The following is a 220835-nucleotide window of genomic DNA, read 5'->3' on the forward strand; positions in this document are numbered from 1 at the left end:
TTTTTATTTAAGGATGTTGAAGTTCAAGACCCAGCCTTCAGAATATATTTAAAATATAATGGAGGTAATTCTGAACTTTATGCTTCAGGGGATTCTCAAAGTTATCATATGCAGTACTCATCAAAGTTGCTGGTGAACGCAGCATCTCTAGGAAGAGGTACAGTCGACATTTCAGGCCGAGACCCTTCGTCAGGACTAACGACTAAGGACTAAGGGTCTCGGCCCAAAGCGTCGACTGTACCTCTTCCTAGAGATACTGCCTGGCCTGCTGCGTTCACCAGCAACTTTGATGTGTGTTGCTTGAATTTCCAGCATCCGCAGTATTCCTGTTATAAGCAGTACTTGCACCTTGTACATGAGAAAATTCATGGAAATCAGTAATAGTTGTCTCTGTCCTTCTAGTGGGCAGAAATTTACCCTACTCTTTGAAATATATACAAAAAAAATCTCAAGAATTCTAGGACATTTATTCATCTCAAGGAGATTGTTTTCCCATTTGTAGCTCCTGATTCTATGCTCTGAAGGAAATCTAGAAAATTATTGAGCAGAACATTTTTACATTTTGAGAAACTAATATATTCCACCATCCATCTGCACATTCAAATCCTCATACCAAAACTATTAGATGAAAACAAGAGACTGCAGATAGTGGAATCTGGAGGGGAAAAAAAACTGCCGGAGGAGTACAAAGGGCCAGGCAGCATTTGTGGAGGAAAACAGTCAATATTTCAGGTCAAGACTTCATCTGTACCAATCAGACAAAGAATCTCAAATAATACCATTTCAGTTGTCTATTCACTGAGCCATCCACAAACTTCATCTTACTCTTGGTTCCATGGCAGAAAATTGTGCAAGCAGAAAATCAGATGAGAAGAAAAATAATGATCACATTCAAGTTTTCCTTCTGCACTGAAACTTTTATTATTAATGCATATCTTATTGTACATTTTCTAATTTAAGATCAGTCATTAGGTTCAGTTTCCTCTTCTCTGAATTGGCATTTTATTCAATCATACACAGATCCTATCCATAGATTTGCAAAAGGAATTGCTTTAACAACAAAACCAAAATCATTTTCCCACACCAGGGAGATGAATAGGGAAATCATGGCATATCATACTGTGGGTGCAAAGTATAGGATTTTTCCAACTAAAAAGAGCTGGTGTAATAACAAGGTACCCATAAGTAAAAAAATACGCATGAAAAAGATAAACAGCTATACTCCACAGTTATTAGAACCCGTAAATAGGCAATACTCGTGCATTTGCTTTTATGCAAGTAGTGAATCATAATAAACAGGTTGGAGACACCACACAGTCAAAACCAGACAGAGTTAAAAATTAATGGAGTATGAACTATAAAACAGTAGTTTGCTCATTCTACCAGGACACTTGAAAACACAGTAGTGCATGATTTAAACACTGCATAAGTACTTTGAAAATGCTGGCAATTAAGTCAAATGTTCCAACCTTGAAAACTAGTCTACAAACAGCTCTAACTGTTGCAATGTATGACATTAATCTGTTACAGCACTGCAAGATAATAAACTTTTCTTAACCTTGAAGACACAAAAGTAAATTATCAAAAATGAAACATGGTTCTCACCTAAAGTTAATTGAATTAATTTTGGAAAATCCTTTCCACTCTAAATTTGTTAAAATTAAATTTGCGAAATATTATATTTAATTAGTGTTTCTCATTATTAGTCCTCCTATGCATTAAATGATTTGCAAATTAAGTTTGAAATAGAAAGCTTGGGGATCTTGATTACAACAGCAGCAATAAATAGCATAGAACTGCGTAACAACCATTTTACAACACACTAATCTTAAAAGAAAAAGAATACTTCCAGTATTACAATGCAACAATACAATTAGATAATATATCCATAACAGATTTTCTACGGGTCACAAAGATACAAGATTAAAGATTGTTTAATGTCATTTCCAGTACACAACTGTAAAGGAGAACAAAATAATTGTTACTCTGGATCTGATACAGAAAACTGACGGACAAAGGAAGAGAGAGAAAAAAACTCAAAATACATGAGGCACAATTATATAGTCAAGTGTTATTCACAATTCTAAGTCAATCTGAGTGTTTACATTTATGATACTCTGAAAGCCAAATACCTCACTTTAATTACCATCTGCAAATTTGCACAATGCATTTTGCAAATGGAAAATCGTGAATAATTTTTGTTCATCTTGCTTTACTATACATTTAAACATTTGTGCAATTTAACATTTTTGCATAACTCACAAAATTGATAGGTGTTAAATTATAACAACCAACAGAATAATTTGTGGGGCCTTAGTTAAATGTGCGATCAACTCAGAATTCCCAGGAAGTACCACACCAAATGTTAGTTGCAAAATAAAATTATGATATCAAGTCACACTTAGTTTTTGTTATAATTACAGATTTATTGTCTGTCATTTAAAAATTCACATTAGTACATCAAAGCCAGAGAATTCAATAATGATTGACCTTGAGTGAAAATCCCAAGTAACTTTAAACTTATTTCCCCACATCTACAATCACAAAATTGGGAAATTGAGAGTTAAAATGTTTAGTTAAAAATTTACATTTGGTATTTATAACTCAAATATCATTCTATGCTGACATCCATAAGGCAAAATTTAACACGTGAAGTATTTTACTGTATCAATATACTGCAGGTATGGATCTGAGACTGTATGTGTTTGAATTGTCACAATTTGATATACTGGGAATATATTACCCTTTTAATTTGGTTTAGCCGGGCAAGCTTATATTACAGACATAAATGTTATGGCACTTACACATTTAAACATGCACATGTGCTATCCACGATGCAAAGTGGAAAATGCAAGCGCCCTATAGTTGAAGCAAAATTCACTTGTACAAACCAACCGTTATTTAGCACTGCACTAAGTTAGAAAAATATACACTTCCAAAGTTGGCATTAAGTTCAGAACTATCTATTGGACAATAAGGGAACCCTGTGATCTGGGTTGCATCTGGACTCAATCCACCCAAATCTGTAATTAATGTGAAGAAAAATGAAGATGACACAATGAGTGTGTTTCATCCTTCTGGTTTTAATGCTCTGGAAGAACAGTTATCACTACTCCTTAACTACGTCTGATAAAAATAATGGTACATCAGTGCAAAAGTAGCAACCATAAGCATAGTCCTTTTTAAAATTTCATTCTGCTTCTTCTCTTTATTCTAACCCTATTAAATAAAAATACTTACCTCTGCTAAACAGTAAACCCCAACATCATCAGCTGGGGATTGTTCTTGAAGTGCCTAGTATTGAGGGAACTGAACTAATAATCACAACACTCGAAAGTATCCCTTGGATTTACAATTGCCTCTGCTAATGTAAATGCAATCTATCACATGTTGTCAGGGTCACTGACTAATCCAAACCTATGCCCTAATCAGGCCATCGATTCATCATTACAATAGAATTTCTCTTTATGTTCCTTTTAATGTTGAGAACACACACTAAAAGGATACTACAAGATATCCACAACTGAGTAATTTGCAAGAAGTTATTTTCATTGAAGACTGAACTACTTATATAACCTACATAAAGGCAAATTTAGTACAAGTCTGATGCATTGTACATAATGTGATTCCGCATGATCGTCTGTACACATTGATGAGTAAAATGTAAATTACAAGGTTGCCATCAACGAGTACACCAGTTTGAAGCCTGATTATCATATAGTAAGGTCAACCCTTATACAACATGCACATTTTATGAAAATGTCTGAAAATCTATTGGTCCAACCAAAATTTGCTTTCAGGTCTGCAGTCTCAAATGGAAAAAAAATGCATTAGATATCAATCCATTATCCAACCTTACAAAATTATCACTTTATAGACAGATTTACAAGAGCAAATGTAAATATATTTTAAAGTTGTAACAGTTTACACAAATAACCCATAATAAATTAAACAAAGAAGTTGGCTTCTGAAAGAAACATGAATTTATCTATTACTTCTTCCAATTTTCAAAGAAAACATTGGTGTTCATTTTGCAGTCTCCATTATTGCACTTGTAACCTCTCGAGGCAACATTGAAAGTATTACCTACATTTGTAACAACTCAAAACTTTCCACCTGCAATTTAATACTGTACCAAATATCTGAACCCAGCATTGTGCAGACAAATATAGGATAAACTCTAGTAACTTGCTGCAAGTGACTAGGGTGGCTGCAAAAGGGAATGTCGTTTTCCAGAAAACAAGTCTGTCTGATTTGATAAGGATGCAGTTCTCCAGGTCAGAAGTGAAGGTTATTTTAATTATCTCCTTCATAGGATTTACGTTGTTTTATTTGGCTTATCCTTTGGATTTCCTCAAAGTACTTATGTATGGAATGATCTGTCTGGATGGCATGCAAACAAAAGCCTTTCACTATACCTCAATACATGTGGTAATAACAGAACAAATTACCATTGTATCAGAGACTGCAGTCACTAAGTTAAATAACTTTGTATGATAAGGCAGGAATCAGCAATCTTAACTGAAGAGACACTGATTCTATGATCTGAGTGTCAAATAGATTAAAATAGGATCACCCAAGATAACCCCTCTACACAGCTTTCTCGAAGCAACTCGCTCATGGTGTTTGTCAGCTGAATAAGTACATTTAAGAAGGATTCTGGATTCTTTAAGAAGCTGCCTTCTACCAAATGAAAATAATAGAAATACAAAACTCAATTTAGGTGCCTGGCAGATTTTCTAGAGAATTCCATCAGCCCTTCTAACTAAACATATTATCTAGAGTCTATTATGTACAATTAAACTGGGGCATATCCAAGCTTGTTTTTTTTTTGTTTTGTTTTATAATCCTGATATCCGTGGTAGGCATTGTTGCAATATCCAAATTATTAATTCTAAGAAATGAAGCATCTCTGTGATATTGATCATAGATAAAAATCTGGGACACCATCACAGCACATACACAAGATCCAAGGAAGGAATTATAAAAAGACACAAAGGATACCAGAAATATTTGAGTTCTGACTACACACATCAAAGTTGCTGGTGAACGCAGCAGGCCAGGCAGCATCTCTAGGAAGAGGTACAGTCGACGTTTCAGGCCGAGACCCTTCGTCAGGACTAACAGAAGGAAGAGTTAGTAAGAGATGCTGCCTGGCCTGCTGCATTCACCAGCAACTTTGATGTGTGCTGCTTGAATTTCCAGCATCTGTAGAATTCCTGTTGTTTGAGTTCTGACTATAGTTTTAAGATAGGACACTGTGCTACAGTACCAGCATTTTAGCAGAATACACGTGGAAGCATCTATCATTACTCAGGAGATGGAAGTGTGAAGTTCTGCATTCATCAGTGACTACTTGCCTACGAAGTTCTCATTAATTACTGATAATGTTCAAAGGTAGCTACACGGGAAGAAGTTATCTCATCAGGACATGATACAAAAGGAAGTCACGGTGCACCACACACTAGCTCTTTGATGTAATTTTGTATTAATCCCACCACAGTGCACTTGCCTCCCTGCAAGTATTTCCCCTTCAGCTGTAACATATGTATAAAGAAAGTTTCTTCATCACCTCTTGAATTTGCCAGTTATCTTTAATTTGTGACATTTACTCATCAATTCTTGATTTTGTACACCTCTGTCAATTCCTTTTAATTCTGCCCCAAGAACAATTCCAGTTCTTTTAGCCTCTCATTCCCTCATCTCTGATCAATTATTTCTGCACTATCTCCAAGACCTTAACCCTTCCGAGACCGTCATCCTGAAGTACCACAACCTAATGTTAGAAGACACAGGAGAAGGTAGATGCTGTAATGTAGAGCAAAAACAATCTGTTAGAAGAACTCAGTGGGTCAAAAGTTCTGTTAGATCCACAGAGTTCAGTTAGCCTTCCTAATTGGTGACATTAGGTGCTGCATGGCCATGATTAGTCTTTGGCAGGTCCACTGCGAATGGAACTATTATCGGCTCCTTAATGTATGTAGGAGTTTAAGAGCAAATCAATGTCAGTTAATTTACAACTCTTTCAGTAATTAAAATCTTATCATATTTCTTTACCTGTTTAAATAACCTGGAAATTCTGTATTACTAGAATGCAAATTCAATAGAAATCTGGGTTATCAGCACAGATTCCTCTAAGCTACGCCGGTGCAGTAAATGAAATGCTCCTACACACATAGCCTTTGTTGCAGCACAGCTGGAATTTTCTTTTATATAATGTATTATTAAAGTACCACGGCATTTCAGGCCGTGTAAAAACTTTCTGCTCAGAGCAATGGACAGTCTGTGCAGTTGTAAAAAAAATATAGTGGGAATGTTGATTATTAGCTGTTGATTTCAACATTGTCAAGATAGAAGATAGAAGGATACCACATATATCAAGCTGCACCAGGTTTTATTCCACAACAGTTTTAAAGGCACTGGTTCATGAGTCTTGTTCATAGAGACAATGGCTGCAATTGATCAAGGAGTTGTAACAGTATTAAGCTCCTAGCAAATCTAAACCACATTCTGCCACAAGGGTGACTTTAAAAGTCATAACTGATGCAGATTTTAAATACAATATCTTTAAGATGGCATTGGCAACATCACAAACGTGTTGGGCGTGCAAAGCTGTGTGCTTAGAGCTGTCCTTAACTCGCTTTATACTCGTGACTGTGAGGCTAGGCACAGCTCCAATGCCATATTTCAGTTTGCCGATGATGTCACTGTCACTGACCGAATCAAAGGTGGTGACAGAACAGCATAAAGGGAGATTGAAAATCTGGTCGAGTGGTGCTACATCAACAACCTCTCACTCAAGGTCAGCAAGACCAAGGGGCTGTTCATTGACTACAGGAGGAGGAAACCAGAGGTCCATGAGATGTCCTCATCGAAGGATCAGTAGAGAGAGTCAGCAACTCTAAATTCCTTGGTGTTGTCATTGCAGGGGATTTGTCTTGGGTCCAGCATGCTAGTGTCATTACAAAGAAAGCACAGCAGCACCTCCACTTTTTTTTTAAGAAGTTGGCACAGATTCAGCAAATCATCTAAAACTTTGATAAACTATAGATATGCAATGGAGAGTATATTGACTGGTTGCATCATGGCCTGGTACAGAAACACCAATGTTCTAGAATGCAAAAGCTAACAAAAAGTAGTGGATACAGTCTAGTCCATCATAGATAAAACCTTCCCCACTATTGAGTACATCTACATGGAGCATTGTCACACAAAAGCAGGTTCCATCACATGGGCCCCCAGCATCCAGGGTATGCTCTCTTCTCACTGCTGCCATCAGGAACGAGCTACAGGAACCTGAGATCCCACACCACCAGGTTCAGGAACAGTTACTTCCCCTCAGTCATCAGGCTCTTGAACTCAGAGGGAATGACTTCATTCAACTTCATTCACCCAAACACTGAACTGAATACAACCTATGGGCTCACTTTCAAGGACTCTTCATCTTGTGTTCTTGATATTTATTGCTTATTATTATTATTATTTATTTTTTTATTTGCACAGTTCGTTGTCTTTTGCACGTTATTTGTTTGCCCATCCCATCATATGCGGTCTTTCATCGATTCTTTCGTGTTTCTTTGTACTTACTCTGAATGCCTGCAAGAAAATGAATCTCAGGGTTGTATATGGTGACATATGTACTTTGAACTTGAACTTTGAACATAAGTCCATTGAATTATCACAGATGTGTTGTTTATTTGAAATATTTAGTTAATAACCATCACCTAGAAGGGGACGTGCAATTGTACAAAGTGGCAAACACCATGAAAGATGTGGCATTACAGACTGCACCATATGAATCCACAAGATCATCTGCAAAATGGTATATCTTGTAAGAATTCAACAACAAGTGATCAGATTATTTGCAAACATGAACACCATTATGCAAGTCAATACAGTTGCTATTATCAATATTGAATGCAGAGTGTCTATACTGTCAATCCTGGGTAATCAAACTATCTCTTGTGCCAAGGCTCAATGTCTCTAGTATCCAAGACAGATCCTAAGCAAAGGTAAAATAAGATGTATACGACAAAAGAGTAATCATCAAGCACACTTGTCTGTTGATACTTTTTAAAATAGACAGTTGGCTATTATACTAAATTGCTGGCAAGTTCGAGACGAGGGAGACAACGATTGAGCTAGAAGTGACATGTGCATAATCTACTCTAAGATAATAATGAATATTAAGCTATGTAGATATTTTTAATCAAATATTCTACAATGCTGCTTTAGTGAGTCAAAAATATACTGCTTTAGGTGTGATGAATGGAAGTGTGTGCTATACACAAGACATTTGCTATACTGATGACAACAGAGAATATGTACATAGTAAAACTGCTAGTTATGTACAGTGTTCCTAAAACTGAGTAACAGTAGTTGATGCACTTTTGAAAGTTATTAAATATACATTATTTTACCAGTTTTCAATCTCAAAATTGTAAACACAAATGAAGGCTGTGCATATTTATGTAAGAAAATATAATTTTGAAGTGGTGATAAATTGTTTTCAATTGCACATAGGCATGTGACATTGGGTCCTAATAAGGCTTAATCTTCATTTTATAATTAAGGGATGGTGGTGGGTTCAAAGTAAGGCTTGAGTTGCAATTTTAAATAGGTATCATCCAAAGTACTTTTCTCCCACATTGTGTTCCCTGCAAATAATTCTTTTCCATTATAAGTTGCAGATCAACATCAAGAATTTCTTCAGTGGTTTCTCTTCATCAACCACCAACTTTGGTGAAAATCCCCTTTATGTGTCTTCTCTGTACTTTTTGACAAACTTGTGGAAGTCAGGGAGAAACCCAGAAGAAATTTCTCATTTATACGTCATAGATTCTTAAGTTACATACACACCTTCAAGCCAAATCACTGATCTGTCAGAACAATAAAATACAAACATAAATTGCAATTTGGCACACTTTCCATAGGAAAAATACTTATTTCCCATCCGTCATGTATATATTTAAACCTCTTTCAAAGTTACCTGACAAAATATGACATCTGATTTATCTTGAGTACGACAGATACAGTGGGATATGGTTGAAAAGGTGCGTGTGCATTTCTTAGAAGTTACTTTTGTTATCATATTTTATCAGCACGGTTGCTTAAGTACTTTCTAGTTGGAACAAAACCTGTGCAAAGATAATGAAAATAAAACATCTATAAAAACAAGCTACAAAACTAATGGAGTACAATACCACTCAATATTTTAAACAGACTTGAGGTAGTTCTGTTGTATTGAAGGAAGGTGAAAGTATTATAAATGCTACACTAAACATACAGTTTCACTTTATAATATTAAATAAGAGAAAGTCCTCTCAGAAAATAAAACTAGATCATTCCATCACAGAGGAGTATCTATGTAAAATACTAGGTACAGGAACCTGCTAACTGATCTCAGGTTCATTAATGACCCAGTGCTGTGCAAGGATCCTTTGTGGATGTGGTAATAGGCACTCTCAGAGTGTGTAATTGCAGGATTCACCCCAGTATTTGGAAAAGTTGGTGGTGTGTTAACAATTATGGACACAGGTCTTTCTCAGATGCTGAGGTAGTATTCATACTAGAGGCAATGAAATGACGAGCAGAGACATCCTCGCCTGTAGCCAAAGGCTGCCACCTATTAGGAGGATTATCTGCATTTTTTAGGCATGATGATTCAGAGTTTCTGTTTATTATTGTGAAACCATTAACTGAGCTTTGCCAGCCCTCACTGCTCTGAAAACCATTGCTGAGCCCAAGGCATTCAACAGCCTTCATTTTACTTTCAGTTTTACAACATAGCAAAGAATTGTCTTGTGGCTCTGTGACATCCTTGTGATTTTCTGTATCAATACAGTTCATTACTTCATTTGCAATAGGAGGCAAAGAATTCTTGCAAACCTCAACGAGCTGACTCTCTGTAGTAGGCAAAGCAAGGGAAAACTTGGTGTGATAATTTTCTTTCTGGGCATCAGCTGGTACTTCAGCAGGGCTTCCAAGGTTTTCCTCACTGTTCCAGTCTGCACTAGGTAATGTAACATCCTCACTGGGAAGGTCTTCTATGGATTCAGCAGTGATGGACTGATTCTGAAGACCCTCCTTCCTCTGCCAGTCCTCAAGAGCAGAATTTCTTTTTGATGCAGATAATTCAGAATGAACAATAACTTCAGCTTCAACTTGATTCAAACCTGAATGAGGATTTTCTTTCTTTGTTGAACCCTAAATGAGAATTTAAAAAAATACATTACCATTTGTTTCTCGTAATATCAGAAATATTTAGATATAATGACTTAATAATTAGAAATGTGATTGGACAACACAACCTGCAAAAAAGTCCATGAATTCTCCAGTAGTGCAATGACAAGGAAGGCAAATGCAAAGGCAAAAGCATTCATTCTGAGAGGACTAGATTATAAAAGCAAAACTGAGGCTTTATAAGGCATTGGTCAGCCCACATTTGGAGTATTGTGAGCAGTGTTGGGCCCTCATCTAAGAAAAGATGTACTGGCATTGGAGAGGGTCCAGAAGAGGTTCACGAGAACAATCCCAGGAATGGAAGTGTTAACATATGAGGAGTGTTTGATGGCTCTGGGCCTGTACTCATTGGAGTTAGAAGAATGGAGCAGGATGGGGCACTGGTGAGACCTCATTTGGAATACTGTGTGCAGTTTTGGGCCCCCTATCTTAGAAGGGATGTTCTGATGTTGGAGACAGTTCAGAGGAGATTTACGAGGATGATTCCTGGAATGCAGGGGCCAACACATGAGGAGTGTTTGTCGGCTCTTGGACTGTATTCATTAGAGTATAGAGTGGCCTACTTCTGCTCCTTTGTCTTGTGATCTCATTGAAACCTATCAAATATTGAAAGGCCTATCTAGAGTGGACATGGAGAGGACGTTTCCTATAGTGGAGGACCAGAGGGCAGTCTCAGAATAAGATGTCCCTTTAGAACAGTGATGAGGATGAATTTCTTTAGCCAGAGGGTGGTGAATCTGTGGAACTCATTGCCACAGACTGCTGTGGAGGCCATCATTGGATATATTTAAAGTGGAGGCTAATGGGTTCTTGATCAGTAAGTTGTCAAAGGTTATGGGGAGAAGGCCGGAGAATGGGGTTGAGAGGGATAATAGTAGAGCAGAGACAATGGGCCAAATGACCTAATTCTGCTCCATGTCTTGTGCTCTGATGATCTTATACAGTACCCTTGCTATTAAAGTCCCATAGATAAGGAAAATAGCAGCTGTGTATAATAAATCTTTTGCCCTAGATGACCAATAAGCTAAATAGAGCTAAACTTCAAAGGAACATATGAAAATACTGGACATTTTGTTCACTCACTACCATCTTTGTAATCAAAAGATGCTGTGATAATAGTGTTGTTGACTAATCACAGTAATCAATCTCAAATAACAAGCTGTAACAGTTCCAGACACTATGAAAAACTCCAGTGCTAGAGCCCTTTGAGATCATCATATCCAAAGTCACCTATTGTTAATCAAGCATATTATCTTTCACCAAAATATCAAAGCTTCTATAATAAATACAGTACATGACCAATACTGTATGTGATTGGAAGTTTGTTACTGAAATGATACTACACATCCCATTGAAATACAGGATAAATGTTACAATTCTGGCGCAAACCTTAAGGATTACAAAAAAAATGCACAAACAAGATTAATCTGAAAGGTTGTAATTTCCAGATTTCTAATGCAACTTCAAATTAGATACATTTTAGAAGATCAATAATAGAAACATAGATAACCTACAGCACAATTCAGGCCCTTTGGCCCACAAAGCTGTGCCGAACATGTCCTTACCTGAGAAATTACCTAGAGTTACCCATAGCCCTTTATTTTTCTGAGCTCCATGTACCTGTCCAAGAGTCTCTTAAAAGACCCTATCGTATCTGCCTCTACTACTGTCGCCAGCAGCCCAATCCACACACTCACCACTCTCTGCATAAAAAACTTACCCCTGACATCTCCTCCAAACCTACTTCCAAGCACCTTTTAAAACTGTGCCCTCTCATGCTAGCCATTTCAACCCTGGGAAAAAGCCTATGACTATCCACATGATCAATGCCTCTCATCATCTGATACACCTATATAAGATCACCTCTCATTCTCCGTCATTCCAAGGAAAAAAGATCGCATTCACTCAACCTATTCTCATAAGGCATGCTCCCCAATCCAGGCAACATCCTTGTAAATCTCCTTTGCACCTTTCCGGTTTGGTCGCCGGCAGCTCCACCATGGTTTTCGGTCGGGCGCCAGACGCTCGAAGAGATTCGGCAGGGGGCGGGTGCCTGGTGCATGGTTGGGGGCCATGGCTGAGTGGTCGGCAACTTGGGCCGGCTCCCCCACCGGACTTAGTCTGGTGAGGAGGGTGTGAGGACACCCATCAGGACTGAAAAAAAAACAAGACTTGACAAAGGGCAGATAAGCTCCTTGTGAGCCAACGGCCATCTTCCGTGGAAGAGATTAAAGCCTCACCACGTGTCTACGAATCGTATGCTATGCACTTAGTTAGAAGAGACATGATGAACTTGGGCGCTGCACCGTGTGCCTGGACCTGCCCAAGGCCTCCGCCTAAGGAAGGGCTGAGCTCGAAGAAACGGCTGCGGCTGGAGGCCGACACGGCCTCAGGCTTGAGTTCAGCTGGGGTGGCAGTGGGCGGTGCCAAGGCGGCTAGTGAGAACAAACTGGAGGAGAGGCTGTACTCGGTGCTGTCGCAAGATTGAAGAAGATGGAGGTGCATAGCCACCAACTCTGGATTCAGGACGGCACCCAGTGACTGACCCTTTCTGTGGCTTCCACATCCTTCCTACAGTGAGGCGACCAGAACTGAGCACAGTACTCCAAGTGGAGTCTGACCAGGGTCCTACATAGCTGCAATATTACCTCTCGGCTCCTAAACTCAATCTCACAATTGATGAAGGCTAATGCACCATATGCTTTCTCAAACACGGAGTCAACCTGCGAAGCAGCCTTGAGTATCCTATGGACTCGGACCCCAAGATCCCTTTGATCTTCCACACTACCAAGAGTCTTACCATTAATACTATATTCTGTCATCATATTTGACCTATCAAAATGAACCACATCACACTTATCTGGGTTGAACTCCATCTGCCACTTCTCAGCCCATTTTTGCATTCTATCAATGTCCCGCTGTAACCTCTGACAACCCTCCACACTATCCACAACACCTCCAACCTTTGTGTCATCAGCAAATTTACTAACCCATCCCTCCACTTCCTCGTCCAGGTCATTTATAAAAATCACAAAGAGTAGGGGTCCCAGAACAGATCCCTGAGGCACACCACTGGTAACCGACCTCCATGCAGAATATGGCCCATCTACAACCACCCTACCTTCTGTGGGCAAGACGGTTCTGGATTTACAAAGCAATTTCTCCTTGGATCCCATGTCTTCTTACTTTCTCAATAAGCCTTGCATAGGGTACCTTATCAAATGCCTTGCTGAAATCCATATACACTACATCTACTGCTGTACCATCATCAATGTGCTTAATCACATCCTCAAAAAATTCAATCAGGCTCGTAAGGCATGACCTGCCTTTCACAAAGCCATACTGACTATTCCTAATCAACAATGAACCATAAGAAAAATGAGAATGGGTAATATCTGGGATGTCTTTTGAAGAATATAAAATATACAGTATACTACTTCTGTGAACTATAGTCTATTCCTTTTAACATTAGGATAAAATTCAAACTATTTAGATTTCTTTAGTCACTACTATAAATCCCCATGTTATTTTAACTGCTTTACAGTCATAGAGTCACAGAGTCACACAGCACTGAAACCTGAAACTTCAGCCCACCAAATCTGCACCAGCGATCAAGTCCCCATTTACACTACTCCTACAATAATCCTGTTGTTCTCCCTGTATTCAAATAACTACATAATTGAAATTAAGTCTAATGCAAAAGTAATTCGGATTGGTAGTTATGATACTAGTCAACTAGTTCTGCAGTAATCATCTGCTGATCACATGTGGTAGTATGATCTTGACATATGGCAATCCTGTAACTTCTTACTTCCCTCTGTATAAAGCCTTACAGGTCCCACAGCACTGCAGATAGTGTGTGTTCCAAGTATATAAATTCAGGAGGAAACCTCTCTAACAAACTCCTGGAACCTGGCTCAATTGTCTAACAACAATGTTTTTTAAATCCCTGTATAAAAGTTGGCTCACATAAGTGATCTTGTCTGCAACCTAATGTGACATATGGAATGAAATTTTTGAAAAGTTTTATTTTATTTTATTTTTATTGAGATACAGAGTGGAGTAGGCACTTCTGGCCCTTTGAGTCACGCTGCTCAGCAATCTCCTGATTTAATCCTAGCCTATTCACAGGACAATTTACAATGCCGAATTAACCTACCAACTGGTACGTCTTTGGAGTGTGGGAGGAAACCAAGGCACCCAGAGGAAACCTACATAGTCTCAGGGAAACCTTCAAACTCTTTACAGGCAGCAGCAGAAACCGAACCTGGGTCACTGATACTGTAAGGTATCCTGCTAACTGCTCTGCTACCAAATGTGTCAATTGTCTCTGCCACTACCTGAGATTCAGGTAAGGTAAACATAGAATGTCATCAGCTGGCTATTTTTAAGAGGCATAGAAAGCAATTAGCTGTTCAAACTGGATTGAACAGCTAATACAATAAATTTAGACCTCACAAATTTAAGTACTGAGGAAGATGCTCTAATTTCTCTGTGCAATAGAGTAAATATCCAAATGAATTTGAAAGCATGATTGGTTAGAATGTACGTAAAATCATGTACCTGATTTCGAGGAAGGATTTGTAGTTCAAATTGACTCATATCAATGAATTAATAGTGTACTTTTTACATGCAGGAAATTCAAGCTATGGATTATAATGTTTCTCACTGAATTTGAAGTCTTCTGCAATTACAGATACAATCATCCTGATGAATTAAATGAATTCTGATACAAATTTATTGCTGACAAAGTCCGAAGAAAATAGTATCATGTTTGGAGCCTGGTTAAGTATATAAGATCAACGATATGCCATTGCAAATAGTGTCTTTGATATTATATTGGCTTCCTATATGATGATATAATTAATACTCACTGATGTAATCTTACAATCCAAACAAAGGGCTTTATTTCATTTGTACCAGAAACAAAAATTAAGCATGCTGTTTAACAAAAGATTCTCTAATCTATATTGATCACATTGATATGTTCCAGTAACCTCAAATGCAAGCATTTTGGATAGGGCACTCTAAATAACAAGTTTCCCAAACAAACTTCAGCAAACCGGAGGAGGCAACATGGAACATCTCAGTAGCATTTCTGTTGATTTGCCAAAAATACAGCAGTACGTTTGTAGAAGTTCAGTTGTTGAAGATTTAACTTTTGTACATTCAATGTTTATTTTATGGGTTTCTGCTTTAATTGGAGCACTATATAACCCACTATATTTTTATATGAATGTTGTACAATCAGCTAAATCTGCCACTACTTAACTTTATTACAGGAGTTCTGTCAATGATAGCATAGCTTATATAAAATGAAGGCAAATAATTACTGTAATATTATATTCATTAAAAGTAGTAAGGCAGTCAAAAGTTGATTTGCATGCAGAGTTTGAATAGTAATATAGAGCGAAGAACACAAATTAGACATGGATTTCTACAGTGGTGTCTCTATTGAAAGGATGATCCCTCTTGTGAGAGAATCTAGAACCAGGGAATCACTACATAAAAATATAGGGTTGTCCACTTAAAAGTAGAGTCATTGCAGAATTTCTTTTTTCAGTGGATACAAGTTACTTTAACTCTAGTTCAAAGCACACTGGAAGCAGTCTTTGAATATTTTAAGACAGAGGGTTACTCATCACCGCACTGAACTGAGGCTGTGGTTTGCATCTGTCACAGTGTGGACTCACTTTCATGAACTTCAGTTCTGAATGCTAGTTGCTTACTTTAATTGTTTGCATGATTTGTTTTGTCTCTCTACACATTGGGTGCTCGATGGTCTTCTTTTGCTTAAATGGGTTCTACTGGGTTTCTTTGCTTTATGGCTGCTTGCAAGGAGGTGAATCTCAAGGTTGTATAAAGTATACATACACCCTATCCTTGTTATATGTGTCTTCAGACTATGCGGATTCACAGTTATGCGAGGAACCTATTTCTACCAACATCTCGTTATATGCATCCAAAATTCACAGTTGTGCGAGGAGCACTGCCTTCCCGCCAATACAAGTCACGTAGGCACGCTTCACAGTCTCACTGTTGGGACGAGAAGCACTGCTTTCCCGCCAATACAAGTCAGGTGCACGCACCTCACAATCTCTCTCCTGCCACTCTCGCATTGGTTTTAGCAAGGTGTGGATGCGCGATCTTAAACTTTTGTTGGTTTTACTTACGGTGCAGTGATTTTGCGCTTGAAATATTTAACTATGCCTCCTAAGCGTCCGATGTCATGTCTTGGGCCGTCAGCCGAGCGGCAGAGAAGCGCTTTAACACTTGAAAAAAAGTTGGAAATTATAAACAGCGCGGCATCAGCTCAAGATAACACAGCTCTGGGACGCTACTGTCGGGAACAGAATCTTGCCTTTAAAGTTCTTGCGCTAGCCCATCCTAAACATTTGGACAGCATTCATCCTAACATAACAGTGCGTTTCCTGCTGCTTAACACAACACCGCTGATTCAACCACTCGACCAAGGTGTGATCCACATTCAAGGCGTACGTATTTTTTTTCACGGTGAACTATCTCTCAGATGCTGCAAGCAACAGACAATTTTAAAAATCCCGGGAGTTTACCAACGGTGAGGGAATGGTGGAAGTCAGAACACTTGGCACAAATGGCGATGGACATGGATCCACGTTTAGAACGGAGTCGGCATTTCAGTCATTCCCTGCCGTCAACCCTTCTTCCCTACAAGCAAATTTATGCTGAAAAACAAAATGCTGCCAAGCAAACAACCCTCACCACTTTATGCAAATTGCTGTAATCTTTCTGCTGCCGGCAGTTCTAAGAGTTCTGTGAGTCTTCCTTCACCCTTTGCTGTGCTTGATATTATCCTGACGACCACAACCATCCACCTTATCCGTGTAAAGCTGCCCGACACCACAACAACCACTCATCTCCCGGAGCGAACACACCTGCCACTGTTGGTGAGTACTGTACACCCTCGGATGTTAACTTTCTATGATTTATTACATTAAATATTACCTTAAATTGATTAAATATAATACAAATGTTGTCTTGTCATACTGCTTTTGTGTCGTATTGGTATAAAAATGTGAATAAGTTACAGATAAAACGTATTTAGGAAGCCCTCTGGAACGCATCCCTATTTTCTCCATTTAAATAATTGTTCACATTATGCGTCAACTTCGAGGAACGTATCCCTCGCACATAACGAGGATAGGGTGTACTTTGAACTAGATTCTTGAGATGCAGGGGATGAAAGGTTACATACAGGGAGGACATGAAAATGAGATGAGATTACAATAAATCAACAATGATCTTATTAAATTGCAGACCAGGTTCAAAGAGCTGATTTGCTTACTTCTGCTCTTAATTGTTTTGTTTGTATCCTTGACTCCAATGTACTGCGGAGGAGATAACTGGTGTTCAGGAAGGAGCTGAATTTGAACATCATCGGACTGCACTCAGCCAGGCAAGTAGAATGTTTACCTTCACATTCTTAAACTGAACTTTATAGATGCTGGAGAAGCATTAAGGATTCATGAAGTGAATCACTTACAATTGGATTCGCATCTTCTGACCTGCTCCTGTTACCACAGTATTGATGTGGTTAGTACAGTTACATTTCCAAGATGGTAATACAAAGGAGACTGCATTAATAACATCATTGGATGTCCAACTGAGTGGCTAGCCTCTCTCTTGTTGAAGATGGCTGCAGACAGGCAAGCTATATAGTCCTGCCATCCCGGGAATTAACCTTGTGAACCTCCGCTGCACTCCTTCAATAGCAAGAATGTCCTTCCTCAAATTTGGAGACCAAAACTGTACACAATACTCCAGGTGTGGTCTCACCAGGGCCTTGTACAACTGCAGAAGGACTTCTTTGCTCCTATACTCAATTCCCCTTGTTATGAAGGCCAGCATGCCATTAGCTTTCTTCATAGCCTGCTGTACCTGCATGCTTACTTTCAGTGACTGATGAACAAGGATACCAAGATCTCGTTGTACTTCCCCATATCCTAACTTGACACCATTCAAATAGTAATCTGCCTTCCTGTTCTTGCCACCAAAGTGGATAACCTCACATTTATCCACATTAAGCTGCATCTGCCCACTCACCCAACCTGTCCAAGTCATCCTGCATTATCTCAACATCCTCCGCACATTTCACACTGCCACCCAGCTTTGTGTCATTTGCTAATGTTACTTTTAATCCCTTCATCTAAATCATTAATGTATATTGTAAATAGCTGCGGTCCCAGCACCGAGCCTTGCGGTACCCCACTAGTCACTGCCTGCTATTCTGAAAGGGGCCTGTTAATCCCTACTCTTTGTTTCCTGTCTGCCAACCAATTTACGATCCATGTCAGTACACTACCCCCAATATCATATGCTTTAATTTTGCCCACTAATCTCCTATGTGGGACCTTATCAGAGGCTTTCTGAAAGTCCAGGTACACTACATCCACTGGCTCTCCCTTGTCCATTTTCATAGTTACATCCTCAAAAAATTCCAGAAGATTGTCAAGCATGATTTCCCCTTCGTAAATCATGCTGACTTGGACCGATCCTGTTACTGCTATCCAAATGTGCCACTATTTCATCCTTTATAATTGACTCCAGCATCTTCCCCACCACTGATGTCAGGCTAACTGGTCTGTAATTCCCTGTTTTCTTTCTCCCTCCTTTCTTAAAAAGTGGGATAACATTAGCTACCCTCCAGTCCTCAGAAACTGATCCTGAATCTATAGAACATTGGAATAATTACCAATGTGTCCATGATTTCTAGAGCCACCTCCTTAAGTACCCTGGGGTGCAGACCATCAGGCCCTGCGGACTTATCAGCCTTCAGTCTATCAATCTATCCAACACCATTTTCTGTCTAATGTGAATCTCCTTCAGTTCCTCCATTACCCTAGATCCTCCGGCCACTATTACATCTGGGAGATTGTTTGTGTCTTCCCTAGTGAAGACAGATCCACCCATTTCTGTCTTCAAGGGCCCAACTTTGGTCTTCACTAATTTTTTCCTCTTCACATACCTAAAGAAGCTTTTACTATCCTCCTTTATATTCTTGACTAGCTTGCCTTCATATCTCATCTTTTCTCCCCGTATTGCCTTTTTAGTTATCCTCTGTTGCTCTTTAAAAGTTTCCCAATCCTCTGGCTTCCCGCTCATCTTTGCTATGTTATACTTCTCTTTTATTTTTATACTATCCTTGACTTCCCTTGTCAGCCACGGTCACCCCTTACTCCCCTTAGAATCTTTCTTCCTCTTTGGAATGAACTGATCCTGCACCTTCTGTATTATTCCCAGAAATATCTGCTATTGTTGTTCCACTGTCATCCCTGCTAGGGTATCTTCCCAGTCAACTTTGGCCAGCTTCTCCCTCATGGCTCCACAGTCCCCTTTGTTCAACTGCAATACTGACACTTACAAGTTTCCATTCTCCCTCTCAGCTTGTAGTTTAAAACTTATCATATTATGGTCACTACCTCCTAATGGCTCCTTTACCTCGAGTTCCCTTATCAAATCCTGTTCATTACACAACACTAAATCTAGAATTGCCTTCGCCCTGGTAGGTTCCAGTACAAGCTGCTCTAAGAATCCATCTCAGAGGCACTCCACAAACTCCCTTTCTTGGGGTCCAGTACCAACCTGATTCCTCCAGTCTACCTGCATGTTGAAATCCCCCATAACAACCGTAGCATTACCTTTGCAACATGCCAATTTTAACTCTTGATTCAACTTGCACCCTACATCCAGGCCACTGTTTGGGGGCCTGTAGGTAACTCCCATTACGGTCTTTTTGCCGTTACGATTTCTCAGTTCTATCCATACCGACTCTACATCTCCTGATTCTATGTCCCCCCTTGCAAGGGACTGAATATCATTCCTCACCAACAGAGCCACCCCACTCCCTCTGCCCACCTGTCTGTCCTTTCGATAGGATGTATGTCCTTGAATATTCATTTCCCAACCCTGATCCTCTTGCAGCCATGTCTCTGTTATTCCTACAACATCATACTTGCCCTGTTTTGATGCACATGTGACAAATATAGCTAATATTATCTTTAATTTTCCTGTGAAATTATTGGCAAATATTTCCATTTACTACCTTAAAATAGACATAAGGTCATAATAATTCCTTTTTTTTTGTCCTTTCGATTTAGGAGCCTTCTGTGCAAGATTCAGTTTTTGACTAGTCAAATGAAATGGAAGGATTGGTACATGTTCTCAACTATTTTGGCAAGTAGTGTTTATTTTTGGTCACAGCAGCCCAAGCACAATGGAGGAGAAAAATAAATACCACAAGAGAATTTCAATTAATTTATTTAAGCCTACTCTATATCGCATCCCAATTTTGCCTTTATTTATGCACAATGACAAACTGGATTTCAAATGACCAATTTAACTTGTTTGAAGAAATAATAAAGAGTTGACCAAGGAATTATTAATGGCTTACCATAATACTGCCAAAACCAAAGTTTCCATGTAAATTATCTTCATTGGAACCACGGTCAAAGCACAGTGCTTCATTTGTCTTGCAAGAAGAATCTGGAAGGATTGCGTTGCTGAAGCAAATTGGATCATTTGCCCACTTGTGATGAACAGAACCATTCCAGGCAGGCTTTTTGAAAAAAAACAGAAAAACAATTAATCAAAAATTAACTAGAGAGAAAAATATATGAAAATATTCCCAAAATAGAAGTGTGAAACAGAACCCATTTAAGCACCTATTATCATCAACGATATTATGCCAAAAGCATCTAAAAAGCTTTTATTTAATTGATTTCACATATTAGCTTCTCAAATCAACTGTTCATATGAAATGGGAGATAAGTAAAGCAAGAAGAATGAAAATAATTAGATTTCCACACAAGACCCTTCCTCCTTTATTATAAAATTAAGTGTCATCTCTTACAATGCCAAAATGGAAGTTGAACTTTGATCTCTGAATCCACAATATTCATAAGATCATTTAAGGTGACAGAAAATACCTTTAATTTAATCTGAATGTCATCATCTGGAACACTGGAATCCATGAAGATTTGTGCTTCAGTGAGTTCAGTTATCTCAGTATGTGGCAGAGATAGATCTTCACCAAGAGTAGACATTAGTGTTTCAAGCTCATGTGCATGGGGAAGGGCAACATTATGAGCTAAAGAAGCTTTCCTTGTCCTGCGATAGTGAGAATGTTCACTTGTTGGGTGGGAATTAGGGCCCAACTCTCTGCCAATGACAGAATATCCAATATTACTCATTTATAGCTTACCAGCATCAATCAAAGAAGAAAACTAACTGCAGGAAGATAACTTAATCATATTATCCTCAGACCCATCCTTTCTTCCCCCAATCGGACACCAGTTATAATAAAACAAACTCATAAAAGTGTTTAACTTCTAAATTTTAAACATACTAAAAAGTGGCATACTACAGCCAAATCTTTGTATTAACCCAAAGTAGTACACCCAGATTAGTAAAAATGGAAAGGATGCAAAAACCTAAACAAGGGAGAAACAGAAACTCATCCTAGGCTGCCCTTATAATCTCCCCATGCTTATTCCATATTAGTGAAAAACCAGCTTAAGAACATGTTGCCTTCCATATTTCTCAGTCATTTCTAACACACTAATCGATAGACTTTGATTTGAGAGTACTGATAAAAGCAATTACATTCATAATCATCTTCATGGAGAAAGTTTATGAGAGAAAAAAAGTAAGGAATTTCTACCAGTATTTAAGATTTTCTCACACATTTAGCAATGTAATGTTTTACAGAAATGGTTTCATTAGTGGAATAAGGGTGGGGTAGCACCTCAGGTGAAGTGGTCTGTTGTGTCTATTCTGGGGTAACTCACTCACCTTTGGTCCCCACCGGAAATTCAGCTCTCATCTGTGGCACCAAGTAGCTATTTGCATGATATAGTGACCACACCCTAGTACACCCCTTTCACAGGTGGGCTTAACCAGACAAGAGTAGCCAGCAGGCCTCATACCCTGGTGACATACCATGCCAAGTCAGCTCGGGTGGACTGGGTGGATGAGATCTACACTGAGATCCAATGGCCAGATTGGCGGTTCTGCAATGCTCCATGGAGAGTGAAGGGTATGATGAGCCACAGAAGTAGTCATGGTTATCCACTGCAACCAAGGAAGACCCTCGTTGTGATGACTATTTATACCACTGGACCTAGACTTCCGATGTTGAGAGAATGGAAATGCCCTAGTGCAATGGTTTTCCACTTTAAAATCTCTTCCACACAGGTTTCCTGTCATTGTTGGATTTGATGGACAACCAACCACAACAACAACAAAAGTGGAATAAAAATTTTCTGGCATTTCAGTTCCCAAGTGAAATGTGTCTCAACAGTGCATCTAATCTCAGATGCATGTTGCAATACGATTCAGAATTAAAATGATGCTTTCACTCAGAATCCACCGGAGTGACACAGGAAAGAGGCTTGCTTTTCTGTGACTGGAATTTTACTGGAGTCAGGTACAGGAGTTCGGTTGGATGAGTGAGGGGTGAGAAACAGAGTTTGGGAATGGAGAGATTTTTTTTCTCCGCTATTTGTAGCAAAATCATAAACTTGGTTTTATACTCACGTTTACAATGTGCTATAAATAGAGAAGAAAAGGAAACCTTCTCCAATAATGCAACAGTCGGTCTACTGCATTATATCTGACCTACGTGCTTGATATTGATCTGCAAGCAAAATGCAGGAAACTGTTCATTTACATTCCCCAGGACCAAGATCATGCATCTTAATGAGTATTTACATAGATTGCTTAAAAAAATAGGAAAATATAATCTCAAATTTTACACATTTTTTGTTTCAATATTTTAAATATAGTCATACAGCAACATCAGAAAGGTGAAAGCTGTCAGATGTACAGTTCTTCCCCTTTTTGTTTTGAACAAGGCCCACACAAAAAATGTTTCTAATTAATCACCTCATTCACACTGTCAGAGGAATTATTAACCAATGCGTATTTAACACAACCAGAACATGTTACTATAAACTGGTTATCCAAACTGAAAAAAGTACAAATAAATTAGGCTTGATTAAGCTCTCTACCTTCTCTTATTATTCCAGAAACTGGCACAAATGCAGAAGAGAATACAAAGCAATCCAAGACAGACACCCACAATGATGCCCGTTACAGAATGTACATCAAGGAGGTCATGCAGTCCTGAAAACAAAAGAGAATAGTCAGTAGCCTGTCACATCTGTAACACTGATTCGCAATTATACAAATCAAGGTGTATATTATTACACCAAGAATGTAATTAACACATAATTGACTCAAGTACTTACTAGGGGTTTAAAGCATGCTTTTTTCCATTAAATTCCATGAAAGGGGCTTTGTTAGGTTTCAAATTTTCACTCATTTTATTGCAGTGTAATGTTTGGTGGAAACACAATCACTTCATCACTTAGGTAGCAGATTAATGACCTCCACTTTTAATTTGCTGAATGCTCCATCATTCATTCTGCATCGTCAGGCCAGTTTAACACATAAATAATAAAAGGAGCCCGAGCAATCATTCAGCAGTGTTTCACCAGGTGAAGGGCCACATGACATGATTAATATTCATCAGCCTAGTTCTCATTTCATTATAATACTGCCTGGCATTTCTTGAAAGGATTTTTCATTTATAACAACATTTTAAGGTGATATAATGGCGTGGGATTTCCTCTCCGTGCCTCAAGAGAATTGGGCTAAGCTGAAGCTTTCTTCATCCAACATTTTCATGAGTAAACAGTCTTTATGCAGCGATTAGCATCCATACTGCTCTAACATTATCATAAAGTGGAAAATTCACTGAATCAAAGCCAAGTAGCTGCATAAAATGGATAGAAAAATAGTGTTTAAAAATCCAGTATTTTTTCCAATCAAGCACCTCAGCTGAGCAGGAACTTAATGAATGGTAAGACAGGTACAAAATGGACTTCAGAATGTTTCAATTGGCACCAAAAGGATTAATGCTGGAAACTGCCTGGAATAATGGTGAAGAGGTTTTGAATGACCCTTGGTTAAGATATTAAAATGTGATGAATGTGCAAAGAATGCATCTTAATAAGGAGTCAATGCCTTTGGGAGATTAGCTGAAGAGGAACATTATAAAAAAATAGAAATATCAAAGCCTTAATTTAAATTTGGGGATTAATCATGGTAAATCACAGATATCTCTGGTTGATGTATCGAAAGGGTAATTTATGAGCTATGTTTTCTTCCTTTTACAGTCACAGGAATTTAACACCTAATTAATGAATTTATTACACATTATGATACTTCATAGCAAAACTGTGGTACATCTTAAATAGATCCATTTGATTTAATTTTTCCTTAATTTGCATTCACAGAATGCTTGATAGTATACAGGCAACCCTGGCTATATGGATGGCAGTGGTTGCATCCTGAGGAAACTGGGTGTATCATGATCACCCATAATGCAAAGCCATGTCAGCTGTGCATTTGTCAAGAAGTACGATTTGGAAAAACAGTGTGTTTATTTAATTAATTTAATTTTTAACATCAATTCCATGACAGCAAATTAATTCTGAATCTTAAATTTTTTTGAGTAGTTAATTGTGAATTCAGCAAGGGTGAATGTCCATTACCTGAACAGCATAATGCAGAGGTCACCTACTTATCAAATGTAAAATGCCAACATTTGTGATTTAATGTTCAATGTTTGGCTTATTAATAACATGTTAGCTGTGTTTTAACCAAAAACCAAATAAATTAGTTATCAAAATTTACCTAATATTCGTTTAGCTAGAGTTTGCACATCTTTTGCTGTGGAGAATGGTCCTGCTCCTACAATCGTCTTTGCACCCATCTTGAAGAAGTACCGAGTGTTGCTTTCTAGTCCCTTAACATCAGTGCTGAAAATGTTCCCTAAATACGACAAAAATGATCATTTAGCCAACATGCTAAACCCAATCAACATATTATTTCTCATTTACTGTAAGTATATAATCCAGAGGCAAAACATGGTTTGGTAACATATGAAATGATCCTGATTGGAACTTGAACAAAACCCCATCCAATACAGCATTTTTTGTATACCAATTCAGCCTAAATATTTCTGAGTCTTCAAGTACAATGATGCAAATAAAGTTTCATTCTGTGTTCATGTAGCTTTTATGCATCTCTGTGGTCTAACATGACACTGGATGTGGAATTAACTCCATGGAAAGGTTATCTTGATATGGTGCTGAATTATTTCAGGGCTGTGCATCCAATTAGCAATTAAAGTTTATTATTGCAGAAATGCACTTTTGCCTACACCAAATCTAACATTGTGTAAAGTGAAGGCAAAATCGATTGTTTCATCCCACAGGAAATGAAGTCAAACAGTAGTTGCTTTTTTATTTTAGTAATGTTACAAGAGCAAAACATTATGTTTTTTAACAAATTATGAATCAGAATCTTGAGTCGTAAACTTTTTATGATTCAAAGAGATGATCGCAGTTCACCTATGGATTCAAAACAAGACTTTTTATTCTTTTACTTATCTTCATAAACAATCCTTGACACTGGTATCACATTTGTTTCTCTGTTCATTCACATTTGGCTGCAAACCACTAACCATTCTCTTTATCAACAATTGATTCACCCTCATACTTCCCTTCTGATCCATTAAAATCCTTTTGAATGTTCTACTTTGCTGATATAATTAATTTTGAATTATGTACTGTATTGAAATTTCCTTTTATTTAACTTCCTTTCATTGAACACTGGAAATTGCAATGCAAAGGGGAAGACATTAAAAACACAAAAAGGGGGCCTGGGAATGCAACATTAATTTTGTTACCCATATTTAAAGAGATTTACAGCACAAGAACAAATAGTTCTAAAATCACTATAACTGAACAAACTGAAATGGAGATTTTTCAAGATTTTTGCTCCATTAAATTCCAGGAACGAGGGATTTCAGCCACAAGACTAGAGTAATAGATTTGTGCTTGTTCTCTTTCACAAAAAGATTGAGAAGAGATTTGATCGAGTTGTAAAAGATCGTGACGGAATGAAGGAAAGATCCTGACAGAATTAAGGTAAATGTGTAGAAACTATTCCAATGACAGTTTGTTCAAGATCAACTCAAACAATTGATGGACAAAAAATAAAATGGAAAGGTGGGTAAATAACTGCCTGTCCTGCAGTGGCTAGTTATTTTCTTGAATTCATTGCTTGTAATGATGATCAAAACAAAGTCATTCAGGAATTTCGATAGGAAACGGCACTTAAGGGAAAATCATTTCCATGGTCTCCAGGAAAATGCAGAGCAAGTGTGGGACTATGGATAATTACCCCAGAGAATGTTCGCATGGACCACAAGTTGAATGGATTTCTTCTGTGCTAAAGCATCCCAAGACAATTTACAAATGTTACATAAAATGCTTTTTACATTAGGAGCACTTTAATAAAATCAGTTGCAGAGATATTACTCAATGACAAGAAATGTTTGACAGCAAAATATTAACTGAATAAATCACCAAACTTTGGAGGTAGGAATAAGGCTTGAAGAAGTTTCACTGAATACCAATATAATTTCTGCTGTAGGGTTCCATGATAGCATGGTTCACTCCTGAGAGATGTGGGTACAAGTTCAAATACCAGATATTAACATGTTACAGTTTCTAAGACAAAGAATCAATGAAGTTGAAGTGCCAAGCAAACGCTTTATTTTTCTGGCTAAGATCATACAGCACCATTTGAAGTATCCGGAGTTCCTCTGGTCTGACCAACAATTATCTTCAGCGACATCTACACAGAGCTGCTTGCCTGGGTTTGAAAGTTTTGGTTTAAACTAACAAAAACAGAAAAACTGTCCTTGAAGACCCACTTGGAAAAATCATTCACTTTTTAAAAATAAAATAATTCTGTCATCAATAAATAATAAATATGCAGGCAAATGTCAGGTGATGCATTTTAGAAATTTACATTATAGCATAACATACTCATTGCTTGAGAGGCCCTGAGGAGTGTTGCAGACAGAGAAACTTGGGAATATATTTACATAGTTTGCTTGAAGTGACAACAAGGTAGACAAGGTGGTGAAGAAGACATATGGCATGCTTGCCTTAATCGGACAAGTCATGGAGTACAGGAGTTGAGACTGTACAAAATGTTAGTAAGACTGCAGTTGGAATATTCTGTGGAATTCTGGTCACCATACTATAAGAAGGATGTGATTAAATTAGAGAGGGTGCAGAAAAAGTTCATAAGGATTTTGCTGGACTAGAGGTCTTGAGTTACAAAGAAATGCTGGATGGGGTAGGACTATTTTCCTGAATGAAGGAGGTCAAAGGCTAACCTTAGAGCAGGGGTTCCCAGCCTTTTTTATGCCACGGACCAATACCAGTAAACAAGGGGTCCCTGGACTTCAGATTGTAAACCCCTGCCTTAGAGAGATTTATAAAAATCTTTAGGGTATAGATAAGGTAGATTGATAAGAGTATTTTTCCCAGGATAGGGGGAACCTGAAATTTGAGGGCCTAGGCTTAAATTTAAAACAAAATATTTAAAAGGAACATGAGGAAAAAGTTTTTCGACAAAAAGGATGGTGGGCATAAGGAACAAACTGCCAAAGTAGCAGAGGTGGGTACAGTTACAATGTTTAAATGATACTCGGACTGGTACATTGACAGGAAAGATTTAGGGTGATATGGGCCAAATGGAACTAACTGAGAAATGGAGGAGTTGGGTAGAAGGGGTTATTTCCTACTTTAATATTCAACGACTCTAATTCATGTTTTGTTTTCAAACTTGAACATGGCTTATCTAATTTTCTGAAGTCATTGATTTAAGAGTGAACAAAAATCTGAAGAATAAGGTCGGTTGAAAAGGAGCAAAGTAAACTCAGCGTGTGTAATTATGAGAAAGAAAATTAAAATTTTGATGAATTTGTTCAGTTTTATGGATTTCATTGCAAGGGCCACCTAGCAGATATTGTGTGAAATCTCCATTATTCAAGCAAACAGCCAACAAGAACATCAGGACAACATTGTGATGATTTTCAGTGCTAAATCCATTTCCTGGGAAAATGCGAAGGTGGCTAGCGTTAACTACTATGCACATTCGAATAAAGCATCAGCATGAATGATGACATCTATTACCGCTTAAAAACAGAATAAGCCAGCCTTTTATACTGTGACCAACAAGATCAGACAGATATGTTCACTTAAAATCAAGGCAAGTAAACTTCACGTCAGAAGCAGCTTCACGTCAGAAGCAGCTTCACAATGCTGCTTGCAGAAGCAGATATAAATGTATGAACACTGACATATCACGTCGCCTGACCACTTTGTTACTTTTATTTAGTTTTTTCCTTTATAGCATTTAAAAGAAACTTAATATGGATGCATTTTGTTGATTCAAATTATATAATAACTAAAATTAGCTGATTTTACTGATAACTTTCAAAACAAAAACCAAGTCCTAATCTGAATCAAAAGTAAAAAAAACTGAAAGCTTTAAAACTTAGTTAATTTTATTTGGTACCTGCAGTATGAATGTCATATTAGCACATCTATACCAAAGCATATTTACTTTTGATGAAATTCTTTTAGAATTTTGAAGCCCTTAGTATAAGGAAATAATTTTGATCTTACACTGCAACAGCAGTGATTCCTGAAGAAATAACTTCTGCAGAAGCATCAAAAAAAATTTTGCACTTCAATAATAAATGTGAACATTCTTATTTGATTAACCCATACAAAATATTTTCCCCTATAGAGAATAAAAATGTGAATGAAGCAAAAATAATTACCACAAATGCTCACAACAGGAATTCCACTGGAAATTCAAGCAACACACATCAAAGTTGCTGGTGAACACAGCAGGCCAGGCCGCATATCTAGGAAGAGGTACAGTCGACGTTTCAGGCCGAGACCCTTCGTCAAGAATAACTGAAGGAAGAGTTAGTAAGAGATTTGAAAGTGGGAGGGGGAGGGGGAGATCCAAAATGATAGGAGAAGACAGGAGGGGGAGGGATGGAGCCAAGAGCTGGACAGGTGATTGGCAGAGGGGATATGAGAGGATTATGGGACAGGAGGTCCGGGGAGAAAGACAAGGGGGGGGGGACCCAGAGGATGGGCAAGGGGTATAGTCAGAGGGACAGAGGGAGAAAAAGGAGAGTGAGAGAAAGAATGTGTGTATAAAAATAAATAACGGATGGGGTATGAGGGGGAGGTGGGGCATTAGCGGAAGTTAGAGAAGTCAATGTTCATGCCATCAGGTTGGAGGCTACCCAGACGGACTGTCTGGGGCCCTGAATGGTGGTAAGGGAGAGTATATCACCCCAGCCGACTCACAGGTGAAGAGTATATCACCCCAGCCGACTCACAGGTGAAGAGTATATCACCCCAGCCGACTCACAGGTGAAGTACATCACCCCAGCCGACTCACAGGTGAAGAGTATATCACCCCAGTCCTGGCACTATATCTCCCTCCTGGCACTTATCCTTGTAAGCAGAACAAGTTGCTACACATACCCTTACACTTCCTCCCTTACCACCATTCAGGGCCACAAACAGTCCTTCCAGGTGAGGCGACACTTCACCTGTGAGTCGGCTGGGGTGATATACTGCGTCCAGTGCTCCCGATGTGGCCTTCTATATATTGGCGAGACCCGATGCAGACTGGGAAACCGCTTTGCTGAACACCTACGCTCTGTCCGCCAGAGAAAGCAGGATCTCCCAGTGGCCACACATTTTAATTGCACATCTCATTCGCATTCTGACATGTCTATCCACGGCCTCCCCTACTGTAAAGATTAAGCCACACTCAGGTTGGAGGAACAACACCTTACATTCTGTCTGGGTAGCCTCCAACCTGATGGCATGAACACTGACTTCTCTAACTTCCACTAATGCTTCACTTCCCCCTCATACCCCATCCGTTATTTATTTTAATACACACATTCTTTCTCTCACTCTCCTTTTTCTCCCTCTGTCCCTCTGACTATACCCCTTGCCCATCCTCTGGGTTCCCCCCCCACCTTGTCTTTCTCCCCGGGCCTCCTGTCCCATGATCCTCTCATATCCCTTTTGCCAATCACCTGTCCAGCTCTTGGCTCCATCTCTCCCCCTCCTGTCTTCTCCTATCATTTTGGATCTCCCCTTCCCCCTCCCACTTTCAAATCTCTTACTAACTCTTCCTTCAGTTAGTCCTGACGAAAGGTCTCGGCCTGAAACGTCGACTGTACCTCTTCCTAGAGATGCTGCCTGGCCTGCTGCATTCACCAGCAACTTTGATGTGTGTTGCGAGCACAAATACTCTTTGTATGTCGAATTAAATAAATTCTTAACACCATCCATAAGTTCTCCATTGCTTAAGCATCATCATTCTTTACCACTGCTAAATAAAAATACTGGATTTATCATCATCTTGTGTGATGGACAATTGGCAAGTAACAAAGATGCAAATCTACAATCATTTTGACTATTTGCTTCAGTACCCACCTTCCTTGGATAGTGAATTCCAGAGGTCATCTGGTTGTGTGTAGTTGACATTATACAAAATGATGTATTCGATTATAATGCCATTTGGTTCAGTTGGAGGTTGCCATCGAACTCTGACCGAGTAGGAATTAATTGGATTTAATTTCAAGTCAGATGGAGGGGTGGAAGGTTCTGGAAAACAATGATTAAGAAATTAATGTACACACTAATGTTTCCGTGTTACTTAAAACAATTCAAAATTTTTTATTCATCATCCTTGTGCATACCATTGTGATCTGACAATAAACAACGACTAAAAAACTAAAAAAAAAAAGGACACTTATTGTACTAACAAGGCACTTCAATATGTCTCACTGATTGGAGACACATTTCAACTGAGTTGACAGAACCTGAGGGTCAACACCAAGGAGACAAGGAGGAAACTAACCTTGTGAGGTAGAATTCAATGGTCTCAAGCCAGTGACAATGACAAAAATAGATACAGTACCAAGTCAGAATATGTCCCTATGCATCTGCCAATATTATACTTCTAGGTAATATAGGTAGCAAATTTGAAAGGTACCATTAAAGCTGTGTGGCATTTTGCCTCAGTGTAGGTGTAATACTTCAGCCACAGAGTGGCAGAGAAGAAATACGTTTTTAAGGTGGCAGATGCAGGGCCAACCTCCAAGAGGACCACAATCATTCATGGTTTGGAGGCTTACATGCCTAAATATTCCAGAGAACTATGCTAGCTGGAGTCAGGGCTTTACGCTTTGGCTCCTGGTAGGGTCACCCATGGCAAACAGGTCAGGACAGACTAAGAGTGGTCCACCGATCCTCTACGTTCAGGCTGACAACCCTAACGGGTAAAACAAAATTATTATGGAAACAGCAATGAAGAATCCTGAGTCTCCACGCAGGACTTGCATGACTGACAGTAGTGAAAACTTGGGAAGCTACTGACATGATGAAGGAAACCCAGAACATTGCCACAGATGGAGGACCTTTATACCCAGTCTAAATGCCAGCGGCATAACGTGCAGTATATAAGTGGATGTAGGGCCAATCAAGAAAGCTACCTTGCCCTGAACAGTTTGGAGCTCCTTGAGTGTTTTTGAACTAGCATTGAATAGCTTCTCACCATTTAAAATACAATTTTTCTGTTATTTACAACTTTCTTTCTCATCAACTTTTGACTGACAATTATCTCCAAAATTCTTAATCAAGATTCTTACATTTAATCACTGATAAGCCCTTCTTGGCTGTGCTGAATCATTTTTCTGCCTAGTCCCACTGACCTGCACCTGGACCATATCCCTCCATACACCTCTCATTCGTGTACCTGTCCAAGTTTTTCTTAAATGTTAAAAGTGAGCCTGCACTTACCACTTCATCTGGCAGCTCACTCCACACTCCCACCACCCTCTGTGTGAAGAATTCCCCCCCTCCCAATAACCATATAACAATTACAGCACGGAAACAGGCCATCTCGGCCCTTCCAGTCCGTGCTGAACTCTTTCTCTCACCTAGTCCCACCGACCTGCACTCAGCCCATAACCTCCATTCCTTTCCTGTCCATATATCTATCCAATTTAACTTTAAATGACAACATAGAACCTGCCTCAACCACTTCTGCTGGAAGCTCATTCCACACAGCTACCACTCTCTGAGTAAAGAAGTTCCCCCTCATGTTACCCCTAAACTTTTGTCCTCTCTCAACTCATGTCCCCTTGTTTGAATCTTCCCCACTCTCAATGGAAAAAGCCTAACCACGTCAACTCTATCAATCCCCCCGTCAACCTTCTACGCTCCAAAGAATAAAGACCCAACTTGTTCAACCTTTCTCTGTAACTTAGGAGATGAAACCCTGGCAACATTTTAGTAAACCTCCTCTGTGCTCTCTCAATTTTATTGACATCTTTCCTATAATTCGGTGACCAGAACCGTACACAATACTCCAGTTTTGGCCTTACCAATGCCCTATACAATTTCAACATTACATCCCAACTCCTATACTCAATGCTCTGATTAATAAAGGCCAGCAAACCAAAAGCTTTCTTCACCACCCTATCCACATGAGATTCCACCTTCAGGGAACTATGCACCATTATTCCTAGATCCCTCTGTTCTGCAGCATTCTATAATGCCCTACCATTTACCATGTATGTCCTATTTTGATTAGTTCTGCCAAAACGTAGCACCTCACATTTTTCAGCATTAAACTCCATCTGCCATCTTTCAGCCCACTCTTCTAACTGTCCTAAATCTCTCTGCAAGTTTTGAAAACCTACCTCATCATCCACAACACCACCTATCTTAGTATCATCTGCATACTTACTAATCCAATTTACCACCCCATCATCCAGATCATTAATATATATGACAAACAACATTGGACCCAGTACAGATCCCTGAGGCACACCGCTACACACCATCCTCCAATCTGACACACAGTTATCCACCACTACTCTCTGGCGTCTCCCATCTAGCCACTGCTGAATCCATTTTACTACTTCCATATTAATGCCTAATAATTGAACCTTCCTAACTAGCCTTCTGTGTGGAACCTTGTCAAAGGCCTTACTGAAGTCCATATAGACAACATCCACTGCTTTACCCTCATCAACTTTCTTAGTAACCTCATCAAAAAATTCAATAAGATTTGCCAAACATGACCTTCCACGCTCAAATCCATGTTGACTGTTCCTAATCAGACCCTGTCTATCCAGATAATCATATATACTATCTCTACGAATACTTTCCATCAATTTACCCACCACTGACGTCAAACTCACAGGTCGATAACTGCCAGGTTTACTCTTAGAACCCTTTTTAAACAATGGAACCACATGAGCAATACGCCAATCCTCCAGCACCATCCCCGTTTCTAATGACATTTGAAACATTTCTGTCAGAGCCCCTGCTATTTCTACACTAACTTCTCTCAAGGTCCTAGGGAATATCTTGTCCGGACCCGGAGACTTATCTACTTTTGTATTCCTTAGAAGTGCCAGTACTTCCTCTTCTTTAATCGTCATACTTTCCATAACTACCCTTCTTGTCTCCTTTACCTTACACAATTCAATATCCTTCTCCTTAGTGAATACCGAAGAAAATTGTTCAAAATCTCCCCCATCTCTTTTGGTTCCGCACATAGCTGTCCACTCTGATTCTCTAAGGGACCAATTTTAATGTTTTAACGTTCCCTTTAAACTTTTCCCCCTTCACCCTTAACCCATGTCCTCTGGTTTTTTACTCCCCTAGTCTCAGTGGAAAAAGCCGGCTTGCATTCACTCTATCTACACCCATCATCATTTTATATATTTCTATCAAATCTCCCCTCATTCTCCTACGCTCCAGGGAATAAAGTCCTACCCTATTCAGCTTTTCTCTGTAACTCAGTTTCTCAAGTCCCAGCAATATCCTTGTAAACCTTCTCTTCACTCTTTCAACCTTATTAATATCATCCTGTAATTTGGTGACCAAAACTGTACACAATACTCCAAATTCGGCCTCACCAATGCCTTATACAACCTCACCATAACATTCCAACTCTTATATTTAATACTTTGATTTATAAGCGCCAATATACCAAAATATAGATGATCATTCACCAGTATCTTAACAGAGCCAGCTAGACAATTGCTGTGGGTGCCAGAGCAGTTCAAGGGCCAAGTATTGTTTGAAAGCACCCTACCTTCAATTGCTCCTTTTGTCTTTCTTTCACTTACAGAGCAAAAGTCTCATGTGTGACAGTGTGATCTTGGAATTCTATACCTCACAAATGAATATACAGGTGTCCCCCGCTTTTCGAACGTTCGCTTTACGAAACCTCACTGTTACGAAAGACCTACATTAGTACCCTGTTTTCACTTTCAGAAGGTGTTTTCACTGTTATGAAGAAAGGCAGCGCGCGAAAAAATCAGCACGTGATAAAAGGCAGCGCACCCCAAGCAGCCACTCTCCCCGGATTCAGAACGGCATTGCTTAAACACGTTGCATTGAGCAGCTGTTAGCAAGATGAGTTCTAAGGTGTCGGAAAAGCCTGAAAGAGTAAAGGTGTTACACTTAGCGTAAAACTAGACATAATTAAGCATTTCGATCGTGGTGAACGAAGCAAGGACAAAGTCAGTTTGGCTTGTGGAAGTTGACGAAGATGATGGTGAAGAGGTTTTGGCATCCCATGACAAAGAACTGATAGATGAAGAGCTGATGCAATTGGAAGAGGAAAGGATAACAATCGAAACCGAATGCAGAAAGTGAAGCAACTGTGTGAGATTTTCGCTGCAATGATAAAGTACAACTTTAATTTTGAAAGGGTACGTAGGTTTAGGGGATATTTGCAGGATGCTTTGAGTGCTTACAAACAACTGTATGATAGAAAAATGCGCGAGGCTCAGCAGTCAAGCAACCCTTCCACATCAGCCACAGCAGACGACGAACCTCAACCTTCGACATCGAGGTGGGCAGTCATAGGAGAAGATGAGCTGCCTGCCCTGATCGATGATGAGATGACACCCCCGTGTCCCACCACCCCAACGCCCGGGCCCCGGACAGATACTGTACCGATTCGCGAAGAACGCAGCGGTAGCCGGGAGGCACACAGCACATCTTTAAGAAAAAAGCCGAAATAAACATGCTAATTAATTAGGTGCCGCCTAGCACGTAATTGTCGGCCCAGATCAGAAGCGATGGAATCGGCAATTACCTCTGATCTGCGCCGACATTTACGTGCCGGGCAGCACCTAATTAATTAGCATGTTTATTTTGGCTTTTTTCTTAACGATGTGCTGTGTGCCTCCCGGCTACCGCTGTGTTCTTCGCGGCAATGTATTGGGTCAGCGGCCACTGCACCAACCAGCCTGCGACGACTCAGTCTAACACACTGTCATCAGTGTGCTCGGCGCTGTTTTCCCAATTCCGGTAAGTGATACTACACTGTACATACGTTATTTCTACTTTATATAGGCTGTGTATTTTTACGTGTTATTTGGTAGATTTGGCAGCTTCATAGTTTAAAGGTTACTGGAGAGCGCGTTTATGCCAACAGCGCTTACGTGAGATTTTCTGCCCAGAGCGCTTGCGTGAGATTTTCGCTACAGAGATCTGTGTAGGCAATCGTTGTAGGGAAGTATTTCTACTTTATATAGGCTGTGTATTTATCATATCATTCCTGCTTTTACTATATGTTACTGTTATTTTAGCTTTATGTGTTATTTGGCATGATTTGGTAGGTTATTTTTGGGTCTGCGAACCCTCACAAAATTTTCCCATATAAATAAATGGTAATTGCTTCTTCGCTACACGACATTTTGGCTTACAAACCGTTTCATAGGAACGCTCTACCTTCGGATGGCGGGGGAAACCTGTATTCAAGATTGAGATTGAAACATTTCAAATACTAAGAAAAAGTGGTAGGACAAATTTTGGGAGTTTATTCAGTGGCAATGGGTGATAGGGTGGGGGGGGGAATAGGGTAAAGAGTCAGTTTATTACTGACTTTTTGTACATTGCAGAAGAGGGATTAAAACAAACTGAAGACTATATGTCCACAGTTCCCTCAAGAAAGCAGGGCAAGTGTATAAAGTAATAATATGGAATACATTTTATTGACTAAAACACAAAATACAAATCAGGTTTATATAAAGCATTTGCCATCTGCCAAAGCACTATGTACAGTTTTGGTCACTTCATTATGGCAGGATGTAACAGAAGTAAGAGAGGTACAGGAAGGATGTTAACGAGGATCTTTGTCAGAGTTGGAGACTTCTAGTCATGAAGAATGATTGGTTAGATGAAAGTTGTTTTCTTTGAAGCAGAAGTGACTGAAAGCAGCTTTAATTAGAGATTTTTTAAAAAATGAGATCTAACAGGTGGGACAGGTATGACACATTTTCCAAAGCTGAGAGATTAGAAACTAGAAAGATTAGAGAGAAACTGAGGAAAGTTTTCACTCAGAAGATGGAGAGAATAAAACTCACTGCCGGAAGGGGTGATACAGTAGCTTTTAGATACTAAGAATAGTACTTAATACATGGTACCTACAAAGTTTTGAAAGATGGGATTTCAGGTTATGCTGGATAGTACTTTTTGGGTTGGCATAAATATCCATGATTCTATGCAAGGCCTCTGAAACTGCAAACAGAATTGAGCACTCTAAATTCAATGAACATCTCATTTCTGACTTTAAGAAATTTCTGCAGAGATGACCTAGGATAGGTTAATTGGCCTCTAACTACTAAAGCTATCTTATTTTCTAAGGGACATGGTTCCAGCCAATACTACATTTTCATCAATTCTTACAGGCTTCAATTTTATCATTGCTTTCAGTCAAATAATAAAAAGTGCACTCACTGTCATCTCGCTTCCATAACTCTGCACTTTTGGCTATGCTTACAATAAGCTACACTGAGATCTGGAGATGAGGGGTCCAGTTTTTTAACAGTTTCCTAATGTCTGAGAGTAGACATGGAAGGCTAGGTGAGATTTTTCTTGTGGTATAGCGACAAAATATACCATGACAATTTGCTGCTTTATTGTGTATAGTATATGCCTGCCTTGGAATTGTACGGGAACAACTGAGCTACGTGCACAGCTGGGTTTGTAACACATCATATTCTGTAATACAGATGGGATTTAGGGATTGATACCCACAGTTAATATTAATTCCTAATATCCCATGATGGTGGGGCCCTCTGGAGTTAAGCAGAGATGGACCACTTACTCATTATTTCTCTAAATTCAGAAGTCTCAACTTTTGAACTCACATAAATCTTTGATTAGGCTGCACCTGGAGTACTGTGTGCAATTCTGATCATCATGGTGTGATCACTCGAGTTGCGTATGATGTTCTTCTAAGGCATTGATTAGGGTGGGATTCTCTAAATGGAAGATGCCTGTGCACGACCTTGTTTAACATAGAGAGGTTGATGCATTGGCAGTCAGCACATGGTCCTTGACAGATTGGGGTCATGGTCCAATGGCATGGAATGCAAGTTGACTGGGGACCATTCACTGCTGCAGCCTTCTTCCGCCTTCACTACTGTTGTGATGTGTTGTCATCTTCCACCAGCTCCACTCTTTGTCTGGAACCTCCTTGACCTTACTGCATGGGTGATCCTATCAGGAGGTACGTGCCAGATGACTAAACTTCAGACTGCATTGCATTCGGGATCCCAGGAACATACAAGAACGACAAGGTGATGATCCTTGGGTAACTGCACCATAGAAAGAACATGGAGTCTTTGTAAAGGGTGCAGAAGAAGTTTACCAGGATGATACCTGGATTAGAGGGTATGAACTGTAAGGAGAGGTTGCACACATCCCACCCTGCAAAAACTCATTTCAGGGAGGTAGCACCCTCAATTTGCGGGAGACTCCCGGAACTTCCGGGAGAGGTGGGATGTTTGCAACAGAGTAGCTCCTTAGCAGCTAGTCAGCTAGTTTATATAACGTTAGCTATGCTAATGAACGAATGACACCTGTTAAACTCACCTCAACATGTCTTTTACAGTCTTAACCCACCATGGGCAATAGAAAAGTCACTGTTGAAAACAGCGCAGCGAGCAACACTGTCATTATTTTTGACCCCTATTAGGCAGGGGTACAATTTAGGGTAGTCTGGGGTGACGTACGTTTTACATTTTCTTTTTTTGGAACACTCTGTCATGGTGTGCTCTCTCTCTCTCTCGTGGTCTCTCTCGCGCTCTCACTTGCTTTCACTCTCGCGCGCTCTCGCTCTCTCGCGCACTCACTCTCTTGTGGTCGCTCTCGCGCTTTCTCTTGCTTTCTCTGTCTCTCTCTCTCTCTCTCTCACTCAAAAAAATTGATTTCCGTGATATTGTATGTAACTTGCGGGCATCAGGGAGCCACTATTAATATGCGGGAGACTCCTGGAACTTCCAGGAGAGGTGGAATGTCTGAGGTTGGACAAAATTGGAGCAGTTTGCTCTGAACCTCTGGAGTCTGACAGGAGGCCTGATAAATGTTTATAAGATTATGAGAGGCACAGAGAACACAGTCAGCATCCTTTTCAAAAAGTTGAAATTCCAACTACTAGAGGGCATGCATTTAAGGTGAGAGTGTGAAAGTTTAAAGAAGATGCTTGGGATTTATTTATTTTTTACACAGAGAACAGTGTGTGCATGGAAAGGGCTGCCAGGGATAAAGGTAGGAGCAGATACAATAGTGCTGTTTAAGAGGCTGTTTGGCCCAGTCTGTTTCTGTGCTGTATAGTTCTATGTGTATGCTGGTTTCCATCATAGTCAAGAAGCAAATACGTAATGGAGTCTCCTTCTCCAATCAGCAGTTTTCTAGCACTATTCAGAACTAAACTTGAGAGGCGCTCAAAACTCTTATCCCATTTGATGGTGTTAGTTAGTCATGTCACTCTACAACTTTCAGCCTCCTCTTTTTAGCAAATGTATGGTCCTAATCTATACCTTCTTCATGTTGGCATCACATTATTTGATATACTTAATTGTAGCCTCTACCAAAGGGTGTGCAAGGTGCTCTTTCCCTCTGCTAGCCTGCAGATCACCCTTGGGCAAGGTGTAGCTCAACAACCACCCCCCCCCCACCGATCAGGATCACGTGAAGTCACTGGATCAGGTGATGGATGGTTGTATGTGCAGCTGGTGCATATCACAAGTCCTGGTTATGCGACCACTGATGATAGGCAGAGAATCTCTTTGAAGAGCACATCTTGTAAAGACACTGCCCAGAAGGCAAAGGCAAACCACTTCTGTAGAAAAATTTGCCAACAATCATGGTCATAGGCCATGATCGCCCATGTCATACAACACGGCACATAACGAATGAATTAATGAATGAACTGTCGCCCTGACAGTTCTCTATGGCCCTCATCAAATCTCCTGGTTTGAAGGCGATCTTAGAGCAAGGAAATACTAGCCCATAGGTTTCAGATGTGCTGAAACACAATTCTGCGGCTGTTTTTCCCCACAGCGTGAATGGTGCCTAGCTTTGACCTATTGTCAATCCATCCCATTCAACATGATGGTATAGCAAAGGGATTCCAAAGTGTGAAGTTTGAACATCATTTTCTTAGCCTGCAGAAAAATTGCTCCTATAAATATTGTCACAGCCATTATGGATAAGGATAAGGCCAAGAAGATCATTCTCTCACTTTCATTAAACAATGCAGGTCTAGTCTAGCAGATAACACCACTAGACACAGGAGCAGAATAAGGCCAATCAGCCCATTAAGTCTGCTCTTCCATTCGATCACGGCTGATTTATATTCCCTCTCAAACCCATTCTCCTGCCTTCTCTCCATAACCTTTGACGCCCTTATTAATGAAGAACCTATCAACCTGTGCTTTAAATATACCCAATGATCTGGCTTCCACAGCTGTTTGCAGTAATTACGTCAACAGACTCACCACCTTCTGACTAAACAAATTCCTCCTCACCTGTGTTCTAAAGGCATGTCCTTCTACTTCACAACACGCTGGAGGAACTCAGCAGGTCGGGCAACATCCGTGGAAAAGATCGGTCGATGTTTCGGGCCGGAACGTCAACCGATCTTTTCCACGCTTGCTGCCCGACCTGCTGAGTTCCTCCAGTGTGTTGTCAGTGCTGCTTTGACCCCAGCACCTGCAGATTATTTTATGTTTATGTCCTTCTACTTACTCGGAGGCTGTGCCTTCTGGCCCTAGACTCCCCCACCATTGACAATATCCCTTCCATATCCACTCTATGCAGATATGTCCTAATAGCCAGCAATGGTAGTAAAGTCATCATCAATCCACTCTCATCATTATCCTCAGTCCTTTGCCCAAAATAAGTATAACATGGAGGAATACACAGTCACATCAGGGAGAGCATTAGGTAATAATTAGCAGGCTGCATTGTGAGCATATTTAACCTGATATCTTGAGACTTCATGCAATCCAAAGGAAATCTCCTCTTTTAAGACTCTCCGAATATTTTCTGAAGTTTTGTCTACAGCTGTAAGTACCCCACTTTAATTATTCAATTACTTTAAATTTGACTTGTAAATGACTCTGCATGCTTATTAGAGAACTACAAGCTATCGCCATTTTATCCTATGACTGTGTTCAACTGTTCTTAACTATTTAGAAATGAAGAGCATCTGTAGATTAAAGTTTGTCCAAAACTCTCTGCTGATGTTGGAACAGTGAACCCTAGAGAATCATCACAGGTAATGTGAACGTTCCAAATGTTTGACCACTAAACCTGATCATGAAATAATTTTTAATGAACATTATAAGAATAAAATGTACTCACTGTCAGACAGAGTTGATCCCTCTACAACGCCACTGAAAGGTCCATCAACACCATACCCATTAGACTGGACCGCAAATTCATACCTAGTGTATGGCTTCAGGCTAGTAATAATAATCTCTTCTACAGTGCTGGAACAGTCCAAAAAATGAATAAGTATTCATGTTGATTATAACATGTTAAGTATGACTTGGATGTAAGCATAACGTTAGATTGAGTGTCAATGCATTGCTTTTACATTCACTTGAGCTTTTTACATATTTAAGTGCTTACTTTCACAGATGCAGTAATACATAGATGCATAAGCAACCAGTAATTTATATACTTGACAATAAATCTGCTTAATTTAAAAAAGGTCCATGACATTATACATCTAATGGCATGCCTAAGGTGTAGAAACTAGTATTAATTAACTGATTTGCTCCTGGTTTACCACAGAGGAGTACAAGGCATCTCCAACACTAGCAGCATAAATTACCCGTCTCATCCAATCTTGTAAAACTTTTGTTGAAATCATCAATTTACCTACAGGTAACAGTATCTTGAATATCACTAATGTATACATAGTGGTTCACCATCTTTGTGAATGAAAACCCCATTTCTTCATTCTCAGTAAAATACACACACTCTCCATAAATACTTAATACATAGGGCAGTATCTTTATAGAATTGTAGCAATCCTGGATATTCCAGTGGTCTGCTGGCAGTCTTACTACAAGAGTAGCTGGCATATCAGCTGTGCTTTTAATGTCTTATTTTGTGACATTTCAAAACATTTCTCTCATTATTAAGGCCTCATAGACACTTCAGAATATTTGCCAGGCTCCTCCAGTCTTTGACCCACACTTCCACAGGGCTCAAAGACTCTACGGCAGAGGCTCCCAGCCTTTTTTATGCCATGGACCCCTACAGTTAACCAAGGGGTCAGTGGACTCCAAGTTGGGAACCTCTGCTCTAAGATGTGAATCACTAATTTGGATGTATTGACTGCAACATTAGACATATTGCCAAGTTCTTAAACCACTGAATCCTTTTCTGATAAACTAAGCAACACTTGTTTTTTGGATCCGCTATATAAATGGTTTTACTGTGGTGGGAGGGGTGTTGGTGGTGTCAAAAATAACTTGTTGCTTAAACAAGACAAAATAGCCAAGTTAGATATCCAGGATCATGTATGTTTTTTTAAAATTTTCTAGATCTTGACTGATCTGAAATATCCTCCCAGTATCATGTGTTTGCTTCTAAATTTACAATATTTTTTACTTTTTATTATCACATAGACTTCTATCAATGACAAAACAATTTAACAATTTCAGACTGACTTGCATATTCTTCCCTGCAGGATAAACCCCATTTATCATGCTCAGGAAATCAAAATACCTAGGGCACTATGTTTATAGAATTGTAGCAATCCTGGATATTCCGGTGGTCTGCTGGCAGTCTTACTACAAGAGTTTTAATCTTCATTGTTAACAATTTGGAAATCTAACATTGAAAAGTGATAGTAACACATCCTAGTAAGTTTCAATGGTAACAACAAAAGTTTTAATTTACCAGTGCTAAAAATCAGGAGTTTGTTGAAATGTGAAACTATTTTAGATATAAGATGCAAGTAGGGACTTAATAATACCATAATTATCCAAACTGCTTTGATGCTTCACTTTCAAAAGCCTTATTTGTTATGACAATAAGTAAGAAATAAGTAACTAAAGATCTCATCATACAATTGCAATAGACATAGTGAGTTTTTAAAAATGTTGAGCACTGGTGACCATCCCGCTCCTGAGTAAAACAAGGGTAATATTTAAACATATGATCAATAATACAGTCTTTGAGAAAACTACCCATGCATAATAGCAAAAATCACATTCATTGCCCATCTGTAATATAATTTTGTGTCATATGAACAAACCAATTTTGCCAATATGCTGAAAAGCAAGCAATGCACACAAAATGCTGGAGGAACTCAGAAGGCCAGGCAGCATCTATGGAAAAGAGTAAACAGTCAATGTTTCAGGCCGAGATCCTTCATCGGGACTCATTCCAAAACATCAACCATTAACTCTTTTCCATAGACGCTGCATGACCTGACAAGTTCCTCCAGCATTTTGTGTGTGTTTGGATTTCCAGCATCTGCAGATTTTCTCAAGTTTATGCTGAAAAACAGCCCCAGCTTAAATTTTGTCAGTATTGATCAGAGTACCAAAACCAACAGAACAGACAGCCATGTTAGCCAAACGAGGATGAAACTGGAGCTACCAAAATGGCAGTGTTCAACAACAGGATTTTAAAAGTAGCAGGAAAGAGTCTGATCAGCTAAATTGCTATCCCAATTGATACTGGGAGTGATGGTTTTAAAGATTCCACTTCCAAATGATCTTCATGAACTGTGGTGCCAAACAATCATGATGCAAGGAGATCAATAAGGGCAAAAACTTCAGAAATGTGTATACCAATGAAGCAGGGTTTCAATATTGATTGTTGAAAATGTAAGTCGGCAGGAGAGCTGAGCAGAGAGAAGTAGCTGAACACCAGTAAACAAAACTCCCTATTCTATTCAGTAGCAGTGAAAATTGCAGACGACTGCACTGTTTACCAATCTACTTTCTTTTAAAGTGATAAAAATAAATTAATTAACAAAAATTATAGTGACTAACACACACACCAAACAGGATGTATTCAGCATTAGACTGCAATTTTCCACACTGTGCAATTTGTCCTATCCCAAATTTTTCCTGCTCCTCGAGAGCATGGGAAAGGATCATCCCAGGGGTAAACATCAACAACTATGAATTGCCACCAACTACATATTTGCCCCAGAACTGTAAGCAGTTCTTAGATGACAGAAACTAACAAAGAAAAGGTTATCAAAACAAGGACCTGCATGATAGTCTGGTCCAGAAGGTCAAAGGATATTGGAAGAAAGTGATTTACAATTCACTGGATGATGGGAGACAGAGGGTGGTAATGGCTGGACTTGTGTTCTTGACTGAAGATCTGAAACAAGGGTATTTCACAGGAAACAAACAAGAGAAAATTGGCTGATGCTGGAAATCCAAGCAACAAACACAAAATGCTGGAGGAACTCAGCAGGCCAGGCAGCATTTATGGAAAAAGTACAGTCGACGTTTCGGGCTGAAACCCTTCGGCAGGACTGGAGAAAAAAGCTGAAGAGTAGATTTGAAAGATTGGGGGAGGGGAGAGAAAAACATCAGGTGATGGTGAAACTGGGAGGGGGAGGGATGAAGCAAAGAGCTGGGAAATTGATTGGTGAAAGAGGCAAAAGGTCATGGAAGAATGAAAAAGGGCGGGGGGGGGGAGGATCACCAGAGGGAGGCCAATGGGCGGGCTGGGAGATAACATGAGAAAGGGAAAAGGGGATAGGAAATGGTGAAGGTGGGGGAGGCATCACTGGAAGTTTGAGAAATCGATGTTCATGCCATCATGTTGGAGGCTACCCAAACGAAATATACGGTGTTGTTCCTCCAACCTAAGTGTGGCCTTGTCACAACAGTGGAGGAGACCATGGATGGACATATCGAAATGGGAATCAGAATGTATCACAGGGATCAGTGCTGGGGTTGTTGTTGCTTGTAACATATATAAATGATTGGGGGTATAATTAGTAAGTTTGTAAGTAGAATGAAAACTTGGGGAGTCATAGATTGCAAGGATGCAGCGGCTCAAAGATCAGCTTGAAAGTTGGATGGAATTTAATCTAGACAAGAGTGAGATAATGTATTCAGGGAGGTCAAATTCTAGTAGGACATGGAGTAAATAGCACTGTTGATATACAGAAGGACCTTAGGTTGCAAGTGCTTAGACCCCTGAAAGCAGTTTCATAGGTGAAAAGTGTATTGAAAAAGGCATTTGGTATGCTTGCCTTCACAGGCTGAGGGAGTAGAAAAGTTGGGGTGTTGCACAAAACATTCATTAGACTGCATTAGCAGTGTTACGTAGAGTTCTGATTGTCACAGTACAGGAGGGATGTGGTAATAATAGGGAGAGTACAGAAGAGATTCAACAAAACATTGCCTGAAATGGAATGCTGTATTTATAAAGAGAGAATAAATAGATGGGGGTTATTCTCATTGGAATGTAGGAGGCTAAGTGGTTACCTTGTAGAAGTTTATAAAATTATGAAAGGCATAGATATGATAGATAACCTTTTTTGTAGAACAATTAAGTCTGCAACTTAAGGGCATACGATTAAGGTGAGAGGAAAAAATGAAAGGAGATTTGAGGGGTATATTTTTCAGACAGAGGTTGGTGACTCTTTAGAATGAACTGCAAGAGGTGGTGATAGGACCAGATACAATTACTACGTTTGGAAAAAAAACAAGTAGCCTTTTCTTAGGAAAGGCTTGACAGATATGAGCCTAACATGGACAAGTGGTCATTAACAAAAGCAGGCATCTTGATAGGTATGGATGAGATGGGCTGAAAGGGGCTGTTTCAGTCCTGTACATTTCTATAATTTTATCTGGCATATACATACAGAATTAACATATGACAAAATGAAGATATTATCCAGCTATATCACAGATAAACAAGTGTAAAGTTTTCCCAGATTAGCCACCTATCTCATTCTTCAGTATAATTGTCCAATGGAACATCAGCTTCTCCAATGCACAAGACTGCCAAGCCACACAGAACTGGCTATATTGTGCAGTCAACTTTGGTGAACACAAACACAGGCTCCAAATCACTAAAGGAATCTTCAACAACAATTAAGGGGACAATACCCTGTCCAATATTCTTGATAAAATTAGTTTCAAAATGGATTTTTCTTATTTTTAAAATGATCATTCTGAAATAATCAAGCTATGTAAAAAGTACTAGTATGTTTAATCCTAAAATTTTAATCCATAATTAGCTTTTCATGGGTTTTATCTGGGCATGTATACAGTTCAAATGAATATTACATGCTCATATGATATGCAAATTTTACTGAAATTGATTACATTCATTAAAAAGCATTCTACTCAAGCTTACCTGGTAAAGTAAGTCACAAGAGAAGCATTCTTCAGCCCCCAAGGATTGCAACGTACAGTATAGTTTGCAATCTGGACTGTAGTGAATGGTGGTCTGTTCCAACGTAACCAGATTGCTCTGGAGCCATTAGGTTCTGCCCAAAGTTGGGTTGGAGGTGGCAGAAGCACAGGAGAATCTAAAGAAATAGCTTGAGATGTATTTTATTCTTTCACATCTGGCCTTCAGCTTCAACATTGTATAAATTGTTGAAAAGAAGCTAATAATTACACAATTTGACCAAAATATAAAAAGCACACACTGTCCAAGAAAAAATGCTTCACTAAATATATCTTTCATGCAATGAGAAAATCAAATGCTTTTGTGCTCTAGTTAGGTGTGTGCTTTCTATGCTGTACACACTTCAGCATTTCTCTTTATCATACATTTTAAATGATTACCATTGCACCCTTTTTGTGGTTCTTACCCAATGTTAGAACAGGTGGCTTCTCTGTTTTTCCTTTCCATACAGCTGCATATCCATCATCTTGTTTGTTAAATGCAACCAGCTTGATTTCATAAAGTCTGTCTGACACTAAATGAAAAAAATACCCAAATAAATATTTTTGGAAATCTGTTTTGCCACAATACCAATTGATGTTACTGCCCAGTGCTTTTCAATGAGGACATCAATTAATATTAACAAAGGAGCAAGTATGTAGGGGTACATGAGCATAGTTTAGGCCAGTCTTTAATACTGAAGACAAGTACTTGATCTTTCATGCTAAAGAATGGCATTCTGAATGAGTGAAGAAAACATCATCATATCTTACCGGGCTGATCATACTTCTGTTATATTGACCTCCCTCCCATTCTCATCCAAGATCCCATACTTCTCTTACTTTTATTTGCAATGGGTGTAAAAGAGTGTTGAATACATATTAATGTTGCCACTCTATAGCCACATCGAGGATAGATAATAGGACAATGGGTCTTATAATCATAAGAAAAAAGTGAAGCATGTCACACAGCTCATTCTATTCCTACACTATATTGGCAACTGCATTGGTGCTGCTTCCAGCACCCCTGCCCTCAAATTCACCTGGTCCATTTCAGACACCTCCGTTCCCTTTCCGGATCTCACTGTCTCTATCTCCGGAGACAGCTTATCCACTGATATACTATTACAAGCTCACGGACTCTCACAGCTACCTGGACTACACCACACAGCTATTTGTAAAAACGCCATCCCCTTCTCTCAATTCCTCCAGATCCACTGCATCTGTTCTCAGGTTGAGGCTTTTCATTCTAGAACAAAGGAGATGTCCTCCTTTTTCAAAGAAAGTGGTTTCCCTTCCTCCATCATCAACACTGCCCTCAACTGCATCTCTTCCATTTCACGCATGTCTGCTCTTACCCCGTTCTCTCACCACCCTACCAGGGATAGGGTTCCTCTTGCCCTTACCTACCACCCCACCAGTCTCCGCATCAAGCACTTAATTCTCTGAAACACCTGCCACCTCTAATGAGATCCCACAACCAAGCACATCTTTCCCTCCCCGTCAATTCTGCTTTCCCAGGGATCGCTCTCTATGCAACTCCCTTGTCCATTTGTCCCTCTCCACTGATCTCCCTCCAGGCAGTTATCCCTGCAAGCAGAACAAGTGCTACACCTGCCCCTACACCTCCTCCCTCACTACCATTCAGGGCCCTAAACAGTCCTTCCAGGTGAGGCGACACTTCACCTGTGAGTCTGTTGCGGTCATTTACTGTGTTCGGTGCTCTCGGTGTGGCCTCTTGTAAATCAGCGAGATCCAACACAGATTGGGAGACCGCTTCACCGAGCATCTATGCTCCATCCACCAAAACAAGCAGGATCTCCCAGTGTCCACCCATTTTTAATCCACTTCCCATCCCGATATGTCCAAACATGGCTTCCTCCACTGTCATGATGAGGCCACACTTAGGTTGGAGGAACAATATCTTATATTCCATTTGGGTAGCTTCCAACCTGATAGCATGAACATCAATCTCTCAAACGTCCGGTAATGCCCTCCAACACCCCCCTCCTTCATCATTTCCCATCCCCTTTCCCCTCCCTCGCTTTATCTCCTTGCCTGTCCATCGCCTCTAGCTGATCCTCCTCCCCCCCCACCCTTTCTTTCTTCCATAGCCTTATGTCTCTTTCACAAATCAACTTCTCAGCTCTTTACTTCATTCCTCACCCTCCAGGTTTTATGTATTACCTGGTGTTTCTCTCTCCCCTCCCTCACCTTTTAAATCTACTCCTCAGCTTTTTTTTCTCCAGTCCTGCCCCTAAGGGTTTTGGCCCAAAACGTCGACTGTACTTTTTTCCATAGATGCTGCCTGGCCTGCTGAGTTCCTCCAGCATCTTGTGTGTGTTGCAACATACATCAATCTTATTTTTTCACTCTGTAACCATTATCTCTCAATTCCTTTAACTGTCTCAGAATTTACTGACCACAGCCTAGAATACAGTCATCTATAACCCATCCGGGGGAGAAATCTTAGGATTTACAAGTACTGTATATGTGAACAAATTCTTATTTTGGTTAATAATGGGGTCATTTCCCTAATCATAAATTCTGCATTCTCACACAAGTCTTAGCCAGGGAAATGAATAGAGAATACCTACCTTGTCATTGATTCTACAATTTTATACATCTCTCCCAAAATAACACACTGCCTGTTCAAGATCCCTTCATAAAAAGCCCCCTTTCCAATAAGCAATCACATATCTTTTCATTCTGTTGCTAAACATATATTTTAAGTAAGGCGATCAAAACTGAATTCAGTACTCCAGTGTGGCATGACCAAAGCAGTATACAAGTATAATCTGTGGTCCTATTACCATACTTCTAGCCGCTACAGAACCCAATAAACCCACAATTGTAGCAAGATTTTCTTCCTCTTATACTACAAAACACTTGCACAGAGGCTTTTTTACTGCTTCCCAAAGCAGCAGACTGACTTTATGATTAATACCAAAGATCAGTAAAATCCTCTAAATACCAAAATTGGTCTCATTGGTAAATATTTTGGTGTCCATTTTTAAATAACATGGATAAATTTATAGAACAGATATGAAGGCAATGTTGTATGTGTTAGCATTTTCAAGTTGATCTGGAAAGAAGTCTTCCTGTAGCCTCCAACAAATGACAATTGTTTGAAATTAAATATTCTTCCAAAAAAGTCTCATGGATAGAGCTTTATAAGAATGGAAAGAAACAATGAAACAATTTCTTTTTTTTTTTTTAGGTGTCTGCTCTCTCAGGTAATTCCATGGAAGAGCAAGTCTGTATCAGCACTCTCCATTGCTCCAAATCTCCCTGGTCCCAGGCTTCATGCAAGGATATCTGCAGATGAAGCACATGGCCAAGCCTGATTTTGTCCACGAGGTCAACTGCCTGTGGACACATTTTGGCAAATGTACAGGAGGACTGAAGTTTAGTTTCCATCAATTATTAGATCCTTTTCATTTGCCAGAAGTAGGAAGAAGGAATACTGGCATAACACATCAAAGTTGCTGGCGAACGCAGCAGGCCAGGCAGCATCTCTAGGAAGAGGTACAGTCGACATTTCAGGCTGAGACCCTTCGTCAGGACTAACTGAAGGAAGAGCTAGTAAGAGATTTGAAAGTGGGAGGGGGAGGGGGAGATCCAAAATGATAGGAGAAGACAGGAGGGGGAGGGATGGAGCCGAGAGCTGGACAGGTGATAGGCAAAGGAGATGAGAGGATCATGGGACAGGAGGCCCAGGGAGAAAGACAAGGGTGGGGGGGGGGAACCCAGAGGATGGGCAAGGGGTATAGTCAGAGGGACAGAGGGAGAAAAAGGATAGTGAGAGAAAGAATGTGTGTATAAAAATAAATAACGGATGGGGTACGAGGGGGAGGTGGGGCATTAGCAGAAGTTAGAGAAGTCAATGTTCATGCCATCAGGTTGGAGGCTACCCAGACGGAATATAAGGTGTTGTTCCTCCAACCTGAGTCTGGCTTCATCTTTACTGTAGAGGAGGCCGTGGATAGACATGTCAGAATGGGAATGGGATGTGGAATTAAAATGTGTGGCCACTGGGAGATCCTGCTTTCTCTGGCGGACAGAGCGTAGGTGTTCAGCAAAGCCATCTCCCAGTCTGCGTCGGGTCTCGCCAATATATAGAAGGCCACATCGGGAGCACCAGATGCAGTATATCACCCCAGCCGACTCACAGGTGAAGTGTCGCCTCACCTGGAAGGACTGTCTGGGGCCCTGAATGGTGGTAAGGAAGTGTAAGGGCATGTGTAGCACTTGTTCTGCTTACAAGGATAAGTGCCAGGAGGGACATCAGTGGGGAGGGATGGGGGGGGACAAATGGACAAGGGAGTCGCGTAGGGAGTGATCCCTGCAGAAAGCAGAGAGAGGGGGGTAGGGAAAGATGTGCTTAGTGGTGGGATCCCGTTGGAGGTGGCGGAAGTTACGGAGAATAATATGTTGGACCCAGAGGCTGGTGAGGTGGTAGGTGAGGACCAGGGGAACCCTATTCCTAGTGGGGTGGAGGGAGGATGAAGTGAGAGCAGATGTGCGTGAAATGGGGGAGATGCGTTTGAGAGCAGAGTTGATGGTGGAGGAAGGGAAGCCCGTTTCTTTAAAAAAGGAGGGCATCTCCCTCATCCTGGAATGAAAAGCCTCATCCTGAGAGCAGATGCGGTGGAGACAGAGAAATTGCGAGAAGGGGATGGCATTTTTGCAAGAGACAGGGTGAGAAGAGGAATAGTTCAGATAGCTGTGAGAGTCAGTAGGCTTATAGTAGACATCAGTGTTGACTCCAAAATTTCTTCATTTATTTGGCAAAATAAAAACCCGAGACTGGGTAAAATACATTTACGGAAAGCTAGGAGAGATGTAGGCTTAGCATTACCTAACTTTAGATTTTATTATTGGGCAATTAATATTCGACATATGAAATTTTGGTTACTTGACCAGGATATACTATCCATTCCTAAATGGGTAGCATTGGAATTACAATCTGTTCAGGGCTATACACTTGGCTCTATTTTAGGTTCCTCTCTTCCTTTTGATTTGAAACGCCTTAAACAGGTGTCTAACCCGATAGTTAAATATACCTTACGTATTTGGTTTCAATTCAGAAAATTTTTTGATCTTAACCAATTTGGGCTAGCGATTCCTATTTTAGGTAACATATTTTTTCCTCCCTCTTTTACGGATCGTGCTTTTCAAATTTGGAAGACTAAGGGCATTTCACGGTTTTTGGATTTATTTTTAGATGGTTCCCTTAGGTCTTTTGAACAATTATCTAATAAATATAATTTATCAAAAATACATTTTTTTAGATATCTACAAGTTAGAAATTTCCTAAGTACTATACTTCCTTCCTTTCCAATGCTTCCTCCTACATACATTTTAGATACTATAACTAACCTTAATCCACGTCAGAAAGGTGCATCGGCTATTATTTATAATATTATTATGAAACTTAGGAAAGCTCCATTTGATAAGATTAGGTCAGATTGGGAACAAGAATTGGGATCTACTATTTCCGTGGATGACTGGGGGCAGATTTTACAATTAGTCAATACTTCCTCTATCTGTGCTAAACATTCCCTAATTCAATTTAAAGTTGTTCATAGAGCACATATGTCCAAAGATAAATTAGCTCGCTTTTATTCTCATATTAATCCTTTTTGTGATAGATGTCCGGGGCAGATAGCCTCTTTAACTCACATGTTTTGGTCTTGTCCTACTCTGGAAACTTTTTGGAGAGACATTTTTAATATTATTTCCAAGGTATTGAATATAGATATCTCTCCTCACCCTATTACTGCTATCTTTGGACTACCTAAAATTTCCAGTAATCTTTCTCCTTCAGCCCGTAGAATGATTGCATTTCTTACTTTAATGGCGAAAAGATGTATCTTACAACATTGGAAAGAGCTTAATGCTCCAACTACCTTTTTCTGGTTTTCTCAGACGATATTATGCTTGAATTTGGAGAAAATTAGAAGCAATCTTTATGACTCTTCATTTAAATTTGAACAGACCTGGAGATCTTTTATTCAATATTTTCATTTAATGTAATATATACCCTTCTTGTTTTTTTTACTGTTTTTAATGGAGGTCGGGATTGAGGACGTGATTTTAAGTTTTTTAACTCTGTTTGGTTTCAAGTTAGCCCATTGCTTTGCTTTGCTTTTAGTTAGTTGTACGGTGGGTTTTTTTTGGGTTTTTTTTTTCCTTTTCTCTATTGATATATTTATAAAAATTAGTATACTATTATGTTACCTTGGTACGTTATGTTTAAATTACATTGTTTGTATCTTTTTTTTGTATTAATATCTCCTGTAATTTTATTATATTCTAACAGTGTATTAGTGCCTATATGGCTTACCTTTTTGTATACTTATTCAATAAAAAGATTTAAAAAGAAAGAAAGTAGACATCAGTGGATAAGCTGTCTCCAGAGATAGAGACAGAAAGATCTAGAAAGGGGAGGGAGGTGTCGGAAGTGGACCAGGTAAACTTGAGGGCAGGGTGAAAGTTGGAGGCAAAGTTAATAAAGTCAACGAGCTCAGCATGCGTGCAGGAGGCAGCGCCAATGCAGTTGTCGATGTAGCGAAGGAAAAGTGGGGGACAGATACCAGAATAGGTACTGAACATAGGTTGTTCCACAAACCAACAAAAAGGCAGGCATAGCTAGGACCCATACGGGTGCCCATAGCTACACCTTTAGTTTGGAGGAAGTGGGAGGAGCCAAAGGAGAAATTATTAAGAGTAAGAGGAATACTGGCATGCTGCCCTTACACTACCAAGACTAATTTCTGTTCATTTACCTCAGCTTCATTAATACTACTTCAGTTATACTTTCACCACTCAAAGTTCAAAGTTAATTTATTATCAAAGTACATGTATGTCACCATATACGCCCCTGAGATTCATTTTCTTGTGGGCAATCACAGTAAAGACAAAAAACACAATAGAATCAATGAAAATCTGCACCCAATAGGACAGACAGCAACCAATGTGCGAAGAAAAAATCAAACCATGCAAGTACAAAAAGAAAATAATAAATAAATAAACAAACGGACAAACAATAAATATCAAGAACATGCGGTAAAGCGTCCTTGAAAATGAGTCCAATTCAGTGATGGGCAAGTGAAGTCGAGTGGTTATCCCCTCTGGTTCAAAAGCCCTGATGGTTGAGGTGTAATATCTGTTAATTATTCACGCTTGCCAACTGAAAACTTGCTCTCCACCAATTTTAACAAGTGGACCGCAATTTGTACCTCACTGTTAAGTATAATTAATGAAGCATGAAGTACAACTCCTTTTCTAATTCATGTTTTTCAGATCGTCAAGCCGTTGAGAGTTTTCAATACTGTTCATTTGGGCTCTCAAGGCAAATAAAAATCCATTCATGTGCACTGTAGCAGGGGAACTTGTTTCATTCACTTAGCAACAGGTGATGCCATTATTACTCGAGATTAAAATTCAAACACATTACATTCTTTTGCATAGTTGACTCTGCAAAAAGCAAGATAAGTTTCAAATTCAGAAACGTAACCAAGCACTTTGGTTGCATTAGCATGATATTACTTAGGCATGCTAAATTGGACATCAAATATATTCCTGACAACATTAACAAAGTCAGGTGTTAGACAAGTTTGAACATTTTGCATATTTAAGTACGGAAACTCAAACATTTCCAAGAGCTCTTTCTAATGTGGCACACAACTCTGACTTAACTAGTATTTTTAGGGAAAAACAAAGTATGTGTGAAAAGAAAATCTGCAAGGAGGAACCTTGAAGTGCAGGGGAAAAAGATGAGCTTCAAGATTCAAGTTTAATTTATCACATATACAAACATACAATGAGATGGTCGAGAGTGTGCTGGGGGCAGCAAGTGTCACCAACACAAAATATACTACAGCCCATCCCCGTGCTATGAATGTGTGACTTAGAGACACACCTACATACGAATGAGCTCCCATAATATTATTAAATTCAAATATCCTACTACTTTCCTCTCTCTCTTCACATAGTATTTGTGTTCTTCCTTTATCAGTCTTGTATGTTTTTGATGCAATTCACTATAATACAGTGGAGGTATGGTTACCCTATCAAGGGATTGTTGTGTATTTTACGACTTATGGACAAAATCAATATATGGCCATCGGTAAAAATGAAACCTATTCATTACCTGGGCAGCCTGTACTGACATTTGATGCCAGCGACCCAGATTAATACAAAATAGAACAACTACCTCAGAATTTGTCCACTTGGCATTAACATAAATTTACGGATTGCAATTTTGGGATGGTGGTCCTAATCTCACAGAGGACCACAGTCTGAACATATTTCCAGAATCAGAATCAGAATCAGGTTTATTATCATCGGCATGTGTCGTGAAATTTGTTCACTTAGCAGCAGCAGTTCAATGCAATACATAATGTAGAAGAAAAAAATTAAATAATAAGTAAATCAATTACAGTATACGTATATTGAAAAAACTAAAAATCGTGCCAAAAAACAGAAATAATATATATTTAAAAAATGAGTTAATGTTCAAGGGTTCAATGTCCATTTAGGAATCGGATGGCAGAGGGGAAGAAGCCGTTCCTGAATCACTGAGTGTGTGCCTTCAGGGTTCTGTACCTCCTACCTGATGGTATTAGTGACAAAAAGGACATGCCCTGGGTGCTGGAGGTCCTTAATAATGGACGCTGCCTTTCTGAGACACCACTCCTTGAAGCTGTCCTGGGTACTTTGTAGGCTGGTACCCAAAATGGAGCTGAGTAAATTTAAAGCCCTCTGCAGCTCCTTTCGGTCCTGTTCAGTAGCACCCCGCCATACCAGACAGTGATGCAGCCTGTCATGGTACATATATATAAGTTTTTGAGTATATTTGTTGACATACCAAATCTCTTCAAACTCTCAATGAAGTATAGTTGCTGTCTTCCCTTCTTTATAACTGCATCGATACGTTGGGACCAGGTTACATCCTCAGAGACCTTAACACCCAGAAACTTGAAACTGCTCACTCTCTCCACTTCTGATCCCTCTATGAGGATTGGTACGTGTTCCTTCGTCTTACCCTTCCTGAAGTCCACAGTCAGCTCTTTCGTCTTACTGACGTTGAGTGCCAAGTTGTTGCTGTGGCAGCACTCCATTAGTTGGTATATCTTGCTCCTGTATGCCCTCTCATCACCATCTGAGATTCTACCAACAATGGTTATATCATCAGCAAATTTAAAGATGGCATTTGAGCTATGCCTAGCCACACAGTCATGGGTATAGAGAGAGTAGAGCATTGGGCTAAGCACACACCCCTGAGGTGCACCAGCATTGATCGTCAGCAAGGAGGAGATGTTATCACCAATCCACACAGATTGTGATCTTCTGGTTAGGAAGTCGAGGACTCAATTGCAGAGAGAGGCACAGAGGCCCAGGTTCTGTAACTTCTCAATCAGGATTGTGGGAATGATGGTATTAAATGCTGAGCTATAGTCGACAACAGCATCCTGACATAGGTGTTTGTGTTGTCCAGGCGGTCCAAAGCCATGTGAAGAGCCATTGAGATTGCATCTGCCGTTGACCTACTGTGGCGATAGGCAAATTGTAATGGGTCCAGGTCCTTGCTGAGGCAGGAGTTCATTCTAGTCAACCTCTCAAAGCATTTCATCACTGTCGATGTGAGTGCTACCGAGCGATAGTCATCAAGGCAGCTCACATTATTCTTCTTAGGCACTGGTATAATTGTTGCCTTTCTGAAGCAAGTGGGAACTTCTGCCTGTAGCAGTGAGAAGTTGAAAATGTCCTTGAATACTCCCGCCAGTTGGTTGGCACCGGTCTTCAGGGTCTTATCAGGTACTCCATCAGGACCTTCTGCCTTGCGAGGGTCCATCCTCTTTAAAGACAGTCTAACATCGGCCTCTGAGACAGAGGTGACAGGGTCATCAGGTACAGCAGGGATCTTCACAGCTGTAGTTGTGTTCTCCCTTTCAAAGCGGGCATAGGAGGTGTTGAGTTCATCTGGTAGTGAAGCATCACTACCATTCATGCTACTGGGTTTCGCTTTGTAGGAAGTAATGTTTTGCAAACCCTGCTAGAGTTGTCGTACATCCGATGTTGCCTCCAACCTCGTTTGAAATTGTCTATTCACTCTTGAAATAGCCCTCCACAAATCATACCTGGTTTTCTGGTACAGGCCTGGGTCGCCAGACATGAATGCCACAGTTCTAGCCTTCAGCAGATGATGTGCCTCCTGTTTAATCTATGGCTTTTGGCTTGGGAATGTACAGTAAGTCCTCCTAGACACACACTCATCCACATAGGTTTTAATGAGGTCGGTAAGAACTGCAACACACTCATCCAAGTTTGAAGATGAATTCTTCAAAATAGTCCAGCCAACCGATTCAAAGCAGTCCTGTAAGTGCTTCTGTGCTTCCCTTGCCCATACCTTCTCGGTCCTTGCCACTGGTGCTACAGTTTTTAGTCTCTGCCTATACACTTCTTCTTAATGTCCAATATGTTGTTACTGACCACATACTGAACTAATCTTAAATTTTTAAAAACTTTACTGATTCCATGAGGGAAAGAAATCAAAATACTTTAATTCAGGTGGCACAATAGTGTAGTTAGGCGACATAATAGCGTAGTGGTTAGCACAACTCTTTACACTACCAGTGACCAAGGTTCAATTCCCGTTGCTGACTGTAAGGAGTTTGTACATTCTCCCCATGACCGCGTGGGTTTCCTCCAGATGCTCCAGTTTCCTCCCACAGTCCAAAGATGTACTGGTCGGTAAGTTCATTGGTCATTATAAATTGTCCCATGGTTAGGCTAGGGTTAAATTGGGGGGTTGCTGGGCATTGCGGCTCAAAGGGCTCTATCTCAATAAATAAGTAAAACTAAGTAAGTTCGTAACAGCCTGAATAGAGCTACAAATTCTATATGAATTATTTACTCTAAATTTGCCACAATTTTGAATGGGTTTGAAAGCAGTAAATCAAACACAGGAATATTTCACCTCTACAGATTAAAGACATAATGACCAATGGACCGAAACAGATCAAGAAGCTGATTATGGACAAAATAACTTATCAATTATAAGATGAGGAGACAGGCATACTAAAGCCTGTTATTCCATGGAAAAGAACATTTTTAAAAAGAGTAAGTTAGTAACAATAGCATGCTTTTCATGAAGTGTGCAATCTTGGACAAGATTTCTTCTTGAGAAGTCAGATTCTCAATATATCAGCACGAAAGGCAAGGTAAATGTGTAGAATTCTACAATCTAGACAAAGAATGCCAGATTCAGTAAGCATTGTTGATTAACTATAACAGAACTGGTGAAGATATCAGCCTATTTGTTAATAAAACATGTGAAACACAGTAAATTTCTTAAGTGATTTGGTACAACTTCTAGTTTCACTGAACACTAGAATTCTCTGATGCCAGAGATGAAGGATCTACAAGGAAATTCTAACATCGCTAGGGAAAAAAAATGTCCTTCATTCCTTCACCCACGATACCCCAACTTTTCTGTGTAATTTCCTTCAGTGGAAGTATATTCAATTGCAAGTTTAATTGACCAAAATAAAGCCAATAAAGATTTTTATATTCCCTTCCATAACTTAATTGTAATCCAAAAATCAGTAAAGTTCCAGAGTTGATCTGCCAAATATTTCATCTTCAAAATTAAGCAGCAATACATTGAACAGCAGAGGAATGCTTTTATTTAAAGCATTTCCTGCAGGTCCATCAACGTGTAAGGAACCTTGTTTATTTCATTTCATCATTGACAAAATGGAAAATACTGAAAAGGAAAATGGTATCATTAATTCAAAGCTGATTAGGCTTGGATGCAACAGATTACATGTACATGGGGATATGGTTGCATTTCTAATTATTATACAAGATCTCTAGAGTGTGTACTTTGGATACATTTAGAGAAATGCTCAGGCACCATCTGGTGGTACAACAGTTTATGTGCAGTATCACCCCCTGACCTTGGAGGGTGCTTTCTCCCAAGAATGTCATTTAGTGTTCTTTATGAACAGTGTAGGGTTTCTGCAAATGCTTTGCACAAATTTTCCATGGAAGCTATTTTGCTTGTACCTTTAAGTATTCAATATTTTCATATTTTCTGACATTTTATCAATGTACGTGCAGCATTTCAAAACTTTTTTATTTACTAAAATTAGGTACTAAATTAAGTTTATGTTTTTGGGCAAACTGACAAATCTTCAATGCAGAGCAACTGAAAATGCTAAAATCGTTTTCTTTCCCCCACCTTCCCCAATCACCATTAAAATAGTAAAATGCTGCACATTACATCCCTATCATAAAATTTAACTCTCAATGAAAGATTTGAATAAAAGCTGAATTCAAATTCAATTCCAACTCCCTGGTCTATCGGCTTATTGCTTTAAGAAAAGCTACCATGTATAGCAGATGGGGATTAATAATTAGTATGTTGTACTTCCACTCAAAATTTTTGACACACTAATTTTAATATCAAGAGATGATTGATAAGTTATATTGTAAAACATGAACACTAAATGCAAATTTATTAATGTATAGTGATAAATAAAGTGATTTATGAGGGATGATAGTATAATGTATTGCATTCCATATGCCATATTATATTTTTGGATTGCTTCATTTAGCTTAAAGTCCAAAGTAGGATGTAGAGCCGACAGCTCTGTGGATCTTGAAGTAGATTAGACCTAGCCCCTCATAAATTATCTAGATTGGGATATGTAAAAAAATAACTTAGTTGCAACAGAAGTACAACTTACATATTTGACAGTTGTTTGACTTGCAAGTAGGTATTTAATTTGGAAGCTAAGTAAAAATCAAAGATACAAAATGAATTTTTCAAGTTACAAAATTATGAGCTGTTGGAAGCATTCAACAGAATTTATCTTAATGTGCATTTCCTCTCAAAATTTTGGCTGAGTGAATCTAGGCTGATAAATTAAAGAATTGGGGCCAGACAAAAACAATTTTATAAAGTTATGGCATTATAGAACGGATATTGAATGGGAAAGACATTTTAAGTACTTATGTTGGAGTAAATTAGGGATTGAAGCACTAAAGTCAAGCAAATGCAAAGTTTACATAATTAACTTCATTGATGAAGAATTGTAACTAGTACTTCAATCTCTAACTTTATTTATTTCCTTTTGGAATCAGCACAGCTTTCCAAAAGCTATACAGTTCAATTAAAAAAAAGAAACTCCCATAATTTACTATAACATACTGGTTCATTCAGATTACTAACCTAATCCAGTAATCTCATACTGCTTAATTTTTCTTCGAAGCCGGATTGGTCCCTTTGTCCAATGCTCATCTCCATTAGCTTCACTTAATTCTCTGCTCGAATCATCTGCATCTGCCTCTCTGTAATAAAGCTTGTAACCCTGGATCTGGACTTGATTAGAGGGTGGTTGCCATGAAACCAGCAGAGAGTCTACTTTTGTCTTGACCTTCATTTCTGTAGGAGCAAATGGAACTGGAGCAAAGCAAAGCAGGTTATTATTAGATGAACCATTTCAACCTGATAACAGTAATTAGCTGTAACTGGATACATATGATTTATGCTCAAGTCAAATAAAGTAGTGGAGACTTTTGTCATTGTTATTTTTAATCCCATTTATCAGATATTTATGTTTTCAATGCACTAGCCTCACTTTTGTAATCAAACACCTTGGGTTCCAGTGATTGTTCCAAACCAACTAGGACCGAGTAAACAGACTTCTCTTAGAAATATGAAGAATGTATCTGTGAGTTTACCTGCAATTACTGCTAGTTAATTAAAAATATAAAATTTGTTGACCCTTGTACCAATTGCCAGCCTGTGCACGTGGGATCAGAAAGCAAATTATATTTGACAACAGGGTGTGGTTCCCAAGAATTAGTGTAGAACAACTTTAATTACAACTAATCCTAATTTTAGTTTAAAACTGCTCTCCGAGCAAACAATCTAGCTACACAAGTATTCCAAATGTAATGCTTTCTATGATTTTTGACTACCGTAGTTGTCTAGAAATTAGCTGATAAAATTTACAGTCTTGGCACTGATGTAGATAACCATGGCTTGAACATAGTGAAATTTTAAGCACCAGTAACAAAATACATGCGGACCAATTTCTGTAATCCACTAACTGAATGAGTTTCAATCCACACTTCTATGAAAGCCTAGTTTAACATTTCCTAAGAGATGGGTAATGGATATGCCTAGGTAAATTATCATAGACAACAATTCTTCTGCAGTGAACTTGAAATAGGAATGGATATTACAAATTCCCTGCCATATGCCTAAATGCTCTAAGCATGTTTATTACCAAACAATGGAGAAGACAATATTTGTTCTATATTTTGCAAAAGGAAGCTTGCCCTTTATTAATCTGGAAAGACAATGTTCCTACCTGTTATTTGTTTACTTCTGTCAGGTATTAGGTGCTGGGTCCAATCTGATGGTGCACCATATCCCACACTCGTGCTTGCTGCAATCCGAACTTTGTAAACTTTCTTTGACTGTACTGTAGGAAGCGTGACTTGTGTTTCATTTCCATCAACTTCAATTGAATAAATTTGATCTGTTGTATAAACAGGGGTAGCACTTAATAGCAGTAGTTGAATTAAAAGTTGAATTAAAGTGAATATTCTCTGCAATTGTATACCTTCACCCCAAAAATCTCAGAACTCGTTTCCTGGGTAATGTCCATCATGATGTATTCTCACAACGTCAGTCTAAGTTTCAACTGACATTTGATTCATGCTGTGTAATTTAGCCTTATTCCTTCAGCTAATCAAGATGATAAAGATTTGCACTAATCTCCTATTCAATGCTGAGCAATTCTAAGCACATTGAATTAAGTATCCACTTTGGACAATAACCTTAGCTGCCAGTGATCAATTGAATTTAAATTCAATGAGTGAAGAGCCACATGCTATTACCCAAAAGGACAAGTCTGTTGAAGTTACTTCTCTGTGGACAGGCAACATGACAATCATACATAAGGTTCAATGGTACAAACAGAAACATAATTAATGCTAAGAATGTAGCAGAACAGAGCAAGCAAGACAGTGAATGATTCAAATTGCAGGCACCAACTGGAACTGCTATGCTGTATTCTCAGCATTTTATCTGGAGCATGAAAGAGAGTGGATGAGAATAAAATTCTTGTCTCTAACAGAGATTGAAGTAACACAGGGAAATTACCAACACAACAGTCATCAAGTTAAGATACCAGGATATTGCGCTTTGTATCAACTAAGAATGATGAGCAATAATATTACTTAAGGTGACTGCTATTTCACACAACTGAGAGAAAAGGCTGTTAAGATTACCATTCCAAAAATAGGTTTAATATTAAAGTTCTAAGTCACTGTATGCCTAAGTACAAGGAAATGAAAATCAATACAGTATATTCAAAATAAATACATATCCCATAGCTCAAGTGGCAAAATACATACCTTCTTTCAACATGCAGTAATCAATTCGGTATTTTGTTATTTTACCATTGCTAAGTTCTGGAGAGAGCGGAAGCCATGTTACCCGAACATCAGTGTGAGTGGTAATCGACAAGGATGGTTGAGGGCCAGTACTTGGTACTGTTCAGAAATAGGATACAAACATTAGAACTTTAATGATTGGATAAAGATCAATACACAAAATAAATTTCAATCAAGTTAAGGATCCAAGCTCTTTTATTGCAAAATAATTTGTAGAGTATTTCATTAGTGATCAAAATTGTGGTTGGTGACATAGAAGGGAAGTAATTGTGATTACCTGCTTCCAGAAAACTCAGAATTATGCACACCATCTAAGTCTGGGCCTTGCCAAGTAAAATTGAATGGGGTTTTTATTTTGTTAGTGTGCTTCTCCATAATGTTAAGTATACTTAAGAGGAAAAGTTATGCTGGGAGAAAAGCTCTGCATAATATTTTCATGAACAGCTGAGGAAATAACCAGACAGAAAGGAATAATAGGGAAGAGAAATTAAACTGATATCTCACTGTTATAGTTACGTGTTAGATGATATGCAAAGAATTTTACAAATATACATTTAAGTAGATACAGTTCTTTCCCACCTGTAATATGGTGCAGAACACCACTGAATTACATTCAGAAACAGATGCATGTGACAGACTGAATGTCTAGCACTCTGAATTCAAAATTTGGCAGCAGCAAATCAAAACCTGGCCCAATGAACAATAACTGTTTAATGTGCTTTTCCCAGCACAGAGGAATTTCTAGGCTTTCACCTCAAACCTGGATAACAAAAAAAAATTAAAACTAGCAAAAGTAAATCTTAGCTGGGGATGGTGTGATCAGTATCTACACTCAGTAGCCACTTTATTAGGTATACCTGTTGGTTAATGCAAATATCTAATTAGCCAATCATGTGGCAGCAACTCAATGCATAAAAGCAAGCAGACATGGTCAACAGGTACAGTTGCCATTCACACCAAACATCAGAATGGGGAAGTAATGTGATTTAAGTGACTTTGACCATGGAATGATTATTGGTGCCACAAGTGGTGGTTTGAGTACCTCAGAAACTGCTGATCTCCTGGGATTTTCACACACGACAGTCTCTAGAGTTTACAGAGAATGGTATGAAAAACAGAAAAAATATCCAGCGAGTGGCATCTCTGTGAGCAAAAATGCCTTGTTAATGAGAAAGGCCAGACTAGTTCAAGCTGACAGGAAGGCAACAGTAACTCAAAACACACAACATGTCAAACTTTGAAGTGGATGGGCTACAGCCACAGAAGACCACGAACATACACTCAGTGGCCACTTTATTAGGTACAGGAGGTACCTAAAAAAGTGGCCACTCAGTGTAAATACAAATTAGAGTCAACCAGTTGAAGATGATGTGCTTGCAATATCATGATAATATTTTGAGGTATAAACACAGTGAAATCTTTCAAGTTGAATTAGACTGCATTCACAGAGCATAAGGAATGAAAAAGAATAAAGTTTCCAGTTCACTAGTACCATCTGCAGGACAATTTTGAATGCAAAATTTATGCAGCTTTTTTTTGGCCTTTCACTTCAAAAAGCTTAAATTGCATGAGTTTGTTAATTTACAGAGAGAACTTGTTCTGAACAATTTCAAAAATTGTAACAGTACTCAGTATTTCCTAGCTCTCATATTTAAAATAGAGGTATTATGATCTCTGGATTAAATTGTCAAATTGTAACTTGAGAAATAAATTATAGTGCGAATGAAGAAATTAGACTAATTGGCAGTACTCTAATTCATTAAACAGATTGATCTTGGTAGTGCTATGAACTACAGAGGAAGTGTCAAGAATGAAAAAAAAATCCTCACAGATTGCTAGTGATTGGAGGTGACATTGGATGCACAACAACTCTGGCAGGGTTTGTAAGACATTACTTCCTACAAAGCGAAAACCAATAGCATGAATGGCAGCGATGCTTCACTACCAGATGAACTCAATGCCTTCTATGCACACTTTGAAAGGGGGAATACAACTACAGCTGTGAAGATGCCTGATGACCCTGTGATCTCTGTCTCAGAGGCTGATATTAGCTGTCTTTAAAGAGAGTGAATCCTCGCAAGGCAGAAAGTCCCGATGGAGTACCTGGTAAGGCTCTGAAAACCTGTGCCAACCAACTGGTAGGAGTATTCAAGGACATTTTCAACCTCTGACTGCTACAGACAGAAGTTCCCACTTGCTTCAAAAAGGCAACAATTATACCACTGCCTTAGAAGAATAATGTGAGCTGCCTTGATGACTATCGCTCGGTAGCTCTCACATCTACATAGATGAAATGCTTTGAGAGGTTGACCAGAATGAACTCCCGCCTCAGCAAGGACCTGGACCCATTGTAATTTGCCTGTCGCCACAATAGGTCAACAGCAGATGCAATCTCAATGGCTCTTCATATGGCTTTAGACCACCTGGACAACACAAGCACTTATGTCAGGATGCTGTTCACCTTCTACAGCTCAGCATTTAATACCATCATTCCCACAATCCTGATTGAGAAGTTGCAGAACCTGGACCTCTGTACCTCTCACTGTAATTGGATCCTTGACTTCCTAACCAGAAGACCACAATCTGTGGGGATTGGTGATGATCAAAACTGGCACACCTTAGGGGTGTGTGCTTAGCCCACTGCTCTACTCTCTATATACCCATGACTGTGTGGCTAGGTGTAGCTCAAATACCATCTATAAATTTGCTGACAATACAAACATTGTTGGTAGAATCTCAGGTGGTGACAAGAGGGTGCACAGGAGTGAGATATGCCATCTAGTGGAGTGGTGACAGAGCAACAACCCGACACTCAACGTCAGTAAGACGAAAGAGCTGATTGTGAACTTCAGGAAGGGTAAGATGAAGACACATACCAATCTTCATAGAGGGATCAGAAGTGGAAAGAGTGAGCAGTTTCAAATTCCTGGGTGTCAAGATCTCTGAGGACCTAACCTGCTCCCAATGTATTGATGTAGTTTTAAAGAAGGCAAGACAGTGACTAGACTTCATTGGGAGTTTGAAGAGATTTGGTATGTCAACAAGTACACTCAAAAACTTCTATAGATGTACCGTGGAGAGTATTCTGACAGGCTGCATCACTATCTGATATGGGGGGGGGGGGGGTGGAGGGGGCTACTGTGCAGGACCGAAAGAAACTGCAGAGGGCTCTAAATTTAGTCAGCTCCAGCTTGGGTACTAGCTTACAAAGTACTCAGGAAATCTTCAGGGAGCGGTGTCTCAGAAAGGCAGCGTCCATTATTAAGGACCTTCAGCACCCAGGACATGCCCTTTTTTCACTGTTGCCATCAGGTGGGAGGCACAGAAGCCTGAAGGCACACACTCAGTGATTCAGGAACAGCTTCTTCCCCTCTGCCATCCAATTACTAAATGGACATTGAACTCTTGGACACTACCTCACTTTTTAAATATTTAGTATTTCTGTTTTTTGCACAATTTTTGATCTATTCAATATACGTATACTGTAATTGATTTAGTTATTTATTCATTATTATTATTTTGTGTTTTTTTCTTCTACATTATCTATTGCATTGTACTGCTGCTGTTAAGTTAACAAATTTCATGTTACATGCCACTGATAATAAACCCAATTCTGATTCTGATGGTGGAAAAAGCATAATAAATAGATTGGTTTCCTCAGTCTTTAATGATAAATCTCCTAAACTTTACAATAATGAACACTTGCTGAAATGATTCATACCAATTTGATAGCCTTTCTAACTTCAGCAAATATTAAGCAATAATTGAATGATGCCCTCCTCTTAATTACACAATATGCTTCAATGTGCTTAAGCAGTCTCACTTACATCAAAACATAATTGTGAAGAAAACAAACTTTAAAAATATACTGAGGGCTTAGCAGCGGACACATGAAGGTAAACAAGAGTGAAAGAAAGTCATCTCTGAGCATATTTTTGGCTGTTTCCTAAAAACAAATTATTGTTTCTGGATCCAAATGAGGACTTAGCTACCAATAAAATGAAAGCACTAAGGAATCAAAGTTTTTAAAGCCACTAATCATCCTGTTCTAATTTTTCCAGTTCATAATCCAACATTTTTTTGCGATGAATCACAGATTGTTATGACCTACAATTCAGATTTTCTTTTTGTGCCCAGCTCCCTAAAACATATGGTCAGCAACGTTTAGATTCATGCTCACCTTACGTAGCCAGATTTACATTCAACCACAATTTCAAACATTTATTCCAGTCTCATCCCAGGGTTACTTTTACTCACAAAGAAAACAAAATATCATGTTAATTTATGTTTTTCCTACACATATCTCTCATGCCACTCAGCACTGGAATCTTATATTACAATGTCTTAGTCCCAGTTCTCCAGTTCTATACCCATCTCATCAAATGCATCATTCGTAGCCCTGATATCTAGAAAAACTTTCAGTAATTTTCCAAGTAGTAACAAAATTAAAAATTGTTTCATTAAACATTTTAAATCCTAGAGATATCCTGTTCATTCCCATGACATTCTCCATCTTTAACAACTCGTGATTTATTTTGAATTCATCATTGAGGCAGAAAGACATAGCAAAGAAACAAGTCTATGATTTATCTCAAAAAAAGGAACAAAAATGATAATTTAATGAAGATATTAACACTGGAACTCATCTTTAGCTCCTCCAAAGACAGAATCTCTGATTCATATAGCTACTTTATTTTATTGTAGTGTGTATTTTCCAAACCCACCCAAAAATTCAAAAAGCTACAACTTTCCAAAGCATTCATTGGGACTCACCAGAATCGCTAGATTAGATTAGATTAGATTCAACTTTATTGTCATTGTGCCAGAGTACAGATACAAAGCCATGAAATGCAGTTAGCATCTAACCAGAGATGCAAAGAATAGTGTTATTTACAAAATAACTGCAAATAAAAAGTAAGTGCTACAGCACACAAATATAAAAGTACTGAGACAGTACAATATGGGTGCAATACTACTTAGCGCTGTGATGTGAGGTTCAGCAGGTTCACAGCCTCAGGGAAAAAGTTCTTCCTGTGACTGCTGGTGCGGGAGCAGAGGCTCCTGTAGCGCCTACTGCATGGGAGGAGAGTAAAAAGTCATTGGTTAGGGTGAGATGCATCCTTGATAATGCTTTTTGCCCTGCCCAGGCAGCGTTTATGGTAGATGTTCTCAATGGTGGGCAACTGGGTGCCGATAATCCGCTGGGCAGTTTTCACCAAACGCTGGAGTGTTTTGCGGTCCGATACAGGACAATTGCCATACCACACTGAGATGCAGTTGGTGAGTATGCTCTCAATGGTACAGTGGTAAAAGTCTGTCAGTATCCTGGGACAGAGGTGAGCTTTCTTGATGCTCCACAGGAAATAAAGGTGCTATTGCGCCTTTTTGTTCAGGATGGAGGAGTTCAGGGACCAGGTGAGATCTTCGGAAATGTGGACACCAAGGAATTTGAAGCTTGATACACGCTCCACTACAGCTCCGTTGATGTAGGTGGGGATGTGAGTGTAGCTCCTAGCTTGGCTGAAGTCCACAATGACCTCCTTGGTCATCTGGGTGTTAAGGGCCAGGTTGTCGTCGGCACACCATGCAGCCAGGTGCTGGACCTCGTCCGTGTAGGCTGTCTCATCATCCCCTCTGATCAGGCCAACCACCGTGCTGTCATCTGCAAACTTTATTATGGAGTTAGAACCATGTATAGGAACGTAGTCATAGGTGAAAAGGGAGTACAGAAGAGGGCTCAGCACACAGCCTTGAGGCACACCGGTGTTCAGGGTGAGAGTGGAGGAGGAGAGGTTGTCTAACTTAACTGATTGGGGTCTGTTAGTCAGAAAGTCCAAGGTCCAGTTGCAGAGGGATGAGCTGATACCAAGCTGGCGAAGTTTGGCGGTCAGCTTGGAGGGGATCACAGTATTGAATGCTGAACTAAAGTCAATGAACAGCATTCTGACGTAAGAGTTGGGGCTGTCCAGGTGGGTCAGGGCAGAGTGAAGTGCTGTGGAGATGGCGTCCTCTGTTGACCTGTTGGTGCGACAGGCAAATTGATGGTGGTCCAGGGTAGTGGGCAGACAGGATTTCAGATGTGATAGAACCAGTCTCTCAAAGCACTTTGCAATGATGGGGGTGAGTGCAACTGGGCAGAAGTCACTCAGGCCTGTGGCAGTGGAATGCGTCGACAGGACTCACCGGATTCACTATGTTAAGATGCAGAATTTTGTCATAACTAATTCAATCATAGCTTGCATTTGTCAGCATCAACAAACTTCCTCCTTCAGATGTGCATATAGCAAATAAAGTGTTAAGTCAAATTAAACTTAGTTTAGGATTTGGGCTGCAGATGATTGCCAAACTGTATAGAATAGAAAAAAAAACCCTTTTGCACACACCTGAACTTTCATGGTCTTAGATAGCTAACTTTGCATCCTTATCATGTTGTCTTTGACATTAAAATTTACATTAATATATTGATTCTATATATTGTATTTCTTCAGAAGATCACCCACTATAGTGATGCTCTCCCTTCCCATACTCGGTCTAAGAGAATACATGCATGTGTTCATCACCGGTGAGTGATTTTGAAAACTGTTAAAACTTATCTACAACAACAGCAATTCTCCATGTTCTTTCCACACTGCTTCGCAGTTTTGATCAGTAGACATTCTGATTAAGTATGTGAAATACCTCATCCATCATCTATTATTTAGTTACTGGTTCCTTACAGCAACACACAAGTTCCAAGCAGATTAATTTCACTACCATTGTATTAGTGTTAATCCTCATTTCAGTCATAGACTGAAGCCTGTGAAATACAAGAAACTGGATTGATGGCAATAAAGCTGGCAATCATTAGCTTTCCCCTTTTGATTTATATTACTACAGAAAATAAAATGCAAACATTTTATAAAACGTAAGCTACTTAATAAAGTCTAAAGATGCACTCAAAATACACTATACTGCAAATATATGTTAGCCTTGTTTGGGATGTAATATCTTGTCAAGTGAGTCAGAAAATTGGGATACAAATCCCATCCAATGACTTGAAAACAATGAGCCCGTATTTAGCAGACAGCATCAAGTACACTGTGCAGTCAATCACCACACTTACATTGTTTACATATTCCATACAGGCTTATTTCACTAGAAAAAAACAAAATTACAAAGGCTTTAAAAAAATAGCTCACTGTCTTCTATAAAGCAAGCAATAATGTACCACCTTAATTAATTTGTACGAGTCCATAATTGTATCTTTTAGAATTCTCAGGCAGTATTGCTGATTTGAACATGTGAGCTTACATATGGAGACAGAATTTCATTATAAATCCGTCATAGATATGTAACAACTAATCAACAGATTAAGACTATGGATTTCCATAGACATTATCGGTTTTTAAACAAAGTATAAAAATATTCCCCAGTCCTTACCATCTTCCATAGTTTCTACAACAATAGAATGCGAGGTCCTACTGGCACCAAGTTGAGAATAAGCAACAACATAAAAGGTATAGTTAGTGTCTGGTTGCAAGTCTTTCACTTGGAGCTCTGTGGTGTCATTATTCACTGCAAACTGGTATTCAACATTGTTTGTACCTGCAAAAGAGTATTAGTTAACTAAGAGAAAAATCAATGAGAAAGAACAAATATTGTAACACAAATAAGCTGTACTATTGATTTAGATTTGAGCCACATGACAAGGTCAGATTGTGACTAAATTTAGCATAAACGTGAATGATAAAAAGGATTATATGAAATATTAAGTGCACTCAGCAGCAATTAGAGGATTTATTGACAAGGATTCTGCGGAATTTTTCACAGTTGTTCAGACTATGAACCCTACAAATGTCCGGTCTCATCATAACACCTTCAGCTCTTCAGAATCCTTCTTAACTTTATAAAAGCATACATTTGCCTAAAAGCTATAACCAGTAGATAACTGTCTACATGCATATTAAGCAGTATCATATGCATCAACATTGATGGGATGCTAAAGGCTGTCCTAAATGAAAATGGCAAGGCTCTGTTTGAGTGTAGACAAAAACATAATCTAATTTCTGTCCATAAAACAAAGTCAAAAATTGATAGATAGTTAAATCATGCCCTCAGGAATTATGGACCATCAAGAACTTTGAATGCCCATGACATTCAAATTATCAATAACTATTGAATATCAAATAAACAATAACATTTTTAAAGCATTAAATGATTTAAAACACTTAACTAAATTAGCATTAAAGCCTTGCCTTGCCTTGCGTCCTAAACTCCTGGTGGAGTCGTCTGGGCGCCATCACGACAAGCTTTGCACCAGCCTATTCCATCTGTTGTGGTTGTGTGCCAGAGTCTGGGTCACTGAAAATGTTTTCCCTGTCCATTATTTAATGTTGTCCATCCATCTTTTCCTCTGTCTACCTCTCCTTCTTTTCCCCTCCACAGTTCCTTGTAGAATGGTCTTTGCAAGGCCACTGGATCTTGTTACGTGGCCGTACCATCTCAGCTTTCTTTTCTTCACCATTGTGAGAAGGTCTTCATGGGGTCCAATGTGGTGCTGGATGGTCTTGCGGACCTGCTCGTTTGTGATGTGGCCCAAGTATGAGATACCCAAGATGTAGTGATATCTCATTTCCAATGCCTGTATCTTCCTCTGTAGCTCTGCTGTGAGGGTCCATGTCTCACATGCATACAGGAAGATGGAGAATACCAATGCACGCAGGAGTCTGATGTTGTACTTCATGGTGATGTTGCTGTCCCTCCATATTGTCTTGAGTTTGGATAGTGCAGTCATTGTCTGCGCGGTTCTTGCCAGGACTTCTGGTCTTGATCCTTCATCACTGATGATTGCCCCCAGGTATTTGAACTGCTGCACTGTCTCAAGTTTCTGACCATGGACTGCGATATCTGTTGTGATGGCACCATTGGCATTTGCCATGAGCTTAGTTTTCTAGGTACTTATTTCCATTCCAAATTTTGTGGAGGCTCTGTCAAGATGGCTGACCAGGCTGGCCAGTTCGTCCTCTTTTCCTGCAAGCCCATCAATGTCGTCAGCAAATCTTAGGTTTGTGATGTTCCTCCCTCCGATGCTGACTGTGCCCACATGATCTTCAAGGGCAACACTCATGATTTGTTCCAGGAAGATGCTGAAGAAAGTGGGGGAGAGGAGGCAGCCCTGACAGACTCCTACAGAGGTATGGAACCACTCCCCGATGGTGCCCTGAGAGAGTACTACACTGGTTGCCTTGGCGTAAAGCTGATGGATTGTATGAATTAAAGCAAAATCAAGTAATTCCAAAGAAAATATAATCAGTTTCACACTTATTCTCCCACAAAGTTATTCTTCTTTATATACAGTGTTCCTGTGCCAGGCTAGGCTCATGGAACAGTTTCCCACTGTAACTGTTGGGAATTGCAACTGGGTTGTCTTCCACCACTGGACTTAGCTTGCAGTCCAAAATTGAAGCAAAACTAACAGATGTAGGTGGTGCTTAATCCTGATAAATGTGAAGTGATGCATTTTGGAGACTACTAATGAGATCTAGGAATTGCATTATGAATGGTCAGCTCCTAATGTGTATGAGGAACAGATGGACCTTGGCATTCAAATCCAAGGATCCTTGAAGGTGGCAGCCAAGGTAGATAATGTGTTAGAGGAAGCGTATGGGATACTGACCTTCATAGTAGCAGTACTGAATACAAGGAGAGGAATTTTATGCTCCATCTTAATTAAACATTGGTCAAACTTTATCTAGCATACTGTGTACTGTTTTGGTTAACACTTTGCGAGAAAGATGTGATAGAGATGTAGAAGATACAGATGAAACTCTAGGCACATTGGGGTTATTCAATTTGGAATCTGGGGATTAAATGGGTTCCATTCAGCAGCAACCTGTTGTCAATGGTATTGCTGCCCACAGCCACCAAGCCCCACTCCTGACTTCATTCCCAGGACTTAACCCACTTACAGATCCAGAGCAGATTCTCAGCCAGTTTCGATTCACAGTTCTGAAGGAAGCATAAAGCTGCTCTGTGAATATATTCCCAGTTAAAGTGTGGAGAAAGGAATTGGTGCTGCCCCTACAAAATGGATACCCACGTGTCAGCATATAGTGGGCCAAACAGCCTACTCCATGCTAAATGACTCTAAGGGCTTGACCACTAAGTTCTAGACTTCTGAGTTCACACACAATCTGAACTTCCTGACACTTATGGAAAGGAAATACTACCAGGGTGGCATGAAATTTCTAGCAATTTCCAAAAGGTCCTAGCCCATCAACTTTCGACACTATTTTGAATGTATCAACATGCTCTGGAAGATTTTTCTCACTTCATTACAATATTAAAGACATGAGGTTTTCTGGCTTCGAGCCAACATCAGTATAATATTACAAAGTTCATACCCAGGAATTAAGGGCCATGGGGAAAGGGCAAGTAAGTGGGGCTGAGCCCATGGTCAGATCAGCCATGATCATATTAAGTGGTGGAGAAGGCTTGACGGGCCAGATGGCTTATTACTACTCCTATTTCTTCTGTTCTTATGTTCCATGATTGCTGGAGCAAGTAGACACTGTAATAATATTCACATTTATGACCCTGAATGCTAGACTTCAAAAGGCCCCTTAATATTAACATGCTTACCTAAAAACTCCTTCACTCCGGATGTGGTAAGGGAAAGAATGTTCAGGGTCAGGATTCTTGAGAGTCAGGTTACACTCATAAATCACTGTAGAGGAGGAAGAGGCAGCATTTGGAGACATAGGGGCCTCAAGTGAGATCTGATTAAGTAGAAAACCTGGTCAAACAGGTCTTCTTTAAGTTATTCTGATGCACACCAACTGAAGACCTCTTTTTGTGTGAATGGACTCAAAAATTTCTGGAAATATTAGTAAAACAGGCCTTGAATGCTGTTTAATGATCATGTGCTTGTGCAAATGTGAATACACCTCCACGTAAATTCAACATATATACTGTGAAACAATTTAACTAAAAACATCCAACTATATTTTCAATTAGTTTTGGATAAAATTCCACCACGTAGTGTACAACAAAGTTCTGCATTTCTTCTTGCAGCATCCAAAAAATTGCTGTGTGCATGAGTTGGATGATAAGTGGACTACTGAAATTGATTTCTACCAGTCATCCTCAAAATCAGCCAGAAACATCCATTGAAGCATTGCCTGCTGTCTAAGAAGAGTTAGTTTTATAGCCTGCATTGTCTTATGCATGGAAGAACTCATGTACAAACATAGAGCAAATACAGAATACCTACCCACTGCCTTTTGATAGTGAAGGGAGAATCCAATAATCTGCTCACTGTTGTATTCTGGACGCTCCCAGGATACTAACACTGCTGTACTCGACAAAGGAGTGGCATATACACTTTTGGGAGCGCTGGGCAAACCTTCCCGTACTGTTACAGTTAGTTTGGCTGTAGTGCAAGCCATTCCAAGACTATTCTCGGCAATACACTGGTAGTAAGCAGCATCTTCTAGTCCAATCTGATTAATTACTAAGCTGCCACTGCTCTGGATCTTTACTCGGCCATTAGACATGATGTCCTCTCCATTTTTCAGCCAGTGAATTCTAGGGGTGGGTTCCCCTTTAGCTTTGCAGACAAATCTTGCAGTGCTTGCACGTATCCGGGAGATTGTCTCAGGAAAGTGGGTAATCATTGGTGGAGCTGTAAAAGACCGGAATTTTAGAAACTTGAAATAACAAACACTGTACCATCCAAATACAAAATGGTTCTTTCTTAACACAAGAGATTCTGCAGATGCTGGAAATCCAGAACATCAAAAAAATGCTGGAGGAACTCAGCCATTCAGGCTGTATCTATGGCAGCATCTAAAGAACATCCTGTCTAACTTCTGGTAATTTCTCCCCCTCCCCCTTTCTCTCTTTTCCATTCCCCATTCTGACTCACCTCTTATCCCCTTCCCTTCTCCTCACCTCCCCAACTCCTCCTTCTGGTGCCCCTCATTCTTCTCTTTCTCCCATGGACCACTCCCCTCTCCTATCAGATTCCTTCTTCAGCCCTTTACCTTTTCTACCTATCACCTTCCAGCTTCTCACTTCTCCCCTCCCTCACCTGGCTTGACCAATCACCTGCCAATTTGTACTCCTTCCCCTTCCCCCACCTTCTATTCTGGCTTCTTTCCCCTTCCTTTCCAGTCCTGATAAAGGGACTTGGACTGTAATGTCCGCTCTTAAAATTTCTCCTGTTAATATAAAGAATCATTGAAGAAATGGAAACAATGTTTATCATGCTGGAGAAGATGTAATGATAACTTTCAATAGTGTTCATTGATGATACAATAATGGTTGGCCTCATCAACAACAATGATGAGTCGGCATACAGAGAGGAGGAAGACAGGCTTCTCAAATGTGAAAACAATAACGGGATACTCGACGTGGACAAGGCAAAAGATATGAATCTGGACTTCTGGAAGACACAGGTTAACCACTCTTAATTACACACCTATGGTTCTGCCACAGAGAGAGTGAAGAGCACAAAGTTCCTTGGTATGCACATAACGGACAATCTAACTTAGACCCACAACAGCTCTTCATTGATCAAGGCGGCACAGCAGTGTCAACACTGTCTGAGGAGGTGAGGCGTGCAAGGATCTGCTCCCCCATATTAACAACTTTCTATAGGAGTACCACTGAGAGTGTCCTGTCTGACTGCATCATTGTGTGGTGTGGAAACTGAAAGGTACCAGACAGCAAGACACTACAAAGGTGGTAAAAACCACCAGTGGGATCACTGGGGTCTCCATCCCCCTATATGTGACATTTAAGAGGAGTATTGTAGATGAAGGGCTTGAAGCACTGTTGAAGATCTGTACCCCCAATCCCACAATCTCTTTGACCCACTATCATCAGGGAATAGGTATATAGAAGCACCAGGACAAGGACTGCCAGACTGGGTAACAGCTTCTTCTCTCAGGCTGTGAGATTAATGGATACCCTGTCACCACTGAGATTTCGTCACTAGGATGACGAGTTGTTTACTGTTCACCTGTGCTGCAACTTTACATGCATTCTGAAATATGTTCAATTAACTTATTTATGGTAATATTTTGTTTTATGTTCTGGATGTGATATATGTTTTGTGGATGCACTGTGGTTCAGAGGAACATTGTTTTCTTTGGTTGTATATATGTAGATTCTAAATAAATCATATAACATGGTATTCAATCTTGCACATAATTTTTAATTGCTTTTTCAGTTTATATAACTGAAATAGTACATGACAACCAATATTCTAGCGAATAAAGGCATAGCCATACAAACCTAGCACTTGTAGCTCAGCAGCAGCAGTGGCAAATTGTCGAGTTCGTGGTTTATTGGCACGACAGACATACACACCAGAATGGTGTGGTTGGGTGTCAGCAATCATTAGGTTTGTTCTTCCAACCACAATGACATCAGTAGCAATTGGTTTACCATCTACGGGTAAAGCAAGAGATGAAAAAAAATGAAAAAAGTAACCCATTGAACAGTTAACTTTGGAATACTCTTTAACACCTGACAGCAGTCAATACGCTCAATTGTGTTACTTCTTTATTTAATTGGGTACCACACCACAATGGTAAGGTTAGTATATATAACTCAACCCTGAATACACATGAATTTGGTGATGAACTGTCTTCTTGAACCTTTGCAGGTGACAGTACTCCTGGTTTGCTAGTGGATACCAGCAATCCAGGAGTTAAAATACAATTTAGCAATTTAGGAGTTAAAATACAACAATTAAGCAACAGTGATGTATTTCAAAATCTGAAATGGTGTGCAGCTTGGAGAAGAACGGGCATACGATGGTGTTTTACAGGCTTAAAGCTTTCATTCATCTAGCAGAATGGAACTTGATAAAATGACAATAAAGAAGCCTAAAGCAAGGAACTGCAGTGCACTTTACATATTGCTGCCACACTGCAGAGCAAGAAACGAATGGTGGTTGGTATACTAATCAGAGGGGCTGTCTTGACAAGACAGTTGAGCTTCTTGAGTGCTTTTTGTTTGAGATGCACTCCTGCAGATAAGAGTGGAACATTCCATCATACTCCTGCGCATTATCACTACCATATCCTACTTCCTTAATTCCCGTCTCCAATTATCTGGGATGTGCAGAACTGAGGTCTACTGTCAATTGGTGCACATTATAGTTTATCAATTTCAACTACAAAACACTTTTAAAAGTAGTAGTTTACCCAAGGAAGCCCTTGCTAATTGTTGGCGACTAAGGGAATTTTTTATCTCCTCACAATCTCTCCTCACCTTTATGCCCTCCCCCTCAAAAAAAAGGAAAAGGTAAGGATTTACCTTTTCTAACCCTATTTCAATAACATTTTATGGTAGACTGAGAAAGCGATACAACAGAGAATAAATTCTTTCTGGATGTCATACACTTCGCATGGATATTGGCTCTTTGTTCCGCTGAGTCAGCTTTATTTACACGAATCCCCTTTTATTCATGGCACATTCCTAACATGTCTGTTAATATTTTAACAATCTCCTACCCACTAGAGAAAATGTACAGTTGGCAGATTAACCTACCAAAACAGTTATCTTTGGGATGGAGCCATTGAAAGCTCCACATAGACAGCTCCCTCCAAATCTTTGTGGCCAAAAGAAACATATTGACAACTACAACAACAAATACAGAATTCCTCATAATTGCCAGCACTCTCAAAATACCTAATTGTTTAGTTATTCCTACAGTTTTACTTATAAAATATATCTCAACTCATGCCTATTCCCAGACTTCCCTCTGGGGTCAAGGGTGAGTTAGCTTGACTGTACCTTTTGAATTGTGAGGTGCGTTATGAGTCAGATGTAGGATCAGCATGTTCTAAAACAAATGAGAGAGAGAGAGCTTCATGGGTTTCTTGCCCATGCATCCTGTTGGGAAATGAATATTCAAGGCAATACGTCCTATCGAAAGGACAGACTGATGGGCAGAGGGGGTGGGGTGGCTCTGTTGGTGAGGAATGATATTCAGTCCCTTGCGAGGGGGGACATAGAATCAGGAGACATAGAGTCAGTATGGATAGAACTGAGAAATTCTAAGGGTAGAAAGACCCTAATGGGAGTTATCTACAGGCCCCCAAACAGTAGTCTGGATGTTGGGTGTAAGTTGAATCAAGAGTTAAAATTGGCATGTCGCAAAGGTAATACTACAGTTGTTATGGGGGATTTCAACATGCAGGTAGACTGGAGGAATCAGGTTGGTACTGGACCCCAAGAAAGGGAGTTTGTGGAGTCCCTCCGAGATGGATTCTTAGAACAGCTTGTACTGGAGCCTACCAGAGAGAATGCAACTCTAGATTTAGTGTTGTGCAATGAACCAGATTTGATCAGGGACCTCGAGGTAAAGGAGCCATTAGGAGGTAGTGACCATAATATGATAAGTTTTAATCTACAATTTGAGAGGGAGAAGGGAAACTCGGAAGTGTCAGTATTACAGTTGAACAAAGGGAACTATGGTGCTATGAGGGAGAAGCTGGCCAAAGTTCAATGGAACAATACCCTAGCACAAGGGTCCCCAACCTTTTTTGCACTGCGGGCCGGCCGACCCCAGGGGGCGGGGGCAGGGTAGGGTTGCCAACGGACAAGAGTAGCAGTCAAATACGTTGTTTACTCCGAGAAAGACTACAATGACCATGAGGCCTTGAGCGGGCACCTGCGCGCATGCGTGCCCTGTGCATGCGTATACGTGCCGATTTTCTTCTACAAATCCCTTTTGGCGATTCTGTTCGGGGGGGGGTGGTGTTAATCACGGCTGAAATATAGGTGATAAGTGGCTAATGCACTCAATTTTGTTTCTAAAAGCGTTTATCTAACGAATTTAATATTAAACACACAGCGCATATTTTCCTCGCATGAATATAGTGATAAGTCAATTATCAGGGGAGGACAAGGGAGCTTGAAGTAAGTGTTGAACGAACTTCCAGTAGAAGTGGTTGAGGCAGGTTTGATATTATCATTTAAAGAAAAATTGGATAGCTACATGGACAGGAAAGGAACAGAGGGTTATGTGCTGAGTGCAGGTCAGTGGGACTAGGCAGAGATGGCTTGTTTCCGTGCTGTAATTGTTATATGGTTATATAAGTCAATAGCATCATAACATTTTAAGTAACGTTTGTATATTAAACATACAGCACATATTTTCCCGTATGAAAATATAAAATCATTGCAACACACCAATATCGCTGAATCAGTGGGAGCCCTGGGCTTGTTTCCCTGCAACAAGACGGTGCCATCGAGGGCTGATGGGAGACAGCGATACTCGAAGGGGGTTCCTTGTGTCCAGTCTATTCTGCAATTTAGTTTTCATTGCATTCATTGCAGAGACATGTTGGAAATAGAAGCAACGTTTTCAGTGCTTTCGTGGCTACCTCAGGATTCTTAGCTTTGACTTTGATCCAGAATGCCGGCAGAGATGTTAGGTCAAACATACTTTTCAGCCCGTCGTCATTTGCAAGCTCAAGGAGTTGATCTTCTTCCCGCGTTGACATGGATGACGCGCGGGTAATGACCTCGCATGCGTAATAGCTCAACAGTGTGTGACAGGGAATGAGGAAAGGTGCAGCTGACTCCTATCGCCAAATCATAACGTTTCCTTGCAGCCGGGTGGTTGGGGACCACTGCCCTAGCAGGGATGACAGTGGAACAGCAATGGCAAGTGTTTCTGGGAATAATGCAGAAGGTGCAGGATCAGTTCGTTCCAAAGAGGAAGAAAGATCCTAAGGCGAGTAAGGGGAGGCCATGGCTGACAAGGGAAGTAATGGACAGTATAAAAATAAAAGAGAAGTATAACCTAGCAAAGACGAGTGGGAAGCCGGAGGATTGGGAAACTTTTAAAGAGCAACAGAAGGTAACTAAAAAGGCAATACGCAGAGAAGAAATGAGGTACGAGGGTAGTAAAAACCTTCTTTAGGTATGTGAAAAGGAAAAAAAATAGTTAAGACCAAAATTGGGCCCTTGAAGACAGAAACAGGTGAATTTATTATGGGGAACAAGGAAATGGCAGACGAGTTGAACAGATACTTTGGATCTGTCTTCACTAGGGAAGACACAAACAATCTCCCAGATATAATAGTGGCCAAAGGACCTAGGGTAATGGATAAACTGAAGGAAATTTATATTAGGCAGGAAATGGTGTTGGATAGACTGTTGGTTCTGAAGGCTGATAAGTCCCCGGGACCTGATGGTCTGCATCCCAGGGTACATAAGGAGGTGGTTTTGGAAATCGTGGATGCATTGGTAATCATTTTCCAATGTTCTATAGATTCAGGATCAGTTCCTGTAGATTGGAGGGTGGCTAATGTTGTCCCTCTCTTCAAGAAGGGAAGAAGAGAGAAAACGGAATTATAGACCAGTTAGCCTGATGTTGGTGGTAGGAAAGATGCTGGAGTCAATTATAAAAGATGAAATTATGACACATCTGGAGAGCAGTAACAGGATCGGTCCGAGTCAGCATGGATTTATGAAGGGGAAATTGTGCTTGACTAATCTTCTGGAATTTTTTTGAGGATGTAACTATGAAAATGGACAAGGGAGAGCCAGTGGATGTAGTGTACCTGAACTTTCAGAAAGCCTTTGATAAAGTCCCGCATAGGAGATTAATGGGCAAAATTAGGGCACATGGTATTGGGGGCAGAGTACTGACATGGATTGAAGATTGGCTGGCTGACAGAAAACAAAGAGTAGCGATTAATTGGTCCCTTTCGGAATGGCAGGCGGTGACCAATGGGGTACCGTAGGGTTCAGTGCTGGGACTGCAGCTGTTTACAATATATATTAATGATTTAGATGAGGGAATTAAAAGTAACATTAGCAAATTTGCTGATGACACAAAGCTGGGTGGCAGTGTGAAATGTGAGGAGGATGTTATGAGAATGCAGGGTGACTTGGACAGGCTGGGTGAGTGGGCAGATGCATGGCAGATGCAGTTTAATGTGGATAAATGTGATGTTATCCACTTTGGTGGTAAGAACAGGAAGGCAGATTATTATCTAAATGGAGTCAAGTTAGGAAAAGGGGAAGTACAATGAGATCTAGGTGTTCTTGTACATCAGTCACTGAAAGCAAGCATGCAAGTACAGCAGGCTGTGAAGAAAGCTAATGGCAGTCTGGCCTTCATAACAAGGGGAATTGAGTATAAGAGCAAAGAGGTCCTTCTGCAGCTGTACAGGGCCCTGGTGAGATCACACCTGGAGTACTGTGTGCAGTTTTGGTCTCCAAATTTGAGGAAGGACATTCTTGCTATTGAGGGAGTGCAGCGTAGCTTCACAAGGTTAATTCCCGGGATGGTGGGACTGTTATATGTCAAAAGATTGAAGCGACTGGGCTTGTATACTCTGGAATTTAGAAGGCTGAGCGGGGATCTTACTGAAACATATAAGATTATTCAGGGATTGGACACACTGGAGGCAGGAAGCACGTTCCCGCTGATGGGTGAGTCCAGAACCAGAGGCCACAGTTTAAGAATAAGGGATAGGCCATTTAGAACGGAGTTGAGGAAAAACTTTTTCACCCAGAGAGTGGTGGATGTATGGAATGCTCTGCCCCAGAAGGCTGTGGAGGCCAAGTCTCTGGATGCTTTCAAGAAAGAGATGGATAGAGCTCTTAAAGATAGTGGAATCCAAGGTTATGGGGATAAGGCAGGAACTGGATACTGATTGTGGATGATCAGCCATGATCACAGTGAATGGTGGTGCTGGCTCAAAGGGCCGAATGGCCTACTCCTGCACCTATTGTCTATTGTCCCATGCTCCACTTCGAGGTCATCAGTTGCCCAACACCTTTCTGGATATTTCTCCATAAATTTGTGAAGTGATGGTCCAAGGATTCTCATGATTCTATTAGTCTCTTGATGATTGAGATTTAGGCCTGATTCATGCCAGTGGGTTTCGAAGATTTTCTGGAGACAATACTAAAATTTTGAAGTTGCCCAGCAGGACATTAGCTTGGCGCACCGCAAGAGGTATGAGCCATCAATCATTCATTTTCACAACAGACAATATTTCGTTTTGTTATCAATATCTGCTCTCACTGAAGGTGTCTTCTGAGATATAGGAAGTGATCCAAATTTATGAGGATATCATGGAACTTACCTGCCTAGAGGTGGTGCTCTGCCACCAAGGTAGACTGACAAAGGATCATGATAATCAAGATGTTTAGTATGCGGCCCATCTTCTAGCGTGCTCCAGTGAATGACTTGATGAATATTTTGAGCTCAGCCTCTGAATGGTACATACAGTATCCATTACTGTGTATTGGAACTTGACTAAAAGTCATGATTTAGTTCTAAGTTAAGAAAGCAAAGATTGAGCAGTTTTTTTGGTCATCCTTTAGATTGTTTTTTATTCCTTTCTGCACCTTGTGGTGCATCAGCAGCAACCTTGCCATTCTTTTAGCATCTTGTCTGTTTTTTTTTTACAAGGCCGAGTTGCTAGCTCGACGCTTAACCCAGCACGGATGAAAAGCAAGCAGGGAGCCGGCTGGAAATGAACTCAGGACCACTCGCCTCTATGTCCAGTGCTGAAGCCACTACACCACCAGCTGGCTATCCTTTAGCTCTATTCTACTGGAAAGTTTGTTGAATATGAGGTGTTGTAGCAAGGAAGAGTAAGAAGTTGGTGTGATGACATAGCCTTGACTCCTGTCTGCACAGGGACTGCATCAGTGGTGAATTTACTGGTGACAATCAAATCTTGCACAGCATCAAAGAGCAGACAAAGATAGTGATAAGTTTTTTAGGACCAGCAAATATGATGAGGATTCGCCACAATTCTCTTTTAAGATTGAAGATTTTTGTAGCAAGTTTTTCAACAAGTACTCATGTGCACAATTAAGTAAGATGTTAAAATTGAAAGCAGAGGACTCTAATTGCATATCTTGAATTGGGAACAAATGAGTTCTTTAAAAGGTAAACTATCTGCGAATTATTACTAAATTTCCCCTTAGATTACTTTTTATGGTGGTTGATGAAAGATAATAATTTATTAGTACGTGTCATTATAATCATTCTCTGTCTTCTTTGTATGACATTCACGACATGCTCTCACCGACAGATCCACCAGACTCAATCCCATATAGGCTGAGGTCAAAAATGGACCTACTCAAGATGTTCAGAATCATTATTTTCACTGACAAGATGGCCTTGAGACTATGCAGTTAGCCAAATAAAGTTACATGAAAACACATTTCCCCTGCAAAACATATAAAGAAATTTTCCCGCACTGTGATAAAGCTCAAATCTGCCCAGTGCTAAGATCATTTAAATAATATATAGTTTCTGCCACTGGAGGTCCCAAGTGAGTACTGCACAACTGGTAGGGGAAACCTGCTATACAGGCTTTTCTTGGATTACAAACACCCAATTTCTGGACATCCTGTATACACAAATAAGCTCCCATAAATGTTATAAAATTCAATCAAGAATCAGTCTTGAGAAAAAATGTTTACATGCAACTCTACCACAGTAATCAGATACCATTTTTTCTTAAGAGCATGGATTGCCAGGTTACAGAGAGAAGCCACTTAAGAGCGTTTCTGGAAAATGGCAAGCAATCACTTCTATTGATACTTGTGCAATGATACTCTATTAAATAAGATAATACACACTGATATTTCAAAGGCCATTGAAACCACCTACTGAGCGTGGGACATCCTGATTCTGTGCCTCTGTAACTAGGCAGGGGAAGACAATAAATAAATGTTCCTGTTACTTGGCCCTCATCATCATAATTCTTTACTATATTGTGGCGATACAGTTACAATATCAAGATATTTTCCTAATTATGGACAAAATTGACTTATGGACTTATAAGAATTACTTGAGAAGAATAGCCATCTTTATTATTAAGCACACAGCAATCAACTTGAATATGAGAAGAACAATGCCAGCATAGAAATTAAAGATTAATTACTCAGTTTTGGTGGTGCCAGCTCGAGACTAAATATTGATCAGAGCAGGATGTAGACCTGATCAAAAATGGCTCTTTAGATTTCTTTGTCCAACTGCACATAAAAACTTTGATTGAAACCTAATACGGAACACAGCATTCCTGAATGCAGCAATGCAGCAATATTGAGAAATGGGATGTTCCTGCACTTCAGTTCTGCATTCTTTAAGGCAAATAAAATTCTTATAAATCAAGATGATGGTTTAAATTATGAATTGAAAACAAATAAAACTTCATTTTGCTGGAATGTGAAAAAAGCAAGCATGTCAGAAGAACTCGCTAGTCAAGCAGCATCTGTGGAAAAAGAAAATAGTTAACATTTCAGGTCAAAGACTCTTCATCAGGACCAAGAAAGAGAGAAAGCAAGTTGGTTGAAGTAGCAAAGACATTGGGGAAGGGCAATGGGTGGAAACAAATGGACTATCCTCCTACCTTCTTACTAGTTACACCAACTTGCTTTCTCTCTCAGTTCTGATGCAAAGGCAACAATCCAAAATATTAACTGGAGTCTCTTTCCACAAATTCTGTTTGACTGACTGAGTTCCCTGAGCATTTCTGTTGTTGCTAACTGTTAACAGCTTTTATTGTAAACTGGTCTGAATAAAATAGATATTAATCAGTCACTGAGCAATTTTTAAACATCCATTTTACTTGCTAGGAGTAAAACAGAAATCCTGAACTGGCAACAGAAGGGTAATGGATTGTGAAATCAAAAATGTGGGGCAATTAATGAAGCCTGCCATCCTTACTAAAATTAAGATTCACTGTATTTTTAAAAACAGTTGCCTCTGAAAAAGCTTCTCTCCACTCAGAGCAGATTTTATTTTTATTGATGCTTCACTTTAATTACCTTGCCGAATCCAAGAAACAAATGGTGTTGGATCAGCATATGCCATGCACTCCATAATGGCCGTTTGACCAGCCGTAACAGTAACATTCTTTGGTTGAGCAATGATGACTACATCTCCAGGTATTGATTTAAATCCTAAAAAAAAGATAAATGGACGTGAGAAAATGAAAGTAGAATTAATTTTCTCCATTAAGTTTATTGTCCTTCAGCCAAAACAAATTGCAACAATCTATCCCTTTCAAAGTGTGTGAAATAATAGAACAAAATATGTTATTAAAGATTCATATAATGCAGTACTTGCATCAAAACATTTAAATTGCATTTTCGCCAGCACTCAAAGTACCAATGTTTCTTCATGTATTGTTGTACCTTCAAAAGTTGAACCAACAAATACTTAAATTCTGTATAAAAGGTAATTTCCAGGTACAATAAATTTCCTCAAAAACCTTCTGTTTAAAACTCTACCAAACAGATATCTATGCAATTGAATTTCTAAGAAAAAGCTTAATTGAAAGGGTTGTAAAGAGAGCTTTTGGGACATCGACCTTCATAAATCGCAGTGCTAAGTAGAAGAGTTGGGATGTTATACAGTATTCAAGTTGTATGAGTTACATTTTATGTCAATAACTTGGACGATGGACGATGACTTTTGCAAAGTTTGGAGCTGATACAAAGATATGTGGAGGAGCAGGTAGTTTCGAGAGGCTGTAATTCAACTTAGACAGATTAGGAGAATGGGCAAAGAAGTGGGAGATGGAATACATTGTTGGAAAGTGCAAGGTCATACACTTTGGTAGAAGAAATAAAAGGGTAGACTATTTTCTAAATGGAGAGAAAATTCAAAAACCTGAGGCGCAAAGGTTAGCCCTTGTGCAGGAAATCCTAAAGGTTAATTTGCAGGTTGAGTCTTAGGTGAGGAAGGCAAGTCCAGTGTTAGTATACATTTCAAGAGGATAGAATATAAAAGCAAGGATGCAATGCTGAGACTTTTTAAAGCACTGGTGAGGCTTCCCTTGGAGTATTGTGAGCAGTTTTGGGCCCCTTATCTTAGAAAGGATGTGCTGACATTGGAGAGGGTTCAAAGTAGATGCATGAAAATGATTCCAGGATTGAATGACTTCTCATATGAAGAGCGTTTGATGGCTTTAGGCTTGTATTCTTCCGTCCTTGGACTCACATTACACCGCATGCTGTCGGAGCAGCGCTGCCAAGATAATCAAGGACACGACCCACCCAGCCAACACACTTTTCATCCCTCTTCCTTCCGGGAGAGGGCTCAGGAGCTTGAAGACTCGTACGGCCAGATTTGGGAACAGCTGCTTTCCAACTGTGATAAGACTGCTGAACGGATCCTGACCCGGATCTGGGCCGTACCCTCCAAATATCCGGACCTGTATCTTGGTTTTTTTGTACTACCTTACTTTCCATTTTTCTATTTTCTATTTATGATTTACAATTTACATTTTTAATATTTACTATCGATTTGAAATCCAAGGAGCAGGAAGCGCAGAATCAAATATCGCTATGATGATTGTACGTTCTAGTATCAATTGTTTGGCGACAACATAGTATAAAGTATTCACCAGAATACAGAAGAATGAGGGTTGACCTAACTAAAACCTTTTGAATAATGAAATGTCTTAATAGAGTGGATGTGGAGATATTTCCTGTTGTGGGAGAGTCTAGAACCAGGGGATTCAGCCTCAGAATAGAGAGGCGTCCTTTTTGAACAGAGATGAGGAGGAATTTCTTTATCCAGAGAGTGGTGAACCTGTGGAATTCATTGTGGCAGTTGTGGAAGCCAACCGTTTACAAATATTTAACGCAGAGGTTGTTAGATTCTTGATTGGTCAAGCCATGAAGGGATACAGGGAGAAGGCAGTTGACTGGGTCTGAGAGGAATAATGGATCAGCCATGATGAAATGCCGGAGAAGACTTGATGGGCCAAATGACCCTAATTCTGCTCTTATGTCTAATGGTCTTATGGTCGAAGACATTATTGAGGCCAAATTTAGAGTACAGTTCTGGTCCCTTACCTACAGGAAAGATATCAATAAGATTTAAAGAGTACAGAGAAAATTTACAATGGTGTTGTCAGGACTTGAGGACCTGAGTTATAGGGAATGGTTGAGTAAGTTAGGACTTTGTTTTCTGGTGTGCAGGAGAATGTGTGGAAACTTGACAACAGTTTAAAAAATTATGATGAGTATAGATAGGGTAAATGCAAGCAAGCTTTATCCACAGAGGTTGGGTGAGTCTACAGTTATAGGACAAAGGCTAAGGGTAAAAGCTGAAAATTTAAGGGGAACCTGAGGGGGAACTTTTTCACTCAAAGGGTGGTGCAAGTGTGAAACGAACTTCCATCAGAAGAGGCGAATGCGGGTTTGACTGCAACTTTTAAGAGAAGATTGGATAAGTACTTGGATGGGAGGGCATGGGGGCCCATGGTCCCGGTGTGTGTCAATGGGACTAAACAGTGCAACAATTCAGCATGGACTAGATAGGCTATAAGGCCTGTTTCTCTATGACTCTATGTACTGTATCAATCTGAAATCAACTGATCCTCCAGCTTACCAATAGGATGTCTTGTGCAACAACAGGATTAAGAATGAGGCAAGATTTGAAAGTCACAGGATATAGTACTTGAGAACAGAAAAGAATTTATACCATAAGGGCCAGGAATAGAAGTGGAGCTGTCAGTTCAATACAAGCAGGGTTGAAATAACCTGAAGAAGATATTACAGATGTTGAGATTGGAGAGGACATCAGAGAGTAGAAAGGACAAAATGCAAGTTGAGGTCAGGTAGAGGAAACATTAAATGTCTGGTGTGGCTGGCAAGTGGAAAGGAGGATTCCTACAGCAGAGGCAGTTAATCGTTTATTTCAATCCACATGACAAAGAAGCATATGAGCTCCTCACACTTGTTTAAAGTGTACTTAGAGGTAGAAGGGAAGATAGTCATATAATGCCATCTCCACGGCACTTCACTCTGCCCTGACCCACCTGGACAGCCCCAACTCTTACGTTAGAATGCTGTTCATTGACTTTAGTTCGGCATTCAATACTGTGATCCCCTCCAAGCTGATCGCCAAACTTCGCCAGCTTGGTATCAGCTCATCCCTCTGCAATTGGACCTTGGACTTTCTGACTAACAGACCCCAATCAGTTAAGTTAGACAACCTCTTCTCCTCCACTCTCACCCTGAACACTGGCATGCCTCAAGGCTGTGTGCTGAGCCCTCTTCTGTACTCCCTTTTCACCTATGACTGCGTTCCTGTACATGGTTCTAACTCCATAATCAAGTTCGCAGATGACACCACGGTGGTTGGCCTGATCAGAGGGGATGATGAGACGGCCTACAGGGACGAGGTCCAGCACCTGGCCACATGGTGTGTCAACAACAACCTGGGCCTTAACACCCAGACAACCAAGGAGATCATGGTGGATTTCAGGCAAGCTAGGAGCCACACTCACGTCCCCATCTACATCAACGGAGTTATAGTGGAACGTGTATCAAGCTTCAAATTCCTTGGTGTCCACATTTCCAAGGATCTCACCTGGTCCCTGAACTCCTCCATCCTGATCAAAAAGGTGCAACAGCGCCTTTACTTCCTGCAGAGCATCAAGAAAGCTCACCTCTGTCCCAGGGTACCAACGGACTTTTACCGCTGTACCATTCAGAGCATACTCACCAACTGCATCTCAGTGTGGTATGGCAATTGTCCCATATCGGACCGCAAAGTGTGTGGTGAAAACTGCCCAGTGGATTATCGGCACCCAATTGTCCACCATTGAGAACATCTACCATAAATGCTGCCTGGGCAGGACAAAAAGCATTATCAAGGATGCATCTCACTCTAACCATGGACTTCTTACTCTCCTCCTATCCGGTAGGCGCTACAGGAGCCTCCGCTCCCACACCAGCAGGCACAGGAAGAGCTTCTTCCCTGAGGCTGTGACCCTGCTGAACCTCACATCACAGCGCTAAGCAGTATTGCACCCATATTGTACTGTCTCAGTACTTTTATATTTGTGTGCTGTAGCACTTACTTTTTATTCACAGTTATTTTGTAAATAACACTATTCTTTGCATTTCTGGTTAGATGCTAACTGCATTTCATTGGCTTTGTATCTGTACTCGGCACAATGACAATACAGCTGAATCTAATCTAATCTAATCCTTCAGCACCGAATTGGACCCCTTGACCTATCTAGTCTGTGCAAAACTATTATTCTCCCTAGTCCCATCAATCTGCATCTTCACCATAGCCCTCCATACTCCACTCGTCAATGTACTTATCCAAACTTCTCTTTGTTATCGAAATCAAACCCACATCCATCACTTCTGTTGGCAGCTCATTCCACACTTTCACCACTCTCTGACTTGAAGTTCTCACTCACGTTCCTCTTAAACATTTCACTTGTCACCCTTAACCCCAGACCTTCAGTTCTAGTCTCACCTATGCTCAGTGAGAGAAGCCTGCTTGCATTTAACCTGGCTATAACACTCATAATTTTATATAGCTCTATCAAATCTCCAATCATTCTCCTATGCTCCAGGCCTAACCTATTCAAACCTTTCCCTATAACTCAGATCCTCAAATCCCATCTACATCCTCGTAAAGTTTCTTCGTACTCTTTCAATCTTATTGATATCTTTCCCGCAGGTAGGTGACTAGATCTGCACATAATACTCCAAATTAGGCCTCACCAGCATCTTATACAACTTCAACATAACCTCTCAATTCCTGTACTCAATATTTTTACTCATGAAGGCCAATGTGCCAAAAGTTTTCTTTATGACCCTAACTACCGGTGACACCACTCTCAAGGAGATTTATGGACCTGTATTCCCAGAACCCTCTGTTCTACCAAGATGGCAGTAAATAAAGGAGACCAGAGCTTGTATTTGTATTCCTGATGTATTTGCAGCAGCATTTTATTTTGGCAGAGAAGTGCAAAACTCACAAAACCAGTTAAGCCATAAATATACAAAGTGGTTTTCATTAGGCTGAAGCCACTAAAGAAATAGAGTAACTATGCCTTTCGAGTTTTTTTTTTATTAAAACAAGGAAAATTTCATAAGAGTACGCCTGGGGGAAAGCACTGCATGCCAAGAGTGCCAACCTAGTGGGGAGTTGCACATTTTGCCAAGTGTCAAATTTCAGTTTGAGCTTTAGCCATTTGTATGCAGAGAAAAATCCTTTGCTTTCAACCTCTAAATGGTAATCCAAGCTTTGCTGAATTGTTTATTGGTATAACCTAAAGGTCCAAAGCTCTGGTTTTGAGTGCTCACCATGAAGCCACTTCTTTGTTTTCACCAGTACAAGCAGTCCCGACTTTTCAGAGCTAGGCAGATTAATTATCAGAAAATCAGCACTCTATCCAACTTCTGTCCTAAATATTTGGCCTTGGTCAGGAATTAATAAAGTGGCATAAAAAGGCAAAGATGCTGAAGCATTAATACAATTATCACTTGTAACATTATGTTTTTACAGAAGCTAATAAGCCACTGTGAAAGATATGAAACAAGGAATTTACTCTGTCATAATGCTTCCCTCTTTCGATTCCACTGTGATTACTATACATGTACATGCTGTTTATTCTCAGCAGCCAACAATGCAGCCCAGTAAGAATGTACTATTTATGTCAGTCTACCAATAATTAAAATGCAAATTTAGCACAGTGTTATTAAACAATATCAACAGCTAATTATTCTAATAGTGGAAACCATCCAATATTAATGGCTTTTTTCCAACAAAAAGAGATCTGTTCATTGAAGTTAGTAACATTTATACTTGCACAGCCTTCCATGCCAATATAAAGTGTTTTTAGAATATAATTTGGGGGAAAAATCTTAAACTTTTGAAGGAGAACATGGCCTGAGATGATTAATAGAGAATGTTGATATGATCTATTTTCTCTTCCTCATTCATTCCATTTTGTATTTCTTTCTTGCACAGCATCATACTCTTTTATTTGATATCTGCTTATTTCTAATTTGATCCTTTCCCATACAATTAAACTCATATCTTGTATGTTGCAAGTCTGCAAATAAACAATGAATTCAATTGCCAAGCTAGATGTGGTCATTTGTCAAAATGAGGTAAATATCATGTAGCTATTTTCGAGTAAAGATTGAGGCATTCTAGGACGTCAGTAAAGTCTTGCCATCACCATTCTTACTTTAGCCACACCATCAGTGTCAATATTTAAAAACAACTACTTAAATTAGGCAAATACATATCTTCGTGAATTTTTGTCAACAGTCTCACATTTTGAATAGGAGCAGTCATGATCAGGCTTCAGCCAATCAGTGAGCTGTGATACATATGTTATGTATCAAACAGAGAATTATCCAGCTACCAGAACCCTTCTACATTCATGCAACTAAACTGGGGAAATGACAATTACTTCAGTTGACAATTTAATCATCCATTTTGAAAATTTTGTTCTCAGATTTTGAACAAAACTGCCAAACTATTTACTGTATACTGAGTGTGATTCAAATCAGGTAGCATAGGACCAGCTGTAGCCAGACAAAACACACACAGCATTCTCTCTTACATTCAACATTATTAAGTTGCTGTTTATTTCTACATAATAGTGAGTCTTCATGACTCACAAAGAACAGGATTTTTTTAAATCGGGGAGGGGGAGTTGTTGATTTGTCACTGATGAGTATTTGGGCTGATGTGGATGTTACAAGAGATATCTGAAGCTCATGTAAACGTGTTATATATGGCAACATGACAAATGCCATGAATAACAGGCAACAAATTTGAAGTTGCTTGGTTTAATGACGTAAAATAAAATCAATGACTATTAGAGATACAAGAATAGTAGACAAAATGTTGCCAGGTACTTAACTTATTATGGGAGATTGACTACCCTGCATGGAAAATAAAAGGAAACTATTTTAAAATTTGTAAAGCATTTAGGAATAATTTTTTAAACAAATCTGTCACTTAGCTTTATATGGAACTAGTATTAAAGAATACTGTCCTTACTTAAGTTAATTTCTCTTGCTGAGAACATATAATTAGATATACTACTTGCCAAGAGTGAATTTGGGTGAATTCCTAATGGAATTCATAAAATAAGCTAGATAATTGAAACTAGTGATCAATGATAGTCTCTAGACTACATTCAATTACACAATGGTTCTAAAATTTATTTAGAATTATTTGGTGTAATAGCGACAGTCTACTGTTTTACATTAAAAAAATACACACAAAATTTAAGTAATTTATATCCCAGTGTTGCTTTAAAAGCCAACATGAAATACATACAGGTGCATAACATTAATTATAAAATGACCAATGGTACAAAGAAACTGAAAAATGGCAAGCAGCTCTTTATAGAATAAATTGGCATAGTTTCTTTTGTAGTAGAAGTTTAAAGATGCTATTGTTTAAAATATTTTCAAGTTGCACATTGCTTTGGAAGCACTGGACATAGGTTGCCAAAAGGACATGCTTGAAATATACCTACTTGGCTTAGAACAGTTTTAGCTTTCCTACAATTTGAAACAATTATGAAAATAGATTCTGGTTACAAAGATGCAAGGCTTTTGTCTCTCATTTTCTTAAGAGCAGTCCAAAACAGTGGGAAAAAAAAGTTCTCAGTCTGGGTCAGAAAAGCCTAAAGGTTGAATAACGATGGCTAGTTCAAAAAGCATTCATTTGTAAAATCAGCCATAATAAGGAAACAATGTGTTAACCACTATAAAAGTCATTGAAAAATACTTTCATTTGATCCATGTACAAGAAATATTACTCCTTTGTAAATAGCTTCACCTCACCAGAATCTCTTTAACCTGCCCTTCCTAACTGGGAGAATAATGCACAAATGTTGAACAAGTGAAATTGGCACCAGGGATCTTCAGAAAATAGTCACAAAGCACACCATTGTTTAATTGAGTGTTAGGCGAGGGAGCTGCTCTCCCGGGCATGTTGATGCAAAATTCTTACAGATATGCTAAAACCAAGAAAAAATTACTGCTGGTCTATGAAGCTTAAAATTTCTTGGCACCATCACATCAAAGATATAATTCCACACACATTCTTACAATTACAGGTATACCTGCATGCGTACACTCCCTTCTTATCTGGATCCACCCAATTACATGTCAGCTCTTAACCATTATCCTGTCAGAGGCACAAAAACAGGACCTTTGGCCAATCAGGTCCACAATGACTGACCATCAACCACTAACCTTAAGTTAATTCCTTTTTTTATTCTCCTTTACCCTCTCATCAATCTATATACTACTAGAACTCTCATGCTCTGTTTGTCTGTTTGTGACCTCCAATTAGCGCAAACGGTGCATTACAGTGGCATTTTTTTTGGCTAGGTCGAATTAAAATGCGCTAACTTACAGAATGCAGGCAAAGTTCAGGGTTACATATTCGTATAAAATTGCTCATTCGCCAAAAATCAACAGGCTGGCTTTCACCCAAGAGCCGATCCGCCATCATGGAAATCGGGACGCGACAGCCCAACGCATGCGCACAGCCAGCCTCAGCAGCAACACCTACGGAGCAAAAGGGCAGGCCAGCTCTATTTCGAGGGATCACATTCTGCTAATCACCATCAGCATGTGCAGGATTGGGACAGATCTAACTGCCACCCATCAATAAGAGATAATTAAATCTTATTGTAATGACGTACTTCCAGACACCCATAAAACCCTTTGCTACAGTCAAAGGACAGTGGTGACTATATCATGTCCATTTAGGAGATCGCCAACTACATCATCAAGAATAATCAGCATCCTTTGGTGTTAGCGTTTCACATCTTCTATCCAGCGTTAGGGTAAAAAAAAATGGTCAGCCTAATTATGCCGCATGGAAAGGGAAGGGGGACATTATGGCCAAGAGATGACGCCAAACGTTGTTGGGAAGTGGCAAGGAGAGGGAGAGAACAAGAATTGGATGAGGCTAGGGCCACACAACTCCAGGATCAGTCAGGACAAAAAAAATGAGAAGAGACAGAGGAGGAAAGGCATGCACGTCTCCAGAATCAGAGACAAACAACAAACAGAAGAGATGAAGAGATGGGGGATGAAAGGGCTGCACATCTCCAGAATGACAACGAGAGGCACAAGGGTGGCAGAGCATCACTCACAACACGCTGGAGGAACTCAGCAGGTTGGGCAGCATCTGTGGAAACAATCAGTCAACGTTTTGGGCCGCAACCTCTCGTCAGGACTGAAGAGGGAGGAGGCAGAAGCCCCATAAAGGAGGTGGGGGGATGGTGGGAAGGAGAAGGCTGGTAGGTTTCATGTGAAAAACCAGTAAGGGCAAAGATAAAGGGGTGGGGGAGGGGAAGCAAGGAGGGGATAGGCAGGAAAGGTGAAGAAGGAATAGGGGAAAGCACAATGGGTAGTAGAAGGAGGCGGAACCACAAGGGAGGTGATAGGCAGCTGGAGGTGGGGGCAGAGTGAAACAGGGATCGTGGAAGGGAGGGGGAGAGAATTACCAGAAGTTGGAGAATTCAATGTTCATACCAAGGGGCTGGAGACTACCCAGATGGTATATGAGGTGTTGCTCCTCCAACCTGAGTTTAGCCTCATCCTGGCAGTAGAGGAGGCCATGGATGGACATACCTGAATGGGAATGTGAAGCGGAGTTGAAGTGGGTGGCAACCGGGAGATCTTGTCTGTTGTGGCAGACGGAGCGGAGGTGCTCGACGAAGCAGTCCCCCAATCTGCATCGGGTTTCACCAATTTACAGGAGGCCGCACCGGGAGCACCGGATGCAATAGATGACCCCAACAGACTCACAAGTGAAGTGTTGCCTCACTTGGAAGGACTGTTTGGGGCCCTGAATGGTGGCAAGAGAGGAGGTGTAGGGACAGGTGTAGCACTTACGCTTACAGGGATAAGTGCGGATGGGAGATCCGTGGGGAGGGACCTGTGGACCAGGAAGTCGTGGAGGGACCAATCCCTGGGGAAAGCGGAGAGGGGTGGAGAGGGAAAGATGTGTTTAGTGGTGGGGTCCTGTTGAAGGTGGCGGAAGTTGCGGAGGATAATGTGCTGGATCCGGAGGCTGGTGGAGTCATAGGTGAGGCCAAGGGGAACTCTGTCCCTGCTGTGGTGACAGGAGGATGGGGTGAGGGCCGAAGTGCGGGAAATGGAGGAGATGCGGGTGAGGGCATCATTGATGACGGCAGAAGGGAAACCACGATCCTTAAAGAAAGAGGACATTTGAGATGTCCTGGATGGCAGATAAGCCAGAAATGACACTATCAAAAGTGTCCTTCGTTAAATGAGGAGCAACTATATTTGCTTTGCTACGACTCGTTCTTCTTTAATAAACTGAGGTTTTCTACTTCAGTTTCCAAAGCAAAGCGATACCAACGGCATTCAGGAAAATTTAATGTTCATTCTGGTCACATCAGACTGCACTACCCTTCTCCCAGAGGGTGCCCCAACCGGTCACCCCGTTGTCTAGTTCCCTCTAAATTCTACCACACAGCTACACATTATGGATAAAATATTAAGTATGAGGGGATAAACAATTAAGTGTACATTGGAATAATTGGATTTAGCATCATCAATGAAATATATTTGTATTTCGGATTGTTGTAAAGACAGGCAGTCCTAAGACGTGGTGACATGATCTACTTTCTGACATTTATCTTTTAAGTACTGGGCAAATGTTTCACTCATTGTAACCCTTGACTGAAACTTCCTCCAAGGATTATAAAACTATTAAAGTTCTGTAAATCTTTGGATAACTTATAGTTTCTTGCATCTTTTAGAACAGATAACATATTCATAACACATTTAGAAACTTCAAAAGTTTGCCTTGCAGCAGTTATGTTCTTGTAAATATAGCCTTTTCCTTTCTTATCCATTAATATTTATCAGGGAGTCACTTAATTTTACACAAGTCAGAATAGAATAATAGTATTTCTGGTGTTTTGGAAGTTAAAGAATATTTCATACACTATTAATTAGGTGGAAATATAAAAGTAACAGTTTTAAATGTAACCTATCCCCTCATACTTAATATTTTGTCCATAATATGTAGCTGTGTGGTAGAATTTAGAGGGAACTAGACAACGGGGTGACCTGTTGGGGCACCCTTTGACAGAAGGGTAGTGCAGTCTGATGTGACCAGAACGAACATTAAATTGTCCTGAATGCCATTGGTATCGCTTTGCTTTGGAAACTGAAGTAGAAACCGCACTAATCCCATCACCATCAAACCCGCTGACAAAGGTGGTGCCATAGTAGTCTGGTGGATGGACCTCTACCTCACTGAGGCCAAACGGCAGCTCTCTGACACCTCCTCTTACTTACCCCTGGAACAGGACCCCACTAAAAAACATCAAACCTTTGTCTCCCGTACCATCACTGCCCTTATCAACTCCGGAGACCTTCCATCCTCAGCTGCTAAACTCATAATTCCCACACCCTGTACCGCTCAGTTTTACCTCCTCCCCAAGATCCACAAGCCTGACTGTCCCGGTAGACCCATAGTTTCTGCCTGCTCCTGTCCCACCGAACTTGTATCTGCCTACCTGGACTCCATTTTGTCACTCATAGTTCAGTCCCTCCCCACCTACATCCGGGATACATCCCATGCCCTCCACCTCTTCAATAACTTACAGTTCCCCGGTCCCAACCGCTTCATTTTCACTATGGATGTCCAATCCTTATACACCTCCATTCCTCATCAAGAAGGACTCAAAGTCCTCCGCTACTTTCTGGACAATAGACCTCACCAGTTCCCCACCACCACTACCCTCCTCTGGTTGGCGGAACTGGTACACTTAATAACTCCTCTTTTGGCTCTTCCCACTTTCATCAGACTAAGGGTGTAGCTATGGGAACTTGCATGGGCCCCAGCTATGCCTGCCTCTTCGTTGGTTATGTGGAATAGTCTGTGCTCCAAACCTATTCTGGTACTGCTCCACAAATTTTCCTTCGCTACATTGACGACTACATTGGTGCTGCTTCCTGCACCCATGCTGAGCTCGTCAATTTCATCAACTTTATTTCAAACTTCCTCCCAGCCCTCAAATTCACTTGGTCTATCTCGGACACATCTCACCTCTTTCTCGATTTCTCGGTCTCCATCTCTGAGACACACTGTCCACTGACATCTTCTACAAGCCCACTGACTCTCATAACTACGTCGACTATACCTCCTCCCACCCCGCCACATGCAAAAATGCCATTCCCTATTCCCAGTTCCTCTGTCTCCGCCACATCTGCTCCCAGGATGAGGCTTTCTGTTCCAGGACATCTCAAATGTCCTCTTTCTTTAAGGATCATGGTTTCCCTTCTGCCGTCATCAATGATGCCCTCACCCGCATGTCCTCCATTTCCCGCACTTCAGACCCCACCCTATCCTCCCGCCACCACAACAGGGACAGAGTTCCCCCTGTCCTCACCTACCACCCCAACAGTCTCCGGATCCAGCACATTATCCTCCGCAACTTCCGCCACCTTCAACAGGACCCCACCACTAAGCACATCTTTCCCTCTCCACTTTCCACAGGGATCGGTCCCTCCACGACTCCCTGATCCACACGTCCCTCCCCACAGATCTTCCACCCGGCACTTATCCCTGTAAGCGTAAGTGCTACACCTGTCCCTACACCTCCTCTCTTGCCACCACTCAGGGCCCCAAACAGTCCTTCCAGGTGAGGTAACACTTCACTTGTGAGTCTGTTGGGGTCATCTATTGCATCCGGTGCTCACGGTGCAGCCTCCTCTACATCGGTGAAACCCGATGCAAACTGGGGGACCGCTTCGTCGAGCACCTCCGCTCCATCCGCCACAACAGACAGGATCTCCCGGTAGCCACCCACTTCAACTCTGCTTCCCATTCCCATATGTCCATACATGGCCTCCTCTACTGCCATGATGAGGCTAAACTCAGGTTGGAGGAGTAACACCTCACATACCGTCTAGGTAGTCTCCAGCCCCTTGGTATGAACACAGAATTCTCCAACTTCCGGTAATTCCCTCCCCCCCACTTCCCCAGCTGCCTATCACCTCCCTCATGGTTCCGCCTCCTTCTACTACCCATTGTGTTTTCCCCTATTCTTTCTTCACCTTTCCTGCCTATCACCTCCCTGCTTCCCCTCCCCCACCCCTTTATCTTTCCCCTTACTGGTTTTTCACCTGGAACCTACCAGCCTTCTCCTTCCCACCCTCCCCCCACCTTCTTTATAGGGCCTCTGCCCCTTCCCTCTACAGTCCTGACGAAGAGTTCCGGCCCGAAACATTGACAGATCGTTTCCACGGATGCTGCCCGACCTGCTGAGTCCCTCCAGCGTGTTGTGAGTGTTGTTTTGACCCCAGCATCTGCAGAGTATTTTGTGTTTAAATGTAACCTAGCAGCCAATGAATTAAGAAAAAAATAATTTAGGAGGGTCAATCCCATTTGACGAAGTTTAATACAAATAAGGAAATAAAGATAAATTTTAATATACTACCGAATATTCAGACGATAGATTATTGATGGAAGAATGAAAAAAGTGACTGACAATAAATGGGATGGAATATGAATTTTTTAAATGAAGTTATTCAGAGAAGGGAAGAGTCTGAATGGTATAAAAAGTAAACATATCTTTCACTTAGTTTTCAATTGAAATAAATATTGTGATTTGAAAGCTCATCCACAGTGAATTCTGCCCATGAAACAATTTCAATAAAAATTAACTTTTTAGAATTTTTGAATATATATAATATTTAGTGATGACACTACTGTGGTGGGTTGGAATAAAGGAGGTGATGAATCATCATATAGGAGAAAGATTGAAAATTTGACTGAGTGGTATAATAACAACCACCTCTCAACCAAGGATCTGATTGTACACTTCAGGAGAGGGAAAACAGAGGTCCATCAACCAGTAATCATAAGAGGATCACAGGTGGAGAGGGTCAGTAACTTTAAATTCCTGGATGTCACGATCTCAGAGGACCTGTCCTGGACCCATGGTATAAATATAATTGTAAAGAAAGCACGGCAGTGCCTCTACTTCCTCAGGAGTCTGCGGACATTCGGTACATCATCAAAAACCTTGGCAAGCTTCTATAGACATGTTCTGGAAAGTGTGCTGACTGACTATATAATGGCCTGATATGGAAACACCAATGTCTTTAAGCAGAGCTTCAGCGGGTTAATGGCGCCTAATGGCGACTCCTTTGCTTGAGTCTTCTGAAACAGCTTTATTTCCAACTTTAATATCTCTATTTTTCCCTTTCAGGGTTCTTTTGAAGATGCTGACCTGGAGTTACACACGGACTACAGTTCTTTGCAGGAATGGGACCCGCACGCGGGGTTCCATAACTAGCTGTTGTTCGGCACGCCAAAGGCTTGGCCGAAGAGTCTGGCTCAAATTCGGAAGCCTAGGATCTCGGGTTTCTGGAGACAGGCAGATCGAGGGTCAGTGTCACGACAGGAGACCCATGTGTTGTCGGGAGATCGGGATATCTGCTGTGTGCCTGGAGACCCGGGATCTTTGCAATCTTCAGGCACAGAGCTCGCAAAAAGCGACTTAACAGACTTTTAACATCATACACCAGCGAGTTCTTTGTTATGTCTCCCCGCTCGCTCAGAAAATGGAGGAATCCCCTTCTCCCTTATTTGGGAGAGAGAGAAGCTGTGGTATGTTGAATACCAGGTGAAACACAAGTCTTTGGGGTAACTGCAAGTCTGTGTCTTTGCTATTGCTTTGCTCACGCTTGAGTGCTTGATGGCAGGGCCGATGCTTTTTTTTGCCGGTGGGGGGAGGGGGGATTGTTGCTCGCTGCCACTTATGCACGGGGGGGAGCTGGGGGGGACTTCGGGGTTCTAACGTTTAACTGTCGTTCATTCTTTGGGGCACTTCTCTGTTTTTGTGGATGGTTGTGAAGAAAAAGCATTTCAGGATGTACGTTGTATACATTTCCCTGACATTACATTGTACCTTTGAATCTTTGAAAATCCTCCAAAAGGTAGTGGATTCGGCCCAGTACATCATGAGTAAACATCCACCCTCCAACTATTGAACACATCTGCATGAAACATCTACCGTAAAAAAGCAGCATCCATCTTCAAAGATACTCATGACCCAGGCCATACTCTTTTCTCGCTGCTGCCATCAGGTAGAAGGTACAAGAGCCTTAGGACTCACATCACCAGGTTCAACAAACAGTTACTACCCTACAACCATCAGGCTCTTGAACAAAACGGGATAACTACACTCATTCCACTTCTGGGTGTTCTCACAACCAATGGTTTCACTTTAAGAACTCTTTATCTTATTTTATGCTTGTTACTTAGTGTTATTTATTTATATCTGCATTAGCGTAGTTTGTTATCCATTGACCCTATTTACAGTTACTGTTCTATAGATTTGCTAAGTATGTCCGCAGAAAATGAATCTCAGGGTTGTATGTGGTGCCATGTATGTACTCTGATAATAAATTTTTACTTCAAACTTTGAATACAAGAAAGATCTGATGAAACAAGTCAGTTATAAAAGGCATTCTTTAAAACAACCAGACAGCAATGAGATGTATTTTAAATCTAATTAACATATACATTACAAAAACTGGCAACAGGTATTGTGTTATGAGACAAATACCAATATATTACTTAAATTTATAGTCATAGTTGTTTAAATGCATTGACTAAAGACACATGTATCAATCTTCTTAATAATCATAAGCATTTATTACACAGTAAACAAGAAACACATTTATCTGATATTTTATTTGATTATTTTACAAAATTACTTCTTGGCTAAGTCACAAAAGAAACTGCACAGTAGAACAGTGCACCACCACTCCAGAGTCTGCTAAATCTTCCTGAAGGTCTTTTGCAGTCAAATGGGGGTTTGATTTGCCTTTCTAGCAATCCTACGAGCAGTTCTCTCGGAAAGTTTTCTTGGTCTTCCAGACCTCAACTTGACCTCCACCATTCCTGTTAACTGCCATTTCTTAATTACATTACGAACTGAGGAAATGGCTACCTGAAAACGCTTTGCTATCTTCTTATAGCCTTCTCCTGCTTTGTGGGCATCATTTATTTTAATTTTCAGAGTACTAGGCAGCTGCTTAGAGGAGCCCATGGCTGCTGATTGTTGGGCAAGGTTTGAGGAGTCAGGGTATTTATAAAGCTTTGAAATTTGCATAACCTGGCCTTTCCTAACAATGACTGTGAACAAGCCATAGCACTAACAAGCTAATTAAGGTTTGAGACCTTGGTAAAAGTTATCCAAGAGCTCAAATCTCTTAGGGTGCCCAAAATTTTGCATGGTGCTCCTTTCCTTTTTTCACCCCAATCTAAAATTGTACAAAACAAAAATAATACACTAATCTTGCTTAAAATGTTGAAAAGAATATTTCATCTTTAACTTTATGACTTTTGGAGATCAGTTCATCTTCTACTCACTTAACTATTCACAGTAACAGAAATTTTGAACAGGGATGCCCAAACTTTTGCATGCCACCGTGCACCGTGAAAGTGCAGAATGTAAGAGTGATCCAGTAAGCATTCTCATCACATGGGCCAAGTAACAGATGCACCCTTCACAAATATTCCGAGCTGACGTATACAAATAATTACATTTATTTTCATTTTAGTTTCTTCCGTGCAGCAGTCATCTTTGTGTGGTGTGCATTGATGATAATTATATTTGAAGTATGCATCAAAAATTATCTCCATCAATATAGCTTAAATTGACAAGGATAACATAAAATACAGTGCCTATAAAAAGTACTCAGCCTGCCCCCGCCCAGAAGTTTTCATGTTTTATTGTTTTACAACATTGAATCACATTGGATTTAGTTGGGCCTTGTGACACTAATAAACAGAAAAAGCCTCTTTCCTGTCAAAATGAAAACAGATCTCTACAAAATGATCTAATTACAAATATAAAACACAAAATAATTGATTTCACAAGTATTCACCCTCTTTAATATGAGACACCAAATCATCACTGGTGCGGCTAAATATAGTTAGAAGTCACATAATTAGTTAAATGGAGATCTGTTTTTGGAGACCTGTGTGCAGTCAAGGTGTTTCAATTGATTGTAGTAAAAATACATCTGTATCTGGAAGGTTCAAGTGCTGGAGAGTCAGTATCCTGGCAAAAACTATACCATGAAGACAAAAGAACACTCCAAACAACTCCGTGAAAGTTATTGAACAGCACAAATCAGGAGATGGATACAAGAAAATTTCCAAGTCAATGAATATCCCTTGGAGTACAGTTAAGTCAATCATCAAGAAATTGAAAGATTATGGCACAGCTGTAAATCTGCCTAGAGTAGGCTGTGCTCAAAGATGAGTGACCATGCAAGAAGGGGACTAGTAAGGGAGGCCACCGAGAGACCTATGACAACTCTGGAGGAGTTACAAGCTTCAGTGGCTGAGATAGGAGAGACTGCGCAAACAACAACTGTTGCCTAGGTGCTTCTCCAGTCACCAGTCGCAGTTTTATGGGAGAATGGCTAAAAGAAAGCCACCGTTGAAAAAAAAAACTCACATGAAATCTCAGCTAGAGTTTGCCAGAAGGCATGTTGGAGTCTCTGAAGTCAGCGAAGAAGGTTCTATGGTCTGATGAAAGCAAAATTGAGCTTTATGGCCATCAGACTAAATGCTATGTTTGGCGTAAGCCAAACGCTGCACATAATCAAAAACACACCATCCCTACCGTGGCTGCATCATGCTGTGGGGATGCTTTACTGTAGCAGGGCCTGAAAGGCTTGTGAAGGTAGAGGGTAAAATGAATACAGCAAAAGACAGGGAAATCCTGGAGGAAATCCTCATGCAGTCTGCAAGAGAACTGCGACTTGGGAGAAAATATGTTTTCCAGCAAGACAATGCCCCTAAGCATAAAGCCAAAGCTATACAGGAATGGCTTAAGAACAACGAAGTTAATGTCCTGGAGTGGCCAAGTCAATATCCAGACCTCAATCTAACTGAGAATTTGTGGCTGGACTTGAAAAGGGCTGTTCACTCATAATCCCCATGCAATCTGACAGAGTTTGAGCAGTTTTGAAAAGAAGAATGGGAAAAAATTACAATGTCCAGATGTGCAAGGCTGATAGAGACCTCAAGGCTGTAACTGCTGCCCAAAGATGCTTCTACCAGATGCTGATTTGAAGAGTGAGAATACTCATACAATCAAATATTTTGTGTTTTATATTTGTAATTAATTTAGATCACTTTGTAGAGATCTGTTTTCACTTTGACACAAAAGAGATTTTTTCAATTGATCAGTGTCAATAAAGCCAAATTAAATCCACTATGATTCAATGTTGTAAAACAATAAAACATGAAAACTTCCAAGGGAAGTGAAGACTTTTTATAGATACTGTAAATCTAATAGTACTTTGCATACAAAGCACAATCATTTAGAATTTACACATTACGAAATAGACTTAAAAACCTAAAGCTTCACTTGCCGATGATGTTACGGTGTTCAGTTCTATTCAGGACTTCCCACATAATAAAGGAGTACATTCATAAAAAGGCTCAACCATCACTGATTTTAAACAGCATAAGCCATAGTCAATTCCACAAATGACAATGTTTGAGAATCTACTATCTGAAGGGTCTTGGCCAAAAAATCAGCTGCTTATTCCTCTCCATAGATGTTGCCTGACCTGCTGTGTTCCCCCAGCATTTTGTATATGTTACTCACTATTTCCCAACAGTTTAACTGAACTAGCCAAATTAACAACATGGTTACAGAGCCACATGGAGGCTAGATAACCCAGAGGAATCACATTACATGGGTGGAAATGTTTAGTAACTTGACTCAAAGTTATAAAATTCAATTCTGATATTTACCTAGCAATGAAGCGAAAACTTTTCGTCTTCTCCAGGAGAAATTATGTCATAAACAGCTTCAAATTTTAAATTTTAAATAGATTTCCTTATAATAATCTATGTATCATATTACCTTGTAATACAGTGAGATTGGCATCCTGACTGTAGCGTGTCTGAACTACATTTGTGGCCACGCAACGGAATTCTCCAGCATCACTTGCCTGCACTTCTACAATTTGCAGAATTCCATTTGGGAGGACAATATATCTGAAAAACAAATCCAATGTTGCTTTGTCATCTATGTTCCAAATGAATGAAATATATAACGTTTCATTGCACTTTATGCACCACTTTTAAATGGCCAAAGTACCTTTGATGTGTCACACATTATTTTAAGTTACTATAATTTAAATATACCTTTATTTCTGCTCAATAGGTTACTTTAGAAATGAAGTGAAAATAAGGGAAAAGTGCAAAACCTGGCTTGCAGTTATTTGCCACTGGTGACAGAAGCTAGGATGATAGATAACCACGTATACTGGTGTTCTACATATCATTTGGATACAAGGAGAGTTCAAAAACAGTTATTTTTTTGCCCAGGTTGCTGACCACTGATAAAGCTGGAAACTAAGAAACAGTTTGAAATTTATTCCAAGCATCAAGATTAACCAAAATAACGGTCAAAAACAAAAGAAAAGTACTAGGAATATTTGCAAGGGCACCTGATCTGCTAAAACATCTACTAAACCTTTCCGGAAGAAATCCAATTTAAATAACTCTGAGTTTCTTGGTGCTTTGCTTTAAAAGGGCTATTATAGTAAAAGAATGCAACCACAACATATGAAAACAACTCAAATGTTCTCATTAATATCCAAATGTAAATAATACAATAATAATTATAAGCAAGTTATCTAATCTAAATTATGATCATAAGGCATGACCACAAAGGAAAGATATAGTTTCAAATGGGGTGGCATCAGGTTACAAATGTACAACGGAACAGGCAATTAAAGGTTTAAGAAAAAGCTCCGGGATTTACTTACTGAACACGTTAAGTTTCCCATATAGGAGAAAAATGGTTTCTGGTTTAAGGTAGCACTGGTGAAGCACAGCAATGAATTGATAGCAGCAAACAAAACTACTGACTACTTTACCGATCACACTTTTGCTCAAAAACGGTCACTACAATCAACAACCTGTAACTTCCCTTTCGGAGTTGAGTTTTTGAACTTCCTGTATGACCCGGTATTTTTGCAGTGTGAAGTCTCAAAGGTGCAGGGCGCTTGCGGTATGGAATGTATGGGCCGAATCGAAGTGGCAGGTCCTGGGCCTGAGAGCATACTGAAGCAGCACAGCCCAGGTCCGAGAGTGAGGAACAACTCACTATTTGGCTGATTTTAGCATTGGGCCAGATTGAAAAACAAAGGGTGTCAGGGCTAGTGGAGAGGGATGAGCCAGGGTTCCGCTCACTGCTCACAAGGTTTACTCTTCTCTGCAGTGAACTGAGGCTGTGGCCTGCAACTAACGGACACCTGGGTTGCTTGTGACTGGCTTCAGTGCTGTGTACTCATTCTCAAGAACTTCAGTTCTGAATGTTATTTGCTTACTTTTATTGTTTGCACAATTTGTTTTTTTTTCCTGCATATTGGGTGTTCGTTGGTCTTTTTTAAATAGGTTCTATTGGGTTCTTTATGTTATGGCTGCCTGTAAGGGGGTGAATCTCAAGGTTGTAGATAGCATACATACTTTGATAATAAATGTAGTTTGAACTTTGAATGCAAAACTTAAATGTAGCGTTACATCTGCCAATTGTGTATTTAAAAGGTGAAAATTTAAACTCCATGTAATATTGAGCATTTCTTTCAACCAGATCATTTTTATGTACATGGAAATTATAATTTCAAGAAGTATCTATGATCTCCATAAAAGTGCTGTAATTCTACTCCAAACTTTTCCAAAAAGAAAATTTCAATTTAATTTAAAACTCTGTTCAAACATGATTGTAACTATTCCATGAATAGCGTGTTTATAAAAAAAGGATCTTTGAAACTTTCAGCAAGGTTATAGATTTGACAATGTTTTCCTTTTAAACAAACACAACAGTCTATTTTAAAGTTATTGATACACTATTTATATAACTATACTGGCCAATTTCAGTTATAACTACAAACTTTATTTATTCACTGCACATTGTTATTTATGAAAAAAGGTCAATGACAAGGTGAACCCATACATAAAAACTAGAAGTTATCAAGTATCAATTTAAAATCAGCTCATTCCCAGCAAATTGGCAGTGAGACTGCTACAATTTCTGCTTGAACAAAGAGAAAGAAATGAAATTTCTACATCTGACTGATACCCGGCAACAATCACTGAATATCTGTTTCATTGCTGTATTGGTTCAATGAAAAGGCTCAAATTTGACATATAATGACCAAAATATCTATGTTGAGGCTTTCATATATAATGAACAGCAAGGCAAAACTTAGGAAGCCCATGAAAATGCCTCTCAGTAGACATGAACAGCAGCTTGCATTTAAAAACTAATTTGCATACACAGACTACCCACCAAGTTTAGCAATTGGCTTTTCTAGAAATTCATGAGGTTGCACATACTGTAGTACAGTGGATTCCATTTAATTGGGGCACATCAGGACAAGTACATTTTGGCCCAATTAAGCAGCTGTCCCAATTAGTTGAAGTTTTCTGGAAATAGTTAAAAAGATATAAAAAAAAGACCAGCTACTGTTTAACTGAGTAACTAATTCTGTATTTAAATGAAATACAGAACAAATTAGAACACTACCAATACCACTACAGCACTATAAAACTGTATTAGTTCCTAATTGTTATCGATTGAAAAAAATCATCAGTGTATGCTGCCATGTTCTTTTGATTGGCTGTAAATTAACAAAATCAGTGCAGACAACTAGTGCAGATAATGGATTGCTTCAAACATTGCTTTTGACAATTGCATCTTCCAAGTCTTCATTCTCATTGTAACATTCAAGATGATTTTTGATAACTTCAGAAGCTTCGCAGTTTCTAACTTATTGAAGTAGTGAAATACTTTCATTTTCACTCCCAGTCCAAGCCTGAATGCTTGAAACTTCAGGGAGCAAAACTGTTCTGAATTGTCTTCCTGCTTATTTGTCACCAACTATCAGTGGCAAAAATCACTGCTTTTTGACAAACACACGTAACTTACGCTAATTAAAAGTTGTTCACTCTAAGCATAGTGTAGTGTCTAATGGCCACACAAGTGCACGTGACTGAGACAAACTAAAAACTGTTTGGCAAGTCTCCTGTCCCAATTAAGCATCATGGTGTCCCAAATAAACAAAGGGAATCCCAGATATTTACTTGATTAGTTTTTATTCTTTAACAGTTATCCCAAATTGGTTAATCAGGCTGCCCCAATTAATTGATGGCCCAATTAACTGGAATCCACTGTATTTCTTAACAACAAGATGTTAATGGACAGACTATCCTGACTTTTGCTTAGTGATAAGAAAAGCTAGAGTACATCAAGAAGCCAGTAGCACATCATAAATTTACAGAATTTTATCAATGCAAGGTTTAATGTTTTGATCCTTTGCTCCCAATTTATGAAGCCATGGAGTAAAGATGGAATAATTTTCTGCTGATGATTAAATGCTTGTCAATAAGATAGAAACTCAGAGCGAGGATAAAGCATTATCTTATTTTAATATCAGACTACCAATGATTGATGTACAAAGCATTAATTTCTCAAAGTAAAATATAGATTTTTAAGAAGTTTAGTTCCAATTCATATAAATTCAACTCACAAAAATGGATTGGTTGAAAACTCAAAGTTACTGGTGTACCAAATTCAAATTCCATTCCTGCCTATGACCATCAAACTTTACAACTCCTCCCTTGGAGGGTCAGACACCCTGAGCCAATAGGCTGGTCCTGGACTTATTTCCTGGCATAATTTACATATTATCATTTAATTATTTATGGTTTTATATTGCTATATTTATACTCTATTCTTGGTTGGTGCAATTGTAACGAAAACCAATTTCCCTCGGGATCAGTAAAGTATGACTATGAACTATGAACGTATACATCACTAGCTGAAAGAGTAGCATTTTTGTTTAGAATAGCTTCTTCTGAATGCAGCATCCATGGAATGTGAACTTTGACTATGCAACTGAGATACACGCGATGGTAAAATAATCAAATAAATTGAATAAAAAATGTTTTAAAGATAGACGTAGCAGAGCATGCTATGTATTATAAGTGTTTTATGTAAGAGCTGATGAAATCATTTGGGATCCATGAGACATCTGCAGCCAGAAGGCCTTCAGGTCATTTTGTTGCCTGAAATTCAGCATTAGGAATGAAGTTCCCTGGATACATTTTTAATGGAGCCAGTCACATCCTTTAGAATAAATAAGGTAGAAATGACTAACAGGGACAGGAAGTACAATTGCGAGTAAATCAGTTATGGAAGTCCAGAAAGCAGGTCTGCAGGAACCTCTGCCTTTGCACTTATCCAACAGGTGCAAGGTTCCAGCATCCTGTATGGATGGCAACAGAGACTGCAGAGAACAAATTGACCACAGCAGTGTAACACAGAGGGCATTCAAAAGGGGGGGAGTTGAAAGAAATGGTATCTGTGATAGCAGGGAACAGAATATTTCAGTGAAATTATAATTTTCGCTGCACCTTGGAGACTGGCACCCAAAGACTATTAATTGTTCACTCTCAGGGTTAAGGGCATCTGAATAGTGCTGGACAGATATCCTAAGTGAGTGTGAATCTTAAGTAAGAGGGCTGGACAGGAATCTTAAGTGAAAATGAAGAGAGAGTTCCACAGTCCACAATTCCACAAACCATGCAGTTAGGATTCAAATTAAAAAGCAAATTACAAAGTTAATGTCTGCATTACAACTATAGTCTCTTACACTTTGGTTTATGGAAAATCACAAAGAACTGAATGCTTGCCTCAAAGATTAATGTGGGAAAAATGGGCTTGAACTTATAGAACCAGTACTAGTAATGACAAAAGAAGGAGCTGATCCATTGTCACAAGCTTCAACTGAACCTGGCTGGGACTAGCATCCAGAAAATTGAATAACTAGGCCTATTAATGTAAAAGCAGGGTGTGAAGGGGAATTTAGAAAGTTGAAGGAAATTAATGAAGTGATAATGTATGGTAGGAAAATTGGTAATAATAACCAGAGTCTGTCAGGAAGGGACAGTGTCTATAACATAATTGTATACCTCCAATTAGAGACAGAAATATCAAAGTTGGCAAAAAGTCAAATTAAACACTTTCTCTGTATGAATACAGCAACCGTAACACAATACACTGTACAAATTAATGGAACAAATACAATGAAGCTGCAACAAATAGATGGAAAACAGGGATTAAAATATTCCAGAAACATAGTCTTGGTATTAGAGGCTGCACAACAGCAGTGGTTAGGAGGATTTTCACTTAGAATCAGTTTGGGTAGGGATAGGGGCAGGTAACATCAGCAGGAGTTGCACATCACCAGGTTGCATGGTACTGAATCAATCAGGAAATTATTGTGTATACAATTCTGACAACACGGTCATCATAAACACAAAAGATTATGCAGATGCTGGAAATCCAGAGCAATACACACAAAATGCTGGATGAACTCAGCAGGTCAGGCAGCAATACAGAAAGGAATAAATGGTCGACGTTTTGGGCCAAGACCCTTCATCAGGACAGAAACATTGACAATATACTGTATGCATACATATTATATAGAAATCAATAGATTTTGGGATATTCCAGGGAATAGAAGATATGGGAACATGGGAAAGAAAATTACTATAAACTTAATGAATGACAGCATTGCATGAAGGCCCAAGTAGTACGTGCATGCTTCTGTTCTTAGATTCATTTATCACAAATCCTGCTGTAAAGACAATGAAACACTTGCGAAGGACCATCAGACACAAAAACAGTTACTTTCCCCAAACAGTAAGGCTGATTAATGCTTCCATCCACTGACCCACCCCTCCTCCCCCCAGCACCACTACTTTATCACTTCCTGTCACAGTCACCTCATGTATAGACAGACATTCCTGTTCCTAGTTTCACATCATGGATGTACAATCAAAGTATACAAGCTAATCAAATATGTTTATATTTATTGTTCATTTATTATTATTACTCTTTAGCTTATTGTCTTTTTGTGCTGCATCAGATCCGATTCTCTTTTACACTTGTGTACTGGAACTGTTATTAAACAATCTTGAATCTCTTGAGAAGTCAATAGATTTGGTACTATTTATTCTAACATAATCAATAACAGTTAACAATTTAAGCAAAGTTGGGCAATCCTCTGAAATCAGAATGACTTGAAAGGAAAGAGGAAACCAGAACTTTCATACAAAAGTGATATTATTATAAATTAGCAATCTAGAGCAGATTATGCCTCTTGTCAGCATCTTATGGTTAATCCATTTTTAGCTGCTTCATCAATAACCACCTTTCTATCATAACGAATGTAGAATTCATTTGCAGTTTCTCAGCAGCATTTTAAAATGGTGGCTCACCACCACCTTCTCAACAATCAAGGATGACCAATACATTTTTGTCTTGTAAGTGATTCCTAAAAACCAGAAAATTTAATTAAAACACAAAATAGATTTCAGGTTACATAATATTATCAGATGGAGGTATTCCTGTGTTCTAATTTATTCTCAACATTGGAGTTGCCCCATAATATCAATGTCTGTGTTCCTTCATGGTATATAATGATAGTAGAGAAAAATGATCAACAAATGTCACAACTTCCACCAAAGCCCAATGGTCAATAAGGATAAAGTCAAGTCCACTTGGTGAGATGTTCCCCACATGGTAATCTCATATTACTGAGTATAGTGGTCTTCCAATCCAGTGTAAATCAGGAAATCAGAAGCATATATAAAAAAAAATCTGATGTGCTGATATACAAACGTCATCGATCTTCTTACAGCTTTGCATCAGGTACTTATGCCATCAATGTGGGCATTACGGTATCTCTTCCAACACTTCTCTCCTCAAATAGCTTCATTTTGACTTGTAGTGGGTTCCTTTGTGCAGATCTCTCTCAAAATATTGACCACCTACACTAGGAACTCAAGGTTAGCAGCATCATAAACCACTGCTCTCCAAACTGATTTCCAACAGTAATTGGATTAAGTAGCTACTTTTCCTTTCAGATATCCAATACAGCCATGAATAAAATTTTGCACTGGTTAGTTTTAGCAGGTACATGAGACTCACAACATCTCTTGTCAGACAATTCCAACAAAACATTGTTAGCACCTATGTGCAGACAGCCATATGTGCATGTGTGAAGATTGTCCATTAATAGCAAGGAGACAGATGGCACAGATTCCTTGTTCAGGGTCACTCTGCACATTTTTCAGTAAACGTATTTCCAAAAGCAATATAATCCGACCAATTTAATAGCTTAGATACAAGCTGGTTGACATATTGCTCAATAAGTTTTGAGCTCTACCTGACCCTTCACAGTTCCCCACCTGCACTCTATTCCCTTCCCAACCAGATTTCCCCAGCACCCGTCCTGCCCAGCACCAACATAATCACCTGAGGATCAAGGTTAGCAGCCTATATCTACAGTTGCTTAGATTTATTGTTATCATTAAGAAGAAAGATCATTCGTAAAGTCCAAAACTCAGTAATTGATATTACAAATCTAGAAAATATAAAAACTTGAAAAATCTTCCAGTTCCATTCCTTGATAAGTTGCATAAATGACCCTCGTGCCAGGGTAAGGAAGGGCATACACTGTAGGAAGCACTTAAGATGATTAAGTTTCATTTCTTTAAATAATATTGGCTACATAATGCACTGAAAAGAACAAATAACTTGCATTTATACACCAGTGTACACTCAGTGAATCCTAAACTACATCAAAAATAAGTTATTTATTGAATTTTTAATTATTAATGGAAAATCAGGAGACAGCTTTGTAAACCATACTGCATTTTTACAGTAGCCTTAAAGGTTCAATGTTCAACAGGACAGGTGGAAGAAGAAATCTTGAAAAACATAAAAAAAGACAGATGGAAACAGTTTCTGGAAGAGAAATAAATAATTGCTAAACAACTGCAAAAACAGAAATCAGCAATTCATGAACTGCGTAATCGGATAATTAGAGAGCATTAAACTGACGGTGAGAAACAAAGATTTGATCTGTCATTTGATTTTACGCCTTAAAACATCCATCGATTAAGATAGCCAAAAAAGCCTCTTCAACATCAAAAATACATGTTCAAGTTTAATAAAAGATGTTTCACATTCAGGTATGACCTTAATCATGAAATTAAGGTTTTTAGTTGTTATCTTGTTATATAAGGTATTGCAGTTATTTTTATTATTGACAAAGGATATTAATCAAGGCTGCTCCTAATTTCAGAGCGAAGTTCAGAATCAAAATTCTGCTTGTTTGATCTGATAGGAATTATTTTTCCAGAGGTGCAATAAAATCACCCGGGCAGGGGGCAAATATTGAAACAGGAGAAGGCCATTTGACCCTTCATGCCTGTTCCACCATTCAATAAGGACATGAGTTGTCTTTTACCCAAGTGCCACTTTGCTGCAATCTTGATACCCAAAGTACCTAAAATTCTATTGGTTTATTTCGAACATGCTTAGCAACTGAAACTCCAAAGTCCTCTTCATTTGTAAATTCCAAATATTCACCACCTAAGTGCAACTCTAAAGCAACTTGACACCATCTGGGACAAGGCAGTCTGCTTAATAGACAGATCATCAACCCACTCTTCCCTAAACACTCTGAACATTCATTCCCTCCACAAGCTACACTGGCTGCCTGCAGCATAGATTCTCTATAAAATGCACTGCAATTACCCACCTAGACCATTCTTTCAGCACTATTCAAACCTACTACGTCCAGCACCAAAGTTAGGAGGTGCATGAGAACATAATTTCCACAAACGTCTGTGGGACTGAGAGTCCAGGGCTAAGGACTGGAGGCCCAGAGGCAGCCTATCTTGAGGTTGGAGGCCTGTGTCAGTGAGGGGTTGGGAGGGCGGGTAAGGGGTTTGTTTTGCTGTTGTTGTTCTGGTTGCTGCTTGTGTTGTTCTGTGCTGTGTGTTGTGTTGTGTTGTTGTTGTGTTAAACATTGTTGGTGCCAGATTGTGTAGCAAACTGCTCCCAGCACATTCGGGTGTGTGTTAGTTGTTAACATAAACGACACATTTCACTGTATGTTTCAATGTATATGTGATAAAGAAATCTAAAATTGAAAATCCCAGAAAGTCAGCATTAGAGGACTTCACTAGAAGGTCTGCAGTGAATCAAGAAAGTTGCTCCCTGTGATTTTGCCAAGGGTAATTAGGGAGACCTGCTCCCCTAAGCATCCCAAGAGCAATAAGGACAAGAAATGCTGACTTTGCCAGTAATGCCCGATCCTGAAAATAAATTAACTTGCAATGGAACCTGGAGACAAAAGCACTCACATAAACTCTGTCCTGTGTGGTGCAGGCTGGAGATTTGAAATGTGCTTTCCCACAGGTGGGATGCTACATGAAAATGTTCAGGGGAATGCTGACCTAACCCATTCCAGTGACAAGTAACACAGCCCCTAACCCATTCCAGTGACAAGTAACACAACCCCTAACCAGTTCCAGCGACAGTGACACAGCCCCTAACTCGTTCCAGTGATAGTGACACTGATTTAACCCATTCCAGCCACAGTGACACTGCCTCTAACCCATTCCAGCGACAGTGACACTGATTTAACCCATTCCAGCCACAGTGACACTGCCTCTAACCCATTCCAGCCACAGTGACACCGCCTCTAACCCATTCCAGCGACAGTGACACTGATTTAACCCATTCCAGCCACAGTGACACTGCCTCTAACCCATTCCAGCCACAGTGACACTGCCTCTAACCCATTCCAGCCACAGTGACACTGCCTCTAACCCATTCCAGCCACAGTGACACCGCCTCTAACCCATTCCAGCCACAGTGACACTGCCTCTAACCCATTCCAGCCACAGTGACACCGCCTCTAACCCATTCCAGCGACAGTGACACTGATTTAACCCATTCCAGCCACAGTGACACTGCCTCTAACCCATTCCAGCCACAGTGACACTGATTTAACCCGTTCCAGCGACCAGAGACACCGCCTCTAACCCATTCCAGCCACAGTGACACTGATTTAACCCGTTCCAGCGACAGTGACACTGCCTCTAACCCATTCCAGCCACAGTGACACCACCTCTAACCCATTCCAGCCACGGTGACACTGATCTAACCCGTTCCAGCGACCAGAGACACTGCCTCTAACCCATTCCAGCCACAGTGACACTGCCTCTAACCCATTCCAGCCACAGTGACACTGCCTCTAACCCATTCCAGCCACAGTGACACTGATTTAACCCATTCCAGCCACAGTGACACTGCCTCTAACCCATTCCAGCCACAGTGACACTGCCTCTAACCCATTCCAGCCACAGTGACACTGCCTCTAACCCATTCCAGCCACAGTGACACTGATTTAACCCATTCCAGCCACAGTGACACTGATTTAACCCGTTCCAGCGACCAGAGACACTGCCTCTAACCCATTCCAGCCACAGTGACACTGATCTAACCCATTCCAGCCACAGTGACACTGATCTAACCCATTCCAGCCACAGTGACACTGATCTAACCCATTCCAGCCACAGTGACACTGCCTGTAACCTGTTCCATAAGACCATAAGACAAAGGAGCAGAAGTCGGCCATTTGGCCCATCGAGTCTGCTCCGCCATTTTATCATGAGCTGATCCATTCTCCTATTTAGTCCCACTCCCCCGCCTTCTCACCATAACCTTTGATGCCCTGGCTACTCAGATACATATCAATCTCTGCCTTAAATACACCCAATGACTTGGCCTCCACTGCCACCCGTGGCAACAAATTCCATAGATTCACCACCCTCTGGCTAAAAAAATTTCTTCGCATTTCTGTTCTGAATGGGCGCCCTTCAATCCTTAAGTCATGCCCTCTCGTACTAGACTCCTCCATCATGGGAAACAACCTTGCCACATCCACTCTGTCCACGCCTTTTAACATTCGAAATGTTTCTATGAGGTCTCCCCTCATCCTTCTAAACTCCAAGGAATACAGTCCAAGAGCGGACAAACGTTCCTCATATGTTAATCCTCTCATTCCCGGAATCATTCTAGTGAATCTTCTCTGTACCCTCTCCAACGTCAGCACATCCTTTCTTAAATAAGGAGACCAAAACTGCCCACAGTACTCCAAGTGAGGTCTCACCAGCACCTTATAGAGCCTCAACATCACATCCCTGCTCCTATACTCTATTCCTCTAGAAATGAATGCCAAGATTGCATTCGCCTTCTTCACTACTGACTCAACCTGGAGGTTAACTTTAAGGGTATTCTGTACGAGGACTCCCAAGTCCCATTGCATCTCAGAACTTTGAATTCTTTCCCCATTTAAATAATAGTCTGCCCGTTTATTTTTTGTGCCAAAGTGCATAACCATACACTTTCCAACATTGTACTTCATTTGCCACTTCTCTGCCCATTCTTCCAATCTACCCAAGTCTCTCTGCAGACTCTCCATTTCCTCAGCACTACCGGCCCCTCCACCTATCTTCGTATCGTCAGCAAACTTAGCCACAAAGCCATCTATTCCATAATCCAAATCGTTGATGTACAACGTAAAAAGAAGCGGCCCCAACACTGATCCCTGTGGAACACCACTGGTAACCGGCAGCCAACCAGAATAGGATCCCTTTATTCCCACTCTCTGTTCCCTGCCAATCAGCCAACGCTCTATCCATGTATGTAACTTTCCCGTAATTCCATGGGCTCTTATCTTGTTAAGTAGCCTCATGTGTGGCACCTTGTCAAAGGCCTTCTGAAAATCCAAATATACAACATCCACTGCATCTCCCTTGTTTAGCCTACTGGTAATTTCCTCAAAAAATTGTAATAGGTTTGTCAGGCAGGATTTTCCTTTAAGGAATCCATGCTGAGTTCTGCCTCTCTTGTCATATGCCTCCAGGTACTCTGTAACCTCATCCTTGACAATCGACTCCAACAACTTCCCAACCACCGATGTCAAGCTAACAGGTCTATAATTTCCTTTTTGCTTCCTTGCCCCCTTCTTAAATGGCGGAGTGACATTTGCAATCTTCCAGTCTTCCGGAACCATGCCAGAATCTATCGACTTTTGAAAGATCATCGCTAATGCCTCGGCAATCTCCACAGCTACTTCCTTCAGAACACGAGGGTGCATTCCATCTGGTCCTGGAGATTTATCTACCTTTAGCCTATTCAGCTTCCTGAGTACTTTCTCTGTCGTAATTGTGACTGCGCACACTTCTCTTCCCTGCCACCCTTGAATGTCCGGTATACTGCTGATGTCTTCCTCAGTGAAGACTGATGCAAAATACTCATTCAGTTCCTCTGCCATCTCCTTATCTCCCATTACAATTTCTCCAGCATCATTTTCTATCGGTCCTATATCTACTCTCACCTGTCTTTTACTCTTTATATACTTGAAAAAGCTTTTAGTATCCTCTTTGATATTATTTGCTAGCTTCCAGTGACACTGATCTAACCCATTCCAGCGACCAGAGACACTGCCTCTAACCCATTCCAGCCACAGTGACACTGACCTAACCCATTCCAGTGACCAGGGACACCGCCTCTAACCCATTCCAGTGACAGTGACACTGATCTAACCTGTTCCAGCCACAGGGACACTGCCTCTAACCCATTCCAGCCACAGTCACACTGCCTCTAACCCGTTCCAGCAAAAGTGAACTTATGGTTTCAGGAGACCACCAGAATATTAATACAAGAGGAAGATGGAAATAACACCAATGAATTTCAGTGTTAAGGAATAAGTTCTTGCTGGAGAACACAGATGACACATTGAATCAATATCATTTGTCACTCACCTATCCAGTCTTATTATATACAGTACAAACATTGACCATTACTGAATGAGGAATGCCAATTAAATTCATGACACTGCAAGTATCAATGAACAATAAAGTTCCTGGCCATGCTGCATCTCACTAAAGATAGGCAAGCCATGCTAAAATGCTGCCATTGCTTCAAAGCTTGGAGAAATCCTAAGACTACTTAGGCTATAGCTACTTATAGATTAAGCAAACTAAATAACCAAATGACCATCTAGACACATTAGTAAAGGACTGAAGATTCATTAGTCTTTGGCACTGGCTCCAATATTGCTTATCCATTCCATTTTTTCCCCGTCTTTATGTAGATTCAAGTAGCTTGGTAAATGTTTAGGCCTGAGTCATGTAATTTCTTGCCAAAAGTCCAATTAACACTCTGACCAGAAGTAGTTTATCGAAAGATAATTCCTCTCACAAAATTGCTCTTTCACATTGGAATTAAATGAAAAGAGGAAAGTCATTTGTTCCAAGAAATATAATCAATTGACAGAAAAAAAATGAACTTGAAAATGTCCAACAGAGTGTACTTCACATTCAAAAAATACAGTAAACAATCAACCACAAGAAAGCAATTTCTTTTTCCTATGAATACAGTGTATTCTGGTTAATTGGGGCACATCAGAAGCAGTACATTTTTGCCCAATTAAGTTATCCGAAGTTTCATGGAAAAAAATTAAAAAGGTATAAAAACGACAAACTGAATAACAAATTCTTAATTTACAGTAAATAAAAAACAGAACAAATTAGAACAGTACCAATACCACTACAGTACTACAAAACTGTGTATTAGTTTCTAAATGTTATCAATGGAGGATTGTTCACTGTAAGCACAGTGTTGTACCTAGCTGCCACGCAAGTGCACGTGTCTGACTCTAGTTAGGAGCTGTTTGGCAACAGTTGTCCACCCCATTTAAACAACATTGTGTCCCAAACAAACGAAGGTAATCCAAGGTATTTCCTTGATTCGTTTTTGTTTTTTTTAAGAATTATTCCAAATAAGTGGCTGCCCCAATTAACAGATGGCCCAATTAACTGTAATTCACTATATTCAAACTAACCTTCAGCTCTTGGTAGTGGTACATAAACCATCATGAACAGATATGGAATTAAGGCGGATTGAATTATTTTAATTTGACATCATGGTCAGCGCAGGCACTGTGCACCAAAAGGCCCATTCATGTGCTATAGTTTTCTATGATTTATCATTAGATGCCAAAAATTCAATCAGTCTAATATTTATAGCCACATATGCTAAAAGTTTTCAGAACAGATTTTGGGAAATTGCTTCTCAGTAGGAGGAAATGAAAACTTTTTAGACCCTCAGTAGCAAATGAACTACCAATGAAGAAAGCCTATCACACGCATGAGTTCAAACAGATTGCAATCACCAATTTCCCTTTATACAACCATGCTGGGAGGTGGCCAGCAATTTTGTAATTAGTGAAGTTACTATTTCTCACCTCAATTGAGGAGAGCATTAAGATCTAGAATAAGCCTACCCTCTAAATTGGAAAAATTCAAAGATAAGGGAATTCTGGAAGAGAAGACTAAAGAATTGATAACAATAAATGTTGCAAGCTGCCATGAAAATTCCAGTGAACTATCGCTGAAAACAAAAGCAAATAGTCTAATTTATTTTAACTGCTTCCTTTACAATTCAATTTAGAACAGAAAGGTAATTCAATAGGCAATTAAGCTTATTTGCCCTATTTCCAGACCAGAAAACAAAATTTAAAAAATCTTTTTAAAAATGAAAACGGCTAAGTGGTACAACTAGGAGACCTGCTGTTTCACAAATCTAACTCCTCTGTGCTATCTGTATGGAGTTTCCTTCAGTTACTCCTATTTCCTCCCATATTCCAAAGCATTGCAGGTGGTAGCTTAACTGGCTACAGTAAATTGACCCGGTTTGTCAGTGAATGGTAAAATCTTGGTTGGGGGTGGGGTGGGGGGGGGAATATGAGTTGGTGGAAATGTGAGGCAAGTAAAATTAGATTGGCAGAGAATTAGTGCAAACAAATTAAAAGCTCAAGAGTCAGCATGGATTTTGAAGCTGAACGGCCTATTTCAATTTTGAAACAGAATCCCAAATATGCTTTGATTTGCCACAGTATAAATACATGGATGCAGCAAAGGTTTGGTGCATTTGAGTATTGCAACTATTTGAAACCGCTCAGAAATGAGAGAAGCAAATGTCGTTATATAGTGTAGCGTGTGGTTTTTTAATCACATAATGGTCAGTGCAGCTCACATTTTGTCATTATAGCTCAATTTGCAATCCTTTTTATTTTTATAACTGGTAGCATTTTTGATGGTTTTCCATTTTTCATCATGTTCTAATTAATCTCATGGCATTGTTCAAGGACAAATACTTTTCAGAAATTGTCATTCTGCAGTTTCCAACTTTTCTTCATTTTACTATTTTTGTCATGTTTACCTCTCCTCTACCTCTAGATTGGAAATTTTAGTAGCATTTGAGTTGTATACAGGATTCCAATCATCTTACAATGATTAAAATATCCAGAACCTCCAATGGGATAGAGGGCTGCTTTGTGTGAGAGGGGCAGAGCTAACTTTGTGTAAGTGTGCATGGTGGCAGCAGAGGTGGGTTTTTTATGTCGGTACCAGTACTTCATTTGGAGGAGGAGGAGAAGGAATGTTTATTCGATCCGCCCTGTGTCCTCAGAGACGTTATCTAATCTTGCTTAATCAGAAGGCAGTAGTGGGCTTATCCAAGGAATGGTCAGGGTTAGGAGAAAGCAATGAAATCTAGGTCTGTGGTAAAGGGAAGTTAAGGGACCATACAGACGGAGGCACAAAGTCAGAGGAATTAACCACTGGTAAACATACAACTTAAATAAATCAATTGGTGCAATTTAATATCTGTGCTGTGACATATTAAATGGATCTGCAAGGTGACCTACTAACAGATAAATTTGTATCAACAACACTGTGAACATCATTGTTCATTACAAAAGCTTACCTTGAGTGACTTGGAATAGCTGTCTGGTTCTTCTCCCATGTGACAACTGGAGTTGGAAGTCCACTAATTCCACACTCAAAACGGGCGATTCCATTCTCCTCCACTATCTGTGACTGTGGCTGCTGATGAAATTGTGACAAAGCTGGAAAAACAAATTTTCTTTGAGTGTAATGAGATAAAAATTAAAGTAAGTTACTGCAACAAACACATGCTAAATACCTGCTTCTGGTATTAAAATAATAAAACCTCAGCAAATGTTTATGACAGTTGCTTTATGTTACAATTTAAAATGTCTTATACTCTGATGTTTAATGAGACTTGCTGCTTTAATCAAAAATCAAAACTAGGAAGATCTGCATTACAAACATAATGACATGTTTCAGTAAGTATACTAAATATGCTAATAGTATAGGAATTTATCATCCCTTTCTTCCATGGTCCTCTGCCTTCTCCTATCAGATTCCCCATCCTCTAGCCGATTATCTCTTTCACCAATCAACTTCCCAGCTCTTTACTTCACCCTCTCCTGGTTTCACCTATCACCTTGTACTTCTTCCTACTCTCCCACTACTTTCTTACTCTGACTTCTCATCTTTTTTTCCAGCTCAAAACATCAAATGTTTAATCCTTTCCATAGATGCTGCCTGGTCTGCTGAGTTCCTCCAGCATTTTGTGTGTGTTGCCTTGGATTTCCAGCATCTACAGATTTTCTCATGTTTTTAAATTAATCCAGTTTTTGAACATCTGCAAGATTTACTTAATAATATGTCCTTATATGAAAATTGTGCACATAAGAAAAAAAGTTCATATTCTGTAAGCTAAGAAGCAAATTATTCAAAATAGATCATTTATAAAGTAGGTTCACTGCTATTTCCTTTATCTCCCTGGAACTGCTCTGTGGCTTCAAACTACATAGTTGAGAGAAGCATGTAATGGAGTCATACAGGTCATCTTTCTCATAAAATTACAGCAGAAAGAATCATACATCAAAACTAGAACATTAAGGGTCAACCATTTTCAGTTGATAGCATTGTCAACTCTGAGCTGAAAGATTGCAAGTTCTATTCAGAAAACTCAAGCTCAAAATTTAAGCAGACACTTTTGAACAGATCTGAGGGAATGCTGCACTAGGAATGTCATCTTTGGGTGACAGATGAAAATAAAACCTATCTGTCCTATCTAGTGACAACATTTCATAAGAAAGTAAACACTCTCCCGCATGGGAGGTTAGTTAGTTAGGAAAATTCAGTCGCTAGGTATATATGGAGAGGTGGTAAATTGGATTGGACATTGGCTCGATGGAAGAAGCCAGAGAGTGGTGGTAGAAAATTGCTTCTCTGAGTGGAGGCCTGTGTCTTGCGGTGTGCCACAGGGATCAGTGCTGGGTCCATTGTTATTTGTCATCTATATCAATGATCTGGATGATAATGTGGTAAATTGGATCAGCAAGTTTGCTGATGATACAAAGATTGGAGGTGTAGTAGGCAGTGAGGAAGGTTTTCAGAGCCTGCAGAGGGACTTGGACCAGCTGGAAAAATGGGCTGAAAAATGGCAGATGGAGTTTAATACTGACAAGTGTGAGGTATTGCACGTTGGAAGGACAAACCAACGTAGAACATACAGGGTTAATGGTAAGGCACTGAGGAGTGCAGTGGAACAGAGGGATCTGGGAATACAGATACAAAATTCCCTAAAAGTGTCGTCACAAGTAGATAGGGTCGTAAAGAGAGCTTTTGGTACATTGGCCTTTATTAATCGTAGTATTGAGTATAAGAGCTGGAATGTTATGATGAGGTTGTATAAGGCATTGGTGAGGCCGAATCTGGAGTATTGTGTTCAGTTTTGGTCACCAAATTACAGGAAGGATATAAATAAGGTTGAAAGAGTGCAGAGAAGGTTTACAAGGATGTTGCCGGGACTTGAGAAACTCAGTTACAGAGAAAGGCTGAATAGGTTAGGACTTTATTCCCTGGAGCGTAGAAGAATGAGGGGAGATTTGATAGAGGTATATAAAATTATGACGGGTATAGATAGAGTGAATGCAAGCAGGCTTTTTCCACTGAGGCAAGGGGAGAAAAAAACCAGAGGACATGGGTTAAGGGTGAGGGGGGAAAAGTTTAAAGGGAACATTAGGGGGGGCTTCTTCACAGTGGTGGGAGTATGGAATGAGCTGCCAGACGAGGTGATAAATGCGGGTTCTTTTGTAACATTTAAGAATAAATTGGACAGATACATGGAAGGGAGGTGTGTGGAGGGATATGGTCCGTGTGCAGGTCAGTGGGACTAAGCAGAAAATGGTTTGGCACAGCCAAGAAGGGCCGAAAGGCCTGTTTCTATGCTGTAGTTTCTATGGTTCTATGGTTCTACTATATATATTATATAGTACATTATATATACACTCCCATATACCAGGTGTCCCCCGCTTTTCGAACGTTCGCTTTACGAAACCTCACTGTTACAAAAGACCTACATTAGTACCCTGTTTTCACTTTCAGAAGGTGTTTTCACTGTTACGAAGAAAGGCAGCCCGCACCCCAAGCAGCCACTCTCCCACGGATTCTCGCCGGTATTGCTTAAACACGTTGCATTGAGCAGCCGTTAGCAAGATGAGTTCTAAGGTGTCGGAAAAGCCTAAAAGAGTTCGTAAGAGTGTTACACTTAGCGTAAAACTAGACATGATTAAGCGTTTCGATCGTGGTGAACGAAGCAAGGACAAAATGAGTTCGGCTTGTGGAAGCTGACAAAGATGATGTTGAAGAGGTTTTGGCATCCCAGGACCAAGAACTGACAGATGAAGAGCTGATGCAATTGGAAGAGGAAGGATAACAATCGAAACCGAATGCAGTAGCGAAAGTGAAGTCGTTCAGGAACTGAATGTGAAGCAACTGTGTGAGATTTTCGCTGCAATGAGAAAGTACGACTTTAATTTTGAAAGGGTATGTAGGTTTAGGGGATATTTGCAGGATGTTTTGAGTCCTTACAAAGAACTGTGTGATAGAAAAATGCTCGAGGCTCAGCAGTCAAGCAAGCCTTCCACATCAGCCACAGCAGACGATGAACGTCGACCTTCAACATTGAGGCAGGCAGTCATAGGAGAAGATGAGCTGCCTGCCCCAATCGACGATGAGATGACACCCCTGTGTCCCACCACCCCAACCATCGGGCCCCGGACAGATACTGTACCGATTCGCAGAGAATGCAAAGGTAGCCAGGAGGCACACAGCACATCTTTAAGAAAAATGCCGAAATAAACATGCTAATTAATTAGGTGCCGCCTAGCACGTAGTTGTCGGCCCAGATCAGAGACGATGTAATCGGCAATCGCCTCTGATCTGCGCCGACATTTACGTGCCTGGCAGCACCTAATTAATTAGCATGTTTATTTCGGCTTTTTTCTTAAAGATGTGCTGTGTGCCTCCCGACTACCCTGCGTGCTTCGCAGCAACGTATCAGTCGGCGGCCCAGAGGGTCGGGGCCACTGCACCACCCCAACCTGCGACGACTCAGTCTAACACACCATCATCAGTGTGCTCGGCGCTGAACCAATTCCGGTAAGTGATACTACACTGTACATACATTATTTCTACTTTATGCAGGCTGTGTATTTTTACGTGTTATTTGGTATGATTTAGCAGCTTCATAGTTTAAAGGTTACTGGAGACCGCATTTATGCCAACAGCGCTTGCGTGAGATTTTCTGCCCAGAGCGCTTGCGTGAGATTTTCGCTACGGAGATCTGTGCAGGCAATCGTTGTAGAGAAGTATTTCTGCTTTATATAGGCTGTGTATTTATCATATCATTCCTGCTTTTACTACATGTTACTGTTATTTTAGGTTTTATGTGTTATTTGGCATGATTTGGTAGGTTATTTTTGGGTCTGCGAACGCTCACAAAATTTTCCCATATAAATAAATGGTAATTGCTTCTTCGCTTTACGACATTTCAGCTTACGAACCGTTTCATAGGAACGCTCTACCTTCAGATGGCGGGGGAAACCTGTATTATCCCACTATCATAACAAAAGCAGATCATAACATTGCTGTTTGCAAAAACATCACGTGTACTAAATGACTGCCACACTTCCTGCATTAAAACAATCACCACACTTCAGAAAATAGAGGTATCTATAAAATATTTACAGATGACCCAGGACTCCGAAAAGAAATATATAAATGCAATTGTGTTTAAACAATCATGTTTAAGTGTTGCTTAAACATGACAGATAGCTCTGTGTATCACGCCGCCATGTCATAAGTGTGTACCTCACAAAAGTAAAGAACAAAGCAGACATGTTATTCCCAGCTCTGTGTTTTTCCTTCAATTAGTTTTATGTTTTGTAAATTACAAAACATAACACTGTAGATATTAACTAACCCAATAAAGCCTGGCTGCTTCCAACAAAAACGCTTCATTCAAATGTTATCATTATAAATTTTAAATCTAAAGTTCTATTTATAATTTGATATAAATTATGCAATCTCACAGCTAGTCTCACAAACATTTATGATTTAAGGAGATATTTATTGATTGTCAGAAATTTAAGTATTGACGGAACAAAATCTGGAGCAATAATACAGCTTTACTAGACTCCACATGTGGATTCAATGGTTAGAATAGCAGCTATAGAATGAAAATTAATTTCTACAGATAGTTTTGGGAATGATTCTCTACATTGAGAAAAATCCTTCACAGCACTATCCCCATTCTTTCTTGCTGTAATTTTACACCTCAGCTCTGACAAACTTCTAGGTTAGAAATGGAAGTACTCCAGTAAACACACAGAAAGTGCTGGAGGAACTCAGCAAGCCAGGCAGCAACTATGGAAAAAAGAACAGTTGACTTTGCGGGCTGAAACCCTTCATCAGGGCTGGAGAAAAACCAATGAGGTGTGGAGAAAGAAGTAAGAAACACACGATAGGTGAAACTGGGAGGTGGGGTGAGTGGTGAAGTAAAGAGCTGGGAAGTTAATTGGTGAAAGAGATAAAAGGCTGGAGAAGGGGGGAGTCTGATAGGAGAGAACAGAACACCATGGAAGAAAGAAAAGGGAGAGGAGCACCAAAGGGAGATGATGGGCAGGCAAGGAGATAAAGTTAGAGAGGGAAAAGGGAATGGGGAATAGTGAAGGAGAGGGCGGGGGGTATTACTGGAAGTTCGAGAAATCAATGCTCATGCCAACTACTGGAGGCTACCCAGTTGGAATATAAGGTATTGCTCCTCCAACCTGAGTGGCCTCATCACAACGGTTGAGGAGACCATAGACTAACTAACATGTCGGAATAGCAATAGGAAGTGGAATTAAAATGGGTGGCCACTGGCAGATCGTGCTTTTTCTGGCAGGTAGGTGCTTGGCGAAGTGGTCTCCCAAACTAAGTCAGGTCTCATACAGGAGGCCACACCAGGAGCACCAGATGCAATAGACTCCCAGGTGAAGTGTCGCCTCACCCGGAAGGACTGTTTGGGCCCTGAATGGTAGTGAGGGGGGAGGAGTAGGGGCAGATGTAGCATTTATAACCATATAACCATACAACAATTTCAGCATGGAAACAGGCCATCTCCGCCCTTCTAGTCCGTGCCAAACTCTTACTCTTACCTAGTCCCACCGACCTGCACTCAGCCCATAACCCTCCATTCCTTTCCTGTCCATATATCTATCCAATTTAACTTTAAATGACAACATCGAACCTGCCTCAACCACTTCTGCTGGAAGCTCGTTCCACACAGCTACCACTCTCTGAGTAAAGAAGTTCCCCCTCATGTTATCCCTAAACTTTTGCCCTCTAACTCTCAATTCATGTCCTCTTGTTTGAATCTCCCCCATTCTCAATGGAAAAAGCCTATCCACGTCAACTCTATCTATCCCCCTCATAATTTTAAACACCTCTATCAAATCCCCCCTCAACCTTCTACACTCCAAAGAATAAAGACCTAATTTGTTCAATCTTTCTCTGTAACTTGGGAGATGAAACCCAGACAACATTACAGTAAACCTCCTCCGTAGTCTCTCAATTTTATTGACATCTTTCCTATAATTATAATTATATAATTATATGGATTAAATGGTTTTGTGGCTAAGTTTGCGGATGACACCAAGGTAGGTGGAGGAGCAGGAAATGTCGAAGAAACGGAAAGGTTGCAGAGAGACTTAGTTAGTTTAGGAGAGTGGGCAAAGAAATGGCAGATGAGATACAACGTTGACAAATGTACGGTTGTATGTTTTGGAAGAAGAAATAATCGGGCAGATTATTATTTAGATGGGGAGAAAATTCAAAAATCGGAAGTGCAAAGGGACTTGGGGGTCCTCGTGCAGGATACCCTAAAGGTTAACCACCAAGTTGGATCGGCGGTAAGGAAAGCGAATGCTATGTTGGCATTCATTTCAAGAGGAATAGTGTATAAAAGTAAGGAGGTGTTGATGAGGCTCTATGGGGCATTAGTGAGACCTCATTTGGAATACTGTCTACAGTTTTGGGCCCCCTATCTTAGAAAGGATGTACTGATGTTGGAGAGAGTTCAGAGAAGGTTTACGAGGATGATTCCTGGAATGCAGGGGCTAACACATGAGGAGCGTTTGTCGGCTCTTGGACTGTATTCATTAGAGTATAGAAGATTGAGAGGGGATCTCATAGAAACATTTTGAATGTTGAAAGGGTTGGACAGAGTAGATGTGGAAAGGTTGTTTCCCTTGGTGGGTGAGTCCAGGACAAGAGGCCATAGTCTTAGAATTAGAGGGTACCCAGTTAAAACAGAGATGAGGAGAAATTTTTTTAGCCAGAGGGTCGTGGATTTGTGGAATTCGCTGCCATATACAGCTGCGGAGGCCCGATCATTGAGCGTGTTTAAGGAGGAGATTGACAGGTATCTAATTAGTCAGGGTATCAAGGGATATGGGGAAAAAGCCGGAATTTGGAACTAGATGGGTGAATAGTTTAGCTCATGGGGGAGCTGCGGAGCAGACTCGATGGGCCGAATGGCCTACTTCTGCTCCTTTGTCTTGTGATCTTGTGGTGATCATCGGGTTCAGCTGTGATAATGAAAAGGCAGTATCACAGATGGATAGCTTACAACAGTAATGACCAGTTCTAATACTGGCAGGAAAGCAAATTCACTGAAGTTGTAGAATTCATTACCGAATACAGAAGGCCACAGCCCGCCCACACAGAAGATGAAATATTGCTCCTCAAGCTTGTATTAGGGTTTGTTATAATAGTTCAGGACACCAAGGACAGATAGTTCAGTGTGGGGAGAAGTTGGCTCATCAGGCTTTGGCAAGAATAGGCTTGGGCGATGTAAGTATCTGGTATGTTTCTTCTTCTTCATTCTTCCTCTGTTAGTACCGAGTTAGTACAGTGAGGATGGCTCCAGGGGCTGGGTTGTGTTTCTTATGTGAGATACGGGAATTCTGGGGGACCCCCAGCCTCCCGGAAAACCACATCTGCACCAAGTGCACTGAGATGCAACTCCTCAGGGAACGTGTAAAGGAAATGGAGCTGCAGCTCAATGACCCTCTGCTCATACAGGAAACTAAGGAGGTGGGCACCCCTAAGCTGCAGGAGGCAGGTACCTTGGTGACTGTTAGAAGAGGGAAAGGAAATAGGCAGCCACAGCAGAGTATCCCTATGGCTGTTCCCTTTAATAATAAATATATCACTTTGGATACTCTCTGGCACTGTGGCTCAGAAAGAGGGCGGGGGCAGAAAAGAGGACTGCAGTAGTGATAAGGGATCCCATAGTTGGAGTAGATACAAGTAGATACAAGATTCTGTGGTTGCAATAGGGACACCCAGCTGGTATATTTTCTCCCAGGTGCCAGGATCAGGGACGTCTTGGATTGGGTGCACAGCATTCTAAAGGTGGAAGGTGAGCAGTCAGAAGCCTTGGTGCTGTCACATACCCTATGACAGGAATAAAGAACCAGCAGAGATGTAAAACACTTTGGACTCCAGAATTGCTATTAACTAATAATATTTATTAGTAACTATGCAATACAGTAATATAAATGTAGATAAATCAAACAGGTTAGCAAGGATTATATAAGTAAATCAATGTGTGGAAATATATGTATGAAAAACCACGCTTCTTTAAGTCTAGAGGTAAAAAGATACAGTCTTACGATGATGAGTAAAGTTCAGTCGTGGTATTGAGTTGAGTGGAGAGGGAGAGGGAGAGGGAGAGGGAGAGGTTTGAGTCTTCAGGTGAGCTGACACCGTCGATCTTCTCGTTGTCCTTCAAAATCCTTTAAAAGTCACTGACAGTGACTTTAACAAAGGGGACTGGTTTTCTGTGGTGGAGCTATCACCCAGGCAAGGGTGGACACATGGACAACTCCCCACCAGTCAATCCTTTTCCTTTTTCACTGCAAGAGCGACTGATTGATCCTCCAAAACCCACTTTTTCTGTGGGCACAACAAAGTTCATTCAGTGTCCAAAACATGTGTCTCAGGTCTATCATCTGACCTCCTATTTTATCTTCCTGTTCTGAGCATCAACTGTCATTCAAATAACTCCTCCTTCCTCTCTCTGTGTAAGAAAATCACAAGCAGGTGAACTGTCCTTGAGAAGTATCATCACGCTGCCAAAAATCATAACGTCGAGTGTCCATCAAATAACGCCCTCGGTTATCATAGCAACTTACGAGCTGCTCGGTGCTGTCTCCAACTCAGCAGAAATCCAGAAGTTACTTCTAGATCTTTCTCGTTCCTTAAAGTGACAGCACAACAGTTAGTCTTCATATCTCTCTCTCTTCAAAACACAGTTAATAGGGGTAAACAAGCACAGTTCATCGCGGTAATTCAGGATCCCGTCACAGTACCAATAACATAGGTAGGAAGAATGAGGAGGTCTTAAAGAGAGAATTTAGGGGCTAGGTAGAAAACTGAAAAGCAGGACCTCCAAGGTAGTAATCTCTAGATTGCTATCTGCGCCACACACCAATGAGGGTAAGAATAGATGATCTGGAAGATGAATGTCTGACTAAGGAACTGGTGCAGTGGGTAGGATTTCAGATTTCTGGATCATTTGGATCTCTTCTGGGGAAGGTATGAAATGTACAAAAGGAAAGGATTATACCTTAACCTGAGGGGTCCAATATTAGACCATAAGACCATAAGACATAGGAGCAGAAGCAGGCCATTTGGCCCATCAAGTCTGCTCTGCCATTCAATCATGGCTGATCCTTTTTTTCTCCACTTCAATCCCAGTTCCTGGCCTCCGCCCTGTAACCTTTGATGCCATGTCCAATCAAGGATCTATCAATCTCAGCCTTAAAAACACCCAAAGACCTGGCCTCCACAGCTGCATGTAGTAACAAATTCCACAGATTCACCACCCTTTGGCTAAAGAAATTTCTCCACATCTCTGTTTTGAATGGACTCCCCTCTATCCTGAGGCTGTGCTCTCTTGTCTGAGACTCTCCCACCATGGGAAACATCCTTTCCACATCTACTCTGTCTAGTCCTTTCAATACTTGAAAGGTATCAATGAGATCCCCCACATCCTTCTGAATTCCAGCAAGTACAGACCCAGAGCCATCAAATGGTCCTTGTATGATAACCCTTTCATTCCTGGAATCATCCTTGTGAACCTCCTCTGCACTCTCTCCAATGCCAACACATCTTTTCTAAGCTGGGGGTCCCAAAACTGTTCACAATACTCAAGGTGAGGACTCACAAGTGCCTTTAAAGCATCAGCATCACATCCTTGCTCTTGTATTCTAGACCTCTTGAAATGAATGCTAACATTGCATTTGCCTTCCTCACCACCGACTCAACCTGCAAGTTAACCTTTAGCGTGTTCTGCAGGACTCCCAAGTGCATGACCGTGCATTTTCCAACATTGTATTTCATTTGCCGTTTTCTTGCCTATTCTCCTAAACTGTCCAAGCCCTTCTGCATCCTACCTGTTTCCTCAACGCTACCTGCCCCTCCACCAATCTTCATATCATCTGCAAACTTGCCAACAAAGCCATCGATTCCATCATCTAAATCATTTACATACAGCATAAAAAGAAGTGGTCCAAACACCGACCCCTGCGGAACACCACGAGTCACTGGCAGCCAACCAGAAAAGGATCCTTTTATTCCCACTTACTGCCTCCTACCAATCAGCCAATGCTTTAACCATGTTAGTAACTTTTCTGTAATACCATGGGCTCTTAACTTAGTAAGCAACCTCATGTGTGGCACCTTGTGAAAAGGCTTCTGAAAGTCCAAATATACAACATCCACTGCATCCCCTTTATCTATCTTATTTATAATCTCTTCAAAGAATTCCAACAGGTTCGTCAGGCAGGATTTTCCTTCAAGGAAACTGTGCTGACTTTGTACTATCTTGTCCTGGGTCACCAAGTACAGTACTCCATCACCTCATCCTCAACAATTGACTCTAACATCTTCCCAACTACTGAGGTCAGGTTAACTGGTCTATAATTTCCTTTCTGCTGCCTTCCTCCTTTCTTAAAGGGTGGAGTGACATTTGCAGGCAGGTTAGCTAAAACTGCTGGGGTTTGAAAACCAGGGTTTTCAAACTTGGGGTCTACGGACCACTTAATGGCATAAAAAAGATTGGGAACCCTGGTTTAAACTAATTTGCTAGGTGGATGGAAAACTGAGTGATAGGACTGAGAATGGGGCAGTTGGTGTACACGCAGAGGCAGTGTGTAGTCTCAGGAAGGACAGGCAGGTGAAAGGGCAAAATTGCAGTCAGTAGAATAGTTGTAATGTAACATAGAAACATAGAAAACCTACAGCACAATACAAGCCCATCGGCTCACGGAGTTGCACCGAATATGTCCTTACCTTAGGACTACCTAGGCTTACCCACAGCCCTCTATTTTTCTAAGCTCCATGTATCCATCCAGGAGTCTCTTAAAAGACCCTATTGTTTCCGCCTCCACCACTGCCGCCAGCAGCCCATTCCACACACTCACCACTCTCTGCGTAAAAAACTTACCCCTGACATCTCCATTGTACCTATTTCTAAGCACCTTAAAACTATGCCCTCTCAAGCTAGCCATTTCAGCCCCGGGAAAAAGCCTTTGACCATCTACACGATCAATGCCTCTCATTATCTTGTACACCTCTATCAGCTCACCTCTCATCCTTTGTCACTCCAAGGAGAAAAGGCCAAGTTCACTCAACCTATTCTCATAACAGGAGAACAAAATCAAAAAGGGTGACGAATACAGGACTGAAGGCTTTATGTCTGAATGCACGCAGTATACAAAATAAGGTAAATGATCTTGTAGCGCAGTAAGAGATTGACAGGTATGACATTGTGGGCATCATTGAGTCGTGGCTGAAAGAAGGTTGTAGCTGGGAGCTTAACATCCAGGTACATACATTTTATTGAAAGGACAGGCAAGTAGGCAGAGAGAGTGGTGTGGCACTGTTGGTAAAAAATCAAATCAAATCCTTTGAAAGAGGTGACACAGGATTGGAAGATGTAGAATCGTTGTTAAGAAACTACAAGGCCAATAAGACCCTGATGGGAACAATATACAGGCCTCTGAACAGCGGCCAGGATGTGGGCTACAGATTACAATGGGAGACAGAAAATGCATGTCAAAAGAGCAATCACGAGGAAATCTGTAGACGCTGGAATTTCAAGCAACACACATCAAAATTGTTGGTGAACACAGCAGGCCAGGCAGCATCTCTAGGAAGAGGTACAGTCGACGTTTCGGGCCGAGACCCTTCATCAGGACTAACTGAAAGAAGAGGTAGTAAGAGATTTGAAAGTGGGAGGTGGAGGGGAGATCCAAAATGATAGGAGAAAACAGGAGCGGGAGGGATGGAGCCAAGAGTTGGACAGTTGATTGGCAAAAGGGATATGAGAGGATCATAGGACAGGAGGCCCAGGGAGAAAGAAAGTGGGGGGGGGGGATCCCAGAGGATGGGCAAGGAGTATAGTGAGAGGGACAGAGGGAGAAAAAAAGAGGAAAAAAAAATATAATAATAATAAACAAATAACGGATGGGGTACAAAGGGGAGGTGGGGCATTAACGGAAGTTAGAGAAGTCAATGTTCACGCCATCAGGTTGGAGGCCACCCAGACAGAATATAAGGTGTTGTTCCTCCAACCTGAGTGTGGCTTCATCTTTACAGTACTCCATGTCCCATTCCCATTCTGACATGTCTATCCACGGCCTCCTCTACTATAAAGATGAAGCCACACCCAGGCTGGAGGAACAACACCTTATATTCCGTCTGGGTAGCCTCCAACCTGATGGCATGAATATTGACTTCTCTAACTTCCGCTAATGCCCCACCTCCCCCTCGTACCTCATCCGTTTTATATATATGTATTCTTTCTCTCTCTCTCTCTCTCTCCTTTTTCTCCCTCTGTCCCTCTCACTATACTCCTTGCCCATCCTCTGGGCTTCCCCTCTCCCCCTTTCTTTCTCCCTAGGCTTCCCATCCTATAATCCTCTCATATCCCTTTTGCCAATCAACTGTCCAGCTCTTGGCTCTATCCCTCCCCCTCCTGTCTTCTCCTATCATTTTGGATCTCCCCCTCCCCCTCCCACTTGCAAATCTCTTACTAGCTCTTCTTTCAGTTAGTCCTGGTGAAAGGTCTTGGCCCGAAACGTCGACTGTACCTCTTCCTGGAGATGCTGCCTGGCCTGCTGTGTTCACCAGCAACTTTTATGTGTGTTGCTCAAAAGAGCAATGTTATGATAGTCACCAAGGATTTCATTATGCAGGTAGATTAGGAACATCAGGTCAGCGCTGATTTTGGATCTCAAGAGAAAGAATTTGTAGAGTATCACTGAGATGGCTTTTTAGAGCAGCTTCTTGTTGAGCCCTCCAGGGACCAGCTATTCTGGATTGGGTAGTTGTGTAATAAACCAGATTTGATTAGAGAGCTTTAAGGTAAAGGAACCCTTAAGGCTGATTTATACTTCTGCATTAACTCGACGCCGTAACCTACGCAAATGGCCTACGCACGTTGTGAGCATTTATACTTGTGCGTTGGTATGTCTGTGTCACGCTGCAATTCACGCATGTCATGCATGCACACACACCTGCCCGTGCAAGGCTTCATGGTCATGGTAGTCTTTCTTGGGGTAAACAAGAAGCGAGCGTCTTTTTTCGTCAAAGCAAAATGTGTCCTCCATAATTTTGGAGGTCTGTAAAGCTTTATGGAAAGCGTTGCAGCCAAAGTTCCTTCCCTGCCTTTCAGTCGCCTAATGGGAAGCTATTGCAGCGTAGGAGGAAATGCGATGCTACCAAGCGGACCAATCACAGCTGTTGCATTCTGTGTTGCCGCGACACGTAGTTACATTTTGGGAGCGGTGCGCATCAGGCTACGGCATAGGGGTCCGCGTAGGGTTCGTGTTGACGCAGAAGTATAAATCAGTCTTCAGGAGGCAATTATTTAATATGGTAGAATTCATCCTGCAATTTGAGAGGGAGAAGCTAAAGTCAGATGTATCAGTATTAAAGTGAAGGGAGTTACGGAGGCACGAGAGAGAAGCTGGGCAAAGTTGATCAGAAGGGGACACTAGCAGTGATGATGGCAGGACAACAGTGGCTGGAGCTACTGGGGGTAATATGGAAGATGCAGGATAGATACATACCAAAGATTAAGTAGTATTCTAAAGGCAGGATGACACAATTGTGGCTAACAAGGGAAGTCAAAGCCAACATAAAAGAAAAAGAGAGGTCTTATAATAGACTAAAATTAGTGGGAAGTTAGAGGATTGGGAAACTTAAAAACTAACAGAAGGCAACAAAAAAGCCATAAGAAGCGAAAAGATTAAATACGAAGGGAAGCTACCCAGTAATATCAAAGAGGATATCAAAAGTTTTCTCATATATATGAAGAGTAAAAGAGAGGTGAGAGTAGATATTGGATTGCTGGAAAATAATGCTGGAGAGGTAGTAATGGGGGACAAAGAAATGGCAGATAAACTGAGTAAGTATTTTGCATCTGTCTTTACTATGAAAAACACAAGCAGTATGCCAGAGGTTCCAGTGCCAGGGGGCAGAAGTGAGTGCAGTTATTACTAGGGAGAAAGTGCTTGGGAAGCTGAAAGGTCTTATCATAGATAAGTCACTTGGACCAGATGGACTGTACGAGAGGGCTCTGAAAGAGATAGCCGAAGAGATTGTAGAGGCATTAGTAATGATCTTTCAAGAATCACTAGATTCTGGCATGGTTCTGGAAGACTGGAAAATTGCAAATGTCGCTGTACTCTTCAAAGAAGCAAGGGAGGCAGAAGAAAGGAAATGATAGGCCAGTTAGCCTGACCTCAGTGGTTAGTAAGATGTTGGAGTCAATTGTTAAGGATGAGGTTTCGGGGTATTTGGTGGCACATAATAAATGGGCCAAAGTCAAGATGGTTTCCATAAGGGAAATTCTTGCCTGACAAACCTGTTGGAATTGTTTGAGGAATTAACAGGCAGGATAGACAAAGGGGAACTGGTGGATATTGAGTACAGGTTTCCCCCGCCATCCGAAGGTAGAGCATTCCTATGAAATGGTTCGTAAGCCGAAATGTCGTAAAGCAAAGAAGCAATTACCATTTATTTATATGGGAAAATTTTGTGAGCATTCACAGACCCAAAAATAACCTACCAAATCATGCCAAATAACACATAAAACCTAAAATAACAGTAACATATAGTAAAAGCAGGAATGATATGATAAATACATAGCCTATATATAAAGTAGAAATACTTCTCTACAACGATTGCCTGCACAGATCTCCGTAGCAAAAATCTCATGCAAGCGCTCTCGGCAGAAAATCTCACACAAGCGCTGTTGGCATAAATGCGCTCTCCAGTCACTTTTAAACTATGAAGCTGCCAAATCCACCAAATAACACGTAAAAATACACAGCCTATATAAAGTAGATATAATGTATGTACAGTGTAGTATCACTTACCGGAATTGGGACAGTGCCGAGCACACTGATGATGGTGTGTTAGACTGAGTCGTTGCAGGCTGGGTGGTGCGGTGGCCCCCACCCTCCGGGCCGCCGACCCGATACATTGCCACGAAGAACGCAGCAGTAGCCGGGAGGCACCCAGCACATCTTTAAGAAAAAAGCCGAAATAAACATGCTAATTTTAATTAGGTGCTGCCAGGCACATAAATGTCGGCACAGATCAGAGGCGATTGCCGATTGCATCGTCTCTGATCTGGGCCGACAACTACGTGCTAGGCGGCACCCAATTAATTAGCATGTTTATTTCGGCTTTTTTCTTAAAGATGCGGTGTGTGCCTCCCGGCTACCACTGTGTTCTTCGCGAATCAGTACAGTATCTGTCCGGGGCTCGGGTGTTGGGGTGGTGGGACACGGGGGTGTCATCTCATCGTCAATCAGGGCAGGTAGCTCATCTTCTCCTATGACTGCCCGCCTCGATGTCGAAGGTCAAGGTTCGAGGTTCGTCGTCTGCTGTGGCTGATGTGGCAGGCTTGCGTGACTGCTGAGCCTCGTGCATTTTTCTATCATACTGTTGTTTGTAAGCACTCAAACCATCCTGCAAATATCCCCTAAATCTACGTACCCTTTCAAAATTAAAGTTGTAGTTTATCATTGCAGCGAAAATCTCTTACAGTTGCTTCACTTTCTGCATTCGGTTTCGATTGCTATCCTTTCCTCTTCCAATTGCATCAGGTCTTCATCTATCAGTTCTTGGTCATGGGATGCCAAAACCTCTTCAACATCACCTTTGTCAACTTCCACAAGCCAAACTCACTTAGTCCTTGCTTCGTTCACCACGATCGATATGCTTAATTATGTCTAGTTTTACGCTAAGTGCAACACCCTTACTCTTTCAGGCTTTTCCGACACCTTAGAACTCATCTTGCTAACGGCTGCTTAATGCAACGTGTTAAAGCAATGCCGTTCCGAATCCAGGGGAGAGCGGCTGCTCGGGGCGCGCGCTGCCTTTCTTCGTAACAGTGAAAACACCTTCTGAAAGCGAAAGTAGGGTACTAATGTAGGTCTTTCGTAACAGTGAGGTTTCGTAAAGCGAACGTTCAAAAAGCGGGGGACACCTGTACTTGGATTTTCCGAAGACCTTTGACATGAAGCTGCTTAGCAAGATAAGAGGCCATGGCATTAAAAGAAAGGCACTAGCATGGATAAAGCATAGGTAGATTGGCAGAAGGCAAAGACTGGGAATAAAGGGAGCCTTTCCTGATTTACTCCTGGTGACTAGTGATGTTCCACAGGGGTCAGTGTTAGGACCGTTTCTTTTTATGTTATAAATCAATGATTTGTTTGACAGAATTGATGGCTTTGTTGCAAAGTTTGCAGATCTTATGAAGATAGGTGGAAGGACAGGCAGTGAATATTGAGTAGTGAATGTTGAGGAAGCAGGGAGGTTACAGAAGGACTTAGATTAGGAGAATGGGCAAAAAAGTCACAATTGAAATATACTGTTAGGAAGTGTACCGTCATGTACTTTGGCAGAAGAAATAAAAATGTGGACTATATTATAATAGGAAAATTTTAAAATCTGAGGTGCAAAGGGACTTGGGAATCCTTATGCAGGATTCATTAAAGGTTAATTTACAGGTTGAAGAAAGCAAATGTAATGTTAGCAATCATTTTAAGAGGACTAGAATATAAAAACAAGGATGTAATAGAGAGATTTTATAAGACATTGGTGAGGCCTCACAGAGTATGGTGAGCAGTTTTGGGCCCCATATCTGAGAAAGGATGTGCTGACATTGGAGAGGTTTCAAATGTGGTTCAAGAAAATGATTCCAGGATTGAAAGGTTTACCATATGAGGACTGTTTGATGATTCCGGGCCTGCACTTTCAGGAATTTAGACGAAGGAGGGGGATCTCATTGAAACCTGTCGAATGTTGAAAGACCTAGACAAAGTAGATATGGAGTGGATGTTTCCTATAATGGAGAAGTCTAGGACCAGAGGGCACAGCCTCAGAATAGAGAGATGCCCACTTAGAACAGAAATGAGGAGGAATTTATTTAGCCAGAGGGTGGTGAATCTGTGGAATTTGTTGCAAAAGGCAGCTGTGGAGACCAGGTCATTGAGTGTCTTTAATGCAGAGGTTGATAGATTCTTGATAAGTCAGAGCATGAAAGGTTACGGGGAGAAGGCAGAAGAATGGAGTTGAAGGGGAAATGAATTAGCCATGATCAAATTACGAAGCAGACTCAATGGGCGAAATGGCCTAATTCTGCTCCAATATCTTACGGTCTTAAGTTCACACCTGAATTATAAATAATTCTTTTAACCTGAAGATGAGACTTGGAAGTATTTGAATCTCCATTTAAATGACTCCTAATTTTAGAACATAGAAATCTACAGCACATTACAGATACACTGGACCACAATGTTGTGCCCACCACGTAGCCTAGTCTAGAAACTGCCTAGAATTACCCTACAGCATAGCTCTCCATTTTTCTAAGCTCCATGTACCTATCAAAGAATCTCTTAAAAGACCCTATTATATTCACCTCCACCACCATCGCCGGCAGTGCATTCCATGAACCCACCACTCTCTGTGTGAAAAACCTACCCCAGCCATCCCTTCAGTGCCATTTCCAAGCACCTTAAAACTATGCCCCTTCATGTTAGCCATTTCAGCCCTGGGAAAAAGCCGCTGGCTATCCACACAATCAATGGCTCTCATCATCTTAAGCACCTCTATCAGGTCACCTCTCATCCTCAGCCACTCCAAGGAGAAAAGGCCAAGTTCACTCAATCTGTTCTCATAAGGCACACTCTCCAATCCAGGCAACATCCTTGTAAATCTCCTCTGCACTCTTTCTACAGTATTCACATCCTTCCTGTCATGAGGTGATCAGAACAGAACACAGTACTCCAAGTGGGGACTGACCAAAATCTTATATAGCTGTGACATTACCTCATGGCTCTTGAACTCAATCCCACGACTGATGAATGTCAACACACCACACACTTTCTTAACAACACTGTCAACTTACTCAGTGGCTTTGATTGTCCTACAGACATGGACCCTAAGATCTCTCTGATCCTCCACACTATCAAGAGTCATTAATACTATATTCTGTCTTTAATTTTGACCTATCAAAATGCACCACTTCACACTTATCTAGGTTGAACTCCAACTGCCACCTCTTAGCCCAGTTCTGCATCGTATTGATGTCCCGCTGTAACCTCTGACAACCCTCCAGACTATCCACAACACCCCCAACCTTTGTGTCATCAGAAAACTAACCTACCCTTCTACTTCTTCATCCAGGTCATTTATTAATAAAAAAAAATTACAAAGAGGAGGTATCCCAGACCATATCCCTGTGGAACACCACTAGTCACTGACCTCCATTCAGAATACGAACCATCTACAACCATCCACAACCATCCTTTGCCTACAGTGAGCAAGCCAATTCTGGATCCACACAGATTTCCTTTGATCCTATGCCCCCTTACTTTCTGAAGGAGCCTTGCATGGAGAACCTTATCAAGTGCCTTACTGAAATCCATATACACTACATCCACTGCTCTACCTTCATCAATATGTTTTTTTACATCCTCAAAGAATTTAATGAGGCTCATAAGACCCAACCTGCCCTTGACAAAGCCATCCTGATTATCCCTAAGTCGGTTATGTCTCTCCAAGAGCTCATAAATCCCACTTCTCGAGATCTTCTCCAACAACTTGCCCATCACTGAAATAAGACTCCCTGGTTTATAATTTCTGGGGTTTTCTCTACTCCTTTTCTTGATCAGGGGAATAACATTTGCAACCCTCCAATCCTCCGGTACTTTTCCCGTTCTTATTGATGATGCAAAGATCATCACCAGAGGCTCAGTAATCTCCTCCCTTGCTTCCCACAGTAGCCTGGGGGTATACCTTGTCTGATCCTGGTGACTTATCTAAATTAATACTTTTAAAAAGCTCTAGCACATCCTCTTTCTTAATGTCTATATGCTCAAGCATTTTCAGTCCACTGCGAGTCATCCCCACAATTGCCAAGGTCCCTTTCCCTGGTGAATACTGAAGCAAAGAATTCATTAATTACCTCCGCTACCTCCTCCAACTCCATACACGTTTCTACTATTGCACCTGATCGGTCCTATTCTCACATGGATCATCCTCTTGCTCTTCCCATACTTGTAGAATGCCTTGGGGTTTTCCTTAATCCTGCTCACCAAGGCTTTCTAATGGCCCCTTCTATTTCTCTTAATTTCATTCTTCAGCTCCTTCCTGGCAACTATATAATTTTCAAGAACTCTGTCAGTATCTAGTTTCTTGAACCTTTCGTAAGCTTTTCTTTTTTTCTTAACTAGATTTTCCACATCCTTTGTACAGCATGGTTCTTTTACCCTACCATCCTTTCCCTCCCTCAATGGAACATACCTGTGCAGAACGCTATGCAAATGTTCCCTGAACATTTGCCACATTTCTGCCATGCATTTCCCTGAGAACATCCACTCCCAATGTATGCTCTCAAGTTCCTGCCTAATAGCATCATATTTTCCCCAATCCAATTGAATGTTTTCCCAAATGTTCTGCTCCTATCCATCTCCAGCGATATGGTAAAGGAGATAAGAGTTGTGATCACTACCTCCAAAATACACTCCCACCGAGAGATCTGACACCTGACCGGGTTCTTTTCCCAATACCAGATCAAGTACAGCCTCTCCTCTAGTTGAGTTACCTACATATTGTGTCAGGAAACCTTCCTGAACACACCTAATAAACTTCAACCTATCTAAACCTCTTACTCTAAGGAAAGTTAAAATCTCCCATCACAACAACCCTGTTATTGCATCGTACCAGAATCTGCACCCCTATCTGCTCTTCAATGTCCCTGTTACTATTGGGGGGGGGCCGATAAAAAACACCCAGCAGAGTTATTGCCCCCTTCCTGTTTCTGACTTCCACCCACATTGACTCAGTAGATAATCCCTCCATGACTTCCTCTTTTTCTGCAGCCATGACACTATCCCTGATTAGCAATGCCATGCCCCCAACTTTCTTGCCTCCCTCCCTGTCCTTTTTGAAAGATCTAAAGTCTGGTACGCTTGGCAGGCATTCCTGCCCGAGACATGCAAGTCTCTCTAATGGCCACAATGTCACAGTTCCATGTATTGATCCACACTCCAAGTTCTTCCTTGCATTAAAATAAACAAATCTCAAATTATCAGGCTGAGTACATCTAAGTTCTATCATCTGCCTATCCTTCCTCATATACTGCCCACAAGTTGTCTCTACTTGTGCGCCAACCAGCCCATCCTCTGTCTCTTCGCTTCAGTTCCCACCCCCCTGCAAATCTAGTTTAAACCCTCCCCAATAGCATTAACAAACCTCACCACCTGGATATTGTTCCCCTTCAGATTCAAGTGCAACCCGTCCTTTCTGTACAGGTCACACCTGCCCCAGAAGAAGACCCAATGATCCAGAACTCTGAATCCCTACCCCCTACTCCAATCCTTCAGCCTTGCATTTATTCATTCTGTTCCTATACTCACTGTCATGTGGCACAGGCAGCAATCCCGAGGTTACTACCCTTGAGGTCCTGCTTCTCGGCTTCCTCCCTAACTCCCTGTATTCTGCTTTCAGGACCTCCTCCCTTTTTCTATCCAGGTCTTTGGTACCAATATGTACCACAACCTCTGGCTGCTCATCCTCCCATTTGAGGATATTGTGGGCGTGTTCAGAAACATCACAAACCCTTTCACCTGGGAGGCAAACTATTACAAAGATAGCTGCCGTGGTTTTCTGTGGACATAGATATAAAGATTAATGTGCACCACTGTCAATCACACTGTTCCCTCTTCTACTTCCTGGAAAAGTTAATTTCTTAATTATACACCTGTTGTTACTTTCATCTTTTTATTCCTGCTCTTCTGAGACAGTAAACAACATGTCTTCTATTTTATAACATGATTGTGTGATTTAATGTCAAAATTCAAGAGATCATACTGCCTCTTTTTTCTCAGCTCATGCAGTATTTCCTCTATGACTTATAGTTGCAAGGCACAATCATCAGAAAACGATGACAATACCCTTTTTATGTGATTGCAGTAAAGTCTTAAACAAAACCGCTCCCACCCAACCCATTTAAGACAGCAAGTTAAATGTATGACATTCAATCAAGTTTGTTGCTCCAAAAAGCTCCATCTTGACTCAAGAGGTTAAGATCCAAAGTAGCTGCTTTGGTGAAGTGCCTCCTTTCCACCCACATGATCCAGGCCTTCCAGTTTACCGTCAAGTTTTCATTTACATAATCACTTAAAAATTACTTTATTGGTTACAAAGCACTTTTAGATGTTTGTATATCAGCAAAAACACAGAGACACAGAAACAAACTTTGAATACAACTAAGTAAGAACAAAAAGATTAGTAAATAAAGGTTTTTAAACTTCTGATACAAAAATGGTGCAATGGTATCAAAACATGACCTATCACTGTCAAAGACCAAAAACTTAATATTCTTGGAAAGACAGTACAAGAAAAGTCAGGAAAGCAAAATAAAAAATGGACAGTGTGACAGTAATTATTAAAGAAGATATTAAAATACTGGGGAGAAATGTTCTTGAGGGGTCAATAAGAGAAAACATTTCAGTTATTTAAGCAAGCTGCATTACAAGTTGTGTGAAAGGGAAGAAATAGCAAACCTGCAAGGATTTTCAGCGATGTACAGCTGCTAGGAGAAGCTTCAATTACCCCAATATTGATGGGGATATTGTCTGAATAATGCATGGCAGGTGAAAACAAATATGAACCAGGCTGAATATTATAAGCTGAGAAGAGAGGTGAAGGGGAAAATAGGATAGGGAAAGAAAAACAATGAAAATAGAATGCCTGTTAACATAGAAGGGAGCCCAAAGCCTTCTACCCAGACATATATAATAAGAATGTAAGAAAAAAAGGGTCAATTCCAGTGACAATATTTTAGAAAGAATGGAAATATCCCTATGCCATAGAAAAGATTATCTGAATAATCCCAGGCTTAAGGAATTTCAGTTGCAAAACAGGGTAGATGAAGCTGCAGTTGTTTGTTTCAGTGTAAAGGTACTTCAGAGCGGGTCTGATAGAGCTATACAAGAACTTGACAGGTTTAAATCGGGGAAGCTGTTATAATTAGTGGATTCTTCAAGGGACCAATGGAATAGATTTGAATACATGAATAAAAAAAATACAGGGGTGGGAAAGGGAAGGAATGTTGTAAAAAAGCTGCAATTTCATGCACAGCATGGTGATGAACCAGAACCACCTCCAATAAGAGCTGCAGAAATAGCCACTGAGTGATTTTAAAGGGAATTGGAAAAGAGCTGAGCAAATGTAATCTTCAGAGTTTGGGGTGAAAGTGGCAGAAATGGGATGAACTGTAACAAATGACATAATACTGAGTCAACTGGTTAGCTCCTATGCCATAAATGTTTTCATTCTTTGGACTTATTCAATTTGCAACCCACAGCCAGCAAGAAACCTAGCAGTCAAAGTAAAATACATCAGTAAACAAAGAACTTAATGAAATAGAAAGATGGAAACACTCAGCAGGTCAGGAAGGATGCAGTATGATATGCTGAATGTTTCCAGAACTTCATATTTCTATTTCAGGTTTAAATAACAGTTAAATTCCCCATGTTTAGACCATTAGATACAGAAGAGATTTAAGTCATTCGGCCCCTGAAGGTTGCTTAGCTATTTGATCATGGATTCGTCCCTCTCTACCCCATAATTTTGTACACCCTCACTAATCAAGAACATATCAACCTCTTGCACAAGGTTTGAGAGGGCTTTATGGCATATTCCTGTTCAATAATTCTTTCTGTTGCAATTCTTTCCCAAAGATGGCTGTGGAGACCATGTATATTTAAAGCAGAGGTTGATGGGCTCTTGATTAGTGAGGGCATCAGAAGTGATGGGGAGGAGGCAGGAGAATGGGGTTGAGAAGGGTAATATATCAGACATGAATGAAAGGCAGAGCAAACTTGACTGACTGAATGGCCTAATTCTGCTATATCTTACAATTTTAAATATACCCAGTGACTTGGTCTCCACAGTCATTTAAGATATACAAATAATGATATACTCTGAGTATAACAGATCATGTCATTCCTATCTGAAACAGGCTAAGGTAGGGGTCGGCAACCTTTCTGCCTCTGTGGGCCAAATCGCGTATTAGTGAGCAGTCAGTGGGCCAGATAAATGCTATAAAAAACTTGAAATATGGGAATTATCCATTTAAATACATCTAGTTATGTTTTGCCTCAAATTAATGAATAACTCATGCTAGAAAATCATTTGTGCTTAAGGTTGCCTACGCCTGTCTAAGGCCTGATGTAAAATAGAAAATCTAATCTTAATTTTTCAGGAGATAGTCTTGCAGCTAAGAAATTCTTTGCTATCCAATAATAAACTGGGGTGATTTTTTTGAAATCATATGGCTTTTCCATGACTTATGGGTCAGCATGAACAGAGGGCAAATGGTCTTACCTGGATAAGAAAAACTGGTTAGGGCATGCTCCAAAAACTTGGAAGTATGAGGGGGAGGCATAAAAACATATTCATATATTTGATACATGATGTTCACTTGAATGCAAGTCATCCTTCCCACACAATGCTTCCTCTCATTTGCCTTCAATAATATCATCCTATATTACAAACAAGAGAAAATCTGCAGATGTTGGAAATCCAAGCAACATACGCAAAATGCTGAAGGAACTAGCAGGCCAGGCAGCATCTATGGAAAAGAGTACAGTCGACGGTCGACATTTCGGGCCGAGACCCTTCAGCAGAGGAAAAAGCGGGATCTCCAAATGGCCACCCAGTTTGATTCCACCTACCATTCCCATTCCAATATGTCTATACATGGCCTCCTCTACAGTCACAATGAGGCCACACTCAGGTTGGAGGAATGACACCTTATATTCCGTCTGGTTAGCCTCCAATCTGATGGCATGGACATTGATTCCTTGAACTTCTGGTAATGTCTCCCCTCACCATTACCCATCACTTTTTCCCTCTCTCACCTTATCTCCTTGCCTGCCATCATCTCCCTCTGGTGCTCCTCCCCCCTTTTCTTTCTTCCCTGGCCTTCTGTCCTCTCCTATTAGATTCCCCCTTCTCCAGCCCTGTATCTCTTTCACCAATCAACTTCCCAGTTCTTTACTTCACCCCTCCCCCTCCCGGTTTCACTTATCACCTTGCGTTTCTCCCTCTCCTTCCCCCACTTTTTAACTCTACTCTTCATCTTTCTTTCTCCAGTCCTGCTGAAGGGTCTCGGCTTGAAATCTGAATGTACACTTTTCCATAGATGCTGCCTGGCCTTCTGATTTCCTCCAGCATTTTGAATGTGTTGCTATCATCCTATATTGTTGAATTTTCTCATTCTCTCCTGCAGAAAGCAGGACTTTGAATATTATTTATTTATTTTTATTTAGTGGAATATTATTTATTTTTATTTAGTGATACGGCTCAGAGTAGGTCCTTCCAGCCCTTCAAGGCACCCCAAAACCCCAATTAACCCTTCCTTAATCATGGGACAATTTACAAGGACCAATTAATCTACACAGTATGTTTTTGGATTCTGCAAGGAAACTGGAGCACCCAGGGAAAAACCACACATTCGACAGGGAGGACGTACAAAGACTCCTTATAGAATGGCCCCAGAATTGAACTCCAAACTCAGGAACATCCTGAGCTGTAATAGCACCCTGCTAACACTATGCTACTATGGCGTCTGTATCAATGTCAACACTGCCAGAAGTTTGCAAAAGTATTAAAATGACTGAAAATTTTAGATTCTCTTGAATTTGCTGGAAGTCTTACTGGAACTATCTAGCACAGATCTGGAAAGGTTAACAAAATTGTGTGCCAAACAATAGGGAGCCCAAGATGAACTTGAGAACATAATGAAGTTTTTGCCAAATCTGTCAAATAATCAGCATTTGATCCCTTCCAGACCATAGGCTGTACAGTGAATCTAGGTACAACACATTAGATTGCAGAAAATTCAGAAGCCTCTGGAATCCCAGAAGATAATATACATCTACTCTGAATCTTTCATAGGAACTTGTTTTTCCTTTCTTTGCCTCATGCCCCTCATCTCCACTGCGAGCAAACAACCACACTGTCATCACCACTCTCACTCCAGCCCCAAAATCGCCAAGTCTATTCATACTGAATATTGTCAACTTCTCTATAAAAGTTAACTTATCACATGATATTACTATCATTTCACAATTATATCAATATAACAACTTAATTTTCGTTTTCTCATTGAGCAGATCATTTTTACCCCTGTGCAGGAGTTGGTTGGCAAATTCAATTCTTAAATGTTGTTTATTCTTAACTTCTTCCACTCCTGATAATACATCTACACTGAAACCAGGTCTGTTTTTTAACCACCAATACTGATCTAGCAAAAGCTACTGGCCATCTACCTCCCTTATCTGTTTAATATTCTGTACAATTGACTTGAAGAGAGAGTGAGCTTCGCACAGGTAGGGGGAGAAAAGTTTAAAGAAGGAGCATTTTGCGGAGCTCGGCACATTAGCTGCGGACCAATCGATTTGAAGAGAGAACGCAAACACGAGGAAATCTGCAGAAGTTGGAATTTCAAGCAACACACATAAAAGTTGCTGGTGAACGCAGCAGGCCAGGCAGCATCTATAGGAAGAGGTACAGTCGACGTTTCGGGCCGAGACCCTTCATCAGGACTAACTGAAAGAAGAGATGGTAGGAGATTTGAAAGTGGGAGGGGGAGGAGGAGATCCAAAATGATAGGAGAAGACAGGAAGGGGAGGGATGAAGCCAAGAGCTGGAAAGTTGATTGGCAAAAGGGATATGAGAGGATCATGGGACAGGAGGCCCAGGGAGAGAGAAAGGAAGAGGGGAATCCCAGAGGATGGGCAAGGAGTATAGTGAGAGGGACAGAGGGAGAAAGAGAGAGAGAAAAAAATATATAATAATAAACAAATAAATAAATAAATAACAGATGGGGTACGAAGGGGAGGTGGGGCATTATTGGAAGTTAGAGAAACTGAGCTCAGCTGAGCTCGTTGACTTTACCTGTATTAACTTTGCCTCCAACTTTCACCCTGCCCTCAAGTTTACCTGGTCCATTTCCAACACCTCCCTCCCCTTTCTGGATCTTTCTGTCTCTATCTCTGGAGATAGCTTATCTACTGATGTCTGCTATAAGGCTACTGACTCTCACAGCTACCTGGACTATTCCTCTTCTCACCATGTCTCTTGCAAAAATGCCATCCCCTTCTCACAATTCCTCCATCTCTGCCGCATCTACTCTCAGGACAAGGCTTTTCCTTCCAGGACGAAGGAAATGTCCTCCTTTTTTAAAGAAAGGGGCTTCCCTTCCTCCTCCATCAACTCTGCTCTCAAACGCATCTCCCCCATTTCACGCACATCTGCTCTCACTCCATCCTCCCGCCACCCCACTAGGAATAGGGTTCCCTGGTCCTCACCTACCACCCCACCGGCCTCCGGGTCCAACATATTATTCTCCGTAACTTCTGCCACCTCCAACGGGATCCCACCACTAAGCACATCTTTCCCTACCCCCTGCCGCCTTCCACAGGGATCGCTCCCTATGTGACTCCCTTGTCCATTCGTCCCCCTCATCCCTCCCCACCGAGCTCCCTCCTGGCACTTATCCTTGTAAGCGGAACAAGTGCTACACATGCCCTTACACTTCCTCCTTTACCACCATTCAGGGCCCCAGATAGTCCTTCCAGGTGAGGCAACACTTCACCTGTGAGTCGGCTGGGGTGATATACTGCGTCCGGTGCTCCCGATGTGGCCTTCTATATATTGGCGAGACCCGACACAGACTGGGAGATCATTTCGCTGAACACCTGCGCTCTGTCTGCCAGAGAAAGCAGGATCTCCCAGTGGCCACACATTTTAATTCCACGTCCCATTCCCATTCTGATATGTCTATCCACGGCCTTCTCTACTGTAAAGATGAAGCCACACTCAGGTTGGAGGAACAACACGTTATATTCCGTCTGGGTAGCTTCCAACCTGATGGCATGAACATTGACTTCTCAAACTTCCACTAATGCCCACTTCCCCCTCGTACCCCATCCATTATTTATTTATATGCACACATTCTTTTTCTCCCTCTCCTTTTTCTCCCTCTGTCCCTCTCACTATTCCCCTTGCCCATCCTCTGGGTTCCCCCCCCTCCCCCTTTTCTTTCTCCCTAGGCCTCCCGTCCCATGACCCTCTCATATCCCTTTTGCCAATCAACTTTCCAACTCTTGGCTCCATCCCTCCCCCTCCTGTCTTCTCCTATCATTTTGGATCTCCCCCTCCCACTTTCAAATCTCTTACTAGCTCTTCTTTCAGTTAGTCCTGATGAAGGGTCTCGGCCCAAAACGTCGACTGTACCTCTTCCTAGAGATGCTGCCTGGCCTGCTGCGTTCACCAGCAATTTTTGTGTGTTGCCTGAATATCATTTGAAAGCTGTTTTCCAAATGTCAACAATATTTTCTTATGTGCCTGCTATAACCTAGTAAATGTTGCAGTGAGCATCTCCAGCAATATATACGCAACATACACATTAATAAAACAGAGTCATGACACAATTAGTAGTTAAAATTATGCAACCAATTTATGCAGAATAACACATACAAAATGCTAGAGGAACTCAGCAGTCCAGGTAGCAGCCATGGTAAGCAGTTGACTTTTCAGGACGTGCCCCATCATCAGGACTGGAAAGAGAGAGAAGAAAGTGTAAGATGATGAAGGTAGGGGAGGAAGATGTACAAGGTGGTAGTTGATAGGTGAAATCAGAAGTGGGGGTTGAAGTAAAGAGCTGGGGAGTTGATTGATGAAAAAGAGAAGGGCTGGAGAAGGAGGAATCTGATTGGAGAGGATAGAAGACCATGGAAGAAAGGGAAGGAGGAGGAGCACCAGAGGGAAATGATGGGCAGGTAAGGAGATATGGTGAGAGAGGGAAACAGGAATGGGGAATGTTGAAATGGGGGGGGAGGGAGGAGTGGCGCAATTACCGTAAGAGAGAAATCGATGTTCGTGCCATCAGGTGTTGAAATACAAGGTGTTGCTCCTCCAACCTGTATATGACCTCATTGGGCTTTACTTCATCCTCTCCCCCTCTTCCTGGTTTCACCCATCATCTACCACCTTGTACATCTTCTTCCCGTCGCCCATCTTCTTACTCTGACTTCTACTCTGACTCCCTCTTTCTAGTCCTGATAAAGGGTTTCAGCCCAAAACACTGACATTCTACTCTTCTTCCATAGATGCTGCCTCGCTTGTTGAGTTCCTCCAGCATTTTGTCTGTGTTACTTTGGATCTCCATCATCTACAGATTTTCTCACATTTGTGATAAAATATATGTAGAAAATCATAATGGAGTGTGTTCTCTTAAAAGTTATTAAAATTACTGTACAGCTACTTACCGGAGAATCTGATCAAAGCAGTCCTACTAGTTACGGCCCCAAATGAATTTTCCGACATGCAGGTGTAAGTCCTATCACTGATGCCTCCATCTTGATTCACAGAGGACCTTGATACCTCTGAGATGTATAGTGATCCATTGGGAATCACATGGTGGTGTTCTTGATCCACAACAGGAATTCCCCTTTCTTTCCATGTAATATTGGCAGGCTGGTCAACAGCAGGCAGGTTGCAATCTAACACCACAGACTGGTTAGGTTGCAGAATCACCTCCACAGGGCCAACACTGCAGCTTAGCTCCAGAGAATCCACTTTGTCTGGATTAAAAAAGTAAAAAGATAACCACATTAGAAAATGAAAACATTCCAAAAGCACACTTACTGTCATTCCAAATTAACATTATGCAGCGAACTTAGTTCAATTCAAATTCATGTTCTTTAATACAATTCAATATTCCACCTTATTTAAAATAAAATTCATCAGCAAGTTGAAGCCAGGCTTTTGCAGAATTAAAAATTAATTGCAACTTGCTGTTTGAAGAAGATTAGTAACGTATATTATTGGTAGTTATTTATCCTGCAATTTGGTTGGAAAAATTTGAACTAGACTTCATTTGCTGGTTTCTATAAAATCAGTATGCTGCAGCAAATATCAGTTAATCAGAAAGAGTCAATATACCACCATGGCTACATTTCCCACCAAAAGCTATGTTGAAAGTTAAACAATCGTTCACCGTTTTTTTCTCTCTCTCTCTGTTGAATATTTCCAAAAATTCTTCATTTATTTCAGATTTCTAGCTTCTGCAGTATTTTTGTTGTATGCATTATTTTAGAAACCTTAGTGTAAAAAAACACAACATTGAATTTTCTTCGCAAGCACGAGGAACTCTGCAGATGCTGGAAATTCAAGCAACACACATCAAAGTTTCTGGTAAACGCTAGGCAGCATCTCAAGGAAGAGTTGACGTTTCGGGCTGAGACCCAGACTAACTGTTCATGCAATAAGTACAGACAAAATCAATCCCCTATTGAAAATGCATCCATCAAGTGTTCAGTATAGGTTCCCCTCCCTACAAGTTTGAAATCTAGTTCAGCGTAATTAGCTGAGCTCAGATTAATTAGTCAATGGCTGATTGACTAATTGAAGTTTAAACATAAAGCAGGACTTGGCTGAATTCTGTTTTTTTTTAAATCAAATAATGCCTTGATACATTATATTGGATGCAATCAAATTAAGCAGGTAGTCAGTTAACTCTACCATTCATGAAAATGGCATCTCACATGACACAGTTCTACGATAGTTAAGCAATGAAATAATCATCTGCAACCCGGTTCAGCCAATTATGTGAGATTTTCATGGCACTGAATGAAACCATCAAATGTTTCGATTCTATAATAAAATTGGTGGTTTCAAAATTGGGCATTAGTTTTTGAATGTATATTGGGTTAATATGACAGTTCTCTGAACTATTAATATGTGGAATATATTTTGGCAGCAGTGTGCAGAAAGTTTGCTGTTGCTGTGATGAACAGTTACATGAGGAAATTATCTCTCGCAGACTATGGCTTTTGATATTTTTATATATTGTTACTACTCAGCAAACAGAATTACTGCACCAGTTTCATGACAACCAATTTATTTGCCCAAAAAACATTTTAGTTACAAGCCTGTGACAATAATTTCAAATTCAACAACTGGTTGGCAGAGTTATTTGAATATTTCATTAGAAAAATACAGATTGCATAAATTGCAATGTACACTAATCAAATCTAGGTCCTCTTATTCAATAAATTAATAGAAATAATATACAGAAAAGGTAATTATGGAGTCTATTAGCCTGTGCAAATACTGTAAATCAGCAATCCATTTATTCTTTCTTCTTACCTATTTCAATCTCTGGGTACTTAGAGTCCAATAACAGCATTACCAAAACTATCAAACATTATGAAGACTGCAAATTAAATATCTCAAACCGAAGCCCAATTACTTGCAGCGATACAAAGAATCCTGGTTTAAAAGACATCTGACCAACCCAAAAAAATAACTTGCCTGACAGGTTCTGAACTACAAAGATTAGGTTTCATGCAATTGAATTCAAAAGCAAAACAAAATTTAAGGTGTATTACAAAAAAGACAAAATCATGCCGATCAAATATGATCCCAAGTACAAACAAAAACAAGAAAGCTGAAATAACAAAATATATTTAAAACAATTTTCATCTCATAATGCAAGAATTAATTTCATGTACTATGAGTAAGGTAAATAAGATACACTAATATAAGAAAGAAGCACAGAGTTTATATGTGTTACACGTAGTATACTGTATACAAGAAAAGTTTAAAAAAAAACAAATAATTCATGCAGTTACTCTCAATATATTATCTTGTCCATCTTCCTTAAAATGGAAGTAAGAAAAATATTTTTCAAGATAGGTGATCTTGCTCATTCGGGGGACAAATAAAGAACAATACTAAGTAATTAAACATAGAAAATATACACTTCATCATCAGGCCTGAATTTGGCTCTCTCAGATGAGACAGCAAAGATGAAGGAAAAAAATTTAGAAGGCTGCCGCAGCTTCTCTCAACAGGTGAAATGTCCACTTGGAAAAAACAGAATTTAAAAAAATTACTGTGGTTACCCTTTGGAATAAATTAGTTTGCTGATATTGTACTCTTATATCCAAAATGTGAAATGATACATTTTGGTAAAAAAAAATGTGATAATTATACTAACTAGAAGCAGTCTCAGTGATACAGATCAGGGGTATGATAATAAAACATTATAAGGCTTCAGCTTTGAAACAGTTGCAAATTTTTTTAAAAATGGAACTCAAGTTCTCTCTTGAGATGTACAAAACATCAATGAAAAAGGAAACAATGAATCAAAATTTGACTAGCTAATGTGTACAGTCCACATTATTGGAAAAATAATACAGGAAACACAAAATATGAACACTGTATTTAAAATGAAAATGGCATTGGTTTATTAATGGTATTGGTGTACCAAGATAAGATAGAATATCTCATATGAGATAAAACTGAGAGATAGAATAATACAAAATTTTAAAATAATAAAAACGCAAAGAAATGGAGTGAAATACTATTTTACTAAGAATGGGTGATCACAGGTTAAAGGCAGAAGATTTGGATTTGAAGGCAAGGGCATCAACTGTAGAAGAGAGCATTGATCGACTGTTAAATTCATATGGCTGACAATATGTCCACATTCAAGATCAGTGAGTAGGGGGATACTAGAGAAGCAATTTAAAGAACATGGAAACTGGGTAGATAAACATAAGTAGACCCAATACATTGACCATAAGACCATAAGACAAAGGAGCAGTCGGCCATTCGGCCCATCGAGTCTGCTCCGCCATTTTATCATGAGCTGATCCATTTTATCCTATTTAGTCCCACTGCCCCGCCTTCTCACCATAACCTTTGATGCCCTGGCTACTCAGATACCTATCAATCTCTGCCTTAAATACACCCAATGACTTGGCCTCCACTGCTGCCCGTGGCAACAATGCAGTTGTGCAGTAGAGTCCAAAGATTCATCTATATGTCTATGTTTTAACCCCTATTATTATAAAGAATGTCCACTTCAGTAAGATACTTGCTAAAGAAAGCTTATCCAAGTAGTTTCATAACTGAGGGTTGAAAACAATTGGTGAGGAATCATGAAGCAACTGGAAAATATTACTTTCTATTTGGACATAAGTAATCAGTCTCACTGGATTAACCCAACTAATTTGACAAATATTATGAACCTCGTGGAAAGATGGCTACCTGTTAAACCACTACAATTTCAACATACACTTACAACACGTCAAAAACGAATGAGAAGTATATTTGTAAAGAACACTGAAGTGTTACAAATTTCATGCTGATCCGATTTCTGACAACTCTAAAGCAATGACCTACATGCCATTTTTAAAACAACTGATTGCTGAAGCACGATGAGTAAAGCAAGGGCGTGATTTAGTGAAAAGCTTAAGCTAACCAACTCGGAATGTGAAAGCAGTTAAACAAACACGGCACAATAGTTAAATGTAGTGCAATTCTGTTAGGCAAATATCTTAGAGAAGCAAAACCAATGCAAATATATGAGCAACAAACAGAAAAAATGCTGGTGAACGCAGCAGGCCAGGCAGCATCTATAGGAAGAGGTACAGTTGATGTTTCAGGCCGGGACCCTTTGTCAGGACTAACTGAAAGAAGAGATAGCAAGTTCTTCAAGCCTCCAGATTTGGTGGTAAATACAGAATATTAAACCACACACAGAAGTATGCCACCTTGAACATAAAGTTCCAGAACACAGCCAAGGACATACATCATGGGTAAATGAAATATATTCAAATTCAATTTATATGCAAATGATCTAAATCATATTTCGAAAAGATGTTTCAGTGTGAAGAACTTGTGGCAAATATTGGAAAACGTCCCAGCACATTATTTTACTAACATGTAAATGAGGCCGTGCTGATCACTAACTGAAAAGTTTTGGACTTCAACTTAAAATGTATTTACTTGAAGTTTTTATAAAGGACTAAACATCTAACACTGCATTGGCTAGTAATTAAATTACAGAAATATAAATGCATACATGTCATTTCAGTACTTCTTAATCAGTGAGTGGACTTATCAGCAAATCATCCATTGGGGCACCACATCAGCGTCGTGCTTAGCACGATGCTATTACACCTCAGAACGTAAGAGTTCGGAATTCAATCCCAATGACCTCTGTAAGGAGTCTCTGTACGTCGTCTCCATGGAATGCATGAGTTTTCTCTGGGTGCTTCAGTTTCTTCCTACAGTCTAAAGATGTACTGGGTAGGTTAACTGGTCATTGTATATTGTCCTGTGATTAAGTTAGGGTTAAATTGGGGTTGTCAGGGGTTGCTAGGCGACGTGGCTCAAAGGGCCAGAAGAACCTATTCCGCACAGTATCTCTAAATAAAATAATAAAAATAAATCATTGAAGGGGGTTGGCTGGGATGAGGGTAGGGTCACGGACTTCCCTTGCACTTTGGAGTGAACCCCTACTAAAGACAATGGTTATTGGTTCCATCTGCAAAGATAGTAAAGCATTCATCATATAGGCTGCCCCTAATTAACAAGAAAGTCCCACTGGTAAATTTTGTCCATAAGTCAGAAAATACATAAATCCTACCATAACTTCACAGTATTGTTGTGAAATGCACATGAAATTCATCAGAAAAATGACTTAAAGTAGAGAGACAAAGGGAACTAGTTCTGATCATAGGAATGGAAGTTCACGTAAAATGGTACTTCTGAATTTATTAATACTACGGAAGCTCATTCGTATGTAGGGGTGTCCAAAGTTGGGTGTTCGTAATCCGGAGAAGGCCTGCATATATGTTGAGCACTGAAGTCAACAAAGCTCAGCTGCACTGACTGGTCCACTCTCCAAATGATAAAAAAAAAAAATCTAAAACTGGCTTGGAAATTGGAGGCAGAGAGTAATGATTAAGAGCTGTTTTCACAATTGGAAGCATGTGACCAGTGGTGAAAAACAGGGATTATTGCTGGGACTGTTGCAGAATGTTTTATATACATATATATTAACAATCCTAATGGGAGTGTAAGAGAAACAACTTGCAAGTTTGCAGATGATGTAAAAATTGATGTTGCTGTGCACAGTAAGGAAGGTAGAGTGATATTGATCAGCTGATAAAATGGGCTGAAAAAAAACAGCAGGCAAGATTTAATCCTGAAAAATGTGAGGTATTGCATTGCACTTCCTTGTACTCTCTCCAATGCAAGTCACATCCTTTTTTTCAAGTGTCAGCCAGAATTGCACATGATATTCCATCTACTTAACTTGTGCTTTGTACATAAATATCATAGCCTTTATTCTTTGGAGCGTAGAAGGTTGAGGGGGGACTTGATAGAGGTATTTAAAATTATGTGGGGGATTGATAGAGTTGACATGGATAGGCTTTTTCCATTGAGAGTGGGGGAGATTCAAACAAGAGGACATGAGTTGAGAGTTAAAGGGCAAAAGTTCAGGGGTAACTTCTTTACTCAGAGAGTGGTAGCTGTGTGGAACGAGCTTCCAGCTGAAGTGGTTGAGACAGGTTCGATGTTGTCATTTAAAGTTAAATTGGATAGCTATATGGACATGAAAGGAATAGAGGGTTATGGGCTGAGTGCAGGTCGGTGGGACTAGGTGAGAGTAAGAGTTCAGCATGGACTAGAAGGGCCAAGATGGCCTGTTTCTGTGCTGTAATTGTTACAGTATATGGCTATATGGTTATTTTGGGAGCACTAATATGGCCAAGAAATGCACAAAGAATGGGAGGACCCTTGGAACTGCTGAGGAACAGAGGGATCTTGATGTATGTGTCCAAAGGTCCACAAGGAGATAAGACTATTGAGAAGGCACGAGGAATACCTGCCTTCATTTCCTGAAGCACAGAATATAACAGGAGAAAGGTTATGGTATTTATGTACAGAACACAAGTTAAGTAGATGGAATATCATGTGCAATTCTGGCTGACACTTGACAAAAAGGATGTGACTTGCATTGGAGAGAGTGCAAGGACGATTTAGCAAGATAGTGCAGTTCACCTTCATGAGGAGGGAATGGATAAACTGGGGGTTTTTCCTTGGAGTGGAGATGGTTGAAGTGTGAAAGGTAACCTAACTAAGGTCAACAAAATTATGAAGAACATAGAAAGGTTGCAGAGTAAGAAACCTTTTCCTTTAGCAAGTATTTTTGATCAGAGGAAATAGATTTAAGGTAAGGAGGAGGAGATTTGGAAGGATTTGAGAATGAATTTTTCTCCCAAGAGGGTGGTATCAACGATATGAAGAAACATGGTGGGGGAGGTAGTGTTGAGGAAATAAGGAAGCTGTAGAAGAATTTCGACAGATTAGGAGAATGGGCAAAGAAGTGGCAGATGGATTACAGTGCCAAGAAGTATATAGTCATGCACTTTGGTAGAAGAAACAAAAGAGTAGATTATTTTCTAAACAGACAGAAAATTCAAAAATCTGAGTTGCAAAGGGACTTGGGAATCCTCAGGCAGGATTCCCTAAAGGCTAACTTGCAGGTTGAGTCAGCAGTGAGGAAGGCAAATGCAAAGTTAGCATTCATTTCAAGAAGACTAGAATATAAAAGCAAGGATGTAATGCTGAGGCTTTATAAGGCATTGATGAGGCCTCACGGAGTATTGTGAGCAGTATTAGGCCTCTTATCTATGAAAGGATGTACTGTTATTCGAGAGGGTTCAGAGGAGGTTCATTAGATTAGATTCAACTTTATTGTCATTGTGCCGAGTACAGATACAAAGCCGATGAAATGCAGTTAGCATCTAACCAGAAATGCAAAGAATAGTGTTATTTACAAAATAACTGAATAAAAAGTAAGTGCTATAGCACACAAATATAAAAGTACTGAGACAGTACAATATCGGTGCAGTACTGCTTAGCGCTGTGATGCGAGGTTCAGCAGGGTCACAGCCTCAGGTAAGAAGCTCTTCCTGTGCCTGCTGGTGCGGGAGCGGAGGCTCCTGTAGCGCCTACTGGATGGGAGGAGAGTAAAAAGTCCATGGTTAGGGTGAGATGCATCCTTAATAATGCTTTTCACCCTGCCCAGGCAGCGTTTATGGTAGATGTTCTCAATGGTGGGCAATTGGATGCATATAATCTGCTGGGCAATTTTCACACATGCTGGAGTGCTTTGCAGTCCGATACAGAACAAATGCCATACCACACTGAGATGCAGTTGGTCAGTATGCTCTCAATGGTACAGCAGTAAAAGTCCATCAGTATCCTGGGACAGGCGTGAGCTTTCTTGATGCTCCGCAGGAAATAAAGGCACTGTTGCGCCTTTTTGATCAGGATGGAGGAGTTCAGGGACCAGGTGAGATCTTCGGAAATGTGGACACCAAGGAATTTGAAGCTTGATACATGCTCCACTACAGCTCTGTTGATGTAGATGGGGACGTGAGTGTGGCTCCTAGCATGCCTGAAGTCCACAATGATCTCCTTGGTCTTCTGGGTGTTAAGGCCCAGGTTGTTGTTGACACACCATGCGGCCAGGTGCTGGACCTCGTCCTTGTAGGCCGTCTCATCATCCCCTCTGATCAGGCCAACCACCGTGGTGTCGTCTGTGAACCTGATTATGGAGTTAGAACTATGTACAGGAACACAGTCATACGTGAAAAGGGAGTACAGAAGAGGGCTCAGCACACAGCCTTGAGGCACGCAGGTGTTCAGGGTGAGAGTGAGGGAGGAGAGGTTGTCTAACTTAACTGATTGGGGTCTGTTAGTCAGAAAGTCCAAGGTCCAATTGCAGAGGTATGAGCTGATACCAAGCCGGCGAAGTCTGGCAATCAGCTTGGAGGAGATCACAGTATTGAATGCCAAACTAAAGTCAATGAACAGCATTCTGACATAAGAGTTCCAGGAAGAAATACTTCCAGGAATGAAAGGGTCATCATATGAAGAGCAAGTGGAGAGGAGGTTTCCTACAATGGGGGAGTCCAGGACCAGAGAGTACAGCTTCAGAATGGAGATGAGGAGGAATTTCCTTTGGCTAAAGAAATTCTATGCTGAATCTATGGAATTCATTGCCACAGGTGGCAGTGGGGACCATGTTATTGGGTGTATTTAAAGCAGAGGTTGATAGCTTCTTGAATAGTCAGGGTGTGAGAGATTATGAGGAGAAGGCAGGAGATTGGGGCTGCAACAGAAAATGGATCAGCCATGATGAAATTGTGGAGCAGACTCAATGGACCAAATGGCCTAATTCTGCTCCAATCTCTTATGGTTGAAACTTAAAACTCATTGCCTTGATAAATATTTACATGAGTACATGGAAGACCACGGTAAAGGCAGCTGCAGGCCAATCACTGGGATACAGCATTAGTATGGATAGAAACCTGATGGCTGGCGCAGACACAATGGGTCTAAGGGCCTGTATCCATACTGGATGACTCAATTAATGTCACGTTATCCTTGCACTGTGCAAATATAATTTAATTTTGTCCAATATTTTGTCAACATTCGTTATTATTCTATCTTCTTAGTTAACTTACTTGGTTCTGGCAGAAAAATCCAAATTAGAAACTTATTTTTTGCCATCTATACTCAAAAATACTGCACCAAGTATTTCTGATCACCAGCTTGTATATTAAAAATATAATAAAGGGATACTCGAGCATAAATTTCACAATGGCACTGACTGAAAGCATCTAATTGTTCAGCTATTATACCTAAAGCCTTAATTATTAGCAAAACAGAATTGTGCTAAGGGTAAGTTCATACAGCATATTGCCAATTCTTTCTTTTTTTTTTTTGATTACTTGTTTTTTTACCCCAACATCATCATCTTAGGCAGTTTCTTGAGATTGATGATGACTTGCTTCTACTCTGATTAATTTTAAAATGACCGACCCAGATGAGAATTAAAGATATTTGCACAAATGGGATAGAAGATGTTCAATGGGATAAGTAGGTACTTGGTCTGTTAAATCATGCACTCCTTATGCCAATTAAGCTGGGTTTCTGTGTATTCCCACTGCACTGGCTCAATGTCTTCAATGCCATCACAAGTGCTCCCTCCCGTCCGTAAACAGTACATTCCTAGCAGTCAGCCAGGCCATTGTATTTTTTTTAAAAGAAGCTCAGAGGACCATTTCATTTTTTTCCGTCTGACTGGTAATCTGTTCTCAAAATTATGTGTTAGTTACAGGAGTAATGTTTGGCAAGTAAAATGGTCTGCTCAATGGAATTAACTATGCATAACAGGCTCTCGGTGCTGGGGATGTGATCTGAGAGAAGAGACTAATGTTGATTTGTTTATCTTTGGATTTGGAGGATTTCGTTGGTGATAGTAGCTCTCCAACTTTTCATTGTTAAAACATGAAACTTTTAACTTTCACCTGAGATTGCTTGCAGAACCTTGATTTAATACCCTAATCCAGAAAAATAATACAGCATGCCATCATTAATGCACCAAAGTGACAGTCTAGATTTTTCACCATGTCTTGAACCCTGGCCTGATTTAGATGTGTCACTAAATCAGCCTAAATGTCTGGGGAAGAAAGATTTTAAAAGGTAATGTTGATACTGTGAAAAGTGACACAAATTTTAAATTATGCTTAAATACACAGTGACAAGAAATTGGGAATATGTTGGTATTGAAGAGAAAAAAAGTCTTGGACATACTATTCTTCTTGCAATTATCATCACCTTGCATTTATATAAAGTTAACACGGCAACAGGAGCAGCTGAAATAAAATCACTATGTTTTATAGCTTCCATTTAGCTTTCTGCAGCTAATTTAGACTTCTGAAGTATTGTTGAGCTGCAGAATCCCAACTCCATTAATGAGATCTGCAATTCCAAAAACCACATTACAGTTAACATTATTTACTGCTGCAATTTAGTATGATAGTCTAATTATCATGGTTAGAAACAGTGATATCATCTTCAAACACATGACAAAATTAACAGACACCAGATGAATTCAAGACCTTATTCTGCCTAACTTTAAAGACAATAAAGTTATAAAACTTTTTAGAGTTATTTTGCACCTTCATCGAGTTTGTTTTTCAGAATTATTTTAATCAAAGGCTTGTAAACACAAAGTTAAGTCCAGCTATCTAAAAATAATCTTATTAAATTGTTCATTGCTGCCTATAGAAATACTGACTGCTTGGTTTTAGTATTTACTACTGTTTGCGAGCTTTGTGTAGCTGACTAGGAAATAAAACATTGATTAAAATTGGCATTTAAACCAAATGATTATATTATACTGCAATTATAAATAATAATGAGTTACTTGAATTAGATTTTGACTAAAGAATGACTGAAAATATCAGATTGTAAATGGTAAAGATCTGATGTTTATAGACTTACACTAAATACAAAATATTTTAATGATGTGAAACATGATCAAACCAAATTACAAAAATAGTAAGACTAACACTAAAAATTGTTCACAGATTAAGGAAGAGTCATATCAGTTTTAAAGTATTTTCCAATTACTCTTATTTTAAATATGTTAACTTACACAACAACCATATAACAATTAAAAGTATATAATTTAAAGAAACACCTTAAAAATGTGCTAAACTGAAGGACGATTCACCATCAATAGCTAATTTAATTCACTTCAGTACTCAGAAATCAAAGTGGTAATTTCAAACCAAAAAAAAGTCACTTGTAGTTTATTGCAACTGCTTTACTTTAAGACATCTTTTGGTGAAACTTCCTTTTATATGACCTCAGGCATCTATTTATTTGGTACTTTTAAGGGACCGTGAGAAATACAGCGGTCATCAATGATTATACATTGATGAATAAAAGGATTCAGAAAGTAGATGCAAAAATATTTCATTTCAACACTTAATCCAGCACCCCAATGGATTCCTGATGTGAGCATTGATGGCAAGGATGGCATTTAATACCATCCCTAAATGGCCTTGGTAGACCTACCTTCTGCAGCCACTATAGTTCTTCCGATGAAGTTACCTGCACAATCCTGTTGGGTATGGAATTTCAGGGTTTAGGGACAATAAAAATGCATGATAGTATATTTCAAAAGTCATAAAAGGTGTATGATTAGGTACTGTATGACTGGTGGATATGACATCCTGGTCTTTAGTGGTGTCAGAAGTCACAGATTAAAATGAACTGTCACAGATACCTTTGTAAAAGTAGGCCCATTCTCCTGATTGGTGTTGAGCTGTGCTCATTTTAACACGCTGCAACTTATCAGGTTGGCACCCAATTTTTAGGTATGCTTATGCAGTTCTAGGCATGCCCTTCTGTATTTTTCACTGAGCCACGGTTATACCAATAGCTTGATCATTCACTGTGGAATAAACCACATGTTGTGCCATGACATTACAGATTGTGGTGGTAAATTTCTGCTGTTGTTAATAGCCCCCATGCCTCATAATATCTATTTCAGAGTTGCTGAAGATGTTCTGAATCCATTCCATATAGCAGAACTGTAGTGCCACAAACATACAGTTTTTGACTTTTTTGCATGTACTGTCATTTAAGGATGAATCAAATTCATAACAAATCACTAGCTTTGCATATTTGGAATATTGTAATCAATTTTATTTTTCCTGCATTCACCGCAAAAAAGATTTAATAATGAATGAAAAGTATCATTTCTGTAGTCTGGATTAGTATAATGTTGCAAAAAAAACACAAAATCCAAATCTAAACAGATTAAGTTTATAGCAGAGGGCATATATTGTATACCGAATCATGCCTGAGGATTAGTGATAATTCAAACAATCTCGACCCTTCCAATGATGTTAGTAACAATGAAACTGGGTGTTCCAAAAATTGTTATGTGTGGACAGATAAATTCATCTGAGTCATTTATTCCAATTATAGGTTTTGGCTTTTGAAAGCTTTGTTTCGCTTACAAAGACATTTTGTAAGTTACAATACCAATGTAAATTACCTCCCAATGTTTCCCAAAATAGGGAATGATGTTTCTGGTCATACACTAAAAGTCAATAACATGTAAAAATCTATTACACTCTTCATCATCTAATGACGTGTGCAAGTACTTGTTCTGGAACAATAATTCCTCACAGGCAATAGCTGAGCTTATCAAACCAGAAAGAGGACATTTTCATAATGAATTCCATACCATAATCTACAGTGGCTTTAAAAAGTATTCAGCCCCCACAACTATTTTCACATTTTACTGTCTCGTTTTCTAAATTTAAAATCCCTTCCTAGCGTGTCGCACCAGACAATCAGCCATTCTTGCCTGGCGCGTAGTGTCAGGATTGGTCTCCTTTCGGATTAACCAGGTCACAATATGAACGTTCCTGACTCCAGCCCTGTTTCCCCCCCCCCCCCCCCGAGGCCGAGTGGCCAGCTTGACACTCAACCCAGAATGGATGGAAAGCATGCCCGGGGGGTAGCCCAACTTGGATTCGAACTCGGGAGCCTTCGCTCTGAAGTACAGCGCTGATGCCACTGCTCCATCAGCCGACCCAATTTAAAATATATTAAGTAGATTTTTGAGCTAATCTACAAAACATTATGCATCATATCAAATAAAAAGAAATATCAAAATTGTGAGGCTGAAAAAGTATTCATCCCCTTTGTAATTACTGCACTAACTTTCCCTAGGTGCAATCTTATCTTACCAACTCACCCAATTTGTTGATGTAGAAAATTGGAGGATCACCTATTTTCAAAGAAATCATAAGAATAAATATCTTCTCACTCTGTAAGGTCCAACAGTATGGTAGATTTTGAACAGTCCAAATCAAAATGAAGACAAAAGAGCATTTGTCTTTCCATGAGCAAATCAGGAAAACAATAATAAAGAAGCATAAATGGGAAGGCTACAAGACCATCTCAAAGGCACTGAACACACCTTGGAGCTCAGTGCAGTTCAGCATAAAAAAGAGGAAATAATATGAAACCACATCCATGTTGCCTAGGTCAGGCTGCCCCTCTAAACTTAGTTGCCGAAGAACAGCAACTGTAAGAGAGGATACTGTAATACCAGCAGTCACTCTGGGTAAACTGCAGGAGTCAGCGACTGCAACTGACGATGAAATTCATGGCTCCACAATCTCAAAGGGCATTTATGGAAGAGTGGCAAGGAAGAAGCGCTGGCTTAAAAAAAAAAGTATATCCTTGCCCAAAAAGACTTTGCAAAGCATAACTCAGAAGATACTGTACAGATATGGAAGAAGGTCTTGTGCTCCAATGAGACTAAAGTGGAACTTTTTGGACTCAACACTAAGCTGTGCATGTGGCATAAATCTAATACTGTGCAATAGCCAGGTAACACCAACCCTACTATGGTGGAGGTAACATCGTGCTGTAAGGATGATTTTCAGCAGCACGGACTGTAAATCTAGTCAGGATAGACAGGAAGATGAATGCTGCTAAATACAGAGATCCTGGATAAAAGCCTGCTTGCCTCTGCCAAAAAGCTTAAACTGGAGAGGAAGTTTATCTTCCAGCAGAACAACGACCCAAAGCACACTGCCAGAACATCCATGGAGTGGCTTCAAATTAAGAAAATTGATGTCTTTGAGAGGCCCAGTGAGTGTTTTGACCTCAATCCAATCGAGCATCTCTTGGCAAAACCTCAAGATTGCTGTCCACCACAGCTCCCCAACTAATCTGGCACAGCATGAGCAATTTTGCAAGGAGGAATGGGCAAATCTTGCTCCATCACATTGTGCAAAGCTAATAGTCTCATCCAAAGACTATAGGCTGTAATAGCTATAAGAGGTGGTTCAACTAAGTACTGAGCAAAGAGAGGTAAATACTTTCCCATTGCTGACATTTCAGTTTTCAAATTTTTAGTTTTTCATGCTTAACAATTTTCCCTGCTTTTTGGGCTCTATTGTGAAAAAGAAGGGAGCACAAATAAAAATTATCAGATTGTTCAAAATCTCTGGTTGCAATACTCATTTATGTGAACAAGGGGCTTAGGGCTGAATACTTTTACAAGGCACTGTATATCAAGCACTGGAATTCTTTGACCATACATGTTTATGTGCACTGCTTGAATGAATTTGCTGAAAAAAATTCTTTAGTAAGTTGAGAGCTTATTACAGACAATAAAAGTTTGAGAAGCTCTCATGTAAGCCATATATTTTAAGTTATACATCTCCAACAAACTCATTAACTTAGTGGTTTTTTTTTACACATGCAAAATGGAAATTCTAAATGCAAAAATCAGGTTCAGCAACTGGCAATGTAGAAGTCACAATAAGCTCTGGGTCATCCAAACTGAGGTGCCATTAGCCTGTTTTTTTAAACAAAATAAATAGAAAATGTTTTATCTTGTAATGAAATCAACTAATGTCCTATAGATAATAGCACATCAATAGGTGCTAGAATAACTGCAGTTGTAATTATGAAATTTTGAGTATCACTTGTTTTTATATAAAAAATAATCAAAGCACACAACCATTATATTTTTAAAAAGCAGTTTGTTCTTTAATCATTTTCATTCATGTCTTACTTCCTACTTTATGCATTTAAATCTACAACCCATGATGTTGTTAGCATCAAAATATAGATCAAAGCAAAGTTTTCTTTTGAAAAGCTGTAACCATCTTCATTACCAAGTACTTAGCAGATTAAGTTTTTGGAATTTGACTGATCAGGGCAACATGGCCCAAGACCAATCAAAGAAACTTTATATAAATATACCAAAATTTAAACATGGTTACAGCCTTAAGAAGAAAGCCCTTAACTCCGAGTGGAGTCATCGTCATGACAGTGTTTTTTTTTAGCAGGCTTTCTTATTTTTACAAGGCCGAGTTGCTAGCTCGACGCTCAATCCAACACGGATGGAAAGCCTGCCAGGGAGCCGGCTGGATTCGAACTCGGGAGCCTTCGTTCCGAAGTCCAGCGCTGATGCCACTATGCCACCAGCCGGCAATGGTTACAGCCTTGCCTGCATAATAATGTTTATCACCCAACAGCTATCAAAATGATAAACGTGAACTCAGTGGCCACTGTATTATGTACATCTGTACACATGTTCACTAATGCAAATATCTAATCATGTGGTAGCAGAAATGGTAAATAGGCTCAGCTGGTGTTCAGACCAAACAGCAGAATGAAGAAGAAATGTGATATAAGTGACCTTGACTATGGAACGATTGATGGTGCTAGAAGGGGTGATTAGACCATCTCAATAACTGCTGACCTCTTGGGAGTTTCACACAACATCCACTAAAGCTTAGAGAAAAAAAAACACAAAATAAAACTTCCAGTGAGCATCAGTTCTGTGCAAAAACTCCTTGTAAATGAGTGAGGTCAGAGGAGAATGGCTAGCCTGGTTCAAACTGACAGGACTGGAACAATAACTCAAATAACCACATGTTACAACAGTTGTGTGCAGAAGCCTATCCCTGAACATACAACACATGAAACTTTGAAGTGGATCGGCTACAGCAACAGAGGAACACAAACATACACTCTGTGGTTACCTTATTAGGTATAGGAGGTACAGGGTACCTAATAAAGTGGGCACTGTGAATAAATACAAATTGGATTTAACCAGATGATGTCTATGCATATCATGACGAAGTTTTGAAGTACAAACACAGTGAAACCTTTCAAGTTGGATTAGATTGCATTCGCGGAGCACAAGGAATGAAGTTTCCAGTTCACTGTTAAGTGAATCTTGAAGTAGATGGGCTATAGCAGAAGATCATAAACACACACTCAGTGGCAACTTTATTAGGTACAGGAGGTACCTAATAAAGTGGCTATTGAGTGCTTAAGAGTTTTACAAAAAGCTAATGTATGAAGTTGCTGACAATCAACATTGGCATATCTCAAGGCCACTGACTACTCACTCTACACCATGACCATGTGGTTAGGTACAGCTCAAACTCCATCTATACACTTGCTGATGACATTTCAGAATTTCAGATGGTGACAAGGCGGCATTCGGGAATGAGACAGATCGCTGGTTGAGTGGTGTCATAACAACAGCTTTGCACTTAGGTCAGGAAGACCAAGGAATTGATTGTAGGCTTCAGGAAGAGAAAGTTGAGGGAACACACACCAGTCCTCATTGAGGAATCAGCAGTGGAAAGGGTGAGCAGTTTCAAGTTCCTGGGGGGGTCAACATCTCTAATGAGCCATCCTGGGTCTAACATATTGATACAATTACAGAGAAAGCACAACAGCGGCTATATTTCAGAAGGAGTTTGAGGAGACTTGGTATGTCACCAAAGACCCTCGCAAATTTCTACAGGTGTACTGTGGAGAGCAATCCATTTGGTATGAAAGCACTACACACAGGATCAGAAAAAAACTGAAGAAACCTGTAACCTTAGCCATTTCCATCATGGGCACTAGCCTCCCCAGCATCGAGGACATCTTCAAAAGGTGATGCCTCAAAAAGGCAACACTCATCATTAAGGACCCCCATAATGCAGGACATGCCCTCCTCTTATTGCTACCATCAAGGAAGAGGTACAAGAGTCGTAAGACCCGTACCCAACGTTTCAGGAACAGTTTCTTGAACCCATAAAGGATTTTTCCCATCACCTTTTGCATGATTTCATTTAATTTTATATATATGGTATATTTCTTAATTGTAAGTTATAGTTTTTTTTATTATGTATTGCATTGTACTGCTGCTGCAAAACAACAAATTTCATGACATATGCCAGTAATATTAAACCTGATTCTGCTTATGCAGTCACAACACAAAGTGAAAATAAAGATCTGCATTAACTTCTGTAAACAAAGTCAAACTGTGCTGGAACATTAATACATTGTTATAACCATATGCAATCATAGAAAATGTGTTTGTCCAATGCTAATGAATCTTTTCACTCTGAAATTCACAGAAACTTAGCATTGATTCTTGTGGAATTGAAACATTAACACCAGGATGATCCTATTACGCAAAAATCAGTTCTAATGACTTAAAGAACTTAATAACTTCATTGATACACCAGTACCTTCTTTAGCACTCTGGATGTGCTTCCAGGAATGAAGGCATTAATGGGGTCAGTGCTAAAAGGGATCATCATATCCTTACATATTGAGAGGTACATTACCTGCAGCTCTGCTGCTGGGGACCAGGCATGACACCTGCCTTTTCCACTACTGCCTTCAACATTACGTGACAATACCTCCAGTCCACATTATGGAGTGCACATTCATTTTGTTAGTCAGCGTGCATCCGTGTGACACATCTCAGCACTAAGCATCCATAGCACCTGCCCAAGCTCATCCAAAACCAGCCTCTTCACCCTGCCTCAGTGGTTTGTTCCAGACCATGTGGCAGTGAGACCACTGCTTCAGTGCAACGGGTAGACTACGTTAAGAGAAAAGTGGGAGGGGGGTTGTTACATTACTGTGAGTGTTTAGACTTCAGGGCCAAGAGCACTAAAACAAATCAGCAGATGCATAACATAAAGCAGGACAGTATAAATTCATGAATCACATAAATGGAAATCTTTACAGTACATATCGGAAAATCTGACAGATTGTAATTCTTTAACTATTTAAATATTTCATCAACCTTTACGCAGAACAGACAATATTCTATCAAAAGATGCTCGAAATCTGAATTGAAAACAGAAAATAATGGAACCACTTAATGGATGAGGCAACGTAAGTGGAGAGCGAAAAACAGAGCTCATGCTTCAGGTCAGTGACTGTACCACAGCAAGTTAGAAATAAAACAAGTTCAAAGCCTGTGTTGTTTGTGATGTATATAAATGACCCGGATAAAAATGCAGATGGGTGGGTTAAGAAGTCTGCAAATGACTTAAGATTAATGGAGCTGTGGACTATGTAGAGAGCTGTCAAATGATACAGCTGTATATAGATCAGTTATAGATATAGGCAAAGAAATAGCAAATGGAGTTCAATCCAAGCAGCAGTGAGGTGTTACGTTTTAGGAGGTCTAATTAAAGGAGAAAGTATAAAAAAGTTAATGGCAGGACCCTTATCAGCATTGACGTACACAAGTAGATGCAGTGGTAAAGCACATCCGTGGCATGCTTGCCTTTATTGACCGGGGCACTGAATTACCGATGAATTTCACAGTTGCATACTGCATACGTACTTTGATAATAAAAGTACAGTACTTTCAACTTTCACTGATGAGTCAAAAAGTCATGTTGTAATTGTACAAAATTTTGGTTAGGCTAAATTTAGAGTACTGCATGCAGTTTTGGATACCGCTATATGAAGCGGCGCATGTGGAAGGGCATTCAGGACATCACCAACTACAAGACAACGCCACCTGCCTGTGCTGGTGATGCCTCCCTCCCAGATGCATTGAATAACTTCTACGCTCGTTTTGAGGCGGAAAATGATGTGGCGGCGGGGAAGACTACCCTTCCTCCAAACAACCAGGTGCTGTGTCTTACCGTGGCCAATGTGAGGAGAACCCTGTGCAGGGTCAACCCACAGAAGGCTGCTGGACCAGACAATATTCCTGGCAGAGTGCTTAGAGGATGTGCAGACCAGCTAGCTGAGATTCTCACTGACATCTTCAACATCTCCCTGAGCAGCGCCATCGTTCCTACGTGCTTCAAGGCTGCCACCCGTGCCAAAGAAGTCTTCAGTGTCCTGCCTCAACGACTACTGTCCCGTCACACTCACATCCATCATCATGAAGTGTTTCGAGAGGCTCGTCATGAGGCACATCAAGACCCTGCTGCCCCCCTCACTGGACCCCCTGCAGTTCACGTACCGTCCCAACCGTTCAATAGACAACGCCATTGCCATCACCCTCCATCTGGCCCTAACCCACCTGGACAAAAAAGACACGTACGTTCGAATGCAGTTCATAGACTTCAGTTCAGCACTCAACAGAACCATTCCTCAGAAACTGATTGGAAAGTTAAGCCTACTGGGCCTGAACACCTCCCTCTGCAACTGGATCCCAGACTTCCTGACTGGGAGACCTCAGTCAGTCCAGATTGGAAGCAGCATCTCCAACACCATCACACTGAGCACGGGGGCCTTCCAGGGCTGTGTGCTCAGTCCACTGCTGTTCACTCTGCTGACCCATGACTGTGCTGCAACACACAGCTCGAACCACATCATCAAGTTCGCCGATAACACGACCGTGGTGGGCCTCATCAGCAAGAATGATGAGTCAGCATAGAGAGGAGGTGCAGCGGCTAATGGACTGGTGCAGAGTCAACAACCTGTCTCTGAATGTGAACAAAAGAGATGGCTGTTGACTTCAGGAGGACACACCACGACCACTCTCTGCTGAACATCGACGACTCCTCCGTAGAGATCATTAAGAGCACCAAATTTCTTGGTGTTCACCTGGCAGAGAATATCACCTGGTCCCTCAACACCAGCTCCATAGCAAAAAAAGCCCAGCAGCATCTCTACTTTCAGCGAAGGCTGAGAAATGTCCATCTCCCACACCCCATCCTCACCACATCATACAGAGGTTGTATTGAGAGCATCCTGAGCGGCTGCATCACTGCCTGGTTCGGAAATTGCACCATCTCGGATCGCAAGACCCTGCAACAGATAGTGAGGTCAGCTGAGAAGATCATCACGGTCTCTCTTCCCGCCATTACAGACACTTACCACCACACGCTGTATCCGTAAAGCAAACAGCATTATGAAGGACCTCACGCATCCCTCATACAAACTCTTCTCCCTCCTACCATCTGACAAGAGGCACCGAAGTATCTGGGCTCTCACGCCCAGACTATGTAACAGTTTCTTCCCCCAAACCATCAGACTCAATACCCAGAGCCTGGACTGACACCAACCTACTGCCCTCTAATGTGCATATTGTCTTGTTTATTATTTATTGTAATGCCTGCACTGTTTTATGCACTTTATGCAGTCCTGGGTAGGTCTGTAGTCTAGTTTAGTTCAGTGTAGTTTTTGTATTGTTCATGTAGCACCATGGTCCTGAAAAACATTGTCTCATTTTTACTGTGTACTGTACCAGCAGTTATGGTCGAAATGACAATAAAAAGTGACTTGACTTGAAGAACGTGGAGGTTCTGGAAAAGGTGCAGATGAGGTTTACCAGGATTCTGCCTGGATTAAAGGGTATTAGTTACAAGGAGATGTTGGACAAACTTCCAAGGAGATGTTAGTGTTCCATTTTTATGCAGAGGAAGGGGGGGTTTGCGGGGGGGGGGAGGGTGATGATTGGAATGCCATTCTTTTTGTGCAGGAGGTGGGTTTGATGTTGCACTCTGAATGGCTTTCATAATCTTTTTTTGTTCCATGGCTATGTGTAGGAGTCAAATTTCAGAGTTATATATGGACACATGGTTTGATAATAAATGAACCTTTTGAAATTTGGGCTGTTTTCCATTGAGCTTCAGAGCATGAGGGAGTCCTGATAGAAGTTCATAAGATAATGAAAGGCTTTGGTAGGGAAGACAAAAATCAATCTTTTTTTTTTACCAGGGTAAAAGTGTCAAATACTAGAGGACATAAATTTAAGGTGAGAGGGGAGAGTTTAAAGGAAATGTGTGGGGAAGTTTTTTTTAAAAAATTGAGAATAATACATGACTGGAACAGGCTGCTGTGGGGAGTGATGGAAACAAATATAATGACGGTGTTTAAGAGACTGCTACATTGATACTTGAATATGCAGAGAATGGAGATATACACCAAAAACACTCTCAAATTTCTACAGATGTACTGTAGAGAACATTCTAACTGACTGCATCACCATCTGGTATCGGGGGGAGGTGCTACTGCACAGGATCAAAATCAGCTTCAAAGAGATGTAAACTTAATCGGCACCATCATGGGCACTAGCCTCTGTAGTATCCAGGACATGTTCAAGGAGCAATGCCTCAAAAAGACAGCTTCATCATTAAGGATCCCCATCACCCAGGTCATGCCTTGTTCGCATTGCTACCGTCTGGAAGGAGGTAAAGAAGCATGAAGGCACACATTCACCAATTCAGGAACAGTTTCTTCCTCTTTGCAATCCGATTTCTGGAAGGACATTGAACACATGAACACCACCTCACTACACTATTTTTATTTTTGCACTACTTATTTTATTTCTTTAGATATATAAAAATATGTGTGTGTGTATATATATTCATTCATTCTTCGGTTGTCCATCGAAATCCAATGACGACGTCCACTCGTTTAACAATGAGATCTTTGATGACCATACAGTCCTATCCTGGACCCACAAGCTCTATTGCAGGTGGGACATGTATATGTAGTAGTGGTGACAACTATGGCTGCATTTCTCCTGGCTATCTTCTGCTTGTTCTTTCCATCTTCAGAATATGAACCCCTTCCCTTCACAGCTGTCGTCAAGTGGTATGGTCAGCTGCAACCTCCTCCAGGTCCTCGGGTGTGATCTTGCATTTCATATACACACACACACACACACACACACACACATGCACACACATGCATGCACGCGCACACACACACACTCAATGTAATTCAGTATTTTTTTTCTCCATTATGTATTGCAATGTACTGCTGCCACAAAGATAACAAATTTCACGACATTTTGCCGGTGATATTAAATCTGATTCTGACATACATATTAAGTACAGGCAATCAAGAATTGGTTTAATTTAGCATCACTTTCAGCAGACATTGTGGGCTGAAGGGCCTGTTCCAATGTTGTACTGTTCTATGCTCTAAAGTTGCAACACTAGTTGCAACGCTAAATGACTGCATTTGTTACGGACACCAAAGCTGGCCAGATCCCATGCAAATTGCTGCCTTCACTTCAGTTCTATCTTTCTAAATTCTAAGGGGATATTTTAAAGAAGTGCTATTCCAAAGTCTCTGATTCAGCAAGATCACTGTCTACTTTGCAGCCCACACAAGACTGCTTGACACTGACTCTCACTTTGAAGCTTGCACTCATGTTTTTGTGCACTTACATGGGTCTATTCAGTTGATGCCATTGTCAATGTGCCCGTAGCCTCTGGTATTATACTCAAATGCTATCAGCAAATGCTCTTCAGTAACAAAGTACATATACCTTACCTATCATACCCAATCTGTGTACAATCACTGCAATACCTTTGTTTCAAAAGAAAATTGTCAATAATGTAAACAACAGGAATTCTGCAGATGCTGGAAATTCAAGCAACACACATCAAAGTTGCTGGTGAACGCAGCAGGCCAGGCAGCATCTGTAGGAAGAGGTGCAGTCGACGTTTCAGGCCGAGACCCTTCGTCAGGACTAACTGAAGGAAGAGTGAGTAAGGGATTTGAAAGTTGGAGGGGGAGGGGGAGATCCAAAATGATAGGAGAAGACAGGAGGGGGAGGGATAGAGCCAAGAGCTGGACAGGTGATAGGCAAAAGGGGATACGAGAGGATCATGGGACAGGAGGTCCGGGAAGAAAGACAGGGGGGGGGGGGCCCAGAGGATGGGCAAGAGGTATATTCAGAGGGACAGAGGGAGAAAAAGGAGAGTGAGAGAAAGAATGTGTGCATAAAAATGAGTAGCAGATGGGGTACGAGGGGGAGGTGGGGCCTTAGCGGAAGTTAGAGAAGTCGATGTTCATGCCATCAGGTTGGAGGCTACCCAGACAGAATATGGATGTCCAGTCCTTATATACTTCCATCCCCCATCAGGAAGGTCTCAAAGCTCTACGCTTCTTTTTGGATTCCAGACCTAATCAGTTCCCCTCTACCACCACTCTGCTCCGTCTAGTGGAATTAGTCCTTACCCTTAATAATTTCTCCTTTGGCTCCTCCCACTTCCTCCAAACTAAAGGTGTAGCTATGGGCACCCGTATGGGTCCTAGCTATGCCTGCCTTTTTGTTGGGTTTGTGGAACAATCTATGTTCCGTGCCTATTCTGGTATCTGTCCCCCACTTTTCCTTCGCTACATCGACGACTGCATTGGCGCTGCTTCTTGCACGCATGCAGAACTCATTGACTTTATTAACTTTGCCTCCAACTTTCACCCTGCCCTCAAGTTTACCTGGTCCATTTCTGACACCTCCCTCCCCTTTCTAGATCTTTCTGTCTGTCTCTGGAGACAGCTTATCCACTGATGTCTACTATAAGCCTACTGACTCTCACAGCTATCTGGACTATTCCTCTTCTCACCCTGTCTCTTGCAAAAACGCCATCCCCTTCTCGCAATTCCTCCGTCTCCGCCGCATCTGCTCTCAGGATGAGGCTTTTCATTCTAGGACGAGGGAGATGTCCTCCTTTTTTAAAGAAAGGGGCTTCCCTTCCTCCACTATCAACTCTGCTCTTAAACGCATCTCCCCCATTTCACGTACATCTGCTCTCACTCCATCCTCTCGCCACCCCACTAGGAACAGGGTTCCCCTGGTCCTCACCTACCACCCCACCAGCCTCCAGGTCCAACATATTATTCTCCGTAACTTCCGCCACCTCCAACGGGATTCCACCACTAAGCACATCTTTCCCTCCCCCCCCTCTCTCTGCATTCCGCAGGGATCGCTCCCTACACAACTCCCTTTGTCCATTCGTCCCCCCCATCCCTCCCCACTGATCTCCCTCCTGGCACTTATCCGTGTAAGCGGAACAAGTGCTACACATGCCCTTACACTTCCTCCTTTACCACCATTCAGGGCCCCAAACAGTCCTTCCACGTGAGGCAACACTTCACCTGTGAGTCGACTGGGGTGATATACTGCGTCCGGTGCTCCCGATGTGGCCTTTTATATATTGGCGAGACCCGACGCAGACTGGGAGACCGCTTTGCTGAACATCTACGCTCTGTCTGCCAGAGAAAGCAGGATCTCCCAGTGGCCACACATTTTAATTCCACATCCCATTCCCATTCTGACATGTCCATCCACGGCCTCCTCTACTGTAAAGATGAAGCCACACTCAGGTTGGAGGAACAACACCTTATATTCCGTCTGGGTAGCCTCCAACCTAATGGCATGAATATCGACTTCTCTAACTTCCGCTAAGGTCCCACCTCCCCCTTGTACCCCATCTGCTACTCATTTTTATGCACACATTCTTTCTCTCACTCTCCTTTTTCTCCCTCTGTCCCTCTGAATATACCTCTTGCCCATCCTCTGGGTCCCTCCCCCCCCCTTGTCTTTCTTCCCGGACCTCCTGTCCCATGATCCTCTCGTATCCCCTTTTGCCTATCACCTGTCCAGCTCTTGGCTCTATCCCTCCCCCTCCTGTCTTCTCCTATCATTTTGGATCTCCCCCTCCCCCTCCAACTTTCAAATCCCTTACTCACTCTTCCTTCAGTTAGTCCTGACGAAGGGTCTCGGCCTGAAACGTCGACTGCACCTCTTCCTACAGATGCTGCCTGGCCTGCTGCGTTCACCAGCAACTTTGATGTGTGTTGCTTGTCAATAATGTGTTTAAATCATTTTATCCAGATTTTTAATAAGACTCACTCATGCTTTCAATTTGCAACATTTGTGTTTTAAGACTATATAGTTTTATTGACTAACTACTTGTAGTCCTCACTCTATACCACAATGGAAAGAGCGAATAGATTTAAGTTCCTGGGCGTCAACATCTCTGAATATCTATCCTGGGCCCAACATGTTGATGCAATTACAAAGAAGGCACACCAGCAGCTATATTTCATTGACAGTTTGAGGAGATTTAGTATGTCACCAAAGACAAGCAAATTTCTACAGATGTACCGTCGACAGCATTCTAACTGGTTGCATCACTGTCGAATATTGGGGGCAGGGGTGGGTGGCAATGCAGAGGACTGAAAATAGCTGCAGAGGATTGTAAGCTCAGCCACTCCATCATAGCTAATCATCAGAAATAAAGCATCTTGGTAAATTTCTTACTTAAGTTCCACTCATTCATTTTGCCTGTAGAACCTTACCTCACCATCAGTCTTTTAGGTCTATTCCCAGCTAAGGAACAATTTAACTTTCCAATCAATGAAGAATAAAAATAACTATTTCAGTTCAAAGACAAATGTACCCTGCCTTTATGTGGTAACATGGTGAACCATCATAATTCAACGTCCTTACATGCTGGTTTGGCATTTATTAAATTATATGACTTTGGGATGTGATAAAGCTAGTCTACTCAACACTGTCTATTCCAACCAATAGGAATTGGACCAGTTGAGAGATCCTGTCAGTTCTGCACTCAGCTACTGGCATTTAATGCACCAGATCCACAATTCCTGACCTATTTAAATACTGTACAGAGAATTCCAGTTAATTGGATCATCAGTTACTTGGGACAACTCTTAAAGAACAAAAAGTGATTGAGAAAATAGCTGGGATTCCATTCGTTTATTTGGGGTAAATAAACTTAAATAGGGCAAGAGGCTTGCTGAAAAGTTTATAAATAGTGTTAGCTGCATACACCTATGTGGCCATTACACACAATGCTGTACTTCAAGCAAACAGATTTTAAATAGCATCAATTGTGTGTGCTTGTGTTTAAAAAAAGCAGTGAATTTTCTCACTGATAGTTGGCAATAAATAAGCAACAAGGCAATTCAAAATTCTTTTCCTCACTGCAGTTTCAAACATTCAAGCTTGGAGATCAAGAAAGAGCCAGGAGTGAAAATGAAACAATTTTACTACAAGTTAGAAACTATGAAGAATTTGAAGGTATCAAATTCATCATAGTTTCTACTTTGAAGGTAACATCTTGAATGCTACATTGAAAATAAAGATTTGGAGGATGCAACCGTCAACAGCATTGTATGAAAGCAGTCTATTATCTGCAGGTGCCTGAGTTGATTTTGTTCATTTACAGTCAAAAGAACGTGATGCAGTTGAATTCCTCTACCATTAAGTATTACACAGTTTTATTGTACTGCAGTAGCATTGGCAGTGTTCTAATTTGTTTTGTGTTTCATTTAAATATATAATTTGTTACTTAAACAGCAGTTTGTCTTTTTTATACCTTTTTAACTATTTCCATGAAACTGGCTATTTGGTGCGGTCGCTTAGTTGGGCCAAAGTGTACTGGTCCCAGTGTATCCCAATTAACCTGAATCCACTGTAAAAGGAAACACTCCAAAAAACCCTACAAATGTTGGAAACAGTCAGCAGGTTAGGCACTATCTCATCTTTTCTTTATCCTGTCCTGATGAAGGGTCTCAGCCCGAAACATCAACTCTTTACTCTTTTCCACAGATGCTGCCTGGTCTGCTGAGTTCCTTCAGCATTTCATGTGTGTTGTCTAGTGAATTGTATTTGGTGCTCACTGTGTATTTTCCTCTATGTTGACAAAGCCAAATACAGATTGGATGACTACTTTGTGGAGCATCTGTTATGTCTGTACAACAGATGCTGATCTTTCTTTTTGCCTACCACTTTAATCCTCCATCCAACTTCGGCTGAGCTATGTGTCACTGGCCTCAATGCAGCACAAGGAGTAGCACCTCATCTTCCACCTTGGCACATGCAATTCTCGGAACAGAATGCAAGTTCTAAAGTTTCGATTTTGCGTAATTCACTTTCTCTGTTGGTATCAGAACCAGGCAGCTTTGCTGTAAATCTTTCATCTGTAAAACTGGCTTACGTTTCTCTATTTTCACTGCCTGCCCTGCTGGGCATTTTCCAGTTTCTACATTTTAATGTTAATTATCTCATTCTCTAACTTTACCTATTAACATGGCAACTTGATTTCATCAACAGTGCACCTCTGGCCTTACCCCATCAGAAACATGCTCTTTGTTCTGAGCATCCCTTTCTCATCCTCTTTAACTCTAACTCTCTTTCACAGGTTTGACAGTCTTTTACCTGAAACTTTAACGGTGTCTCCTTCCTCAGACGCCATCTGACCTGCTCAGTGTTTCCAACATTTGTGTTTTTATTCCACTAAAGTGTAAGGAAGCTTGAGACTTTCATGAGATTGCGCAAGTCCCAGGTTTACTGCTTGTTATCCTCTAATAAAACTCAGCTACTCATGGGATCCTTGACAAATATGAACCATGCTATTTTCCAGCAGTTACACCAGAGAATCTACCCGATGAACCTCAGCCAAGTTAAACCTGGAACAAAATCAACAAGTCCATTAATTTAAGTGGAAAATAATGACTGCGAAGAAGGACTTTAGTTGATTTACATTGAGTTTTAAGTTCCTAAATTGATCAAGTATTTAAATTTGTATTTAGATTTTCAATAATTAAAATATTTTAATTATTTCACACACTTCAGTATTTTTGTTCTGTTTATGTAGAGTCCTTGATATTTAAAAGCCAGCAAAACCTGAGAGTGATTTTTGCTGGCTGTCACATTTTTCATCCATTTCTTGGATGTACTGTAGCTCGAGTCACCCACATGACCATACAACACTGTGCAAGTGTCTTAGGTACATGCAGTATACATAGCTAGGGTGCCTAAGACTTTTGCACAGTACTGGATTTGTCAATGTGCAGCAGAGTAAGAGACTGAACCTGACAGGAGCAAGGGATGCTGGGAATGGTGAGGGTGGAGCACTGCAGGAAGAGTGTGCGACAGGAGGCAGAGAAGGAGGTGACGCAGGTGCAGACCCACCCAGCCCCAAGTCACCAGGCAAGGTCATTTACTTCCAAACAATTGGTTTATTGATCATTACAGAAAGTCTCTCTGGTGCTTCCCACTTTCTCTCTGGTGCTTCCCGCTTCCTCTCCCTTTTCCCCACCACGATTCCACTCTCCCTACCCTCTTCCCTCTCTCAGATCACAACAGAGATCCATATCAGAATCAGGTTTACCACCACTCATATATATTCACAAATTTCATGACATATATGTGCCCAAGACTTTTACGCAGTACCACATGCTTCACAGGCTTAAGTTTACAGGGTTAAGAACAAGCCTGAGCAGATGGTTGACAGAAAATACAGAATATACAATACTGTATGAACATAGATAAACAGCAAATCTGAGGAACCCATCAAAGCAGCCAGAAGCAAACCATAGTCAAAGACCCAAGTCCAATTACTTCTTGCAATAACAATACCTTTTATGCTACAAAGCTGCAAACAGCTATAACAAGTGGACGGCTGGACAAATGTCAAGATAATTCCTTAAGTCTAATATACTAGCAGCTAACCAAAATAGCATGGCACATTTCAGAATGACAAGCTCACATAACATTTCTGACTACAACCCATCCTGATTCAATGATGTGATCTTAAGTTTTCATCTATGTGGATCTATCTAATGCAGCAATAAAACAATTTTACTGAATGATCCACCTATCTAATATACCTCAAAGGATCTAAAAAGTTGCTCTAAATCTAAAGTATCTTTTCAATTTGGCATATTCTATCACCAGCTAATAGTGTGGAAATCCAACTGGTTTTGATTTTCCACAATATTGAAAGACCGAGACAGAGCAGATGTGGAGAGCAATATTCCCTGTTTTTTTTTTTTTTGCAGCTGTGCAGGTCAATCATTGCTCTAAGCAGGAAATATTTTCATGCCCTGAAAACTGCGCACCACTTTCATGCTTCTTAACCTTTTTGTTTTAAAAGCTGTATCCAATTCCAGCTGCGTGGCAACAAAGGCTATGTGCACAGGAGCATTTCAGACACTGTGCAGCCTTGCACCTGCACAGCTTAGTGGTGGAGAGGATGTTTCCAATAGTGGCTGAGTTTAGAACCAGAGGGTACAGCCTCAGAATAGAGGGATGACCATTTAGAACAAAGATGAGAAACTTCTTCAGCCAGAAGGTGGTGAATTTGTGGAATCATTACCTGTGGAAGCTGTGCAAGCCAAGTCGTTGTGTACATTTAAAACAGAGGTTGATGGGTTCCTTGTCAGTCAAGACATCAAAGGTTACAGGGAGAAGGCAAGAGTTTGGGGTTGAGAGCCATGATGGAATGGCAGAGCAGACTCGATGGGTAAGTGGCCTAATTCTGTTCCTATATTTGGACATCTATAATTGATCTTATATTTGGTCACTGATCACCATGTGGTGTATGACAACAATCAAGGGAACCTTTCCCACTGCCAGGGGAAGTGCACTGCATGATTATCAGAAAGCTATTAAAAGTTTTGTTCAGTTGCTAAACAGAGTGCACAATTTTAATTTTTATATTTAGGAAGGGCCATTCATGAGCTTCTGACATATTCGAGTGATTTACAATTAATAAAGTACTCCTGAAATGTAATTTGGGAAAAGTGGCACAGTAAATGAAATGTTGTGAGAAACTGTGATGTTGACTAATATCCAGATATTGGAAGGACAATGAGAGTGTTCCATCTTTCTTCAAAATAATGCAATGTGATCTTTCAAATCCAATGAGACCAATGACAGACTTACAGTTTAACATCTCAACCTAAATAAGATGTCCCCAACAATTCAGCATTCCCAAAGTTCACCACTGCAGTCAGCTGTTTTTTTCTTGATGTTTTCTCTCAATGGAATGGGATTTAAACTCACGATTTCTGACTCCAAGGCAAATCAAATACCATCTGTTCCAATTTAAAGAAACAGCATTAGCATGGTGGTCATGAAAAAGGTACATCAACATATAATTAGGGATGTGCCAATCCCCAACAAACCATTAAAACGTTTTTTATTTAAGTAAGCTTCAGTAGTCATGCACTTTGATATTACACCTCCTTTTCTCTATAAAAATTCAGTCACTTTCATGCTAACGATTAACTGAAAGCAAAAATTGAAATCTTGATACATGTCTGTAGCTTGTACACTATATCTGGAAACAGATATTTTTCCCCAGCTATTGCCAATGTCCTCCATCATTAATTCTGCACTGTCATCACTTATTCCAAACCCCAAATCTCATCTTAGTTAAACTATATGATTCAGTGTCAGGTTACTCCAAAGCAAAGATTCTGAGCATTTATCAACTCCATGACCTCCACAGCTAGATGGATTCAGCATCTGTCTAATTATGGTGCCTCGTAAACCATCAATATCCATTTAAGGTTTAGAATTTTTTCCCCTTTTAAGATAGTCATTAAAGCCTGTTTGTAACCAAGCTTTTGATCACCTGTCCTTGTGTCTGGCAGTCAAATTTTGTCTGATCACACTCCTGTGAAGTACTTGAATATTTTTACAATTTTAGAGATTCTAAATAAATGCAAGCTGCTATTGTGGTAAGGCATGCAATTGGGGATGCAAGGGCACATTCAAAATGGAGAAGGCATAAGTGTAGATAGTCAAGAGCAAAAATGGCTCAGAAAAAAATGCATAGGATTGTTAATAGTAATACATTGAGAGACACAAATGGGGGAAGAATTGAAACCAAGATTTTTAAGGGGAAGAATTCGAACAATTTTATTTGTCTGAATTAAATAAGAATTATTTTCCTCCCAAGCTACTGAAACATTAATCCATCAGCTGTATACTGCCAATCACTGTTCAATAGAACCATGGAAAGTACCTTGTCCTTCAGCATTCTAGGATGTCCAGAAATGTTCTTGAATTTAAAATGGTTCATTCAATCTGCAGACTCAAGTACTAAGTAAACACCAGCTAAATACGAGATCACACTTTATCCAAAATATGACGCTTTTTACAACATATTTGCATTGTATTAAATTATGACTATCAATGGCAACATGGGATTACTATGTGACTCAGCACTAGAGATGATTATATTAGAACTAAGAACTTTTTACCCAAGAATTGTATTTCTCATCTGTATCATAGAAATAAAATGTCTATAGACATAATGGATATAAAATATAGATCATGGAAATCTAAGGTTGAAATATTTCATGTAGCCATTCTATACATCCCACATTTTGGCTGCTAAAGAGAGATATATTGATTCCATTAATACTATATATGGCTTCAGCATTAAATAATAAGACCTTCCTTTATCCACGCTCTTGGCTACAATTCATAGATCATGCTGCAGTGTTGATATATGCTTACAACCCAGTTCAGGGGCAACCTAGTTTACTTCAGGTAAGTTATAAAAAACATTTTTATGTTCAGGTAAACTGATTTTCATTAGTGGGTCCATCAATTGCAACTTCAAAATCCTGGAACAGTTCTGTACTTGGAGCTAACAACATTTAATAACACTTCATAAAATTCATGATGTCAATTTTATTAATAGGATGCAGAAAGTATAATAATGATAATAAAATTTGTAGACCTAAAGTATGCACCAGACACTATAGCTAAATCTCAAAGATGACTGTTTGAGATTTTATTGAGCCAAGTGGAATTCCTTCAAGCTGTTTTGGAGGTTTAGATTTTGCAGCAGAGATATGAGAGCAAAGGATTACCTAAAATTCATTTCAATCTATCCATTCCAAGTTTTGCAAAAGTGAAAGACACACATCTTGTTCACATTTTTGGTGACTTTGGATTGTGCCAATAGCAGAGATGTAAGAGCAGGAATTAACCTAAAAATAATTCCAGCAACTAATTATCAGTAATGGCTTATGGAGACTTCAGCTCTTAAAGCTTCTGCATAAACCCTTGGTAAATTTATTTTTACAAAATAAAGAATCTATTACGTCTAATATTCCAAATGCCACTGCATTAAAGAAGAAAGTTCCAAATTTCTAATCAAGCATCATGTGATTTTATGCCTCAGTGACCGCACTCTGATTTAAGACCATATAAGCTTATTTTGAAACCCCCCCCATTGGAAGTAGCAGATTTTCTGCATTTATCCACTAAAATCATAGCTTAATACGTCTATACCTTTTCATAAATCTCCTACTCCTAATGACCTAATTTAGCATGTCTCCTAAGTTAATATAATTAACAAACTTTTATAACCAAAGCTCTGTTGCTTAATTCTAATCATTACTATGAAAATTGCAAAGAGCTGAGCAGCAACCCCACACCCATACAGTTGCCCCCCTTCCCTAACCACTTTCCTTTTTCCAACATACTATCCACCTCAAAGGATTATAAAAATTTAAAACACTAGAAAATTATAGAAGCTGAAACAACTAATAATTTTAAAAAGGAAGTTGTATCATTATTGAACCTCAAATGTATAAAAGTGGCTAGGACTGTAGATGATAAACACTCAAAGACACTGGAGGAACTCAGCAAGTCAGGCATCGTCTATGGAGGGGAATGAACAATATTTCCCTCCATAGATGCTGCCTGACCCAATGAGTTCCTCCAATATCTTCATGGGTTGCACCAGATTCTCAGTATCTGCAGACTCCCGTACCTCTTCTGTGGATGAATAGCTTGTGCCACAACAGACTCACAAGTCAGAGAACCTCCCCTTTATCCTTCTGTTTTCTATCTTCCAATTGATTTCTGCTTCATGACTCAATCATCTTTGCAAATAATCCAGTAGTTCTTTGACAAATGTCTCCTAAAAATTTTCATTTCCAAAAACTTCCCAGTACAGTGGCGTGCAAAAGTTTGGGCACCCCAAGAGATTTGAGCTCTTGGATAACTTTTACCAAGGTCTCAGACCTTAATTAGCTTGTTAGTGCTATGGCTTGTTCACAGTCATTGTTAGGAAAGGCCAGGTGATGCAAATTTCAGAGCTTTATAAATACCCTGACTCCTCAAACCTTGTCCCAACAATCAGCAGCCATGGGCTCCTCTAAGCAGCTGCCTAGCACTCTGAAAATTAAAATAAATGATGCCCACAAAGCAGGAGAAGGCTATAAGAAGACAGCAAAGCGTTTTCAGGTAGCCATTTCCTCAGTCCAAAATGTAATTAAGAAATGGCAGTTAACAGGAATGGTGGAGGTCAAGTTGAGGTCTGGAAGACCAAGAAAACTTTCTGAGAGAGCAGCTCGTAGGATTGCTAGAAAGGCAAATCAAAACCCCCGTTTGACTGCAAGACACCTTCAGGAAGATTTAGCAGACTCTGGAGTGGTGGTGCAGTGACACCTGCACAAATATGACCTTCATGGAAGAGTCAACAGAAGAAAACCTTTCCTGCATCCTCACCACTAAATTCAACGTCAGAAGTTTGCAAAAGAACATCTAAACAAGCCTGATGCATTTTGGAAACCAAGTCCTGTGGACTGATGAAATTAAAATAGAACTTTTTGGCCGCAATGAGCAAAGGTATGTTTGGAGAAAAAAGGGTGCAGAATTTCATGTAAAGAACACCTCTCCAACTGTTAAGCACGGGGGTGGATCGATCATGCTTTGGGCTTGTGTTGCAGTCAGTGGCATGGGGAACATTTCACTGGTAGAGGGAAGAATGAATTCAATTAAATACCAGCAAATTCTGGAAGCAAACATCACACTGTAAAAAAAAAAGCTGAAGATGAAAAGAGGATGGCTTTTACAACAGGATAATGATCCTAAGCACACCTCAAAATCCACAATGGACTACCTCAAGAGGCGCAAACTGAAGGTTTTGCCATGGCCCTCACAGTCCCCCAACCTAAATATCATCGAAAATCTGTGGATAGACCTCAAAATAGCAGTGCATGTAAGACAGCCCAAGAATCTCACAGAACTAGAAGCCTTTTGCAAGGAAGAATGGGCAAAAATCCCCCAAACAAGAATTGAAAGACTCTTAGCTGACTACAGAAAGCATTTACAAGCTATGATACTTGCCAAAGGGGGTGTTACTAAGTACTGACCATGCAGGGTGCCCAAACTTTTGCTTTGGGCCCGTTTCCTTTTTTGTTATTTTGAAACTGTAAAAGATGAAATAAAAAAGTAATCTTGCTTAAAATATTAAAGAAATGTGTCATCTTTAACTTTATGCCTTTTGGAAATCAGTTCATCTTTTACTTGCTTAGCTATCCACAGTAACAGAAATTTTGACCAGGGTGCCCAAACTTTTGCATGCCACTGTATATAGCATATAGTGGCTGCCTGAAAAAAATTAATCTAGATTAGTTAGATCATCACCTACTTTTTACAGATCCATGCTGACTCTGTGTGATCAGCCAAAGCTCATCCAACAGCCCAGTCACTTTGTCACAGTGATATATTTTTGACAGTGAGTGAACACTTGGGCCAGCCAATATCAATTAGTCTAAACCACACACCCCCAACTATCTTTGTTCTTATATATTTAAACAGTGGCACTTAGAGGAATGGCTTAGATAGGAGAACATCCCTACTATTTTAAAATCTGCAAGCCTGTTTAGTTTCTCATTCTCATGTCTCATTGGGCACATGCATAGAAAATGGTTAGAGGGCTATGGGTCAAACACAAACAAATGGGACTGGCATAGATGGAAACCCTAGTCACCATGGATGAATTGGGTTGAAGGGCCTGTACTTATCTATAACTCTATAACCTTTTATAATTGCTTAGTGTGTTAGGCTCCATCACTTTCTAAGAATAAAAAATCAGCTTCGTCCCTTTAGATTTTTGCTAGTAGTTTTAAATATGTCACTACTAGTCATTAGTCCATTCAGCAAAAGAATAGGCTTTCTTAATACAGCCCCTGAAATGCCCCATCACCTTCCAACTTCTGTGTTTTATGTTCAAAGGGTTCAATAGCCTAACAATGTTATAAACCTCTGTCTCAAAAATGAAGTTTCTCATCTCTAGTAATGTCAAATTAAACTCTGTGCTCCTTCTAGGTCTTAGTAAAGTGTGATGACTCTTCCAATTTCCTCATCAATTTCATTTTTACTTTGGTTTCTGGCACTTATTACCCAACCACAAGTTGCAATTGAGATAGTGATAGTGGATTAACCTTCTTGAAACAGTGCAGTGCATTTGATGAAGGCACGCCGACAAAGGATTCTGATGCAAAAGCAATGAGAAAAACAACATCTACAAAATACTGGAGGAACTCAGCAGGCCAGGCAGCATCTATTGAAAGGAGTACAGTCAACATTTCAGGCTGAGACCCTTCAGCAGAATCCTTTTCCATAGATGCTGCCTGACCTGCTGAGTTCCTCCAGTATTTTGTGTGTGTTGACTGGATTTCCAGCATCTGCAAATTTTCTCTTGTTTGTAAAAGCAACATCGAATTGGGTGGTTTGTGGTTTCAAAAAGAAAACTTAGAAATAATGTTGGTCTAGCTTTACTTTCCAAGTAGGTAATGGAGAATGAGGTCATGTTATTTGAAGCCCTGTTGACCTGCTGCAGTGTAGTCTCTGTACTGCATACACCACTACCATGATACAATGAAATTTTTAAATGGATAACTTAAAGGAAGGAGTTTATTCCCAGTATTATGAAAAATCATCAGCATTGCAGAGCAGCCCAAACCTAGTTAGGCAACCATATTATACTCCTTACATGCGAAAGTCTCTAGATGGTTGCTATACAAGAATGCTCCGGATGGCTCTTGATGTGAGTTGGCAACAGCACATGACGAACGTTGAGCTCTATAACAACCTACCAATGTTCTCCGCTAAAATCGAGGCGAGAAGACTGCAACTAGCGGGGCACTGTCTACGCGACCCCAAGCTACCTGCCAGCCTAGTTATCATATGAGAGCCCAAGCACGAGAGGATGAACCCTGGGCACCCTCCAAAGTCTACGGTCAACACGCTCCTAGAAGACAGCGGGGCAGCTAATGTAGATGAACTGAACACACTGATGAGGGAGAGGGAGAAGTGGAGAGTCCATCATCGTGCCCGACGCCGGCCCCCTAGGCCTGAGTCGACGTAGTAGTAGTAGTACATCGATGGTATAGTGGTTTGGAGGAATCAAGAGGAAGTCATTAATTAAAAAATGCCCACTACCTGAACTGTTCTAGCTGTCTCTGCCTTGATATATGCCTGGCCACCTTAACAGTATCTGGTCAATGGTGACAATCTCCGAATAAACCTTACCTCAGGTTGTTAATGTTCAGGTTGCTCGGTCATGTTACCAATACTGACTATCAAGGAGACATGACTAAGTTGCTGGCCATGGTCACTGAATGGCTGCTATGTGGCACAAATATTGATTTGGTCTGATTCGTGCCACATCCCTATCAGACCATTTCCAGACATTATCCAGATCTCACTGCATACAAGCCAGAACTGCTACCCTACCTGGGAAACTGGAACGAAGCAGAACGCTACAGAATCACCAGTGAACAACTACACTGCTGTCTTTACAGTGAAGTCACACTCAACTCCAAAGCAACTGGGCCCAAAATGCTGCTGAGTTACTCCTACAACAACATTTTGCAGCTAAGTTAATTGTCCCTCAACAACCATCTTCCCTTTCTGCAGCCTGATTCCAACCATGAGAAAATATCCCACTTTTTGAGGGAACCCAGGTTCCCATTTAGTCAATTATTGTCTTGATAACAAGGGCAGGCATGTGCATTTCAGTTAGGGAATTATTTCATTTAAATTTCTACCACCATAATAATGAGGCATGGATCACATTGATCTATGTGGGCCAGTGGGTTAACTCAATGAGCTCTTAACAGGGTATTATTACTCCTAGCAAAGCCTGGCTCTCTCTAGGAGATCACCTTACAGAATCTGAAATGCACAAAAAAAAAATGCCATTTGTACAGTGAGGTTTTAGGATTATTTTGTTATGACTGTCCTTATGTTCACTCCAAACTCCTCTTATATTTTAATTGGTTTTGTTTTATATGTAGTTGACCCAACTTCTTACCCTAGCTCCTTCTTAAAGAGTTTAAGTAGTTAACTTTTGATTATTTGACTCAGTCAGCTCCATCATAGACACAAGCATCCCCACCATCGAGGACATCTTCAAGAGACACTGCCTCAGGGCAGCACCCATCCCATACCATTCAGGACGTGCCCTCTTCTCATTATTACCATCGGGGAGGAGGTACAGGAGCCTGAAGACCCACACTCAATTCAGAAATAGCTTTTCTCCTCTGCCATCAGATTTCTGAACAATCCATGAACCCATAATCACACCCCATTATTTATTTTTGAAATTTGTAGTAATTTTATGCCACAAAACAACAAATTTCACGTCATACAAGTCAGTGATGATAAAACTGATTACGGCTGTGAAACCATTCCAGGTGTACTTGCTACAAGTATAAATTGAAATGTGTACACCATGGTTTAATAGTAATCATTATTCTTTGAGTAATACGTACCATATTGATAATTGTTCTGAAAGACCTCCACAGATATACTCTAATCCTATTCTGAAGGAAATATAAATTAGCAAATATAAATCATACTTTTTACAGAAGTTACTCCATGTCTCCTAACAATCCCCTAATTTTTTTATATGCCGGAGGATATCTAGAAATGACCAAAATGTTTCACAAACTTCACAAAGTATGTAAGACTATGTGACAATATTCTGCTGGGAGTTTATGAAAACAGATCAACAAGCATTGTATTTATCACTAAACAGCAAAATGAAAAGTTTAGGATGGATACAACAAACGAACAGTACTGGATGTGACAAGCTGCGACTCTGCAGTCAACAGACAGAGCCTAAGGGATGAACACACGTGACAACCATAATAAAAAGAGCTAGGAATTTATTCTAGAAAAGCAAAGTAGGGACTAGCAATGACCTAACTGACATTTGCTAACACAATCCAAACTTCCAAACAAAGTAACCGTTAGGAATTACCTGCTCCGGTCTACAGAGCAAAGTGAATCCCTGTCACAGTTCATTCTTGTTTACCCTCCTGGAGCCCCATAAGACCTCACCCCTCTGCAACCCAACCAGACAGCAGCAGCCACAACGCAGATTTTAAATAGACTGGGGATTTAGAAGATTGGCATATTTTTCGTCTCTTTGCAATTAAGGAGTTCACTGCTCAGAGGAAGGGGGATTACCTAAGCAGAAGCATGATTTAAAATGGACCAGAATATTAATGCCATGATCATTATAAATCATAGGGTGTGTAACAATTCAGTGCCATTAATTCATGTTATGTGGCCCACTGCAGATAAATAGAATAACTCTCCAATCCCAATCTCAGGTCATTGAAGAATTTACCCAGTTATGCAGCATGTGGATTTGAATGAAGGCCATATTTTGACAGGCTAGCTTTAAATTCTTTTTACTAGTTTTATTATATTAATTCTACTCCTACAATTGAGATTAAAGCTTACCCTGTGGCAGTAAAACCAAAACTTGACAACATAATTTTTTTAACAATGTAATATCATTAAGCTAGAGTAAATCAAGCAATCAATTTCCTGTTAAGTTTCTTTCTCCTGCATTTTCTTTATTTTATTTGGACTTTGCAACTTTCATCAACCATCATCCCATGATTCCTAACACTTTATTTTTTCAGCTTTCTTTTTTCTCTATCTCGCCATCACAAGCAGACTTTTGCCAAGTGTCTGATTTTACTTATTCTCAGCTTTAACCCTTCTATGCATCTCTTTCAACTACCCTCCCAAACTCCACCTGCCTGCAGCTGTAACTGTCTTGATCCAACCCATTTAATTGTAATCACCATGTTCCAGCCCCAACTAATTTATCCCCACACTAACAAATGCAAAATGTTGGAGGAACTCAGCAGGTCAGGAGAGAAATAAAAGAGTCAATGTTTCAGGAAATGAAGGAGGAGGAAGCCTGAAAAAGGTGGGGGGGAAGGGGAAGGAGCAGCAGGGGATGAATGGTCTCGACATTTTTTCAACTCTTTATTCCTCTCCATAGATGCTGCCTGACCTGCATTTGTGTGCATTACTCTGAATTTCCAGCATCTGGAGTCCCCACCTGTATTTGTTTTGATGCCCCTGTGCACTCCCATTTGATCCGCACCACAATCTGCCCAGATCCAGTAACCCCTCAAAACACTGGATGTCACTCCATCAGTCAAGAATCCTCCATCCCACCCTCTTCCTGAATCACAGCCAACCCTCCCAAACAGCTTTCAGCGAATTAGGCAGCATAGATGGAGGAAAATGGACAGTGGATATTCCAGCCACAGCACCACCACCCCCCCAACTCCACACATAGATGGTGCCTGACCGTCCAAGTTCCCGTAGCAATTTGCTGTGCTCTATATTCCAGCATCTGCAGCCTCTTGTGTCTGCCAACCCACCAACATTGAAACCACCTCTCTTCTGCATTCCCGACCCATTCAACCACCCCCGCTTCAGTTTTGTACTCCGGATTCCAGCATCTGCAATCTATTGATCCTGCCAAACTCACCAACCTTGAAGTCGCCCCTCCCAGAATCTCTTATCCTCCTCAATCCCTCTTCTACTTTCTTTCACCCCATCCTTATCAAGTTTATCCCCCTACCCCAATGTGACCCTTCCTCTCCCAGTTAAATTGGAATCTGCCTGGCCACTTTCCCTGCATTAGAATATAAAAGTATAAAAGTACTTGAGTGGTCAAACAGGGGAGGGAAAGAAAGGCGCTGTTTAAATGCCGGTCTTTCATCGAGATGCAGTGGCACGGAGAGACAGAGATATATATTCTCCCTCCAACTGTTGGGACAGGTGCGATCACTATTTTTTAACCCTACTCTCCGCCGCCCCTCCCGTCAGCAGGAACACACCCTCCCTTCTCGAATATCCTTCCTTCTCGAACCAAAACACGAGCACATGGGGGGGGTCTCCGACTGGAGAAGGGGAGGAGGAGGGAAGCCCGCAACCGTTCTCCCCCCTTCTTTCCTACCGGGACTGTCCCGTGTCCAGTCTGTAAGGGTCGGGGGTGGAGAGGAGGAGGAGGAGGAGAGCTCGCATTGAGTGCGGGGAAGGGGGCTCAGGGCTGGAGGGTCCGCCGCTCACCTTCCGTCAGCAGCACAGTCAGAATCCAAGTGAGAAGGCAGTGCCAGCACAGCTGTCCGAGCGCCATGTAAACACGTCGTGAGCAGTAGCAGCGGCGGCGAGAGGAGGAGAGTGTGTGTGTGACAGAGAGAGAGAGAGAGGGCGGAAAAACAAATAAACCTTCAAAAGGTACCGCTGGCAGTACCGAGCCTCCTCCCTCTATCATCCATCGCCATCTTGTGCGTGTGAGGGAGGGAGGGAGGGAGGGAGAGAGTGAGTGGGGGGGGGGAGGGAGAGGAGCGCCAGTCCCCCGAGCAGGCGGGAACGCGCGGGCACGCGACGACGGCGGCTCCCTGCCGATCCCGATCCGCGTGCGCAGCGCGCGCGATGCGGGAACGAACGCGGCGCGGTGTCGTGGGCGGAGTGTCTTTCGCTACCCACTCAACATTCACCTACCTACCTACCTGTGTTAATCATCACCTCCCTCCCACTTGTGCTCACTCTCCCCGGTGGTACCGGTGCAGTTAAGTTGGCTTGGGGTCTGCTGGATCATGCCAGGCTGGATTCTGCTTGATTAAACTGGGATCTGAGCTCTGCTGGGTTATTGTGTTAGGTTAAGCTCTGCTGGATCATGCCAAATTGGGTTGTGCTGCGTTAAACTCTGCTGGATCATGCCAAGCTGAACTCTGAGTTTGCAAAAATCCTACTGGGCTGGATTGCACTGGACCCGATGCAACCCAGCAGAACACCCTGCCACCGCCTGTGAGAAATTTGTACCTTCTCCCTGTGACCATGTGGGTTTCCTCCCGCCCTCCAAGGACGTACCGATTGGTAGATTAATTGGTCATTGTAAATTGTCCCGTGATTAGGCTAGGATTAAATCAGGGTATAGCTGGCAGTGTGTCTGGAAGGTCCTATTGCATGCTCTATCTCAATAAATAAATGCTGGGTAGGGATGGACTGATCTCTGTTGAGTTACGCTGGGCTCTGCTTGGCTGGATTGTGCCAGCTAGGTCAGGTCAGGTTTGGATTGTGTTTTCTGCCCCAATGGTGGGCTGAGCGAACCACACAGGGTAGGTAGAGAGCAGTGGGATCTTGTTGTGGCCTATTATTGTGCATATCCTCCTGTTCTCCAACACATTAGTTTGTTTTGGCCCTGACTCCGAAGCATATGCATTCCTGGACCAGTCTCATGAGTCAGTTTTAGTAAGCTAATAGCAATGTGACCTAGCGTAAAGGTTCAATTTTGATGTGTTTTGCATGAATCTAACAAATTGAATTAGATATAAATCTGCCTGAGAGTATAATCACAGTATAATGTCCAAACAGATATGATTCAACAGTTGGAATATTGAAATTGCAATATATTTGAGGTAATTTAATTGTAATTTAAGTACTTGTAGGTATTAGTACGTATAGGTTTGAATCAAATGCTGTGTTATTAAAGTTAGCAACTATCTGATTAAAAAAATTAAAATATAGAGTTAACTAATGGCTATCTATTTCCATTAAGCTATTCACAACTCATCGGCTGGCACAAGTTTATTTTTGAGCTTTTCTATAGCACATTGTTCTATTCTAATTTGTGTTATACTATCATTTTATCCTTTGGTCACTCTTGCCTTCCATCCTAAAAATGACCTTTGGCTTTACTTTTCCTTCCTCCTCTTTAACCATTTTCCAAAATAAAACCTGCTCCCATTCTGATGAAAGGCCAATAAGTGGATATACATTAGGTTTTATATTCAAGCAGCACACACAAAATACTGGAGTAATTCAGCAGGCCAGGCAGCATCTATGGAAAAGAGTGAACGGTTGACGTTTTGGGCCGAGACCCTTCATCAGCCCAAAGCGTTGACTGTTTACTCTTTTCCATAGATGCTGCCTGGCCTGCTGAATTCCTCCAGCATTTGGTACGTGTTGTTCAGATTTCCAGCAAATGCAGATTTTCTCATATCTGTTTTATATTCTGTGGTTTTCGATTTTTTTTGCTGTTTACACAATATGTTCTTTTTTTGGGGTATTGGAAGTTTTATGATTTTTTTGGACGGGTTTCATGCTGTTTCTTTGTTTCATGGCTGTCTGTGGAAAGGCGACTCTCAGGGTTGTATATTGCATACATACTTTAATAAATGTACTTTAAATCTTTCTCCCACAACAGATGCTGCCTAACCTGCTAGGTATTTCCACCATTTTCTATTTTCATTCCAGATGTTCAACAGCTGTTTCAGTTAGGTGTCATTCTTGCTGTATTGAACTGGCATTTGCCAGTATTTTCTGCACCTATTTGTGCTCATTTACAAACTTGACCTGAGTAATTTCACAAAACTAGCAAACCTAGTCCTTTATTCAATGTCTACCCAATATCTCGATTAAAAGACCGTTGTAGATTTTAATGTACAAACATAGCATATATTTTAATCCCTAGTACTGGTAGCTACAATTTATCTTCCATAGCCATCGCTCACAGGATAAAGCACTCACTTCTGAGCCAGACAATTCAACTGTGAGACCGTGGATTTAAGTAAAAAAAATCTAAGTTGACAGTCCAATCCAGGACTGAGGGAGTATTGTATTTTCAGAGGTAATCTTTTTTGAATGAGCTGTTCAACAGCGGCTATATTTCATTAGGAGTTTGAGGACATTTGGTTTGTCAACTAAAACACTCAAACTTCTACAAATGTATTGTGGAGAGCATTCTGATTGGCTGTATCACTGTCTGGTATCGGGGGGGGGCACTGCACAAGATCGAAACAAGTTGCAAAAACTTGTAAAGTTAGTCAGCTCCATCTTGGGTACTAGCCTCCGTAGTATCCAAGACATCTTCAAGGAGTGGTGCCTTAGGAAGCCAGCATCCATCATTAAGGACCCCCATCAGCCACGTCCTGTTGTGACCATTGGGAAGGAGGTACAGAAACCGGAAACCAAACACTCAGCGACTCAAGCACAGCTTCTTCTCCTTGCTATCCGATTTCTAAATGGACATTGAACCCACGAACACTACCTCACTACATTTTTACTTCTTTTTTTTTGCACTATTTATATTAACTTATATTTAATAAACACATATACTTACGTAATTCAGTTTTTTCTCCATATTTATCATGTATTTTATTGTACTGCGGCCATAAAGGTAACAAATTTCACAACACATGCTGGTGATATTAAACCTGATTCTGAAACTGAGACCCTGGCTGTTCTATCGATGGCATAAGTTACCAGATGCTATTTCAACAAGAGGGAAGGGATTTGCACCAAATGCCCTTGCCAGTAATTTCCCCATAGCTGATATTGCTGAAAACAGCTGATTCCGTTATTATCTCTGTCCTTTGGATTTAATGTATGAAATTCAACTGTTGACAATAATACTTCAAAAATACCGCAGTGGTTCTAAAGTACTTTGAAAGGGCTATATATTTTGAAAAGTAATACGTAAAATTATTTTATACTGTCCTGAAACTTCCTCCGTTGAGTTTATTAAGACCTTGCAGTACTTGGGAAAAGATAGAGGTACCTCTGATACTGAAACTTGACCAGGTGAAAACCTTTAATTGTTAAAGGTCTCACACTGTCCATAATATTCCAAGAGCTCACAAGGCCCAAAATTCATTCTTGCCTTTTTCAACATGCAGAGTCCATTGTGATACAGCTCCACTTAGAATTGTTAGCACCATTACTCACATCTATTTTCAGGCATCCAGCATAAAATATCAACTGGTGAATTACACAATGCAGCCAAATACCAAGTAGAGAGCTGAGAATCATGGTTTATCAAACAGGTCATGATACCAATGACTCATCTGTACTGGGAGATGCAAGTTTCCGTATCAGTAAGGTCAATCTTGACAATTGGTAGATGATTCTTCTTAGCGTCATTTCAGTGCTATCAGTGTGGCTGTCTTTACAAAAATTGCCTTTCTTGAAAGCTGGATCAATTCTTTCAGGTAGATGTGTAAAAGTGACTTCTCCCTGAATCCTGTTGTTAAATTAGCCACCTTATCAATACAACAATATCTGGCACACTACCCATCAAATATCACGTGGCTTATCTCACATGCCTATATAGTTTGGCACAGATGGACTGAAGAGCCTGTTTGTGTGCTGTAGTGCTCAGTGACACTCAGAATCAGGTTAACATCACCGGCATATGTCAAGAAATCTTCTTTCTCAATCTTTTTATTAATTTTTTTTAGAAGTGCATATATATGAACAAGAGGAGGATTATCTCAGATATCTATATTGATAACAATACATATAAAAGGTAAAATAAACATTATCAAGATCATACATAGTGTTAATCTAATAGTGTGTAATAAAAAATAAAATACTCCTCTTATCATTTCATGAAAAGAGAAAAAAGATAAAGAAACTTTTATAATTTTATATATAGGGAAAAAACCACTATTCTCTATAAACAAAAACAAAAAATAATAATAAAGAAAATAAGGGGGGACTGGGCAGCCCATATAGAGAGTAAAGTAAGAAAAAAGAAAAATTTTCTGATCAAATCCAAAGTTTCGAGAGAGAGTAACTGGAAGAGCAATAGATCAAACCATATGAAAATATTGAATAAAAGGTCGCCAGGTTTCTTCAAATTTAAGGGATGTATCAAATGTCTGACTTCTTATTTTCTCTAAACTTAGAGAGGACATAATGGAGGAAAGCCAACAGAAAACAGTAAAGTCCTTCCATTTAAGCAAAATGGCTTTCCTAGCCAATAAAGTTGTAAATGCTATCATCCGTTGAGCGGAAACAGGAACATATCCTGCTTCCGGTGGAATGATCCCAAAAATTGCTGTAAATAAATTCGGTTGTAGGTCCAAATTCAAAACTTTTGATAAAGTTTTAAAGACATCTTTTCAAAAGTTATTTATCTTGATACAAGACCAAAACATATGAGTTAAAGTAGCCACCTCAATATTACATCTGTCACAAATAGGATTAATATTAGGAAAAATACAGGCTAATTTATCCTTTGACATATGTGCCCGGTGTACTACCTTGAACTGTATCAAGGAATGACAGGCACAAATAGATGAGGTATTTACCAAATGAAAAATTTTATACCATTGATTATCTGAAAGTGACTCTCAAAATTCCAATTCCCACGCACCTTTAATTTTATCGCTAGATACCTTTCGTAATTTCAATAACCATTTATAAATTATAGCTATCAGTACTTTTTGAAATGGTCATATGTCAAGAAATCTGTTGTCGTTGCGGCAGCAGTAAAATTCAATACATAACAATAGGAAAAATGTGAATTACAGTAAATATATAACAGTTAATTTAAATAGGTAATGAAAAAAATAAAAAATAGTGAAGTAATGTTTATGGGTTCAATGTCCATTCAGAAATTGGATGGCAGAAGGGAAGAAGCAGTTTATGAATCATTGAGTGTGTGTCTTCAGACTTCTGTACCTCCTTCCTGATGGCAGCAATGAGAACAAAGCACGAGCTGGATGACTGGGGTCCTTAATGATGGATGCCACCTTTTTGAGGCATTGCTCTATGACAGTTTCTACAGCCACAAGCTACCAACTACAAACACATATCATGTATCCTATCTTATAAATTGTGTAGCTCTGTGGTATTGAAGTCGTCTGCAGAAGGATGAGAACTGGCATCTACTTGACGGACACATTAATGTTGAATCAACAAATCCAAACTGTTACACGTATTGAAAGCTGACATACTAGGGTTGTGATTCTCACCAAAATCAAAGTAAATTTATTATCAAAGTACATTTAGTGTGATCTGCACAAGGACTCCCAATTCCCTTTGCATCTCAGATTTTTGGATTTTCTCCCCATTTAGAAAATAGTTTGCACATCTATTACTTCTACCAAAGTGCATGAACATGTATTTTCCAACAGTGCATTTCATTTGCCACTTTCTTGCCCATTCTCCTAATCTGCCTAAGTCCTTCTGCAGCCTTCTGTTTCCTCAGTATTACCTGCCCCTCCACCAATCTTTGTATCATCTGCAAATGGCAATAAAGCCATCTATTCCATCATCTAAATCATTGATATACAGCATAAAAAGAAGTGGTCCCCACACCGACCTCTGCGGAACAGCACTGGCAGCCAACCAGAAAAGGATCCTTTTATTCCCCCTCGCTGCCTGCTACCAATCAGCCAGTGCTGTAACCATGCTAGTAACTTTCCTGTAATATCATAGGTCCTTAACTTGGTAAGCAGCCACATGTGTGGCACCTCATCAAAGGCCTTCAAAAAATCAAAATGTACAACATCTTCTGCATCCCCTTTATCTATCCTACTTGTAATCTCCACAAAGAATTCCAATAGATTCATCAGGAAACCATGCTGATTTTGTTCTATCTTGTCCTGTGTCACCAAGTACTCCATAACCACATTCTTAACAATTGATTCCAACATCTCCCCAACCACTGAAGTCAGGCTGACCGATCTATAATTGCCTTTCTGGTGCCACCCCCCTTTCTTAAACAATGGAGTGACATGTTCTATTTTCCAGTCCTCCAGAACCATGCCAGACTCCAATAATTCTTGAAAGATCATTACTAATGCCTTCACAATCTTTATGCTACCTCTTTTGGAACCTTAGGGTACAGTTCATCTGGTCCGGGTGACTTATACACCTTTAGGTCTTTCAGCTTTTTGAGCACCTTCTCCCTTGTAATAGTAACTGCACTCACTTCTCTTCCTCACACCCTTCAACACTTGGCACACTGCTAGTGTCTTCCACAGTGAAGACAGGTGCAAAATACTCATTTAGTTCATCTGCCATTTCCTTGTTCTCTGTTATTATTTCTCTGGCCTAATTTTCTAGTGGTCCTATGTCCACTCAGGTTGGAGGAGCAACACCTTATATTTTGTCTGGGTAGCCTCCAAACTGATGGCATGAACTTCTTGAACTTCCAGTACTGCCCCCCACCTCCTTCACCATTCTCCATCCTCTTTTCCCTCTCTCATCTTATCTCCTTGCCTGTCCATCACCTCCCTCTGGTGTTCCTCCCCCCTTTTCTTTCTTCCATGGCCTTCTGTCCTCTCCTATTGGATTCCCCCTTCTCCAGCCCTGTATCTTTTACCAATCAATTTCCCACCTCTTTTCTTCATCCATCCCCCTCCTGGTTTCTCCTATCACCTTGTGTTTCTCTCTCCCCTCCCTCACCTTTTATATCTACTCCTAACCTTTTTTTTTCCTCTAGTCCTGCTGAAGAGTCTCGGCTTCAAACGGCGACAGTACACTTTTCCATAGATGCTGCCTGGCCTGCTGAGTTCCTCCAGCATTTTGTGTGTGTTGCTTGGATTTCCAGCGTCTGCAGATTTTCCCCTTTTTTGCAATTCCAAAACGATATATTTATTATTGCGGGGGATGGCACAGGAGTGCTCTGCGCTAACTGCCTTTTCACAGTCCCATTCCTTCTCCTGACAGTCACCCAACTTGAGGGTGACTACTTCCCTATAACTCTGATCGATGATCTCCTCACTCTCCCGTACAAGCCGAAGGTCATCCAGCTGCTGCTCCGGATCTCTAACTCGGTCTTCAAGGAGATGCACTTCACGCAGACATAGTTCCCTGGGAGACTCTGGGTCTCCAGGATTTCAGCATCTGGCATGAGGAACACATAATGGCCATTATACGATTTATACTGCACCTCCTGCCTGATGGTAGCAGTAAGAAGAGGGCATGGTCTGGATGGTGGGAGTCCTTGATGACAGAAGCTACTATCTTGTGGCAGCTCCTCTTGTAGCTGGGTTCAATGGTGAAGAGGGCTTTTCCTGTGATGGTCTGGGCAGTATTATTACTTTTCATAGGCTCTTCCTTTCTTGGGCCAATCTTGGACATTGTCGTTTCCATAACAGGACACAATGCCACCAGTGAGGACCCTCTCTGCTGTGCATCTGTAAAACTTGGTCAACGTTTTAGATGACACACCAAATCTGCTCAAATTTCTGAGAAAGCAGAGGCGCTGCTGCGCTGGTCTCATCCCAGGACAGATCCTCTGAAATGATGACACCTAGGACTTTAAGGATACTGACTCTGTCCACCTCTGTTACTCTGATGGGGGCAGACTCATGGACCTCTGGTTTCCTCCTTCTGTAGTCAATTATCAGCTCTTTGGTTTTGCTGATGTTGAATGAAAATTTGTTGTGGAACCATTAAACCAGATTTTCAATCGCCCTCCCGTCTGGCAATTTGTCACCACCCTTGCTACGGCCAACAGGCCTTTGGTCTTAAGGTGTTATACTTAAATACACGCAGCATAAGGAATAAGGTGGATGATCTTCTCATACAGCTACAGATTGGCAGGTATGATATTGTGGCCATCACTGAGACGTGGCTAAAAGATGCATGTTTCTGGGAGCTGAACGTCCAAGGATACACGATATATCGGAAGGATAGGAAGGTAGGCAGAGGGGGTGACGTGGCTTTATTGGTAAGAAATGATATTAAATCATTAGAAAGAGTTGACATAGGATCGGAAGGTGCAGAATCTTTATGGGTTGAGCTAAGAAATCACAGGGGTAAAAGGACCCTGATGGCAGTTATATACAGGCCTCCAAACAGCTGCAGTGATGTGGACTACAAATTACAACAGGAGATAGAAAAGGCTTGACAGAAGAGCAGTGTTATGATAATTGTGGGGGATTTTAACATGCGAGTGGATTGGAAAAATCAGTTCGGCACTGTATCTCAAGAGAGAGAATTTGTAGAATGTCTGCGAGATGGCTTTTTAGAACAGCTTGTTGTTGAGCCCACTAGGGGATCGGCTGTACTGGATTGGGTATTGTGTAATGAACCGGAGGTGATTAGAGAGATTGAGGTGAAGGAACACTTAGGAGACAGTGATCATAACATGATTGAGTTCACTGTGAGATTTGAAAAAGAGAAGCCAAAATCTGATGTGTCGGTATTTCAGTGGAGTAAAGGAGATTATAGTGGCATGAGGGAGGAACTGGCCAAAGTTGACTGGAAAGGGACACTGGCAGGAAGGACAGCAGAGCAGCAGTGGCTGGAGTTTACGTGAGAAGTGAGGAAGGTGCATGACAGGTATATTCCAAAAAAGAAGAAATTTTCGAATGTAAAAAGGATGCAACCATAGCTGACAAGAGAAGTCAAAGCCAAAGTTAAAGCAAAGGAGAGGGCATACAAGGAAGAAAAAATTAGTGGGAAGACAGAGGATTGGGAAGTTCTTAAAAGCTTACAAAAGGAAACTAAGAAGGTCATTAAGAGGGAAGAGATGAACTATGAAAGGAAGCTAGCAAATAATATCAAAGAGGATACTAAAAGCTTTTTCAAGTATATAAAGAGTAAAAGACAGTTGAGAGTAGATATAGGACCAATAGAAAATGATGCTGGAGAAATTGTAATGGGAGATAAGGAGATGGCGGAGGAACTGAATGAGTATTTTGCATCAGTCTTCACTGAGGAAGACATCAGCAGTATACCGGACACTCAAGTGTGGCAGGGAAGAGAAGTGTGCGCAGTCACAATTATGACAGAGAAAGTACTCAGGAAGCTGAATAGTCTAAAGATAGATAAATCTGCTGGACCAGATGGAATGCACCCTCGTGTTGTGAAGGAAGTAGCTGTGGAGATTGCAGAGGCATTAATGATGATCTTTCAAAAGTCGATAGATTCTGGCATGGTTCCGGAAGACTGGAAGATTGCAAATGTCACTCCGCTATTTAAGAAGGGGGCAAGGAAGCAAAAAGGAAATTATAGACCTGTTAGCTTGACATTGGTTGGGAAGTTGTCGGAGTCGATTGTCAAGGATGAGGTTACGGAGTACCTGGAGGCATATGACAAGATAGGCAGAACTCAGCATGGTTTCCTTAAAGGAAAATTCTGCCTGACAAATCTATTACAATTTTTTGAGGAAATTACAAGTAGGCTAGACAAGGGAGATGCAGTGGAAGTTGTATATTTGGATTTTCAGAAGGCTTTTGACAAGGTGCCACACATGAGGCTACTTAGCAAGATAAGAGCCCATGGAATTACAGGAAAGTTACATACGTGGATAGAGTGTTGGCTGATTGGCAGGAAACAGAGAGTGGGAATAAAGGGATCCTAATCTGGTTGGCTGCCGGTTACCAGTGGTTTTCCACAGGGGTCCGTGTTGGGGCCGCTTCTTTTTACGTTGTACATCAACGATTTGGATTATGGAATAGATGGCTTTGTGGCTAAGTTTGCTGATGATACGAGGATAGGTGGAGGGGCCGGTAGTGCTGAGGAAGGAGAGTCTGCAGAGAGACTTGGATAGATTGGAAGAATGGGCAAAGAAGTGGCAAATGAAATACGATGTTGGAAAGTGTATGGTTATGCACTTTGGCAGAAGAAATAAAGAGGCAGACTATTATTTAAATGGGGAGAGAATTCAAAGTTCTGAGATGCAACGGGACTTGGGAGTCCTCGTACAGGGTACCCTGAAGGTTAACCTCCAGGTTGAGTCAGTAGTGAAGAAGGCAAATGCAATGTTGGCATTCATTTCTAGAGGAACAGAGTATAGGAGCAGGGATGTGATATTGAGGCTCTATAAGGTGCTGGTGAGACCTCACTTGGAGTACTGTGGCCAGTTTTGGTCTCTTTATTTAAGAAAGGATGTGCTGACGTTGGAGAGGGTACAGAGAAGATTCACTGGAATGATTCCGGGAATGAGAGGGTTAACATATGAGGAACACTTGTCTGCTCTTGGACTGTACTCCTTGGAGTTTAGCAGAATGAGGGGGGACCTTATAGAAACATTTCGAATGTTGAAAGGCATGGACAGAGTGGATGTGGCAAAGTTGTTTCCCATGATGGGGGAGTCTAGTATGAGAGGGCATGACTTAAGGATTGAAGGGCGCCCATTCAGAACAGTGATTCGAAGAAATTTTTTTAGCCAGAGGGTGGTGAATCTATGAATTTGTTGCCACAGGCAGCAGTGGAGGCCAAGTCATTGGGTGTATTTAAGGCAGAAATTGATAGGTATCTGAGTAGCCAGGGCATTAAAGGTTATGGTGAGAAGGTGGGGGAGTGGGACTAAATAGGAAAATGGATCAGCTCATGATAAAATGGTGGAGCAGACTCGATGGGCCGAATAGCCAACTTCTGCTCCTTTGTCTTATGGTCTTATGGAGTAACAACAGTGGCATAATTGACATTAGCTAGATAACATACATTGACCCTCCGATCTGTACCTGTGAGCCAATCACTCAGTAGGTGTCCTCAGTGAACCAATAGTAAAATGTCTTTATTTCCCAGGAAATATTGTGTAAAACTTCTATATTATCTCAACTCACCAAACTGTTCTGCCATTACTATTCACAAACATATCTGCTCATACACCTCATCCCCACTACCTAAAAATGCCCATTCATTAATTCACTCCAGCTGACAAAACCATTCACCAAAGACACTCGCAAGTTTCTGTAGATGTACCGTGAGGAGCATTCTAACTGGCCACATCACCATCTGGTATGGGTGAGGATGGGTGTGGGGGGTCTACTGTACAGGATCAAAATAAGCTTCCGAGAGCTGTAACACAAACAAGAGAAAATATGCAAATGTTGGAAATCTAAGCAATGCACGCAGGCCAAGCAGCATCAATGGAAAAGAGAAAACAGTCGACATTTTGGGCTGAGACCCTTCATCAGGACGTTTTGTGTGAGTTGCTGAGAGTTGTAAACTTAGTCAGCTCCATCATGGGCACTGTTCTCCGTAGTATCCAGGACATCTTCAAAGAGCAATGCCTCAAAAAGGTGGCATCCATCATTAAGGACCCCCATCACCTTGGTCTCATCAGGTGGGAGATACAGAAGCCTGACGGGACCAGCTCCTTCCCCTCTGAAATCCACTTCCTGAACGGACGTTGATCCCATGAGCACGACCTCACTACTTTTTAATTTCTATTTTTGCAGTACTTATTTAATTTAACTATTTATTGTACACATATACTTAATGTAATGCACAGTTTTTCCTACTATTATGTATTGCATTGTGCTGCTGCTGCAAAGACGACAAATTTCCTGACACATGCCGGTGATTTAAACCTGATTCTGATTCATCCCATTGTGTTCCTCCAGCAGAATGTCTGTCGCTCCAGATTCCGGAATTTGCAGTCTCTTTTATCTCCGTCTCACCACTTTTCATTGTTATCATAATTTTACACAGATAGGGAAAGAAAGATTGAAACTAACTGTACCAACAATACTGCTGCGTTTGTTTTTTGCAGCCCTCGCTATTCAGATCTTTTCTCACCCGATGCTGCCTTATATTTATAAAAAACAAGGTACAATTGGTTCCACTTCAAACACTTGAAAACATCCTTAAAGACAATTACAGATGTTTAGCATTTTATTTGCCATTTGTCACATAAAGAAATTCATAGAAGGTTGGACACCTTGGAGCCGGGCCGGCAGAAACTCGGAATCCAAAACTCCATTGGTCTTGTTCTGGATTCCCTACTCAAATACAATGAAACAACCATCCAGTCTCAACCCTTCACCGATGAATGAGCCTCTTCTCTGCCACGGAGATTGAATTGGATTACAAATGGTGTACTGACTGTTTTTATAATCGTGGTAGCTGTGAGTATGGCTTTACTGAAGATCAGAAATTGCCTGTGATATTCTCAACACAAGTTACCAAGAAGCCTCTCAAATCAATAAAGGAAATAATATTAGTAAAACAGCATGTCTACGAAGCAGAATATTTAATCCGAGAAGCATTTCTAAATTAATCACTGCTGATCCTCCGCGTTGCCCAGGCAGTTTCATGTAACCCCGAGGAATTTGAGAATTGCTTTGACCATTGGCTTTTATTCTCTTTGCAACTTTTTGGCTCACTTTCTCCAAAGAGCTGAGCAGAGAAAACGAACCTTTCACCTTTTCTATATCTCATGCAATTTTATTTTAACCCGTAGAGGGTTAAATTCTTTTCAAAAATGCGTGTAGTGTCAATATACTTTCTGTAATCTAAATACAAACCCGACCAACACTGCTTGCCTATCCAAGCATTGGCCTTCAATACTATTGATGCTTCTGGAGAGGTCAGAAACCAGGGGCACATATCTAAAGTAATTGGCACAGTGGTTAGAGGGGAGATAATGGAAACAATCTCATCCAGAGGCATCTGTAATTCACTGTTTGAATGGGTAATCGCAGGAGAAAACAACTTTAGTTGGATGTGTGTCTGAAGAACCACAGCCTGCAGAGGTACAGACTGATTGCTCTCAGGTAGAGTAACGTCGTGTACCTCTTCACTGACTATCGCTGACATGATAATCTAAATGGCCTCCTCTGTCCAAAATGCTGTGTACCTTACTGGGGCGGAGAGGAAACATAGCACGGTGCAAAGTAACACACACAGGAAGCTGGAAGAGCTCAGCAGGTCAGGCAGCATACATGGAGGGGAATAAACAAGTCAATGTTTCGGGCTGAGACCCTTCTTCAGCAGTGTAAGATGCCCAGGATATTTGCAGTAAACAGGTGACATGTCGGGTTGAGACCCTTTTTCAGGATTGGAAAGGAAAGGGGAAGAAGCCAGAGTAAGGAGGTGGGGTGGGGGTGGAGGGAGAAAATGTGTACAAGCTTGAAGGTCGTAGGTGAAACCAGGTGGGTGGAGGAAGGGATGTGAAATAAGAAGGTTGGAGGTGATAGGTGGAAAAGGGCTGAAGAAGAAGGGATCTAATAGGAGGGGAGAGTGGACTGTGGGAGAAAGGGAGAGGTGAGGAGAAGAGAAGAGGTAAGAGGGGTGCCAGAGAGGGGAATGGAAAAAGAGGGAAGGGGGAGGGGGAAATTACCATACAGTGCAAAGACTGTGACAGCAGGGAGCACGGAGCAGCTGTTTTGCAGAAATAACCAAGCATGAGAGAACTCTGCCTGACACCGAAATCGTTCCCAATATAATTCTGACGATGACCGTGGTCTATAGAGAATGCAGTGCTTCTGAAAAACCCTCTAAGGGGGTAAGAAAAATCTGCTTTGGAAGACAAGAGTCTGAGATGGTGGATTTGACTGTTTATCCCTTTAACAAACTGTTTCAAATTTTGAACAGATGTAATAACACGCCATTTGTTTCTGTAAGTTATTCTCTGTAAAAATAAATATGATCGTACTTACATCCATTAACATCATTCACTTCATATGTTTCATAATTAGCCTTTGACGTGATTTTGGTTATGGTAAGCATATAAACAACTTATTATTTAATCAGAAATTTATCTTGTGATTATTTTGCTTTCTCATGAGGACGTTACAAAAAAAATTGCTACCAGATTGGGAAATGAGCAGTGAACACCCTTTTGAGGTGGCATAACTACTTCAGTAGATTGTTGTCAAAATTATGCCATAGAATCGTGAGAGCAGAAGTTCTTCCTTATAGTCTAACAGCAGCTTAAGGGAAGTTTCATCTAGGAATCTGAGAATTATTTTCACCATTAATCTTTAGGTTTTTTTTTGCAGCTTTTAGGGTCTCAAAGCTTCACAGGGAAGATGAACCTTTCACTTTTCCACCTCTGCTGCGGTTTTAATTTAACTCTTGAAAAGATTGTAGATCGGTCTCAACACTGAGTTTGAGGTCAGTATACCTTTTGTTAGTCCTTGTAATTCAAAAATAACCTGTGTTCATGTGGAATTGGTTTCTCTAGTGGGTGACACCAAAATTACAACCAAGAGTGGTAATGGTAGAGCGGAGAAACCGGAAGTCCACACAGTGCCAATGAAACTCCAGAGAACGTGGCAGACCAGTTCTGACATGCTCTTGGCAAGTACATAAGAGAGCCACCCCCAATCCTAAAATTTTATGTCTGAACAGCTCAAACCGCAGATGATTCCAATATTATGCATTCACAGAAAAGTTGAACGTGGCAGAGATATGCAGCACCATTGCTGGTGTTATCTATATCAATACCGATATTCTTTTATAGTGTTGTACAGCACAAAGGGTGGGACTCCTGTGGAAAAGAACCTTCCTACCATTTCCTGATTATTATTCGTGCACTGGTCTGGAAGCGCTTGGTTTTGGTTTGGAACGTGAAAAAGCATTAACTACCACTTAACTCTGCCAAGGCATTAGTTAGTTGTGCAACACACATCAAAGTTGCTGGTGAACGCGGCAGGCCAGGCAGCATCTCTAGGAAGAGGTACAGTCAACGTTTCAGACCGAAATCCAGGACAGGATTTCCAGCATCTGCAGAATTCCTCGTGATTAGTTAGTTGTGGTTGATTTAAGATTGCTTAATGTCTTTTCCAGTACACAAGTGTAAAGGAGAACAAAATAATTGTTACTTTGGATGTGATGCAGCACAAAAGCAACACAATAAGACAAAGAGCACAATAATAAACAAAAAATGTGATAAATATAAATACATAAGATTAGTTACTTAAGATATACATCAATTGATTGTATGTTGTCATGTGACCAGCAACAATGAATATAGAAATGAGTCAGGTTTAAAAAAATATAAACATTTATTAAACTCTGCTCAACAACAGGGAAAAGAATTCAAATGACTAACTTAACCGGAAGTTAACTGCTATGCGGCAACTCTGGAACAGTTCTTAAAGTGGTAAATTCGAAAGTCCAAGTGATTTACACAGTCAATAAGGAGAGGCTTCTCTGGAAATGGATTTCTTCGAAGATGTGACGTTACTGCTGATTCTGTCCAAAGGATTCACGATGAAGCAAATAAAATGGCTTAAAGGAACTGATCTTTTCTTGGTGAATAAACACTAAAAAAAACCTTCCTGATATTACAGGGGTTATCTCAGATGCAGGTCACTATTTCTGAACGAAGAATCAATCAGGTCGATCCCTTATGAAACCGCCGAATGACACCAACTTTACTCAATCCTTCAGGTTCCCATATGTTAGTAAGGTCCTCACTCTCCAATACTGGACTATAAAGGTAAATCAAAGATACCAAACAAAACTGACAGCGATTGGCGAAACTGCCGGCACAACGATTTTACCTTACAATAGAAAGTAAAACTCCACTTTAAAATGAAACTGCATCATGAAACAAATATGCAGCATAATGGAGTAACTGACGAACTAAACTGTGTGACAACAGGGGTTTCCTGTTATATACCTGTTGAGAACATGTCATCACGTGACCTCACACTGGCGGGAAAATTACATCACCCCACCAACACAAGACCATTACATCATGCTCACAAGATACTCAGTTACATCATGGTCATAAGACAGTCACAAGATACCCACAAGGTATGTAACAATGTCTATAAAGTGACACCAGGTACAAAAGTGTCTGTACATCAAATGACACTGACAGGAAATGATAAAGTAGTGATGGGGGGATGTGGATGCTAGTAACAATGGTCGCTGCTGGTCTTTTGACATCATGAAGCTCTACAAACACAAGCAGATTTGAAGTAACTTAGAAAATAACTTACACGGTTCATGTTTAATTTTATTTGCCTTGTAATTCATGTCCCTTTTTAAAATCCCTGCTTTCCTTAATCCTTGTACATTCTCCATTTATTAAAGTATTCATGAGATTTACAGGTTATATTACATTAAAGTTCCTTGTGTACTCTGATGCCAAAGTTGAGAACAAATAAACTCTACTAAAGAATGGGTTTGCATTGCACATTTATTAATAGTGTGAGCAATGTGCATGTAGCTGTGCCAATCCAAATGAGTGCTAATCATTTCCATATGATTAGTTCTATTTCAATATTAATTAAAATGTACCCAATGAGAACGGGGTGGAGGCCCTGCAATAATTTGTGTACAGTGTACTGGGTGGGGTTCCTGTGTAAAATAATCTTTGTACCATTTAATTACTTCTGCCTTCTACTTATGGAATTGATACTGGCCGGAGAATATACACTATTGCTCTATGGTCTTTTAAATATCCCTGTGTTCCAATTGCAAATATAATTGTTAAATTTCACCTGATGCGGACAGGAGGTGTAATAACCAAAATTTTAAAAAAAAATACAACAGACCTATAAATGTTGTTTCACAGCTGTACTCGGGCAAGAGCAACATAATAGCCGGACTGGCTCGAGAACCTTGCAGTTTCCAACTCTGTATAAACTAGTAATTACTGAGTGCTTTCAGGAGTTAGTGTTGACGATTAAGTAGCACATAAAGCTGTCTATGAAACAATCAAGCCTACCTTCAGCGAAGAAAGATTCTTCTTTGGGGAGGCATGGTAGTACAGAGGTTAGGGTAATTCCTTACACTGCCAGTTGTAAGATCAGGGTTCAATTTCCACTTGTTTTAAGGAGTTGTACAATCCCTCTGTGACCACGTGGGTTTCGTCCTGGTGCTCTATTTTCTTCCCACATTCCAAAGATGTACAGATTAAGGTTCGTAAGTTGTGCGCATGCTATGTTGGTGCTGAAAGCATGCTAACATTTAACGAGCTGCCCCCAGCACATCCTTGGAACAGATAATGAACTCCACTGTACATTTCAGTATTCCGTTGTACGTGTAACAAATAAAAGTAATCTTTCTTTTTCTTTTTCATCAGTATCTATCCAGAATTCATCAGTAAAAAGGCAATTGAGCTTTGTAGATAGATAAAATTGTCAAGTTAATTTTACTATCTTTTTTCTTTACATGAAACCCTCTAACATCCATCTTCCCAGCCCATGGTTCCCAATTTCACCCAGATTGATTTCAGTCCTAGAGCAAGTTGATAAGGTTAGTACAAAATGAACTGGTTTCCTCAGAGTTTATCCTTGCTGTCAACCCCATTAATACCACAGACAGAGCTCTAAGAACTACTTGATCTCTGGCCATGTTGTGTGAAATTTCTCAGGAGGTTTATCTCGAACTAGAAAGTCCTGAAAAGGTGCTGTGTAAACAGTCACTCTTCCGCTGTGTCCATGAACCCTTGGTGAGCGTGCAAATAAGGACAGCTTTGCACTTTGATTTTCATAAACCTTCAATGTTAAGGTTCACACACGACTATTTGGACATTGTGGGACAAATTGCCACCGTGTGACTTGGGAAGAAAAGAGAGCACATTGGCTGTTTGTTGGATTTTTTCTTAATGGGTTCTTTTGGGTTTCTTGTTTGTGGCTGCATGTAAGGAGATGAATCTTAAGGTTGTATATTTTGATAATATTTTGAACTTTGAACTTAACAGGTTAATAAAGACATGCAGCACAGGGAACAAGTCCACTCTGCCTTTACTGACTAGAGGGTGATCTATTCAATTAAACCTACTCCCTGCTTCTATATTTGTGCCCTTCAGGCAATTATTGAAGTCACTTCTGAATATTACTATTGCAGTTGTTTCCACACTCAGTGGCCACTTTATTAGGAGCTTCCAGTATCTAATAAAATGGTCAGTGCACGTATGTTCGTGGTCTTCTGCTGCTGTAGCCCCTCCACTTCAAGGTTCAATATGTCGTGCATGCAGAGATGCTCTTCTGCACACTGCTGTTGTGACGTGTGGTTATTTGAGTTACTGTCACCTTCCTGTCAGCTTGAATCAGTCTGTCCATTCTCCTGACCTCTCTCATTAACAATGAGTTTTCACCCACACTCACTGGACTTTTTTTCTGGTTTTTTTTGCACCATTCTCTGGAGACTGTTGTGTGTGAAAACCCCAGGAGATCAGCAGTTTCTGAGACACTCAGACCACCCCTCCTGGCATCCAACAATCATTCCACGGTCAAAGTCACTTAGATCATGTTTCTTCCCCATTCTGATGTTTGGTCTGAACAACAATTAAACCTCTTGACCATGTCTGCATTGAGATGCTGCCACATGATTGACTGATTAGACATTTGTAGTAATGAGCAGGTGTACCTAATAAAGTGGCCACTGAGTGCAGTTCAGGGTGTGCTTTCAGTCTCGTTCACAACAATTCTGTGTCTGCAAAAACAAATTGAAAAATCCTTGTATGCCCTTTTTCTTTGCCAATAATCTTAAATGTGCATCACTGGCTACTGACCCTTCTGCCATTGCAAACACTTTCTTTTTAATTAAATCACTTCATGATTCTGAGCATCTCCATTAAATCTTATCTTAACCCTCTCCGCTGTAAGTAGAACAGTCAGAGATTCTCTGATCCCTCCACAAAAATGAAGATCCTTATCTCTGGCATTGTTTCAGTAAACTTCTTCCAAAATCTCTTGAAGGTCCTGACAACTTTCATCAAGATGTTATTTTGTAGTTTGAGTAACAAAGCTTTCATCAAACGTGGCAGAGTGAGTAATTAGTCTAGTAATGCCAAAGTTACAAAATACTTGTTTGTAAACATTATTTTAATTGATCACGTATAGAAGAACAATCTAAGAAATTATGTTTTGAGTGTTAGTATTTTTCATTTGCCATTTAAACATGCATTAGTTATCACAGGGATTGTTCTTTTTAAATATTTTACTCAGTTACGACATTTGGAATGGGAATTGTGAGATTCAAAAATCAACCAATGATGAAGGCATCCCAAAACCTTGCAGCTCCAATTCCTGAATGTGATCTCAGCGAGCTGTCGGAGCAGCTTCAAGCGGTTTAGAGTTCAGGCGACCCAGGTTCAATTCCCGTTGCTGCCTGTAAGGAGTTTGTATGTCCTCCACGTGAGCGCGCGGGTTTCCTCCGGGTGCTCCAGTTTCCACCCGCAGTCCAGCGACATACCGGTTAGTACATTAGGTTAATTGGTTGTTGTAAATTGTCCCGTGATTAGGCTAGGATTAAATCAGGGGATTGCTGGGTAATGTGGTTCGAAGGGCTAAAATGGCTTATTCCATGCTGTACCTCAATAATAAAAAATGTTTTTAAAATTTTGCACCAACAGCAGACAAACTGACTTTTGGTAGAACAGAATCGCTGCAATGATTGAAGTGTATTTTCTCAATCTGGGGATCACAGGCAGCACCCTCACTTATAATTCAACCAACACACATAAAAGTTGCTGGTGAACGCAGCAGGCCAGGCAGCATCTCTAGGAAGAGGTGCAGTCGACGTTTCAGGCCGAGACCCTTCATCAGGACTAACTGAAGGAAGAGCGAGTAAGGGATTTGAAAGTGGAGGTGGAGGGGGAGATCCAAAATGATAGGAGAAGACAGGAGGGGGAGGGATAGAGCCAAGAGCTGGACAGGTGATAGGCAAAAGGGGATACGAGAGGATCATGGGACAGGAGGTCCGGGAAGAAAGACAAGAAGGTGGGGGGGGGGACCCAGAGGATGGGCAAGAGGTATATTCAGAGGGACAGAGGGAGAAAAAGGAGAGTGAGAGAAAGAATGTGTGCATAAAAATAAGTAACAGATGGGGTACGAGGGGGAGGTGGGGCCTAGCGGAAGTTAGAGAAGTCGATGTTCATGCCATTAGGTTGGAGGCTACCCAGACGGAATATAAGGTGTTGTTCCTCCAACCTGAGTGTGGCTTCATCTTTACAGTAGAGGAGGCCGTGGATAGACATGTCAGAATGGGAATGGGATGTGGAATTAAAATGTGTGGCCACTGGGAGATCCTGCTTTCTCTGGCGGACAGAGCGTAGATGTTCAGCAAAGCGGTCTCCCAGTCTGCGTCGGGTCTCGCCAATATATAAAAGGCCACATCGGGAGCACCGGACGCAGTATATCACCCCAGTCGACTCACAGGTGAAGTGTTGCCTCACCTGGAAGGACTGTTTGGGGCCCTGAATGGTGGTAAGGGAGGAAGTGTAAGGGCATGTGTAGCACTTGTTCTGCTTACACGGATAAGTGCCAGGAGGGAGATCAGTGGGGAGGGATGAGGGGGACGAATGGACAAGGGAGTTGTGTAGGGAGCGATCCCTGCGGAATGCAGAGGGGGAGGAGGGAAAGATGTGCTTAGTGGTGGGATCCCGTTGGAGGTGGCCGAAGTTACGGAGAATAATATGTTGGACCCGGAGGCTGGTGGGGTGGTAGGTGAGGACCAGGGGAACCCTATTCCTAGTGGGGTGGCGAGAGGATGGATTGAGAGCAGATGTACGTGAAATGGGGGAGATGCGTTTAAGAGCAGAGTTGATAGTGGAGGAAGGGAAGCCCCTTTCTTTAAAAAACGAAGACATCTCCCTCGTCCTAGAATGAAAAGCCTCATCCTGAGAGCAGATGCGGCGGAGACGGAGGAATAAGGGCTTTCCTTCCTCCACTATCAACTCTGCTCTTAAACGCATCTCCCCCATTTCACGTATATCTGCTCTCACTCCATCCTCCCGCCACCCCACTAGGAATAGGGTTCCCCTGGTCCTCACCTACCACCCCACCAGCCTCCGGGTCCAACATATTATTCTCCGTAACTTCCGCCACCTCCAACGGGATCCCACCACTAAGCACATCTTTCCCTCCCCCCCTCTCTCTGCATTCCACAGGGATCGCTCCCTACACAACTCCCTTGTCCATTCGTCCCCCCCCCCATCCCTCCCCACTGATCTCCCTCCTGGCACTTATCCGTGTAAGCGGAACAAGTGCTACACATGCCCTTACACTTCCTCCCTTACCACCATTCAGGGCCCCAAACAGTCCTTCCAGGTGAGGCAACACTTCACCTGTGAGTCGACTGGGGTGATATACTGTGTCCGGTGCTCCCAATGTGGCCTTTTATATATTGGCGAGACCCGACGCAGACTGGGAGACCGCTTTGCTGAACATCTACGTTCTGTCCGCCAGAGAAAGCAGGATCTCCCAGCGGCCACACATTTTAATTCCACATCCCATTCCCATTCTGACATGTCTATCCACGGCCTCCTCTACTGTAAAGATGAAGCCACACTCAGGTTGGAGGAACAACACCTTATATTCCGTCTGGGTAGCCTCCAACCTGATGGCATGAACATCGACTTCTCTAACTTCCGCTAGGCCCCACCTCCCCCTCGTACCCCATCTGTTACTTATTTTTATGCACACATTCTTTCTCTCACTCTCCTTTTTCTCCCTCTGTCCCTCTGAATATACCTCTTGCCCATCCTCTGGGTCCCCCCCCACCTCCTTGTCTTTCTTCCCGGACCTCCTGTCCCATGATCCTCTCGTATCCTCTTTTGCCAATCACCTGTCCAGCTCTTGGCTCTATTCCTCCCCCTCCTGTCTTCTCCTATCATTTTGGATCTCCCCCTCTCCCTCCAACTTTCAAATCCCTTACTCACTCTTCCTTCAGTTAGTCCTGACGAAGGGTCTCGGCCTGAAACATCGACTGCACCTCTTCCTAGAGATGCTGCCTGGCCTGCTGCGTTCACCAGCAACTTTGATGTGTGTTGCTTGAATTTCCAGCATCTGCAGAGTTCCTGTTGTTTGCTTATAATTCAACTATTGCTTATGATCTGAGTGACCTATCATGCATAGGTGAACCAGATTGGTGACTCTGGGGCCACAATTAGCCAGTCAAGGAAAAGACAGTAGATTTCCACTTGAAGGACATTAGCGTACTAGAGGAAAATTGCAAATGTCGCTCCACTCTTCAAGAAGGGAGGAGGGTAGAAGAAAGGAAATTATAGGCCATTTAGCCTGATCTCAGTGGTCGGGAAGATGTTGGCATCGATTGTTGAAGATGAGGTTTCGGGGTACTTGGAAGCATGTGCCCAAAATAGATCGTAGTCTGCATGGCTTCCTTGAGGGAAAATCGTGCCTGACAAATCTGTTGGAATCCTTTGAGGAAGTAACAAGCAGGATAGACAAAGGAGAATAAGTGGATAATGTTTATTTAGATTTTCCGAAGGCCTTTGACAAGGTGCTGCACATGATGCTGTTTAGCAAGATAAGAGCCCATGGTATTACAGGAAAGATACTAGCATAGATAAAGCATTGGCTGATTAGCAGGACACAAAGAGGGGTAATAAAGGGAGCCTTTCTGATTGGCTGCTGGTGACTAGTGGTGTTCCACAGGGGTCATTGTTGGGACCGATTCTTTTTATGTTGTATGTCAGTGGTGGAATTTGATGGCTTTGTGGCCAGGTTTGTGGATGATACAAAGATAGGTGAAGGGGCAGGGAGGCTGCAGAAGGAGTTAGAAAGGTTAGGAGAATGGGCATAAAAGTGGAAGATGGAATACAGTGTCGGGAAGTGCATGGTCATGAACTTTGGTGGAAGATTTTCTAAAAGGGAAAACATTCAATAACCTGAGGTGCAAGGAGACTTGGGAGTCCTCTTACAGGATTCCCTAAAGGTTAACTTGTAGGTTGAGCCACTGGTGAGGAAGGCAAATGCAAAGTTAGTGTTCATTTCTAGAGGACTAGAATATAAAAACAAGGCTGTAATGGTGAGGTTTTATAGTGCACTGGTGAAGCCTCACTTGGAGTATTGTGAGTAGTTTTGGGCCCCTTTTCTAAGAAAGCATGTGCTGACGTTGGAGGGGGTGCAAAGGAGATGATTCTGGGATTGAAAGGGTCATCATATGAGGAGTGTTTAATGGCTCTGGGCCTGCTTTCACTTGAATTTAGAAGAACGAATGAGTGGGAGGGTGGTGGAGATCCTATTTAAACCTATCGAATATTGAAAGGCCTAAGTAGAGTGTATGTGGAGAGGATGTTTCCTATAGTGGGGACGTCTAGGACCAGAGGGCACAACCTCAGAATAGAAGAACATCCATTTAGAACAGAGATGAGGAAGAACTTCTTTTGTCAGAAGATGAAGAATCTGTGGGCAACGCACACAAAATGCTGGAGGAACTCAGCAGGCCAGGCAGCATCTATGGTAAAGTGTATACTCAACATTTCGAGCCGAAACCCTTCCTCAGGACTGGAGAAAAAAAAAGATGAAGAGTCAGAATTCGAAGTTGTGAGGAGGGGAGGAAGAAACACAAGGTGATAGGTGAAACCGGGTGGAGGGAAAAGCCCTCTCACCTTATCTCTATGCCTGCATTCTCTGATCTTCCTTCCCCTTTTCTTTCTTCCAGGGCCTTCTGTCCCCTTCTATTAGATTCCCCCTTCTCCAGCCCTGTATCTTTTTCATCAATCAGCTTCCCAGCTCTTTACTTCACCCTCCCCCTCCTGGTTTCACCTGTCACCCTGTGTTTCTTCCTCCCTCCCCCCCCCACCTTCGAACTCTGACTTCTTATCTTTTTTTCTCTCCAGTCCTGCGGAAGGGTCTCAGCCCGAATCGTCGACTATACTCTTTTCCATAGAGGCTGCCGGGCTCGCGGAGTTCCTCCAGCATTTTGTGTGTGTCGCTCGGATTTTCGGCATCTGCAGATTTTCTCTCGTTTGTGGATGAAGCTGTGGGATTTGTTTCAGCAGGTGGCTGCTGAGGCCAGGTCGTTTGGTGTATTTAAATCGAAGATTGTTCGATTCTTGGTGAGTCAGGGCTTGAAAGGTTACAAAGAGAAGGTCAGAGGATGGAGTTGAGGGGAAAATGAGTCAGTCATGATGAAATGGAGCAGATTGAATAGACTGAATGGTGTAATTCTGCTCCTATGTCTTATGGTCTTATGTACTTTTGCAACCATCTAGTACTTAAATGTTCATCATCATTAAGATTTGCTTTTATTTAAAATTCTAAATCATCAGTTAACTGTAAATCCTACAGATGCCATAGTGAGATTTTTGCTGCAGTCCCTCAGTTATAACACCAGGCACCTCAACTGCTAGTCTATTTAATCACTCCACCTTTACCAGTGACATCACTGATCAGGAGCTTAGTTTGCTGTAACAGTTTAACATTAAAATTTTAAGGAACGGAGTCAAGACCTTAAGAAAGTTCTGGAACAACGAAAGGTAAGGTAATAAAAATTAGTTTTACTTCTCTCATGTACATTGAAACATAGAATGCAAAGCGTTGTTTTTGTCAAACCAAACCAGTGAGGATTGTGCAGGGCAGCCCGCAAGTGTTGCTACACTTCCAGTGCCCAGCAATGCCCAATTTAATCCTAGCCTAATCATGGTACAGTTTACAATGACCAATTAACCTACCAACCGGTATGTTTTTGGACTGTGGGAGGAAACTGGAGCACCTGGATGTAGCCCACGCACCCATGGGAAGAACCTATTTCTCCAGATACGTAGAACATATTTCTACATTTCACGCGCAGACGCGGGCACCGATGAGGGACCAAAGGTTGGATTGCATCCCCATTCGCCCTCAAGAGATTGTGATGAGCCTCCTGATTTGCTACTGCAATGCCAGTGTTGAAGGCAGTTCTGTAGTGCTTAGGCAGGGACGACAGTACAGTGTGGTCTAGTTGAGGCAAGAGGCATGGGTAACAGAGCATCTTTGCTTTTCCGTTCTAAATACCCCAAAGCAAGCCCTGACATTTGGTGTGCTTTTAATGGGCTTAATAATTTGTACTAATTAGAGTCAGAGATCCCTTCTTCTCCCCCCAACCTCTTCAGAACCCTAGTTCCCTATACATATTTTTCTTACCACAAGTAACACCTCTTTCCTGTTGATATCAAAATGCACTTGTGTAGGATAGTTACTAATGGGTAACTGATGGTCCCTCTCCACAAGCAGTGAACTATTTCTGTCCTGTATTTCTCCTGCGCTAATATCAAATATATTGGGACTTAAACAGGATGAGATAAACATAAATTTTCATCTTATCATCAGAAAATGCCTCCTGTTGTTATGCATTGCCTCTGGATATCTGATGTTCACTAATGGATTTCTCTCTGGGTTTGAGTTATTTAATATGCAACACATGCATTGGAAGTGCCGGGAAGTCTGCAGTTCACAGACACTGTGTAGAGTGCAAAAAGGAAAACAGCATATGGCTGAAAGTTTGTCATCAAAGTAAATGCAAATTTAGTATGTATTATATGCACAATCTCAACCCTCTATTCGCCCCACACCTATCTCCCCAACCCCTCCCAGAAAAATGTGGTGAAGTGCACATAAATTGGTAGTTGTGAGTTACTGCAAATTTGGTGGGCAGCTTACACTGCTGAAGAATGGTCTCAGCCCAAAACTTAGACTGTTTATTCCCTTCCATAGATGCTGCTCGACCTGCTGAGTTCCTCCAGCATCTTATGTGTGTTGCTCCGGGTTTCCACCATCTGCAGAGTCTCTTGTGTTGACACTGCTTCAATAGCTCACTGTCTCAAAATTCCTGTAATTGTGCCATAAAAGTAATTCAGGCTCAAAGTTCGGCATTCTATTTCATGTTCCAAGACTCTGTGAACTGAGTAAGTTTACCTTGCCGATGGTAATTCCACTGCGACGCTGGTTAGCAAATAATATGTTAAAAAGTTCAAATGAGATTTCAAGTTAAGCATGAAAAACTATAAAAGGTTATATATCTTTCAAAAGGAATAAAGCAAAGAAAAGAAGGAAAACGAAGTAGCAATTAGGTGTCTCCTTTCATTCTTTACTTATTTATTTGTTGAGATACTGCAGAGAATAGGCTCTCCTGGCCCTTTGAGCCACACTGACCAGCAAACCCTGATTTAATGCTACCCTAATCACAGGGCAATTTACAATGACCAATTAACCTACCAACAGGCTCGTCTTTGGACGGTGGGAGTGTGGAAGCTGAATCCAGATAAACTCACTCAGAGACCGTATAAGTGTAAACCCTTTACTCAAAGCTTCCAGGGCACTTCATTAAGTCACTCAAACAGGAACAGTCTGTGACTGTTCCTGCTCGGTCCACCAACTAACTGGCAGTTCCTCTAACAGAAGATATAGTTGCTCACATACCCCCACACGTACCAAGCTGGAGCCAGCCTTACCTATTTGCATGACAGTACAGAGACAAATTACAGAATAGATATAGTGGCCACATGCACAGAATAGGCTGGAGCCGATCTTATCTATGTGCATGACCGCACAAAGAGACAAGGATCTTGAAACACTGTCTAACTCCAAGAAGAAATATGGCTCAGCATGGCTTAGCACATCTGCTGATCATTAGCGGTTTCTTGCAGAAAGACAGGCTGCTATGTTTAACTGACCATGTTAACCCTTTACATACTTCATCAGGAGAAAACCGAAGCACCCGGAGGAAATCCACTTGGTTACGGGGAGAACGTACAAACTCCTTACAGGCAGTGACAGGAAATGAACCTGAGTCGCCTGTACTGTAAAGCATAATGCTAACCACTACACTATCGTGCCACCTTGCTGCCCCACTTTTGGGATTTCTCAAAGCATTTTTCAGCCAATGCAGCACATATTGAATTAGCAAAAAAATAGCAAATCGGGCTGTCACAGCAATTTCCCACAAATGCCAGTCAGATAGTGACCAAACAATACTTTAGTGATTGATGTGTTAAAGAGGAAGGGTACTTCTCAGAGGAAAGGTTACCATGAAGGAAGATTCTGAGTGTTATCCTGAGGCTCAACGACCTGATCCAGTTGCTTAAACATAGTCAAATATTCAGGTGATCTCTCACGAAAGGGTTTAGTGACAATAAAGAAGGCAGAGCAGCTGTTATGAAGCATTTGGAAAAGAAATGTATAAATAACCAAGGCAGGGAAGGATGAAAATCAATGCAGGCCCAGAACTGAGCATTTATCAATGTCACAATTTGGATTGAAAAAGTAACAATGCTTTTCTCTGAAGGCATTTTGGACAGCAAGCTCAGGAATCCAGTAGGGACGGGTGCCAAGGTTTGTGAAATTTTAGAATCTATGATGAACATAAAAGATAGGACAGGCATGGAACATCCAACTCTTTACATCTTCCCCTTCGTTCAGTAAGATCAGGATTAACGGTTTAACTCAGCACCATTTTCCTGCATCTACCCCGCATCCCATAATTCCTTCCCTATCTAAAACTGTTTGGAATTGACTATGCCACTGAGTCTTCACAGCCCTCTTGGGTAAAGAATTCCAAAGATTCACCACCCTCTGTGTGATTGAATTTCTCCTCATCTGTCCAGGATAGTTGTCCTCTTACTTTGATATTGTGACTGCGGTTCAAGCAAGAGGTAAAGAAAAGCTTACGTATCTCTACTCTGTAGCCCATTAAGATATTAATGGTCTCCTCTCATTCTTCTAAACTTAACAGAGAACAAGCCTATGGTGCCTAACCTCTCAGCAGACAACAGAGCCACCTCACAGGAATCAATCCACTGACCGCACCCCCGCCCCCCCACACTCCCTCTATAGCAAATAGGTCCATCTTGTGGTAGATGGACCGGACAAATACACAGCATTGCAGATGTGGTTGCATCAGGACTCCTTGTAATCAGAGCCAAGTATCTCTACTCTAATGCTCAAATACTCTCGCAATAAAGGCCAACGTACCATTTACATCCTTCACCACTTGTCCATCCTCCATATTGTCTGACAGTAACTCATCAACACGGACACCAAGGCCTCCCTGAACACTATTGTCATTAATCCTTTCACTATGTAAAAGGCATTCTACTCTATAAATTTTTTGACCTTGTGGGTTTCCTCTGGGTCCTCCAGCTTCCTCCCGCATTCAGAATCAGGTTTAATATCACCAGCATATCTTGTGAAACTTGTCAACTTTGCGGCAACAGTACAATACAATACAGGATAGATGTTGAAAAAAGCTGTGAAATTGCAATAAATAATATATATTTAGATATTTAGAGATATAATTAATTAAGTAGTGCAAGATAAAAAATATAAGTTGAAAGTAGGGTTCAATGCCCATTCAGAAATCTGATGGCAGAGGGGAAGAGCTGTTCCTGAATCTTTGAGTGGGTGCCTTCAGGCTTCTGTACCTCCTTCTCGATAGTAGTAATGAGAATGATTCCAAAGACAGATGTGAGAGTAGGATCATTGGTCAGAAGAAAATCTGCCACTAGAAATCCAAAGCAACACACCCAAAATGCTGGAAGAACTCAGCAGGCCAGGCAGCATCTATGAGAAAGAGTGAACAGTCGAATATTTCGGGCCAGGACCCTTCCTGATGAAGGGTTTCATCCGGAAATGTTGAACGTTTACTCTTCTTCCTAGATGCTGCCTGGCCTGCTGAGTTCCTCCAGGATAATTGGTCACATGTGTATGTTGGGTAGCATAGGCTCGTTAGTCCTGAAGGGCTTGTCATCATGTTGTATCTCGGAATAAAATAAAATCAATACATAAAGGTCAGTCTTGAACTTATTAAATGGAGCAGACATAAGAGGTCTGCACTTGCAAATAGTAGTTGCTGCATCACGCCTAAATTTCCTCACCTTAATCTGCCCAGTCTGGGAAGTAAATTTGGACACTTATTGCTCATTCCTCTCAATGCAGAAAGTTAAATCTGGTGACTAATTAATACCTTTCTGAAACATGGGCATTATAGTTGCAAGAGTAATTAATCTGTCTGGCCTGGAAACTGAACAGTTTAACCCATGTAACGTCATTTCTTCAAATAGCATTTTAAAGTCCATTTTTATTCTTCATTTTCCCCCTTTTGTGTCTGTATTATTCCATATTAACAAATTTTAATTTCCCTCATGTGGAATTGATTTGGATCAAACTGAACTCCCTTCTGTTTAATTTTCAAACCTTAAATTTCATTGAATGATGATATTTACAGTTGGCATCTCATTTGACGAGGTTCCCATGGAATGGTTAGCTTACTGTACCACTATCAGCTCACAGTTCCAACAAGTTAAAATGTAAATTTACCCCAGTACCAAAAAAATCCCTTAATATAGAGAAAGATAGAAAGTGCAGAATGAAGGGAAAAAAGCAGAGAGTTATTTAAGAACCAAGTATAGAACTTTGGTTAGGCCTCCCTTGGAGCATTGCCTACACTTCTGTTCTTTCTATTACTGTACAGGAAAGACGTGGAGACTTTGGAGAGGGTTCACAATCAGAATCAAAATCAGGGTTAATATCACCAGCATATGTCATAAAATTTGTTAACTTTGCAGCAGCAGTACCATGCAATACATGATAACGACACAAAAAAACTTAATTACACTAAGTATATATATGTATATTAAATAATTAAATTAAGATAAATAGTGCAAAAAACAGAAATTGAAAAATAAAGTAGGAAGGTCCAATGTCCATTTAGAAATCAGATGGCAAAGGGGAAGAAGCTGTTCCTGAATCGCTGAGTGTGTGCCTTCAGGCTTCTGTACCTCCTTCCTGATGGTAACAACAGGACAAGGGCATGTCCTGGGAGATGGAGATCCTTAATGATGGAAGCCACTTTTCTGAGGCACCGCTCCTTGAAATGTCTTGGATACTACTGAGTCTAGTGACCATGATGGAGCTGACTAATTTCACAACTCTCTGCAGCTTACTTCGATCCTGTGCAGTTGCCCACCCCCACACCCATACCAGGTGGTGATGCAGCCTGTCAGAATGCCCTCCATGGTACATCTGTAGAGGTTTTCTGGTGTTTTGAATTCAGAAGAGGTCATTTTTAAAAAAATTATTCATTTACGGAATGCGGGCATCGCCAGCTAAGCCAGCATTTATTGCCCATCCCCAGTTGCCCTTGAGAAGGTGGTGATGAGCTGCCTTCTTGAACCGCTGCAGTCCCTGAGGTGTAGGTACACCCACAGTGCTGTTAGGGGTGGAATTCCATGTTTCTCACCCAGCGACAATGAAGGACCGGCAATATGTTTCCAAGTCAGGATGCTGAGTGACTTGGAGGGAGGTTTCCAAGTGGTGGTATTCCCAGGTATCTGCTGTTCTCGTTCCTATAGATGGTGGTGGTTGTGGGTCTGGAAGGCACTGCCTTAGAAACTTTGGTGTGTTGTTGCAGTGCATCTTGTAGATAGTACACAATGTTGCAACTGTTCATCGATGGTGGAGGGAGATGGGCGATAGGGGGAGATTTGGCATAGCGGTAATTACCACTGGATCAGTAATCCAGAGACCCTGGTATATGCTGGGGACATGAGTTCGAGTCCCACCATGGCAGATGGTGAATTTGAATTCAATAGAAATACCTGATGACTGTGAAACCATATTGATCGTCGTAATCACCAATATCTCTTTAGAGGAGGAATCCTGCCATCCTTACCGGGCCTATATGTGACTACAGACCCACAGCAATGTGGTTGACTGTTAAGAGCCCTCTGAAATGGCCTAGCAAGCCATTCAGTTGTATCCAACTGCTAAAGGTTAACCAGGATGCTGCATGGGCTGAGGTATTAGCTACAAGGAGAGTCTGAAAAACTTGAATTGTTTTCTCTGGAGTTTCAGAGACTGAGAGGCCGACCTGATAATGATATATAAAATTGGGAGGATAGATAGGAATCTTTGCTCCCCACGGTAGAAATGTTGAATACCACAGGGTGTAGCTTTAAGTTGACAGGGAGAAAGTTTAATTTTTATTTATAGTGAATGTGGTAGGTGTCTGGAATGCACTTCATTGGTGGTAGTGGAAGCACGCATGATAGTGTCGTTCAAGAGGATTTTAGACAGCCACAAAACTAAGCGGGGAATGGAAGAGCGTTGATCATACGAAGGTGGAAAGGATTAATTTAATTTGCTGTCATGCTCGACATAAACAGTTATGGGCCCAAGGCCCTGTTCCTGTGCTGTACTGCTCATTGTAAAGTCCTGAAACCTGGTCGGACAAATTATTATCATTACTTGTGAGGATGTTTTACATTTTATGGAACATGAAGGGTGTCTCCCTTCTTGGTTACCGTTCAAGAGAAATGTGTGGGCCCACGGAGTCTGATTTTATATTAGCACCGTTCAGATTAGAGAACCAGCCCTAATATTCCCTCGGTTCATACAAAGAATGGATTTAGGATTCTCCTTCATTCAGACCCATATTGTTTCATTTTCATTCAATTAAACTTCTGCATTCAGATGGTAATTCTTGACATAATCTAATACCTTTTGTGTTACAATCACAATGAAATATTTCTTAACATATCAGACTCATTATCCTCCATATATTCTATACATCCTTTACACATTTGGCAGGGACTCAATTGTGATTCTATGGTGCCTGTTCTGCACACATATTCTTATCAGTGATTTTTCATGGTAACTTTAAAAGGCACACTGAATGGCTAAGAGCTGATTAGTATTACAGTCCAGCAGGTTTCATTTCCTGCAGAGTACATAATGTAAATCTGACACTGCTTTACATTTCATGCTGCAGGCACTGTTTGCACAGAAAGAAACTATACCTAGGACCAATCAGAAGATCTCTGCAGGACTGTGATTTACCTTCTTACTGCCCATTACACCTTTGGCATTAAGGGCAGCAAGCAAAGTTTTCCATCTCCATCTGACCTTGGCCATTTTTTGGTCTTGGTGTTGTTCAGGGCTTCCTTCATCATGCCAATAGTTTCCTCTTGGTTTTCACTACTGTCGGCCATGCAAGCCCCAGGTGGAGACTCAGGAATACCATCACACACAGACGGGGAAGGATTCTGCATTGCTCTTTCCCTAACAGTTTTGTTTGACTAGTCAGGCTTGTTAGTCCTGAGCTGAACCCCCAAACCTGGAGGACCAGTGTTCCACCCACCCAAAAGCCAAAGCATAAAGCCCCCGTCTCCAGCCAACATCGCTCATTGAGGCACACAGGTCTCCAAACCACAACAAGGTCGTGGTCCTCTTGGAGGAGGACAGTAATTTGGTGAAATGACAATTCAGAAGCTTTTCTGAGGATCGTCGTTGTAATGTGAACAAAGTCACTGGAGAGATGTAGCTGGTAGATGTGAAGTAAGCTTTTACTTGACAAAATGAGACACATCAGGCATCATATTGAAACCCTTTTGGAGGAAGAGGCCTGCTCGACCCAACATTACATGACATTTTATATGCTAAAGATCAAAGCACAATTCTATATTTACAATGTATCTACAAGGCTTCCTTTGAATTATATATCTTTCACACCTCCTTCTTTGCACCCACACTCCAGACAACGAAAATGAATTTTAATCACATTGTCTGTTTTTTTTTTAAATTAACAGTTCTTGGAACCTATTGTTCAGAGCTGCATTTTAAATGTAATCTACAGTCCATGTTCAGGTCTAAAGATTGGTGGCTGACACCTTAGGTCCAGAATATGCTCTAACAATCATCACCTTGGTGTGGAGGAGAGGCTCGTATGTTCCTGAGATCCTGAGAGGAATGCAGTCTGGAATTTAGCAACCTGACGCTTAGCTCCTGGTAGGATCACCCATGCTGATAACATCAAGGGGGAATTTCCAGCCAAAGAGTGATCCAACCAAGGTCTTTTTGATGGAGCTCGCGGAAGACAATGTCATAATATAATGGCAGTGAAGATGGAGGAAGACTGCAGCAGTGAAGTGTCCCAAAGTCATCTTCAAAGGCATCCGTTAGTCTTGCGAGACCATGGATTTGCACCTGGAAAGTCTTCACCCTCCAGGGCGCAGGCCTGGGCAAGGTTGTATGGAAGACCAGCAGTTGCCCATGCTGCAAGTCTCCCCTCTCCACGACACCAGTGTTGTCCAAGGGAAGGGTATTAGGACCCATACAGTTTGGCACTGGTGTCGTTGCAGAGCAATGTGGGATTAAGTGCCTTGCTCAAGGACACAACACGTTGCCTCGGCTGGGGCTTGAACTCACAACCTTCAGGTCGTTAGTCCAATGCCTTAACCACTTGGCCACATGCCCAGTCATCTTACATTCCATGTTACTGAACCCTGACCCAGATCTGTCAAGGACTGTGTGGTGGCTGCCCATGACTCATCCTCCCCACAATAAACAAAACCATGCTTCGGTGTCTTGGGCCCAGCACATAAATCAAGTCAAGTCACTCTTTATTGTCATTTCGACCATAACTGCTGGTACAGTACACAGTAAAAATGAGACCATGTTTTTCAGGACCATCGTGTTACATGAAACAATGCAAAAACTACACTGAACTACATAAAAACAACACAAAAACTACACTAGACTACAGACCTCCCCAGCACTGCATAAAGTGCACAAAACAGTGCAGGCATTACAATAAATAATAAACAAGACAATAGGCACAGTAGAGGGCAGTAGGTTAGTGTCAGTCCAGGCTCTGGGTATTGAGCCTGATGGCTTGGGGGAAGAAACTGTTACATAGTCTGGTCGTGAAAGCCTGAATGCTTCGGTGACTTTTGCCAGATGACAGGAGGGAGAAGAGTTTGTATGAGGGGTGCGTCCTTCATAATGCTGTTTGCTTTACGGATGCAGCGTGTGGTGTAAGTTTCTGTAATGGCGGGAAGAGAGACCTCAATAAGTCCCACCACAAAGAAAGCACAACAGCGCCTCTTCTTCATTAGAAGATTTGGCATGTCATCTAAAAAGTTGATAAACTTCTATCGATGTGCAGTGGAGAGAATACTAACTGGTTGTATCACCAATGCTCATGAACAGAAAAGCCTACAGAAAGTAGTGGATGCAGCCCAGTCCATCGCGGATAAAGCCCTCCCCACCATTGAGCACATCTGGAAGGAGTGCTGTAGCAGGAAAGCAGCTTCCATATCATCAAGGACCCCCACCACCCAGGCCATGCTGTCTTTTTGCTGCTGCCATCAGGAATGAAGTGCAGGAGCCTCAGGACCCACATCGCCAGGTTCAGGAACCCCTCAACCATCAGGCTCTTGAACCAGAGGGGATAACATCACTCAATTTCACTCACACCAAAACTGAAATCTTCCCACAACCAGTGGACACACTTTCAAGGACTCTTCACCTTATACTCTCGATATTTATTGCTTATTTATTTATATTATTATGCTGTATTATTTTTGTACTTGCACAGTTCGTTGTCTTGTGTGC

General features: G+C 40.8%; 1 protein-coding gene across 2 annotated transcripts; it reads right to left on the reverse strand.

Moving 5' to 3' along the window:
* Nucleotides 1-7649: 7649 nt before the first annotated feature.
* igdcc4 (immunoglobulin superfamily, DCC subclass, member 4) lies at nt 7650-186603 on the reverse strand. Of its 2 annotated transcripts, XM_072278159.1 has the most exons (20): nt 186349-186603; nt 146390-146704; nt 118024-118165; nt 102178-102311; nt 83255-83389; nt 74726-74881; nt 72699-73109; nt 68867-69031; nt 61409-61546; nt 60358-60528; nt 59211-59441; nt 46393-46500; nt 45930-46104; nt 40938-41065; nt 30687-30857; nt 24979-25116; nt 23289-23403; nt 21207-21438; nt 20672-20836; nt 7650-10206 (listed from the first exon to the last, which is right to left on the reverse strand). In XM_072278159.1, the coding sequence occupies exons 1-20, from the start codon at nt 186551-186553 to the stop codon at nt 9526-9528; spliced, it is 4116 nt and encodes a 1371-aa protein (XP_072134260.1). In that variant the 5' UTR covers nt 186554-186603; the 3' UTR covers nt 7650-9525. The 2 variants fall into 2 exon arrangements, 1 of the variants encoding a protein (XP_072134260.1); XR_011889056.1 differs by lacking the exons at nt 7650-10206; nt 20672-20836; nt 21207-21438; ... (14 more) ...; nt 118024-118165; nt 146390-146704 and adding exons at nt 174384-176240; nt 183735-183785.
* Nucleotides 186604-220835: the final 34232 nt, after the last annotated feature.

Source organism: Mobula birostris, chromosome 14 (assembly GCF_030028105.1).
Source record: "Mobula birostris isolate sMobBir1 chromosome 14, sMobBir1.hap1, whole genome shotgun sequence".
NCBI classification, from domain to species: domain Eukaryota; kingdom Metazoa; phylum Chordata; class Chondrichthyes; order Myliobatiformes; family Myliobatidae; genus Mobula; species Mobula birostris.

Excerpts from the sequence above, each read along its gene's own strand:
- igdcc4 (XM_072278159.1), bottom strand. The coding sequence starts at position 186,553 with ATGATAGAGGGAGGAGGCTCGGTACTGCCAGCGGTACCTTTTGAAGGT. Across the intron at positions 73,110-74,725 it reads TGCTGAGCTACAAGTGCTAG|CTCCACCAATGATTACCCAC; the intron begins GTTTGTATGGCT and ends GGTCTTTTACAG. Across the intron at positions 25,117-30,686 it reads GAATTCACTATCCAAGGAAG|GGAACATTTTCAGCACTGAT; the intron begins GTGGGTACTGAA and ends TGTCGTATTTAG.